This window comes from Dendrobates tinctorius, unplaced genomic scaffold (assembly GCF_039654945.1).
Source record: "Dendrobates tinctorius isolate UK_male_01 unplaced genomic scaffold, ASM3965494v1 ptg000235l, whole genome shotgun sequence".
NCBI lineage: Eukaryota > Metazoa > Chordata > Amphibia > Anura > Dendrobatidae > Dendrobates > Dendrobates tinctorius.
Genome location: NW_027361902.1, coordinates 3,225,627 through 3,513,984, shown reverse-complemented (window position 1 = coordinate 3,513,984; position 288,358 = coordinate 3,225,627). Strand labels below are relative to the sequence as shown.

The window sequence follows — 288,358 nt, the reverse complement described above, 5'->3', positions numbered from 1 at the left end:
GCATGTGTTTAGTCGGGTCGGTATACCAAAACAGATACTCACCGACCAGGGGACCCCCTTTATGTCCAGGATAATGAAGGAGCTCTGCCGATTGTTACAAATCGAACCGTTACGCACATCCGTGTATCACCCTCAAACAGACGGGTTGGTTGAACGGTTCAATAAAACTCTGAAGCAGATGCTGAGAAAGGTGATAGACAAGGATGGGAAGAACTGGGACTATTTACTTCCGTATTTGCTTTTTGCCATCAGGGAAGTACCCCAGTCTTCCACGGGATTCTCGCCTTTCGAGTTATTGTACGCCCGACGTCCTCGCGGACTGTTAGACGTTGCAAAAGAAACCTGGGAGGGTCAGGTCACTCCATTTAAAACAGTGATAGATCACGTCACACAAATGCAGGACCGTATTGCGGCTGTTATGCCTATCGTCAAAGAACACATGATACAGGCTCAAGGAGCCCAAAAAAGAATCTATGATAGGGGCGCCAAGATCCGTACGTTTGCACCCGGAGATAGGGTGTTGATCCTGGTCCCCACGGTGGACAGTAAGTTCCTGGCAAAGTGGCAGGGCCCCTTTGAGATCAAGGAAAGAGTTGGTGAAGTAAACTACAAAGTATACCAGGCAGGTAAACGGAAACCTGAACAGATTTATCATGTAAATCTGATAAAACCCTGGAAAGATCGGTCTGCCTTGTCAGCGGAGCTGGCCCGTCCCATCTGCTCGCATACCGTACCGGAGGTACGGGTTGCAGAGACTCTCGGAGCGGCAAAAGACTGAAGTCAGGCAGTTTCTACTTCACAACCAAAAGTTTTTCTCAGAAAAACCCGGGCAGACTATGCTAATGAAACATGACATCGTAACGGAACCTGGTGTCACAGTTCACGTAAAGCCCTACCGAATCCCGGAAGCGCGCCGTGAAGCCGTTTCCCGAGAAGTGAAGGCAATGCTAGAGTTAGGAGTCATTGAGGAATCGCACAGTGCGTGGTCCAGCCCGATTGTGCTAATTCCTAAACCGGACGGCACCATCCGGTTCTGCAATGACTTCAGGAAACTGAATGCGGTCTCAAAATTTGATGCCTACCCCATGCCCCGGGTCGACGAGTTAATAGACCGGTTAGGAAAAGCCCGGTATATTACGACCCTAGACCTAACAAAGGGGTATTGGCAGATCCCTCTGGCTGAGGCTGCCAGAGAAAAGACGGCATTTGCTACGCCGGAAGGTTTATTTCAGTATGTGTATATGCCGTTTGGACTGCACGGGGCACCGGCGACCTTCCAGAGACTGATGGATCGAGTCCTGAGGCCACATAGGCGGTACGCTTCGGCCTATTTGGATGACATTGTCATTTACAGCTTGGACTGGGAGACTCATCTCCAGAAAGTACAAGCTGTGATTGACGACCTGTGGGAGGCAGGTCTAACCGCGAACCCCAAGAAATGTCACATCGGGCTAGAAGAAGCCCGGTATTTGGGGTATGTAATTGGGAGGGGTGTTGTTAAACCCCAGGTTGATAAGATTCAGGCGGTTCAGGACTGGCCACAACCTGTCAACAAGAAGCAGGTGCAAGCCTTCCTGGGGATCGCCGGCTATTATCGCCGGTTCATACCCAATTTTGCAGCCATCGCTACCCCCCTGACGGATCTTACAAAAGGGAAAGACTCCGTCATGATTAAATGGAGTTTAGCGGCTGAAGAAGCCTTCCATAGCCTAAAACGGACACTTTGCTCTCAGCCCGTACTGGTGACTCTGGACTTCCGCAGCGAGTTTGTGGTACAAACGGATGCCTCTGATACCGATATCGGGGCCGTACCGTCAAAAGTGAGGGACGGAGTGGAACACCCAGTCCTCTATCTCAGCAGGAAGCTGAATAAACACGAGCAAAGGTATGCCGTCGTAGAAAAAGAGTGCCTCGCCATTAAGTGGTCTCTAGAGGCCCTCAAATATTACCTGGTGGGCTGAAAGTTCAGGCTGATCACTGACCATGCCCCTCTCAAGTGGATGCACTTAAACAAGGAACGGAATAGCCGGGTGACCCGGTGGTTCCTTGCCCTGCAGGCCTACACTTTTACGGTGGAGCACCGCCCAGGAGTACAGATGGGAAACGCAGATGCCCTGTCCCGAGTGCACTGTTTGGCGGGTGTCATTGCTCGACCGGAGTGGTCTGAGCAGAGGGGGGGGATATGTGAGAATCATGTGGGAATAGTGGATGAGGGCAGGTATATCTCGCCCAGATTCCTTTCCTATGTGGCCTAGTCTGTTCAGTATCGCACCTGCTTACTAATGGATAATGGGAGGTGGATATAAAAGGATGCCAGGTGGTTGTGTGAGTGTCTCAGCCTGGGAACACAGAGAGCCTGTCTGTGTGAGAGACACACGTGAGTGGAAGCAGTGCCCACTGCAACTGTGGTTTGGCTGGACGGGAGAAGCCCGCCAGTTGGTAGTTAGGTTGTCCATTGTTTAGTTAGTGCCGGACAGGCAAGGATTTGTTTTATGTTTTATTTCCTTTTGCATTGCTTTCACCATTAATAAACCTGACCCAGAGTCAGTTATACCCGAATCCCAGCTCTGCGCCTGAGTTTCATGCTGAACGCACGTGACCTTTGACCCCAGCAAAGGCGATCCCGGAGTGTTTTATCACAGGAGTTAGGGAAATTCTACGCTGACCTATACAGAGAGGAAGGACGACAAGATGCAACAGGGGACGATACATAGCTTGACAAAATTAATATCCCGAAACTTACGGATGAGGAGTTACAGGACTTAAATGGTTATATCACAGAGGAAGAAATAAATATGGAAATAAAGGGGATGGGGTCCAAAAAAGCTCCTGGACCCGATGGGTTTAATGGCTCTTTCTATAAAACATTAAATGGACAAATAACTCCCATACTTAAAGATCTATTTAACAGTATTCTGCAAGGGGAAGCCCTGTCAGAAGTTATGAATATGGCTTACATAAAAATCCTCCCGAAGGAAGGGAAAAATCTAGAAGATCCCTCGGGATATAGGCCAATATCATTAATAAACCAAGATGTCAAACTCCTTTCAAAAATAATGGCCGACAGATTGGCTAGAATACTACCTAGGTTAATCTCGAAACATCAAACAGGCTTTGTAAAGGGAAGGTCAGCCGTTACTAATATTAGGAAAGCTATATTGCTACTAGACGTGACTAGAAATAAACATCTGGAAAGGGGGGAAGATCCAGCCATGGGCACACTAGATGCAGAAAAAGCGTTTGACAACGTGAGGTGGCCGTGGCTGGGTCAAGTAATAGATAGAATACACCTGGTGGGCCCATTTAGGGATTTTAATATATAAAGATGTTTTGGCACAACTTCAAAGTGGTGGTGCACAAGTAGGATCCCAATCCGTATGCTAGTATAAAAGAACTTGGCACACACACGTGAATGATTGCAAGTGAAAAGGGGGTGTTTTAATAAGATGCAGGTCATACAGTAAACGTTTCGGTCACAACGACCTTCGTCAATGTACTGAAAATAAAAATTACAAAATTTCAAATAAATCAAACAAAGTATATACAATATAGATAATCTTGGGTACAAGTATATGCAAAAATTGAAATGATGCCGTATACCAATAACAGCTTATAGCAAAAATTGTAATACAGAATTTAATGATTACAGACACCCTGAAAGACTCAAAATTATATGTACGCACGTACCTATATAATGTACTGACTGCACTTGTATATAGGGCAACCTGTTCTATAAAGAGAAGATATTATATTGAAGACGTTTATTATGTATGCCCATACCTAAGTCACCATGTGCCCATAATATCAAAAAGGTGCTACATACCATCGAGAATAATGCTAGAGCATGGAGAGTTAATTGTCTCCCTAAAAAGAGCCTGAAAATAAGAGGTACTCAGGTGACCTATATGCGCCATGCTGCTGGTCAAGAGGTATGTGACAGTAATAAGGTATCTTAGCGGTGGTGATAGCGTGGAACAGTAAATAGCCTGGACGTGGTTTCCACCGCTTGTCTCCCGTGGTGTGAGGGGTGCGCAGGACCGTGTTATATACACGGTGATAATCACCGCTAACCGGAAGTTCTAGGGCGGAAGTGCCTTAGCGTGCGGTCCAGCAGTACCCTCCAGTGTGTTCCACAGACAGGATGTCAGAGACACCGCACTGAACTTGCTCACTGAGCCAGTGCGCGTGTCCTGAGTAAAGTGAACAGTGCTCAAAGATACCTGTGGAGCGGGCAGCAACCGAATAGATGTGTACTTCAGAGCCGCAGGACCTGAAGCACGTGACTGCTAGAGGCATGGCCTAAACTCCACAGAGCTAGGAGCTGCAAGACAATTCCTAGCAGAGTAACTGCGAGACAAAGTTACCAAGGGGCATAGACAGGGAGAATAGTCAGGACGTAGCCAATGAGTCACACACAGAGATAGCTGCAAGGTACCAGAGGGGCGAGCAGAGAGTAGTCAGGTCACAGGCAATGAGTCATACACAGATAGTTGCAAGATACCAGAGGGGCGAGCAGAGAGTAGTCAGGTCACAGGCAACGAGTCATACACAGATAATAACGCAGTACAAAATCAACAGGCAAACTCACAACGGGAAACAGAATCGGGTCAGAACCATATAAACAAGCTATAGCAACAAACAGGCACACGGGGGTCAGTACACTCGGCCAAAGGCAAAAGTATAACTGGCAGGGATTGAAGCTACCCAGGGGTTTATGAAGCTCTCCCAGAACCAGAAAGAGGCCACAATCATTAACCCCAAGTGTGCAGGTCAAAACCTGCACAGAGCTCCAGACATTAACCCCCGGTGTGCAGCTCAAAAACCTGCACTGGGATCATGACAGTACCCCCCTCTCAACGGGGGGCCTCTGGACCCCCAGGCTTCCCCGGGTACTTGGCATGGAACGCCTGAACCAGGCGATCTGCATGTACCGAGCGAGCAGGGACCCATGAGCGCTCTTCTGGTCCATATCCCTTCCAGTGGACCAGGTACTGCAAAGAGCGGCGCACCCGCCGAGAGTCCACAATATGTCTGACCTCATACTCCAATTGACCCTCCACCAGCACTGGAGGAACAGTCTCAGAGTTCTCTTTGACAGATCCTGCTGGTTTCAACAGAGACTTATGGAACACATTAGATATTTTTAAGGAGGCGGGGAGACGCAACCTATATGCCACAGGGTTGACTATCTCCATAATCTCGTACGGACCAATGAACTTTGGTCCCAACTTAAGTGATGGTACCTTTAAGTTGATGTTATGCGTGGAGAGCCAAACCTTCTCTCCCACCTGAAACATGTCTCCCGAGGCTCTCTTTTTGTCCGCAAAATATTTGTATCTCCCCTGGGCTCGAGAGATATTACGCCGGACTTCAGCCCAGAGGTTTTTTAACCGTTGAACGGACCCCTCTGCTCCTGGACAACCGGAATCAACCCGAGAAAACTCCCCAAAAATCCGGATTAAAGCCATAGTTAATCAGGAATGGGGACATGTTGGTGGACTGACTCACCCGGTTGTTAAAAGCGAATTCAGCCAACGGTAACGCATCACACCAATCCTCCTGGCAAACCAGGGGAAGAGTCTTGAGGAGATCATTTGCATATTCGCAGTGCCTTCTGGGATAAGTGAAGAGTCTCCGCGAGCTCAACGATCACTGGGTTTTGGCCGTTGCAGCTGAAAAGAGGAAATCGGAGAAACCAGGGGAAGAGTCTTGAGGAGATCATTTGCATATTCCCAGTGCCTTCTGGGATAAGTGAAGAGTCTCCGCGAGCTCAACGATCACTGGGTTTTGGCCGTTGCAGCTGAAAAGAGGAAATCGGAGAAACCAGGGGAAGAGTCTTGAGGAGATCATTTGCATATTCGCAGTGCCTTCTGGGATAAGTGAAGAGTCTCCGCGAGCTCAACGATCACTGGGTTTTGGCCGTTGCAGCTGAAAAGAGGAAATCAGAGAAACCAGGGGAAGAGTCTTGAGGAGATCATTTGCATATTCACAGTGCCTTCTGGGATAAGTGAAGAGTCTCCGCGAGCTCAACGATCACTGGGTTTTGGCCGTTGCAGCTGAAAAGAGGAAATCGGAGAAACCAGGGGAAGAGTCTTGAGGAGATCATTTGCATATTTGCAGTGCCTTCTGGGATAAGTGAAGAGTCTCCGCGAGCTCAACGATCACTGGGTTTTGGCCGTTGCAGCTGAAAAGAGGAAATCGGAGAAACCAGGGGAAGAGTCTTGAGGAGATCATTTGCATATTCCCAGTGCCTTCTGGGATAAGTGAAGAGTCTCAGCGAGCTCAACGATCACTGGGTTTTGGCCGTTGCAGCTGAAAAGAGGAAATCGGAGAAACCAGGGGAAGAGTTTTGAGGAGATCATTTGCATATTCCCAGTGCCTTCTGGGATAAGTGAAGAGTCTCCGCGAGCTCAACGATCACTGGGTTTTGGCCGTTGCAGCTGAAAAGAGGAAATCGGAGAAACCAGGGGAAGAGTCTTGAGGAGATCATTTGCATATTCGCAGTGCCTTCTGGGATAAGTGAAGAGTCTCCGTGAGCTCAACGATCGCTGGGTTTTGGCCGTTGCAGCTGAAAAGAGGAAATCGGAGAAACCAGGGGAAGAGTCTTGAGGAGATCATTTGCATATTCGCAGTGCCTTCTGGGATAAGTGAAGAGTCTCCGCGAGCTCAACGATCACTGGTTTTGGCCGTTGCAGCTGAAAAGAGGAAATCGGAGAAACCAGGGGAAGAGTCTTGAGGAGATCATTTGCATATTCGCAGTGCCTTCTGGGATAAGTGAAGAGTCTCCGCGAGCTCAACGATCACTGGGTTTTGGCCGTTGCAGCTGAAAAGAGGAAATCGGAGAAACCAGGGGAAGCGTCTTGAGGAGATCATTTGCATATTCCCAGTGCCTTCTGGGATAAGTGAAGAGTCTCCGCGAGCTCAACGATCACTGGGTTTCGGCGCGCGAATTTTGGCTCATCTTTCATCTTTTTAAGAAATCTCAAGATGGAAGAGGCCAGGAGCCATTTGGTGAGCTGCATTTCTTGCTACATGTTCACAGACTTACCAGTGGAAAAGCCAAACTTCACATGCCACAAATGCAAGCTTGTGACCCTGTTGGAGGAAAAGTTGCAAAATCTCGAAGACAGGTTAGCTACGTTGAAGATCATTAAGGATGGTGAAGAGTTCTTGGACAGAGCAGAATTATCTCTTCATGTTACAGAAAGAGAAGAAATTCGAAGTGCACCTGAAGAAACAGAGGAATGGAGACATGTGACCCAGAGAAGCAGGAGGATCAGGAGGCAGTCAGCACCCATACTGCTCAGAAACCAGTACCAGGCTCTCACGCAGGAAAACGATGAAGAAATACATCAGGATAAGACTTTGCCAACAAACAGCAACCTTGTACGCCTTCAGAGTCCTCCTGGATGGAGAAAGAAAAATGTTGTGAAGAAGAAACGGAGAGTGGTGGTCATGGGGGATTCCCTGCTGAGAGGAACAGAGGCCGCTATCTGCAGACTGGATATAACTTCAAGAGAAATGTGCTGTCTTCCAGGTGCAAAAATTAAAGATGTGTCTGACAGGATATCAGGACTCTTCAGACCTACAGATGACTACCCATTCCTGCTACTACATGTGGGGACAAATGACACCGCAAGAAACGACCTGGAAACCATCTGCAGAGACTTTGAAGACTTAGGCAAGAAAGTGAAAGAACTGGGAGCGCAGGTGGTCTTCTCTTCCATCCTCCCAGTGGATGGCCATGGAACAAGGAGGTGGAATAAGATTCTGCAGGTGAACAACTGGCTACGTCGATGGTGCCGTCAGCAACGATTTGGATTTCTGGATCACGGAGTGAACTACTTATACGATGGACTACTTGCTAGAGATGGGGTGCACCTTACGAAGACTGGAAAGCAGGTATTTGGAAGTCGCCTTGCTACACTTGTAAGGAGAGCTTTAAACTAGAACAACATGGGAAGGGAAGCAAAAGACCAGAAAAAGCCATACACCTGACAAATGCTACTGAGAACTCTGCTATTAGAAGTGGAAAGGAAGAACAAAGACAAAAGAATCTAATTAAAAAAAATATTGGAGAAAGAGAAACCAATCACAAACTAAAATGTTTCTATACTAATGCACAAAGCATGGGCAACAAACAAGGAGAATTGGAACTACTAACACAGGAAAAGAAATATGATGTCATTGGAATCACTGAAACTTGGTGGGACAATACACATGATTGGAATACAAGACTAGAAGGATACAACTTATTTGCAAGAAACAGACTTGATAAACGAGGAGGGGGTGTCGCATTGTATGTTAGAAATGCGTATATCTGCACAGAGATTGAAGTTTCAGAGACTGGGAGTTCTGTGGAAACTGTTTGGGTAAGAATACAAGGACAGAACAATGGAAATGACACCATTGTAGGCATTTACTACAGGCCGCCTGTGCAAGCTGAAGATATGGATGAACTCTTTATGCATCAAATGGCCAAGTTCTCCAAAAAATATGACATAGTTGTCATGGGAGATTTCAACTATCCAGACATTTGTTGGGAATCTCTCTCAGGCAAAACTAACAGGTCAAGGAAATTCTTATCCTCTCTTGCTGACAACTTTATCTTCCAAAAGGTAAAGGAGAAAACAAGGGGAACTGCTACCTTGGATCTAATCCTTATAAACAGGGAGGAAATGGTTGAGGAGGTAAAAGTGGCTGGGACCCTAGGAGGTAGCGACCATGCTATTTTAGAATTTTGGATAACTAGAGGAGGAAGACCTGTGAAGACTCAGACGTCAAGGTTAGATTTCAGAAAGGCAGATTTTAAGGGATTCAGAAAGAGAATTGGAGGGATCCAATGGCTGGATATCCTTAAAGACAAAAATGTCCAGGAAGGATGGAAAATCTTGAAAAATGAAATTCTCAAAGCACAGTTGTTAACAATTCCGAAAAGAGGGAAGAATAGGAAGCATTTAAGGAAACCAGGATGGATGAACACAGAACTTAAGCACATGCTAAAAAGGAAGCAAAAAATGTTTATAAAATGGAAAGAAGGAGGCATATCTAAAGAAGAATATAATGCTGTCTGCAGAACCTGCAAGGCACAAATCAGATTATCTAAAGCTGAAAATGAATTGAGGCTTGCAAGAGATGTCAAAAGCAATAATAAAGGATTTTGGGGATATGTCAAAAGTAAAAGAAAAGTCAAAGATGCTATAGGATTTTTACAGGATGAAAATGATGAAATGGTAAGACAGGATGTTGAGAAGGCTGAACTTTTAAATTCCTATTTTGCATCTGTTTTCTCTCAGAAAGGAAATGTAACATCAACTGTTATTCACTGTCCTATTAAGGGAATAGAAGAATCCAGGATATCTATAAACAGAAAGATAGTGAGGAAACACTTAGCTAACCTAAATGTATTCAAGTCTCCAGGTCCAGATGAATTACACCCCAGAGTACTGAAGGAGATAGCAGAAGAAATTTTTGAACCCCTCTCCATAATCTTTGAAAATTCTTGGAGAACAGGAGAAGTGCCAGAAGACTGGAGAAGAGCAAATGTTGTTCCTATCTTCAAAAAGGGGAAGAAGGTGGACCCAGGCAACTATAGGCCGGTGAGTCTGACTTCTATACCAGGAAAGATCTTTGAACAAATTATTAAACAACATGTATGTCAATACCTGGATAAGAATGAAGTGATTAAACAGAGTCAGCATGGGTTTGTAACTAATAAGTCATGTCAGACTAATTTAATTTCCTTCTATGATGGTATTACTGATTGGGTGGATCAAGGAAATGCTGTAGATATAGTATATCTTGACTTCAGCAAAGCATTTGACAAAGTCTCTCATACAATCCTTATTGAAAAAATGACTAAGTATGGAATGGACAAGGCAACTGTTAGGTGGATTCATAACTGGCTTAGTGATCGGACCCAAAGAGTGGTCGTAAATGGCTGCACATCAAGTTGGAAGAATGTCTCAAGTGGGGTACCACAGGGCTCTGTCCTGGGCCCTGTATTGTTCAACATCTTTATCAACGATTTAGATTAAGGAATTGAGGGTAAACTGATTAAATTTGCTGATGACACAAAGCTAGGAGGGATAGCTAATACTAGAGAAGAGAGAGAGAGGATTCAAAAAGATTTAAATAAACTGGAGAAGTGGGCAGCAACTAACAGAATGGTTTTTAACAGGGAGAAATGCAAAGTACTACATCTGGGCAATAAAAATGAAAAAAGCATATATAGAATGGGAGGAATAGGGCTAAGTGACAGCACATGTGAAAAAGACTTGGGTATACTAATAGATCACAGACTGAATATGAGTCAACAGTGTGATGCAGCAGCAAAAAAGGCAAATGCAATTCTAGGATGTATTAACAGAAGCATACAGTCTAGATCACGTGAAGTCATTATTTCCCTCTACTCCTCTTTGGTCAGACCTCAACTGGAATATTGTGTCCAATTTTGGGCACCACATTTTAAAAAAGACATCAACAAACTGGAGCAAGTTCAGAAAAGAGCGACCAGAATGGTGACCGGTCTGCAAACCCTGTCTTATGAGGAAAGGTTGCAGGATTTGGGAATGTTTAGTTTGCAAAAGAGAAGACTGAGAGGAGACTTAATAGCTGTCTACAAATATCTAAAGGGCTGTCACATTGTAGAAGGATCAACTTTATTCTCATTTGCACAAGGAAAGACTAGAAGCAATGGGATGAAGCTGAATGGGAGGAGACACAGATTAGATATTAGAAAAAACTTTTTGACAGTTAGAGTGATCAATGAGTGGAACAGGCTGCCACGAGAAGTGGTGAGTTCTCCTTCAATGGAAGTCTTCAAACAGAGGCTGGACAGACATCTAACTGGGATGATTTAGCGAATCCTGCTTTGAGCAGGGGGTTGGACCAGATGGCCCAGGAGGTCCCTTCCAACTCTACGATTCTATGATTCTATGATTCCTGTGTGGCGGAAGTCAGACACCTGAGAATTTGTTCCAGGGATTGATTGGTGCGTTCTGTCTGACCATTACTCTCCGGGTGATATGCCGACGAGAAGGAGAGTGTGATAAAACACTCCGGTATCGCCTTTGCTGGGGTCAAAGGTCACGTGCATTCACCATGAAACTCAGGCGCACAGCCGGGGTCCGGGTGTAACTGACCCTGGGTCAGGTTTATTAACGGTGAAAGCAATGCAAAAGGAAATAAAACATAAAACAAATCCTTGCCTGTCCGGCACTAACTAAACAATGGACAACCTAACTACCAACTGGCGGGCTTCTCCCGTCCAGCCAAACCACAGTTGCAGTGGGCACTGCTTCCACTCACGTGTGTCTCTCACACAGACAGGCTCTCTGTGTTCCCAGGCTGAGACACTCACACAACCACCTGGCATCCTTTTATATCCACCTCCCATTATTCATTAGTAACCAGGTGCGATACTGACCAGACTAGGCCACATAGGAAAGGAATCTGGGCGAGATATACCTGCCCTCATCCACTATTCCCACATGATTCTCACATATCCCTCCCCTCTGCTCAGACCACTCTGGTCGAGCAATGACACCCGCCAAACAGTGCACTCGGGACAGGGCATCTGCATTCCCCATCTGTACCCCTGGGCGGTGCTCCACCGTAAAAGTGTAGGCCTGCAGGGCAAGGAACCACCGGGTCACCCGGCTATTCCGTTCCTTGTTCAAGTGCATCCACTTGAGAGGGGATGGTCAGTGATCAGCCTGAACTTTCGGCCCACCAGGTAATATTTGAGGGCCTCTAGAGACCACTTAATGGCGAGGCACTCTTTTTCTATGACTGCATACCTTTGCTCGTGTTTATTCAGCTTCCTGCTGAGATAGAGGACTGGGTGTTCCACTCCGTCCCTCACTTGTGAGAGTACGGCCCCGATACCGGTATCAGAGGCATCCGTTTGTACCACAAACTCGCTGCGGAAGTCCGGAGTCACCAGTACGGGCTGAGAGCAAAGTGCCCGCTTTAGGCTATGGAAGGCTTCTTCAGCCGATAAACTCAATTTAATCATGACGGAGTCTTTCCCTTTTGTAAGATCCGTCAGGGGGGTAGCGATGGCTGCAAAATTGGGTATGAACCGGCGATAATAGCCGGCGATACCCAGGAAGGCTTGCATCTGCTTCTTGTTGACAGGTTGTGGCCAGTCCTGAACCGCCTGAATCTTATCAACCTGGGGTATAACAACACCCCTCCCAATTACATACCCCAAATACCGGGCTTCTTCTAGTCCAATGTGACATTTCTTGGGGTTCGCGGTTAGACCTGCCTCCCACAGGTCGTCAATCACAGCTTGTACTTTCTGGAGATGAGTCTCCCAGTCCAAGCTGTAAATGACAATGTCATCCAATAGGCCGAAGCGTACCGCCTATGTGGCCTCAAGACTCGATCCATCAGTCTCTGGAAGGTCGCCGGTGCCCCGTGCAGTCCAAACGGCATATACACATACTGAAATAAACCTTCCGGCGTAGCAAATGCCGTCTTTTCTCTGGCAGCCTCCGCCAGAGGGATCTGCCAATACCCCTTTGTTAGATCTAGGGTCGTAATATACCGGGCTTTTCCTAACCGATCTATTAACTCGTCGACCCGGGGCATAGGATAGGCATCAAATTTTGAGACCGCATTCAGTTTCCTGAAGTCATTGCAGAACCGGATGGTGCCGTCCGGTTTAGGAATTAGCACAATCGGGCTGGACCAAGCACTGTGCAATTCCTCAATGACTCCTAACTCTAACATTGCCTTCACTTCTCGGGAAACGGCTTTACGGCGCGCTTCCGGGATTCGGTAGGGCTTTATGTGAACTGTGACACCAGGTTCCGTTACGATGTCATGTTTCATTAGCGTAGTCTGCCCGGGTTTTTCTGAGAAAAACTTTTGGTTGTGAAGTAGAAACTGCCTGACCTCAGTCTTTTGCCGCTGCGAGAGAGTCTCTGCAACCCGTACCTCCGGTACGGTATGCGAGCAGACGGGACGGGCCAGCTCCGCTGACAAGGCAGACCGATCTTTCCAGGGCTTTATCAGATTTACATGATAAATCTGTTCAGGTTTCCGTTTACCTGCCTGGTATACTTTGTAGTTTACTTCACCAACTCTTTCCTTGATCTCAAAGGGGCCCTGCCACTTTGCCAGGAACTTACTGTCCACCGTGGGAACCAGGATCAACACCCTATCTCCGGGTGCAAACGTACGGATCTTGGCGCCCCTATCATAGATTCTTTTTTGGGCTCCTTGAGCCTGTATCATGTGTTCTTTGGCGATAGGCATAACAGCCGCAATACGGTCCTGCATTTGTGTGACGTGATCTATCACTGTTTTAAATGGAGTGACCTGACCCTCCCAGGTTTCTTTTGCAACGTCTAACAGTCCGCGAGGACGTCGGGCATACAATAACTCGAAAGGCGAGAATCCCGTGGAAGACTGGGGTACTTCCCTGATGGCAAAAAGCAAATACGGAAGTAAATAATCCCAGTTCTTCCCATCCTTGTCTATCACCTTTCTCAGCATCTGCTTCAGAGTTTTATTGAACCGTTCAACCAACCCGTCTGTTTGAGGGTGATACACGGATGTGCGTAACGGTTCGATTTGTAACAATCGGCAGAGCTCCTTCATTATCCTGGACATAAAGGGGGTCCCCTGGTCGGTGAGTATCTGTTTTGGTATACCGACCCGACTAAACACATGCACCAGTTCCTTGGCAATCATCTTGGTGGCCGTGTTACGCAAAGGGATGGCCTCCGGGTAACGAGTGGCATAATCCAAGATGACCAGGATATGTTGGTGTCCACGTGCAGACCGTGGAAGGGGCCCAACTAAATCCATCCCAATCCTCTCAAACGGGACTTCAATAATAGGTAAGGGTACCAAAGGGCTACAGAACCGGGGCTTAGGTGCAGAGGCTTGGCAGTCAGGACAAGACTCACAATATACACGAATATCGTGATGCATGCCTGGCCAAACAAAACAGTGTAATATCCTTTCGGTCGTTTTCTGGACTCCCAGGTGACCTCCCATCACATGTCCGTGGGCCAGGTCCAGCACCTGCCGCCGGTAGGGTTTTGGCACGACTAATAGTTGCACCATATCTTCCCCTTTTTTCTCTACCTGATAGAGTAAATCATTCTCCAGAACCATGTAAGGATATGCCAGCCTAGAGCCAGGTTCTACGGGTACCCCATTTATCACTTTTACATTTGTCCTAGCCTGAGAAAGGGTAGGATCCTTTATTTGCTCGCTTTGGAAGTCATCTTTCTGAACTTCTAAATCCGGCAAACGGGGAGGTGGACGGCTGTCGGCCTCCTCTTCCCCGGTCTCCTCCGTATCACCCGCCATGACTGAAAACGGGAACTGCAGGTCATTTCCCGCAGACTCTTCCCCAGAGTCTTCCGGGGAGACCTCTTCCCGGGGTTCGGGACCTACACGCGCCCTGGGAGAAGAATCATGTACACTATTACCCGAAGGCATCAACTGATTGTCCCACAATTGCCAGAAGTGGGGAAAATCCCGGCACAGGATAACATCATGCAATAACGCCGGGACGAGTCCCACTTTATGTTGCACAGACCCATAGGAAGTAGTAATGCATATGACCGTGGTGAGGTACGAACAGGTGTCTCCATGCACACACGTTACAGAAAATTTGTCTGATGGCCCAGTCGGGGCTGACACCAGACTGGCCTTCACCAGAGTCACCACACTTCCCGAGTCTAAGGCCTCTTTCACACATCAGGTTTTCGCCGTCAGGCGCGATCCGGCACTTTTGACAAAAACCGGATCCGGCGAAATGCAATGCCGGATCCGTTTTCCCCACCATTGACTTGCATTAGAGCCGGATCGAGCCGGATGGCCAGGCGTTTCATCCGGTTTTCGCCGGATCCGGCAATGTGTCGCGATCCGGCGTCTGGAAAAAACGGCTACTGTAACGTTTTTTGTCTCCGGCGAAAAAGCCGGACACGCCGGATACGGCGTGTCCGGCTTTTTCACACAATGAAAGCCTATGAGCGCCGCAATGCGCCTGATCCGGCGACAGCCGGATCCGGTGGCCGGATCCGTTTTTTTTGGTCTGAGCATGCTCAGTAGCTCTGCCCACAAGACATATATAAAAGCAAGACAGTGGGACCCTCAGCCACACCCAACATGCCACCCAAGCCAAGAACCAGGAGCAGGAGAAGGCAGGAGACATCTGCAGCAGCACCATCAGCACCACCACCACGCCAAATGGAGCAGCAAATGGAACATGCTGAGGAGGGGAGTCCAGCAGCAGATGAGAGATGGTAATTATCAAATCCCCCATTCCTCCAAACTAGGGCCATGGAATATCAAGATATTCATTGCCCCTTTGTTTCTCTTTATTCAACAGCCGCCCAAGAGATGCAGCAGCAGCAGCAGCAATGGCAGCACTGGCAGCAGCTGGAACACCACCCACAGGCATGGAGTCTGGCCATGAGGAAGACAGCACATCTTCTTCTGGGAGCCCTCCCTCGCATCGTCAGCGTTTGACGGTAAGTTTTTATTTCCAAAATCCATCATCTCTGTAATATATGTCTATTCATTGCCTTTTATTTCAAAACAGGAATCACAAGATGAAGAGGAGCTCCCAGAAGAAGAAGGAGGGGTGGACAGACACTTGGAGTGGGCTCACAATTGGTAAGATTTTTGCATCAAACGCAGAAACACAACATCACACTACACACAACACATAGAAAACAATGTTCTGCAGACCACACACAGCAAACAAATGCCTACATCCAAAGACATAACATTTTTAGCAATTTTTGCTATAAGCTGTTATTGGTATACGGCATAATTTCAATTTTTGCATATACTTGTACCCAAGATTATCTATATTGTATATACTTTGTTTGATTTATTTGAAATTTTGTAATTTTTATTTTCAGTACATTGACGAAGGTCGTTGTGACCGAAACGTTTACTGTATGACCTGCATCTTATTAAAACACCCCCTTTTCACTTGCAATCATTCACGTGTGTGTGCCAAGTTCTTTTATACTGTCATTTAGGGATTTTGTGACAGCTCTATATCATAACCCAAGAGCAAGGATATATACGCTCGTTTTTTTGTCAGAAACCTTCGAGCTGAAAAAAGGAACGAGGCAAGGGTGCCCTCTGTCCCCTCTACTGTTTAACCTGGCAATAGAGCCCCTGTCAAGATATCTAAATGATCATGATATATACAGGAGAGTGGCGGTGGGGGGACAGATGGCTAAATCTGCATTATTTGCAGATGACATAATTTTATTTATGAGAAATCCAGAAGAAGATCTCCCTAGATTACTATCAGAGATTGAAAAATTTTGAGAATTTTTGGGCTTTCGGGTTAAACAAGAGTAAATGTGAGATTTTGGTTATGAGAAATGGTGAGAAAAGAAACCAGGAAAATAATATAGTGGGTATTCGGAAAGCGACAACATTTATAAAATACTTGGGAATAAATTTGGCGTGATCGCCGAAACAGATATATGATCTAAACTATAAACCAATTATTGACAAAATAGAAAAAGAATTGGAAAGATGGGGGAGCTTACCCCTCTCACTATTAGGAAGATGCCATCTAATCAAAATGACAAGTTTTGCAAGACTTTTGTACCCTTTGCAGACTATCCCAATGCTGATCAGACACGTGGATGTTCTAAGACTGAATAAGGCCTTTCCTAAGTTCATATGGAGAGGGAGAAGGGCGAGACTTGCTTTGAGAGTTCTAATGCGCTCAAAAGAGGGAGGGGGGGCAGGTTTTCCAAACATTAGAGGATACAATCTCTCATGCTTAATGAGAAATGTAATTGATTGGATTAAAAAGACGGTTAGGTTATTTTTGCTTGGGTAATTTCAATTTGTTTGACCCAACCTTATATACGTTTTGTATGTATAAATTACGCTTGTAGCTATTGCACTTTATACAATGGTCTTTATGTTGTATTCGTTATAAATTCAATAAAAAAGAAGTTTAAAAAAAAAAAAAAAAGTCCCATTTCACTAGTGCTCCCATTCTACATCACCCCGATGTAGATAAGCTCTTCATACTGGAGCTGGATGCCTCTTCCGTCGGTGCTGGAGCGGTCCTTTTTCAGAAGAATACGCAAGGTCGTAAGCAGCCATGCTTCTTTTTCTCCAAGACCTTTACACCGGCGGAGAAGAATTATTCCACTGGGACAGGGAGTTGCTAGCGATGAAGTTGGCCTTTTCGGAGTGGAGACTCCTCCTGGAGGGGGCTCGCCACCCTTTCCAGGTGTTCACCGACCACAAGAACTTGGTGTATTTGCAAACGGCCCAGCTGCTGAACTTTCGCCAGGCCAGATGGTCCCTGTTCTTCTCCAGGTTCCACTTTACCATACATTTTCTCTCCGGGGAGAAGAACGTCCACGCCAATGCTCTTTCTCGCTCCGTGGTGTCATCGGAAGAGGAGGAGCCTCGGCTGATTGTCCCATCCGAGAGCCTGAGGACCGTGGCTCCGGTCACCCATGAGTCAGTCCCTCTGGGCAAGACATTTGCCCCTTCCTATCTGTGACCGGAGGTCCTCTCTTGGGCTCACTCATCCAGGGTGGGTGGACATTTTGGGACAAAACAGACCTCTGAGCTTCTGGCGAGGACGTACTGGTGGCCGCATATGGTCCATGACGTCAGGGACTATATTTAGGTGTGCATCTCTTGCGCCCAGAATAAGTCCCCTTGGCAGCGGCCCGTTGGGCTACTTTTCCCCCTGCTGGTAGCGGACAGGCCCTGGGAGATGGTCAGTATGAACTTTTTGGTGGGACTGCCCAAGTCCAGGGGCAGCACCGTCATTTGGGTGGTCACTGACCATTTCTCCAAGATGGTGCACCTGATACCACTCTCTCGGTTACCTTCTGCACGGGGCCTGGCAGCACTGTTCATTAAGCACGTTTTTCGCCTGCATGGTATGCCGGACAAGATTGTCAGCGACCGGGGTCCTCAGTTTGCGTCTCGGTTCTGGAGAGAGCTCTGTACCCTGCTCAGCAGTGAGCTAAATCTCTCCTCGGCCTATCATCCCGAGACGAACGGGTTGGTAGAGAGGGCCAACCAGACCCTGGTCACATATCTGCGACATTTTGTCTCGGTCAGGCAGGATGACTGGGCATCCTTGCTGCTGTGGGCAGAGTTCGCTTTGAACAACGCTGTGGCTGACTTCACCGGTCAGACCCCATTACTCCTTAATTACGGCCAGCATCCGCGCGTTCCTGTACCCATGCCCGTGTCGTCCACGGACTCTAGGGTGGCAGACTGGGCGGTGGAGGCACGTTACATTTGGGACCGCACTCAGGATGCTATCTGGGCCTCCAAGGAGAGAATGAGGCCCTCCGCTGAAGCACACCGGCGCCCTGCTCCCACCTTTGTTCCCGGCGACTTGGTGTGGCTCTCCGCTCATAACATCAGGCTGCGGGTTGAGTCCACTAAGTTAGCGCCTCGCTTTATAGGTCCCTTCAAGGTCCTGGAGCAGGTTAACACTGTGGTTTACCATCTGGCCCTTCCTCCACACCTGGGTATCACTGACACCTTCAATGTGTCCTTCCTTAAGCCCGTTCACATGTCCCGGTTTTCGGAGTCATTTACTGGGACATCAAGCTTGTCCTCGGACGAGTACGAGGTGAACGCCATCGTGGGGTGTAAGGTGGTACGGGGCAAAAAATATTATCTAGTGGACTAGAAGGGTCATGGCCTAGAGGATAGGACCTGGAAACCTGTGGAGAATATTCATGCTCCCTTGAGCATAGCGAGGCTCAGGGGGCCCTAGGAGGGGGGTAATGTTAGGTGTCGAGTTTCCCCCACTGCACAGGGGAAATCTCGAGCTATGTCCTCTGCGGTCTCCCATTCCTCTGCAGCCGCAGAGATTCCTGCTCAGCAAAGACGTCGGTCCAGGCATCTTGCCCAGGCTGATGCTAGGTGTCTGGTGGCTTCTTCTGGCTCTGCTATAACTCCATGCTTGAGTCAGCAGCAAGTAGACGCTTCTGGGACTAAGTCCTGTCTTTTGGGTACTGAGCATGCCCATGGGATGACCTCTCATTGGAGGACGGAGGTCACATGCGCAGGTCCCGTTTCCACTCGGATTGGTCCACTACTGGGAAGGTCCCGGAAGGACGCTGCTATAAAAGAGCCGCATGGCCACTCAGCCAAATGCTAGTATAGACATTTATGGATAGTGTTGTGTGATGATGGATGCTTGTGAACCGCTGAATGACTCATTAAGAAACCTCTTCCCTTTGATACGTATAGTAACATAGTAACATAGTTATTAAGGTTGAAGGGAGACTTTAAGTCCATCTAGTTCAACCCATATCCTATCCTAACTTGCCCTAACATGTTGATCCAGAGGAAGGCAAAAAAAACCCATGTGGCAAACAGTAAGCTTCACATTGGGGAAAAAAATTCCTTCCCGACTCCACATATGGCAATCAGACTAGCTCCCTGGATCAACGCAATATTAAGGAGACTAGTGTATATACCCTGTAATATTATACTTATCAAGAAAGGCATCCAGTCCCTTCTTAAATTTTAGTAGGGAATCACTCATTACAACATCATATGGCAGAGAGTTCCATAGTCTCACTGCTCTTACAGTAAAGAATCCGCATCTGTGAGTATGCTTAAACCTTCTTTCCTCCAGACGTAGAGGATGCCCCCTTGTCCCCGTCACAGGTCTAAGAGTAAAAAGATCATTAGAAAGGTCTTTGTACTGTCCCCGCATATATTTATACATTGTAATAAGATCACCCCTAAGCCTTCGATTCTCCAAACTAAATAACCCCAAGTGTAATAACCTGTCTTGGTATTGCAGACCCCCTAGTTCCCTAATAACCTTGGTCGCTCTTCTCTGCACCCGCTCCAGTTCAGCTATGTCTTTCTTATACACCGGAGACCAGAACTGTACACAGTATTCTAAGTGTGGTCGCACTAGTGACTTATATAGAGGTAAAATTATGTTCTCCTCATGAGCATCTATGCCTCTTTTAATGCATCCCATTATTTTATTTGCCTTTGCAGCAGCTGCCTGACACTGGCCACTAAATGTGAGTTTGTCGTCCACCCATACACCCAGGTCTTTTTCAGTGACTGTTTTGCCCAGTGTTTTACAATTAAGCACATAATTATACATCTTTTTCATTCTACCCAAGTGCATGACCTTACATTTATCCCCATTAAAGCTCATTTGCCATTTATCAGCCCAAGCTTCTAGTTTACATAAATCCTCCTGTAATATAAAAATGTCCTCCTCTGTATTGATTACCCTGCAGAGTTTAGTGTCATCTGCAAATATTGAAATTCTACTTTCTATGCCCCCTACAAGGTCATTAATAAATATGTTAAAAAGCAGGCCCAAAACTGACCCCTGTGTTGCCCAATACTGACCCCTGTGGTACCCCACTGCTAACCGTGACCCAGTCCGAGTGTACTCCATTAATAACCACCCTTTGTTTCCTATCCCTGAGCCAGCTCTTAACCCACCTACACATATTTTCCCCTATCCCCATTGTTCTCATTTTATGTATCAACCTTTTGTGTGGCACCGTATCAAAAGCTTTTGAAAAGTCCATGTACACCACGTCCACTGCATTCCCTTGGTCCAGTCCGGAACTTACCTCTTCATAAAAGCTTATCAGTCTTACAGGAACGGTCCCTTGTAAACCCATGTTGATATTGGGTCATGAGGTTATTCTTCTCAAGATACTCCAGTATAGTATCTCTTAGAAAACCCTCCAGGATTTTACCCACAGTTGAGGTTAAACTTACTGGCCTATAATTTCCAAGTTCAGTTTTTGTCCCCTTTATGAATATTGGCACCACATTTGCTATACGCCAGTCTTGTGGTACAGGCCCTGTTATTATGGAATCTTTAAAGATTAAAAATAATGGTCTATCTATGACTGTGCTTAATTCCTGCAGTACTCGGGGGTGTATCCCATCCGGGCCAGGGGATTTGTCAATCTTAGTGATTTTTAGACGCCGCCGTACTTCCTGCTGGGTTAAGCAGGTGACATTTAATGGATATTTTTTATCCCTGATCATGTTATCTGTCATGGGATTTTCTCGTGTAAATACTGTTGAAAAAAAATCATTTAGCATATTGGCTTTTTCCTCATCCTCATCCACCATTTCACCCAGACTATTTTTAAGGGGGCCAACACTATCATTTTTTAGTTTGTTACTATTTATGTAGTTAAAGAATATTTTGGGATTATTTTTACTTTCTCTGGCAATGAGTCTCTCTGTCTCAATCTTTGCTGTCTTGATTTGCTTTTTACAGAATTTATGTAATTTTCTGTATTTATTTAATGCCTCATCACTAGAGTTGAGCGACTTTTGTTTTTTTAGGGTCGCGTTTCGTTTCGTGAAACCCGACTTTTCCAAAAGTCGGGTCGAGCAAGATCGTCCGATTATAGGGAAAAGTCGGGGTCGTCCCGAAACACGAAACCCAATGTAAGTCAATGGGGAATAAAAGTCGGCAGTGAGAGGAGGACAGGAAACACACCTACAGTGCCCATTTGAATGCCAAAAGCATCAATTCTTCTTTCTTAAGCTTGTCAACCTTAATTAACTTCATAATACAAGTTACGCACTGAAAAATGGGGGTTATTTGGCTACAAACTGTGGGGGGGGGAGGGCTGGCTCCAGGTTTTCATGTGCCCTGGGCGAAAGAGCGCCCCTTTAACACATACCACAACTCATCATGCTCCGATACGGCAGAGAAATAGCGGTATAGTACAATGAAAAATACCTCACTTTTTACATCTCATGACGAGGCCCATCTATTTCTCCATACAGAATCATTGGTCCCATATAATGTTTGAAACAGTATATGATGAGCTCCACATAATGCTACAGTATATGTTGGTCCCCATGGATGAAGCTCCACTGTCTTATGGGCCCAAATAATGCTCCAAACATAATGGGCCCCATTTCTAATGCTCTAGTGTATAATGGGCCATGTAAATGCTGCTCCAGTGTCTGATGTCCACCTTTGGAATCTTCCAGTGTATGGTGGGCCCCATCTATCATTCTCCAGAGTATAGTGCTCCCCAAAAATTGCTGTCCCAACATTGAAAACAATCAAATAAGTCTCCTCGCTAGGGAATCCCTGTACTTGTCTGGACAGGTGCTGTAGCTTGCTTAACAGCTCGCCAGCCGTTCTCACGCCCAGTATGGATTACACGTGATTGCACAAAGGTGAGAAAGGGTACCGTATCCCTGGATAACATGTATGGATAGCGTACACATTCAAAATACATGTCTATACAGCATGAGGCAGGCTCAGACGGTGTTAGGCCCAGTATGGATTGCACGTGATTGCACAAAGGTTAGAAAGGGTACCGTATCCCCGGATAACATGTATGGATAGCGTACACATTCAAAATATATGTCTATACAGCATGAGGCAGGCTCAGACGGTGTTAGGCCCAGTATAGATTGCACGTGATTGCACAAAGGTTAGAAAGGGTACCGTATCCCTGGATAACATGTATGGATAGCGTACACATTCAAAATATATGTCTATACAGCATGAGGCAGGCTCAGACGGTGTTAGGCCCAGTATGGATTGCACGTGATTGCACAAAGGTTAGAAAGGGTACCGTATCCCTGGATAACATGTATGGATAGCGTACACATTCAAAATATATGTCTATACAGCATGAGGCAGGCTCAGACGGTGTTAGGCCCAGTATGGATTGCACGTGATTGCACAAAGGTTAGAAAGGGTACCGTATCCCTGGATAACATGTATGGATAGCGTACACATTCAAAATATATGTCTATACAGCATGAGGCAGGCTCAGACGGTGTTAGGCCCAGTATGGATTGCACGTGATTGCACAAAGGTTAGAAAGGGTACCGTATCCCTGGATAACATGTATGGATAGCGTACACATTCAAAATATATGTCTCAGGAGGCAGGCTCAGACGGTGTTAGGCCCAGTATGGATTGCACGTGATTGCACAAAGGTTAGAAAGGGTACCATATCCCTGGATAACATGTATGGATAGCGTACACATTCAAAATATATGTCTCAGGAGGCAGGCTCAGACGGTGTTAGGCCCAGTATGGATTGCACGTGATTGCACAAAGGTTAGAAAGGGTACCGTATCCCTGGATAACATGTATGGATAGCGTACACATTCAAAATATATGTCTCAGGAGGCAGGCTCAGACGGTGTTAGGCCCAGTATGGATTGCACGTGATTGCACAAAGGTTAGAAAGGGTACCATATCCCTGGATAACATGTATGGATAGCGTACACATTCAAAATATATGTCTCAGGAGGCAGGCTCAGACGGTGTTAGGCCCAGTATGGATTGCACGTGATTGCACAAAGGTTAGAAAGGGTACCGTATCCCTGGATAACATGTATGGATAGCGTACACATTCAAAATATATGTCTCAGGAGGCAGGCTCAGACGGTGTTAGGCCCAGTATGGATTGCACGTGATTGCACAAAGGTTAGAAAGGGTACCGTATCCCCGGATAACATGTATGGATAGCGTACACATTCAAAATATATGTCTATACAGCATGAGGCAGGCTCAGACGGTGTTAGGCCCAGTATGGATTGCACGTGATTGCACAAAGGTTAGAAAGGGTACCGTATCCCTGGATAACATGTATGGATAGCGTACACATTCAAAATATATGTCTATACAGCATGAGGCAGGCTCAGACGGTGTTAGGCCCAGTATGGATTGCACATGATTGCACAAAGGTTAGAAAGGGTACCGTATCCCTGGATAACATGTATGGATAGCGTACACATTCAAAATATATGTCTCAGGAGGCAGGCTCAGACGGTGTCAGGCACAGTATGGATTGCACGTGATTGCACAAAGGTTAGAAAGGGTACCGTATCCCCGGATAACATGTATGGATAGCGTACACATTCAAAATATATGTCTATACAGCATGAGGCAGGCTCAGACGGTGTTAGGCCCAGTATGGATTGCACATGATTGCACAAAGGTTAGAAAGGGTACCGTATCCCTGGATAACATGTATGGATAGCGTACACATTCAAAATATATGTCTCAGGAGGCAGGCTCAGACGGTGTTAGGCCCAGTATGGATTGCACGTGATTGCACAAAGGTTAGAAAGGGTACCATATCCCTGGATAACATGTATGGATAGCGTACACATTCAAAATATATGTCTCAGGAGGCAGGCTCAGACGGTGTTAGGCCCAGTATGGATTGCACGTGATTGCACAAAGGTTAGAAAGGGTACCGTATCCCTGGATAACATGTATGGATAGCGTACACATTCAAAATATATGTCTCAGGAGGCAGGCTCAGACGGTGTTAGGCCCAGTATGGATTGCACGTGATTGCACAAAGGTTAGAAAGGGTACCGTATCCCCGGATAACATGTATGGATAGCGTACACATTCAAAATATATGTCTATACAGCATGAGGCAGGCTCAGACGGTGTTAGGCCCAGTATGGATTGCACGTGATTGCACAAAGGTTAGAAAGGGTACCGTATCCCCGGATAACATGTATGGATAGCGTACACATTCAAAATATATGTCTATACAGCATGAGGCAGGCTCAGACGGTGTTAGGCCCAGTATGGATTGCACATGATTGCACAAAGGTTAGAAAGGGTACCGTATCCCTGGATAACATGTATGGATAGCGTACACATTCAAAATATATGTCTCAGGAGGCAGGCTCAGACGGTGTCAGGCACAGTATGGATTGCACGTGATTGCACAAAGGTTAGAAAGGGTACCGTATCCCTGGATAACATGTATGGATAGCGCACACATTCAAAATATATGTCTCAGGAGGCAGGCTCAGACGGTGTCAGGCACAGTATGGATTTGATGGCCCAGATTACACAGCGGAGGAGCAGGGAGAGGTAAAGATTGCAAATGCTGGGGCCCTGCCCAAGCAAGGGGGGCCCACTCGTGGGCGTCGGTACTGGCACTGGGCCCCTCATGGTACAGCGGTGTGTCTGACGGCGGGTGTGCACCACCACCGTCAGAGACACTTGATTGCACTATGAGGGACCCTGTGCCAGTGCCCGCGCCCAAGAGTCGGCCTACCCACCTGTCCAGGGCAACGGCACTCGCACGGTGTCGTGCGGTAGGTGGTGACCCCGGCCATGGGGGGGGAGGCAGCACAGTTAGGGAGTTTTAGAAAGTGGCATATGTTGATGTTGGACATTCAGCTGATGCAAAAGGCGAAATAGGTGAAGTACCAGGAAGAGGTGGACCAAAGCAAGCCATTTTTCTGTCACCCTATGTGTCATCAGGGGAAGGTGGGACAAAATCCTTGGAAACCCATGCGTGGTTCATTTTAATGAAGGTTAGATCATCCACATTTTGGGTTGACAGACGGGTCCTTTTTTCTGTCAGGATTGACCAGCTGCACTGAAGACTCTTTCCGATAGCACACTTGCAGCTGGGCAAGCGAGCTCCTGTAAGGCATATTGGGCCAATTCAGGCCAGGTGTCCAGTTTAGCGGCCCAATAGTCAAAGGGGAATGACCTGTGTGGGAGAACATCGATATGGGAGGAAAAGTAGTTTGTAACCATAGTTGACAACTGTTGTCTCCTGTCACTTTCCATCGATGCTGTATTACCAGTTGTGTGAGCGGTATTTGAAAAATCAGTCCACAACATTGTCATGAAACCCCTGTCTCCAACGCCACTTCTGCTGTGTGCACCACGAACACCTCTGCCAAGCTGCCCCCGGCCCGTACGGCTCGTGTGAGAACCATCACCGCTGCTGTGTGCTGGGAATGCCTCAAGCAACCGATTTACCAGAGTTGCTTGTTTATTAGCCAATATTAGGTCAAGGTTCTCCTGTGGCATGATGTTTTGTAATTTGCCTTTATAGCGTGGATCCAGGATGCTGGCCAACCAGTAGTCGTCATCGTTCATCATTTTGGCAATGCGGGGGTCCCTTTTTAGGATCCACAAGGCATAATCTGACATGTGGGCCAATGTTCCTGGTGTCAATGATGCACTGCGAGTGCTGGGTGGAGGAGCACTTTCTGGCAAATCCACATCCCTCCAGTCACGCACAAACCCTGTACCAGACCTTGCCACGCCAACATTTTCACTTGCCCCACGAGATGCATCCTCCTCCCCAAAGTAATCATCCCCATCATCCTCCTCCTCCTCCTCTTCTTCCTCCACCTCGTCCAGGAGAGGTCCCTGAGCAGACAATGGCTGAATGTCATCAAGGATTCCCTCCTCCTCTTCCTCCTCATCAACATTGGCTGCAGACGCCTGCTCCTTAAGGTGCGTCAAAGTTCGCATGAGCAGACGCATAAGTGGGATGCTCATGCTTAGAATGGCGTCGTCTGCGCTTACCAGCCGTGTGCATTCCTCAAAACACTGAAGGACTTTACAAAGGTCTTTCAGCTTCGACCACTGCACACCTGTCAACTCCATGTCTGCTCTCAAAGTGCCTGGCCGTGTATCCTCCCACAAATGCATTATGGCCTGCCTCTGCTCGCACAGCCGCTCCACCATGTGCAGGGTGGAGTTCCACCTTGTTGCAATGTCGATAATGAGGCGGTGGTTGGGAAGGTGGAGCAATCGCTGCAGCTTCTGCATACGAACGGAGTGTACAGGCGACCGGCGGATGTGCGCGCACAGTCTTCGCACCTTCTGGAGCAGGGCTGTTAACTCCGGATAATTTTTGAGGAAGCACTGCACCACCAGGTTCAAGGTGTGAGCCAAGCAAGGTATGTGGCTGAGTTTTGAAAGGGCTATGGCTGCCACAAAATTACGGCCGTTATCACTAACAACTACCTTGCCTGCCTCAAGATGTACACTGCCCAGCCATGACTCAGTTTGTCGCTTCAAGTACTCGGCCAGCACCTCGGCGGTGTGTCTGTCGCCCAAACACATCATCTGCAACACAGCCTGCTGACGCTTTCCACTAGCTGCTCGATAGGGGGACACATTGTGTGCAACAGTGGCAGCTGCAGATGGAGTGCTCGTACGACTGCGCTCTGTGGCCGAGCTTTCGCTTCTGGAGGAGGTGGAGGAGGAGGAGGGTCGAACGCCTACAGCCAACTGTTTCCTATACCGTGGGCTAGGCAGCACTGTCCCACCACCGCTGTCCCCTGTGGACCCTGCATCCACCACATTAACCCAGTGCGCAGTGATGGACACGTAACGGCCCTGGCCATGCCGACTGGACCATGCATCAGTTGTGAGGTGCACCTTTCCGCTCACTGACTGCTTGAGTGCATGGACAATGCGGTCTTTCACATGATGGTGGAGGGCTGGGATGGCTTTGCGAGAGAAGAAGTGGCGACTGGGTAGGTCATAGCGTGGTACTGCATAGGCCATGAGTTCGCGGAAAGGTGTGCTTTCCACCAACCGAAAGGGCATCATCTCAAACGAGATTAGTTTGGCAATGTGGGCGTTCAAACCCAGTGTACGCGGATGAGACACTGAGTACTTTCTTGACCTACTCATAGTGTCTGGGAGGGTGAGCTGGACTTGAGAGCTGCATATGGTGGAAGTAGCGGTGGACAGGGCGGACTGAGAGAGGGTTGATGATGGTGATGGAGTTGGTGTTCTTTCTGATGGCCTAGAATCAGTATTTCGTTGATATAACAGTGGGATTCCCTGACTGCTGTGGTCTTGCAACGACACCTCAACATTTGCTGCTGTGCTAACCGGTGGGCTTACAGTGGGGGAAACAATGTAGCGTTGCTGACTACCTTCGTTGTGATCAGTTGCACATGTGGCACTTGAGGTTTGGTGTTGTGTCCACGCTTGCAAGTGCATGCTGTTAAATGTCTAAGCATGCAACTGGTATTCAAATTTTTCAGATTTTTCCCTCGGCTAAAGGTCTTTGCGCACTTCTTACAGATAACCTTGGCCTGATCATGAGGATTTTGTTCAAAAAAGTGCCACACTGCACTCTTCCTACTTTGGCAGACATTTTGCGGCCTAGCACGCTGTGATCTTTTGACCCTCTGGACAAGCTGTCCAGCAACTCTTTTGATGTTTGGAACCTGTCTTTGGAGTGCTCCGGGCCTGCCAGATAACAGCTGTTGCGATGTCGATGTCTGCTGTGGATGCTCCTCATCTGAGCTATTGGAAGCAGCACCCTCTTCCCCCAATGGATGCCAATCTGGGTCAACAACTGGGTCATCCATCACCTCCTCTTCTATGTCATGTGCACCTTCCTCTGTGTCACCGTGTATGGTGGTATAGTGTGCGGGAAGGGGCACCTGAGTCTCATCAGGGTCAGAATCTGGCTCTGTACACTGCGAGGACAATGTAGTGCTCTGAGTGAATGTACCAGCAGAATCATCCATCAGCGGCTGTGCATCAGTGCACTCCATGTCAGATTCATCTTGGCCTGGGTAATTCACCATTTGACTTGATAATCCAGGCATGTTATGTGAAAACAGCTCCATGGAGTAATCAGTAGTATGGCCTGCGTCATCCTTCAATCTTGGTTGGGGTGAAGGACACAAGGAAAGGTGTGGTTCATGAACATGAGCCTCCAATGACGACTCAGTGCTTTTACTTTTTACAACTGAAGAAGAGGAGGCGATAGAGCTGGAGGCTGAGTCAGCAATGTAAGACAAAACTTTTTCCTGATGCTCTGGCTTTAAAAGCGGTTTGCCAACTCCTAGAAAACTAAGCGTTCGAGGCCTTATGTAGCCAGACGATGATGCAGGGTCAGCACCTCCTGCATTCGGTCCTATTTTGCTCTTGCCACTACCATCAGATCCACCACCAACACCATCATTACCAGCTGCCAACCCCCGCCCAATTCCACGGCCTCTTCCACCAGCCTTCCTCATTTTTGGTAGAAATGTAGACAAAATCCAACAAACTATATAGTAATGTAAAACAAGGTACAAGGTGTCTATAGGGCAGGGGAGATTTTGAATTTCTGCACACACTTGTGGACAGTGGACACTTTTGGATTGTGTGAGGCCCACTGATATCTGAGCGCTATGTGACAGGCTCGAAGGCACTGCTGTGACAAAAGTGACTAGAGGATAAGGGAGATTTTGAATATCTGCACACACTTTTGGACACTGGACACTTTTGGATTGTGTGAGGCCCACTGATATCTGAGCGCTATGTGACAGGCTCGATGGCACTGCTGTGACAAAAGTGACTAGAGGATAAGGGAGATTTTGAATCTCTGCACACACTTTTGGACACTGGACACTTTTGGATTGTGTGAGGCCCACTGATATGTGAGCGCTATGTGACAGGCTCGATGGCACTGCTGTGACAAAAGTGACTAGAGGATAAGGGAGATTTTGAATTTCTGCACACACTTGTGGACAGTGGACACTTTTGGATTGTGTGAGGCCCACTGATATCTGAGCGCTATGTGACAGGCTCGATGGCACTGCTGTGACAAAAGTGACTAGAGGATAAGGGAGATTTTGAATATCTGCACACACTTTTGGACACTGGACACTTTTGGATTGTGTGAGGCCCACTGATATCTGAGCGCTATGTGACAAGCTCGATGGCACTGCTGTGACAAAAGTGACTAGAGGATAAGGGAGATTTTGAATCTCTGCACACACTAGTGGACACTGGACACTTTTGGATTGTGTGAGGCCCAATGAATATCTGAGCGCTATGTGACAGGCTCGATGGCACTGCTGTGACAAAAGTGACTAGAGGATAAGGGAGATTTTGAATTTCTGCACACACTTTTGGACACTGGACACTTTTGGATTGTGTGAGGCCCAATGAATATCTGAGCGCTATGTGACACGCTCGATGGCACAGCTGTGACAAAAGTGACTAGAGGATAAGGGAGATTGGATTGCTTTTAAAAAAGCAGTTTGCGGAGCAGTGGGTAAACAGCAATGCCAGCCTGTCAGGAAGCCTTAAAAGGCAGCCCAACAACCAACACCACTGATACACCACTATATAGCCTCCCCTTGCACTGCACACACAGTGACTGGTGTGTTGTTCAGGCCAAATCGCTAGCAGCAGAAGCAGTTTTTTTGTCTTCTTCCCTGCCTAACTCTCTCCCTACAGAATCAGCAGCAACCTCTCCCTATACTAAGATCGGCAGAAGTAAGATGGCGGTCGGCGTGCACGCCCTTTTATACCCCCTGTGACGCCCACCAAAGCAAGCCAATCACTTGCATGCCCTTCTGAAAGATGGTGGTGACCCGTGCCTAGGTCATCACGTTGCCCACAGTGTCCGTGTATCCTGATTGGCTATAAAAGAGCGCAAAACAAACTTTTGAAACGCGACTTTGGCGCGTAAGTCGCCGACCTCGTGGCCGACCTCATCCTAGGGTCGGGTTTCGTTTCATGAAACCCGACTTTGCCAAAAGTCGGCGACTTTTGAATTTTTTCGACCCGTTTCGCTCAACTCTACTCATCACTACCTACTTGCTGTAATTCTTTAAATGCTTTATTTTTGTCCCTTATTGCTCCCCTTACAGCTCTATTTAGCCATAGTGGTCTCCTCCTATTTCTCGCATGTTTATTCCCATACGGTATATATTGGGCACAGCTCCTATTCAGGAGGATAATAAACGTCTCCCTTTGTCTTTGTGTATTTTTATGTCTCAGGATATCGTCCCAGTAATTGCACCAAGATCATCTCTCATCCGTTGGAAATTTGCCTTCCTGAAGTTTCATGTCCTTGTAACCCCTCTACTACACATCTTATTAAAGGATACATGAAAACTTATTAATTTGTGATCACTATTACCCAAGTGACCCCCAACCCTTACATTTGATATGCGGTCTGGCCTGTTGGGTAATATTAGGTCTAGCAGTGCCCCCCCTCTTGTTGGTCCTGGACCAGTGGTGAAAGGTAATTGTCTCTCATCGTTGTCAGACACCTATCACCTTTGCTGAACTGCAGGTTTCGGTTCCCCAATGTATTTCAGGGTAGTTGAAGTCCCCCACAATAATGACTTCTCCTTGAGTCGCAGCTTCATCTATTTGCTTTATGAGGATATTCTCTGTTGCTTCCATTATTTTTGGAGACTTATAACAAACCCCTATCAGTAATTTATTATTTTTCCCCCTCCCCTTATCTCCCCCCACAGGGACTCTACATTTCCATTAGATTCATATATATTATCACGAAGGATGGGTTTTAAGGATGATTTTACATATTAACACCCCCCCTTCGCTTATTTGTTCGGTCATTTCTGAACAGACTATAGCCCTGTAAATTAGCCGCCCGGTCACGGCTCTCGTCCGGCCATGTCTCAGATATCCCCACCATGTCAGAATTATGCTCCAACAACATTAACTCCAATTCCTCCATTTTGTTGGCGAGGCTTCTGGCATTAGTATACATGCACTTTATGTATCTCTCTGTACCTCTATTCTTTCTTATTACCTGTTCTAACCCCACCCCCCATGCCACCCCCACCCCCAATGTCATTATTTGTGCCCAGGTCTCTATCTGCACTGTCTTCCCCTCCTAAAAAAGGAATACCCTCCCCCCGTCCCTAGTTTAAACACTCCTCCAACCTTCTAGCCATTTTCTCCCCCAGCACAGCTGCACCCTCCCCATTGAGGTGCAGCCCGTCCCTAGCGTAGAACCTGTAGCCAACTGAGAAGTCGGCCCAGTTCTGCAGGAACCCAAACCCCTCCTTCCTACAGCAATTCCTGAGCCACTTATTAACCTCCCTAATCTCCCGTTGCCTCTCTAGTGTGGCACGTGGTACAGGAAGTATTTCCGAAAATACCACCTTGGAGGTCCTTGCTTTAAGCTTACAGCCTAATTCCCTGAAATCATCTTTAAGGACCTTCCACCTACCTCTAACTTTGTCATTTGTGCCAATGTGCACCATGACCGCTGGATCCTCACCAGCCCCTCCCAGTAATCTGTCAACCCGATCAGCGATGTGTCGGACTCGAGCGCCAGGTAGGCAGCACACCGTTCGACGATCCCTGTCTTTGTGACAGATTGCCCTATCTGTTCCCCTAATAATTGAGTCTCCCACTACCAGCACCTGTCTGGCCTGCCCTGCTCTCCTATTTCCCCCCTTACTGGAGCAGACACTCCTCCGGCTTTCAGAGGACATGCCTTGCTGCAGCAGTGCTACTCCTGCACTGACACTCCCCTCATCTGCCAACTTAGCAAACTTATTGGGGTGTGCCAGATCAGGACTTGCCTCCCTGGTGCTCTTCCCTCTACCCCGCCTTCTCTCACCCAGCTGGCTGCTTCACTGTCCTGCAGATCCAACCTAGCATCCCCCCTCATCTATCCCAGTGAGCGTCTGCTCAGTGAGCAGAAGACTCCTTTCCATATTGTCTATGGATCTCAGTGTTGCCAGCTGCACATTTAGATCCAGTATCTGGGCTTCCAAATGCACAACATGCTCACATCTTGCACAGCAGTATGCACCCTCCACCGGCTGTTCAAGGATTTCATACATGCGGCAAGACGTGCACTGGATGGCATTGGCAATAGTGGAGCACATCCTAATGGGGATTGCACCAGACAATAAGATAAGCAAAAATAAATAAAAAGTATGAATAAAATATAACAGCAATTCAGTAATACCTCCCTTGGAAACTTCCTAAATCCAAAGTCACTGAATCTCAAGTCACACACTTACCACAGTTTGCACTTACGCTCAGGTCACACTCAGCTCGTTCACACTCGCTCAGGCAGATTTAAAATATTTTTTTTCCCCTTTCACCAGCACACCACCTTGCTGCTCAATGCACTTCCAAAAGGGTTAGGGTCTTGAGTCAGCGCCAAGCGGTGACACTGCATAGCGCCGCAGTGCTCCCAGCACCTATTACACGCTCAGCCAGAGTGTCCTCTGCACGAGACACCTCTATACCGGATACACACAGTGTCCATCTCAGCAGTGCCGTGCGCAGTTATTGTGCTTTCCAGCACTAAGCTTGAGCTGGTTAGTGGCATCCGCCAGGGTGGCGCTGTACACACACAGTGCGGTAACACCACTGTCGGCTGCTCCCAGCGTTTCTCTAGGGTTAATCCCTGGTGCCGCAGTAGCGGTTCCTTTAGCTGTAACCTGTGAGGTAACATGCTTTGGCGTCTCTTTCTGCGGCTTTGTGTTATAACAGAGATCGCTCCTGTGCACACCGACAAGCATGGTTGGGTTGAACAGGTCCGTCACAGTTTATTAATAAGCAGAGAGAGGCCATGTACAATTCGCAACAGACTCATAGCTGGAAGCCCCGTCACTGACCGCTGGGCAAGGAAGCTGATGAGAGGTTACGAACCTTGCCCCCCTATATACTACCGCCACGGAGGATCATGTGTATGACCTACACAGGACTCCGACCCCCACACATCATTAAGACCTGTTCAATGCCATCCTGCAAATTAGATAAATATACATCTAGCCCGATATCTGTAAGGTGAACGCTGTCCGGTCTCAGGAATATTGAGTTGTCTTTTTCCAGATTGTGGTGGTGAACCACAATGCCATAGTTTTCTTTGACAAACTTTGCCATCTTCGAGTTGATCTTTCTCCTTGATTTGTCGATGGCTTTAGGGTCTTTAGCTCCATGCCAGACCATTCGTGATTAGAGCTGAGCGATACCGTCCGATACTTCAAAGTATCGTATCGGATGGTATCGGCCGATCTTTAAAAAAAGTATCGGTATCGCCGATTCCGATACCGGAAGTCCCATTCAAGTCTATGGGACTTCCGGTATCGGAATAAGAAAAACCCTTTCCTGCCCTTGTACAGCCTCTCTGGGGTCTGTACGGGCCTTTCGGGGGGCTGTGCCGGTCTGCCAGGGGGTCTGTGCAGGCTCCGGTGGTCTGTGCCGGCCTGCCGGGGGGCTGTGCAGGCTCCGGTGGGCTGTGCCGGCCTGCCGGGGGGCTGTGCCGGCCTGCCGGGGGGCTGTGCAGGCTCCGGGGGGCTGTGCCGGCCTGCCGGGGGGCTGTGCCGGCCTGCCGGGGGGCTGTGCAGGCTCCGGGGGGCTGTGCCGGCCTGCCGGGGGGCTGTGCCGGCCTGCCGGTGGTCTGTGCAGGCTTCGGGGGTCTGTGCAGGCATCGTCCGATGGGACTACAAGTCCCATCGGGCGATGCCTGCTACCATGACAGTGATTGACACATTAGCCAATGATGGGACAGTAGTAGTCCCATCATTCGGCTAATGTGTTAAATGTAAAAAAAAAAAAAAAAAAATTACATGCTACATACATACAACATGCATACTACATACATGCTACATTCATACTACATACTACATACATGCTACATTCATACTACATACTACATACATGCTACATTCATACTACATAAATACTACATGCAACATACATACTACATATATACTACATACATACTACATACATACTACATGCATGCTACATACATACTACATGCTACATACTACATACATACTACATGCATGCTACATACATACTACATGCTACATACTACATATATACTACATGCATGCTACATACATACTACATGCTACATACTACATACATACTACATGCATGCTACATACATACTACATGCTACATACATACTACATATATACTACATGCATGCTACATACATACTACATGCTACATACATACCACATATATACTACATGCATGCTACATACATACTACATGCTACATACATACCACATACATACTACATGCATGCTACATGCTACATACATACTACATATATACTACATGCATGCTACATACATACTACATATATACTACATGCATGCTACATACATACTACATATATACTACATGCATGCTACATACATACTACATACATACTACATACATACCACATATATACTACATACATACAATACATTCATACAATACATACATAGACATACAGTACATATAACATAGAGTAACATACTTACCAATACTTGTCACATTGTTCCCCGAAGCCATTGTCTTTCCGGAATAAATATTAACATAACAAACCACAAAAATACTCACCCACGATCCGAAGCAGTCCACGAGTGTGTCCCACGACGATCTTGGGTAGAGAACTGCAGCATCAGATGATGCTGTCGTTCTCTACGGGCTGCAGGAATCCAATGACGGAAGGTAGGTATCCTTCCGCACTGTATTCCTCCGCCACTTAAAAAAAAAAAAGTCCCTAGTCTCACTTTATGCCATTGCTGTGTGGGAATTTCCCACATGTAGTATGTATGTAGCATGTATGTAGTATAAATGGTGTTATGTATGTAGCATGTAGTATGTATGTGGTATGTATGTAGCATGTAGTATGTATGTAGCATGCATGTAGTATATATGTAGTATGTATGTATGTAGCATGTAGTATGTATGTAGCATGCATGTAGTATGTAGCATGCATGTAGTATATATGTAGTATGTATGTAGCATGCATGTAGTATATATGTAGTATGTATGTAGCATGTATGTATGTGGTATGTATGTAGCATGTAGTATGTATGTAGCATGCATGTAGTATATATGTAGTATGTATGTATGTAGCATGTAGTATGTATGTAGCATGCATGTAGTATGTATGTAGCATGCATGTAGTATGTATGTAGCATGCATGTAGTATATATGTAGTATGTATGTAGTATGTATGTGGTATGTATGTAGTATGTATGTAGCATGCATGTAGTATGTATGTAGCATGCATGTAGTATGTATGTAGCATGCATGTAGCATGCATGTAGCATGTATGTAGTATGTATGTAGTATGTATGTAGTATGTAGTATGTATGTAGCATGCATGTAGTATATATGTAGTATGTAGTATGTATGTGGTATGTATGTAGCATGCAGTATGTATGTAGCATGTATGTAGTATGTATGTAGTATATATGTAGTATGTATGTAGCATGTAGTATGTATGTAGCATGCATGTAGTATGTATGTAGTATGTATGTAGCATGCAGTATGTATGTAGCATGCATGTAGCATGTATGTAGTATGTATGTGGTATGTATGTAGCATGTAGTATATATGTAGTATGTAGTATGTATGTGGTATGTATGTAGCATGCAGTATGTATGTAGCATGTATGTAGTATGTATGTAGTATATATGTAGTATGTATGTAGCATGCATGTAGTATGTATGTAGTATGTATGTAGCATGCAGTATGTATGTAGCATGTAGTATGTATGTAGCATGCATGTAGTATGTATGTAGTATTTTTTTTTTTTTTTTTTAACATTTAACACATTAGCCGGATGATGGGACTACTACTGTCCCATCATTGGCTAATGTGTCAATCACTGTCATGGTAGCAGGCATCGCCCGATGGGACTTGTAGTCCCATCGGACGATGCCTGCACAGACCCCCGAAGCCTGCACAGACCACCGGCAGGCCGGCACAGCCCCCCGGCAGGCCGGCACAGCCCCCCGGAGCCTGCACAGACCACCGGCAGGCCGGCACAGCCCCCCGGCAGGCCGGCACAGCCCCCCGGAGCCTGCACAGCCCCCCGGCAGGCCGGCACAGCCCCCCGGCAGGCCGGCACAGACCCCCACAGGGTGCACAGACCACCGGCAGGCCGGCACAGCCCCCCGGCAGGCCGGTACAGACCCCGGGCAGTCCACACAGCCCCACCGGCAGGCCGGCACAGCCCCCCGGCAGGCCGGCAGAGACCCCCGGAAGGCCCGAAATGACGGCGCATCATGATGCGCACACACCGCGCATCATGATGACGTCAGTCTGTCAATCAACTTTGAACTTCCGATTCCGATGCCGAATTCCGATATTGAAAAAATATCGGAAGTCGGTATCGGAATTCCGATACAGCAAGTATCGGCCGATACCCGATACTTGCGGTATCGGAATGCTCAACACTATTCGTGATATAATATCGGACCACACCACCACCATATCTGGTATAAAACAAACAAACCGCTCTATGTCCGTTGACATTATTGTGTAGAGCTCTGCACCTGTTTTCTTGCACAAATCATTACCACTGGCGTGTAACACCAATATCAGCGGTCCTTTGGCCATCTTAGCAATTTTTACCACCTCCGGGAAGATCTGACGCCACCGGAGCCCTCTGATGCCTCTCCAGTTGACCTCTAGTTGTGGGAAGTAAAAATTTTTTCCACCAGGGCATATTTCGACTCTTTTCCATGCCCATTAAATAAAAGAATGTCTCAATACCCATACTGTGGGCTTATGACCGCCTGTAAGAGACAAGATGTGTTAGAGCAGGTTTGGTCTTATGTATCTTGCAAAGCATGCGGATTTCCAACGACCCAATCTCTGTACTTCAACTTCCGCTACACCGGCCCTAGCTGCTTCAGTGGCCGCACCTATTCTGAACGAATGCGTTCCTTATTCTTTTGGGTTCACGCTGACAGTTTCTAGACATTGTTTAAAAATTGCTTGAAATTGATATTTGGTAAGTGGGGACCCGTCGGTGTGTGAGAGAAAGAATCTACTTTCGTGTCTTATAACCGTATAGCGTCTATCTTAACAGGGCATAAGGGGCCATCTAAAGCCTTGACCAGAACCCACGACCCTCTACCCGTGAGGTCACATTTGGATTTCCGCACCCTAATGCGCAAAGCGTCGCTACATATTACAAGATCATTGATTAACCTGCCTACTGATGCTGGTTTTGATTGCAGCACTAATGCGTAGCGCCCCGAAGAATGCTATAACAAACGCAGTAGATATCAGGGTTAACTCGTATTGTGACCTGCATACCATTTTAGACATTGTGATATTATGCAACAGACTTAAAGAAACGGGGCGACGGCATTCCTGACCAGGTTGAAACCTTTAACGGCTTGCTTGATGAAAAAATATTTAGTTACGTTGGCCCATCCCATTAGCTGAAAGAAAAAGGCTACTCCCGATAAATGCCGTTGCACTAATGAACCTGACGCGCCTCTATGCTTAGGCTGTGTGCACACGCTGCGGATTTTGCTGCGGTTCCGCAGCGGTTTTGGCCGCTGCGGACCCGCAGCAGTTTCTGCTGCGGTGTACAGTACAATGATTCCCTATGGGAATCAAAAACCGCAGTGCAGACGGTGCGGAATTTTCCGCGCGGATTATCTGCGGTTTTCAATCCGCAGAAAGAATTGACATGTCAATTCTTTCTGCGGATTCTCCTGCGGTTTGCCATCTCCTCCATTGAGGAGATGAAAAACCGCAGGGCAAAACCGCAGAGCAATCCGCAGGTAAAACCGCAGGTCTTTTGACCTGCGGTTTCACCTGCGGATTGTACAAAATCCGCGCGGATGAATCCGCACCTTTTCCGCAGCGTGTGCACACAGCCTTAAGCTGATTCAGGAGTTCTATTACCACGTCACATCTCGCCCGATCAGACGTATTGACTGGTCTCCCTGTAATTACCGAGAACCATTCTTCCCATGCCTTACCATAAACCTGCCAGGTAGCCGGTGTCACTGAGGCGTGGATCAAGGGCATCAGTGATTGGCCACCGTGTCCCAAAGGGAGGGAGGACACAGTTGACCTGATGGCTGTACACTGGGGAGGAAGACTTTGAAGGCCTGCCAATCGGAAGATAACAAAGAGTTAACCATCTTATCATCCACAGTAGATGTAACTGCGGTACCAGATGTTGTGTCTAAGGTATAGTAGTGCAAGGTGGCATAACACAGCGAGAACCAGTGGAGAAGAAGAGGACATGCTGTTCAAACCTATTGCGATGCCAGTGTTTTTGGTTAAAAATCTGATGTTTGTATTTCTTAATTTTTTGCCCCAAAGTTCAACTGATGTTACTATAGAAAAAATCTCCAACAAAACAGGGTTGCGGCCCCAGGTGGATGAGGTCCATAAGTTTTGCCAGCTGCTTTTGCACCATTGATTCTTGTAGATTGCGACAATACCATTTGTGAAATCTCCACCTGCTGCTAGACCTATATCCGTGCTTAGCGTCTCCTGTGACATGATACATGTATGCCCATTGTAGGATTCCAAGAATGTCTTCCAGACCTGTAAATCCGCCTTCAGTGAGCAATTAAGTCTAATTCTGTGGCCCGACTGAGCGATGCCCTTTGTTACCAATGACAATTGGCGCGAAAAAGCTCTGCCAACCGGCATTACTCGACAAGCAAACTTGAGTAAACCTAGCAAGGACTGCATTTGCTGGAGAGTGACTTTTTTTGCATCGAGGAAACTTTTAACCATTTGCATTCTTTTCTGTAATTTATCCGCCGGTAAACGAAAAATCATTTCATTGGTATCAATTTCAATGCCAAGGAAAGGGAGCACGTTACACGGACCGATCGTTTTTTCCGGCGATAGTGGAACACTGAAATGCCGAGATATAAACTTAAACTTTTGGAGAAGGAACAGAGTTTAGATTCCCTAGGTCCGATGAACAAAAAATCATTGAGGTAGTGGATTGTTTAGAATCATAGAATGGTAGAGTTGGAAGGGACCTCCTGGGCCATCTGGTCCAACCCCCTGCTCAAAGCAGGATTCGCTAAATCATCCCAGTCAGATGTCTGTCCAGCCTCTGTTTGAAGACTTCCATTGAAGGAGAACTCACCACTTCTCGTGGCAGCCTGTTCCACTCATTGTTTAATTGCTGCCTGTTTCGTGATGCACTACCCAGTCTAAAAAGGTACTGAAAAGCTCGAAATAGTGACAGGAAATGGAGCAGCCCATCGGTAGGCACATGTCGGCGTAAAATAGGTGGTCTACCTTACAACCAAACAAATAGAAGCATTCAGGGTGCACAGGCAATAGACAGAAAGCTGACACTGTCGGTTTTAGCCAGCAGGGTGCCTGGCCCCGCAGCGCGCACGAGTTCAACTGCTCTGTCAAACGAAGCGTAGGTTACCGTCGAGTCTTCTGGGGGTATTGCGTCGTTAACTGAATAGCCTGTTGGGTAGGAAAGGTGATGTATTAGCCAATATTTACCGGGTTCTTTTTTGGGCACAATACCTAACGGTGAGATTCTGAAATTTTTGAATGGCATAGATTTAAATGGGCCCTCCATCCTGCCTAGTTCGACCTCTTTTATGATTTTTTAATGTAAAATCTCAGGGAATTCTAGTGATGATTTTAGATTTTTGCCGATGTTGATGTCCGGTTAAATTTGAAGGGGATAAAAAAGCCGTCTTTAAAACCATCGTATAACTGCTGGGCAGCTTCTTTATTGGGATAAAGGCTTAGCCAGGGGCCCATGACGGCTACGCTCACTGGGGTTTTGCCTTGTAGCCACTCCATTGGAGTGGCGTGTACACCTAGATGCGGGGTGTCCACCTCCGCAGGCTGAGCAGTCGTGTCTATATCTACATGATGCCTGGAAGCGACAGTTTCCGTCATTATATAACAGGCAGGCCCCTGGTCTCCGTACAACCACTGAGTTCTGGTCTGCGGCTGTTGTGAAACTAGTGGCCATTGCTGAAAAGGAAGGATCTTTTTGTGTAAGCATTAGTCGTAGCCAAACATCTGTCGCTTTTACTCCCCAGCCTAGATCTGGTTGCAGGGCTAGCCTCCTGCAGAACTCCTCGTCATAGCGCCTCCATGCGAAACCACCATGAGATTTGTATGAGTTGTATATTAAATCCTGGTATATGAATAACTCGGAGCAGTGTTCTGGGTGTTTTTGACCCATTATACATCCTAGGACTGCGACGGCCTGTAGCCAGTTGTTCATTGTATGTGCTATTTTACCTCTATTTCTATCAAATGACCATTCGCCAGTCCTCCTTTCCATTTCCACTGACTGTTGGTCTGCTGATAAGAGTGACCATATGTCTACATAGTCATTATTCCAGATTTTCTCTTTTCGTCTCTAGGTCTATGTGTGTACCTAGCTGACTAACTCCGCAGAAAAAAGCATCTTTGTGTAAGCTAGCTGATTGAGGTGTTATCCTGGTGATGGGTTGACCTCTAGGCTGATTTAAGTGGTCGACTAGCGCCCTGATGGCAGATGCCAGTTCGCTCTCCTCTGTGTTGTGTACTTTGCTAAGCTTGTTGATCATACAAAACTCACCGATAGCTGTCGCCAATCGAGTGTCTCCTGGTGATGGAGGTACCCCAGCTTCTGCATTGGCGATGTCCTGCTCCTGGCTGGCAGCCTGAGATGGCTCAGAGATCCCCTGGCCAGCGGAACGTGGCAAGCTCCTGCTTCGGGGAAAGAACCGTGTTGATGTTGGCCGGTGGCCATGATGGATAGTGATGGATCTCCTCGGCTTGTCGACAATGATGGAGCACGTGGCAGCCAATGGCTGTCATGTGCACGAGGCAGATAGGCTGCCGCTGATAGCAGCACACCGGCTCCATCCTGAACGATGATCTGGCTGGAGGCCCCAAGTGGTGTAGAGGTGATCCTCCGGCTGGCAGTCTGGGATGGAGATCTCATGTGCCGTCTTCTGCTGGACGCCCAAGAACGCCTACTGCAACCCTCGGATGCATCGGACCATCCCGATGTGGAGGGTGAGCGCCATCTGGAGGACCGCGACCTGTGGCGGCTCCTGTTAGAGCTGTGCCTTTGCCTGTAATGGGAACAGCGACAGAGGGACAGCGAGAATGGCGGTGGGAATCCTCTGAGAAGGGGGTTGAGGACCTGCGACGTATGTAACTATGACCGCCGTGGTTATCGGTTGCTTGATGGTTGGGTGTATGATGATTGGTAGCCTCGAGTGATAGTGCATCAGAGTTATTTAGTAGGCTATGGGTGAGTACTGGCTGTGTAGTTTGTAATGAGGGGGATGGCGACGAGTGTGATTGGGTCATTGGGGGGGTTGGTGGAGCATAGTGTGATGTGATTGTATTTTGAGTTTCACACTGTTTTTGCTGCAGAGCGTGTTGAACGGTAGGGTTGGACCAGACAGCGCGCTCGGCAGCGACATTATTTATTCTGCCTGGTCTCACGTCATCCCTGTTTTGGGACTCCCGATTCCGTGGCTGGGGGTCAGGATGCTCGGGGCTCCTGAAGCTGCCTGAGCAGGGGGCTGACGAGTTTGTGCCTGCTGCACCGGCTGGTAGTTGAAATGTGGCAGCAGCGACATCAGCTGCTGGACCTGGGGCACAGTTACGTTTATTCAAGGGCTGCGGTGTGGGGTCTGAGCAAGTTACTATGCATATAGGAGTGGGCGGGACTACGGCCAGGCTGTTGGAAGCGGCGGAAGTCATGTGACACGCGCCGGAAGTGGGCGTGGCCATCGGCCGGCTCGGACGCCTGAGGCTTAGTACCGGCATCTGGGCGTGCGGCCTGTGATTGGCACTGTCGTCGGGTGCAGTGCACCAGAAAGTAACGGGGACGGGAGTGGCGGCAAGTGCCCGGGGATTTGAAAAGGTGGACTCGCCACCAACGTGAAGTTGCTCTGGCGGGCGCGAGGACCGACAAGAGCGCCTGCCAGAACACGGCTCCGGATCAATAGCGGAGGCGGTAGTGGCCCCGGTTAAGATGGGTGGCTGGCTGACAAGAGGCTGCTGTGAAGGGGACAGCACAATGAAGGTAGCAGGGGTAGACAGTACCGGGGTACAGTATAGGGCAGCACGGTGGCTCAGTGGTTAGCGCTGCAGCCTTGCAGCGCTGGGGTCCTGGGTTCAAATCCCACCAAGGACAACATCTGCAAGGAGTTTGTATGTTCTCCCCGTGTTTGTGTGGGTTTCCTCCGGGTACTCCGGTTTCCTCCCACATTCCAAAGACATACTGATATTGAATTTAGATTGTGAGCCCCATCGGGGACAGTGATGATAATATGTGCAAAATTGTAAAGCGCTGCGGAATATGTTAGCGCTATATAAAAATAAAGATTATTATTATTATTAGACAGTGATATCAGATGGCCAGAAGAGGGGCCGGATGAGGACGGGATATCGAGGGATGCAGGGGCGGCATGCAGTAAGGGCAGAGATGGGGCTGCAGGGGGTGACAAAGAAGCCTGGGGCCCGGGAGAGGATTGGGCCCCGGAAAATAAAGGGGAGGCCAGTGGTGAAGGCAGGGGGTTAAGAGGGCACAGGAAGATGAGCATCCAGGCCAGATAAGAGCCCATTGCTCACCTACCTGTGCTGCTCTCTGCCGCAGAGCCACAATCAATGCCTCGGACATGGCTGCAGGGGATTCCTGGAGACAAAAGCTTCTAAGGATCAGCCGGGGAGAAAGAGGAAGACCCTGGCCCTAGCACCTAAATTTAACCCGAGTGTGTCCGGACACCCCTTCCTCTCTTCCCATTGGTCAGTTAGGCGTCCTAATTATGGCATCACCTGGGGGTAGTGGGAGGCACTGCACAGAGTTGCTTTATAACTTAATTACATGGGGGCTCTGCAATCAGATGCACGTTCCCTATGTGGTACAGTACCTACCAATATAAGAGAGGAATGGTTAACACTACATTGGGAAAGAGAGACCTGTGTGAACGATTCCCCCTTAGCTATTGCTGCGCGTTGAATGTTCCCTGATCTGGCGATGCGATATTGCTTTCCCACGCTTGCGTTGAACACCTTTTGATATAGCGTCACTATAAGAACAGGATGCTTTCCTAGCATATGTGTAGCACATACATGCTCACTGCGCATAGCGATACATTGTTGCTCTTTCAGCCGCGCGGCAGCATGGCATCATTGTTAGTCCTGTGAAGTGTTGTAACAATGTGTTTTACTTGTCATGGAAACTTATATGTTGGTTTGAACCAATTAATGGATTAATGGAGAGGATCATGTATCTACTTGGTGTTCACTTTATATAAATAGCAGACAGCCTTTTATGCCAATATCTCTGCCTCTTGGGTCCAGAAACACATTGTGTGCTGAGATTTCTAATGCAGATGTTTTCACTCACCTTGGGCCAGCTCTGTTCAGGAGCATCATTGGGATTTACCCACAAACTCTTGGATACATTATTATTAACACTTGGCTTTGCTCCTTAGCAGATGCTGCGTCGTGTAGTAACTATTGATGGTGAGGTGCTCACCTGGCACAACCGCTGAAGGTGGCTCCTCATTTATGTGGATCTCCTTTGTTACCAGTACTTACCTTATGTGCGCTCCTTTATTTTTGTTTTCTACCTTTGTCCCTTTTTCACATTTACTCGCAAGTTTTAAAGAAACAAATACAAAGGAATACAGGAAAACGTCCAAACCAGTCTCCCCCCTCCGCAAAGATGCTGGTTTTGTTATTTGATCTGATGGAAGAGAGGGGAAAATAAACATTTTTTATTTCACGCTGGCGTCGCGATAGGCAATGGATGTCCAGGTCCTAGTGGCAAATATTCCAGTGGAGTTAGGTGGTTTGGACATCCCCACCTTAGGGTGTATATCTCCCTCCAAATGTCAATGTCTGCTGGTTACCAGTCGCCCAAGGCAGTTTCTGAAGTCCCCAGAATTGTAAGGATCCGGGGGATATTGGAATGTGTCCACCACAACCTTGTTTTTCCTTTGTTTTGCTTTTTAATAGTGGCAAATATGATCGTTATCCAGTCTACCTGACAGGACCAGATACAGTATTTTTCCTATTCCTTCTGAACACAGTGTAACCCTCCACATTCATCAACCAGTCATGGCTCTCGTCCAAGCCGGTTCCTGTAATGCCTCCCACATCGGAATCTGCAGCTGACAGTACAAACTTAAATTCTAACATTTTATCTGGAAGAATTCTAGTATTCATCAATAGACATTCAATATCATTCAAATTAATTTTTCCTCTATCCACTTTTACGCTTAGTCATGCTCCTAATGTTCTTAACATTCCAAGCCCCATTTAAATTCCCATTAGCCCTACCCTATCCCCCACTCTAGATGCTCCACCTAACCTCTTCTTTGTACAACCATCCTCACTTGCCTAAAATATTAGTTTCAAAGCTTCTCCAGCCGTTTCCCCATTCTGTTCACATGCCAATCCACGAAGCTCCCAGTGAATAATTCTTCTACTGTAGTATGCTTTGTTCGCAGCATTTCTGAACCTTTCATCAAATGTATTGGGGGAATATTACCTCATCTGATACTTCGGCAGAAGGCTCCAATTTAATCCATTTTGTCATCATTACTGAATAGTTCATCTGAAGCTTGATATGTGTACAATGTACAGAAGGTTCCAGGTAAAGGTTACTTTCTAATGGAACATTTATTGTTTATATTCGACATTTTATACAACTGATTATAATTATAGGAAAACTCTAAATAACCAATCAGATGACACCAGGGTGTGCTCACGTAAACATCTTGATGTTTTGGTGAAAATGACTTTCTTAAGATGAAATGTTGATATTTCCACGTTAAAAATAGATGACATAGGGCACCCTTACTGCTTCACTATGTTTCTTTGGTATTGCCTTCAGTGTGGGTGCATTTCTGAAGACAGTTTTTACCCCTTAATGACTGCCGATACGCTTTTTAACGGCGCTGAGAAATAAGTGTATAGCACCCCCCAGCATCGGAAATTCTCTGGGGTCTCAGCTTCCCTTCTGAGCCCTGCCATGCGCAAAAACAGTGGCTTTCACCCACATACATGGTATCAGCGTACTCAGGAGAAATTGCACAACACATTTTGTGGCCTATTTTCTCCTGATACCCATGTGAAAATAAAAAAGTTTGATTCCAAAGTAAAGTTTTTGTGAAAAAAGTAAAATGTTCATTGCTTTAGTTCTTGTGAAGCACCTAAAGGGTTAATAAACTTCTTGAATGTGGTTTTGCGCACCTTGAGGGGTGCAGTTTTTAGAATGGTGTCACTTTTGGATATTTTCTGTTATATTGACCCCCCAAACTCACTTCAAATGTGAGGTTGTCCCTAAAAAATATGGTTTTGTAAATTTGGTTGGAAAAATGAGAAATCGCTGGTCAACTTTTAACCCTTATAACGTCCTAACGAAAACAAATTGCTTCCAAAATTGTGCTGCTGTAAAGTAGACATGTGGGAAAAGTTACTTATTAAGTATTTTTTGTGACTCTGATTTAAGGGCACAAAACTTAAAGTTTGAAAATTGCAGAATTTTCAAAACTTTTGCCAAATTTCCGTTTTGTTCCTAAATAAACATAAGGCATATTGAAGAAATGTTACCACTAACATGAAGGACAATATCTCATGAGAAAACCATGTCCGAATCAGCGGGATCTGTTGAAGCTCCAGAGCTATAACCTCATAAAGTGACAGTGGTCAGAAGTGTAAAAATTGGCTCCATCAGTAAGTATCCCATTGGCTGTCACTAAGGGTTTACGCAGAAAGCTTTGTGGTGACAATTCAGCGGCACTTCTGTGAAAGTCATCAGGAGATTTTATTTTTTCTTACTTACAACTACAATACTTTTCCTCTTTAGATCCCAGTAATACTTTAACCCAGATAAACAGACTATGGTCTTTGGGCATATCGAAGCTAATTCCACTTAAAAACATCCTCATTGATCATGTCTGTGAAAACCTTAGGGTTAAAGAATATTTCATAGCTCCAATAGCTTATCCCACATTACCAAAAAGAACATTGTTTCTACTCTGATGAGCTTCAAATCTCTTTTCCTTATAAAATATTTTTCACATGTAGAAAAACAGATTCTCCCTTCAGTAAATTTTCATGTGTAACAAAGTTTAGACTAAACGGAAAACAATGAGCATTTGCTCCATTCTTAACATAAATGTGGCTTCTCTCCTATGTGACTTCTCTGATGATCCCGAAGTTTAGCTTTAGTTCTAAAGCATTTCCCACATTCTACACATGAATATGGCTTCTCTCCTGTATGAATTCTCTGATGATCCCTAAGCTTAGCTTTAGTGATTAAACATTTCCCACATTCTAAACATGAATACGGCTTCTCCCCTGTGTGACTTCTTTCATGTGTAACAAGATGTGATTTTGTTATAAAACATTTCTGACATTCTGAACATGAATACGGCTTCTCCCCTGTGTGACTTCTCTCATGTGTAACAAGATGTGATTTATATGTAAAACATTTCCCACATTCTGAACATGAATGTGGCTTCTCTCCTGTGTGAATTCTGTCATGCATAACAAGATGTGATTTATGTCTGAAACATTTCCCGCATTCTGAACATGAGTATGGCTTCTCTTCTATGTGAATTTTCTCATGCATAATAAGATGTGATTTATCTGTAAAAGATTTCCCGCACAATGCACAAGAATACGGCTTCGCTCCTGTGTGAATTCTCTCATGTCTAGCAAGATGTGATTTGTGTGTAAAACACTTACCACATTCTGAACATGAAAATGGCTTCTCTCCTGTATGACTTCTCTCATGTACAACAAGATTTGATTTACGTGTAAAACATTTTTGACATTCTGAACATGAATACAGTTTCTCTCCTGTGTGGCTTCTTTCATGCCTAACAAGATGTGATTTGTATGTAAAACATTCCTCACATTCTGAACATGAATATGGCTTCTCTCCTGTATGAATTCTCTCATGTGTGATCAGATGTGATTTTTTTCTAAAACATTTTCCACATTCTAAACATGAATATGGCTTTTCTCCTGTGTGAATACTCTGATGTATAACAAGACTTGATTTCACTGAGAAACATTTCCCACATTCACAGCATGTAAAAGACTTATCCCCTGTGTGAATCTTCTCATGTCTTTCAAGATTTGATTTTGAAATAAAACATTTCCCACATTCTGAACATGAATATGGCTTCTCTCCTGTGTGACTTCTCTCATGTTGATCAAGACCTGATTTATGGGTAAAGCATTTCCCACATTCTGAACAGACGTACGGCTTCTCTCCTGTATGAGTCCTCTCATGTTGTTCGAGGCCTGATTTCTGGGTAAATCCTTTGCCACATTCTGAACAGGTGAACGGCTTCTCTCCTGTGTGAATTCTTTTATGTACATAAAGACGTGAGCTGTTTGTAAAAAGTTTTCCACATTCACCACATTGAAACCTTTTATCCCACTTCTGCTGTGTAAATGGGGTAACAATCAGTGATTGGTCAACAGTATATTCCTCCTGATCAGGGGGATTAAATGATTGATCTCTTCCATGAAGTCCTGAATATGCATTAAGGATAACAAGGTTTTCTCCTAACGAGAGTTGAATGATATCGTCATCTTCTACTTTATAATTATGTGATAACTTGAAGCTTCTCTCCGAAATCATACTGGAATTTTCTGTTAAAATGAAAATACATTTTTTTTATTCAAACCACAATATAGACACATTTATTGTTTTACTAAAGGGCTGGAATCTCACAAAATCCCTAGATTTTGGTGACATTTTGGTAACATCTTTTGAGCCAGAAGTGAATTCAACAGAAATAAGAACATTTTTTTCTCTTAAAGGCACTCTTGACTTTGGCTTAAAAATGGCAACAAAAACATGTGGCATTGCAGCTTTATAAGACTTCGTATAACACAAGTCCAGCACTCTGTGACCACTTGTATTAACCCCCTTCCTCAGTAGCGTAGCTACCGCAGGAACAGAGGTTGTGGCCGCCATTGGGCCCCCCATATTCTGAGGGGTCACGAACAGAGCTATGCGACTTAACTGTATCAGCATGCGCAGAGCATACAGTTAAACTGTGCAGCAGAGCAGGGAGACACGATCTCCCTGCACTGCCGATATGGGGCCCGTGAGCCGGGGGGACTGATGCCAGCGCTGACACAGGGACACCAGCAAGTTCAACTGTATCGGCATCTGTCGAGGGCCGATACAGTTGACAGCAATGATGGATGAGGCAGAGTCAGCTGACGCTTCCACCCCCATCATTCTTCCTCAGTGTCTGATGTCTCAGCGCGATGACGTCACCAAATGGCATCCTCTACGCTAGGATGTGTGACACTTCAGAAGACAAGCTGTTGCTGCGGAGACCGGGGCAGTGGAGGAACAAGGAGGAGAGGTGAGTATGGTATATTAATGTTTTTTTAGGACACTCTGTGGCCATAAAACTGTGATGAAGACAATGGGGGGATGCTTCATACTGTATGGACTATTGGGGGATGCTTTATACTGTAGGGACCATGGGGGGATGCATTATACTGTAAGAACCATGTGAAAATGCATTATACTGTAAGTACCATGGTGGGGGATGCATTATACTGTATGGACCAAGGGGGGATGATTCACACTGTATGGACCATGGGGGGATGCTTTATACTGTATGGACCATGGGGCATGCATTATACTGCATGGGCTATGAGGTGCATTATACTGTATGGACTGTGGGGGAATGCATTATACTGTATGATCCCTGGGGGGATGCATTATACTGTATGGACCAAGAGGGGATGATTCACACTGTATAGACCATGGGGGGATGCTTTATACTGTAAGAACCATGGGGGATGCTGTATACTGTAGGGACCATGGGGGGATGCATTATACTGTAAGAACCATGTGAGAATGCATTATACTGTAAGTACCATGGTGGGGGATGCATTATACTGTATGGACCAAGGGGGGATGATTCACACTGTATGGACCATGGGGGGATGCTTTATACTGTATGGACCATGGGGCATGCATTATACTGCATGGGCTATGAGGTGCATTATACTGTATGGACTGTGGGGGAATGCATTATACTGTATGATCCCTGGGGGGATGCATTATACTGTATGGACCAAGAGGGGATGATTCACACTGTATAGACCATGGGGGGATGCTTTATACTGTAAGAACCATGTGAGAATGCATTATACTGTAAGTACCATGGTGGGGGATGCATTATACTGTATGGACCAAGGGGGGATGACTCACACTGTATGGACCATGGGGGGATTCTTTATACTGTAGGGACCATGGGGGGATGCATTATACTGTATGGACCATGGGGTATGCATTATACTGCATGGGCTATGAGGTGCATTATACTGTATGGACTGTGGGGGAATGCATTATACTGTATGATCCCTGGGGGGATGCATTATACTGTATGGACCAAGGGGGGATGATTCACACTGAATGGATCATGGGGGATGCTTTATACTGTAGGGACCATGGGGGGGATGCATTATACTGTAGGGACCATGGGGGGATCTATTATACTGTATGGACCATGGGGGATGCATTATACTGTATGGGTCATGGGGTGTATTAAACTGCATGGGCTATGAGGTGCATTATACTATATGGACCATGTGGGTATGCATTATATTGTATGGGCCATGGGGGCTGCATTATACTGTATGGGCCATGTGGGGTGCATTATACTGCATTGGCTATGAGGTGCACTATACTGTATGGACCAGGGGTGATGAATAATAGTGTGTGGACCTTTGGGGGATGCATTATACTGTGGGCCATAGGGAGATGCATTATACTGCTGTGTGGACCATGGGGGGATACATTATACTGTATGGGACATGGGGGGCCTTATGCTGTATGGACTATGAGGTGCATTATACTGTAATGACCATGGGAGGATGCATTATACTGTATGGACCATGGGGGGATGCATTATACTATATGGACCATGGGGTGATGACTTATAGTGTGTGGACCTTTGGGGGGATGCATTATACTGTGTGGACCATGGGGGGATGCATTATACTGTGTGGACCAAGGGGGGATGCATTATACTGTATGGACCATGGGGGGATGCATTATACTATATGGACCATGGGGTGATGACTTATAGTGTGTGGACCTTTGGGGGGATGCATTATACCGTGTGGACCATGGGGGGATGCATTATACTGTGTGGACCAAGGGGGGATGCATTATACTGTATGGACCATGGGGGGATGCATTATACTATATGGACCATGGGGTGATGACTTATAGTGTGTGGACCTTTGGGGGGATGCATTATACCGTGTGGACCATGGGGGATGCATTATCCTGTGTGGACCATGGGGGGGATGCATTACACTGTGTGGACCTTGGGGGGTGCATTATACTGTATGGGACATGGGGGAATGCATTATACTGTATGGACTGTGGGGGGATGTATTATACTGTGTGGACCATGGGGGGATGCATTATACTGTGTGGACCATGGGGGGTGCATTATACTGTATGGGACATGGGGGTGCATTATACTGCATGGGCTATGAGGTGCATTATTCTGTATGGGACATGGGGGGATGCATTATACTGTGAAGGTTTGTGTGGGGTCCATCATACTGTTGTAATTGAGAAATGCAGAAAAAACAGCACTCACCATTTTCCAATTCACCAAACAATTTTGCCCCTATCTACATAATGTGGAAAAAGTGTGTGTGTACCAACCCCAGCCCCTTATTATGATGTCATAATGGTTGCCATGGCGACGCTGATGTCATCATAGGTTGCAAGCCCCGCCGCTCATTATGATGCGCTTCCGGGACCTTCCAGTTTCCCTGGAAGGACCAATCAGATCTGACGCAGGACCTGAGCATGTGACCCCTGCTCTCCAGTGAGAGGTCACCTTGCGGGCATGCCCAGTAGCACGGCACGAGGGCTTAGCCTCTGGAGCGGTTCCCTGCAGAGCAGGTTGCGCTACCATTGCTGCACCAGAGGTGGCAGCAACATCCAGGCTGTCAGAGCAAGTCTGAGCAGCACGCCTGGCTCGCCGTGATTGCTGAGCAGCACCCGGAGCGGTCAGAGGAGAATGGGAGACCGCTGGATGTCTGGCTCTGGATTCCTGCTGTGCAGTGTCAGGAATCCGACGCCTAACACATGGGACTATATAAAGCTCAAGTGTGTGTGTGTGTATGTATGTATGTGTGTGTGTATGTCCGAGATTGGCATCCGCACCGTCGCAGCTACAGCCACAAAATTTGGCACAGTCACACGTCTGGACCCCGAGAGTGTCCTAGGCTATGTTGTGAGGCGAAATTTTAACCCCGCGCGTTCCAATTCACCAAACAATTTTGCCCCTATCTAAATAATGGGGAAAAAGTGTGCGTGTATCAAGCCCCCCCCCCCTCATTATGATGTCAAAATGGTTGCCATAGCGACGCAGATGTCATCATAGGTTGCAAGCCCCGCCGCACATTATGATGTCATAATGGTTGATTATGGGATGGAGGATGTGTGATTGGTATATGGGCACTGGACTATGGGATGGAGGATATGGATGATGGGTATATGGGCACGGGACTATGGTATGGAGGATGTGTGATGGGTATATGGGCACAGGACTATGGGATGGAGGACATGTATGATGGGTATATGGGCATGGGACTATGAGATGAAGGATGTGTGATGGGTATATGGGCACTCGACTATGGGATGGCGAATATGTATGATGGGTAAATGGGCATGGGACTATGGGATGGAGGATGTGTGATGGGTATATGGGCATAATGTTAGGGTCGGCGGAACGCACCAGATATAAGTAATAGGAGGTGCGTTTGCCGCCCGGGGTCCACCGTGCGGTAGATGGTAAGACCGCTGCTGGACAATGGCAGATGCACCAAAAGGTGAAGTACTGCTCTCGGGTTAACGTCACCCGAACGCTAAGAGCGGCGCTGTTAAGACACAGAGTCGCCTTACAATAAAGAACGTAAGGACGCTGGCCCTGTTAGCCTCACAGGAAGACCAGCGAGTGGCGTTGCAGCCGCAACCGCCAATGGACGCTGCTACCGCAGCGCGGCCATAACTATAGCCGCTGCACGACGGCGCCGGAAGGCTGGACACCGTCGGACGCTAGTGTGCAGTGCAGGAGGCACAGTGGCGTGTAGCTTGCCACAATCTGGCGCTGACTGACCAACACTCTGTCACCATTCGTATTATCAGAGGGAAGGGGTTTCTTAATAAGTCAGTCACCAGTACATGCATCCATCACCATACACACACAGCATATTATGCTACACTAGCGCATGGCCGAGCTGCCATGCGGGCTTTTTATAGCCATGCGCTTCCGGGACCTTCCAGTTACCCTGGAAGGACCAATCAGATCCGACGCAGGACCTGAACATGTGACCCCTGCTCTCCAGTGAAAGGTGACCTTGCAGGCATGCCCAGTAGCACGGCACGAGGACTTAGCCTCTGGAGCGGTTCCCTGCAGAGCAGGTTGCGCTACCACTGCTGCACCAGAGGTGGCAGCAACATCCAGGCTGTCAGAGCAAGTCTGAGCAGCTCGCCGTGATTGCTGAGCAGCACCCGGAGCGGTCGGAGGAGAATGGGAGACCGCTGGATGTCTGGCAATGGATTCCTGCTGTGCAGTGTCAGGAATCCGACGCCTATCATTACCGCCCCCCCCTTCCTCTGCGCTTCACTGCACTCAAAAGCCGTGATCAGGAGTGGTGCGTGGATGTTTTCCACCAGGTCCGAGCCTCGGGCCCATGACCCTTCCAATCCACTAAATAAAATTTTTTGCCACGGACAAACCTGCGCCCTACGATGGCATTAACATCCCACTCGTCAGACGACAAGTCTGAAGACCTGGCAGATGACTCAGAAAACCGGGCCATGTGAACTGGTTTGAGGAGGGACACATGGAACACGTCCGAAACAGCTAAATGTGGAGGAAGAGCAAGGCGGTAGACCACCGAGCTAGTTCACTCGAGGACCTTGAAAGGTCCAATGTATCGCGGCGCGAACTTGGGGGACTCGATCCACAGTTTGATATTTCAGGTAGAGAGCCACACCATGTCGCCAGGGGAGAAGCTTGGAGCGGGTCGCCGATGCGTGTTGGCAGACGCCCTCATCCTTTCTTTAGAGGCACGGATAGCATCCTGAGTGCGATCCCAAATATCACGGGCCTCTACTGCCCAGTCTGCCACCCTGGAGTCAGCGGAGGACACTGGCATCGGGACAGGGACGCGTGGATGTTGGCCGTAGTTTAGGAGAAAGGGTGTCTGACCAGTGGAATCAGGCACTGCATTGTTTAGGGCAAATTCAGCCCATGGTAGCAAGGATGCCCAGTCAATCCTGCCTGGCAGAGACAAAATGCCGCAGGTACGTGACCAAGGTCTGATTGGCTCTCTCAACCAAGCCTGTTGTGAGTTCATTTTCCCCTTCACTACTGAGGCCCGAGGAACTCCCTCTTCTGGTAGAGAAAGGTAGTGAGCCTGATTATCAAACACCTGAGTTTGATGATGATGACTGGCTGAGTGGAGTTACTGACTGGATATAAGGCTGCCGACGCCCTTCTGCCCTGCGGGTGATTTCTCTGTGGGATCCTTGGAGACCAGTCTGAATTCCTGCTCTTCTAAAGCTAAGTTTTCTGCTCGGCTTTTTGCATTGGTGCTTTGACTTTGTTTTTCTTTGTTTTTCTGGATTTCTGCCATTCCCTGCTGGGGTGAGCTGAATTCCTTTAGCTCTGTCTTCTGAAAATACCTGAGTGCTGATTTAGTTTTTGAAGCCTAGCTGCTTCAGGGTCTTTTTCCATATCAGCTGTTGGCTTATGTCTTTGATAGGGTTTTGGCAGATTGCAGACAGCAACCTTCCTTTCCTTTTCTGTTTAGTTAGCTTGGGCCCCATCGTTTGCTCAGCCTATCTTTCTATCTGTGTGAGTGTTTTTTCATCTTGCTTCACCGTCATTATATGTTGGGGGCTGCCTTTTACTTTGGGGTCTGCTCTGGGGCAGTTTAGATTTCCTTTTCTGTCTTTAGGCTACTTAGCGCTCCGGCTGTGATCAAGGGGTCTAGGGCATCGTAGGAACCCCCCACGGCTACTGCTAGTTGTGTTGATAGGTTCAGGGGTCTGCAATCTGATAGTTGCCAACTTCTCTGGTTTTCTGGACGTAGCTTCTACTTTTGTGTCTGCCTCCTACGGTGACTCAATCATAACACAAGCCATTCGTCTCGGGATGGTAAGCAGAGGACAGATTTAGCTCGATGCTGAGTAGACTGCAGAGCTCCCTCCAAAACCGAGACGCAAACTGGGGCCCTCGGTCACTCACAATTTTGTCCGGCATGCCATGAAGTCGGAATACATGTTTAATGAACAGTGTGGCAAGACCACGAGCGGAAGTCAACTGTGCGAGTGGCACCACATGCACCATTTTAGAAAAATGGTCGGTGACCACCCAGATGACCGTACTGCCATCAGACTTGGGCAGGCCCACTACGAAGTCCATGCCAACCATTTCCCAAGGTCTATCCGCCACTGGCAGGGGAAACAACAGCCCCGCCGGCCTCTGTCTAGAGGGTCTGTTCCGAGCACACGTGACGCATGCTTGCTCGTATTCCTTAACATCTATGCGGCCACCAATATGACCTTGCCAGGAGTTTGGTGGTCCGTTTATTGCCAAAATGACCACCCACCCTGGAGGCGTGTTCCCAGGCGAGGACCTCCAGACGTACCTGAGGAGGCTCAAGGTCTTGCCCGGTTGCACTGACTCGAGTGCAACTGGAGCCACGGTCGTTAAACTTTCCGGCGGGAGAATTAGCCGAGGCTCAGCTTCTCCCTCTTCTGCAGAAGCCACCGAGCGTGAGAGAGCATCCGCACGGACATTCTTCTCTCCTGAGAGGTAATGCAGGGTGAAGCGGAAGCGGGAAAAGAAGAGCGACCACCTAGCCTGACGAGAGTTCAAGCGCTGAGCCGTCTGTAGGTAGACCAGATTTTTATGGTCCGTATATACCTGAAAGGGAAACCGTGCTCCCTCCAGGAGATGTCTTCACTCCGAAAAGGCCAACTTCATGGCCAGCAACTCCCTGTCACCGATGGAGTAATTCTTCTCTGCCAGTGAGAAGGTCTTTGAGAAGAAGAAGCAGGGATGCTTCCGACCTTGAGCATTCTTCTGGAAAAGGACTGCTCCTGCACCGACGGAAGAGGCATCAACCTCCAGAATAAACGGTTTATTCACATTGGGACGATGTAAGATGAGAGCGCCAGCAAAATGAGATTTTATAGCTGTGAAGGCCTTGAGACCTGTTCAGACCAAGCGTTGGGGTTAGCTCCTTTCTTGGTGAGAGCAACCAAAGGAGCCACCAGTGTGGAAAAGTGCGGTATAAACTGGCGGTAATAGTTCACGAACCCTAAAAAGCGCTGCACCGCTTTGAGTGAATGGGGTTCCTGCCAGTCCATTACCGCTTGTAGTTTGGCAGGATCCATAGCCAATCCCTGGGCCGAGATGATATAGCCCAGGAACGGTAAGGACTCCTGCTCAAACTGGCAAACTGGCACTTCTCCAGCTTGGCAAAAAGGGAATTCGCCCGAAGACGATCGAAGACCCTGCAGACGTCTCTCCGGTGGGTGGTCAAATCTGACGAGATGAGTATGCCATCTAGATAGACCACCACCGAGGTGGAGAGCATGTCGAGAAAGACGTCGTTGACGAAGTCCTGGAAGACAGCAGGCGCATTACAAAGGCCAAAGGGCATGACCAGATATTCGTAATGGCCATCCCTGGTATTAAAAGCTGTCTTCCACTCGTCTCCTTCGCGAATGCGGATCAGGTTGGACGCCCCCCGTAGATCTAATTTTGTAAAGATCCGGGCCCCTCGCAACCTGTCAAATAACTCAGAGATCAACGGTAGAGGATATTTGTTTTTAACCGTTATAGCGTTGAGACCTCTGTAGTCAATGCAGGGACATAACTCTCCGTTCTTCTTCTGTACGAAAAAGCCTGCACCAGCCGGTGACACCGATTTTCTGATAAAACCTCTAGCCAAGTTCTCCCGGATATATTGAGACATAGCCTCTGTCTCAGGGAGTGATAACAGATACACACAGCCTCTAGGAGGTTCTGTGCCTGGCAGGAGATCAATCGGGCAATCGTAGGGGCGGTGCGGCGGGAGCGTCTCCGCAACTTCTTAGAGAAGACGTCCGCGTACTGGTGGTAGGGCTTAGGGAGCGCGCAGAGATCCGCAGGCACTTCAGTGGAAGCCACCTGAACACTGCCCCTCAGGCACCTTCCCTCACAGTCCTTGCTCCAACCCAGTATATTCCCCGTAGCCCAATCAATATGAGGGGAATGGCAACGGAGCCAGAGAACCCCGAGAAGCACCTGATCGATGCCATCTGGCAAGATGAGCAGGGACAGAATCTCACGAAGAGAGGGTGGGATAGAGAGCCCGAGTGGAGCTGTCTGATGGGTCCCCTGAGAGGGTAACGGTGCTCCATTAACAACCCTGATGGTCAGAGGCTGTGGTAGTAATACCAGGGGGATGGCATGTTTCTGGGCGAAGGTAGAGGACATAAAGTTCCCCTCGGCCCTGGAATCCACGGTAACCTCTGCCTCCCAGGTGGAGGACCCACTATCTAAGATGCCCCGGAATACCGGTTTGGGTGAGAAGGGTTTCATATTGGACTGAACACCACCTACGGCCACTGGACATGGACGTTTTTTCGCCCGCAGAGGACACATGCTAGCCGGGTGACCAAACTGTCGGCACTGATAGCAACGTACAGAGCTTTGCATCGGACGTGGCTTTGAGCCGGTGCGAGACACCTCCATAGGTTCGGAGGGTGAAAGCTCCTGTGCGGGGTATGTTAGCGGCTCGGTGAATGTGGGAGAAAATTTAACCCTACGTCTGGATTGTGCACGTTCCATCCCGCGCTCCGTAAACCAGAGATCAATGCGGGTGGAAGCTGCAATCAATTCCTCCAGACTTGTGGGAACTTCTCTAGCAGCTAGAGCATCTTTTACATGCCCAGCCAACCCTCTCCAAAACACCGGGACTAATGCTTTGTCCGGCCACTCTAATTCGGAAGCCAATGTCCGGAACCGGACGGCGTAATGGCTGACCGAGAGTGACCCCTGTGTTAGGGACAGAAGTTGGAGAGAGGTGTCATGTGTGACCCGTGGTCCCAAAAAGACCTGCTTCAGGGCCGCGAGGAACTGAGCAGCACCCTGAACCACAGGATAATCACGTTCCCACAACAGTGTAGCCCACTGTAATGCCCGGCCAGACAAGAGTGACACAATAAAGCCCACCTTAGCCCGCTCTGTAGGAAATCGCGCAGCCAGTAACTCGAGCTGAATTGAGCACTGGCTAACAAATCCCCTACAGGTGGCGCTATCACCCGAAAACTTGTCGGGAAGCGGGAGGCGAGTAATTGTCGGCGTGGGCAAAATTGCGGGCACACGTGTGACAGCCTCAGCAACTGTCTGAGCAGCAGCTAGTGCAGTATTCGCAGCTGAGTTGGTGCTCTCAATAGCCGCCAACCCGCTCTCCAGCTGCCGAATATAGCGCTGCAACTGCTGCACGTCTGTCATTACCAGCCAGACCCTGGCGCTAGTGTAATGTTAGGGTCGGCAGAACGCACCAGATATAAATAATAGGAGGTGCGTTCGCCCCCCGGGGTCCACCGTGCGGTAGATGGTAAGACAGCTGCTGGACAATGGCAGATGCACCAAAAGGTGAAGTACTGCGCTCGGGTTAACGTCACCCGAACGCTAAGAGTGGCGCTGTTGAGACACAGTCGCCTTACAATAAAGAACGTAAGGACGCTGGCCCTGTTAGCCTCACAGGAAGACCAGCGAGTGGCGTTGCAGCCGCAACCGCCAATGGACGCTGCTACCGCAGCACGGCCGTAACGATAGCCGCTGCACGATGGCGCCGGCAGGCCGGACACCGTCGGACTCTAGTGTGCAGTGCAGGAGGCACAGTGGCGTGTAGCTTGCCACAATCTGGCGCTGACTGACCAACACTCTGTCACCATTCGTAATATCAGAGGGTAGGGGTTTCTTGATAAGTCAGTCACCAGTCCATGCATCCATCACCATACACACACAGCATATTATGCTACACTAGCGCATGGCCGAGCCACCATGCAGGCTTTTATAGCCATGCGCTTCCGGGACCTTCCAGTTTCCCTGGAAGGACCAATCAGATCTGACGCAGGACCTGAGCATGTGACCCCTGCTCTCCAGTGAGAGGTCACCTTGCGGGCATGCCCAGTAGCACGGCACGAGGGCTTAGCCTCTGGAGCGGTTCCCTGCAGAGCAGGTTGCGCTACCATTGCTGCACCAGAGGTAGCAGCAACATCCAGGCTGTCAGAGCAAGTCTGAGCAGCACACCTGGCTCGCCGTGATTGCTGAGCAGCACCCGGAGCGGTCAGAGGAGAATGGGAGACCGCTGGATGTCTGGCTCTGGATTCCTGCTGTGCAGTGTCAGGAATCCGACGCCTAACACATGGGACTATATAAAGCTCAAGTGTGTGTGTGTGTATGTATGTATGTGTGTGTGTATGTCCGAGATTGGCATCCGCACAGTCGCAGCTACAGCCACAAAATTTGGCACAGTCACACGTCTGGACCCCGAGAGTGTCCTAGGCTATGTTGTGAGGCGAAATTTTAACCCCGCGCGTTCCAATTCACCAAACAATTTTGCCCCTATCTAAATAATGGGGAAAAAGTGTGCGTGTATCAAGCCCCCCCCCTCATTATGATGTCAAAATGGTTGCCATAGCGACGCAGATGTCATCATAGGTTGCAAGCCCCGCCGCACATTATGATGTCATAATGGTTGATTATGGGATGGACGATGTGTGATGGGTATATGGGCACTGGACTATGGGATGGAGGATATGTATGATGGGTATATGGGTACGGGACTATGGGATGGAGGATGTGTATGATGGGTATATGGGCACAGGACTATGGGGGGGAGGATATGTATGATGGGTATATGGGCATGGGACTATGAGATGAAGGATGTGTGATGGGTATATGGGCACTCGACTATGGGATGGCGAATATGTATGATGGGTATATGGGCATGGGACTATGGGATGGAGAATATGTGTGATGGGTATATGGGCACGGGACTATGGGATGAATCATAGAATCATAAAGTTGGAAGGGACCTCCTGGGCCATCTGGTCCAACCCCCTGCTCAAAGCAGGATTCGCTAAATCATCCCAGTCAGAGGTCTGTCCAGCCTCTGTTTGAAGACTTCCATTGAAGGAGAACTCACCACTTCTCGTGGCAGCTTGTTCCACTCATTGATCACTCTGTCAAAAAGTTTTTTTTATTATCTAATCTGTGTCTCCTCCCCATTCAGTTTCATCCCATTGCTTCTAGTCTTTCCTTGTGCAAATGAGAATAAAGTTGATCCTTCTACAATGTGACAGCCCTTTAGATATTTGTAGACAGCTATTAAGTCTCCTCTCAGTCTTCTCTTTTGCAAACTAAACAATCCCAAATCCTGCAACCTTTCCTCATAAGACAGGGTTTGCAGACCGGTCACCATTCTGGTTGCTCTTTTCTGAACTTGCTCCAGTTTGTTGATGTCTTTTTTAAAATGTGGTACCCAAAACTGGACACAATATTCCAGAAGAGGTCTGACCAAAGAGGAGAAGAGGGAAATAATGACTTCACGTGATCTAGACTGTATGCTTCTGTTAATACATCCTAGAATTGCATTTGCCTTTTTTGCTGCTGCATCACACTGTTGACTCATATTCAGTCTGTGATCTATTAGTATACCCAAGTCTTTTTCATATGTGCTGTTGCTTAGCCCTATTCCTCCCATTCTGTATATGCACATGGAGGATGTGTGATGGGTATATGGGCATGGGACTATGGGATGGAGGATGTGTAAAGGGTATATGGGCACTCGACTATGGGATGGAGGATATGTATGATTGGTATATGGGCACGGGCCTATGGGATGGAGGATATGTATGATGGGTATATGGGCACGGGCCTATGGGATGGTGGATATGTATGATGGGTGCATGGGCACGGGACTATGGGATGGAGGATATGTATGATGGGTATATGGGCACGGGCCTATGGGATGATGGATATGTATGATGGGTATATGGGCATGGGACTATGGGATGGAGAATATGTATAATGGGTATATGGGCACTCGACTATGGGATGGAGGATATGTATGATGGGTATATGGGCAAGGGCCTATGGGATGGTGGATATGTATGATGGGTATATGGGCACGGGACTATGGGATGGAGGATATGTATGATGGGTATATGGGCACGGGCCTATGGGATGGTGGATATGTATGATGGGTATATGGGCACGGGACTAAGGGATGGAGAATAATTATAATTTGTTATAACTAACCACAGTTAGTTACTATGCCCGGGCAGCGCAGGGGCTCTTCAGCTAGTCTAATATATAAAGCTCAAAGTGTGTGTGTGTGTGTGTATATGTTTGTTTGTATGTCCGGGATAGGCATCCGCACCGTCGCAGCTGGAGGATATGTATGATGGGTATATGGGCACGGGACTATGGGATGGAGGATATGTATGATGGGTATATGGGCACGGGACTATGGGATGGCGAATATGTATGATGGGTATATGGGCACGGGACTATGGGATGGAGGATATGTATGACGGGTATATGGGCACTCGACTATGGGATGGCGAATATGTATGACTAGCTGAAGAGCCCGGCGCTGCCCGGGCATAGTAACTAACTGTGGTTATAGAAAATTATAATTATCCTGCATCCCATAGTCCCGTGCCCATAAACCCATCATACAAATCCACGATCCCATAGGCCCGTGCCCATATACCCATCATACATATCCTCCATCCCATAGTCGAGTGCCCAAATAACCATCACACATCCTCCATCCCATAGTCCCGTGCCCATATACCCATCACACATCCTCCATCCCATAGTCCTGTGCCCTTATACATATCCGCCATCCCATAGTCCCGTGCCCATATACCCGTCAAACATATGCTCCATCCCATAGTCCAGTGCCCATATACCCATCACACATCCTCCATCCCATAGTCCCGTGCCCATATACATATCCGCCATCCCATGGTCCCGTGGCCACATACCCGTCATACATATCCTCCATCCCATAGTCCAGTGCCCATATACCCATCACACATCCTCCATCCCATAGTCCCGTGCCCATATACATATCCTCCATCCCATAGTCCAGTGCCCATATACCCATCACACATCCTCCCATCCCATAGTCCCGTGCCCATATACCCATCATACATATCCTCCATCCCATAGTCCAGTGCCCATATACCCATCACACATCCTCCATCCCATAGTCCCGTGCCCATATACATATCCGCCATCCCATAGTCCCGTGCCCATATACCCATCATACATATCCTCCATCCCATAGTCCCGTGCCCATATACCTGTCGTACATATCCTCCATCCCATTGTCCGGTGCCCATATACTCATCACACATCCTCCATCCCATAGTCAACCATTATGACATCATAATGAGCGGCGGCGGGGCTTGCAACCTTTGATGACATCAGCGTCGCCATGGCAACCATTGTGACATTATAATGAGGGGCGGGGCTTGATACGCACACACTGCTTCCCCAGTATGCAAATAGGGGCATTATGACATCATAATGAGGGGCGGGGCTTGACGCGCACACACTTTTTCCCCCAGTATGTAGATAGGGGCAAAATTGTTTGGTGAATTGGAACGTGCGGGGTTAAAATTTCGCCTCACAACATAGCTTAGGACGCTCTCGGGGTCCAGACGTGTGACTGCCAAATTTTGTGGCTGTAGCTGCGACGGTGCGGATGCCTATCCCGGACATACAAACATACACACATACATACACACATACATACTTTGAGCTTTATATATTAGATAAATCCATCAATTGTCGCAAGGCTTCTGGTATATAGGTCTCTGTTTTTATAAGAACCTCCCTTGTCTGCCTTGTGGACTACTACATCTTTCCACTTTATTTCTTTCAGTGCTTTCTATTCATTATTCATAAGGTTAGAGGGACTTGGTCTATAGAATAATGATTCTACATCCTTGAGTTCTCTGTCATGAAATATGTCAACCACATTCCCTGGTGTGACTGGAGGTAGAAATGATGAGGCACCTAAGGCATCAGGTGTAGCCTCACAAATACTGCTAGAATCAGGCTGTAACTATCCACATCATTGACGGTAAACCCTAGGGGTCCGATCATGCTAGGGAGCTCTCTTCATGTCCAACATCTGCATTTACAGGACTTATTAGCATACAATTTCCGTAAGTGTCATTTTCTTGTAATTGTCTTTAAAATTTATTTAAAGCTACATCAAAATTTTCAGATAGACAGTAACTGGGATCTTTAGGCAAGACTGAAATGTGATATAGGGATAAGAGGTGAGCTGTCAGATTAATGACCCTGGTGATATTGGTTAGGTCCACCAGGACACCCGTTTTCTTTTCATTCCGGTGGTAATTCCTCCACATCTTGTATCCCATCTGGGAGGGAGAGAATGAAGACTACTTCTAGGAGCCTGATCATCTGGGACCTTATGAGTGCCACTCAGTCCGTAGTCCATCCTTCTTGCGTGTGCCTCTTTCTATTCTATGTAGATTTGCCTTAAGATCACGATTCCTTTGTCCTGTAAAATGTCTTTTATTTTTAATAAAGTTATTCCCATTGTTCCATGTAAGCACACCATTGGTATCATAATCATGTTTATCACGAACAAACGTCTCCTTTTTGTGTGATTTGATTTCCGCTTGGAGTGGAATAAGTTTCTTCTCTAATTTTGAGAACACCTGGGCTTGACTCTAAGTTAATCTTGCCTGCAATTCAGTCTCATCCTTTTCCAACTCAATGGAGATATCTGCATGTACTTCTTCATTGCCCTTCAAGACAAGTTTCATTAATTGAAGTGAACGTTGCCGATGTATTGACTCTCATTCCCGCCTAAAACCGTTGTCATCTTTGAACTGGGAAAAATCTTTTAGAACTCTTAGTTTGTGGGGCACTTTTTCTGATTCCTCATAAGATTTAATTGTCCAGAAGAGTCTTATTTCTCTTTCATATAAATTCGTAACAGGTTAATCATCCAGAAAGAGGTAGAAATCATAATAAATATCTCCTGCAAAGAGGCGAAATAGATAAGAAAAACAAATGCTAATGGCCCAATGAGTCAAAATGGATCAAAAGAACAAATGCTACTGGCCGATGGTACGAAATGGATCAGGAGAACAAATGCTAATAGCCCGATGGGGCAAACTGGATCAGAAGAACAAATGCTAATGGCCCAATGAGTCAAAATGGATCAAAAGAACAAATGCTACTGGCCGATGGTACGAAATGGATCAGGAGAACAAATGCTAATGGCCCGATGGGGCAAACTGGATCAGAAGAACAAATGCTAATGGCCCGATGGGACAAAATGGATCAGAAGAACAAATGCTAATGGCCCGATGGGACAAAATGGATCAGAAGAACAAATGCTAATGGCCCGATGGGACAAAATGGATCAGAAGAACAATTGCTAATGGCCCGATGGGACAAAATGGATCAGAAGAGCAAATGCTAATGGCCGATGGGACGAAATGGATCAAGAGAACAAATGTTACTGGCCCAATGGGACAAAATTAATAAGAAGAACAAATGCTAATGGCTGATTGGGCAAAATGGATCAGAAGAACAAATATTAATGGCCCGATGGGACAAAATGGATCAGAAGAATAATTGCTACTGGCCCGATGGGGCAAAATGGATCAGAAGAAAAAATGCTAATGGCCCGATGGGCAAAATGGATCAGAAGAGCAAATGCTAATGGCAAATGGGACGAAATGGATCAGGAGAACAAATGCTAGTGGCCGATGGGACGAAATGGATCAGAAAAACAAATGCTAATGGCCAATGGCACGAAATGGATCAGGAGAACAAATGCTAATGGCCGATGGGACGAAATGGATCAGGAGAACAAATGTTACTGGCCCGATGGGACAAAATGGATCAGAAGAACAAATGTTAATGGCCCGATGGGACAAAATGCATCAGAAGAATAATTGCTACTGGCCTGATGGGGCAAAATGGATCTGAAGAACAAATGATAATGGCCGATGGGACGAAATGGATCAGAAAAACAAATGCTAATGGCCGATGGGACAAAATGGATCAGAAGAACAAATGCTAATGGCCGATGGGACAAAATGGATCAGAAGAACAATTGCTAATGGCCAATGGGACAAAATGGATCAGAAGAACAAATGCTAATGGCCGATGGGACGAAATGGATCAGAAAAACAAATGCTAATGGCCGATGGGACAAAATGGATCAGAAGAACAAATGCTACTGGCCTGATGGGGCAAAATGGATCAGAAGAACAAATGCTACTGGCCCGATGGGACAAAATGGATCAGAAGAACAAATGCTAATGGCCCGATGGGACGAAATGGATCAGAATTACAAATGCTAATGGCCCGATGGGACAAAATGGATCAGAACAATTGCTACTGGCCCGATGGGAAAAAATGGATCAGAAGAATAAATGCTACTGGCCTGATGGGGCAAAATGGATCAGAAGAACAAATGCTAATGGCCCGATGGGACAAAATGGATCAGAAGAGCAAATGCTAATGGCCGATGGGACGAAATGGATCAGAAGAACAAATGCTACTGGCCTGATGGGGCAAAATGGATCAGAAGAACAAATGCTACTGGCCCGATGGGACAAAATGGATCAGAAGAACAAATGCTACTGGCCCGATGGAACAAAATGGATCAGAAAAACAAATGCTAATGGCCCGATGGGACAAAATGGATCAGAAGAGCAAATGCTAATGGCCAATGGGACGAAATGGATCAGAAAAACAAATGCTAATGGCCGATGGGACAAAATGGATCAGAAGAACAAATGCTAATGGCCGATAGGACAAAATGGATCAGAAGAACAATTGCTAATGGCCGATGGGACAAAATGGATCAGAAGAACAAATGCTAATGGCCGATGGGACGAAATGGATCAGAAAAACAAATGCTAATGGCCGATGGGACAAAATGGATCAGAAGAACAAATGCTAATGGCCGATGGGACAAAATGGATCAGAAGAACAATTGCTACTGGCCTGATGGGGCAAAATGGATCAGAAGAACAAATGCTACTGGCCCGATGGGACAAAATGGATCAGAAGAACAAATGCTAATGGCCCGATGGGACGAAATGGATCAGAATTACAAATGCTAATGGCCCGATGGGACAAAATGGATCAGAACAATTGCTACTGGCCCGATGGGAAAAAATGGATCAGAAGAATAAATGCTACTGGCCTGATGGGGCAAAATGGATCAGAAGAACAAATGCTAATGGCCCGATGGGACAAAATGGATCAGAAGAACAATTGCTAATGGCCCGATGGGACAAAATGGATCAGAAGAGCAAATGCTAATGGCCGATGGGACGAAATGGATCAGAAAAACAAATGCTAATGGCCGATGGGACGAAATGGATCAAGAGAACAAATGTTACTGGCCCAATGGGACGAAATGGATCAGAAAAACAAATGCTAATGGCCGATGGGACGAAATGGATCAAGAGAACAAATGTTACTGGCCCAATGGGACAAAATGAATAAGAAGAACAAATGCTAATGGCTGATGGGGCAAAATGGATCAGAAGAACAAATATTAAAGGCCCGATGGGACAAAATGGATCAGAAGAATAATTGCTACTGGCCCGATGGGGCAAAATGGATCAGAAGAAAAAATGCTAATGGCCCGATGGGGCAAAATGGATCAGAAGAACAATTGCTACTGGACCGATGGGACAAAATGGATCAGAAGAGCAAATGCTAATGGCCAATGGGACGAAATGGATCAGGAGAACAAATGCTAATGGCCGATGGGACGAAATGGATCAGAAAAACAAATGGTAATGGCCGATGGGACAAAATGGATCAGAAGAACAAATGCTAATGGCCCGATGGGACAAAATGGATCAGAAGAACAATTGCTACTGGCCTGATGGGGCAAAATGGATCAGAAGAACAAATGCTACTGGCCCGATGGAACAAAATGGATCAGAAGAACAAATGCTAATGGCCCGATGGGACAAAATGGATCAGAAGAGCAAATGCTAATGGCCAATGGGACGAAATGGATCGGAGAACAAATGTTACTGGCCCGATGGGACAAAATGCATCAGAAGAATAATTGCTACTGGCCCGATGGGGCAAAATGGATCAGAATAACAAATGCTAATGGCCCGAAGGGACAAAATGGATCAGAAGAACAAATGCTAATGGTCCGATGGGGCAAAATGGATCAGAAAAACAAATGCTAATGGCCGATGGGACGAAATGGATCAGGAGAACAAATGCTAATGGCCGATGGGACGAAATGGATCAGAAAAACAAATGCTAATGGCCGATGGGACGAAATGGATCAGAAGAGCAAATGTTAATGGCCGATGGGACGAAATGGATCAGGAGAACAAATGCTAATGGCCGATGGGACGAAATGGATCAGAAAAACAAATGCTAATGGCCGATGGGACGAAATGGATCAGAAGAGCAAATGTTAATGGCCGATGGGACGAAATGGATCAGGAGAACAAATGCTAATGGCCGATGGGACGAAATGGATCAGAAAAACAAATGCTAATGGCCGATGGGACGAAATGGATCAGAAAAACAAATGCTAATGGCCCGATGGGACAAAATGGATCAGAAGAACAATTGCTAATGGCCCGATGGGACAAAATGGATCAGAAGAGCAAATGTTAATGGCCGATGGGACGAAATGGATCAGGAGAACAAATGCTAATGGCCGATGGGACGAAATGGATCAAGAGAACAAAAGTTACTGGCCCAATGGGACAAAATGAATAAGAAGAACAAATGCTAATAGCTGATGGGGAAAAATGGATCAGAAGAACAAATATTAATGGCCCGATGGGACAAAATGGATCAGAAGAATAATTGCTACTGGCCTGATGGGGCAAAATGGATCAGAAGAAAAAATGCTAATGGCCCGATGGGGCAAAATGGATCAGAAGAGCAAATGCTAATGGCCAATGGGAGGAAATGGATCAGGAGAACAAATGCTAATGGCCGATGGGACGAAATGGATCAGAAAAACAAATGCTAATGGCCGATGGGACAAAATGGATCAGAAGAACAAATGCTAATGGCCGATGGGAGGGACAAAATGGATCAGAAGAACAAATGCTACTGGACTGATGGGGCAAAATGGATCAGAAGAACAAATGCTAATGGCCGATGGGAGGGACAAAATTCAGACAACTGTCAACTAGATGGTGCGGTTATTTTCTGGTATTCCATCATACGTTCATACTGCGAGGGGGCAATATACAGTGTGGAGAGGCGTGGGGCCATTATCTTACAAGTAGGGCTGTGTGGGGGTCACAGTTGGGAGATCATACTGTGTTGGGGTCACCATACTTTTCAGAGACCGTTGCAGAGTGGGGTACAGTAGGGTCATCATTCTGTGTGTGTAGAGGGTACTGTGGAGGAATTCACTATGGGGGTATTTTAGTGTTTGTGGGGCAATGTTGTTGACATGATACTTTACAAGTGCAATGAAAGGGAATGTAGAGATCCAGTAGGAGGAACATTAAAGGGGACACAGCAGGGGCAGTATAGGGACACATACAGCAGCAGTGACTGCTCAGTATTGGGGTATCAGCAGGTTGTGGACAGATGAGGACAGTGCCTGAAATGACAGAGGTCAGATGTATCTTTGCTGTAATCAGATGAGTCCCGGCTGGAGAAGTCGTCATGTTAGTCTCGGCCAGTTGGAAAAGACGGGAAAAGTGAACGATTCCATCAGAAAGAACGTCCTCTGTAAGTCACCATCTGTAACTGTGCTGTAATCTTATACGTTCTGCAGGGCCGGCATCTACCACTACTGTATATGTCACTATATGGCGGTAATATCAATGTTGCTCTTTGCACAGAGATGTTTATTAGTAAATACGTGGTGATCTGCTGAGCTTCTCCCACATCCACTATTAGGGTGCGCCACCATAGTTGTAATCAGGGTTACATGGTTAGAGGTCCACTCTGAAATTTGGCCCCCTGAACCAAACCCCAGCTACGCCTCTCCCATCCCTATCAGCCAATTTCCCATTTTCATTATTTCTTTCTTTACAGAGCCATTTTTCCATCCAAGTAGCAGCAAAAGAAGAGCTTGTTTTTTTACCGGACAAGTTGGTAATTTGAATGACACTATAAGTAGTAAAAAACAAATCACAGAAAAAAGGAAGTGACCACATTCACCAACAGCAGGTCACCATATGAATGCATGACAGAAAGAAGACGCCAAATACTGATGAGACGACGGCTCACACAGCGACCATTCAAGGAGGGAGCGACGGCCTCGTCTTCTCACAGGGATAAGGCTCGTGTTGGGCGCACGTCACACAGATGGAGCGCACAGCATACTGGTCGCACCCATACTATTATATGAGGCGGGCTGCCCAGCTATGGAATGGAACCTTTCAGGGACAGGACCTCAAATTCTTCCAGCCAACACTAACTAACCCTAACCATAAGTCACACAGATGGAGCACACAGCATACTGGTCACACCCAAACTATTATATGAGGCGGGCTTCCCAGCTATGGAAGGGAACCCTACAGGGACAGGACCTCAAATTCTCCCAGCCAACACTAACTAACCCTAACCCTAAGTCACACAGATGGAGCGCACAGCATACTGGTCGCACCCATACTATTATATGAGGCGGGCTGCCCAGCTATGGAAGTGAACCCTAGAGGGACAGGACCTCAAATTCTCCCAGCCAACACTAACTAACCCTAACCCACACAGATGGAGCGCACAGCATACTGGTCGCACCCATACTATTATATGAGGCAGGCTGCCCAGCTATGGAAGGGAACCCTACAGGGACAGGACCTCAAATTCTTCCAGTCAACACTATCTAACCCTAACCATAAGTCACACAGATGGAGCGCACAGCATACTGGTCGCACCCATACTATTATATGAGGCGGGCTGCCCAGCTATGGAAGGGAACCCTACAGGGACAGGACCTCAAATTCTCCCAGCCAACACTGACTCACCCTAACCCTAAGTTACACAGATGGAGCACACAGCACACTGGTCACACCCAAACTATTATATGAGGCGGGCTTCCCAGCTATGGAAGGGAACCCTACAGGGACAGGACCTCAAATTCTCCCAGCCAACACTAACTAACCCTAACCCTAAGTCACACAGATGGAGCGCACAGCATACTGGTCGCACCCATACTATTATATGAGGCGGGCTGCCCAGCTATGGAAGTGAACCCTAGAGGGACAGGACCTCAAATTCTCCCAGCCAACACTAACTAACCCTAACCCACACAGATGGAGCGCACAGCATACTGGTCGCACCCATACTATTATATGAGGCAGGCTGCCCAGCTATGGAAGGGAACCCTACAGGGACAGGACCTCAAATTCTCCCAGCCAACACTAACTAACCCTAACCCACACAGATGGAGCGCACAGCATACTGGTCGCACCCATACTATTATATGAGACAGGCTGCCCAGCTATGGAAGGGAACCCTACAGGGACAGGACCTCAAATTCTCCCAGCTAACACTAACCCTAACCCTAAGTCACACAGATGGAGCACACAGAATACTGGTCACACCCAAACTATTATATGAGGTGGGCTCCCCAGCTATGGAAGGGAACCCTACAGGGACAGGACCTTAAATTCTCCCAGCCAACACTAACTAACCCTAACCCACACAGATGGAGCGCACAGCATACTGGTCGCACCCATACTATTATATGAGGCGGGCTGCCCAGCTATGTAAGTGAACCCTACAGGGACAGGACCTTAAATTCTCCCAGCCAACACTAACTAACCCTAACCCTAACTCACACAGATGGAGCGCACAGCATACTGGTCGCACCCATACTATTATATGAGGCGGGCTGCCCAGCTATGGAAGGGAACCCTACAGGGAAAGGACCTCAAATTCTCCCAGCCAACACAAACTAACCCTAACTTACACAGATGGAGCGCACAGCATACTGGTCGCACCCATACTATTATATGAGGCGGGCTGCCCAGCTATGTAAGTGAACCCTACAGGGACAGGACCTCAAATTCTCCCAGCCAACACTAACTAACCCTAAGCCTAGCTCACACAGATGGAGAGCACAGCATACTGGTCGCACCCATACTATTATATGAGGCGGGCTGCCCAGCTATGGAAGGGAACCCTACAGGGACAGGACCTCAAATTCTCCCAGCCAACACTAACTAACCCCATCCCTAACTCACACAGATGGAGCGCACAGCATACTGGTCACACCCATACCATTATATGAGGCGGGCTGCCCACCTATGGAAGTGAACCCTACAGGGACAGGACCTCAAATTCCCCCAGCCAACACTAACTAACCCTAACTCACACAGATGGAGCGCACAGCATACTGGTTGCACCCATACTATAATATGAGGCGGGCTGCCCAGCTATGGAAGTGAACCCTACAGGGATAGGACCTCAAATACTCCCAGCCAACACTAACTAACCCTAACTCACACAGATGGAGCGCACAGCATACTGGTCGCACCCATAATATTATATGAGGTGGGCTGCCCAGCTATGGAAGTGAATCCTACAGGGACAGGACCTCAAATTCTCCCAGCCAACCCTGACTAACCCTAACTCACACAGATGGAGCGCACAGCATACTGGTCGCACCCATACTATTATATGAGGCGGGCTGCCCAGCTATGGAAGGGAACCCTACAGGGACAGGACCTCAAATTCTCCCAGCCAACACGGACTAACCCTAACCCTAAGTCACACAGATGGAGCGCACAGCATGCTGGTCTGTTGTGAGTTCATTTTCCCCTTTGTCACTGAGGTCTGGTGAACTCCCTATTCTGGTAAAGGAAGGTAATGAGCCTGATTATCAGGCACCTGAGTCTAATGATGATGACTGGCTGAGTGGAGTCACGGACTGGATATAAGGCTGCCGACGCCCTTCTGCCCTGCGGGTGATTTCTCTGTGGACTTCTAGGAAACCAGTCTGATTCCTGCTCCTCTAAAGCTAAGTTTTCTGCTTTGCCTTTTTGCATTTGTGTTTTGTTTTTGTTTGCCTTGCTTTTCTGGATTCTGCCATTCCCTGCTGGGGTGAGCTGATTCTTCTTTTGCCTGTTGCTCTGTCTTCAGAATATTCCTGAGTACTGACATAGTCTTTTTGAAGCCTAGCGTCTTCAGGGCCTTTTTCACTGTCAGTCTGTTGGCTCTTATTTTCATAGGGTTTTTCACGGATTGCAGACAGCAGCCTTCCTGTCCTTTCCTATCTAGTTAGCTTGGGCCCCGTCTTTGCTCAGTCTATCTTTTGTCTGTGTTGTGTTCTTTCTTCTTGCTTCACCGTCATTATATGTGGGGGGCTGCCTTTTGCTTTGGGGTCTGCTCTGGGGCAGTTTAGATTTCCCTTTCTGTCTTTAGGCTATTTATTTCTCCGGCTGTGATCGAGGGGTCTAGGGCATCGTAGGAACCCCCCACGGCTACTGCTAGTTGTGTTGATAGGTTCAGGGGTCTGCAATCCGATAGCTGCCAACCTCTCTGGTTTTCTGGACTTAGCTAGCATTTCTGTTTTTGCCTCCTACGGTGACTCAATCATAACACTGGTCACACCCAAACTATTATATGAGGCGGGCTGCCCAGCTATGCAAGTGAACCCTACAGGGACAGGACCTCAAATTCTCCCAGCCAACACTAACTATCCCTAAGTCACACAGATGGGGCGCACAGCATACTGATCACACCCATACTATTATATGAGGTGGGCTGCCCAGCGATGGAAGGGAACCCTACAGGGACTGGACCTCAAATTCTCCCAGCCAACACTAACTAACCCTAACCCACACAGATGGCGCGCACAGCATACTGGTCACACCCATACTATTACATGAGGCAGGCTGCCCAGCTATGGAAGGGAACACTACAGGACCAGGACCTCAAATTCTCCCAGCCAACACTACCTAACCCTAACTCACACCGATGGAGCACACAGCATACTGGTCGCACCCATACTATTATATGAGGCGGGCTGCCCAGCTATGGAATGGAACCCTACAGGGACAGGACCTCAAATTCTCCCAGCCAACACTAACTAGCCCTAACCTTAACTCACACAGATGGAGCGCACAGCATACTGGTCGCACCCATACTTTTTATGAATGGGTCACCGAGGAGGAAAAAACCTAAACATGCTAAGCCCAGAAAAACCAGAGAGGTTGGTAACTATGCAGATTGCAGATCCCTGATCTTACCACACAACTAGAAGCAGCCGTGGAGCATTCCTACGATGAACCTAGACGGCTCGTCACGGCCGGAGGACTAAAGAAGTCTAAAGTAAGAAAAGGGAAAACTAACTGCCCCAGAGCAGACCCCAAAGGAATAGACAGCCCCCACACATGTATTGACGGTGAAACAAGATGAAAACACAAACACAGGTAGGAAAATAGGCTGCGCAAACGATGGGGCCCAAACTAACTAGAAAGGAGAGGAAAGGAAAGACACTGTCTGCAATCTGCAAAAAACCCTACAAAATTAATGTCCAACACTTCTGATAGCAAAAATAACCCTGAAGTCACTAGACTTATCCCACTATATCAGCACTCTGAAATATTCTGAGACAGAGCAAAAAGAGGCCAATCTAATAAGGGACAAAAAGCAAATTGGCAAACACAGATAAATAAGAGTGGAAATACAGCAGAGCCCATGCCGGGGCTGGCTGACCACAAAAAACTGAATTAACCAACGAAATCAAGTGTCAACATTAACAAAGAAACTTAGCTTGAGCTGACTGGAACAAAGCTGAGAACCAAGACCTGACAAGCAAGAAGTATCACTAGCAACTGAATAGGGCATCGGCTGCCTTAAATCCAATCTGAGACTCCTGAAGTCCAATCGTCATCCTCATTCTCAGGTGGCAGATCACCACCGATCAAATCAGCCTTACTACCTTCTGTTACCACCAGAGGGAGTCTGGAAGGAGAACTCACAACTGGTGAACCAGAGAATGAACTCACAACAGTACCCCCCCTTGAGGAGGGGTCAACGAACCCTCATCCATGCCACCAGGCCGATTAGGACAGGCCCGGTGAAAAGCACAAACCAATCTATTGGTGTGAATATCAGAGGCAGAGCCCCAAGAATTATGCTTCTGACCATAACCCTTCCATTTGACCAAATACTGGAGTCTCCATCTAACCAAACGAGAATCCAACATTTTCTCTACCTCATATTCCACATTGCCCTCAACCAACACAGGGTCAGGAGCTGCCGCCACAGGAACCACTGGCTCAACAAACCTCTTCAACAGAGATTTGTGAAATACGTTATGGATCTTGAACGTAACTGGAAGAGCCAATCGAAATGAAACAGGATTAAGAATTTCCAAAATCCTATAAAGCCCAATAAATCTTGGCTTAAACTTAGGAGATGCAACCTTCATAGGAATATTCTTAGACGACAACCAAACCATATCACTCACTTTAAACCGGGGACCAATGGTCCTCTGCCGGTTGGAAAATCGCTGGGCCTTTTCCTGAGAGAGTGATAACTTATCCACTACTTGGTCCCATATCTGCTGCATTCTCTTAACCACAGTGTCCACACCTGGGCAGGACGAAGATTCCACTTGCCCTGAAGAGAATCGAGGATGAAACCCAAAATTACAGAAAAAGGGTGAAATCAAAGTGGCAGAACTAGCTCTATAGTTCAGCGCGAATTTCCGCCAAGGGTAAAAATGAGACCCAATCATCCTGATCAGCAGATATAAATCATCTCAAATAAGACTCCAAGGTCTGGTTTGTTCTCTCAGTCTGTCCATTGGTCTGGGGATGAAACGCGGAGGAGAAGGATAACTGAATTCCCAGATTGGAACAAAAAGCTTTCCAGAATCTGGAAACAAACTGGACTCCTCTGTCGGACACAATGTTCTCAGGAATCCCATGTAACCGAACCACCTGTTGTAAAAACAAGGGCACCAACTCAACGGAAAATGACAACTTTGGGAGTGGTACAAGATGGACCATCTTCGAAAATCTATCACAAATCACCCAGATAACAGTCATTCTCTGAGAGACAGGAAGATCAGAAATAAAATCCATTGAGATATGGGTCCATGGCCTCTTGGGCACCGGCAAGGGCATCAGCAACCCACTAGAACGAGAACAGGGTTTAGACCGAGAACAAGTCCCACAGGACTGTACAAAATTCCTGACGTCACGAGATAAGGCAGGCCACCAAAAGGACCGACTCACCAAATCTCTGGTACCAAAAATACCTGGATGACCAGCCAATGCAGAGCAATGAATTTCAGACATCACTCTCTTTCTCCACTGGTCAGGAACATACAATTTTCCCATAGGGCAACGCTCAGGTTTATCCTCCTGAAATTCCTCCAGAGCACATCTCAAATTGGGCGAAATGGCAGAGAGAACTACCCCTTCACCTAGGATGGTAGTAGGCTCGGTCACACTAAGAGAATCGGCAAAGAAACTCCTAGAAAGGGCGTCTGCCTTAACATTCTTAGTGCCCGGAAGAAAAGAGACCACAAAATTAAAACGCGTGAAAAACAAGGCCCATCTAGCCTGTCTAGGATTCAAGCGTTTGGCCGACTCCAAATAAATCAAGTTCTTGTGATCGGTGAGGACCACAACTTGATGTCTAGCTCCCTCCAACCAATGTCTCCACTCCTCAAATGCCCACTTCATGGCCAACAATTCCCGATTCCCGACGTCATAGTTGCATTCAGATGGAGAGAACTTTCGAGAAAAGAAGGCACAGAGATTCATCTTAGAAGTCACAGGGTCTTTCTGGGACAAAACAGCTCCTGCACCAATCTCAGAAGCATCTACCTCTACCTGAAATGGAAGTGAGACATCGGGTTGCCGTAAAACTGGAGCTGAAGTAAATCTCCGCTTAAGCTCCTGAAATGCTGAGACAGCCTCAGGAGACCAATTCAGCACATTAGCACCCTTCTTGGTCAGATCAGTCATACCTGAAAAATTACCTATAAATTTACGATAGAAATTAGCAAAACCCAAAAACTTCTGGAGGGCCTTCAAAGAAGTAGGCTGAACCCAATCATAAATGGCCTGTACCTTTGCCGGGTCCAATTCAATAGTCGATGGAGATAGGATAAATCCCAAAAATGAAATCCTCTGTACACCAAAGAGGCATTTCGATCCCTTAACAAACAGGGATTTCTCCCTCAAAATCCGGAACACAGTCCGGACATGTTCCACATGAGAATCCCAATCACTAGAAAAGATCAAAATATCATCCAGATAGATGATCAAAAACTTATCCACAAAGTCACGGAAAATATCATTCATAAAGGACTGGAAGACAGAAGGGGCATTAGTGAGCCCAAAAGGCATCACCAGGTACTCAAAATGTCCCTCCGAAGTATTAAACGCCGTCTTCCATTCATCCCCGTGCTTGATGTGAATAAGATTATACGCCCCCCTGAGGTCAAGCTTAGTAAACCAGCAGGCACTCTTAACTCTGGAGAATAAATCAGACATCAGAGGTAACGGATACTGATATTTAACCGTCATCTTGTTAAGGGAACGATAATCAATACACGGTCTTAGGCTAGTTTCACACTAGTGTTTATTCCACGCAGCGCACGGTGCCGCTAAGCCCTGCCCCCTGCCGGCTCCCTGCCCGCCCCATCCGGTCATCGCCGCCTACTATCGCACATGGACGCTTGCGATCTGCGCACCCTATCTTTAGCATAGGGTGCGCAGATCGTGTGCTGGGCGTGCGCTAGTAGGATTTTGTCGTGCGCAGCGCACTTTTGAAGGTGGGCCGAGCGCGCCGAAATGCAACATGCTGCGTTCGGCGCACGCCAAAATCCTACTAGCGCACAGCCAGCGCACCCTATGCTAAAGATAGGGTGCACAGATCGCAAGCGTCCATGTGCGATAGTAGGCGGCGATGACCTGATGGGGCGGGCAGGGAGCCGGCAGGGGGCGAGGCTTAGCGGCGCCGTGCGCTGCGTGGAATAAACGCTAGTGTGAAACTAGCCTTAATGAACCATCTTTCTTGGCCATAAAAAAAACCCCAGCACCTAAAGGTGACGAGGATGGTCTAATATGACCCTTCTCCAATGACTCCTTAATATAGGATCGCATAGCATCATGTTCGGGTACAGATAAGTTGAAAAGCCGACCCTTGGGAAATTTACACCCATGAATCAACTCAATTGCACAGTCATAACTCCTATGAGGAGGCAAAAACGCAGACTCTCACTAAATACATCAGAAAAATCAGCCAAATAATCAGGAACATCATGAGACTGAGGAGAGGTGGAGAAAACAGGAGCGTCCCTAAGAACACACTGACAACCCCAACTCACCACAGACACAGATTTCCCATCCAAAACTGGGTTATGAGTTTGCAACCAAGGAAAACCCAGAACAATAGTATCATGCAAATTATGCAGCACCAAAAATTTACAATTTTCTTGGTGGTCTGGGGTAACTCGCATTATCACCTGGGTCCAAAACTGAGGTTTATTCTCCGCCAAAGGAGTGGCATCAATACCCCTCAAAGGAAAAGGCGTCCGCAGAGGCGTCATGGAAAAACCACAACGTTTAGCAAAGTCTAAATCCATCAGATTCAACGCTGCTCCTGAATCCACAAAAGCCTTCGTGGAAAACGTGGATAAGGAGCAGATCAGAGTAATTGCCTAAAGAAACTTAGGTTGTATACTGCCCACAGCAAATGTGTGTGCAAAACGTTTCTCTCATTTAGGGCAGACAGAAATAGTATGAGAGACGTCTCCACAGAAAAAACACAGCTTATTACGCCTTCTAAACTCCTGACGTTGCGCCCTAGACAAAACTCTATCACATTGAATAGGTTCAGACATTTGTTGAAAAGGTGGCAACATCTCTCGTGTAGTTTTACGTTCACGTAAACGCCAATCAACTTGAATGGCTAATGACATAGAATCGTCAAGACCAGAGGGAACAGGAAATCCCACCATAACATCATTTATGGTCTCAGATAAACTCCTCCGAAAGAGAGCTGCCAATGCACTATCATTCCATGTAGTAAGGACCGCCCACTTTCGGAATTTTTGACAGTATAACTCTGCAGAATCCTGACCATGGTTTAACGCCAACAGGGTTCTCTCAGCTTGATCAACAGCATTAGGTTCATCATACAACAACCCCAAGGCTTGGAAAAAATGCATCCACATTAGTCAGAATAGGATTTTCAGGTGTCAAAGAAAAAGCCCAATCCTGGGGATCGCCGCGCAGCAAGGAGATGACAATTTTATCCTGCTGCGCAGAGCTCCCCGGTGAGTTAGGCTTCAAGGCAAGAAATAATTTACAATTATTCTTAAAATACAGAAATTTAGACCGATCCCCAGAAAACACATCAGGAGTAGGGATCTTGGGTTCGCAACATGTGACTGAATGAGGTAGGTGGAAATTCCCTGTACTTCAGCAGTGAGCTGCTCCACACGATCAGACAATTGCGTAATCTCCATTAGGGGGAAAAAAAAACCTCCTACAGCCCCAGAGAAAAAGAGGAAAAAAAAAGAAAAAAAAAATTCTGACACTTTCTTTTTTTTCTTTTTAACAACTCTTTCCTGCTTTTGAGTACCCTAGAATCTGCGGTATGGCTGGTGATTCTGTTATGAATGGGTCACTGAGGAGGAAAAAACCTAAACATGCTAAGCCCAGAAAAACCAGAGAGGTTGGTAACTATGCAGATTGCAGATCCCTGATTTTACCACACAACTAGAAGCAGCCATGGAGCGTGCCTACGATGAACCTAGATGCCTCGTCACGGCCGGAGGACTAAATAAGCCTAAAGCAAGAAAAGGGAAAGCTAACTGCCCCAGAGCAGACCCCAAAGGAATAGACAGCCCCCACACATGTATTGACGGTGAAACAAGATGAAAGCACAAACACAGGTAGGAAAATAGACTGAGCAAATGATGGGGCCCAAACTAACTAGAAAGGAGAGGAAAGGAAAGACAAGAGCAGACCCCAAAGGAATAGACAGCCCCCACACATGTATTGACGGTGAAACAAGATGAAAGCACAAACACAGGTAGGAAAATAGACTGAGCAAATGATGGGGCCCAAACTAACTAGAAAGGAGAGGAAAGGAAAGACACTGTCTGCAATCTGCAAAAAACCCTACAAAAATCATGTCCAACACTTCTGATAGCAAAAATAACCCTGAAGTCACTAGACTTATCCCACTATATCAGCACTCTGAAATATTCTGAGACAGAGCAAAAAGAGGCCAATCTAATAAGGGACAAAAAGCAAATTGGCAAACACAGATAAATAAGAGTGGAAATACAGCACAGCCCATGCCGGGGCTGGCTGACCACAAAAAAACTGAATTAACCAACAAAATCAAGTGTGAACATTAAAAAAGAAACTTAGCTTGAGCTGACTGGAACAGAGGTGAGAACCAAGACCTGACAAGCAAGAAGTATCACTAGCAACTGAATAGGGCGTCGGCTGCCTTAAATCCAATCAGAGACTCCTGAAGTCCAATCGTCATCCTCATTCTCAGGTGGCAGATCACCACCGATCAAATCAGCCTCACTACCTTCTGTTATCACCAGAGGGAGTCTGGAAGGAGAACTCACAACTGGTGAACCAGAGAATGAACTCACAACACATACTATTATATGAGGTGGGCTGCCCAGCTATGGAAGGGAACCCTACAGGGACAGGACCTCAAATTCTCTCAGCCAACACTAACTAACCCTAACCCTAACTCACACAGATGGAGCGCACAGCATACTGGTCACACCCATACTATTATATGAGGCGGGCTGCCCAGCTATGGAAGGGAACCCTACAGGGACAGGACCTCAAATTCTCCCAGCCAACACTGACTAACCCTAACTCACACAGATGGAGCGCACAGCATACTGGTCACACCCATACTATTAAATGAGGCGGGCTGCCCAGCTATGGAAGGGAACCCTACAGGGACAGGACCTCAAATTCTCCCAGCCAACACTAAAGGGCCCTTCATTTTAATCCCTTGAAGTGGATTGAGGTCTTGTGTATTTTGGCCAAAATGTCAACCAATACCTCATGCAGTTTCTACACCCTATTTATCTTTTTTAGCTGCACAATTTTTCATCTTTTGCAGGGTGCAGAGGGTTAGGAGACAAGGAAATAATACAAGAGGGAGGAGACGAGGAAATAATACAAGAGGGAGACTACGAGGAAATAATACAAGAGGGAGGAGACGAGGAAATAATGCAAGAGGGAGGACATGAGGAAATAATACAAGAGTGTGAAGACGAGGAAATAATACAAGAGGGAGGAGATGAGGAAATAATACAAGAGGGAGGAGACGAGGAAATAATACAAGAGGGAGGACACGAGGAAGTAATACAAGAGGGAGGAGACAATGAAATAATACAAGAGGGAGGAGACGAGGAAATAATACAAGAGGGAGGAGACAAGGAAATAATACAAGAGGGAGAGAACGAAATAATATAAGGAGGAGACGAGGAAATAATACAAAAGGGAGGAGACAAGGAAATAATACAAGAGGGAGGAGATGAGGAAATAATACAAGAGTGAGGAGATGACGAAATAATAAAAGGAGGAGACGAGGAAATAATACAAGAGGGAGGAGACATGGAAATAATTCAAGAGGGAGGAGACAAGGAAATAATACAAGAGGGAGAAGATGAGGAAATAATACAAGAGTGAGGAGATGACGAAATAATAAAAGAGGGAGGAGACGAGGAAATAATACAAGAGGGAGGAGACGAGGAAATAATACAAGAGGGAGAAGACGAGGAAATAATACAAGAGGGAGAGAACGAAATAATATAAGAAGGAGGAGATGAGGAAATAATACAAGAGGGAGGAGACGAGGAAATAATACAAGAGGGAGGAGACGAGGAAATAATACAAGTGTCATGGTCACGTGTGTCTGGACGCAGATGATACCGCAAGGCGGACCCATAACACACGTGACCCTGGATACAGCGCCTCAAGTGGCGAATTTAAATAATAAGGGGGAACCTGGATAACATTAACAATGGTGGGCCCTGCGATAGGGAATGGGGACGTGGAGACCTAAGCTCCCCTGAGCCAGTGTCCCTGCACTCCTTACGTTCCCTATACAGGCTCCGCACCTGTCGCCGCACACGAACCTTAAACCCTAGCTCGCCATGACCCTAAACCCTCACTAGGGAATTGGTCGGTGCGGAGACTAATCCCACCACTGCACTAACAACACACATGAGGAAAGAAGACAATACAGGGGAAACACCACTTAGCTTTAGGCTCTCTGCTTATGCTCCTGCAACAGAGCCCCACCACCTGCGTGCGTCTTCTCCTCCACCCGGATCCATCACCATCCTGGATCCTACACCATAGTGCAGCCTTGGAGCAGAGTCCATCTCCAGTTGCAGCAGTCCAATAACAGAGTCCCAAGGATGAGTCAGCCTCTGCCAAAATTCTAAGCATGCTTGAGTCCAGCTCTCGGCCACCAAGTCGAGCATGCCGAGTGCAACTCTCTCCATAGTCGCAACTACTAGCCAGTTTCCTACTCCACACTGATGAGGGGCAATACCCCGAAACAGCTGTCTGTGGATGGATACCATGTTTTGGCATAGGTGGTTTCCTTCATTGGAGACTGCCCTTCCCGTGGTTGTTCCTTCCCGGTGAAAGACCTGGCTAGTCATTGCTTGCGTTGAGAAACATGTGATGGTGTCTCCGCGGCTGATTGATTTACATGTTTTTGCATATTTCCCATAAGGGATGGGGGCATTGCTCTAGAATCACTGCGTTGAGAAACATGTGATGGTGTCTCCGCAGTGTTGGATGTTGATCTCCATGAGGTCACTCATCCTCATTTTCATAGTCTTTTACTAGGCATTGCTCCTACTAGCCAGTTTCCTACTCCACACTGATGAGGGGCAATACCCCGAAACAGCTGTCTGTGGATGGATACCATGTTTTGGCATAGGTGGTTTCCTTCATTGGAGACTGCCCTTCCCGTGGTTGTTCCTTCCCGGTGAAAGACCTGGCTAGTCATTGCTTGCGTTGAGAAACATGTGATGGTGTCTCCGCGGCTGATTGATTTACATGTTTTTGCATATTTCCCATAAGGGATGGGGGCATTGCTCTAGAATCACTGCGTTGAGAAACATGTGATGGTGTCTCCGCAGTGTTGGATGTTGATCTCCATGAGGTCACTCATCCTCATTTTCATAGTCTTTTACTAGGCATTGCTCCTACTAGCCAGTTTCCTACTCCACACTGATGAGGGGCAATACCCCGAAACAGCTGTCTGTGGATGGATACCATGTTTTGGCATAGGTGGTTTCCTTCATTTGAGACTGCCCTTCCCGTGGTTGTTCCTTCCCGGTGAAAGACCTGGCTAGTCATTGCTTGCATTGAGAAACATGTGATGGTGTCTCCGCGGCTGATTGATTTACATGTTTTTGCATATTTCCCATAAGGGATGGGGGCATTGCTCTAGAATCACTGCGTTGAGAAACATGTGATGGTGTCTCCGCAGTGTTGGATGTTGATCTCCATGAGGTCACTCATCCTCATTTTCATAACACCATAAACTGCGACTCCTCCACGCCATGCCAGCAATTCCTGCAGACACCATTAGCTGCCACTCGTCTCCTCTGGCTGACTGCGCAGGACTCCTCTTCAGCTCCATGTTCACCCAGGCTTCACAAACTCAGAATGAATCAATCAATATCACCAGCCGTGATTGTACACCCTGAGACTCACTTATAGAGCCCCACACCTGATTCATAATTACGTGCACATTAAACCTAAAGTGCGACACCACTAACCACCACCGGGGACAGTCAAGTCACTTGGCACTTGCCAAAATAAAACAAGTTCACCCTGTGCAATTTAAAACTGTCAGATCAAATTCAGATCATGACAACAAGAGGGAAGAGACGAGGAAATAATACAAGAGGGAGAAGACAAATAAATAATACAAGAGGGAGAAGATGAGGAAATAATACAAGAGGGAGAAGACAAATAAATAATACAAGAGTGAGGAGATGACGAAATAATAAAAGAGGGAGGAGACGAGGAAATAATACAAGAGGGAGGAGACAAGGAAATAATACAAGAGGGAGGAGATGAGGAAATAATACAAGAGGGAGGAGACGAGGAAATAATACAAGAGGGAGAAGACGAGGAAATAATACAAGAGGGAGAAGACGAGGAAATAATACAAGAGAGAGAATGAAATAATAAAAGGAGGAGACGAGGAAATAATACAAGAGGGAGGAGACGAGGAAATAATACAAGAGGGAGGAGACAAGGAAATAATACAAGAGGGAGAAGATGAGGAAATAATACAAGAGTGAGGAGATGACGAAATAATAAAAGGAGGAGATGAGGAAATAATACAAGAGGGAGGAGACGAGGAAATAATATAAAAGGGAGGAGACAAGGAAATAATACAAGAGGGAGAAGATGAGGAAATAATACAAGAGTGAGGAGATGATGAAATAATAAAAGAGGGAGGAGACAAGGAAATAATCAAGAGGGAGAAGATGAAATAATACAAGAGGGAGGAGACAAGGAAATAATACAAGAGGGAGGAGACAAGGAAATAATACAAGAGGGAGAAGATGAGGAAATAATACAAGAGGGAGGAGACAAGGAAATAATACAAGAGGGAGAAGATGAGGAAATAATACAAGAGGGAGGTGTGAGAATCATGTGGGAATAGTGGATGAGGGCAGGTATATCTCACCCAGATTCCTTTCCTATGTGGCCTAGTCTGGTCAGTATCGCACCTGCTTGCTAATGAATAATGGGAGGTGGATATAAAAGGATGCCAGGTGGTTGTGTGAGTGTCTCAGCCTGGGGACACAGAGAGCCTGTCTGTGTGAGAGACACATGTGATTGAAAGCAGTGCCCACTGCAACTGTGGTTTGGCTGGACGGGAGAAGCCCGCCAGTTGCTAGTTAGGTTGTCCATTGTTTAGTTAGTGCCGGACAGGCAAGGATTTGTTTTATGTTTTATTTCCTTTATGCATTGCTTTCACCTTTAATAAACCTGACCCAGTGACAGTTATACCCGGACCCCGGCTGTGCGCCTGAGTTTCATGCTGAACGCACGTGACCTTTGACCCCAGCAAAGGCGATCCCGGAGTGTTTTATCACATTGTGGTGGAGAACGCGGGCATCACGTGGGAAGCATGAGCATGGAGGACGTGGTGAAAGCGCTGGTACAGTCCACCGCCGTCCAGCAAGAAGCTAATCGGGTAATGATGGTCCAGCTGAAGGAGTTGGTGGACATGACAGCTACCGATCGTTCGCTTCTCCAGCAGGTGGCGCAGCGCCTGGCAAGCTTACCTGAGGTTAACCTGGAAGCAGAGTCAAGAGTGATTCACGTGAGTCGGTACTGGCAGAAGATGACGACCAAAGATGACGTCGAGGCATACCTGACCACGTTTGAACGGACGGCGGTGCGAGAAAAATGGCCGAAGGCACGATGGGCCGGCCTGATTGCCCCGTTTCTTTCCGGTGAGGCCCAAAAGGCGTATTATGACTTGAAAACCTGAAGCTGCGCAGGACTTTGACAAATTGAAAGCCGAGATCTTGGCCCGGCTGGGAGTGACGACCGCTGTCCGTGCACAGAGAGTGCATCAATGGACTTATCGGCCGGATAAACCACCGCGGTCACAGATGTTCGACCTGATCCACGTGACGAAGAAGTGGCTACAACCCGAGGTGTTGACAGTGCCAGAGATAATCCAAAGAGTCGTCATGGACAAGTACCTGAGAGCTCTACCGCCAGCCCTGAGGAAGTGGGTAAGCCATGGAAATCCTACGACGGCAGATCAACTGGTGGATCTGGTTGAACGTTACTCCGTGGCGGAAGGACTCCGAGACGACGCTACCCCACCTCGTTCTTCATCATCTCCACGTGGAACCGGTAAGACTGTTCCAGGGAGTAGGGGAGATGGAAAAATCCCTAAGACAGTGGGGGAGGAAAACGGGACTGCCCGCACTGCGAGGCCGAGAGTAACGAACTATGGTCTAAGCAAGGGGCCCGTTAGGTCTTTCCGCTGCCAAGAGATGGGACACATTGCTGCGAACTGTCCAGTCACTACTGAACCCATGCAGTGCGACGTCACAGACTCTAAAAACCGCATGTCTATGGTTGCACGGGTAGTGAGTGTGAATGCCGGTCAAAAGGATGTGGAAAAACACTTGTGTGATTTAACTGTTGATGGCAAAAATGTGGTGGCATTGTTAGACTCGGGAAGTGTGGTGACTCTGGTGAAGGCCAGTCTGGTGTCAGCCCCGACTGGACTATCAGACAAATTTTCTGTAAAGTGTGTGCATGGAGACACCTGTTCGTACCTCACCACGGTCATATGCATTACTACTTCCTATGGGTCTGTGCAACATAAAGTGGGACTCGTCCCAGCGTTATTGCATGATGTTATCCTGGGCCGGGATTTTCCCGACTTCTGGCAATTGTGGGAGAATCAGTTGATGCCCTCGGGTAATAGTGTACATGATTCTTCTCCCAGGGCGCGTGGGGGTCCCGAACCCCTGGAAGAGGTCTCCCCGGAAGACTCGGGGGAAGAGTCTGCGGGAAATGACCTGCAGTTCCCGTTTTCAGTCATGGCGGGTGACACGGAGGAGACCGGGGAAGAGGAGGAGGCCGACAGTCGTCCACCTCCCCGTTTGCCGGATTTAGAAGTTCAGAAAGATGACTTCCAAAGCGAGCAAATAAAGGATCCTACCCTTTCTCAGGCTAGGACAAATGTAAAAGTGATAAATGGGGTACCCGTAGAACCTGGCTCTAGGCTGGCCTATCCTTACATGGTTCTGGAGAATGATTTACTCTATCAGATAGAGAAAAAGGGGGAAGATACGGTGCAACTATTAGTCGTGCCAAAACCCTACCGGCGGCAGGTGCTGGACCTGGCCCACGGACATGTGATGGGAGGTCACCTGGGAGTCCAGAAAACCACCGAAAGGATATTACACTGTTTTGTTTGGCCAGGCATGCATCACGATATTCGTGTATATTGTGAGTCTTGTCCTGACTGCCAAGCCTCTGCACCTAAGCCCCGGTTCTGTAGCCCTTTGGTACCCCTACCTATTATTGAAGTCCCATTTGAGAGGATTGGGATGGATTTAGTCGGGCCCCTTCCACGGTCTGCACGTGGACACCAACATATCCTGGTCATCTTGGATTATGCCACTCGTTACCCGGAGGCCATCCCTTTGCGTAACACGGCCACCAAGACGATTGCCAAGGAACTGGTGCATGTGTTTAGTCGGGTCGGTATACCAAAACAGATACTCACAGACCAGGGGACCCCCTTTATGTCCAGGGTAATGAAGGAGCTCTGCCGATTGTTACAAATCGAACCGTTACGCACATCCGTGTATCAACCTCAAACAGACGGGTTGGTCGAACGGTTCAATAAAACTCTGAAGCAGATGCTGAGAAAGGTGATAGACAAGGATGGGAAGAACTGGGACTATTTACTTCCGTATTTGCTTTTTGCCATCAGGGAAGTACCCCAGTCTTCCACGGGATTCTCGCCTTTCGAGTTATTGTATGCCCGACGTCCTCGCGGACTGTTAGACGTTGCAAAAGAAACCTGGGAGGGTCAGGTCACTCCGTTTAAAACAGTGATAGATCACGTCACACAAATGCAGGACCGTATTGCGGCTGTTATGCCTATCGTCAAAGAACACATGATACAGGCTCAAGGAGCCCAAAAAAGATTCTATGATAGGGGCGCCAAGATCCGTACGTTTGCACCCGGAGATAGGGTGTTGATCCTGGTCCCCACGGTGGACAGCAAGTTCCTGGCAAAGTGGCAGGGCCCCTTTGAGATTAAGGAAAGAGTTGGTGAAGTAAACTACAAAGTATACCAGGCAGGTAAACGGAAACCTGAACAGATTTATCATGTGAATTTGATGAAACCCTGGAAAGATCGGTCTGCCTTGTCAGCAGAGCTGGCCCGTCCCGTCTGCTCGCATACCGTACCGGAGGTACGGGTTGCAGAGACTCTCTCGGAGCGGCAAAAGACTGAAGTCAGGCAGTTTCTACCTCACAACCAAAAGTTTTTCTCAGAAAAACCCGGGCAGACTACGCTAATGAAACATGACATCGTAACGGAACCTGGTGTCACAGTTCACGTAAAGCCCTACTGAATCCCGGAAACGCGCCGTGAAGCCGTTTCCCGAGAAGTGAAGGCAATGTTAGAGTTAGGTGTCATTGAGGAATCGCACAGTGCTTGGTCCAGCCCGATTGTGCTAATTCCTAAACCGGACGGCACCATCCGGTTCTGCAATGACTTCAGGAAACTGAATGCGGTCTCAAAATTTGATGCCTACCCTATGCCCCGGGTCGACGAGTTAATAGATCGGTTAGGAAAAGCCCGGTATATTACGACCCTAGACCTAACAAAGGGGTATTGGCAGATCCCTCTGGCGGAGGCTGCCAGAGAAAAGATGGCATTTGCTACCCCAGAAGGTCTATTTCAGTATGTGTATATGCCGTTTCGACTGCACGGAGCACCGGCGACCTTCCAGAGACTGATAGATCGAGTCCTGAGGCCACATAGGCAGTACGCTTCGGCCTATTTGGATGACATTGTCATTTACAGCTTGGACTGGGAGACTCATCTCCAGAAAGTACAAGCTGTGATTGACGACCTGTGGGAGGCAGGTCTAACCGCGAACTCCAAGAAATGTCACATCGGGCTAGAAGAAGCCCAGTATTTGGGGTATGTAATTGGGAGGGGTGTTTTTAAACCCCAGGTTGATAAGATTCAGGCGGTTCAGGACTGGCCACAACCTGTCAACAAGAAGCAGGTGCAAGCCTTCCTGGGGAACGCCGGCTATTATTGCCGGTTCATACCAAATTTTGCAGCCATCGCTACCCCCTGACGGATCTTACAAAAGGGAAAGACTCCGTCATGATTAAATGGAGTTTAGCGGCTGAAGAAGCCTTCCATAGCCTAAAACGGGCACTTTGCTCTCAGCCCGTACTGGTGACTCCGGACTTCCGCAGCGAGTTTGTGGTACAAACGGATGCCTCTGATACCGGTATCGGGGCCGTACTCTCACAAGTGAGGGACGGAGTGGAACACCCAGTCCTCTATCTCAGCAGGAAGCTGAATAAACACGAGCAAAGGTATGCCGTCGTAGAAAAAGAGTGCCTCGCCATTAAGTGGGCTCTAGAGGCCCTCAAATATTACCTGGTGGGCCGAAAGTTCAGGCTGATCACTGACCATGCCCCTCTCAAGTGGATGCACTTGCACAAGAAACAGAATAGCCGGGTGACCCGGTGGTTCCTTGCCCTGCAGGCCTACACTTTTACGGTGGAGCACCGCCCAGGGGTACAGATGGGAAATGCAGATGCCCTGTCCCGAGTGCACTGTTTGGCGGGTGTCATTGCTCGACCGGAGTGGTCTGAGCAGAGGGAGGGGATATGTGAGAATCATGTGGGAATAGTGGATAAGGGCAGGTATATCTCGCCCAGATTCCTTTCCTATGTGGCCTAGTCTGGTCAGTATCGCACCTGCTTGCTAATGAATAATGGGAGGTCGATATAAAAGGACGCCAGGTGGTTGTGTGAGGATCTCAGCCTGGGGACACAGAGAGCCTGTCTGTGTGAGAGACACACGTGAGTGGAAGCAGTGCCCACTGCAACTGTGGTTTGGCTGGACGGGAGAAGCCCGCCAGTTGGTAGTTAGGTTGTACCTTGTTTAGTTAGTGCCGGACAGGCAAGGATTTGTTTTATGTTTTATTTCCTTTATGCATTGCTTTCACCGTTAATAAACCTGGCCCAGTGTCAGTTATACCCGGACCCCGGCTGTGCACCTGAGTTTCATGCTGAACGCACGTGACCTTTGACCCCAGCAAAGGCGATCCCGGAGTGTTTTATCACAGAGGAGACAAGGAAATAATACAAGAGGGAGAAGATGAGGAAATAATACAACAGGGCAGTGAAGAGCAAATAATACAAGAGAAGGTATAGAAATAATGCAAGAGAGAGAAGAGGAGGATAGAATACAAAAGGAAGGAAATAAAAACTAATAGTGACAAATAAAAAAAAATGAAACTATGAATTTTAGCCTATTCCTCCCTACAAAACAATTTCATCTTTGTGATGCTGGTGGGTTTTCGCTCATGAACTGCTTGACGAAGGTCCTTACACACCTTCTCTACAGCAATAAGGTCAGGACTTTGAGATGGCTATTTGAAAACATTAAGGGGGTTGTGCAGTCTAAAATGACAAGTCTGCAGTCACTCTATGTGACTGCAGACTTATGAATCCCCCCAGCGCATGCACCCTGCGCTGCACGGATGCGCCAATTTCTGAGCCGCCTGTAACCAGTAGACGAACGCGCCAATTGGACAGCCGCGCTAGTGGAAGGGGAGTGGTCTCGCTCTATACAAGAGTATGCAGCGAGGCTACGCCCTCTAGTCGGGTTCTGGCTGGGAGTAAGCAGAGCGTACACTTCACCGCGAATCCTTGCAGAGGACATTCGCTCGGGGATTCATAAGTCTGCAGTCACACAGAGTAACAGCAGACTTATTTTAGACCAGACAACCCCTTTAACTTTATTCTTTAACCATTTTTTGTGTAAATTGACTTAAGCGCTTTGGGTCATTACCTGACCCACATTCTCTTGAGAAATATTGAGATTCAGCTCATGGATGGATATCCTCACATTTTCTTGGATAATTTGCTGATAGAATTAATTCCTCCATTAATGAAGTTGTCTTTGCCTAGATGCAGCCAGACAGGCGCAAACCATGATACCGCCATGACCATGTTTCACAAACATCACGCTTCTCAACGAAAAAGCTTTATTTTGGTATCATCCGTCTATAAAACTTTGTTATAATAGCCTTTTAGCATGTTCAGGGTATCTTTAGCAAACTTTACACAATGGCTTTCTCCTTGCAATCTTGAAATGCTGCCATGATTGTTCAGTGCCTTCCTGATGGACTCATGAACATCAACATTAGCTAACCCTTACTCGCTCACAAGTTACCTTGGGTTCCTTTGTGACTATTATACGCCTTGCTCCATATGAGAATGCTGTGATGTGGCGGCTCAAAGAATCGATCAATTGTTTGCTAAATGTCTCTTGTTAAAGTACAGCTAGAAATCAATATGTGCACATGCACTTTATGTATTGCGTGCTGACCATAGGCAGCGCTGGCTTCTTGGTTTTTTTCAAATTTGTTATTGGTTTGTGGCTGACCCCCACTTTTTGCTGTGCGCGCTTGGTTATGCACGCCATTCCATCTGTCTTTTTTGTGATTAATCTAGGCCGTTGTACACACATACAGCAGCCCCACCCTCCCCCATAGGCTCTACTTGAGTATGCTCCTGTGTCTGGACCTGTTTCACCCTTCATCCATGGTTGCTGGTTTGGCAGTGTGGACGTCAGATCTGAAATGTCCAGTTGTCATGTCCGGACCTGGTCGTCCTTTATCTGCGCTTGCCCTTCTGGCACCATGTGAGTGATTCAGAAATGCTTTGGGTACGTTTGCATTTAATATAGTCTTGCTTTTAGTACACTTAGGAGGCCATAATGGCTCAATGTATATAAAAAACGTAGACTAGGACTGCCCCATATGAGAATGCCGTGACGTGGCGGCTCAAAGAATTAATCAATTGTTTGCTAAATATCTCATTTTAAAGTACAGCTAGAAATCAATATGTGCACATGCACTTTATGTATTGCGTGCTGACCATAGGCAGCACTGGCTTCTTGGCTCTTTTTTATTTATACGCCTTGTTCTTTGCAGATTGTCTGCTGGTCCACCACTCCTAGGGAGGGTATTGTTGGTCTTGAATTTCCTCCATTTGTACACAATCTGTTTGACTAATTATTGGTGGAGTCCAAAATTTCTAAATATGGTTCTGTAACCTTTTTTAGTCTGATGAAAATAACATGAAGCCCTCAGAAATCTACTTTCTTTGTGCCATAATACACTTCCACAAAAGTGTTAAGGAGATCAGACATTGATGAAACCCTGTTCCTTAAAGAGGTTGTTCACTACTTTATCATTGATGACCTATCCTCACCATAGGTCATCAATGTCTGATCGGTCGGGGTTCCACACCCTGCACTCCCGCCGATCAGCTGTTCTTGGTATCAAACGTGGCGGCTTCAAGTGCTCAATTGCAGAGCTGCTCTGTCTTCTGATAGTGGCCATCGCTGGGTACTGCACATCTGCCACTTACTGATTTGAATAGGAGATGGATATGCAGTACCCTGCCACAGGCACTATCAGAAGATGCAATTGAGTGCTATGCAATTGAGCACTTCCGGCCACCGGCTGCCGTGAACAGCTGAACAGCGTGGGTGACAGGTGTTGGACCCGATCAGACATTGATGACCTATCAATAGGTCAATGATAAAGTATTGGACAGTCTCTTTAAATAAATCAGGTGTCCCACTCACACCCGATTGTCATCCTATCCACTGAAAACACCAGAATCTAATTTGACTGCCAATGATCTGCTAACCTCAAAGGTTCACATACTTTTGCCTCTCACACATGTATGTCATATTGGATAATTTCGCCATTTAAAAAATTGACAAAGTGTCACGGCGGAGCAAGGAAATATCTGGTGTGTGGCATAAAAGAAGGGAAAAACCCCATAGAACAGGTAAAGGGATCTGTGACAATAGGGAGAGGGGAAGAGTTAGACCCCTAAACACTCACCTGAGACTGAACTCTGCACTCTCTATCGTCCCTAGACGGGTCCTTCCCCCCCCGTCTGTGATCATGTGACTAAGCCCTGGCTAGCCATGACTAATGAGTAGGGCACCAAGGCACTAGTCTAACTACTACAGTAAGAAACCACAGGGAGGGAGACAAACGAAGAAATCAAACAACAAATGGAACTCCACAGTTTACCTGGAACAACTCCAAGGAGGTCAGCAAAGTAAACCTATAGCTGGCATAGAATAGAGCTAGGCGTGAGTTGAAATAAGGGAAGGGAGTGGCACCAAGATGCAGCAGCTGAGATTGGAGCCATATGGAATACAGGCAGTTTCAGAAAGGAACTCTTAACTCCTTCGCCACTAAGTGAAAATCAATCTGCTCACTCAAGTTAATCGCCAAGCAGACTCCACAGAGGAACTGTGATCTGCCAATCGCAGTGACATTATGATCCCAGATGTCCCAGCAGGACACAGTATATTCATGACACAAAGTCTAATACTGACTTATTTGTTTTAATTGGTTCTCTATATACTTTTTTGACTTGTATGAAATCTGATGTAGTTTTACATCAAATTTATGCAGAAATATGGAAAATTCTGAAAGTTTTGCAAACTATTAAGCACCATTGTTCACCATCACAAACTGTTACTTATGTTATCACAAATTGTTAATTGTGTTGATGGGTTTGCAGCAACAAGTCATGGCAGACTAATCTAATTTTCTTCTATGATAGAATCTCTGACTGGGTGGATCAGGGAAATGCGGTAGATACAGTATATCTCAACTTTTGCTGAAGTATCCCATACTATCCATATTGAAAAAATGACCAAGTATGGGATTGACAAGGCTATGGTTAGGTAGTAACTAATAGAATTGTATTTACCAGGGAGAAATGCAAGATTCTACATCTGGGCAAGAAAAACAAAAATTAAATCTATAGAATGGGAGCAATAGAACTAAGCAACAGCACATGTAAAAATACTTGGTTATACTAATAGATCAGAGACTGCACATGAGTCAACAGTGTGACAGCAAAAAGGGCAAACACAGCTCTAGGATGTTTTAAGAGAAGCACAGTGTCTAGATCACGTGAAGTAATTATCCCCCTCTACTCCGCTTTGGTCAGGCCTATACTGTGCAATACTGTGACCAGTTTTGGGCACCACATTTTAAAAAAGACATTGAAAAACTGGAGATATTTCAGAGAAGAGCTACCAGGATGGTAAATGGACTGCAAAGTATGTACAAGGAATGGTTAAATGTTCTGGGAATGTTTAGTTTGCAAAAAAGAAGGCTAAGAGGAGACTTAATAGAGGTCTACAATTGTCTGAAGGGCTATCACAGTGTAGAGGGACCATCACTATTGTCATTTGCACATGGAAAGAAGCAATTGAATGAATCTGAAAGGGAGAAGATACAGATTAGATATGGTTTTGATGTTTTAGTGAATCCTGCATTAAGCAGGGGGTTGGACAGCGGCATATCTAGGGGGGGGGGCAGCCGGGGCATTTGCCCCGGCTGCAGCCAGCAGGGGCGCAGTCGGGCCGTCTAATGCAGCGGTCCGCAGTGTCCTCCCTGGCGGCTGCGTTCTGCCGGCCTCCAGGCCTGGGAGTCGGCGGTTCTCTGTGTCAGCTGTCAAGCTGACAGCTGGCGCAGAGAAGGAGCATGTGCCGGCTCCCAGGGAGCAATTGTACTGGCGTCTATACAGACACCAGTGCAATTGCAGCTCTGACCGCCGGGTCAGAGCGACGTTAGCAGTGTGATCAGGTCATGTGATCACGCTGCTGATGTCACTCCCCGGCGCCCAGAGAGAACCCTGGTGGTAAGTTTGCTCCACTGTGGAGATGAAGAACCACCGAAGATGGGAGATGGGGGGGGGGATTTGTAGAGGGGATGGGGGTTAATGTGTGGGGGGATTTGTAGAGGGCATGGGGGTTAATGTGTGGGGGCATTAATGAGTGGGGATGGGGGTTAATGTGTGGGGGCGTTAATGAGTGGGGATTGGGGTTAATGAGTGGGGATAAGGGTTAATGTGTGGGGGGGGTTAATGAATGGGGATGGGGGTTAACATGTGGGGGGTTAATGAATGGGGATGGGGGTTAATGTGTGGGGGCGTTAATGAGTGGGGATAAGGGTTAATGTGTGGGGGGTTAATGAGTGGGGATGGGGTTAATGGGTGGGGGTATTTGGAGTGGGGATGGGGGATTTAATGTGTGGGGAGATTTGAGGACACAAAATGAAGAGTATGTATGAGGAAACAGTATGGGGGATTGGTGCAGACACAGTATGATGGGTGCAGACAGTATGGGGAGCGAACGGGTTAATGTAAGTGGACACAGTATGGGGAGTGAGGGTGATGGGATGTGTGCAGACACAGTATGGGGAGTCGGGGGTATGTGTGAGCAGACAGTATAGAGAGTGAGGGGGTAAATATATGAGGAGACAGTATGGTGAACAGGTGGGATGTTAGAGGAGACAGTATGAGGAGGGAGGGGAATAGTGTGAGGCGACAGTATATTGCAGACATTTTTATTTAGGAGCATTATAATGACACTTCTATCTTTAAGGGCATCGTGTGGAGATTTGCTGCAGAAGACGGGAGAAGATTGAAGTCTGCAGAGACGAGATGTGGATGAGAAAACTCATCATGGGGTCTGGACAAGAAGAAGAAAAGAAGGAGAACGACTCCAGAGATGACGACATCTATAAGGTACCTGGATGTAAATGTTATTTGTGACACTGACTAATTCTCATATTTTTATTAATTAGGAGCATAAAAGGGGTTGTCCAGGTTTGTGATGAGTTTGCAGACATTCTATGTGACTGCAGACTTCTGAATTCTCACAGTGCTCACTGAACGCTGTCAGGATTCTATCATGCCTGTAATTTACATACATGCGGTCACATGCTGACTAGACATGTGTGGCCTCACTCAATGAAAATGAACAGAGCGAGGCCGGGCACGTCTAGTCGGAATGTGGCCAGAAGTATATAAATCACATACTTGTGCTGACATGATTGTACATCGGCAAGGGAGAATCCTAAAAGTGTGCAGTGCATTCGTTGTGAGAATTCAGAAGCTGCAATGTCAGGATTCAGCTCTGCAGGTTCCCGTGTCATCACATGGACACTTCACTCATGCGATTTTCATAGTTATGGTCCTGTGACAACGAGCTTCTCCTCCTGCTTCTCTCAGTTTTTTACTGAACATTGAGAGCATTAGGGAGAGCAGCTCGTGTGTACATGGCTAAGTGTGCAAGTCGCATATGTACTGGGGGGGGGGGTGCCAAACCGAATTCTTGCCCCGGGTGCCAGAAAGCCTAGATACGCCTCTGGGGTTGGACACGATGACCATGAAGGTCCCTTCCAAATCTAACATTCTACGATTCTCCATGGTACAATGAGAGAATTGCTACGGTTAGACAGCTCTGACATGAATCCTCATAAAAACACCTTTGACATCACTGTCTAAATTGATTAATACAGACCTGTGGTATCTTCTCCTGGAATCTCCTCCTTCACATTACTCATACACGGCTGACCGCCAATCGTTAACGCTTCTTCAACCTCTACTTTAATATCAGTCAGATCTCCGCCCTGAAGTCACATATAACAGTTCATCATAATACAGCAGACACAACACCAGAAGAAGCCCCCAAATCTCTGAGCGCTGCCCTACACAGAGGTGGTGGAGGCGCAGTTTCATCTACCTGGTCACTCTCCGGACAGTCCTGGGAATACAGAGGAGCCGGACATCTCTCCGGGGGATTTCTTACACCAAGTGCATCTGTAGCAAATAGTAACACAAGAGGTTGTTACATGTGATGATGAGATGACTGGAGTAGTGTGTAGGTGACCATCAGAATACATTACTGGTAGAACCCACTCCTCCTTACACTGCTGATCAGCCATTAGAGCCTTCTCCTCTTCTGCTTCTAGAAGGTCAACCTTAATCTCAATCAGACGTTCACCCTAAACAGACAAGGAGCTGTTATCGCAGTTCAGGGGTGTTTCATTGCAGCGCATTAATAAAAATCATCAACAAGCATTGCAAGTCCAATACAGTGTGTCAGAGTGGTCTCATAGGCCCCAAAATCTCACAGAAATTGAAACACTCCACAAAAGTATTCTTCAAATGGAAATATTTCTATCCAAAAAAGTGCAAAAAATTCAGTCCAGGAAGCATATATACAAAAAGTAGTTACCTTTCGGTGCATACTGCTACCTTAAACAGGAGAAACTGCTGCAAACTAAGACACTGGACACTGCAGGAGGGAGGAACAGGACGCCCGCACCCCTGCATGACATTTTGGAGGTAGTCACCCACTTCTTTAACCCCTTTCCCACCTGAGACATATCCATATGTCCCTGTGACCTGGGTCTTATTGACCTGGGACATATGGATACGTCTCATCTGTCGTGCTGCTAGCATTAAAATTCAGGTGTCATTTTAAAGCTGGGCACATGGAGTCATTGTCCCAAGGGGTGGTGAAGCACCCCGCACTACAATCGCTATGATTGGCTTTCCAATTCTCAACAGCCAATCACAGCATTTCTCAGTGTTTCAGGCAATCAGATTGGATCAATGCTGTAAGAGCTCACCACACATCTAGATAAGTTCCTTGAGGTGTCTAGTTTCCAAAATGGGGTCACTTGTGGGGGGTTTCCACTGTTTAGGCACATCAAGGGCTCAGGGGAAGAGTCCTGAGAAGAAAATTTGCATATTCCCAGTGCCTTCTGGGATAAGTGAAGAGTCTCCGTGAGCTCAACAATCACTGGATTTTGGCCGTTGCAGCAGAAAAGAGGAAATCGGTAAACCGCGCGCAGATATTTTTGCTCATTTTTCATCGCTTTGAAATCTCTTTAACAATAACAATATGGAAGAGGCCAGGAGCCATTAGTGAGCGGCATTTCTTGCTACATGTTCACAGATTTACCAGTGGAAAAGCCAAACTTCACATGCCACAAATGCAAGCTTGTGTCCCTGCTGGAGGAAAAGTTGCAAAATCTCGAAGAGAGGTTAGCTACGTTGAAGATCATTAAGGAAGGTGAAGAGTTCTTAGACAGAGCAGAATTATCTCTTCAAGTTACAGAAAGAGAAGAAATTCGAAGTGCACCTGAAGAAACAGAGGAATGGAGACATGTGACCCAGAGAAGCAGGAGGATCAGGAGGCAGTCAGCACCCATACTGCTCAGAAACCAGTACCAGGCTCTCACGCAGGAAAACGATGAAGAAATACATCAGGATAAGACTTTGCCCACAAACAGCAACCTTGTACGCCCTCAGAGTCCTCCTGGATGGAGAAAGAAAAATGTTGTGAAGAAGAAACGGAGAGTGGTGGTCATGGGGGATTCCCTGCTGAGAGGAACAGAGGCCGCTATCTGCAGACCGGATATAACTTCAAGAGAAATGTGCTGTCTTCCAGGTGCAAAAATTAAAGATGTGTCTGACAGGATATCAGGACTCTTCAGACCTACAGATGACTACCCATTCCTGCTACTACATGTGGGGACAAATGACACCGCAAGAAACGACCTGGAAACCATCTGCAGAGACTTTGAAGACTTAGGCAAGAAAGTGAAAGAACTGGGAGCGCAGGTGGTCTTCTCTTCCATCCTCCCAGTGGATGGCCATGGAACAAGGAGGTGGAATAAGATTCTGCAGGTGAACAACTGGCTACGTCGATGGTGCCGTCACCAACGATTTGGATTTCTGGATCACGGAGTGAATTACCTTTACGATGGACTACTTGCTAGAGATGGGGTGCACCTTACGAAGACTGGAAAGCAGGTATTTGGAAGTCGCCTTGCTACACTTGTAAGGAGAGCTTTAAACTAGAACAACATGGGAAGGGAAGCAAAAGGCCAGAAAAAGCCAAACACCTGACAAATGCTACTGAGAACTCTGCTATTAGAAGTGGAAAGGAAGAACAAAGACGAAAGAATCTAAATAATAAAAATATTGGAGAAAGAGAAACCAATCACAAACTAAAATGTTTCTATACTAATGCACAAAGCATGGGCAACAAACAAGGAGAATTGGAACTACTAACACAGGAAAAGAAATATGATGTCATTGGAATCACTGAAACTTGGTGGGACAATACACATGATTGGAATACAAGGCTAGAAGGATACAACTTATTTGCAAGAAACAGACTTGATAAACGAGGAGGAGGTGTCGCATTGTATGTTAGAAACGCGTATATCTGCACAGAGATTGAAGCTTCAGAGACTGGGAGTTCTGAGGAAACTGTTTGGGTAAGAATACAAGGACAGAACAATGGAAAGGACACCATTGTAGGCATTTACTACAGGCCGCCTGTGCAAGCCGAAGATATGGATTAACACTTTATGCATCAAATGGCCAAGTTCTCCCAAAAATATGACATAGTTGTCATGGGAGATTTCAACTATCCAGACATTTGTTGGGAATCTCTCTCAAGCAAAACTAACAGGTCAAGGAAATTCTTATCCTCTCTTGCTGACAACTTTATCTTCCAAAAGGTAAGGGAGAAAACAAGGGGAACTGCTACCTTGGATCTAATCCTTATAAACAGGGAGGAAATGGTTGAGGAGGTAAAAGTGGCTGGGACCCTAGGAGGTAGCGACCATGCTATTTTAGAATTTTGTATAACTAGAGGAGGAAGACCTGTGAAGACTCAGACGTCAAGGTTAGATTTCAGAAAGGCAGATTTTAAGGGATTCAGAAAGCGAATTGGAGGGATCCAATGGCTGGATATCCTTAAAGACAAAAATGTCCAGGAGGGATGGGAAATCTTGAAAAATGAGATTCTCAAAGCACAATTGTTAACAATTCCAAAAAGAGGGAAGAATATGAAGCATTTAAGGAAACCAGAATGGATGAACACAGAACTTAAGCACACGCTAAAAAGGAAGAAAGAAATGTTTATAAAATGGAAAGAGGGAGACATATCTAAAGAAGAATATAATGCTGTCTGCAGAACCTGCAGGGCACAAATCAGATTAACAATGAATTGAGGCTTGCAAGAGACGTCATAAGCAATAATAAAGGATTTTGGGGATATGTCAAAAGTAAAAGAAAAGTCAAAGATGCTATAGGATTTTTACAGGATGAAAATGATGAAATGGTAAGACAGGATGTTGAGAAGGCCGAACTTTTAAATTCCTATTTTGCAATTGTTTTCTCTCAGAAAGGAAATGTAACATCAACTGTTATTCACTGTCCTATTAAGGGAATAGAAGAATCCAGGATATATATAAACAGAAAGCTAGTGAGGAAACACTTAGCTAACCTAAATGAATTCAAGTCTCCAGGTCCAGATGAATTACACCCCAGAGTACTGAAGGAGATAGCAGAAGAAATTTTTGAACCCCTCTCCATAATCTTTGAAACTTCTTGGAGAACAGGAGAAGTCCCAGAAGACTGGAGAAGAGCAAATGTTGTTCCTATCCTCAAAAAGGGGAAGAAGGTGGACCCAGGCAACTATAGGCCGGTGATAAGAATGAAGAGATTAAATAGAGTCAGCATAGGTTTGTAACTAATAAGTCATGTCATATTAACTTATTTTCCTTCTATGACAGAATCACTGACTTGGCGGATCAGGGAAATGCTGTAGATATAGTATATCTTGACTTCAGCAAAGCATTTGACAAAGTATCTCACACAATCCTTATTGAAAAGATGACTAAGTATGGAATGGACAAGGCAACTGTTAGGTGGATTCATAACTAGCTTAGTGATCGGATGCAAAGAGTGGTCGTAAATGGCTGCACATCCAGTTGGAAGAATGTCTCAAGTTGGGTACCACAGGGCTCTGTCCTGGGCCCTATATTGTTCAACATCTTTATCAACGATTTAGATGAAGGAATTGAGGGTAAACTGATTAAATTTGCTGATGACACAAAGCTAGGAGGGATAGCTGATACTAGAGAAAAAGAGATGATTCAAAAAGATATAAACAAACTGGAGCAGTGGGCAGCAACTAACAGAATGGTTTTTAACAGGGAAAAATGCAAAGTACTACATCTGGGCAATAAAAATCAAAAAAGCATATACAGAATGGGAGGAATAGGGCTAAGCAACAGCACATGTGAAAAAGACTTGGGTATACTAATAGATCACAGACTGAATATGAGTCAACAGTGTGATGCAGCAGCAAAAAAGGCAAATGCAATTCTAGGATGTATTCACAGAAGCATACAGTCTAGATCACATGAAGTCATTATTGCCCTCTACTTCTCTTTGGTCAGGCCTCATCTGGAATATTGTGTCCAGTTTTGGGCGCCACATTTTAAAAAAGACATCAACAAACTGGAGCAATTTCAGAAAAGAGCGACCAGAATGGTGACCGGTCTGCAAACCCTGTCTTATGAGGAAAGGTTGCAGGATTTGGGAATGTTTAGCTTGCAGAAGAGAAGACTGAGAGGAGACTTAATAGCTGTCTACAAATATCTCAAGTGCTGTCACATTGTAGGAAGATCATTTTTATTCTCATTTGCACAAGGAAACAATAGAAGCAATGGGATGAAACACAGATTAGATATTAGAAAAAACTTTTTGACAGTTAGAGTGATCAATGAGTGGAACAGGCTGCCACAAGACGTGGTGAGTTCTCCTTCAATAGAAGTCTTCAAACAGAGGCTGGATAGACAACTGATTTAGTGAATCCTGCTTTGAGCAGGGGGTTGGACCAGATGGCCCAGGAGGTCCCTTCCAACTCTACGATTCTATGAAACACTGCCTATTCTTTTGGAGTAAAATCTAAAACTTTACTAGCTTTGTTCTCCTTGCTGTAATTGAATCCCCATGTCCTCCGCCTAAGTCAACGCTACTGATTGGGTTGGCTCCTGACCCAATATTAATTAACATCAGGAGCTGGTGGTAGTGAAGGGTGTTCTGGGGTATTTGGGAGACTCTGGCGGTGACGGACGGAGGTTTATAAAGTTTATTTCCCCGCCGAGAGTGGGAAAAGTTATATTGCCCTCCCTGCAGAGTATCCAAATAGCCAGTACACGATTCATAACTGGCTCAATGATCGTACTCAAAGAGTGGTTATAATTGGTTGAACATCCAATTGGAAGAGTGGTTCAAGTGGAGTACCACAATGCTCTGTCCTGGCCCCAATGTTGTTCAACATTTTTAGAATAGAATAGAATAGAATCGTAGAGTTGGAAGGGACCTCCTGGGCCATCTGGTCCAACCCCCTGCTCAAAGCAGGATTCGCTAAATCATCCCAGTCAGATGTCTGTCCAGCCTCTGTTTGAAGACTTCCATTGAAGGAGAACTCACCACTTCTCGTGGCAGCTTGTTCCACTCATTGATCACTCTAACTGTCAAAAAGTTTTTTTATAAATGACCTAGATAAGGGAACTGAAGGTAAACTAATCAAATTTGCAGATAATGCAAAACTAGGAGGGATAGCTAACAGTAGAGAAGACAGAGAAAGGATTCAGAAGGTTCTAGATAAGCTTGAACAATGGGCAATGACTAATTGAATGGTATTTAACAGAGAGAAATACGAGATTCTACATCTTGGCAAGAAAAATGAAAACTACATCTACAGAATGGGAGGAATAGAACTAAGCAACAGCACGTGTGAAAAAGACTTGGGTATACTAATAGATCACAGACTGCACATGAGTCAACAGTGTTGCAGCAGCAAAAAAGGCAAACAGTTCTGGAATGTATGAAAAGAAGCATATTGTCACGTGGGGCTTAGACCCACTAAGGCTGTAATACCCGGGGGCCCTGTGATGTCCCTATAACTAGGGGAAACCCTGTCTGACCCTCAACCCAGGGTTTTTGCTGATGGTGCAAATGCCTGAGCCTCCAACCTTTCCTTGTCTCCTGCTCAGCCCTGCACTTAACCCTCCACCCTCCACCCAGTGAGGAGACACACCACCAAAGCCCCCACACAAATAAAGACAGACAGGGAGAACTTAAACTGCACTGCGCCGCACACACACAGGAATATACAGTAATGTGAACAGGGCACAACTAAACACAAATATGGGAAGGAGAAAGGATAACGACGGATCATACGACACCAGATACGAATCTCTCTCTCTGCAACACCTCCACTCCAGACCGGAACCACTTGGTATGAAACACAAGCTATAATCAGCGACGCCCATAGGCCAGCACGACTATTTAAAGACCGTGGGCGTGACTAACCATCCAACCTGGTTTCCAGCAAGATTAACCCCTGAGAGCCTGAAGATCAGGCCGGCGCCACTGAGGCTATAGTGGATGGAGGTGGAACTACCTCTGCCTGCCGGACGCTGTGGTGTGAACAGCGTCCGACATGACACATATAGTCTAGATCACATGAAGTAATTTTCCCCTTCTACTCCTCTTTGGTCAAGCCTCATCTGGAATACTGTGTGCAGTTCTGGGCATCCCATTTTTAAAAAATACATAAAAAAATGGGGCAAGTTCAAAGAACAGTTACCATGATGGTGAGCGGAATGATAACCACGTCCTACGAGGAAAAGTCAAAGGATCTGGGAGTGATTACTTTGCAAAAATAAGGCTAAGAGGAGACTTAGTAGCTGTCTACAAATATCTGAAGGGATGACACAATGTAATAGGATCATAATTATTTTCATTTGCACATGGAAACACAAGGGGCAATGAAATGAAACTGAAAGGGGGAAGATACAGATTAGATATTAGAAAAAACTTTTTCACAGTGAGGGTGATCAATGAGTGGAAAAGACTCCAACGAGAGGTGGTGAGTTCTCCTTCAATGGAAGTCTTCAAACAGAGGCTGGACAGACATCTGACTGGAATGATTTAGTGAATCCTTCATTGAGCAGGGGGTTGAATATGATGACCATAGAGGTCCCTTCCAACTCTAGCATTCTATGATTCTATGAAGGTCCATAGCATGGTGCTTGTGGATGTAAAGTTATCGTGGGAGCAGATGCTGCAGAGAGTGTACATTTATTGCGTTTCCTGTTCCTAGAAATAAGCTTTCAATGAATGTAAGTTGTATTGTGATTGTTAATGCCAGCTACCTGAAAATTCTCTGAGACATTGTCCTCTTGAAAATCATTGGAATACAAAAGGCATCTGTTTTCTGGACTTATGCTATTGAATACATCTGTGAAAGACAAAAGGCACTTAATACATGACACATGTGCATACCAGACAGTGACTACATGACCCCTCTAAATCTACAGTGGATATACAGTGGGGAAAAAAAGTATTTAGTCAGTCAGCAATAGTGCAAGTTCCACCACTTAAAAAGATGAGAGGCGTCTGTAATTTACATCATAGGTAGACCTCAACTATGGGAGACAAACTGAGAAAAAAAAATCCAGAAAATCACATTGTCTGTTTTTTTTTCATTTTATTTGCATATTATGGTGGAAAATAAGTATTTGGTCAGAAACAAGCAATCAAGATTTCTGGCTCTCACAGACCTGTAACTTCTTCTTTAAGAGTCTCCTCTTTCCTCCACTCATTACCTGTAGTAATGGCACCTGTTTAAACTTGTTATCAGTATAAAAAGACACCTGTGCACACCCTCAAACAGTCTGACTCCAAACTCCACTATGGTGAAGACCAAAGAGCTGTCAAAGGACACCAGAAACAAAATTGTAGCCCTGCACCAGGCTGGGAAGACTGAATCTGCAATAGCCAACCAGCTTGGAGTGAAGAAATCAACTGTGGGAGCAATAATTAGAAAATGGAAGACATACAAGACCACTGATAATCTCCCTCGATCTGGTGCTCCACGCAAAATCCCACCCCGTGGGGTCAGAATGATCACAAGAACGGTGAGCAAAAATCCCAGAACCATGCGGGGGGACCTAGTGAATGATCTGCAGAGAGCTGGGACTAATGTAACAAGGCCTACCATAAGTAACACACTACGCCACCATGGACTCAGATCCTGAAGTGCCAGACGTGTCCCACTGCTTAAGCCTGTACATGTCCGGGCCCGTCTGAAGTTTGCTAGAGAGCATTTGGATGATCCAGAGGAGTTTTGGGAGAATGTCCTATGGTCTGATGAAACCAAACTGGAACTGTTTGGTAGAAACACAACTTGTCGTGTTTGGAGGAAAAAGAATACTGAGTTGTATCCATCAAACACCATACCTACTGTAAAGCATGGTGGTGGAAACATCATGCTTTGGGGCTGTTTCTCTGCAAAGGGGCCAGGACGACTGATCCGGGTACATGAAAGAATGAATGGGGCCATGTATCGTGAGATTTTGAGTGCAAACCTCCTTCCATCAGCAAGGGCATTGATGATGAAACGTGGCTGGGTCTTTCAACATGACAATGATCCAAAGCACACCGCCAGGGCAACGAAGCAGTGGCTTCGTAAGAAGTATTTCAAGGTCCTGGAGTGGCCTAGCCAGTCTCCAGATCTCAACCCTATAGAAAACCTTTGGAGGGAGTTGAAAGTCCGTGTTGCCAAGCGAAAAGCCAAAAACATCACTGCTCTAGAGGAGATCTGCATGGAGGAATGGGCCAACATACCAACAACAGTGTGTGGCAACCTTGTGAAGACTTACAGAAAACGTTTGACCTCTGTCATTGCCAACAAAGGATATATCACAAAGTATTGAGATGAAATTTTGTTTCTGACCAAATACTTATTTTCCACCATAATATGCAAATAAAATGAAAAAAAACAGACAATGTGATTTTCTGGATTTTTTTTTCTCAGTTTGTCTCCCATAGTTGAGGTCTACCTATGATGTAAATTACAGACGCCTCTCATCTTTTTAAGTGGTGGAACTTGCACTATTGCTGACTGACTAAATACTTTTTTGCCCCACTGTATATATTTATTGTGGTTATGTGTATAATTTATTCTTTTGATATTATTGTGTATATATTGTACGTTGTGTCCTCCTGTATTGGCATCGCTTGCGTTTTAGTCACTTCCTGTCTTCTATCCCAGACAACATTAATTCATCACTTATTTATATTAGTCCCTTATTCACTTTAGGGTCACTATTTGATGAAGGATTTATATCTGACAAATTTTTATTCATTTTTTTGCCCTGCACACACATTTACATATTCATATTTTTACTTTACATTTTACATTACATATCACATTTTCTTTCAGTCACCATTTTCTATCCTTCTCAATTTTTGTTTCACTTTTTCCCCAGAGGCGCCATACTGTTTTTTATATTGTTAAGGCTGCTACTCAAGACAGCCACTTCCTGGGCTTGATCTTGTGCTCCGACAACATGGCCGCCGAGGGTGCGCATGCGCACTAGGACTCTGATTACATGTCGCTCCCTCTGCAGTTATCCATTTAATCGCTGTGCGCATGCTCTGTGATGTCATAGGGTGCAATTTCTCCCGCAAGCGCACAGCGATGGGACAGCTGTGGAGGAAGTGACCGGAAGTATACAGTTTTTCTGTGGCGCATGCGCCGCTATTATCAGCGCTACACTGCCTGGGTTTATTTAAACAAATGAGATTGGACATTACATCATCCCATTCGACAAAGTAGGTACGCGAAACACGCGTCAGGGGCTGCAGGGAGGGCAACTGTCGCTGTGACCGATCATGGGTAAGCTGACACAATATTATGATGATGGGCTCATCTTTTGATGTATATTATGCACCTATGCACTTTATTTATTGCTGCTTCAATTTTTGGGCCTATAACACAATGATTTCTTTGACCTGCCTTACCGGTTCTGTATATAGAAACGTGGTTCTGCTCTCTCTCCCTGCCTACCCCCATGCCTCCCTCAATATGGCTTCCATTTTTACCTGGATGCATATTTTTATATTTTTGCAATTTAGTGTGTATATCCTATATGGATTAATAAAAACTTGATTTGTTTTGTATACAACTTTTGGTGGCTTGCTTTGTATAGGTACATGCCTGATGAAGAGACCTGAGGAGTCTCGAAAGATTGAAATTTGTTACCATCTTTTCAGTTAGCCATTAAAAGGTATCAACCACTGAGGACTCTCAATCCTGAATATTTTTCAGATAGTCTTCAGTCTTTTTCAGTCGGGGTTAGGGTTAGCACGGCACATATAGAATTGGTGATCTTTGCCAGCTCCTCCTTGCAGTAGCTCCACGTCTGTCAGATTGCGGCAGCATCTCCTGTGTACAGTAACCTCTTCAGGTCACCACAGACTTAGACAGTTCATAGTTCCCTCCTCCTTAACTAAAGTCCCACTTCTAGCTGCCGAAAAACAGCCCCAAAGAACAATAATGCCCCAAAAATTCTTCACTGTGGGTATGGTAATCTTCTGGAGATGCGTGGTGTTGCTTTTATGCCAAACATACAATTTGGAATTAAAGTCAAAACGTTCCCCCTTGGTTTCATCATATATAACATGCTTCTCCACATGTTTTGGCAGAGTTCTAGGCAAATTCCACTGTTGTGCCAAATTTAAGCCACTTCTTGATCATTTTCATAAGTCTGAACACAACCACATCCCCGATTATACGAGGGTGTTCAACCATATTATGTTAGTTTTTATTTTTCACTTCAAAATTAATTTATTTTGATTTTTTCTGAAGACAGGAACACCAGGATATTAGACCTAGCTTCAATTTTTATCCCATACATCCCCAGAGTCATTACCTTTCATTCACTGGTGGTGGAAGAGTTTCAAATTAAAACAATTTAAGAAAACGGATTTGTGCCATTCGGAAATAGTAGCTCTGATAAGGTCACTGTTCATTTGAAGGTTATCATAAGACAGATAAAGAGGGATTAAGATACACAACCCAGCCGATTACTTGGAGGAGGCTTATAATATACCATTTGTCATGTCCCATGATTTTGAATCATACAGACAGTACTGCATTAACTATATTGTTGTTTCATTGCTGTATATAGATCTGTCCCTTTTAGAGGTTTTCTCCTCCCCCCTTGCATGTGACTCATTTCTGTAACCCTCCCTTCTTCTCCATTTTCTGAGTCTTCTCCATCTTGGAGACACACGTTTATACAGCTCTGTACAAGGAAAGTCTCTTTTTACCTACTGTAACGTGCATTATGCAAGGATTCAGCCGGGAATAAACCTTCTACTGGACTCCTCAAACGTGCTCTTTTCAGTCGAGTTTAAACTCTCTGCGGACATCACTAAACGTGAGTAACGGTCAACAGACTCCATGGGTTGGCAGTCTGAGCGCCCAACACTTACAGTTTGGCCACGAGGCAGAAAAGTAAAAAGAGACTCCTGCAGTTACATCTGTAAAATCGTCTCCAGCTTCTTCAAGTCAGAGCAGACATCAGAAGATCGGCTTACATCACAGAGATCCCATCAGCCTGTGTGCAGCCTTCACCCTGCAGAGACTGTAGCAGCTCATATTACCCAGATCTCATCTGCCTGTGACTTACAATGGCTGAAGGAAAGTCTGCAATATCTGAATATGAGGACTCGGCCACTAACAGACCCAGGCGCTCTGCTAAGCCGTCACTGAAAGCTATAGAGAACCTTGAAGTCATTAAACATGAACTTTCTTGTAATATATCTGTCTTATGGCAAAGACTGCAGAGTCACATTAACAGCATCTCCCAGTATGCCTCTCATGAATTACCAGCAGAGGGAGCCCGTGAACAATTGTACTCTGCATACCAGGCTTACAAAGACACTTGCAGAAAATACATCTCAACGCTACGGAAATTAAATATGCCAGAATCGCTAAAAGAATGCGAGGTCATTCCAACAGCTCAATGCCGAACGAGATAGCACCGTGCGCGACATTGTGAACAAAACAGAAGCAAAAATCCCACAAATGTCAGAAGTGACATCGCACAGATCCAGGTCTGCTAGGAGCTCAAAACACTCAATCAAGTCAAGCTCATCAAGGTACTCAACCCTCAGTGAACAGCTCATAAGAGCGCGTGCCGAAGCAGAATCTACGAAAGTGCAAGCCATTTTCGCCCAAATGAAAGCAGAGAAGGAAACAGTATCCGCACGCAAGAAAGCAGAGATGGAAGCTGAATCCGCATGCAAGAAAGCAGAGATGGAAGCTGAATCCACATGCAAGAAAGCAGAGATGGAAGCTGAATCCGCACGCAAGAAAGCAGAGATGGAAGCCGAATCTGCACACGAGAAGGCGGAAATAGAAGTCCTGCAGAAGGAATACGAACATGCAGCAGCCGTGGCAAAGCTAAAGGTCTTCGAGCAGGCTCTAGGTGGGAGCCAAGGAGGCAGCATCAATTCGTACGAACTTGGCATGGAAGACCCACTGAAGCACACAAGAAATTACGTGCTGAGCCAAACCAATGAACCCCTGACCACCAACAACATTCCCGTCAGCACCCATCTCTCTCTAGAGCATCAGGACGTCGATCCGCCTGCAGATTCTAGCTTTAACAGTCAGTCAAATGAACCACAAACATTCAAACCCGAACCTTCTTCATGTGTCAGTACACGGCCTGACCCTACACCTCAGCCAGTGCCATACGCCAACGTCTACATGCAACCTAACATGCTGACAAGGCACTGCACTCCTGATAACTGTGTGATTCCAGTCCCGCATACAACAGAGATCATATGCCATAAACCGGTTGCTGGTCTAAACGCCTATGCCACTCCGTATCTTCCCATGTTCTTGAACCAAGAAGCTAAGACTCACGCTAACAGCATCACTCAGCCGGCAAATGTTACTCCAAAGTCAGAAAGAACAGACATGGCCGATTTTGCGAGGCTAATGATACACCAAGAACTCACCATCACCGGTCTCACAAGGTTCGACGACCAGCCTGAGAATTACAGAGGTTGGAAATATACCTTTAAAGCCGCAATTAGTGACCTTGGCATCACTGCTGCTGAAGAGCTGGATCTGCTAATCAGGTGGCTCGGACCTCAATACACGGAGCGGGTCAAGAGGCTCAGATCCTTCCACATCAGTAATTCAGCAGCTGGTCTCATGGCTGCATGGGAAAGACTAGAACGTAGCTTTGGCAGTCCTGAAGCCATAGAGAATGCAGTGTTTAAGCGTCTACAGGATTTTCCCAAAATATCTGGCAAGGACAGTTCAAAATTCCTAGAGCTCAGTGACCTACTCCTAGAGCTCCAGTTAGCCAAGGCAGACACGCACCTACCTGGTCTTAGCTACCTGGATACCGCTCGGGGAGTTAACTCAATAGTTTCAAAGCTGCCATACAATATACAAGAGAAGTGGGCCACTATTGGATCAAAGTACAAAAGAGCCAATCAAGTCTCCTTTCCCCCATTTTCCTACTTCTGTGAATTTATCAAGGATATCGCAGAGCGTAAGACCGACCCGAGTTTTTCCTATGTAGAACCCAGCGGACCCAGTCCAACTCCTCCTAATTATGAGGGTCCACGTACTAACCTGAAAAGCCAAGGAGGCCCAGTGTCAGCGAAAAAGACCGATATCCTTCCCACACCTACATCAGCTCCAAGCCAGAGCAACACAGGGGACAAGGTTGAAGATCCTAATCGTATGTGTCCCATTCATAAGAAGCCACATCCCTTAAAGAAGTGCATTGGCTTCAGAAAGCCGCTCCACGAGCGCAAGGAACTTCTAAAGACGTTTGGTGTATGTTACAGATGTTGTGCTTCTACTGAACACTTTGCTAATGACTGTAAAATTCCTATTAAGTGTTTGGAGTATGACAGTGAGGACCACGTGCAAGCACTCCATACATCCCAGCCTACCTCTGCTCAGCTCACACCTTCCATACCCTCCACAAGCTATGGCGGGGAGGAAACAGAACAAGCAAGAACTACCACGGTATCGTCTTCATGCACAGAAGTTTGCGGAGAAGACCTCTGGGACAAGTCATGTGCAAAGATATGTCTGGTGAAAATATATCCTAAGGGTCAGCCCGAAAAGAGCACAAGGGTGTACGCCATCCTGGACGATCAAAGCAACCGATCACTTGCAAGGTCAGAGCTCTTTGATTTGTTTGATTTAAAAGGAAATGCTTACCCCTACACCTTGGGTACTTGCAGTGGTGTCACAGAGGTCTCTGGCAGAAGAGCCAATGGACTTATAGTATCTTCACTTGAGAACAACATAGAGATACCTCTGCCTACACTCGTCGAGTGCGACCAGATACCATCCAATAGAGAGGAGATTCCAACGCCAGAGGTTGCGCTTCATCACCCTCATCTAATGACGATAGCCAACAAGATACCAGCTCTTGACAACAGTGCAGATATTCTGATCCTGCTCGGTAGAGACATTCTCCGACTGCATAAGGTACGTGAGCAGATCAATGGACCACATGATGCTCCATTTGCTCAACGCTTTGATCTAGGCTGGGTTATCATAGGCAACGTCTGTATAGACAAGATCAAGAGGCCTACAAAGATTTACTCATATAAGACTCATGTCTTGCCAAATGGTCGCAGTACATACTGTCAACCATGCCCACATCACTACTGGGTGAAAGAAACACTGAGTGACTGTAGGCGGCAGCGAGAAACCTATGACAACATGAACATATTCTGGTCCTGTGACGACAACCTCGGGTCAACGGTGTTTGATTCTACAAATGAAGATAACAAGTTGGCACCAGCAAGAGGACAAAGAATTCATTAAGGTCATGAATAAGGAATTCACACAGGATGACTACAACTGGACAGCACCCTTACCCTTTTGTTCTCCAAGGAAAAGGTTGCCAAACAATCTGCAGCAAGCAACTACAAGACTTACAGCTGTGTCTAAACTCAATGACAACACGTGGCTGTCACCTCCAAGTTTCCTGTATAAAGACCCTTGTTCAAAGAACATCAGCAACACTTATGAGCTGGTAGAACCAGAATCTGACAAGGAAATCAGACCAACCATCTTTACTCACTACACTTCTGTGATACCAAAACCGAAGCTAAAGTCTCATCGGTTTGAACGCTTTTCAAGCTGGTCATCCGTTGTGCGGGCCATAGCTAGTCTTCTTCACATCGCCCATAGTTTTAGAGGCAACAAATCATTAGCGTGCTATGGCTGGCACATGTGTAAAGGACACCCTACTGTTGCCGACATTGAACATGCAGAACAGATCATCATCGGGTGTGTCCAACAAGAAGATTACTGTCACGAACGCGACAGCATCACAAGAGGTACCAGCTTATACAAAAACAGCACATTACTTGAATTGAATCCAGTGTTCGATCATCATAAACTACTAAGAGTAGGTGGTCGTATACGGAAATCCAACTTATGCAGTAAGGAGCAGAATCCTATCATCATTCCGGGTCGACATCACATTGCTACTTTATTGATTCGCCACTATCATGAACGAATGCAACATCAAGGAAGACAGCTCACCGAAGGTGCCATTAGATCAGCCGGTTTATGGATCGTGGGAATGAAAAGATGTGTCTCCTCAGTGCTTCCCCGTTGTGTTAAGTGCCAAAAGTTGAGAGGGAAGCACCAACATCAACAGATGGCAAATCTTCCAGTTGATCGGTTAAGTACAGACCAGCCATTCTCATATGTCGGGATAGATGTTCTTGGCCCTTGGTCAGTTGTTACGAGAAGGACCCGTGGTGGAGTCGCAAGTAGTAAACGATGGACCGTGCTGTTCACCTGTCTTAGTATCCGTGCAGTTAATATTGAGTTGATCGAAACTATGGACTCTTCTAGCTTCATCAATGCTCTCAGAAGATTCTTTTCCATCCGGGGACCAACTAAACAACTCAGGTCTGACTGCGGCACTAATTTCATAGGAGCCTGCAAAGAACTTCAGCTTGATCATTTCTTGACCGACAAAGGGTGCACTTGGGTGTTCAACCCTCCACATTCATCGCATATGGGAGGATCCTGGGAGCGCATGATTGTAACTGCACGAAGAATTCTTGATTTAATGGTGCTGGACCACAATCGGCCACTCACCCATGAAGTCTTGGTCACATACCTCGCGGAAGTGTCTGCAATAATAAATGCCAAACCGCTGGTGCCGATATTGTCAGACCCTGATGCCCCAATGATCCTTACACCAGCAACTCTTCTTACACAGAAAATTGGAACCGCCACAATTCCTCCTGGGAATTTCAACCACAATTACATGTACAGACCTCAGTGGAAGCTGGTACAACACCTGTCTAATGTCTTTTGGCACCATTGGAAGACAGAATACCTGCATCTGCTCCAGAGCCGTCACAAATGGCAGACAGCAAAGCCTAACCTTCAAGAAGGAGACCTCGTCCTTCTAAAAGACAAAGAAGCTCATCGCAACTACTGGCCAATGGGTCTTATCACTAAGGCTATGCCCAGTGAGGATGGAAAGATCCGAAAGGTGGAAGTCAAGGAAACAAAAGGTGGTTCATCACGACTTTTCCTTCGCTCAGTCACCGAACTTGTACTGCTTCTACTAAAGGAGGACATCACATAAAAGATATTTCTACTGGTCACAGCTCACGATGGAGAGCACCGACATACACCCTTTACTGTAAAGAACTTAAACTTCATCTTTGGATTGTTTGGGTTGGTTAAGTGTTGGCATGTTGCGGCTTCCCCAATCTGAAGATAGGTTCTCCTATGGACTTGGACTATCCATCCGTTGAGGACTTTACGTCATCAACCAAGAATTGGACTTACAACTGTTACAGTTTATTTTGCATGTTGTGTCTCTTTTTTTGCCTTCCAGGCTTCTAGGACGCAGTTGATCATCATCATAACACGTCATGTCAAGTTGAATCATCATGAAATCTAAAGATTTCAGACGGGGAGTGTCATGTCCCATGATTTTGAATCATACAGACAGTACTGCATTTAACCATATTGTTGTTTCATTGCTGTATATAGATCTGTTCCTTTTAGAGGTTTTCTCCTCCCCCCTTGCATATGACACTCATTTCTGTAAACCCTCCCTTCTCCATTTTCTGAGTCTTCTCCATCTTGGAGACACACGTTTATACAGCTCTGTACAAGGAAAAGCTCTTTTTACCTACTGTAACGTGCATTATGCAAGGATTCAGCTGGGAATAAACCTTCTACTGGACTCTTCAAACTTGCTCTTTTCAGTCGAGTTTAAACTATCTGCGGACATCACTAAACGTGAGTAACGGTCAACAGACTCCATGAGTTGGCAGTCTGAGCGCCCACACACTTACAGTTTGGCAATGAGGCAGAATACCATTGGATAGAAAATATTATGTAGATATTGGTGATGATCCTAGAACTGAATAATTACCTGAACATCATAAACTAAATAATGGTGCTTTTAAATATAAACCTGTTAATATGAAAGCAATACGCTTTTTGCTTCATTTCTCACCAAAAATAAAATTGTTTCATCATTTACCCAAGACTCATGAGGATAGAAAGAAACCTCCTTGGCATCTGAGATATATATATATATATATATATATATATATATATATATATATATATATATATAAAATACATATATATTATATGTAGGCTTATATAACTTTCATATTTTAGGGTTCTTCCCAAATGATTACAGAAATTAAAGAAATTATGTGGAAAGATCAATTCCTATTAATGACTCTCGATGTGTCGGTCCTTTATTCTAATAGTAGACCGGAATTGTGGCTTGAAGCACTGGATTATTTTCCAACAGCGGATGACACCATTAAGTGTGAACAGAAAAAATCCTGTGGGATGGTTTAGAATTTAATCTTAAAGGGAATTTGTTAGTAGGATCTACCCTCCTAAGCCGTCTATATGAGCATGCAGGTCATAGGACGCTGAATAAAATGATACCTTGATATCTGCCATACAATGTCTTAGTCCAGAGAAATACAAGTGTTTCTTATCTAGTCATGGATAAAAGTGTTGGCACCCTTGAAATTGTTCCAAAAAAATGAAGTATTTCTCCCAGAAAAATATTACAATCACATATTTGGTTATACACATGTTTTGATAGACACATTTCCTGTGTGTGTATTTGAACAACAAAAAAAAGAGAGGGGACTAAAAGGCAAATTGGACATCATTTCACACAAAACCTCTAAAATGGGTAGGACAAAATTGTTGGCACCCTCAACTTAATATTTGGTTGCACACCCTTTGGAATAAATAACTACAATCAATCGTTTCCTATAACTAGAGATGAGCGAATATTTCAATGTTCGGTTTATGTTCGCCGAATCTGCAATATTAATTCAACGAATATTCGCCGAACATAACCAAATGGCAATCACCTCAATGGGAGGCAAAAACAAACGCATGCACAGCACCTTATAACGGCCCGAAATGCTGCCAAAACACATCAAATTAGGGGCAGACACCAGGAAAGTGACCTCAATTCACCCACAGTACTAATTGTAGCCTGGCATGAGGTATCAGGGTCTGGGACAGCATTTACAGCTCTCAAAAGAATGTCACAGTAAGACGAGGTGGGTGAGGGATCGGTGTAGGCCTCCTGTGCTGGGAGCCCTGATACCACATGCAACACCTCTACCTGCTTTCATGCTCAGCCACACTCAGGTGGCACAAATATCAGTTTTATAGACTAACATTGTCAGAAACATTTAAGGATAGTAACACAAGTAGTTGAGTCCAAGGAAGTGGAGGCCTTCCGGTCTCGGAGGCCTACTGCTACAGGCAACACGTTTGAAAGAGACCCAACCAGGAGTGTTCACAGTTCCAAAAATTATTGGCAGACACCACCAAACTGGCATCAATTTCACCACAGCAGAAATAGTATAATAGGGACCGACAGGTCTTCCACTAAACCCAATCCAGCAGATGGACACCCAACATGGAGTGTTCACATTTAAAAGAAATGAGGGTCTTACACCACAGAAGTGGCATTAATTTCACCACAGTAGAAATAGTATAATAGGGACCGACATTTCTTCCACTACGCCCAATCCAGCAGATGGACATCCAATCCGGAGTGTTCACATTTCCAAAAATTATTGGCAGGCACCACCAAAGTGGCATCAATTTCACAACAGTAGAAAAAGTAGGATAGGGACCAACAGGTCTACCACTAAAACCGTTCAAGCAGATGGACACCCAACATGGAGTGTTCACATTTAAAAGAAATGAGGACCTTACACCACAGAAGTGGCATTAATTTCACCACAGTAGAAATAGTATAATAGGGACCGATATTTCTTCCACTACGCCCATTCCAGCAGATGGACATCCAATCCAGAGTGTTCACATTTCCAAAAATTATTGGCAGGCACCACCAAAGTGGCATCAATTTCACAACAGTAGAAAAAGTAGGATAGGGACCAACAGGTCTACCACTAGAACCGTTCAAGCAGATGGACACCCAACAAGGAGTGTTCACATTTAAAGAAATGAGGGCTTTACACCACAGAAGTGCCATCAATTTCACCACAGAAAAAAACACAAAAATTAAGCTTGGTTAGAGTTGATATACATGCAGCATATAAACGCATGTTCACTTTGGTCATAAAACATTGAAAAAACCTACAAGAAACAAAACAAACAAAAACCCTGCTATAACTAAATAAGTGTCCTTAGGTCAGGACTTGATCCTTTTGTCTGCCCTTATTCACACACTGAGGTCGACTTTGACACATGGTAAGGTTTTAATATTAGACAGTGTAGGACCGTCTCAGTCAGGGTCACCTTGGCAACAGTGAAATGGCTTTCATGCAATTTTTGATCAAAAAATGTATTACTAAGAACCATGTTTTATTTAAACGCACATTTGCTCTTTACTAATTTAGTTATAGCAAAGTTTTTTGTTTATTTTGTTTCTTGTAGGTTTTATCAATTTCACCACAGTAGAAATAGTATAATAGGAACCGACAGTTCTTCCACGACACCCAATCCAGCAGATGGACACCCAACCAGGAGTGTTCACATTTCCCAAAATTATTGGCAGACACCACCAAAGTGGCATCAATTTCACCACAGTAGAAAAAGTAGGATAGGGACTAACAGGTCTACCTCTAAAACCAATCTAACAGATGGACACCCAACAAGGAGTGTTCACATTTAAAGAAATGAGGATCTTACACCACAGAAGTGGCATCAATTTCACCACAGTAGAAATAGTATAATAAGGACCGACTGTTCTTCCACTACAACCAAACTAGCAAGTGGACACCCAACCAGGAGTGTTCACATTTTAAAAAATGAGGGCCTGACACCACTGAAGTGGAATAACTGTCACGAGAATAGAAATTCTATAATTGGGACGGACAGGTCTTCCACTACAGCTAACCCAGCAGATGTAGACCATCCATGACCACATTTCCACAAATTTGAGTTATCAGCAGCAACAGCCACACTAAAGATTTCATAGAGTGAAGTAAAACTTGACATTAATGCATCACACTAAAAAATGCAATATCACCTAGTCTGTACAGTCTGTGATTGGGGTGCAAAAGTCCTTGGAGCTCCATGACTTGTTCCTCTATATGAAAGTTAGGCGGTCTACACTTTCACGGGACAGCTGGATGTGCTTATCCGTCAGGACACCACCAACAGCGCTGAAGACACGTTCTGAGTGAACACTGGCTGCCGGGCACAATAAAATCTCCAAGGCGCGTGAGGTGAGAGGCCACTCATCCATTTTGGAAGACCAAAATGTGAAAGGGTCCAAATCATCCCTGATGGTATTGATATTTAGTTCTAGATACTCCTGCACCATCTTCTCCCTTCGTTCACCATGTGTAAGACTTGGACTCTGTTGTGCTGGTGCATGAGTTGGTCTAAAAAAAAGTGTCAAAGGACTCTCAGAAATTGCTTCTTCCACTTCCACCACTGCTGCTGCTACTAATGTTTTGGCATTGACAAATTGACAGGCCAGAGATTGGAAGTCTAGAGCTGCTATGTGAACTGTGTGCTTCACTGCTGTCTTGGGGAAAAACTCTTTTAAGGTTGTATAAAAGCGTGTTTCGACATGCCAACATTTGCGGGTGCCTTTTTAGGGCAGGAATCATCTGGCAAAATGTGGTTTTATAACGTCGATCTAATACAAGTGGCAACCCAGTAGTCAGCATTATTCCTAGTCATAACTATACGGAGATCAAATTGCAGATAGTGCAGCAAGAAGGCACTCATACGTCAGGGTCTACCATGAGGTTCAAGCCCATGCTGTGTTGGTGGCTGGGTAACAATGAGGCTTGCTTCCTCTGTCCCCTCCCACCAACCACGAACAATAGAGAGGGGAGAATTATCCTCTTCATCTGACAGCTGCTTGCCCATCACCTCATCCTCCTCCATTTGTTCCTTGGATCGTGCACCTTTGATAACAGTTTGTCTGTTATCACCAGCCCACCTCGATTGCAGCAATCCACCCTCCCTTGGCACCCGCCTGAGTGAAGACAGTCTTGAACTTTAAGACATTGTTATCCCTTCCGCAGCCTCCTCTGCTTCCTCCTCTTCTTCTGTGACCACCATCTCCTCTCGCAGGTTATTCAAAGTCTGCTCCAGCATACAGATGACTGGAATAGTGATGCTGATGATGGCGTTGTCAGCGCTAACCATCTTAGTAGCCATTTCAAAGCTGTGCAGAAGGGTGCAGGGGTCCTTAATCTGTGCCCACTCTGTAACTGTGATATGCGCCACCTCCGTTTTGCGTTGGCCCAGGCTATGCGACATGACATAGGGATTACGTGCTTTCTGGAACCACTCACCCGAGTCAGGACAGTGGCTGCGAAAATGCGGTACCACCAGGTTGAGGACATGAGCTATGCAAGGCATGTGTGTGAGCTTGCCTCGCCATAGGTCCGCCACCAGGTTGGCACCATCATTGGACACGGCCTTCACTGGATGCAGGTCCAGCGGAGACAGCTATTGATCAAATTCAGCTTGGAGAGCTGTCCACAACTCTTCAGCTGTATGAATGCGATCTCCAAGGCATATTAATTTTAAAACTGCCTGATTGCGGTGAAATCTGGCTGCACAGTACGGAGGTGGTGGGGGTTTGTTCTGCACTGTTGGAACGTGTGTCTCGTAAAGGCAGAGGTTGAGGGCACAGGTTAAATGTAGATGTTTGTCCTGCAAGCCTTTTGGATTCAAAGACTTGTGGAGTAGCACCTGTCCCCACAGCCACCAGTCACCCAGTGCTCAGTCAGCGAGATGTAACACCCTTGGCCATGCTTACTCGTCCAAGTGTCTGTGGTGAAATGCAACCTGGCAGACAGATTTTGTCAAGGAACAGGTGATGTTGTCTGCGACATGCTGGTGTAGCGCAAGCACAGCTTTCTTAGAAAAGTAATTGCGACTGGGCAATTGGTATTGGGGGACTGCGACGGCCATCAGCTTTCGGAAACCGTCTGTATCTACCAGGCGGAAAGACAGCATTTCCGTGGCCAACAAATTGGATATGATGGAGCGTCTTAGCTTTGTCATGCATAGGAGGAAACAATCACAATAGAAGCAGCGCACAACACATGCACTGCTCGCTTTCTTTGTGGACCTCAATATGGCCAAAAAGTGCTGGAAGGTAAATTTAACAGCCACACTGGACACTAGCTACCTACAGTATCTGACTGATATACAACCACCTAAGTAGCTGAAATGTTGATACAGCAGGCTTTTTCACATTTAGCTAGTGAAATTTTTTTTTATTTAGAATGCTATACTAGTGCATGGAGCACAATAGAAGCAGTGCACAAAACACTTGTAGGACAAGTGGCCTGCTGACTTTGTCTGTGAACCTCAGTAATGGCCCCCCCAAAAAAAAATTCCGAAAGGTAATTTTTTACAGTCACACTCTACACTATCTAGCTACACTATCTGACTGATATACAGTACAGACCAAAAGTTTGGACACACCTTCTCATTCAAAGAGTTTTCTTTATTTTCATGACTATGAAAATTGTAGATTCACTCTGAAGGCATCAAAACTATGAATTAACACATATGGAATTATATAATTAACAAAAAATATTGAAACAACTGAAAATATGTCTTATATTCTAGGTTCTTCAAAGTAGTCACCTTTTGGTTGATTACTGCTTTGCACACTCTTGGCATTCTCTTGATGAGCTTCAAGAGGTAGCCACCGGAAATAGTTTTCACTTCACAGGTGTGCCCTGTCAGGTTTAATAAGTGGGATTTCTTGCCTTATAAATGGGGTTGGGACCATCAGTTGTGTTGTACAGAAGTCTGGTGGATACACAGCTGATAGTCCTACTGAATAGACTGTTAGAATTTGTTTTATGGCAAGAAAAAAGCAGCTAAGAAAAACAAGTGGCCATCATTACTTTAAGAAATGAAGGTGAGTCAGTCCGAAAAATTGGGAAAACTTTGAAAGTGTCCCCAAGTGCATTGGCAAAAACCATCAAGCGCTACAAAGAAACTGGCTCACATGAGGACCGCCCCAGGAAAGGAAGGCCAAGAATCACCTCTGCTGCGGAGGATAAGTTCATCCGAGTCACCAGTCTCAGAAATCGCAGGTTAACAGCAGCTCAGATTAGAGACCAGGTCAATGCCACACAGAGTTCTAGCAGCAGACATATCTCTACAACAACTGTTAAGAGGAGACTTTGTGCAGCAAGCCTTCATGGTAAAATAGCTGCTAGGAAACCACTACTAAGGACAGGCAACAAGCAGAAGAGACTTGTTTGGGCTAAAGAACACAAGGAATGGACATTAGACCAGTGGAAATCTGTGCTTTGGTCTGATGAGTCCAAATTTGAGATCTTTGGTTCCAACAACTGTGTCTTTGTGCGACGCAGAAAAGGTGAACGGATGAACTCTATATGCCTGGTTCCCACCGTGAAGCATGGAGGAGGAGGTGTGATGGTGTGGGGGTGCTTTGCTGGTGACACTGTTGGGGATTTATTCAAAATTGAAGGCATAATGAACCAGCATGGCTACCACAGCATCTTGCAGCAGCATGCTATTCCATCCGGTTTGCGTTTAGTTGGACCATCATTTATTTTTCAACAGGACAATGACCCCAAACACACCTCCAGGCTGTGTAAGGGCTACCTGACTGTGACGAACAGCCCACGGCCGTTCGTCCAAATGCGGGCGACTAACGGGGGGTCCCGCTGCCACCAATATGCGACGGACAGCGGACCCTGTGTCACCACTATGTCACAGTCCCATATTGTTCCTTAGGCAGACCATGCGGCTTTAAGGGGGGGTGGAGGCGGAGTTGCACGTCTCCGCTCATCTGGGGATCTTTCTAGCACGACGACTTGAGCTGTTCTGAGCTGGTTCTGCCAGGGAATGCCTTATAGACTTTCCTATGTGACATCACAGAGAGGTGCATTCTGGGTTGATCCCACCTCTCTTATCCAAGTTATGTTTTGGCTACAAAACTTAGATTAGCTATAACTTTATGGGAGAAGCTGGTATGGACTCATCAGTGGTATCATGTTTCCCAGCGTAATGAGCCTATCAAGAAAACATCAAACATCTATGCGATATGACCGTCCATTTGGGCGCAAATCCTATCTCATGTTCTGGACAGGGTAGAACTTCGAAAGATACGCGGTATCAAAGCTGGGACCGCTCAGGTTACAAAAATATGATTTCCATATCTCTAGGGTATATGGTTTTCGCAGGTCAGGCTCTTAAAGGTTTACTTCTGATTCCTGATTTCAAACAAAGTTTATTTCCCGCACTTTTTTTTCTCTTTCAGCTGAGGCCGAGAGAAGCCAAATGGTGTGGCAGGAAGTTGATTTATAATCACCTGGGGGGGAAGGGAAGCTGCTGCAGGGTGCAATGTAACTGAGACACTGGCAGGCAGCTTCTTACAAAATGGAGGATTTTTTAGCACAGTGCAACAGAAAACATATCTTGCAGACATTGTACATCACACCTCCCCCCTTAAGAGGGCGCTAAGGAGGCATTACCTCTCGGTAATCGGCCATGCGCACCTCAGCGGGTTCGCCCCGGCGGGACAACCCATCGGCATTGCCGTTTTCACTGCCCTTCCTGTGTTTTACAGTAAAGTCGTACTGTTGAAGGGCAAGGCTCTAGCGGAGCAATCTTCCATTGGTTCCGGACACTGTGTGCAACCAGCTCAGAGGGTTGTGGTCAGTTACCACCGTGAAGGCGCGCCCGTACAGGTAGGGCTGCAAACGCTGCAGTGCCCACACCATGGCCGGACACTCCTTCTCGATGGTTGAGTATGCCACTTCCCTCGGGAAAAGTTTCCGGCTCAGGTACAACACGGGGTGCTCTTGGTCCCTCGAGTCGACCTGGCTAAGCACAGAACCGAGGCCAAACTCGCTGGCGTCGGTCTGTACCAGAAACGGGCGACTGCTGTCGACTGCTCTCAACACTGGAGAGTTGCACAGGGCTGCTTTCAAAGCTTGGAAAGCCGCCTCACAGTCATATGTCCAGTTGACTGTTTGGGGTAGCCTCTGCTTGGTGAGGTCAGTCAAGGGTTTGGCAAGGGCGCTATAGTCCTGTACGAACCGCCTATAGTACCCTGCAGTGCCCAAGAAGGACTTCACCTGTTTCTTAGTCCTGGGGGTGGGCCAGGACACGATTGTGTCCACTTTTTCTGGCTCCGCACTCATGGAACCCCCGCCTACCCGGTGCCCCAGGTAGTGGACCTTGCGCATGCCTATCTGGCACTTCCCCGGCTTGATGGTCAGGCCTGCCTGGTGAAGACGCTTGAGCACCTCCTGGAGGTGCTGAAGGTGTTCCTCCCAGGTGGAACTGAAGACGGCAATATCGTCTAAGTACGCCACTGCATACTCATCCAGTCCCCGAAGCAGGTGGTTGACCATCCGCTGGAAAGTGGCAGGGGCATTCTTCATGCCGAAGGGCATGACCGTGGACTCGTACAGTCCAAAGGGGGTGATAAAGGCGGATTTCTCCTGCGCCTCAGGGCTCAGGGGAATCTGCCAGTATCCCCGACTCAAATCCATGATGGATATGTAGTTGGCGTTTGTCAACCGCTCGAGCAGATCCTCGATGCGCGGCATTGGGTGGGCATCAGAGGTTGTGATGGCGTTGAGCCCCCTGTAGTCCACGCAGAACCGGGTGGTTCGATCCTTTTTAGGCACGAGGACTACAGGTGAAGCCCACGCGCTTTTTGACCGTCGAATCACCCCCAGCCTTAACATCTCATCAATCTCTTGGCGCATGACTTGTTGCACCGTTTCAGAGATCCGATAAGGTGATCGCCGTAATGGGGCGTGATTCCCGGTGTCCACCTCATGAACCGCTAACTCCGTCCTCCCAGGATGGTTGGTGAACACGGGCCGGAAGAGTTCCAGGGTGGCCATCAACTGCAACCGCTGGGACACGGTGAGCGAACCACTTATCTCCATGTCCTCAATGGACCCATTGGCCTTGGCCTGGGCCAGCATGTCCAGGAGAGGATCTTCCTCCCCATCCTCTGGCAGATTGCAGACCGGTAGGACGCAAGCTTCACGTTCGTAGTGCGCCTTCAGCATGTTGACGTGAAAGGCCTTGCGCCTACCCCGAGCATGGTCAAGCGTGACCACGTAGGTGACCTGGTTGAGCTGTTGGTGGACGACGTACGGGCCTTCCCAGGCTGCCTGAAGCTTATCCGTTGGTACAGGGACCAGCACCCATACCTTTTGACCCACCTGGTAGGTCCGCTCCCGGGCGTTCTGGTCGTACCAGCGCTTCTGGTCAGCCTGAGCCTGCGTCATGTTGTCATGCACCAACTGCGTCAAGGTCTGCATCTTGTCACGGAAGCGCATGACATAATCCACGATGGACACTTCTGTGGGGTTTGGCTCATCTTCCCAGGATTCTCTTATCAACCCAAGGGGTCCCCGGACTCGCCTGCCATACAGGAGCTCGAAGGGGGAGAACCCGGTCGAGGCCTGCGGAACTTCTCTGTAAGCGAACAGCAGGTGTGGGAGGTACCGCTCCCAGTCGCACCCTTGGGTCTCAACCAGTATGCGGAGCATCTGTTTGAGGGTACCGTTGAAACGTTCACACAAACCATTAGTCTGTGGGTGATACGGACTCGATACCAGCTGCGTCACCTGCATTTTCTCACAGAGAGCCTCCATTAGGCGAGACATGAATTGGGGCCCTTGATCGGTAAGCATCTCCCTGGGAAATCCTACTCTTGAAAAGATGGTCACCAGTGCGTCAGCCACCTTATCTGCCCTGGTTGAAGACAGAGCTACTGCCTCTGGGTACCGGGTAGCGTAGTCTACCACGGTGAGAATGTATCGCTTTCCGGAGCTGCTGGGGACGGACAGCGGTCCTACAATGTCCACCGCGATTCTCTGGAAAGGCTTCTCTATCACCGGCAAAGGAATAAGGGGAGCCTTAAGAGCAGGCCCCGCCTTACCCACTTTTTGACAGGTGGCACAGGAGCGGCAGTAGTGTGTTACATCTGTCCCCATCTTGGGCCAATAGAAGTGTTGAGACAGACGTGCCTTTGTTTTGCCGATCCCCAAGTGTCCAGCGAGTGGAATCTCATGGGCAATCCACAACAACTCAGTTCTGAACTGATAGGGGACGACCAGCTGTCTTTCCCTCAACCACTCCTTTTTAGGATCTCCGGGTACTGTCTCCCGGTACAACCTTCCTCGTTCCCAGAACACCCTCTCCTTATCAGACTCGGAGGTGGGCGTCTCGGCGAGACCTCTCAATTTCTCCAGGCTGGCATCCGAGTGCAGAGCAGCCTGGAACTCCATGCTGGAGGCTGCCAGAAGTGATGTCAGGGTACCTCCTTTACTGGGACCCTCTGGAACCGGCTCTGGGTTCACCTCTGGTTCAGTCTCTCCTGTAGCAGCAGATGGTCCAGAAGACAGTGCGTTACCTGCGATCTGGGCACTCTGACTGCGTGTGACAGCTGCTATGTACGCTGCCTCCCTGGGGATTTCTACAGACCCACCAGCCGGTGCTGCCCTGGGCTCTACCTCCCCATCCACCCCTAACACTTCAGGAGCAGTGCTACTTATGGGCCAGTTACCTTCCTCGGTGGCACTGGTCAGCTGCATGGCATTACCTTCCTCATGGTCCCCATGCACCTCCCCATTCTCTTGAGCACCGTTGCTTACTCCTGCCAGGGGTTCCTCAGCCGTCTCACTCCGCAGAGTGACGGGACTGAGCACTTCGGTACCTGTGGACACATCTACCGCTTCAAAGAAAGGGTTAACGGGTTCAGTCGGCACAGATACATCAACATCATCATCATCCTTCCTAGGAGAATGGTTATCAGTTTGCTTTGGTACATTCACATCAGCATCAGCATCATACCTGGGGAAAGAATGGTTGTTAGTTGCATCAATACTCATCAAGGCATTAGCAGGTAACACATTCAGTTTCCCCTCATCATCATCATCATCAGGGTTAACGTTACCCTTATTATCAGTTTGGGGAAGGGTGTCAGGGACGTAGTATGCAACCATCCGCCCCAAGTCAGTCCCCAATAAAACATCAGTGGGCAGGTTTTCAGACACTCCCACCTCCCTCAACCTGCTCCCGGCACCCCAGTCAAGAAAAACTCGTGCCACTGGCAAGGGACAACAGGTGCCTCCAATCCCGGTGCCAGTCAGGGTTTTCCCCTCAACAAACTCTTCAGGGGCCGCCAGTCCAGGACGGATGAGGGTTCGTTCGGCCCCGGTGTCCTTGAGGCCTGTAGCAAGACGGGCCCCCACCTGAACAGGTTGAACGTTGTCGTCAGCCCTCCCAACCACACCTCCCACCAAAAGAAAAGAGGCGTTGGGCCTGGGGGCCTTGGCTGGGGGGTTCTTCGGCCTATCCGGACAGGTGTAAGAGAAGTGACCAGGCCGCTTGCAGTGGTGACACAGGCGACTGTCAGTAGCCGGCCTGTTGTTGGCAACAGGGACAGGGCCTCCGGAGGGACGGCTAGCTGGGGCACTGGGGTTGGTTGCCGGCTTACCCCCTTTCCAGCTGGTGGCGACTGGCCTCCGCATCTCGGGCTTCCGGTTGGCCTCGTAGTTGTCAGCGATCTGCGCCGCTTTGTCCGCGTTCATTGCTTCGCGGTCCAGGATGAACTGTCGGACCTCAGCTGGGCAGAGATGCAGGAACTGGTCTTTGATCATCAGGTCCCGTAGCTGCTCAAAGGATTCAACGGACAGTCCATGGATCCACTGGTCAAAGTGGGTCCTGAGTCCTTGCACCACATCACTGTAGCTATCGTGTGGGCCACGTTGGAGGTGCCGGAACTTCTTTCGGTATACCTCAGGTGTCAGCCGGTATTTGGCGATCAGCGCCTGCTTTATGGCGTCATAGTCGTCATCGGCTTCTGGCGGAAGAGAAGCAAATGCCTCCAGGGCTTTGCCTTTTAGCCCTGGGGTCAAGTACCTTGCCCATTGGTCTCTAGGCAGCTGGTACTGTCTGCAGGCTTTCTCAAAGGCTCGCAGAAACATGTCCAAGTCCCCGTCCTTTTCCATCATGGGAAAATGCTCTAGCCGGGGTTTAGGAGTCTGGACGCTGCTGGGCTCACTGCTTCGGGCTGTGGGGGCATTCCCACCCCGCTGGAGTACCTCCAGTTCATGGGCCCTCTGCGCCTGGCGCTCGGCTCTCTCAGCCTCCGCTTGGCGCTCGCGTCTCTCCGCCTCCCACTCGGCTCGCTGCTCTGCTCTCTCGAGCTTGCTGGATCAGCTGCAGACGTCCGTCACGGTCTTCGGCAGGGAGTGCGTCCAAGGCCGCTTGCAGGTAGGGGTCCAGCGTGCTGTGATTGAATGTGGGGCCCGCGCTCATGAGTGGAGCCTCTGCTGCAGCCCCATTGCCACTTGGGCCAACTTCTGCGCTCGCTGGATTCTGGTCGTTGTCCAGCTGCACTAGAGCCGCGATCATTTGAGCTCTGTTTTTGTTCGTGGCGTCAAGGCCTTGGTACGTGCATAACCCAGCAAGAACTTCCTTTGTCTGCCGGTTGTACCAAGGTTCTCCTTTTGCCGCCATGGTTGCCAAATAAAAGATAGAAAAAGAAAAACGAAGAAATGGGAGGGGGGATACTTGCAAGTACACACTAATGTCTCAGGACTAGTAACCACTGAGTCTGTTCTCCAAAACCTATGATGCAGGATTCCCGCAGGAACCGTGCAGGTTTTTAGTGAGAGGAATGATTGCTCAAACCAAATCACTAATGCTCTAGGATGATCCCACCGCTCTGCCACCAATATGTGACGAACAGCCCACGGCCGTTCGTCCAAATACGGGCGACTAACGGGGGGTCCCGCTGCCACCAATATGCGACGGACAGCGGACCCTGTGTCACCACTATGTCACAGTCCCATATTGTTCCTTAGGCAGACCATGCGGCTTTAAGGGGGGTGGAGGCGGAGCTGCACGTCTCCGCTCATCTGGGGATCTTTCTAGCACGACGACTTGAGCTGTTCTGAGCTGGTTCTGCCAGGGAATGCCTTATAGACTTTCCTATGTGACATCACAGAGAGGTGCATTCTGGGTTGATCCCACCTCTCTTATCCAAGTTATGTTTTGGCTACAAAACTTAGATTAGCTATAACTTTATGGGAGAAGCTGGTATGGACTCATCAGTGGTATCATGTTTCCCAGCGTAATGAGCCTATCAAGAAAACATCAAACATCTATGCGATATGACAGACCATTTGGGCGCAAATCCTATCTCATGTTCTGGACAGGGTAGAACTTCGAAAGATACGCGGTATCAAAGCTGGGACCGCTCAGGTTACAAAAACATGATTTCCATATCTCTAGGGTATATGGTTTTCGCAGGTCAGGCTCTTAAAGGTTTACTTCTGATTCCTGATTTCAAACAAAGAGTTTATTTCCCGCACTTTTTTTTCTCTTTCAGCTGAGGCTGAGAGAAGCCAAATGGTGTGGCAGGAAGTTGATTTATAATCACCTGGGGGGGAAGGGAAGCTGCTGCAGGGTGCAATGTAACTGAGATACTGGCAGGCAGCTTCTTACAAAATGGAGGATTTTTTAGCACAGTGCAACGGAAAACATATCTTGCAGACATTGTACATCACACTGACCAAGAAGGAGAGTGATGGGGTGCTACGCCAGATGACCTGGCCTCCACAGTCATCAGACCTGAACCCAATCGAGATGGTTTGGGGTGAGCTGGACCGCAGAGTGAAGGCAAAAGGGCCAACAAGTGCTAAGCATCTCTGGGAACTACTTCAAGACTGTTGGAAGACCATTTCCGGTGACTACCTCGTGAAGCTCATCAAGAGAATGTCAAGAGTGTGCAAAGCAGTAATCAAAGCAAAAGGTGGCTACTTTGAAGAACCTAGAATATAAGACATATTTTCAGTTGTTTCACACTTTTTGGTTAATTATATAATTCCACATGTGTTAATTCATAGTTTTGATGCCTTCAGAATGAATCTACAATTTTCATAGTCATGAAAATAAAGAAAACTCTTTGAATGAGAAGGTGTGTCCAAACTTTTGGTCTATACTGTACAACCGCCTAACTAATTAGCTAAAATCTTGCTGTTAACAGTGCCAGGAGCAGCCTCTCTGCACTGTTACAGTATCAAAATGGCACTGAAACAAAATGCCCGCTATTATATGGAGAGGGATATGTGATTTAAGCAGCTAATGACACAAGCCGTTGTGTCAGGACATTGTGGGTGTTTCCTTCGCCCTGATTTGCTAGCCGCAATGTGCACACAAAGTTAGGAAAAAAAAAATATTGACTGCTGTGCTGTGCTTCCAAGAACGCTGCGCCTCTGGGCTCTGAAAACCCCCTCCCCTCATCAAACACGTACCAAACGCTCATGATACACCACCATTATCGTTGCTAAAGTTCTGAAAATATTTTTGTGGCAACTTAAATATTTTCCTTGCAAATGTGTCACGATCCATTTTTGGATTTGTGGCAGTTCCAGCTCAACTAAGTTAAAACTTTTTTCCTTTCAGGCCATCGGGGGTTAATGTCAGTTTCTCCCTGCTGGCAACCTAGTGTTAACTGCAGTGCTGCTGGGTCAGCTGATTTGGGTGGTGACCACTCCCTACATCCTTCAAAAAGGTCACCTGATGCATCAGCTGACTGTTGGTTATACAGGTTGTAATGATACTATGAATATGCTCACATTCAAAGTACCCTTCTAGAACGTTCCATTGTCACACACACTGAGCTCTACTACATCTACAGTTGTGGCCAAAAGTATTGACACCCATGCAATTCTGTCAGATAATACTCAGTTTCTTCCTGAAAATGATTGCAAACACAAATTCTTTGTTATTATTATCTTCATTTAATTTGTCTTAAAAAAACACAAAAAGAATTGTCCTAAAGCCAAATTGGATATAATTCCACACCAAACATAAAAAAGAGCGTGGACAAAAGTATTGGCACTGTTGGAAAAATCATGTGATGGTTCTCTAATTTGTGTAATTAACAGCACCTGTAACTTACCTGTGGCACCTAACAGGCGTTGGCAATAACTAAATCACACTTGCAGCCAGTTGACATGGATTAAAGTTGACTCAACCTCTGTCCTGTGTCCTTGTGTGTACCACATTGAGCATGGAGAAAAGAAAGAAGACCAAACAACTGTCTGAGGACTTGAGAAACCAAATTGTGAGGAAGCATGAGAAATATCAAGGCTACAAGTCCATCTCCAAAGACCTGAATGTTCCTGTGTCTACCGTACGCAGTGTCATCAAGAAGTGTAAAGCCCATGGCACTGTGGCTAACCTCCCTAGATGGGGACAGAAAAGAAAAATTGACAAGAGATTTCAACGCAAGATTGTGCGGATGTTGGATAAAGAACCTCGACTAACATCCAAACAAGTTCAAGATGCCCTGCAGTCCGAGGGTACAACAGTGTCAACCCGTACTATCCGTCAGCATCTGTATGAAAAGGGACTGTATGGTAGGAGACCCAGGAAGATCCCACTTCTTACCCAGAGACATAAAAAAGCCAGGCTGGAGTTTGCCAAAACTTACCTGAAAAAGCCTAAAACGTTTTGGAAGAATGTTCTCTGGTCAGATGAGAAAAGTAGAGCTTTTTGGGCAAAGGCATCAACATAGAGTTTACAGGAGAAAAAAAGAGGCATTCAAAGAAAAAAACACGGTCCCTACAGTCAAACATGGCGGAGGTTCCCTGATGTTTTGGGGTTGCTTTGTTGCGTCTGGCACTGGACTGCTTCACCGTGTGCATGGCATTATGAAGTCTGAAGACTACCAACAAATTTAGCAGCATAATGTAGGGCCCAGTGTGAGAAAGCTGGGTCTCCCTCAGAGGTTATGGGTCTTCCAGCAGGACAATGACCCAAAACACACTTCAAAAAGCACTAGAAAATGGTTTGAGAGAAAGCACTGGAGACTTCTAAGGTGGCCAGCAATGAGTCCAGACCGGAATCCCATAGAACACCTGTGGAGAGATCTAAAAATGGCAGTTTGGAGAAGGCACCCTTCAAATATCAGGGACCTGGAGCAGTTTGCCAAAGAAGAATGGTCTAAAATTCCAGCAAAGCATTGTAAGAAACTCATTCATGGTTGGTCGCAGTTATTTTGGCTAAAGGTTGTGCAACCAAGTATTAGGCTGAGGGTGCCAATACTTTTGTCTGGCCCATTTTTCGAGTTTTGTGTGAAATGATCAATGTTTTGCTTCATTCTCTTTTGTGTTTTTTCATTTAAGATAAATTAAATGAAGATAATACCAAAGAAATTGTGTTTGCAATCATTTTCAGGAAGAAACTGAGTATTATCTGACAGAATTGTAGGGGTGTCAATACTTTTGGCCACAACTGTATTAGGTCTGTGCAAGACACATGCTGTGGGCTTTTCGCCCCCCCCTCCCAGCTCCTTCTAGCTCTACATTTTGTGTAACGTGATACTAGTTTATGGCCCTAAGCTGGCTGAAGGCAGTTGGGGAAACGTGCTCTTTTGTCTAAGATAGAGTTGATTTAAGATCTAAATATTAGGGCATATCTTGACCCCAGTTGGTGTTATAGGTATGAAAGTTACATATTTGGGATGTGCTTCGACAGAGCTACCCACCCTTTAGTTTTCTAGACTCCAGCTTCAGCAGAATCCAAGAAATGGATTCCTACTTAACAATCATACAGGTACTTCGTGTTTGGGCTCAAATTAATGCCAACGTCATGCTGGGGAAAGTGATACTTTGGTCGTCGCTCTACGAGGTTCCCTCCCCAAGATATGATACTTATGAGTTTTCAGTACGTGTTAGCCCCTCTTAGAAAAGAGGAGTGCTCCCATAACTCAGCCCTCTCAGTGATGTCACGACCAGGGAGTATAAGATAGTGGGAGCTCATTTTGCAGGCGTCTTTGCCCTGGAACCCTGATACAGAGAGGTTCTGTAATGCACTGTGATGTATTGCCCCTCCCCCGCACCGCATGGTCTGCTATGAAATGACTTAAGCAACTGTGTTTTTCTCCTTTTATTCCCTGTTATTTTGTAATCGTTTGTACATATTTCAATTGTGTCATTTTGTAATATCCTTTATACCTTTTGGGAACACTGCCTACCTTTTGGAGTAAAATCTATAAAATTACTAGCTTAGTTTCTCCTTGCTCTATAACGTACGTTAATGTCCTCTAATGCTAAATTCGCTACTGATTGAGATGGCTCCTGACCCGTTACTAATCATAGGAATAGGAGATAGTGGCGGCGCCGAGTCCTGGGCTTGTAGGGGAAAGCTGGCAGTGACGGAACGGGTTTTTTAAGTATATTGCCTGGCTGCGGCTGGGAGTAGTTATATTTCCCTCGCTGCAGCATGCCTAATAGCCAGTACACATCCTGGTGGCCCATCTGGAGACTGATTACCCTAGGTGCAGTTCCCTAACTGACCTGAGGGTAAGGGGGTGCCAGAGAGCTGCAAGTTCCAAAACAGGAACTGGAGTGGGGTCATAAAATAATAATAAATAATAATAATCTTTATTTATATAGCGCCAACATATTCCGCAGCGCTTTACAGTTGAACAGTTTCAAACACAACAGTCATAAGTAATAACGTTAACAATACAATAATTAAAGCGAAATAAGATGACCCTGCTCGTGGGAGCTTACAATCTACAATGAGGTGGGGGCGATACAAAGCACAGGTTTGTATTTACAATGATGTATTTACAATGATGGTCCAGCCATCTTCAGGGGGTGGGGGATAGATGGAGATAGTGAATGGGCAACACACACACAAGCATAAAATGACTTTGATTACTGAATGTGATAGGCCGCTCTGAACAAATGTGTTTTGAGCGTGCGCCTAAAACTATGCAAATTGTGGATGGTCCTAATATCTTGGGGTAGAGCATTCCAGAGGATTGGCGCAGCACGGAAGAAGTCTTGGAGTCGGGAGTGGGAGGTACGGATTAGGGCAGAGGTTAGTCGAAAGTCATTTGCATAAAATAGGATCCCTGACGAACTGGGGACAACCAAACACCCCGGTTTATGACACTGGTCCTTTCTGGAGACCAGCCTAGCAGAAGCAGCTCTCTGGTGCCTGCCACGTTTGGTGTTAAGAGTCCTGTTGCTGTTGATACAGTGGGGAAAAAAAGTATTTAGTCAGTCAGCAATAGTGCAAGTTCCACCACTTAAAAAGATGAGAGGCGTCTGTAATTTACATCATAGGTAGACCTCAACTATGGGAGACAAACTGAGAAAAAAAAAATCCAGAAAATCACATTGTCTGTTTTTTTTTCATTTTATTTGCATATTATGGTGGAAAATAAGTATTTGGTCAGAAACAAGCAATCAAGATTTCTGGCTCTCACAGACCTGTAACTTCCTCCACTCATTACCTGTAGTAATGGCACCTGTTTAAACTTGTTATCAGTATAAAAAGACACCTGTGCACACCCTCAAACAGTCTGACTCCAAACTCCACTATGGTGAAGACCAAAGAGCTGTCAAAGGACACCAGAAACAAAATTGTAGCCCTGCACCAGGCTGGGAAGACTGAATCTGCAATAGCCAACCAGCTTGGAGTGAAGAAATCAACTGTGGGAGCAATAATTAGAAAATGGAAGACATACAAGACCACTGATAATCTCCCTCGATCTGGTGCTCCACGCAAAATCCCACCCCGTGGGGTCAGAATGATCACAAGAACGGTGAGCAAAAATCCCAGAACCACGCGGGGGGACCTAGTGAATGAACTGCAGAGAGCTGGGACCAATGTAACAAGGCCTACCATAAGTAACACACTACGCCACCATGGACTCAGATCCTGCAGTGCCAGACGTGTCCCACTGCTTAAGCCTGTACATGTCCGGGCCCGTCTGAAGTTTGCTAGAGAGCATTTGGATGATCCAGAGGAGTTTTGGGAGAATGTCCTATGGTCTGATGAAACCAAACTGGAACTGTTTGGTAGAAACACAACTTGTCGTGTTTGGAGGAAAAAGAATACTGAGTTGCATCCATCAAACACCATACCTACTGTAAAGCATGGTGGTGGAAACATCATGCTTTGGGGCTGTTTCTCTGCAAAGGGGCCAGGACGACTGATCCGGGTACATGAAAGAATGAATGGGGCCATGTATCGTGAGATTTTGAGTGCAAACCTCCTTCCATCAGCAAGGGCACTGAAGATGAAACGTGGCTGGGTCTTTCAACATGACAATGATCCAAAGCACACCGCCAGGGCAACGAAGGAGTGGCTTCGGAAGAAGCATTTCAAGGTCCTGGAGTGGCCTAGCCAGTCTCCAGATCTCAACCCTATAGAAAACCTTTGGAGGGAGTTGAAAGTCCGTGTTGCCAAGCGAAAAGCCAAAAACATCACTGCTCTAGAGGAGATCTGCATGGAGGAATGGGCCAACATACCAACAACAGTGTGTGGCAACCTTGTGAAGACTTACAGAAAACGTTTGACCTCTTTCATTGCCAACAAAGGATATATCACAAAGTATTGAGATGAAATTTTGTTTCTGACCAAATACTTATTTTCCACCATAATATGCAAATAAAATGAAAAAAAAACAGAATGTGATTTTCTGGATTTTTTTTTCTCAGTTTGTCTCCCATAGTTGAGGTCTACCTATGATGTAAATTACAGACGCCTCTCATCATTTTAAGTGGTGGAACTTGCACTATTGCTGACTGACTAAATACTTTTTTTCCCCACTGTATCTGCGGTGTGAAGCTTTGCAGCGATGCATATAAGCTAAGTGTGGTGTTTTTTCTCATAGTCCCTTTTTGGTGTTTGTCACTTTTCCCTGTGTGTACTATCTGCAGTGACAAGGCTAGTGCTCCTTGCCTGCCAGTGCATTAGCCAGGGCAGAGAAAGGTGACACTAGGGATTAGGTTCCTGATGGCGGCAGGGGGAAGGACCTGCATAGGGGCACAGGGGAGTGCAAGGACAGGCTCAGGCTGAGCTCAGGTGGTGACCACACTTCATTCCCTAACACTAGGGTTTTCCTTTCGCCTTTTCCATCCCGTTGTGAGTTGCGCCATCCATTGACCGACCACCCGTTGGGGTCGAGTCACACCGTGACATTATAACCAATCATCTCATTTTTCCGGTGAGCCATGTCTCAAAAGCAGGCCTTTGCCCAACTGATCCAGACCCTCACTGATGAGCTTAGCAAGCTGCGGGGTCAGGTGACGCAGCAGCTTCAGCAGTTGACAGGGATCTGGGCCTCGGCTCAGTTGCAGGCTCTACGGAACCCAAAATCTCTCTCCCTGACCAGTATTCGGGAAGGAGAATTAAGGTTTTTGGTATTTAAGGTAGCCTGCAACTTGTACTTCAGGCTTCGACCTCGTTCATCAGGGAGTGAGGAACAACCGGTGGGAATTATAGTCTCCCATCTTAAGGGTGATCCCCAATCCTGCGCCTTCTCCCTGCTGACCGATTCACCATCTTTGCGGTTGGTGGACAAGTTTTTTGTGGCATTGGCGCTGGTGTATGGGGATCCTGATGGCGTCTCCCTGGCTGAATCTCGTCTCCGTAAGATCAAGCAAGGGGCCAAGCCAGCTGAGGAGTACTGCTCAGAGTTCAGGAGGTGGGCCACTGACACGCGGTGGAATGACCCTGCCGTTAGGAACCATTTTTGTCAGGGGTTGTCTCCTAAGTTGCAGGATACACTGGTGCAGTACACTGCTCCCAAGTTGCTGGAAGCCACCATGTCCCTTGCTATCCGGGGGGAATAGACACCTCAGAGAGAGGCATACACCAAATCTGCCCACTGTTGTCCTTGCTAGGGAGGACACACCGGTGCTGACGGACGAACCCATACAATGGGAGGAGTTGGATCTCAAACGGGGTTGCCTGCGGTTTGCCAAATAATGGGGGCATGTTTTTACTGTGGGCAGACTGGTCATTTCATCATGGTCTGCCCAGCTTGCAGCAAAATTCCATCACCAACTCAAAAGCCGCATCCCCCTGGTCGTGTGGAGAGAGCTGACCAGGGAGTGTATATTTCCTCCATCTTCTTGTCTCAGTGTACCATCCATGCTGAAGTGGTAGTTGGAGGGGTAAATGAGACAATTCCAGTGATTATGGACAGTGGAGCGGAAGTTAGTCTGGTGGATGCTCGCTTTGTCCAGACTCATGGCCTGATGAGGACGCTAGCGAGACCCTTATGCTTTCAGGCCATTGACTCTGTCCACTCAGCCAGGGGAGGCTGACCCAAGTTGTAGATGATATACACCTGCGTATAGGGTCTTGTCACGAAGAGTCCCTGTTGTGCTACGTCTTGGAGGATATGCCAACTCCCATGGTCTTAGGACTCCCTTGGTTGAAAAAACACAACCCAGTCATAGATTGGCGGTCCAGGAAAGTAGTCAGCTGGGGTCAGTCGTGTAAGGACTGCTGCCCAGGAAATACGATCTCTGCCGTCCTTCTACAACCTAACCCTCTTCTCCGGTGGGGGCAGCAGAGGTGCTGCCAGGGAGTAGGGGCAAGACTCTACCCTAACTACAAGCTAACCCTGTGTGTCACTCTTAGAAGGAGGGGACAGGAGAGGGTGGGTGTTCCATCTGTACATAGTGGGGGTGTGAGTGTGGAGACACCGGGGGACGCCTCTGTTGTCAGTTTCTCAAAGAGTTCACCATCTTGTGGCAATAAACGTTCAGCACCGAGGGTGCGCAGGTAGGAGAGTATGATGTCTGTGTGCTGGAAGCCGGCGGCTTCTGCCTCTGTGACCTACCGCTCCCCCTCTCCTGCTGGCTTTCTGGGACACTGACTAGTGTATAAGCCGAGGGGGGTGTTCTCAGCACAAAAAAATGAACTGAAAAACTCATACACGAGTATATACGGTATATATCTATCTCTCACCCTCTTTTTACGTTCCACATTATTACATAAATGCTATTTTTCCTGAATGGTGGATGCAGAGGAGTCAGGATAATGTTCAATCATCAGCCATTAAGAGGATAAATCACATTTTATTGGACAACCCTCGCAATGAGAACAGGGTCTATCAAAACCTCAAAATGCAGCAAATTCTTCTGCACAAGTTTCCAAACATTTTATAGGCTCTAAAGAACTGAAAAGGGTCATTTGTGGAATCTGCAGCATTAAGAGGTCACATTTACTGACATTAGTAGCTTTTTAGATCACAAACCTCTTACCAGGCCAAGTTACATGTAACATAGGAGCCTTTTGATACGTCAGGAATCCTATTTGTCTATCCCACCACTCACACCAATATGTCACGGAAATCCAACTTATTTGCCAACCAATTTGTGGGGGTTATGACCCACAACCTTTGGTTTTACTTTCAGTTCTGTTTTGGAGTTTGCAGCTCTCTGGCACCCCCCTTACCCTCAGGTCAGCCATGGAACTGCACCTAGGGTAAGTAGTTGCCGGAAAGTCTGCCTTGTCGCATCCTGGTTATTAGGCACTCTGCAGTGAGGGCGGTATGTATATCGCCAGTCCCCGGCCGGGAATACACACATAAACCTCTGATCCATCACTGCCAGTGTTTCCCAATACCCCCAGGGGTGCTATGCTGCCACCAGTTCCTATTTCTACTAAAACCAATATCGGGTCAGGCAGGGCTGTGGAGTCGGCAAGCCAAACCTCCGACTCCTCAATTCCCATGACACCGACTCCACGACTCCGACTCCCTCATACATGGCTCATGTTTAAGTTTAAGTGATAAATTTACTGTAGTTAAATGGTAACATCAGGCTTTTAATGATTATTATGATACAATAATCAAGCCATTTAGATAGAACATAAAATATATTTATTGGAATACAACTTTAGAACAAAATTTTTTTTTGCATATTTACAATTTATTATACACTTTGCAGTAAGTGGCAAAAAACAGTTTTCAACAAAAACATACTAAATAGCATTTGTGCAGTCTATGAATTTATTCTGAGAAATAGTATCGCCTCCATCAGATCGTCTTTTATAGATGACCTCACATCTGACCTCATTATTTTAATGCTAGAGAACAATCTCTCTACCCTAACTTGGGTTGGTGGCAAAGCCGTAACCACATGGGAACATCTCTAACAATGTCAGGGTGTGAAGGAATTGCTTCGTGCACAGTCAGGTGTGATGAATGATTAAATCTTCTACTTCTTTGAGAGCAAGTGAAAAATTTTGCTGAAATATGGTAAATCTGTTATCTATGGGAGTGGAATCTTTGTCCCTGTGGCAACACTTTGCCTGGTCCAAGACGTACAAATACAGGATCTGAGAGTCCTCTTGCTCTTGGCTGTCCTGTAGCTCACTCATCCTAACCGCTACCTCAATCAGAGCTTCTTTTCCTTTAGTAAGCTGTTGATCATCCAGCAATATACGATGACTTGGGTCCACATAAACAGCTGCCAGAAGAATTTTATTTTCTAATAGCAGTGTCTCTCTGTTTCATTGAAGCAGCAATGCCATCTGCGATTAAACCTCATCTTTGGGACAGGCAAAATCACAAGTTCTTCTACTCCTTTATAAAAATGCCAGGAGTTAAATCCTCAGCTTGTAAGCTTTTAGTCGCTGTAAATGGATGATGAAGCAATTCCTTCAATTCAGCCACCTGTGTCCATTGACCTTCATGTAGTGTTACCTGAGGGTTGGCCATATCTACAAGGAAGATTTTCAGCTCAAGAAATCGCTCAACCATTAAATAGATGCTGCCCCACCAAGTGGCTTGATCCACAATTGCCCCTTTTCCAGCACGTCTCTTCAAGATGGAATCAATTTTAGGGGTTCTGGCAGCAATAGCCAATTTTCTCACTTTGCTAGTCAGAGTTCCAGCATGTCCCTCTTGCAGACTCTCTCTTATTGCCAGCTGCAGCGTGTGCACAACACAGCACATGTGATGAATAGGAAAGAGATGTGAAGCAGCTTCAACAAGATGATCTAATTGTAAAGAATCATTTTGCTGTTCTTCTGTAGTAGTATCTGTTTGTTCCTCCGTTATGGGAACTGGACTGTAGCCTTCCATCTCCATCATACTGAATGTGAAATGGTCTTCTAGCTGCTGTTCACCTTCATTATTCTCAATCATCAGTTTAATTGCACTTATCAAGTTTGAAGTATTATCGGTTACAATAGCAAGGACCTGTTCTTTTTTCAGTTCATAATCTTGCAGAACTAAGGTCTGGAGAAACTGGCTGCTGTGATGAGCTTTAGTATCTTTTACTGCCAGCGTCTTAGTAACAATTTTTTTGTTGTCACAAACATATCGAACGTTGATAGCAAAATAGTTCACTCTGTGACGTGTGCAGGCATCCTTTTTGAGAAACACAAAGCATCTCGAGACTTTTTAAGATCTTCCTTTTGGTTAAGGGCTTCTTCAATTACTAATTTTCTAATACTTTCTCTTTCCAGAGAAACACCAAGTTTGCGGCCATTTCTCCATTAAGAGCTGTAAAAGCTGGTCGTGCAAATAATGATAGTGGTACACTGTCCTTCACAACAAGCTGTATGAGCTGTCTGTTAAACACATCTGCGGTCATTGCTACAGTAACTTGGCCACTTACAACATATCTTGTAACTGATGTTTGAGAGGCTCTTCCCTCATTTGCCTGGCGGGAAGTGCTGGTTTCTGAAAAAGATCACAGCAACACCAAGAAACCAATCACAGCTATGTAAACTTCTGGATGGCAGCATTGTAAATGTCTTTGTAGTTCGGAAGCTCTTGAAGGAGCATTTTTATCACTGCCTGAGTATGCAGTGATTTTGGCTTCACAGCATTTGTTTTCATCTGGGTCACTTATACACTGACACACAAAATGTTTATTATCTTGAGTCACTGTGAAATGCTCAAATACAGCTGACTTCATCAGATGCTCCTTAGACATTTTGTAAATATGCTCTCAAAATAATTTTGTCCTGTACAAAAAATAAAGTATATTGTAATTCTTGCAAGAATAGAGAATCATACACTGTCTAATTTGGGATAGAAATAAAACAATCTTTGCATAACTCAATAGGGCAGATGATAAGTATAAAGTTTGTAAAATGTGTTGTTAAAAAGCTTTACTCTGAACTTTCAATGTCAGGCTTGTCTCAGGGTACAGCTCACTAAATGCTTCACATCATATTTCTTCACAGTCTACGGAGAGGGGAGGAGGGAGGGAGCATGTTTGCACTGAATCATATTCCAGAACACACACACACTCAAATATATATGTCCTCATTGATCCTGTTACTGTATTTCCGAATTTGAGATGTTAAAAACTATGTTTTCCCCTTATATTCTATGTATAGTGTATATAAGTCATCAGAGGAGCTAATTTCTCCAAACATGAGCTAAGAGGAAAAACAAACTAAAACATCAAGCGTACAGAGACAACATATACTGGACTATTAATTTATGCACAGTTTATTGAAAGCTTTCCTGTTTACTCCAGAAGCTGTGAGATGAATGCAGGCATTCCTTCCCTGTGTTTGTTATTTTTTCCTCTTATCTGTACAGAAGGAGCTTCACTACTTATCATGAACATAAACTGCAGCACAGATTCATCTCAGCTAAAAGTCTAGACCTTAGATCAATAATAGGACAGACTGTTATGATTGAGTCACCGTAGGAGGCAAAAACAGAAATGCTAGCTAAGTCCTGAAAACCAGAGAAGTTGGCAACTATCAGATTGCAGACCCCTGAACCTATCAACACAACTAGCAGTAGCCGTGGGGGGTTCCTACGATGACCTAGACCCCTCGATCACAGTCGGAGAGATACATAGGCCTAAAGAAGGAAAGGGGAAATCTAACTACCCCAAAGCAATAGGCAGCCCCCCACATATAATGACGGTGAAGCAAGATGAAAACACTTACACAGACAGAAAGATAGACTGAGCAAAGACAGGGCCCAAAAACTACCTAGATAGGAACGGATAGGAAGGCTGCTGTCTGCAATCTGCCAAAACCCTATCAGAGACAAAAGCCAACAAGCTGATATAAAAATGGCCCTGAAGCAACTAAGCTTCGAAAACTAAATCAGCACTCAGGTACATTCAGAAGACAGAGCTCACGGAACACTGCACACTCCAGCAGGGAGTGGCAGAATCCAAAAAGCAAGAAAAACAAAAACAAATCTTAGATGCAAAAGGCAAAACAGAAAACTTAGCTTTAGGAGAGCAGGAATCAGACTGGTGTCCAAGAGTCCACAGAGAAATCACCCGCAGGGCAGAAAGGGCGTAGGCTGCCTTAAATCCAGTCAGTGACTCCACTCAGCCAATCGTCTTCATTAGTCCCAGGTGCCTGATAATCAGGCTCACTACCTTCCTTCACTAGAATAGGGAGTTCACCAGGCCTCAGTGACGGAGGGGAAAATGAACTCACAACAAGACATTTATATGATATTTCATAACTTTCCCAAATTTTTATGAAAAAAATATTCCCCACAAACTGCATTGAACTACTGTACCCAATTTATTATATATTTTAGGAGTCTGAGTCGGTCCATTTTATACTTGTAAATCAAGAGCCGCGGAGACACCATCACATGTTTCTCAACGCAAGCAATGACTAGCCAGGTCTTTCACCGGGAAGGAACAACCACGGGAAGGGCAGTCTCCAATGAAGGAAACCACCTATGCCAAAACATGGTATCCATCCACAGACAGCTGTTTCGGGGTATTGCCCCTCATCAGTGTGGAGTAGGAAACTGGCTAGTAGGAGCAATGCCTAGTAAAAGACTATGAAAATGAGGATGAGTGACCTCATGGAGATCAACATCCAACACTGCGGAGACACCATCACATGTTTCTCAACGCAGTGATTCTAGAGCAATGCCCCCATCCCTTATGGGAAATATGCAAAAACATGTAAATCAATCAGCCGCGGAGACACCATCACATGTTTCTCAACGCAAGCAATGACTAGCCAGGTCTTTCACCGGGAAGGAACAACCACGGGAAGGGCAGTCTCCAATGAAGGAAACCACCTATGCCAAAACATGGTATCCATCCACAGACAGCTGTTTCGGGGTATTGCCCCTCATCAGTGTGGAGTAGGAAACTGGCTAGTAGGAGCAATGCCTAGTAAAAGACTATGAAAATGAGGATAAGTGACCTCATGGAGATCAACATCCAACACTGCGGAGACACCATCACATGTTTCTCAACGCAGTGATTCTAGAGCAATGCCCCCATCCCTTATGGGAAATATGCAAAAACATGTTGATTTACATGTTTTTTCATGGTCCATTTTATACTGACTCCACCAAAATAGGCTCCGACTACATGACTCCGACTCCACAGCCCTTGGGGTCAGGAAGCCACCCACAAGATAGCATAGTTTAGCTTGGAAGACGTGGCGGTTCGTTGATACAGCAAGGAAAACGAAACTAGTTAATTTTATAGAAAATATAGGCAGTGTTTACAAAAATACAAGAGATTACAATAGGAGACAGAATAAAGTATATACAAAACAGTTACAAAATAAAAGAGGATTAAGATAAGAACTTACTACATCTCAGTCACTGGTATGATGTGTGCATGAGGGGAGGACAATCATCCCAGAGCAAAGGGTACATCTGCACAGCTTCATGTAGCTGATTCTCCAGTCAAGTGACACCCCCCTGATGGAGCATCTGAGCTTTATATCTTTCTCTTGCTGACCTCACTGGGGGGGCTGAGCAAGAGGATGTACGCCCCCTTTTAAAAGTTCTTAGAAAATTCTGTCTTTCATATCTCTGGCTGGGAAGCTCACAGAGTGACGACAGGGGTATCATATGTTTGCTTACGAATTTATCTTTTTTACGATACCAAACATCATATGTCTATGTATTATTGGAAGGCATATACCCTTTTCTCGGTTTCTGGTTGGCACACAGGCATTGAAACGTTGCTATGTGTAGCTTTAATCATGCCAATCCCGAAAATATAGGTTTCCTGTCTCTAGGCTTATTGTGTGTTATTAAATTCAATCTGAAATAAACAAAGGTACATGTGGCTGGAAAACTCGAGCGGCACGATGGATTAATGGTTAGAATTGCAGCCTTGCATCCCTGGGTTCAAATCTCACCAAGTACAACATCTAGTTAATGCTAGAGTGACCATGCTTACCCATGTGGGGCGTGCATCTGCTGCGTGTCAGATCCCAAGCCCCAACGCACGTTTCACGCTGGGCTTCGTCGGGGGGGCTTGTGGGGGTAAGCATGGTCACTGTAGCATTTTTCCCCATACTTTTCTTGCACTAAGCACTTTAACTGTTCTCTAGGCATGGCTCCTGGTGCCTCATGAGATGGAGTGATTTTTTTGTACCCCATCATTCAACATTTAGATGGAAATCACTGTGGCGCAATTTACTGTGTATGCCATGCTAGATTGGGGATCTGTCTAGTTACCTTTGTGCACCATTGCATATAACGTTATTCATGCTGCTGTCGTTTTTCCTTTTTGTGTCATTCCCGTTACCTGACCATATGATTGTATTTTTAATACACTGAATTTCTTATGCCTGTATATTAATAAAGATTGTACATATTTTTCACTATAATTATTTGTTTGTGTTTAAGATTTGGGCATTATACTCCGGATTTTCTATGTAGGATTAATTATTGATAAGGGAGTTGTCCTATTACCATGTCATTTTGAACATTTTTTCCTGATTGGAAAATGTATTGATGTTCATAATAATGTTGGATTGTGTTAAATCAAATCAAGGACAACATCTGCAAGGAGTTTGTATGTTCTCCCCGTGTTTGCCTGGGTTTCTTCCGGGTTCTCTGGTTTCCTCCCACATTCCAAAGACTTACTGGTAGGGAATTTAGATTGTGAGCCCCATCGGAGACAGTGCCAATAGTGTCTGTAAAGCTCTGTGGAATTAATGGCACTATATAAATGAGTAAAATAAAATAAATAAAATGTCACCTTCACAATTTTAGCATACATGCAACTTATGAGTTTTTGGAGACTTTCAGCTTAAATTTCTTTGCAAGATGTCAAAATTGCCTCCAGAGCTGTGGTTTGGCTTAATGGGCTCCCACACACAGATCTTCTGCTTGAGGATACTCCAAAGGTCCTCAATAGTGCTGACGTCAGGGGATGATGATGGCCACACAATGCATTTCTCTCCTTTTATGCCCACAGAACGAACTCAAAAGACTCAGAAGTTTGCCAGCATGAAGATGATTTTGCTAAAGACATCGCGGTTCTTCTTTTTATACCATGAAATAAAGTGGTCAGTCAGAAACTCTATATACTTTGCCAAGGTCACTTTCAAACGTTTAGCGACCTACCAGCTCTCTCCCCATGATTCCAGCCTAAAAAGATGACTTTTCAGACTTGTTAAAACATGGTGGCTATCCAGCTACCATCCATCTGAATCATCCATGGTTGCACAACATCATCAGTAAACATGACTGTTTTACAATGATTCTTCCCGTATGTCTGGGCCATTGCAACTGTTGCTTGTGAGCACAGATTATAGGATGTTGAATAGTGAGTTTATGCACAACTGCAGCATCTGGAGGGTCCTACACCTTGAGGTTACGACTCCAGAGATCTTCACATACCTGTTTGTAATGGTATTTTAGCAGACGATTTCTTAATCGGATTACTTTTTCTGGCAGAAACCTTCCTCATTACGCCTTTATCTGCACACACTATTCACCGCACAATGATCACGCTTCTGTTGTTGTGAAATATCTAATGTTTTCAAACTTTGACCAAGGCATGGTACTATTTAACATTTTTGGCAGCAGAGATCCTTATTCTTTCCCATAATGCTTGACATCTGTGGCTTAATAATAAGGAACATATTTCGCAAGTAGTTTTCCTTTAAACTGGCACCTGGTAACTAATTATCACAGAGGTGTGAGATTAATGTCACTGATCCAAATAGTAATATAAAGGGTAGCCAGCTCACCGTCTTTTTTGGTGTCAGTCAAAATCCGCCAACTTCCGAAAAAAAACAGATCCGCCAAAAAAGGGGCGGATCCGTTTTTCCCCCTTACATTAGTGGCGGATCTTGACTGACAGTCAACCGTCACACCCGTTTTTTGACGGATCCGCCAAAATGTTACCGTCTCCCGGGCAGTTGAGACGGACTCTGGAAAGGGCTTTTTTTGTTGACGGTCCGCTATTTTGAACTGCGCAGGCCCGGCAGCTTTGCTCCGGGAACATTTTTAACCCTGAATGCAGCTCCGGGATCGAGAAAAAATCTCTCGCTCTCTCTCTCCTTTTTTCCAGGCAGCGGTTCCTTTAAAATTCAGCCTTTGCCGGATCCGTCTAAACAATGGTCCGGTGGCACACGTTGTTGTGAAAACGGAGACGGACCCGTTTTCCGCCATTTTCACGGATTACAACTGACATAAGAAAACGTATGTGTGAAACAGGCCAAAGTGCTTAAGGTCCCTTCACACTGAATGATACCGCAAACCCGACATCGCAGCGTTGCAAGCGCAGCGGTCACAATGAGCAATTTTCTTCGCTGGGAGTGTATGATGCATGACACCCCAGCGATGAAAACGGCCGGGACTGGGATCTGCCATGCTCAGGAATGCCCCCTGCGATGTTGTATCCCGCCGTCACAGCGGGGTATTGCTGAAACGTCATGGATCGGATGCTCATTCAGTGTGATGGGGACCTGAGTAATGATAGCAACCATTTAATTGCAGCTGTACCCCTGAAAAATACAAAATGGACAAAAGCACATATCGCGCTTTCATGGAAATATTTGGTGGACATTCTTGTGGTGCGAATCATCTTAGGTTGGTAAAAGCCAGAGCGATTGGCATAGTACAGCCCCTCACAAGCCACTTTGGCATGGTGTGGCCCCCCAACAACCACTATGATGTCGGGGCTTTTAAGGAGCCAGTTTGGCATGTGAGGCCTCTCAGGGGCCTGTAACGGGGTCTACCAAGCTGGGGTACCTCTTTCAGTACCACCCCGTGTTTTCGGAGGTCCGCTCTGCGTTGGCTGGAGTCTGAATGAATGACGCTGGCTGGAATTCCTTGATTACATGGGCGCATATAAAAGATCACTGCTTCTCCACGTATTTCCAGTCTCACAACACTTTACTCACAGGACACAGAATATATCACACAGATACAGAGGGCAGGCCAATAGAAAAGCGGCAGGCCAGACACGCATTACAAAAGCCGCAGGTGGCCGGAGCCTGCCGATGTTTACTGTGGAAATTGCAAAGGTGGGGGGAGAGCGGACAAAAGAATAACGTGTCCCCTCTGCCCAGGGGCGCAGCCTGTGAACTGACGCATTAGGGACATGCATCTCACATAGAACCTATTATTCATACATATAACTGCACAACATATTCTGGGTTCTGAGTGGTTCTGTAACACGGCTCCCCCTTTTCAGCGACGCGATCGGCATACACAGTCTGATCCTCAACGGATCGGTTTGGGGATGACCGAAGTTTATGGGGTTGGTACAAGTTCCGTTTGTCGACTTAGTCCATCGGCGTCACCGTTTTGTTTGCCGGGTCTGTGGTGGATGGTGAAGTCCAGAGGTTGTAGGGCTAAACTCCACCGCAGCAATCTGGCGTTGTCTCCAGAGACCAGATTAAGCGAGACTAGGGGATTATGGTCCGTTAGGAGAGAAAACGGTCGTCCATACAAATACGGTTGCAACTTCTTGAGTGCCCATACTACCGCCAGGCACTCCTTCTCGATGGCCGCATAGTTTACTTCACGGGGCAGTAGTTTCCGACTCAGGTAAGCTACCGGGTGTTCTTGGCCGTCCGGCCCGACTTGGCTCAGTACTGCCCCCAATCCAAACATAGAAGCGTCTGTGTGAACAAGGAAACGTTTAGTTGGATCGGGTACGGCCAATACAGGGGTATTGGTGAGGGCGTACTTTAGTTGGCGGAAGGCTTCCTCACACTCTGAGGTCCAGGTTAACTGGCGGGGTTGGTTCTTATGGGTCAGATCAGTGAGGGGCTTGGCTACGCTGCTGTAATTGGGAACGAATTTCTTGTAATACCCCGCTGTCCCTAGAAACACCATGACCTGGGTTTTAGTGCGTGGGATGGGCCACTTGGCTATGGCCTCAATCTTGGCAGATTCTGGTCGCCGTTTCCCACTTCCTACTCAATGCCCTAAATACTGAACCTCTGCTTTGCCCACGTGACACTTGTTTGGGTTCAGGGTGATTCCGGCCTGGTGGATCCTGTCCAATACTGTCTCTAGGTGATTTAGATGCTCTTCCCATGTCGCACTGTAGATGGCGATGTCGTCCAGGTAGGCACAAGCATAGTCCTGGAGACCATCCAGAAGCCGGTCAGCCAGCCTTTGGAAGGTTGCCGGGGCATTCTTCATCCCGAATGGCATAACTCGAAACTGGAATAAGCCGAACAGGGTGACAAATGCCGACTTGGGAATAGCTTCAGGACTAAGGGGAATCTGCCAGTAGCCTTTGCATAGATCGATGGTGGTCAAATACTTTGCCCCCGCCAGCCGGTCTAACAACTCATCCACACGCGGCATGGGGTATGCATCCGTCAGTTTTCTCATTGAGCTTACGATAGTATACACAAAATCGTGTTGTCCCATCCTTCTTGGGCACTAACACTTCGGTGGATACCCAGGGACTATCTGACTCTTCAATGACCCCTAAACGCAGCATCTCTTGTATCTCTTGTCGCATCCCCTCTCGTACAGACTCAGGGACGCGGAAGGGGTTTTGTCGCAGGGGGGTCTGATCCTGGGTCTCATCCTTATGTTGTGCCAGGCGAGTGTACCATGGTCTCCCCGAAAACATCCTCTGTCGCTGTCTCAACAACTCCTCCGCCTGCTGTCTCTCCCGGGGGCCTAGGTCTTCACACAAGTGTACCTGGCCCCATGTTTTAGACTGAGTCCTTTCCCCTAAGACATCCGGCAAGGGAAGTCCGGCTAAATCCTCTGCTTCAGGTGCACAGATGGCCACTACCTCTTCAGGGCGCTCACGGTAGGGCTTCAGCATATTCATGTGGAACATGCGGATAACCCTGGGGTCGTCACAATCGGCGACATTATAGATTGTGTCGGCTATTTTCCCCACTACCTGGTAGGGCCCCTGCCATGCAGCTTGAAACGTATTCTGCTTAGTGGGCTCTAACACCAGAACCTTCTGTCCTATTTCCAAAGTGCGCTCTCTGGCCCTCCGATCGTACCATATGCGCTGGCACCGCTGGGTCGCCTGCATGTTCTCACATACAGCCTGAGTCAGCTCCTGTAGGTGGTCCCGGAATTCCAGCACATAGGATACAATAGGTACCCCTTCTATGAGGCCCTCCCCTTCCTAGTGGTCCAGAACTAAGTCTAGGGGTCCCCTTACCCGTCTCCCGTATACCAGCTCGAACGGGGAGAACCCCGTGGATTCTTGGGGCACCTCCCGATAGGCAAACAGGAGGTGTGGCAAGAATTTCTCCCAGTCCCTGTATGTCCTGGTAAAAGTCCCAATGAGCTATTTTAATGTCCCGTTAAAGCGTTCACACAACCCATTGGTTTGCAGGTGGTACGGGGCGCTTCTAATGGACTTTACGCCGCACAGCTTCCACAGTTGGTTGGTCACCTCTGCTGTAAACTGGGTACCCTGGTCCGAGATAATCTCCCGGGGAAATCCAACCCGTGAGAACACCTGGAGCAGGGCGGCCGCCGTCTCTGCCAGTATGTTAGGTAACGCAACCGCCTCTGGATACTGTGTGGCATAATCTACCACTGTCAATATATACTTTTTCCCTGACGGACTGGGTTTGGCTAACGGCCCTATCAGATCGACCGCTACTCGGCTAAATGGTTCCTCCACAATGGGGAGGGGGCGTAATTTGGCCTTGCATCGATCCCCCCTCTTGCCAATGCGCTGGCAACTGTCACAGGTCTGGCAGTACTGACGAACATCATAGGTTACCCCCAGCCAAAAAAAGTTTTGTGTCAGACGATGCCTGGTGCGACTGACACCGAAGTGCCCGGCTAAGGGTATATCATGAGAGATTCGCAGTAGCTCCTGCCTATACTTCTTGGGAACTACCAGCTGTCGTTTTATAGTGGGGCTCGTCCCTGTGTGGTGCTGCTCTGTGATCCGGTAGAGGAGTCCCTGCTTCCATACAAACTGTTCCCCTTCCAGTACCCCTCCTGTGCCTTCCCACGATATCCCTCTAATGAAGGATCCTCAAGTAACTCCCTCTTAAATTCATCTGGGGTGGCCCAAGAAATGTGTCTGGCTATGGGAATACGTGTAGGGCTGGGATGTCTTACCTGGATCTCCTCTGAGTGTGATTCCGCCTCCACAGCTCGAGCTGGTCTCCGGGTGGTCACAGGATAGGTCTCAGCCAGAGGGGCCACCGAGAATGCAGACAACATGGGCCCCAAGTCATTTCCCAGCAAGACGTCTGCAGGCAAATCCGCCATCAAGCCGACCTCACCAAGGCCATCCCCGACTCCCCAGTTCAGGTGAATCCTGGCAGTGGGCAGTCGATGTATGGCTCCCCCTGCTACACGGACTGCCATTGTCCGGTCCGACTTCTCTTGGTCCCAGACGAGATGAGGCTTCACAAGGGTCAAAGATGCTCCGGAAGCTCTTAGTCCCTGCACACGTTTCCCCATTTACCCACACGACCTGTCGATGCTGTTGTCGATTATCTGCCCGGGCTGCCTGCACGGTGTCTACTTCATGCAGCACTTCCTCCATCTCTTCCACCCCTTGGTTAGTCGTAGCCCCCAATGCCGGGTCAGCTTCGTCTTGGTAGCAGTGTACAGCAGCCCGGCTGAAGGTAGCTGTTCCCGCCTTTGGCCACTGGGTATGCTGAGTCCGGTTGGGACATTGTCTTTGCAGGTGGCCCAGCTGACGGCAGGTGTGGCATTGCACCCCAGGGGGACTGTGGTAGGCCGGGTTTCTAGCTGGTCCCCCTACAATCTTCGGTGGTTTGAGGCCCTCCAGGTCAATGGGCGGGCCCCTAGTGACCATCTTTGATCCGGACAACTGCGGCCTCCTGGCATCATGATGTTCATCGGCCAGACGAGCGGCTTCCTCAAGAGTCGTTGGCCACCTGTCCCGAAGCCATTCCTGTGTCTCGGGGGTTAGTCCATTAAAGAATCGTTCTAGAGGACGTCCTCCTTAGTGGTTGCTTGGCTCCCTTGTACCCACTGTAGCAGTGACCGCCGTAATTTACAGGCCCATTCATCGTGGGTATCGGTTACGCGTTTTATAAGTCCGCAGAACTTTTGGCGGTATGCCTCTGGTGTCACCGCATACCGGGCCAAGATCACTTCTTTGATCCGCTCTTAGTCCATACAGTCCTCATCAGCTACCGTGCGATAGGCGTCCGCTGCCCGGCCTGTCAGATTGCTGGCCAGAATATGAACCCGTTCCTCCGGCTTCACTTGATGAAGGGCACACTGCTGCTCAAAGTCCTGTAAAAAGCCATCAATGTCTTCCTCTGCCTCCCCCAACAGTCGGAAGGCATTTTACTGGATCTTTTTGTGGCTTACTGTTGAAGGTACCTGGTCGAAGGCCAGAGCTCCCCCTGCTCGCTGACTCTCCTCTCTCCGCTCTGCCATCTCCATCTTGGCTAGCTCTATCCTGGTCCGCTCGGCCATCTTTTCCTTCAGATCAGTAAGCACATTAGCCATCACTTCTCATATGATCTCTACCGCAGGGTTTGGGCCATAGAACGCCAGTCTGTTCTTTACCTCCCTCTGGAATTCGGTCTCCTCCACGTTTACATTGGGGGCGCTGCACTGTCGTGTTTCATGATGGCTGCTATCAAATCCGCTTTTGTTTTGTTGCTGGCGATCAACCCTCGGTCTTCCACCAGACCTTTTAATGTAGTCCTCTTTAACTTCTGGTAGTTGTTTTCCATTCATTCCTTTCCTCCTGTAGAAGGGGTATCATATCCCGCTGGCTGCCACCAGTGTAACGGGGTCTACCAAGCTGGGGTACCTCTTTCAGTACCACCCCGTGTTTTCGGAGGTCCGCTCTGCGTTGACTGGAGTCTGAATGAATGACGCTGGCTGGAATTCCTTGGTTACATGGGCGCATATAAAAGATCACTGCTTCTCCATGTATTTCCAGTCTGACAACACTTTACTCACAGGACACAGAATATATCACACAGATACAGAGGGCCGGCCAATAGAAAAGCGGCAGGCCAGACATACATTACAAAAGCCGCAGGTGGCCGGAGCCTGCCGATGTTTACTGTGGGAATTACAAAGGTGGGGGGGAGGGCGGACAAAAGGAGAATATCTTGTCCCCTCTGCCCAGGGGCGCAGCCTGTGAACTGATGCATTAGGGACATGCATCTCACATGGAACCTATTATACATACATATAACTGCACAACATATTCTGGGTGCTGAGTGGTTCTGTAACACGTAACAGGCCCACTTTAGTATGTGAAGCCCAAGACCCACTTTGTTGTGCGGGCCCCCTCAGGAGCCAGTCTGGTTACCAGGGCCCCTCAGAAACCTCTTTGGTGCCAATGAACCTCAGGAGCAAGTCTGGCATGCAGGGCCCTGCCCCTGGGTAGCCATTTGGCCCCTTGTAGCCACTTTGATGTGCGGGGCCCCTTGTTAGCCATTTTGGCATGCAGGAATCCTTGGTAGCCACTTTGGTGCACACAGCCCCTCGGTAGCCACTTTGGCCACTTGGTAGCCACTTTGGCACATTCCGCACCTCGGTGCCACTTGGTAGTCACTTTGGCACATTCGGCACCACGGTAGCCACTTTGGCACATTCCGCACTTCAGTATCCACTTTGGCCACTTGGTAGCCACTTTAGCCACGTTGACACATGCTGCCACTTTGCCTCGGGGGCCACTTTGGCGCTCCAGACCCCTGAGGGGCCTCTCTGGCACACTGAGCTTCTAAAGCCACTTTGGCGTCCGACTACAGTGATGGCGAACCTTGGCACTCCAGCTGTTGGAGAACTACAACTCCCAGCATGCCTCAACTGCTGTAGGTTGCAAGGGCATGCTGGGAGTTGTAGTTTTACAACAGCTGGAGTGCCAAGGTTAGCCATCACTGGGTGGGGCTTTTAAGAAGCCATTGGCGCGCTGCGTCTTTAAGACCTTGACTCAGGGATCTGTCAGCTTCTATTAGCTAATACGGTCATGTGTGGAAGCTGCATTTGCAGAGCTGCCATCTTTGTAAGGTCACTGAACCTGCGCTGTGGCGTCAATACATGTCAGTTGGGGGTCATGGAAAGGTCGCCATTAATTCCTATGGGAACATTTGTGCTTAAAATGCGATTTTTAAAAAAAAAAAAACTACAAATCGGATCGACTCCAAAAATACATAGCACACCTGTCCCCATCGAGGGCTTAGAAACGCCGCCTGAACGGGGTCTCTGCGCCGAGCGGGTCGGGCCGCATTAATTGCAGAAAACGCGGAGAAGAAGTAGAACTAGATGTCTATTTCCTGAAGGAAGTACAGATAGTGCTTTGAAATGGTGCCCGGGCTGCCCCTTTAATAGACTTGCTTGCTGCTTCGGCAAGGCTTTCACACTTGGGCACCCCACTCAGCCTCTGATTTGGAGGCCAAAGTTGCTCAGCCTCCAATTTGGGGGCAGGAGTCGCTCAGCCTCCGATTTGGAGGCCGGGGTGGCTCAGCCTCCGATTTGGAGGCCGGGGTGGCTCAGCCTCCGATTTGGAGGCCGGGGTGGCTCAGCCTCCGATTTGGAGGCCGGGGTGGCTCAGCCTCCGATTTGGAGGCCGGGGTGGCTCAGCCTCCGATTTGGAGGCCGGGGTGGCTCAGCCTCCGATTTGGAGGCCGGGGTGGCTCAGCCTCCGATTTGGAGGCCGGGGTGGCTCAGTCTCCGATTTGAAGGCCGGGGTGGCTCAGCCTCCGATTTGGAGGCCGGGGTGGCTCAGCCTCCGATTTGGTGCGCTGTTCTTTTAAGAATCACTTTGGCACGTCTGCCCTTTAAGAGCCAGTTTGGCGCACTGGGCTTCTAAATCCACTTTGGTGCACATTCTCTCTCAGGGGCATGCGTCATGTGATGAAGCTAGATTTGCATTAGTGCTGTGGGTTTCGCTTTAAGAGCTGATATTATGTGGCAGAAGCTCTGTCCTGGGGGTGTCATGTGACGTTCGTAGGCGTTGGCATCGTAACTGGGTGTGCCTGCGCATATCAATGAGCTTTACTGCCATTTGATTCGCCTCAGGGCACGTTTTAAGTTTCCCATTGAAAAGCATTGAGACAGTGCATTCCAATGACGGGAAAAAGTTTTTTCAAACGCAAATTGCGCAAAAACTACAAATCCGATCGACACGAAAAAATACTTAGCACACCACTCATGGACGCTGGCTTCGAAACGACACCTCAAAGGAGTCTGTGCGTGTAGCGGTTCGGGCCGCATTAATTGCGGAAATCAACTTAATAACTAGATGTGTATTTCCTGAAGGAAGTACAGATAGTGCTTTGAAATGGAGCCCGGGCTGCCCCTTTAAGAAAGACTTGCCTGCTGCCCATGCAAGACTTTCAACTCAGGATCCGTTTTAACTGTGGGTGCCTCTCAGGGGCCACTTTGGCCTGTGGGGCCCCTCAGGGTCTGAATTGGTGGGTGGGGCCCCTCAGGATCCGATTCGGCGGCCTGGGCTCCAATTGCTGGGCGGGGCCCCTCAGGGTCCGATTTGGTGGTAGGGGCCCCTCAGGGTCCGATTTTGTGGCTGGGGCCCCTCAGGGTCCAATTTTGTGGCCGTGGCCCCTCAGGGTCAGATTTTGTGGGTGGGGCCCCTTAAGGTCTGATTTTGTGGGCGGAGCCCCTCTGGGTCCAATTTGGTGGGCGGGGCCCCTCAGGGTCCGATTTTGTGGGTGGGGTCCCTCAGGGTCCGATTTTGTAGCAGGGGCCCCTCAGGGTCCGATTTTGTGGCTGGGCCCCCTCAGGGTCCGATTTTGTGGCTGAGCCCCCTCAGGGTCCGATTTTATGGCTGGGCCCCCTCAGGGTCCGATTTTGTGGCTGGGCCCCCTCAGGGTCCGATTTTGTGGCTGGGCCCCCTCAGGGTCCGATTTTGTGGCTGGGCCCCCTCAGGGTCCGATTTTGTGGCTGGGCCCCCTCAGGGTCCGATTTTGTGGCTGGGCCCCCTCAGGGTCCGATTTGGTGGGCGGGGCCCCCTCAGGGTCCGATTTGGTGGGCGGGGCCCCTCAGGGTCCGATTTGGTGGACGGGGCCCCTCAGGGTCCGATTTGGTGGACGGGGCCCCTCAGGGTCCGATTTGGTGGGCGGGGCACCTCTGGGTCCGATTTGGTGGGCGGGGCACCTCTGGGTCCGATTTGGTGGGCGGGGCCAGGGTGGCTCAGCCACCGATTTGTAGGCCATGGTCGATCAGCCTCCGATTTGAAGCCTGGGGTCACTCAGCTTTCGATTTGGCGCGCCGGCCCTTTAAGACTCATTTTGGTGCGTCATGTGATGAAGCTAGATTTGCATTTGTGCTGTGGGTTTCGCTTTAAGAGCTGATATTATGTGGCAGAAGCTCTGTCCTGGGGGCGTCATGTGACGTTCGTAGGCGTTGGCATAGTAACTGGGTGTGCCTGCGCATATTAAGCTTTACTGCCATTTGAATTGCCTCAGGGCACGTTTTAAGTTTCCCATTGAAAAGCATTGAGACAGTGCATTCCAATGACGGGAAAAAAAATTTTCAAACGCAAATTGCGCAAAAACTACCAATCCGATCGACACGAAAAATACTTAGCACACCTCTCGTGGACGCTGGCTTTGAAACGACACCTCAACGGCATCTGTGCGTGTAGCGGTTCGGGACGCATTAATTGCGGAAATCAACTGAATAATAATAAGTTAGCAGCGTTCAGATTACAAGATAGAGCTTTCTTCCAACCACTATAAATATAAGAGATCGGATGAGAATATGAAGCTTTCTTCCAACCACTATAAATATAAGAGATCGGATGAGAATATGGAGCTTTCTTCCAACCACTATAAATATGAGAGATCGGATGACAATATGGAGCTTTCTTCCAACCACTATAAATATAAGAGATCGGATGAGAATATGGAGCTTTCTTCCAACCACTATAAATATGAGAGATCGGATGACAATATGGAGCTTTCTTCCAACCACTATAAATATAAGAGATCGGATGACAATATGGAGCTTTCTTCCAACCACTATAAATATAAGAGATCGGATGAGAATATGGAGCTTTCTTCCAACCACTATAAATATAAGAGATCGGATGAGAATATGGAGCTTTCTTCCAACCACTATAAATATGAGAGATCGGATGACAATATGGAGCTTTCTTCCAACCACTATAAATATGAGAGATCGGATGAGAATATGGAGCTTTCTTCCAACCACTATAAATATAAGAGATCGGATGAGAATATGGAGCTTTCTTCCAACCACTATAAATATAAGAGATCGGATGAGAATATGGAGCTTTCTTCCAACCACTATAAATATAAGAGATCGGATGAGAATATGGAGCTTTCTTCCAACCACTATAAATATGAGAGATCGGATGACAATATGGAGCTTTCTTCCAACCACTATAAATAAGAGAGATCGGATGAGAATATGGAGCTTTCTTCCAACCACTATAAATATAAGAGATCGGATGACAATATGGAGCTTTCTTCCAACCACTATCAATATAAGAGATCGGATGAGAATATGGAGCTTTCTTCCAACCACTATAAATATGAGAGATCGGATGACAATATGGAGCTTTCTTCCAACCACTATAAATAAGAGAGATTGGATGACAATATGGAGCTTTCTTCCAACCACTATAAATAAGAGAGATCGGATGAGAATATGGAGCTTTCTTCCAACCACTATAAATATAAGAGATCGGATGACAATATGGAGCTTTCTTCCAACCACTATAAATAAGAGAGATCGGATGACAATATGGAGCTTTCTTCCAACCACTATAAATATGAGAGATCGGATGACAATATGGAGCTCTCTTCCAACCACTATAAATAAGAGACATCGGATGAGAATATGGAGCTTTCTTCCAACCACTATAAATATGAGAGATCGGATGACAATATGGAGCTTTCTTCCAACCACTATAAATATGAGAGATCGGATGACAATATGGAGCTCTCTTCCAACCACTATAAATAAGAGAGATCGGATGAGAATATGGAGCTTTCTTCCAACCACTATAAATATGAGAGATCGGATGAGAATATGGAGCTTTCTTCCAACCACTATAAATATGAGAGATCGGATGAGAATATGGAGCTTTCTTCCAACCACTATAAATAAGAGAGATTGGATGAGAATATGGAGCTTTCTTCCAACCACTATAAATATGAGAGATCGGATGAGAATATGGAGCTTTCTTCCAACCACTATAAATAAGAGAGATCGGATGACAATATGGAGCTTTCTTCCAACCACTATAAATATGAGAGATCAGATGAGAATATGGAGCTTTCTTCCAACCACTATAAATATGAGAGATCGGATGACAATATGGAGCTTTCTTCCAACCACTATAAATATAAGAGATCGGATGACAATATGGAGCTTTCTTCCAACCACTATAAATATAAGAGATCGGATGAGAATATGGAGCTTTCTTCCAACCACTATAAATAAGAAAGATCGGATGACAATATGGAGCTTTCTTCCAACCACTATAAATATGAGAGATCGGATGAGAATATGGAGCTTTCTTCCAACCACTATAAATATAAGAGATCGGATGAGAATATGGAGCTTTCTGTCACGGGGGCTTAGTTCAACTAAGGCTGAAATACCCGGGGCCCCTGTGGTGTCCCTTTTACTAGGGGAAACCCTGTCTGACCCTCAACCCAGGGTTTTTGCTGAAGGTGCAAATGCCTGAGCCTCCGACCTTTCCTTATCTCCTGCTCAGCCCTGCACTTAACCCTCCACCCTCCACCCAGTGAGGAGTCACACCACCAAAGCTCCCACACAAATAATGACAGACAGGGAGAACTTAAACTGCACTGCGCCGCACACACACAGGAATAAACAGTAATGTGAACAGGGCACAACTAAACACAAATATGGGAAGGAGAAAGGATAACGACGGATCATACGACACCAGATATGAATCTCTCTCTCTTGAACACCTCCACTCCAGACCGGAACCACTTGGTATGAAACACAAGCTATAATCGGCGACGCCCATATGCCAGTATGACTATTTAAAGACCGTGGGCGTGACTAACCTTCCAACCTGGTCTCCAGCAGGATTAACCCCCGAGAGCCTGAAGATCAAACCGGCGCCACTGAGGCTATAGTGGCTGGAGGTGGAACTACCTCTGCCTGCCGGATGCTGTGGTGTGAACAGCGTCCGACATGACAGTACCCCGTCTTCTACGAGGGACCCCAGGGCCCTCAAGACTCATAGGACCCGGCTTGTCCGGATGACGACGGTGAAAAGAACTGACCAGCCGATCCGCATGTATGTCTGAGGCTGGAACCCAAGACCTCTCCTCTGGACCATACCCCCGCCAGTGCACCAAATACTGAAGAGTACGGCGTACTACTCAAGAGTCCACTACCTTGGCGACCTCGAACTCTAACTCGCCATCCACCATGACTGGAGGTGGCATCGGCGTCGTGTCCACCAAGCCTACCACCTTTTTCAATAAAGCCCTGTGAAAAACGTTATGTATTCTGTACACCGCAGGAAGTTCCAACCGATAAGCCACTGGGTTAATGATGGCAGAAATCCTAAAAGGCCCAATAAACCTTGGACCCAGTTTTAAAGATGGGATTTTGAGTTTTATGTTCTTCGTAGCTAACCACACCCATTCACCCACACACAGGTCCGGACCTGGCACGCGTCTACTGTCAGCCACCCGTTTGTACCTGGCACTCATGCTCAACAAACGCTGTTTCACCCGCCTCCAGACTGATGACAATTGGGCTCCTAGCTGATCCTCCTCCGGGACACCCCCGGAGTCACCCTGACGTAAGGTACAAAACTGAGGATGTTGACCGTACACACAAAAGAATGGAGACTCTCCTGATGACTCTTGGCGGTGATTATTTAATGCGAATTCGGCCAGAGGAAGGAAAGTAGACCACTCCTCCTGGTTGTCGGACACAAAGCATCGTAAATACTGTTCTAGATTTTGGTTCATGCGCTCAGTTTGTCCATTAGACTGTGGATGAAACGCCGATGAATGTGACAACTTGATCCCCAACCTTGAGCAAAAAGCTTTCCAAAACCTCGCCACAAATTGCGTACCCCTATCAGATACTATGTCAGACGGTACTCCGTGGAGTCTGACCACCTCCTTCACAAATACCTGAGCCAACGTCTTAGCATTGGGCAAAGAGGACAACGCCACAAAATGCGCCATCTTTGAAAAACGGTCAACCACCACCAGGATGACTGTGTTCCCTGCCGAGGCTGGCAAGTCAGTGATAAAATCCATGGAGATTTCTGTCCATGGCCTATTGGGTACCCCCAGAGGCTGTAGCGTGCCAGCAGGACGGGTTCGGGGTGACTTAGCCCTAGCGCACGTGATGCAAGCTGCCACGTACGAGACCACATCCTGCCGGATTTTGGGCCACCAGAAACGACGCGATACCAGCTCTAAGGTGCCCTTCACCCCTGGGTGACCAGCCAGTACCGAATCGTGGTGTTCCTTCAACACCTTAGGCCGAAGATGCAGGGGTACAAATGATTTGTTGGCGGGAAGTCCTGGTGGTACCTCCTCTTGGGCCTCGGCAATCTCCGCCTCTACCTCAGTCGTGAGAGCCGAGACCACTACCCCTTTCTGGAGGATGGGTACCGGCTCTTCCCGCGGTTCTCCCCCCGGAAAACACCTAGACAAAGCATCCGCCTAGGTGTTTTTAGCCCCGGGACGGTATGTCACAAGAAAATTGAAACGAGTAAAAAACAATGCCCAGCGAGCCTGCCTAGGAGACAGACGCTTGGCCGACTCCAGATAGAGCAGATTCTTATGGTCGGTGATAACTGTGACCTGGTGAGCCGCCCCCTCCAAGAAGTGTCGCCATTCCTCAAAAGCCAGTTTGATGGCCAACAACTCCCTGTTGCCGATATCATAATTCCGTTCGGCCGGCGACAGCTTCTTGGAGAAGTAGGCGCATGGATGCATCTCGCTCAAGGACGAGCCTTGAGACAGTACTGCCCCCACTCCCACCTCCGACGCATCAACCTCTACCACAAAAGGTTTAGACACGTCTGGTTGCACCAGAATGGGGGCTGAAGCAAAACTATTCTTCAGACGCTCAAATGCACGTATAGCCACCTCAGGCCAGTTCGCCAGATCGGCACCCTTTTTTGTCATGTCCGTGAGCGGTTTGGCAACAGTCGAAAAGTGTTTTATAAATTTCCTATAATAATTCGCAAACCCAAGGAACCGCTGGAGTGCTTTCAGACTCTCCGGCCTCTCCCATTGCAACACCGCTTGCACCTTAGCGGTGTCCATTTTAAAACCGGCTGCGGACACAATATATCCCAAAAAGGGCAACTCCTGGACAAAAAATAAACATTTTTCCAGCTTAGCATAGAGCTGGTTCTCCCGGAGCAACTGTAACACCTGCCTAACATGCTCCAAATGAGTGTCCCGATCGCTAGAATAAATGAGGATATCATCCAGGTATACAATCACAAATCTCCCCAGGACATGAGCAAATACATCATTAATAAAATGTTGGAAAACGGCAGGCGCGGTGGTCAACCCAAACGGCATAACCAGACTCTCAAAATGACCCTCAGGAGTGTTAAACGCCGTCTTCCACTCATCCCCCTGACGGACCCTTATGAGGTTATACGCCCCCCTGAGGTCCAGCTTGGAAAACCATTTCGCCCCCGCTACCTGGTTGAACAAATCCGGGATCAACGGCATTGGGTAGGGATCACGGATCGTAATCTGGTTTAACTCTCGGAAATCCAGACACGGGCGTAACCCCCCATCTTTCTTCTTAATGAAGAAAAACCCCGCGGCTACAGGCGAGGACGAAGGCCGGATGTGACCTTTGCTCAGACTCTCCGCGATGTAGTCTTTAAGAGCTTGTCTCTCAGGACCAGAAATATTAAACATCCTGGCCTTAGGTAATTTGGCCCCGGGTTTTAACCTAATAGCACAGTCATAGGCTCTATGTGGAGGCAGTTCTGAGCAACCCTTCTCAGAGAAAACATCCGCGAAATCCTGCAAAGCCTCCGGCAGGCTGGGCGTCACGGCGGACACACATATGGCCAAGCAATTGTCTTGGCAGAAACCACTCCATTGTACTATGTCCTGAGTTTTCCAATCAATTACCGGGTTGTGCCTGGACAGCCATGGAAAACCCAGGACCATTTGAGCTGGGAGATTACGGAGGACCCTACATGTAACCGACTCAGAATGTAGGACCCCAATGTGGAGTTTCACCTCTGCCACAAACTCAGTAATCTCCCCTTGAGGGAGGGGAACAGCATTAATGGTCACCACCTGTATGGGGTGAGGAAGTTTTTCGATCTTAAACCCGGCGGTGTGTGCAAACTCCTCATCTATGAGATTGGTGGCGGAACCGCTATCCACAAACACTGATATAGGTAGCTCTCTGCCGGCGATAATAACCTTGGCAGGGAGCATACATTGAGATACCATCATGGAGGATATGCATACGCTCAGTTGGGTCTCCTCCATACCCTCTGAGCTTAACAGTTTTCCGCCGGTGTGACCCTCTTAGGTAGTACCGGGCAAACGTTAACATAATGACCTCCTTTACCACAGTAGAAACATGCTCCGGGCTTCCGGAATCCCGGAGCGCGAGGCTGAACCTGTGCCACGCCAGCAATCTGCATAGGTTCAGGGGACTCATCTACTTCAACCACACCTGCACCTCTGTTTTCCCCCAGAGGTAGCGTCTCCTGTGCCCCCTGACGAAAACGGCGATCAATACGTATCACCAAACTCATGGCAGACTCCAATGATGCCGGAGTCTCATACATCAGGAGGGCTTGTTTCACCCTCCCTGATACCCCATGAATAAACTGGCTCCGCAGTGCTGGGTCATTCCACTGTGTGTCTACAGCCCAGCGGCGAAATTCCGAACAATAGTCTTCTGCCAAGCGCTCCCCCTGGCGGAGGGCGCGGATTTTAGATTCCGCTAGAGCCAGTCGGTCAGGGTCATCGTAAATGAGCCCGAGGGCAGAAAAAACATTATCGACCGAATGAAATGTAGCAGAGTCAGCTGGTAAGGAAAATGCCCATGCTTGGGGGTCACCACTCAGTAATGACAACACCAACCCTACTCGCTGGGCCTCATTACCTGAGGATATTGGCCGCATGCGGAAGTATAACACTGGTCAACAGCATTTTTGGTGCCAAAGATATTTCATCGAATTTAGGGTATTTTTGGGGTGCTGATTCTGAATATGTCATCAGTTTTGCCAGATTGGCTCAAGTTTTTGAGATTTTTGGTATCTTATTTATAGCACTTGTTGGTAAATGCGACGCATCATCTCATTAATTTCTTTGGATTAGTACTTGAACTGAGCAGTTCTCAATATAGTTTTGTGTTAATTAGTGTTCTAAAAGTTTGTTCATAGCTTGATTTTTGCACTAACTTTATGTTGTTGTCTGTTTTCCAGTGAAAAGCATGAACTCATCATGAAGAAGTTGTCTTAACGATCCAGACTCATTCTGTTACATTTGTGGTGAATATACACTGCCAAAACATAGAAGAAACATAACACACTTCGTAAAAAAAGTGTATTTTGCCTATTTTGGGGTTACGCTTGGGGACCAAGACAAGTTTTGGGCACCACACATAGTGTGCAAAGCATGTATCGAATTATTACGAAAATGGAGCAAAGGACAAAGAAAAAGCTTCAAATTTGGTGTTCCAATGGTGTGGAGAGAGCCAAAAAATCATCATGATGACTGTTATTTCTGTGCAGTGCAAGTGCAAGGATTCAATAAGCATAAGAAACGAAAATGGGAGTAACATGGAATCTGCAAGAAGGCCTGTCCCTCATTGTGAAGATGTGCCTGTACCTGTGTTTACCATAAATAACAGTCATCATGATGATTTTTTGGCTCTCTCCACACCATTGGAACACCAAATTTGAAGCTTTTTCTTTGTCCTTTGCTCCATTTTCGTAATAATTCGATACATGCTTTGCACACTATGTGTGGTGCCCAAAACTTGTCTTGGTCCCCAAGCATAACCCCAAAATAGGCAAAATACACTTTTTTTACGAAGTGTGTTATGTTTCTTCTATGTTTTGGCAGTGTATATTCACCACAAATGTAACAGAATGAGTCTGGATCGTTAAGACAACTTCTTCATGATGAGTTCATGCTTTTCACTGGAAAACAGACAACAACATAAAGTTAGTGCAAAAATCAAGCTATGAACAAACTTTTAGAACACTAATTAACACAAAACTATATTGAGAACTGCTCAGTTCAAGTACTAATCCAAAGAAATTAATGAGATGATGCGTCGCATTTACCAACAAGTGCTATAAATAAGATACCAAAAATCTCAAAAACTTGAGCCAATCTGGCAAAACTGATGACATATTCAGAATCAGCACCCCAAAAATACCCCAAATTCATTAAAATATTTTGGACACCAGAAAAAAAATTTTTTTTCGTTGACCTGTGTAATTTGCAGGCCTCCCGAAATACGACAAATTTGCTGCGATCGCCTGAAAATTGTTCTGGCAGCGGAAACTTCGGCTCTGCACCGATACCTGCAGATGCCGTTTGCACCTTTGCTACTACCAGGCCCTGCTGCTGAACTGCCCCTTTCAACTCGGAGACCTGTATGGACAGCGCCGCCAACTGGCGGGTTATGGAATCTAATGGATCCATGGACTCCTGAAAAAATGTGGGCCGATTATAATGTCACGGGGGCTTAGTTCAACTAAGGCTGAAATACCCAGGGCCCCTGTGGTGTCCCTTTTACTAGGGGAAACCCTGTCTGACCCTCAACCCAGGGTTTTTGCTGAAGGTGCAAATGCCTGAGCCTCCGACCTTTCCTTATCTCCTGCTCAGCCCTGCACTTAACCCTCCACCCTCCACCCAGTGAGGAGTCACACCACCAAAGCTCCCACACAAATAATGACAGACAGGGAGAACTTAAACTGCACTGCGCCGCACACACACAGGAATAAACAGTAATGTGAACAGGGCACAACTAAACACAAATATGGGAAGGAGAAAGGATAACGACGGATCATACGACACCAGATATGAATCTCTCTCTCTTGAACACCTCCACTCCAGACCGGAACCACTTGGTATGAAACACAAGCTATAATCGGCGACGCCCATATGCCAGTATGACTATTTAAAGACCGTGGGCGTGACTAACCTTCCAACCTGGTCTCCAGCAGGATTAACCCCCGAGAGCCTGAAGATCAAACCGGCGCCACTGAGGCTATAGTGGCTGGAGGTGGAACTACCTCTGCCTGCCGGATGCTGTGGTGTGAACAGCGTCCGACATGACACTTTCTTCCAGCCACTATAAATATGAGAGATCGGATGACAATATGGAGCTTTCTTCCAACAACTATAAATATAAGAGATCAGATGAGAATATGGAGCTTTCTTCCAACCACTATAAGTATAAGAGATCGGATGAGAATATGGAGCTTTCTTCCAACCACTATAAATATAAGAGATCGGATGAGAATATGGAGCTTTCTTCCAGCCACTATAAATAAGAGAGATCGGATGACAATATGGAGCTTTCTTCCAGCCACTATAAATATAAGAGATCGGATGAGAATATGGAGCTTTCTTCCAACCACTATAAATATAAGAGATCGGATGAGAATATGGAGCTTTCTTCCAACCACTATAAATATAAGAGATCGGATGAGAATATGGAGCTTTCTTCCAGCCACTATAAATATGAGAGATCGGATGACAATATGGAGCTTTCTTCCAACCACTATAAATATAAGAGATCGGATGAGAATATGGAGCTTTCTTCCAACCACTATAAATAAGAGAGATCGGATGACAATATGGAGCTTTCTTCCAACCACTATAAATATAAGAGAGATCGGATGACAATATGGAGCTTTCTTCCAACCACTATAAATATAAGAGATCGGATGACAATATGGAGCTTTCTTCCAACCACTATAAATATGAGAGATCGGATGACAATATGGAGCTTTCTTCCAACCACTATAAATAAGAGAGATCGGATGAGAATATGGAGCTTTCTTCCAGCCACTATAAATAAGAGAGATCGGATGAGAATATGGAGCTTTCTTCCAGCCACTATAAATATAAGAGATCGGATGAGAATATGGAGCTTTCTTCCAGCCACTATAAATAAGAGAGATCGGATGACAATATGGAGCTTTCTTCCAACCACTATAAATATAAGAGATCGGATGAGAATATGGAGCTTTCTTCCAACCACTATAAATATGAGAGATCGGATGAGAATATGGAGCTTTCTTCCAACCACTATAAATATGAGAGATCGGATGAGAATATGGAGCTTTCTTCCAACCACTATAAATATAAGAGATTGGATGAGAATATGGAGCTTTCTTCCAACCACTATAAATATAAGAGATCGGATGAGAATATGGAGCTTTCTTCCAACCACTATAAATATAAGAGATCGGATGAGAATATGGAGCTTTCTTCCAGCCACTATAAATATGAGAGATCGGATGACAATATGGAGCTTTCCTCCAACCACTATAAATATAAGAGATCGGATGAGAATATGGAGCTTTCTTCCAGCCACTATAAATATGAGAGATCGGATGACAATATGGAGCTTTCCTCCAACCACTATAAATATAAGAGATCGGATGAGAATATGGAGCTTTCTTCCAACCACTATAAATAAGAGAGATCGGATGACAATATGGAGCTTTCTTCCAGCCACTATAAATATAAGAGATCGGATGAGAATATGGAGCTTTCTTACAACCACTATAAATATAAGAGATCGGATGAGAATATGGAGCTTTCTTCCAACCACTATAAATATGAGAGATCGGATGAGAATATGGAGCTTTCTTCCAACCACTATAAATAAGAGAGATCGGATGACAATATGGAGCTTTCTTCCAGCCACTATAAATATAAGAGATCGGATGAGAATATGGAGCTTTCTTCCAACCACTATAAATATAAGAGATCGGATGACAATATGGAGCTTTCTTCCAACCACTATAAATATAAGAGATCGGATGAGAATATGGAGCTTTCTTCCAACCACTATAAATATAAGAGATCGGATGAGAATATGGAGCTTTCTTCCAGCCACTATAAATATAAGAGATCGGATGACAATATGGAGCTTTCTTCCAACCACTATAAATATAAGAGATCGGATGAGAATATGGAGCTTTCTTCCAGCCACTATAAATATGAGAGATCGGATGAGAATATGGAGCTTTCTTCCAGCCACTATAAATATAAGAGATCGGATGACAATATGGAGCTTTCTTCCAACCACTATAAATAAGAGAGATCGGATGAGAATATGGAGCTTTCTTCCAACCACTATAAATAAGAGAGATCGGATGACAATATGGAGCTTTCTTCCAACCACTATAAATATAAGAGATCGGATGACAATATGGAGCTTTCTTCCAACCACTATAAATATAAGAGATCGGATGACAATATGGAGCTTTCTTCCAACCACTATAAATAAGAGAGATCGGATGAGAATATGGAGCTTTCTTCCAGCCACTATAAATATAAGAGATCGGATGAGAATATGGAGCTTTCTTCCAGCCACTATAAATAAGAGAGATCGGATGACAATATGGAGCTTTCTTCCAACCACTATAAATATAAGAGATCGGATGAGAATATGGAGCTTTCTTCCAACCACTATAAATATGAGAGATCGGATGACAATATGGAGCTTTCTTCCAACCACTATAAATATAAGAGATCGGATGACAATATGGAGCTTTCTTCCAACCACTATAAATATGAGAGATCGGATGACAATATGGAGCTTTCTTCCAACCACTATAAATATAAGAGATCGGATGAGAATATGGAGCTTTCTTCCAACCACTATAAATATAAGAGATCGGATGAGAATATGGAGCTTTCTTCCAACCACTATAAATATAAGAGATCGGATGAGAATATGGAGCTTTCTTCCAGCCACTATAAATATGAGAGATCGGATGACAATATGGAGCTTTCTTCCAACCACTATAAATATAAGAGATCGGATGAGAATATGGAGCTTTCTTCCAACCACTATAAATATAAGAGATCGGATGAGAATATGGAGCTTTCTTCCAACCACTATAAATATAAGAGATCGGATGAGAATATGGAGCTTTCTTCCAGCCACTATAAATAAGAGAGATCGGATGAGAATATGGAGCTTTCTTCCAACCACTATAAATATGAGAGATCGGATGAGAATATGGAGCTTTCTTCCAACCACTATAAATATAAGAGATCGGATGAGAATATGGAGCTTTCTTCCAACCACTATAAATATAAGAGATCGGATGAGAATATGGAGCTTTCTTCCAGCCACTATAAATATGAGAGATCGGATGACAATATGGAGCTTTCTTCCAACCACTATAAATATAAGAGATCGGATGAGAATATGGAGCTTTCTTCCAGCCACTATAAATATGAGAGATCGGATGACAATATGGAGCTTTCTTCCAACCACTATAAATATAAGAGATCGGATGACAATATGGAGCTTTCTTCCAACCACTATAAATATAAGAGATCGGATGACAATATGGAGCTTTCTTCCAACCACTATAAATATAAGAGATCGGTTGACAATATGGAGCTTTCTTACAACCACTATAAATATAAGAGATCGGATGAGAATATGGAGCTTTCTTCCAACCACTATAAATAAGAGAGATCGGATGACAATATGGAGCTTTCTTCCAACCACTATAAATATAAGAGATCGGATGACAATATGGAGCTTTCTTCCAACCACTATAAATATGAGAGATCGGATGACAATATGGAGCTTTCTTCCAACCACTATAAATAAGAGAGATCGGATGAGAATATGGAGCTTTCTTCCAACCACTATAAATATAAGAGATCGGATGAGAATATGGAGCTTTCTTCCAACCACTATAAATATAAGAGATCGGATGAGAATATGGAGCTTTCTTCCAACCACTATAAATATAAGAGATCGGATGAGAATATGGAGCTTTCTTCCAGCCACTATAAATATGAGAGATCGGATGACAATATGGAGCTTTCTTCCAACCACTATAAATATAAGAGATCGGATGAGAATATTGAGCTTTCTTCCAACCACTATAAATATAAGAGATCGGATGAGAATATGGAGCTTTCTTCCAACCACTATAAATATAAGAGATCGGATGAGAATATGGAGCTTTCTTCCAGCCACTATAAATAAGAGAGATCGGATGACAATATGGAGCTTTCTTCCAGCCACTATAAATATAAGAGATCGGATGAGAATATGGAGCTTTCTTCAAACCACTATAAATATGAGAGATCGGATGAGAATATGGAGCTTTCTTCCAACCACTATAAATATAAGAGATCGGATGAGAATATGGAGCTTTCTTCCAACCACTATAAATATAAGAGATCGGATGAGAATATGGAGCTTTCTTCCAGCCACTATAAATATGAGAGATCGGATGACAATATGGAGCTTTCTTCCAACCACTATAAATATAAGAGATCGGATGAGAATATGGAGCATTCTTCCAACCACTATAAATATAAGAGATCGGATGAGAATATGGAGCTTTCTTCCAGCCACTATAAATATGAGAGATCGGATGACAATATGGAGCTTTCTTCCAACCACTATAAATATAAGAGATCGGATGACAATATGGAGCTTTCTTCCAACCACTATAAATATAAGAGATCGGATGACAATATGGAGCTTTCTTCCAACCACTATAAATATAAGAGATCGGATGAGAATATGGAGCTTTCTTCCAACCACTATAAATAAGAGAGATCGGATGACAATATGGAGCTTTCTTCCAACCACTATAAATATAAGAGATCGGATGACAATATGGAGCTTTCTTCCAACCACTATAAATATGAGAGATCGGATGACAATATGGAGCTTTCTTCCAAACCACTATAAATATGAGAGATCGGATGAGAATATGGAGCTTTCTTCCAACCACTATAAATAAGAGAGATCGGATGACAATATGGAGCTTTCTTCCAACCACTATAAATATGAGAGATCGGATGAGAATATGGAGCTTTCTTCCAACCACTATAAATATAAGAGATCGGATGAGAATATGGAGCTTTCTTCCAACCACTATAAATATAAGAGATCGGATGAGAATATGGAGCTTTCTTCCAACCACTATAAATATGAGAGATCGGATGACAATATGGAGCTTTCTTCCAACCACTATAAATAAGAGAGATCGGATGAGAATATGGAGCTTTCTTCCAACCACTATAAATAAGAGAGATCGGATGACAATATGGAGCTTTCTTCCAACCACTATAAATATGAGAGATCGGATGACAATATGGAGCTTTCTTCCAACCACTATAAATATAAGAGATCGGATGAGAATATGGCGCTTTCTTCCAACCACTATAAATATGAGAGATCGGATGACAATATGGAGCTTTCTTCCAACCACTATAAATAAGAGAGATCGGATGACAATATGGAGCTTTCTTCCAACCACTATAAATACTGTATAAGAGATCGGATGAGAATATGGAGCTTTCTTCCAACCACTATAAATAAGAGAGATCGGATGACAATATGGAGCTTTCTTCCAACCACTATAAATAAGAGAGATCGGATGACAATATGGAGCTTTCTTCCAACCACTATAAATATGAGAGATCGGATGACAATATGGAGCTTTCTTCCAACCACTATAAATATGAGAGATCGGATGACAATATGGAGCTTTCTTCCAACCACTATAAATATGAGAGATCGGATGACAATATGGAGCTTTCTTCCAACCACTATAAATATGAGAGATCGGATGACAATATGGAGCTTTCTTCCAACCACTATAAATATGAGAGATCGGATGAGAATATAGAGCTTTCTTCCAACCACTATAAATATGAGAGATCGGATGACAATATGGAGCTTTCTTCCAACCACTATAAATATAAGAGATCGGATGACAATATGGAGCTTTCTTCCAACCACTATAAATATAAGAGATCGGATGAGAATATGGAGCTTTCTTCCAACCACTATAAATATGAGAGATCGGATGAGAATATGGAGCTTTCTTCCAACCACTATAAATATGAGAGATCGGATGAGAATATGGAGCTTTCTTCCAACCACTATAAATATAAGAGATCGGATGAGAATATGGAGCTTTCTTCCAACCACTATAAATATAAGAGATCGGATGAGAATATGGAGCTTTCTTCCAACCACTATAAATATAAGAGATCGGATGAGAATATGGAGCTTTCTTCCAGCCACTATAAATATGAGAGATCGGATGACAATATGGAGCTTTCCTCCAACCACTATAAATATAAGAGATCGGATGAGAATATGGAGCTTTCTTCCAGCCACTATAAATATGAGAGATCGGATGACAATATGGAGCTTTCCTCCAACCACTATAAATATAAGAGATCGGATGAGAATATGGAGCTTTCTTCCAACCACTATAAATAAGAGAGATCGGATGACAATATGGAGCTTTCTTCCAGCCACTATAAATATAAGAGATCGGATGAGAATATGGAGCTTTCTTACAACCACTATAAATATAAGAGATCGGATGAGAATATGGAGCTTTCTTCCAACCACTATAAATATGAGAGATCGGATGAGAATATGGAGCTTTCTTCCAACCACTATAAATAAGAGAGATCGGATGACAATATGGAGCTTTCTTCCAGCCACTATAAATATAAGAGATCGGATGAGAATATGGAGCTTTCTTCCAACCACTATAAATATAAGAGATCGGATGACAATATGGAGCTTTCTTCCAACCACTATAAATATGAGAGATCGGATGAGAATATGGAGCTTTCTTCCAACCACTATAAATATAAGAGATCGGATGAGAATATGGAGCTTTCTTCCAACCACTATAAATATAAGAGATCGGATGAGAATATGGAGCTTTCTTCCAACCACTATAAATATAAGAGATCGGATGAGAATATGGAGCTTTCTTCCAACCACTATAAATATAAGAGATCGGATGAGAATATGGAGCTTTCTTCCAGCCACTATAAATATGAGAGATCGGATGACAATATGGAGCTTTCTTCCAACCACTATAAATATAAGAGATCGGATGAGAATATGGAGCTTTCTTCCAACCACTATAAATATAAGAGATCGGATGAGAATATGGAGCTTTCTTCCAACCACTATAAATATAAGAGATCGGATGAGAATATGGAGCTTTCTTCCAGCCACTATAAATAAGAGAGATCGGATGACAATATGGAGCTTTCTTCCAGCCACTATAAATATAAGAGATCGGATGAGAATATGGAGCTTTCTTCCAACCACTATAAATATGAGAGATCGGATGAGAATATGGAGCTTTCTTCCAACCACTATAAATATAAGAGATCGGATGAGAATATGGAGCTTTCTTCCAACCACTATAAATATAAGAGATCGGATGAGAATATGGAGCTTTCTTCCAGCCACTATAAATATGAGAGATCGGATGACAATATGGAGCTTTCTTCCAACCACTATAAATATAAGAGATCGGATGAGAATATGGAGCTTTCTTCCAGCCACTATAAATATGAGAGATCGGATGACAATATGGAGCTTTCTTCCAACCACTATAAATATAAGAGATCGGATGACAATATGGAGCTTTCTTCCAACCACTATAAATATAAGAGATCGGATGACAATATGGAGCTTTCTTCCAACCACTATAAATATAAGAGATCGGATGACAATATGGAGCTTTCTTCCAACCACTATAAATATAAGAGATCGGATGAGAATATGGAGCTTTCTTCCAACCACTATAAATAAGAGAGATCGGATGACAATATGGAGCTTTCTTCCAACCACTATAAATATAAGAGATCGGATGACAATATGGAGCTTTCTTCCAACCACTATAAATATGAGAGATCGGATGACAATATGGAGCTTTCTTCCAACCACTATAAATAAGAGAGATCGGATGAGAATATGGAGCTTTCTTCCAACCACTATAAATATAAGAGATCGGATGAGAATATGGAGCTTTCTTCCAACCACTATAAATATAAGAGATCGGATGAGAATATGGAGCTTTCTTCCAACCACTATAAATATAAGAGATCGGATGAGAATATGGAGCTTTCTTCCAGCCACTATAAATATGAGAGATCGGATGACAATATGGAGCTTTCTTCCAACCACTATAAATATAAGAGATCGGATGAGAATATTTAGCTTTCTTCCAACCACTATAAATATAAGAGATCGGATGAGAATATGGAGCTTTCTTCCAACCACTATAAATATAAGAGATCGGATGAGAATATGGAGCTTTCTTCCAGCCACTATAAATAAGAGAGATCGGATGACAATATGGAGCTTTCTTCCAGCCACTATAAATATAAGAGATCGGATGAGAATATGGAGCTTTCTTCCAACCACTATAAATATGAGAGATCGGATGAGAATATGGAGCTTTCTTCCAACCACTATAAATATAAGAGATCGGATGAGAATATGGAGCTTTCTTCCAACCACTATAAATATAAGAGATCGGATGAGAATATGGAGCTTTCTTCCAGCCACTATAAATATGAGAGATCGGATGACAATATGGAGCTTTCTTCCAACCACTATAAATATAAGAGATCGGATGAGAATATGGAGCATTCTTCCAACCACTATAAATATAAGAGATCGGATGAGAATATGGAGCTTTCTTCCAGCCACTATAAATATGAGAGATCGGATGACAATATGGAGCTTTCTTCCAACCACTATAAATATAAGAGATCGGATGACAATATGGAGCTTTCTTCCAACCACTATAAATATAAGAGATCGGATGACAATATGGAGCTTTCTTCCAACCACTATAAATATAAGAGATCGGATGAGAATATGGAGCTTTCTTCCAACCACTATAAATAAGAGAGATCGGATGACAATATGGAGCCTTCTTCCAACCACTATAAATATAATAATAATAATAATAATAATTTTTATTTATATAGCGCCAACATATTCCGCAGCACTTTACAATTAAGCGGGGACATGTACAGACAATAAATTCAATACAAGTTAAGAAAATTCAAACAATGACATTAGGAGTGAGGTCCCTGCTCGCAAGCTTACAATCTACAAGGAAATGGGGGGACACAGTAGGTGAGAAATGCTTGTTAATTCAGGTCTGGCAATTATAATAGGGATTTTCATATAAAGCTGCATGATCCGGTCATCAGCCCGTGTGTTTAAGTGCAATAGACAAGTATCAAGTGCAGTTATGTGCATGAAGGGTGTGGAGACAGATGAATAGTAGGGTGCAGATTCAGAATAATATTTGGAAGGAGGGAACAGGGCAAAGTTAGCTTGCTGAGTAGTTGATGTGATAGGCTTCTTTGAAGAGATGGGTTTTCAAAGCGCGCTTGAATAGGTCAGGGCTAGGTATCAGTCTGATCGTCTGGGGAAGTGCATTCCAGAGAGCTGGAGCAGCACGAGAGAAGTCTTGGAGACGGAGGTGCGAGGTTCGGATTACGGGGGATGTTAGTCTTAGGTCATTTGTAGAACGGAGGGCACGTGTAGGGCGATAGACAGAGATGAGAGAGGAGATATAAGGCGGTGCAGAACAGTGGAGAGCTTTATGGGTGAGAGAGATGAGTTTATACTGGACCCTGTAGCGAATAGGTAGCCAGTGTAATGACTGGCATAAGATGGAGGCATCGGTGAAGCGGCTGGACAGAAATATGAGAGATATATAAGAGATCGGATGACAATATGGAGCTTTCTTCCAACCACTATAAATATGAGAGATCGGATGACAATATGGAGCTTTCTTCCAACCACTATAAATAAGAGAGATCGGATGAGAATATGGAGCTTTCTTCCAACCACTATAAATAAGAGAGATCGGATGACAATATGGAGCTTTCTTCCAACCACTATAAATATGAGAGATCGGATGAGAATATGGAGCTTTCTTCCAACCACTATAAATATAAGAGATCGGATGAGAATATGGAGCTTTCTTCCAACCACTATAAATATAAGAGATCGGATGAGAATATGGAGCTTTCTTCCAACCACTATAAATATGAGAGATCGGATGACAATATGGAGCTTTCTTCCAACCACTATAAATAAGAGAGATCGGATGAGAATATGGAGCTTTCTTCCAACCACTATAAATAAGAGAGATCGGATGACAATATGGAGCTTTCTTCCAACCACTATAAATATGAGAGATCGGATGACAATATGGAGCTTTCTTCCAACCACTATAAATATAAGAGATCGGATGAGAATATGGCGCTTTCTTCCAACCACTATAAATATGAGAGATCGGATGACAATATGGAGCTTTCTTCCAACCACTATAAATAAGAGAGATCGGATGACAATATGGAGCTTTCTTCCAACCACTATAAATACTGTATAAGAGATCGGATGAGAATATGGAGCTTTCTTCCAACCACTATAAATAAGAGAGATCGGATGACAATATGGAGCTTTCTTCCAACCACTATAAATATGAGAGATCGGATGACAATATGGAGCTTTCTTCCAACCACTATAAATATGAGAGATCGGATGACAATATGGAGCTTTCTTCCAACCACTATAAATATGAGAGATCGGATGACAATATGGAGCTTTCTTCCAACCACTATAAATATGAGAGATCGGATGACAATATGGAGCTTTCTTCCAGCCACTATAAATATAAGAGATCGGATGAGAATATGGAGCTTTCTTACAACCACTATAAATATAAGAGATCGGATGAGAATATGGAGCTTTCTTCCAACCACTATAAATATGAGAGATCGGATGAGAATATGGAGCTTTCTTCCAACCACTATAAATAAGAGAGATCGGATGACAATATGGAGCTTTCTTCCAGCCACTATAAATATAAGAGATCGGATGAGAATATGGAGCTTTCTTCCAACCACTATAAATATAAGAGATCGGATGACAATATGGAGCTTTCTTCCAACCACTATAAATATGAGAGATCGGATGAGAATATGGAGCTTTCTTCCAACCACTATAAATATAAGAGATCGGATGAGAATATGGAGCTTTCTTCCAACCACTATAAATATAAGAGATCGGATGAGAATATGGAGCTTTCTTCCAACCACTATAAATATAAGAGATCGGATGAGAATATGGAGCTTTCTTCCAACCACTATAAATATAAGAGATCGGATGAGAATATGGAGCTTTCTTCCAGCCACTATAAATATGAGAGATCGGATGACAATATGGAGCTTTCTTCCAACCACTATAAATATAAGAGATCGGATGAGAATATGGAGCTTTCTTCCAACCACTATAAATATAAGAGATCGGATGAGAATATGGAGCTTTCTTCCAACCACTATAAATATAAGAGATCGGATGAGAATATGGAGCTTTCTTCCAGCCACTATAAATAAGAGAGATCGGATGACAATATGGAGCTTTCTTCCAGCCACTATAAATATAAGAGATCGGATGAGAATATGGAGCTTTCTTCCAACCACTATAAATATGAGAGATCGGATGAGAATATGGAGCTTTCTTCCAACCACTATAAATATAAGAGATCGGATGAGAATATGGAGCTTTCTTCCAACCACTATAAATATAAGAGATCGGATGAGAATATGGAGCTTTCTTCCAGCCACTATAAATATGAGAGATCGGATGACAATATGGAGCTTTCTTCCAACCACTATAAATATAAGAGATCGGATGAGAATATGGAGCTTTCTTCCAGCCACTATAAATATGAGAGATCGGATGACAATATGGAGCTTTCTTCCAACCACTATAAATATAAGAGATCGGATGACAATATGGAGCTTTCTTCCAACCACTATAAATATAAGAGATCGGATGACAATATGGAGCTTTCTTCCAACCACTATAAATATAAGAGATCGGATGACAATATGGAGCTTTCTTCCAACCACTATAAATATAAGAGATCGGATGAGAATATGGAGCTTTCTTCCAACCACTATAAATAAGAGAGATCGGATGACAATATGGAGCTTTCTTCCAACCACTATAAATATAAGAGATCGGATGACAATATGGAGCTTTCTTCCAACCACTATAAATATGAGAGATCGGATGACAATATGGAGCTTTCTTCCAACCACTATAAATAAGAGAGATCGGATGAGAATATGGAGCTTTCTTCCAACCACTATAAATATAAGAGATCGGATGAGAATATGGAGCTTTCTTCCAACCACTATAAATATAAGAGATCGGATGAGAATATGGAGCTTTCTTCCAACCACTATAAATATAAGAGATCGGATGAGAATATGGAGCTTTCTTCCAGCCACTATAAATATGAGAGATCGGATGACAATATGGAGCTTTCTTCCAACCACTATAAATATAAGAGATCGGATGAGAATATTTAGCTTTCTTCCAACCACTATAAATATAAGAGATCGGATGAGAATATGGAGCTTTCTTCCAACCACTATAAATATAAGAGATCGGATGAGAATATGGAGCTTTCTTCCAGCCACTATAAATAAGAGAGATCGGATGACAATATGGAGCTTTCTTCCAGCCACTATAAATATAAGAGATCGGATGAGAATATGGAGCTTTCTTCCAACCACTATAAATATGAGAGATCGGATGAGAATATGGAGCTTTCTTCCAACCACTATAAATATAAGAGATCGGATGAGAATATGGAGCTTTCTTCCAACCACTATAAATATAAGAGATCGGATGAGAATATGGAGCTTTCTTCCAGCCACTATAAATATGAGAGATCGGATGACAATATGGAGCTTTCTTCCAACCACTATAAATATAAGAGATCGGATGAGAATATGGAGCATTCTTCCAACCACTATAAATATAAGAGATCGGATGAGAATATGGAGCTTTCTTCCAGCCACTATAAATATGAGAGATCGGATGACAATATGGAGCTTTCTTCCAACCACTATAAATATAAGAGATCGGATGACAATATGGAGCTTTCTTCCAACCACTATAAATATAAGAGATCGGATGACAATATGGAGCTTTCTTCCAACCACTATAAATATAAGAGATCGGATGAGAATATGGAGCTTTCTTCCAACCACTATAAATAAGAGAGATCGGATGACAATATGGAGCCTTCTTCCAACCACTATAAATATAATAATAATAATAATAATAATTTTTATTTATATAGCGCCAACATATTCCGCAGCACTTTACAATTAAGCGGGGACATGTACAGACAATAAATTCAATACAAGTTAAGAAAATTCAAACAATGACATTAGGAGTGAGGTCCCTGCTCGCAAGCTTACAATCTACAAGGAAATGGGGGGACACAGTAGGTGAGAAATGCTTGTTAATTCAGGTCTGGCAATTATAATAGGGATTTTCATATAAAGCTGCATGATCCGGTCATCAGCCCGTGTGTTTAAGTGCAATAGACAAGTATCAAGTGCAGTTATGTGCATGAAGGGTGTGGAGACAGATGAATAGTAGGGTGCAGATTCAGAATAATATTTGGAAGGAGGGAACAGGGCAAAGTTAGCTTGCTGAGTAGTTGATGTGATAGGCTTCTTTGAAGAGATGGGTTTTCAAAGCGCGCTTGAATAGGTCAGGGCTAGGTATCAGTCTGATCGTCTGGGGAAGTGCATTCCAGAGAGCTGGAGCAGCACGAGAGAAGTCTTGGAGACGGAGGTGCGAGGTTCGGATTACGGGGGATGTTAGTCTTAGGTCATTTGTAGAACGGAGGGCACGTGTAGGGCGATAGACAGAGATGAGAGAGGAGATATAAGGCGGTGCAGAACAGTGGAGAGCTTTATGGGTGAGAGAGATGAGTTTATACTGGACCCTGTAGCGAATAGGTAGCCAGTGTAATGACTGGCATAAGATGGAGGCATCGGTGAAGCGGCTGGACAGAAATATGAGAGATATATAAGAGATCGGATGACAATATGGAGCTTTCTTCCAACCACTATAAATATGAGAGATCGGATGACAATATGGAGCTTTCTTCCAACCACTATAAATAAGAGAGATCGGATGAGAATATGGAGCTTTCTTCCAACCACTATAAATAAGAGAGATCGGATGACAATATGGAGCTTTCTTCCAACCACTATAAATATGAGAGATCGGATGAGAATATGGAGCTTTCTTCCAACCACTATAAATATAAGAGATCGGATGAGAATATGGAGCTTTCTTCCAACCACTATAAATATGAGAGATCGGATGACAATATGGAGCTTTCTTCCAACCACTATAAATAAGAGAGATCGGATGAGAATATGGAGCTTTCTTCCAACCACTATAAATAAGAGAGATCGGATGACAATATGGAGCTTTCTTCCAACCACTATAAATATGAGAGATCGGATGACAATATGGAGCTTTCTTCCAACCACTATAAATATAAGAGATCGGATGAGAATATGGCGCTTTCTTCCAACCACTATAAATATGAGAGATCGGATGACAATATGGAGCTTTCTTCCAACCACTATAAATAAGAGAGATCGGATGACAATATGGAGCTTTCTTCCAACCACTATAAATACTGTATAAGAGATCGGATGAGAATATGGAGCTTTCTTCCAACCACTATAAATAAGAGAGATCGGATGACAATATGGAGCTTTCTTCCAACCACTATAAATATGAGAGATCGGATGACAATATGGAGCTTTCTTCCAACCACTATAAATATGAGAGATCGGATGACAATATGGAGCTTTCTTCCAACCACTATAAATATGAGAGATCGGATGACAATATGGAGCTTTCTTCCAACCACTATAAATATGAGAGATCGGATGACAATATGGAGCTTTCTTCCAACCACTATAAATATGAGAGATCGGATGAGAATATAGAGCTTTCTTCCAACCACTATAAATATGAGAGATCGGATGACAATATGGAGCTTTCTTCCAACCACTATAAATATGAGAGATCGGATGACAATATGGAGCTTTCTTCCAACCACTATAAATATAAGAGATCGGATGACAATATGGAGCTTTCTTCCAACCACTATAAATATAAGAGATCAGATGAGAATATGGAGCTTTCTTCCAACCACTATAAATATGAGGGATCGGATGAGAATATGGAGCTTTCTTCCAACCACTATAAATAAGAGAGATCGGATGACAATATGGAGCTTTCTTCCAACCACTATAAAAGTAAAAGAAAAGTCAAAGATGCTATAGGATTTTTACAGCATGAAAATGATGAAATGGTAAGACAGGATGTTGAGAAGGCTGAACTTTTAAATTCCTATTTTGCATCTGTTTTCTCTCAGAAAGGAAATGTAACACCAACTGTTATTCACTGTCCTATTAAGGGAATAGAAGAATCCAGGATATCTATAAACAGAAAGATAGTGAGGAAACACTTAGCTAATCTAAATGAATTCAAGTCTCCAGGTCCAGATGAATTACACCCCAGAGTACTGAATGAGATAGCAGAAGAAATTTCTGAACCACTCTCCATAATCTTTGAAAATTCTTGGAGAACAGGAGAAGTGCCAGAAGACTGGAGAAGAGCAAATGTTGTTCCTATCTTCAAAAAGGGGAAGAAGGTGGACCCAGGCAACTATAGGCCGGTGAGTCTGACTTCTATACCAGGAAAGATCTTTGAACAAATTATTAAACAACATGTAAGTCAATACCTGGATAAGAATAAAGTGATAAAACAGAGTCAGCATGGGTTTGTAACTAATAAGTCATGTCAGACTAACTTAATTTCCTTCTATGACGGTATCACTGATTGGGTGGATCAAGGAAATGCTGTAGATATAGTATATCTTGACTTCAGCAAAGCATTTGACAAAGTCTCTCATACAATCCTTATTGAAAAAATGACTAAGTATGGAATGGACAAGGCAACTGTTAGGTGGATTCATAGCTGGCTTAGTGATCGGACCCAAAGAGTGGTCGTAAATGGCTGCACATCCAGTTGGAAGAATGTCTCAAGTGGGGTACCACAGGGCTCTGTCCTGGGCCCTGTATTGTTCAACATCTTTATCAACGATTTAGATGAAGGAATTGAGGGTAAACTGATTAAATTTGCTGATGACACAAAGCTAGGAGGGATAGCTAATACTAGAGAAGAGAGAGAGAGGATTCAAAAAGATTTAAATAAACTGGAGAAGTGGGCAGTAACTAACAGAATGGTTTTTAACAGGGAGAAATGCAAAGTACTACATCTGGGCAATAAAAATGATAAAAGCATATATAGAATGGGAGGAATAGGGCTAAGTGACAGCACATGTGAAAAAGACTTGGGTATACTAATAGATCACAGACTGAATATGAGTCAACAGTGTGATGCAGCAGCAAAAAAGGCAAATGCAGTTCTAGGATGTATTAACAGAAGCATACAGTCTAGATCACGTGAAGTCATTATTTCCCTCTACTCCTCTTTGGTCAGACCTCATCTGGAATATTGTGTCCAGTTTTGGGCACCACATTTTAAAAAAGACATCAACAAACTGGAGCAAGTTCAGAAAAGAGCGACCAGAATGGTGACCGGTCTGCAAACCCTGTCTTATGAGGAAAGGTTGCAGGATTTGGGAATGTTTAGTTTGCAAAAGAGAAGACTGAGAGGAGACTTAATTGCTGTCTACAAATATCTAAAGGGCTGTCACATTGTAGAAGGATCAACTTTATTCTCATTTGCACAAGGAAAGACTAGAAGCAATGGGATGAAACTGAATGGGAGGAGACACAGATTAGATATTAGAAAAAACTTTTTGACAGTTAGAGTGATCAATGAGTGGAACAGGCTGCCACGAGAAGTGGTGAGTTCTCCTTCAATGGAAGTCTTCAAACAGAGGCTGGACAGACATCTGACTGGGATGATTTAGCAAATCCTGCTTTGAGCAGGGGGTTGGACCAGATGGCCCAGGAGGTCCCTTCCAACTCTACGATTCTATGATTCTATACTATAAATATGAGAGATCGGATGAGAATATGGAGCTTTCTTCCAACCACTATAAATATGAGAGATCGGATGACAATATGGAGCTTTCTTCCAACCACTATAAATATGAGAGATCGGATGACAATATGGAGCTTTCTTCCAACCACTATAAATGAGAGATCGGATGACAATATGGAGCTTTCTTCCAACCACTATAAATATGAGAGATCGGATGAGAATATAGAGCTTTCTTCCAACCACTATAAATATGAGAGATCGGATGACAATATGGAGCTTTCTTCCAACCACTATAAATATGAGAGATCGGATGACAATATGGAGCTTTCTTCCAACCACTATAAATATGAGAGATCGGATGACAATATGGAGCTTTCTTCCAACCACTATAAATATGAGAGATCGGATGACAATATGGAGCTTTCTTCCAACCACTATAAATATGAGAGATCGGATGACAATATGGAGCTTTCTTCCAACCACTATAAATATGAGAGATCGGATGAGAATATGGAGCTTTCTTCCAACCACTATAAATATAAGAGATCGGATGACAATATGGAGCTTTCTTCCAACCATTATAAATATGAGAGATCGGATGAGAATATGGAGCTTTCTTCCAACCACTATAAATATAAGAGATCGGATGACAATATGGAGCTTTCTTCCAACCACTATAAATATAAGAGATCGGATGACAATATGGAGCTTTCTTCCAACCACTATAAATATGAGAGATCGGATGAGAATATGGAGCTTTCTTCCAACCACTATAAATATAAGAGATCGGTTGAGAATATGGAGCTTTCTTCCAACCACTATAAATATAAGAGATCGGATGAGAATATGGAGCTTTCTTCCAACCACTATAAATATAAGAGATCGGATGACAATATGGAGCTTTCTTCCAACCACTATAAATATAAGAGATCGGATGAGAATATGGAGCTTTCTTCCAACCACTATAAATATGAGAGATCGGATGAGAATATGGAGCTTTCTTCCAACCACTATAAATATAAGAGATCGGATGAGAATATGGAGCTTTCTTCCAACCACTATAAATATAAGAGATCGGATGACAATATGGAGCTTTCTTCCAACCACTATAAATATGAGAGATCGGATGACAATATGGAGCTTTCTTCCAACCACTATAAATATGAGAGATCGGATGAGAATATGGAGCTTTCTTCCAACCACTATAAATATAAGAGATCGGATGAGAATATGGAGCTTTCTTCCAACCACTATAAATATGAGAGATCGGATGAGAATATGGAGCTTTCTTCCAACCACTATAAATATAAGACATCGGATGAGAATATGGAGCTTTCTTCCAACCACTATAAATATAAGAGATCGGATGAGAATATGGAGCTTTCTTCCAACCACTATAAATAAGAGAGATCGGATGACAATATGGAGCTTTCTTCCAACCACTATAAATATGAGAGATCGGATGAGAATATGGAGCTTTCTTCCAACCACTATAAATATGAGAGATCGGATGAGAATATGGAGCTTTCTTCCAACCATTATAAATATGAGAGATCGGATGAGAATATGGAGCTTTCTTCCAACCACTATAAATATAAGAGATCGGATGACAATATGGAGCTTTCTTCCAACCACTATAAAAATGAGAGATCGGATGACAATATGGAGCTTTCTTCCAACCATTATAAATATGAGAGATCGGATGAGAATATGGAGCTTTCTTCCAACCACTATAAATATAAGAGATCGGATGACAATATGGAGCTTTCTTCCAACCACTATAAATAAGAGAGATCGGATGAGAATATGGAGCTTTCTTCCAACCACTATAAATAAGAGAGATTGGATGAGAATATGGAGCTTTCTTCCAACCACTATAAATAAGAGAGATCGGATGACAATATGGAGCTTTCTTCCAACCACTATAAATAAGAGAGATCGGATGAGAATATGGAGCTTTCTTCCAACCACTATAAATATAAGAGATCGGATGAGAATATGGAGCTTTCTTCCAACCACTATAAATATAAGAGATCGGATGAGAATATGGAGCTTTCTTCCAACCACTATAAATAAGAGAGATCGGATGACAATATGGAGCTTTCTTCCAACCACTATAAATATAAGAGATCGGATGAGAATATGGAGCTTTCTTCCAACCACTATAAATATGAGAGATCGGATGACAATATGGAGCTTTCTTCCAACCACTATAAATATGAGAGATCGGATGACAATATGGAGTTTTCTTCCAACCACTATAAATATGAGAGATCGGATGACAATATGGAGCTTTCTTCCAACCACTATAAATATGAGAGATCGGATGACAATATGGAGCTTTCTTCCAACCACTATAAATATGAGAGATCGGATGACAATATGGAGCTTTCTTCCAACCACTATAAATATAAGAGATCGGATGACAATATGGAGCTTTCTTCCAACCACTATAAATATGAGAGATCGGATGAGAATATGGAGCTTTCTTCCAACCACTATAAATATAAGAGATCGGTTGAGAATATGGCGCTTTCTTCCAACCACTATAAATATAAGAGATCGGATGAGAATATGGAGCTTTCTTCCAACCACTATAAATATAAGAGATCGGATGAGAATATGGAGCTTTCTTCAACCACTATAAATATAAGAGATCGGATGAGAATATGGAGCTTTCTTCCAACCACTATAAATAAGAGAGATCGGATGACAATATGGAGCTTTCTTCCAACCACTATAAATATGAGAGATCGGATGAGAATATGGAGCTTTCTTCCAACCACTATAAATATGAGAGATCGGATGAGAATATGGAGCTTTCTTCCAACCACTATAAATATGAGAGATCGGATGAGAATATGGAGCTTTCTTCCAACCACTATAAGAGATCGGATGACAATATGGAGCTTTCTTCCAACCACTATAAATATGAGAGATCGGATGACAATATGGAGCTTTCTTCCAACCACTATAAATAAGAGAGATCGGATGAGAATATGGAGCTTTCTTCCAACCACTATAAATAAGAGAGATCGGATGAGAATATGGAGCTTTCTTCCAACCACTATAAATATAAGAGATCGGATGAGAATATGGAGCTTTCTTCCAACCACTATAAATAAGAGAGATCGGATGAGAATATGGAGCTTTCTTCCAACATCTATAAATAAGAGAGATCGGATGACAATATGGAGCTTTCTTCCAACCACTATAAATATAAGAGATCGGATGAGAATATGGAGCTTTCTTCCAACCACTATAAATATGAGAGATCGGATGAGAATATGGAGCTTTCTTCCAACCACTATAAATATAAGAGATCGGATGAGAATATGGAGCTTTCTTCAACCACTATAAATATAAGAGATCGGATGAGAATATGGAGCTTTCTTCCAACCACTATAAATAAGAGAGATCGGATGACAATATGGAGCTTTCTTCCAACCACTATAAATATGAGAGATCGGATGAGAATATGGAGCTTTCTTCCAACCACTATAAATATGAGAGATCGGATGAGAATATGGAGCTTTCTTCCAACCACTATAAATATGAGAGATCGGATGAGAATATGGAGCTTTCTTCCAACCACTATAAGAGATCGGATGACAATATGGAGCTTTCTTCCAACCACTATAAATATGAGAGATCGGATGACAATATGGAGCTTTCTTCCAACCACTATAAATAAGAGAGATCGGATGAGAATATGGAGCTTTCTTCCAACCACTATAAATAAGAGAGATCGGATGAGAATATGGAGCTTTCTTCCAACCACTATAAATATAAGAGATCGGATGAGAATATGGAGCTTTCTTCCAACCACTATAAATAAGAGAGATCGGATGAGAATATGGAGCTTTCTTCCAACATCTATAAATAAGAGAGATCGGATGACAATATGGAGCTTTCTTCCAACCACTATAAATATAAGAGATCGGATGAGAATATGGAGCTTTCTTCCAACCACTATAAATAAGAGAGATCGGATGAGAATATGGAGCTTTCTTCCAACCACTATAAATAAGAGAGATCGGATGACAATATGGAGCTTTCTTCCAACCACTATAAATAAGAGAGATCGGATGAGAATATGGAGCTTTCTTCCAACCACTATAAATATAAGAGATCGGATGACAATATGGAGCTTTCTTCCAACCACTATAAATATAAGAGATCGGATGAGAATATGGAGCTTTCTTCAAACCACTATAAATAAGAGAGATCGGATGACAATATGGAGCTTTCTTCCAACCACTATAAATATAAGAGAGATCGGATGAGAATATGGAGCTTTCTTCCAACCACTATAAATATGAGAGATCGGATGAGAATATGGAGCTTTCTTCCAACCACTATAAATAAGAGAGATCGGATGAGAATATGGAGCTTTCTTCCAACCACTATAAATATAAGAGATCGGATGACAATATGGAGCTTTCTTCCAACCACTATAAATATAAGAGAGATCGGATGAGAATATGGAGCTTTCTTCCAACCACTATAAATAAGAGAGATCGGATGAGAATATGGAGCTTTCTTCCAACCACTATAAATATAAGAGATCGGATGACAATATGGAGCTTTCTTCCAACCACTATAAATAAGAGAGATCGGATGACAATATGGAGCTTTCTTCCAACCACTATAAATATGAGAGATCGGATGAGAATATGGAGCTTTCTTCCAACCACTATAAATAAGAGAGATCGGATGAGAATATAGAGCTTTCTTCCAACCACTATAAATATGAGAGATCGGATGACAATATGGAGCTTTCTTCCAGCCACTATAAATATGAGAGATCGGATGACAATATGGAGCTTTCTTCCAACCACTATAAATATAAGAGAGATCGGATGAGAATATGGAGCTTTCTTCCAACCACTATAAATATAAGAGAGATCGGATGAGAATATGGAGCTTTCTTCCAACCACTATAAATATAAGAGATCGGATGACAATATGGAGCTTTCTTCCAACCACTAAAAATATAAGAGAGATCGGATGAGAATATGGAGCTTTCTTCCAACCACTATAAATATAAGAGATCGGATGACAATATGGAGCTTTCTTCCAACCACTATAAATATAAGAGAGATCGGATGAGAATATGGAGCTTTCTTCCAACCACTATAAATAAGAGAGATCGGATGAGAATATGGAGCTTTCTTCCAACCACTATAAATATAAGAGATCGGATGACAATATGGAGCTTTCTTCCAACCACTATAAATAAGAGAGATCGGATGACAATATGGAGCTTTCTTCCAACCACTATAAATATGAGAGATCGGATGAGAATATGGAGCTTTCTTCCAACCACTATAAATAAGAGAGATCGGATGAGAATATAGAGCTTTCTTCCAACCACTATAAATATGAGAGATCGGATGACAATATGGAGCTTTCTTCCAACCACTATAAATATGAGAGATCGGATGAGAATATGGAGCTTTCTTCCAACCACTATAAATAAGAGAGATCGGATGAGAATATAGAGCTTTCTTCCAACCACTATAAATATGAGAGATCGGATGACAATATGGAGCTTTCTTCCAGCCACTATAAATATGAGAGATCGGATGACAATATGGAGCTTTCTTCCAACCACTATAAATATAAGAGAGATCGGATGAGAATATGGAGCTTTCTTCCAACCACTATAAATATAAGAGAGATCGGATGAGAATATGGAGCTTTCTTCCAACCACTATAAATATAAGAGATCGGATGACAATATGGAGCTTTCTTCCAACCACTAAAAATATAAGAGAGATCGGATGAGAATATGGAGCTTTCTTCCAACCACTATAAATATAAGAGATCGGATGACAATATGGAGCTTTCTTCCAACCACTATAAATATAAGAGAGATCGGATGAGAATATGGAGCTTTCTTCCAACCACTATAAATAAGAGAGATCGGATGAGAATATGGAGCTTTCTTCCAACCACTATAAATATAAGAGATCGGATGACAATATGGAGCTTTCTTCCAACCACTATAAATAAGAGAGATCGGATGACAATATGGAGCTTTCTTCCAACCACTATAAATATGAGAGATCGGATGAGAATATGGAGCTTTCTTCCAACCACTATAAATAAGAGAGATCGGATGAGAATATAGAGCTTTCTTCCAACCACTATAAATATAAGAGATCGGATGACAATATGGAGCTTTCTTCCAACCACTATAAATATAAGAGATCGGATGAGAATATGGAGCTTTCTTCCAACCACTATAAATATGAGAGATCGGATGACAATATGGAGCTTTCTTCCAACCACTATAAATATAAGAGATCGGATGAGAATATGGAGCTTTCTTCCAACCACTATAAATATAAGAGATCGGATGACAATATGGAGCTTTCTTCCAACCACTATAAATATAAGAGATCGGATGAGAATATGGAGCTTTCTTCCAACCACTATAAATATGAGAGATCGGATGAGAATATGGAGCTTTCTTCCAGCCACTATAAATATAAGAGATCGGATGACAATATGGAGCTTTCTTCGAACCACTATAAATATAAGAGATCGGATGAGAATATGGAGCTTTCTTCCAACCACTATAAATATAAGAGATCGGATGAGAATATGGAGCTTTCTTCCAACCACTATAAATATAAGAGATCGGATGAGAATATGGAGCTTTCTTCCAACCACTATAAATATAAGAGATCGGATGAGAATATGGAGCTTTCTTGCAACCACTATAAATAAGAGAGATCGGATGACAATATGGAGCTTTCTTCCAACCACTATAAATATGAGAGATCGGATGACAATATGGAGCTTTCTTCCAACCACTATAAATATAAGAGATCGGATGACAATATGGAGCTTTCTTCCAACCACTATAAATATAAGAGATCGGATGAGAATATGGAGCTTTCGTCCAACCACTATAAATATGAGAGATCGGATGAGAATATGGAGCTTTCTTCCAACCACTATAAATATAAGAGATCGGATGAGAATATGGAGCTTTCGTCCAACCACTATAAATAAGAGAGATCGGATGACAATATGGAGCTTTCTTCCAACCACTATAAATAAGAGAGATCGGATGACAATATGGAGCTTGGACCTGGAGGTTCCAGCTGCATAATAATATCTGCTGCGTCTAAACACCTCACTACCTGCGGTCATTCCAGACGCTTAGCTTCCTTCCAAGTTTCTGCTTTTGAGTGAATTTCCCGCCCCGAGGTGGTGACCTCCGCAGACGTTCACCTACCAGAGAAGCCTTCTCCAGCTGGGAAGACGATGGCCAGGCGGCTTCCATTTACGGCGAGATGTTAGGTATCGTTACTAGATGGGTTTTTCTCGTGATGTTTAACCTCACTGTTCTGATTTTCTATTGTGACATCTGGTGATACTAAACATGTTAGTTGCTTTGTATTTTGCATGTATGGTAAATGTCGTGATCTTTCACCAATGGGAGACGTTCATTCTTGTTTATAAGGTTTGAGGGAAATCGGTTTCACATTAGGCTTTGAGAAAGAGCGCTGCTTGCGCACGAAACGCGTCGCCATGTGTTCTCCTGGTCCTCACTGTTTGCTTATGGATTTTTAATCATTTTTGGAATAAAGGAAATTTGTATGGAAAAAAAATATTTTTTTTCTCTACCAGAAGCTGGGATTTTCTTTCCAGTGATCCAAATACCCCAAAACCCAAATCCTCCAGGAGTTTATGTGAAAAACTAAGGGGTAAGGTTTCTCCTTGTGGAGAGTGACATGCCGGCTCTAGCTTGTCAAGGTAAGGAGGCTTATTCGCCGTGCTCCTCTGGGAAAATAATATGCAAATTGCCTCTTCAGAGAGAAAGAGGACTTGAACTCTATAGCGCCGCCTGTTGGTAGTAGCGATCCTACAAGTCACAATCACCCCTTTAACGAGTCTTGTAGTATGACTTAGGATAAAAGCCAAATCTGATTTCCTAATATAATCTCCTAAGTCATATTACAAGACTCGTTAAAGGGTTGACTGTGACTTGTAGGATCACTACCACCAACAGGCGGCGCTATAGAGTTCAAGTCCTCTTTCTCTCTGAAGAGGCAATGTGCATGTTATGACACGTAAACTCAATCTGCAGAATAATATACAACCTAGGCCTGCGTAGGGATAACTAGAGGAATTCACGGTGATGTCCTCTCACTGTAAAATTAGAGGTTATCCTCTGCTTTTACTCTTAGGATAGGTGATCAATGTCCGCTCTGCCATAGTCCGGCATCCGGCACGATCAGCTGCTATCGGTGTCGGCGGCACCAGCTGGAAGTACTCACTTGCGGAGATGGCCGTCTACTAATAGTATCTGCAGCAGAGTACTGCACAACAGCCTCCTATTGATTTCAGAGGTGGATGCGATGTATCCTGCGGCAGCCACTACAAAAGTAGACGGAGCAGATTGGCAAGTGAGTACTTCCAGCCGACAGCAGACACCGATGACGAATGATAGGCGGGGTGCCGGATCCCGGCCGTTCAGACATTGATGACCTATATATGGCTTCGGCATAGGCCACCATATAGCAATATAAGTATAATTTAATTATTATTTACTGTCCTGAAGCTTGATCTCGAGCCATGGCAACTTGATGTATGAACGCTCTGTACAAAGATTGATCTTGTGAAAGGTCAAGGTCTCCTCTGCCGTTATTTTGCAGGCATCAGGTTATTGGGTTGCTGGTGTTCACCATGTTCCTTACATTCCTCCGACCATGATTTCCTTCTCCAGTGATTGCTCTCTTCATATGACGTGTCCAACGTAGGCAAGTCATAGATTGGTGACCCTTCCTTCGTGTGAAATGTCTGACTTGATTTGTTCAAAAAATTGATTTGTTTGTTCTTCTTGCCATCCATGGTATTGATAACATCCTTTTCCAGCACCATATTTCCAAGGTGTTGATTCTTCTTTTCATTTTGTTATCATCCAGGTTTCGCATCCATATATTACTACAGAAAAGAGCAAACTATGTATGAGCCGTGTCTTTGATGCCAGTGAAATGTTCTTCGATTTGAAGACTTTGCAGTTGTGAATTCTCTTACTTCTGAGTCGGGGCTCCCTCTGGTTGTTACTGTGGGTAGTGGAGCTGGCTGGATTGACAGAGGTCTGCCACCTGACGATGATGATTGGAAATCTGGGGATACTGATTGGGAGTATTTAAGTGAGCAGGCTACCCTCAATTGTTGCTGTTGATTAGTTCTTCCTGTGCAACTTGAGGTCTGCTGTTTCCTGCCATCCTCCTCGGTGACCTGTTCATAACACCTTGCTCAGTGACTTAATTGCTGATTTGCCCATAGTTATTATCCAATTGCCTTCCAGTGGAGTCATTGCTGCATCTTGAGTGATCATTGATCTGAATAGGATGAAGTGCTTCACAATGTCCAGTTAGTCACCATCTATCTCAAATGAGTCCCGGTCATGCCTAGTAAAAGTCAATGTCTTTGTCTTCTTTGTGTTGACTTGGAGTCCCATGTTCGAGCTTTCCATCTTGACACTCCGTAATAAGTCCTGCGTTCCATCTACGCTTGCTGCTATCAATGTTGCATCGTCTGCGTATTTAAGATAGTTGATGATTCATCCAGCAATTTTAATTCCTTCTTTTTCGGCCCTTCAGCCCTCCTGAAATTAGCTTCCGCATATAAATTGAAGACAAATTGTGACAGGATGCAAAGGTTCCTAATGAGGGTGATCGAATGGTTTGCTACACCCATATAATATTTGGCAGTGGTTGCCAAACTCCAGTCCTCGCGGACCCCAACAGGTCATGTTTTCAGGACTTCCTTAGTATTTCACGGGTGATGGAAGTATCATCAAGGCAACAGGAATTCTCTCACATGTCTAACACTATGGAAATCCTGAAAACATGAGCTGTTGTATTCCAAAGTTTCTGGTGATGAACACGGTGAAGGCTTTGCTGTTGTCAATGAGCCAAAAAAAAGATCACCTTGTTTTCTTTGGGTTTTTCCACTGTCGATCTAACGTTAGCAATCACATCTCGTGTTCCTGGGCCTTTCCTGAATGCTCCTTGCGTCACTGGCATCGTTCTTCATAGTAAGGCTGGACCCGTCTTTGTAGGATCTGCAGTGGTACTTTGCTGGAATGAGGTACGAGTGCAATAGTCGTTGGTTTCCACAGTCGGTGGTTTCTCCCTTCGGAATAGGAATAAACACGGATCTTGTCCAGTCCTTGGGCCATTTACCCGTGGGTCCATCTCTGCTGACACCGGCGTGTGATGACATCTACTGCTCCTTCACAAGACTTTATTGGAACAATGTCACATCCAGGCGCTTTGTTTTTTGACCAAAGTCTAATTGCTGCAACGAATTCATCTATCAAAATGTTCGGTTAGCTAGAATTTCCAGTCTCGGTTTCTTCCAGGATCACTGAATATAAATATAAGGTTGTCAAAAGGGACAAGCTGCCATTAGACTGTAAAAAAAAAAAGGTATTTATAGAATAGTGCAATCTACAATGAACAAAACCAGGGACCCTAACAGCCCCGACTCCAACCCTGAGGGGACATCCTACTGACTGCAAGGAACACGAGAGGTAAAGTGTGGCGGGACCCTCCATCCCAAAAGGGTGACACCGAGCGTCTCATACCTGGTGAGATAGGAGGCCGGAGATCATCCACCAAGATGTCCATGTACCGACCCTGGCGGCCGTCTACATAATTCCACTGTTCCATGGAGAAGTAGAGAGCACTGTCCTGACACCTGAGAGGAACCAGACAACCAACAAGAGTGACGTCACCCAGAATCCTCCAGTGTACACTGTATAATCTCCCAACAGTCTCCTCTACTCTCATCACCCAGAATCCTCCAGTGTACACTGTATAATCTCCCAGCAGTCTCCTCTACTCTCATAATCCAGAATCCTCCAGTGTATACTGTATAATCTCCCAACAGTCTCCTCTCATCACCCAGAATCCTCCAGTGTATACTGTATAATCTCCCAGCAGTCTCCTCTCATCACCCAGAATCCTCCAGTGTATACTGTATAATCTCCCAGCAGTCTCCTCTCATCACCCAGAATCCTCCAGTGTACACTGTATAATCTCCCAGCAGTCTCCTCTCATCACCCAGAATCCTCCAGTGTACACTGTATAATCTCCCAGCAGTCTCCTCTCATCACCCAGAATCCTCCAGTGTATACTGTATAATCTCCCAGCAGTCTCCTCTCATCACCCAGAATCCTCCAGTGTATACTGTATAATCTCCCAACAGTCTCCTCTACTCTCATCACCCAGAATCCTCCAGTGTACACTGTATAATCTCACAGCAGTCTCCTCTCATCACCCAGAATCCTCCAATGTACACTGTATAATCTCCCAGCAGTCTCCTCTCATCACCCAGAATCCTCCAGTGTATACTGTATAATCTCCCAGCAGTCTCATCTCATCACCCAGAATCCTCCAGTGTATACTGTATAATCTCCCAGCAGTCTCCTCTCATCACCCAGAATCCTCCAGTGTACACTGTATAATCTCCCAGCAGTCTCCTCTTATCACCCAGAATTCTGCAGTGTGCACTGTATAATCTCCCAGCAGTCTCTTCTCATCACCCAGAATCCTCCAGTGTATACTGTATAATCTCCCAGCAGTCTCCTCTCATCACCCAGAATCCTCCAGTGTATACTGTATAATCTCCCAGCAGTCTCCTCTCATCACCCAGAATCCTCCAGTGTATACTGTATAATCTCCCAGCAGTCTCCTCTCATCACCCAGAATCCTCCAGTGTATACTGTATAATCTCCCAGCAGTCTCCTCTCATCACCCAGAATCCTCCAGTGTATACTGTACAATCTCCCAGCAGTCTCCTCTCATCACCCAGAATCCTCCAGTGTATACTGTACAATCTCCCAGCAGTCTCCTCTCATCACCCAGAATCCTCCAGTGTATACTGTATAATCTCCCAGCAGTCTCCTCTCATCACCCAGAATCCTCCAGTGTATACTGTACAATCTCCCAGCAGTCTCCTCTCATCACCCAGAATGCTTCTGTGTATACTGTATAGTCTCCCAGCAGTCTCCTCTCATCACCCAGAATCCTCCAGTGTATACTGTATAATCTCCCAGCAGTCTCCTCTCATCACCCAGAATCCTCCAGTGTATACTGTACAATCTCCCAGCAGTCTCCTCTCATCACCCAGAATCCTCCAGTGTATACTGTATAATCTCCCAGCAGTCTCCTCTCATCACCCAGAATCCTCCAGTGTATACTGTATAATCTCCCAGCAGTCTCCTCTCATCACCCAGAATCCCCCAGTGTATACTGTACAATCTCCCAGCAGTCTCCTCTCATCACCCAGAATCCTCCAGTGTATACTGTATAATCTCCCAGCAGTCTCCTCTCATCACCCAGAATCCTCCAGTGTATACTGTATAATCTCCCAGCAGTCTCCTCTCATCACCCAGAATCCTCCAGTGTATACTGTACAATCTCCCAGCAGTCTCCTCTCATCACCCAGAATCCTCCAGTGTATACTGTATAATCTCCCAGCAGTCTCCTCTCATCACCCAGAATCCTCCAGTGTATACTGTATAATCTCCCAGCAGTCTCCTCTCATCACCCAGAATCCTCCAGTGTATACTGTACAATCTCCCAGCAGTCTCCTCTCATCACCCAGAATCCTCCAGTGTATACTGTATAATCTCCCAGCAGTCTCCTCTCATCACCCAGAATCCTCCAGTGTATACTGTATAATCTCCCAGCAGTCTCCTCTCATCACCCAGAATCCCCCAGTGTATACTGTACAATCTCCCAGCAGTCTCCTCTCCTCACCTGGAATCCTCCAGTGTATACTGTACAATCTCCCAGCAGTCTCCTCTCATCACCCAGAATCCTCCAGTGTATACTGTATAATCTCCCAGCAGTCTCCTCTCATCACCCAGAATCCCCCAGTGTATACTGTACAATCTCCCAGCAGTCTCCTCTCCTCACCTGGAATCCCCCAGTGTATACTGTATAATCTCCCAGCAGTCTCCTCTCCTCACCTGGAATCCTCCAGTGTACACTGTATAATCTCCCAGCAGTCTCCTCTCATCACCCAGAATCCTCCAGTGTATACTGTATAATCTCCCAGCAGTCTCCTCTCATCACGCAGAATCCTCCAGTGTACACTGTATAATCTCCCAGCAGTCTCCTCTCATCACCCAGAATCCTCCAGTGTATACTGTATAATCTCCCAGCAGTCTCCTCTCATCACGCAGAATCCTCCAGTGTACACTGTATAATCTCCCAGCAGTCTCCTCTCATCACCCAGAATCCTCCAGTGTACAATGTATAATCTCCCAGCAGTCTCCTCTCATCACCCAGAATACTCCAGTGTATACTGTACAATCTCCCAGCAGTCTCCTCTCATCACCCAGAATCCTCCAGTGTACAATGTATAATCTCCCAGCAGTCTCCTCTCATCACCCAGAATACTCCAGTGTATACTGTACAATCTCCCAGCAGTCTCCTCTCATCACCCAGAATCCTCCAGTGTACAATGTATAATCTCCCAGCAGTCTCCTCTCATCACCCAGAATACTCCAGTGTATACTGTACAATCTCCCAGCAGTCTCCTCTCATCACCCAGAATACTCCAGTGTATACTGTATAATCTCCCAGCAGTCTCCTCTCATCACCCAGAATCCTCCAGTGTATACTGTACAATCTCCCAGCAGTCTCCTCTCATCACCCAGAATCCTCCAGTGTATACTGTATAATCTCCCAGCAGTCTCCTCTCATCACCCAGAATACTCCAGTGTATACTGTATAATCTCCCAGCAGTCTCCTCTCATCACCCAGAATCCTCCAGTGTATACTGTACAATCTCCCAGCAGTCTCCTCTCATCACCCAGAATCCTCCAGTGTATACTGTATAATCTCCCAGCAGTCTCCTCTCATCACCCAGAATACTCCAGTGTATACTGTATAATCTCCCAGCAGTCTCCTCTCATCACCCAGAATCCTCCAGTGTATACTGTACAATCTCCCAGCAGTCTCCTCTCATCACCCAGAATCCTCCAGTGTATACTGTATAATCTCCCAACAGTCTCCTCTCATCACGCAGAATCCTCCAGTGTACACTGTATAATCTCCCAGCAGTCTCCTCTCATCACCCAGAATCCTCCAGTGTATACTGTATAATCTCCCAGCAGTCTCCTCTCATCACCCAGAATCCTCCAGTGTATACTGTACAATCTCCCAGCAGTCTCCTCTCATCACCCAGAATCCTCCAGTGTATACTGTATAATCTCCCAACAGTCTCCTCTCATCACGCAGAATCCTCCAGTGTACACTGTATAATCTCCCAGCAGTCTCCTCTCATCACCCAGAATCCTCCAGTGTATACTGTATAATCTCCCAGCAGTCTCCTCTCATCACCCAGAATACTCCAGTGTATACTGTACAATCTCCCAGCAGTCTCCTCTCATCACCCAGAATACTCCAGTGTATACTGTATAATCTCCCAGCAGTCTCCTCTCATCACCCAGAATCCTCCAGTGTATACTGTACAATCTCCCAGCAGTCTCCTCTCATCACCCAGAATCCTCCAGTGTATACTGTATAATCTCCCAGCAGTCTCCTCTCATCACCCAGAATACTCCAGTGTATACTGTATAATCTCCCAGCAGTCTCCTCTCATCACCCAGAATCCTCCAGTGTATACTGTACAATCTCCCAGCAGTCTCCTCTCATCACCCAGAATCCTCCAGTGTATACTGTATAATCTCCCAACAGTCTCCTCTCATCACGCAGAATCCTCCAGTGTACACTGTATAATCTCCCAGCAGTCTCCTCTCATCACCCAGAATCCTCCAGTGTATACTGTATAATCTCCCAGCAGTCTCCTCTCATCACCCAGAATCCTCCAGTGTATACTGTATAATCTCCCAGCAGTCTCCTCTCATCACCCAGAATCCTCCAGTGTATACTGTACAATCTCCCAGCAGTCTCCTCTCATCACCCAGAATCCTCCAGTGTACACTGTATAATCTCCCAGCAGTCTCCACTCCTCACCTGGAATCCTCCAGTGTATACTGTATAATCTCCCAGCAGTCTCCTCTCATCACCCAGAATCCTCCAGTGTATACTGTACAATCTCCCAGCAGTCTCCTCTCATCACCCAGAATCCTCCAGTGTATACTGTATAATCTCCCAGCAGTCTCCTCTCATCACCCAGAATCCTCCAGTGTATACTGTATAATCTCCCAGCAGTCTCCTCTCATCACCCAGAATCCTCCAGTGTACACTGTATAATCTCCCAGCAGTCTCCTCTCATCACCCAGAATCCTCCAGTGTATACTCTATAATCTCCCAGCAGTCTCCACTCCTCACCTGGAATCCTCCAGTGTATACTGTATAATCTCCCAGCAGTCTCCTCTCATCACCCAGAATCCTCCAGTGTATACTGTACAATCTCCCAGCAGTCTCCTCTCATCACCCAGAATCCTCCAGTGTATACTGTATAACCTCCCAGCAGTCTCCTCTCATCACCCAGAATCCTCCAGTGTATACTGTATAATCTCCCAGCAGTCTCCTCTCATCACCCAGAATCCTCCAGTGTACACTGTATAATCTCCCAGCAGTCTCCTCTCACCACCCAGAATCCTCCAGTGTATACTGTATAATCTCCCAGCAGTCTCCTCTCATCACCCAGAATCCTCCAGTGTACACTGTATAATCTCCCAGCAGTCTCCTCTCATCACCAAGAATCCTCTAGTGTACACTGTATAATCTCCCAGCAGTCTCCTCTCATCACCCAGAATCCTCTAGTGTACACTGTATAATCTCCCAGCAGTCTCCTCTCATCACCCAGAATCCTCCAGTGTACACTGTATAATCTCCCAGCAGTCTCCTCTCATCACCCAGAATCCTCCAGTGTATACTGTATAATCTCCCAGCAGTCTCCTCTCATCACCCAGAATCCTCCAGTGTACACTGTATAATCTCCCAGCAGTCTCCTCTCATCACCCAGAATCCTCTAGTGTATACTGTATAATCTCCCAGCAGTCTCCTCTCATCACCCAGAATCCTCCAGTGTACACTGTATAATCTCCCAGCAGTCTCCTCTCACCACCCAGAATCCTCCAGTGTGTACTGTACAATCTGCCAGCAGTCTCCTCTCATCACCCAGAATCCTCCAGTGTATACTGTATAACCTCCCAGCAGTCTCCTCTCACCACCCAGAATCCTCCAGTGTATACTGTATAATATCCCAGCAGTCTCCTCTCACCACCCAGAATCCTCCAGTGTGTACTGTATAATCTCCCAGCAGTCTCCTCTCATCACCCAGAATCCTCAAGTGTATACTGTATAATCTCCCAGCAGTCTCCTCTCATCACCCAGAATCCTCCAGTGTATACTGTATTATCTCCCAGCAGTCTCCTCTCACCACCCAGAATCCTCCAGTGTATACTGTATAATCTCCCAGCAGTCTCCTCTCATCACCCAGAATCCTCCAGTGTATACTGTATAATATCCCAGCAGTCTCCTCTCACCACCCAGAATCCTCCAGTGTGTACTGTATAATCTCCCAGCAGTCTCCTCTCATCACCCAGAATCCTCAAGTGTATACTGTATAATCTCCCAGCAGTCTCCTCTCATCACCCAGAATCCTCCAGTGTATACTGTATTATCTCCCAGCAGTCTCCTCTCACCACCCAGAATCCTCCAGTGTATACTGTATAATCTCCCAGCAGTCTCCTCTCATCACCCAGAATCCTCCAGTGTACACTGTATAATCTCCCAGCAGTCTCCACTCCTCACCTGGAATCCTCCAGTGTATACTGTATAATCTCCCAGCAGTCTCCTCTCATCACCCAGAATCCTCCAGTGTATACTGTACAATCTCCCAGCAGTCTCCTCTCATCACCCAGAATCCTCCAGTGTATACTGTATAATCTCCCAGCAGTCTCCTCTCATCACCCAGAATCCTCCAGTGTATACTGTATAATCTCCCAGCAGTCTCCTCTCATCACCCAGAATCCTCCAGTGTACACTGTATAATCTCCCAGCAGTCTCCACTCCTCACCTGGAATCCTCCAGTGTATACTGTATAATCTCCCAGCAGTCTCCTCTCATCACCCAGAATCCTCCAGTGTATACTGTACAATCTCCCAGCAGTCTCCTCTCATCACCCAGAATCCTCCAGTGTATACTGTATAACCTCCCAGCAGTCTCCTCTCACCACCCAGAATCCTCCAGTGTACACTGTATAATCTCCCAGCAGTCTCCACTCCTCACCTGGAATCCTCCAGTGTATACTGTATAATCTCCCAGCAGTCTCCTCTCATCACCCAGAATCCTCCAGTGTGTACTGTACAATCTGCCAGCAGTCTCCTCTCATCACCCAGAATCCTCCAGTGTATACTGTATAACCTCCCAGCAGTCTCCTCTCACCACCCAGAATCCTCCAGTGTATACTGTATAATATCCCAGCAGTCTCCTCTCACCACCCAGAATCCTCCAGTGTGTACTGTATAATCTCCCAGCAGTCTCCTCTCATCACCCAGAATCCTCTAGTGTACACTGTATAATCTCCCAGCAGTCTCCTCTCATCACCCAGAATCCTCAAGTGTATACTGTATAATCTCCCAGCAGTCTCCTCTCATCACCCAGAATCCTCCAGTGTATACTGTATAATCTCCCAGCAGTCTCCTCTCATCACCCAGAATCCTCCAGTGTACACTGTATAATCTCCCAGCAGTCTCCTCTCATCACCCAGAATCCTCCAGTGTATACTGTATTATCTCCCAGCAGTCTCCTCTCACCACCCAGAATCCTCAAGTGTATACTGTATAATCTCCCAGCAGTCTCCTCTCATCACCCAGAATCCTCCAGTGTATACTGTATTATCTCCCAGCAGTCTCTTCTCACCACCCAGAATCCTCAAGTGTATACTGTATAATCTCCCAGCAGTCTCCTCTCACCACCCAGAATCCTCCAGTGTATACTGTATAATCTCCCAGCAGTCTCCTCTCATCACCCAGAATCCTCCAGTGTATACTGTATAATCTCCCAGCAGTCTCCTCTCATCACCCAGAATCCTCCAGTGTATACTGTATAATCTCCCAGCAGTCTCCTCTCATCACCCAGAATCCTCCAGTGTACACTGTATAATCTCCCAGCAGTCTCCACTCCTCACCTGGAATCCTCCAGTGTATACTGTATAATCTCCCAGCAGTCTCCTCTCATCACCCAGAATCCTCCAGTGTATACTGTACAATCTCCCAGCAGTCTCCTCTCATCACCCAGAATCCTCCAGTGTATACTGTATAACCTCCCAGCAGTCTCCTCTCACCACCCAGAATCCTCCAGTGTACACTGTATAATCTCCCAGCAGTCTCCACTCCTCACCTGGAATCCTCCAGTGTATACTGTATAATCTCCCAGCAGTCTCCTCTCATCACCCAGAATCCTCCAGTGTGTACTGTACAATCTGCCAGCAGTCTCCTCTCATCACCCAGAATCCTCCAGTGTATACTGTATAACCTCCCAGCAGTCTCCTCTCACCACCCAGAATCCTCCAGTGTATACTGTATAATATCCCAGCAGTCTCCTCTCACCACCCAGAATCCTCCAGTGTGTACTGTATAATCTCCCAGCAGTCTCCTCTCATCACCCAGAATCCTCTAGTGTACACTGTATAATCTCCCAGCAGTCTCCTCTCATCACCCAGAATCCTCAAGTGTATACTGTATAATCTCCCAGCAGTCTCCTCTCATCACCCAGAATCCTCCAGTGTATACTGTATAATCTCCCAGCAGTCTCCTCTCATCACCCAGAATCCTCCAGTGTACACTGTATAATCTCCCAGCAGTCTCCTCTCATCACCCAGAATCCTCCAGTGTATACTGTATTATCTCCCAGCAGTCTCCTCTCACCACCCAGAATCCTCAAGTGTATACTGTATAATCTCCCAGCAGTCTCCTCTCATCACCCAGAATCCTCCAGTGTATACTGTATTATCTCCCAGCAGTCTCTTCTCACCACCCAGAATCCTCAAGTGTATACTGTATAATCTCCCAGCAGTCTCCTCTCACCACCCAGAATCCTCCAGTGTACTCTATATAATCTCCCAGCAGTCTCCTCTCATCACCCAGAATCCTCCAGTGTATACTGTATAATCTCCCAGCAGTCTCCTCTCCTCACCCAGAATCCTCCAGTGTACACTGTATAATCTCCCAGCAGTCTCTTCTCACCACCCAGAATCCTCCAGTGTATACTGTATTATCTCCCAGCAGTCTCCTCTCACCACCCAGAATCCTCAAGTGTATACTGTATAATCTCCCAGCAGTCTCCTCTCACCACCCAGAATCCTCCAGTGTATACTGTATAATCTCCCAGCAGTCTCCTCTCACCACCCAGAATCCTCCAGTGTATACTGTATAATATTCCAGCAGTCTCCTCTCACCACCCAGAATCCTCCAGTGTATACTGTATAACCTCCCAGCAGTCTCCTCTCATCACCCAGAATCCTCCAGTGTATACTGTATAATCTCCCAGCAGTCTCCTCTCATCACCCAGAATCCTCCAGTGTATACTGTATAATCTCCCAGCAGTCTCCTCTCATCACCCAGAATCCTCCAGTGTATACTGTATAATCTCCCAGCAGTCTCCTCTCACCACCCAGAATCCTCCAGTGTATACTGTATAATATTCCAGCAGTCTCCTCTCACCACCCAGAATCCTCCAGTGTATACTGTATAACCTCCCAGCAGTCTCCTCTCATCACCCAGAATCCTCCAGTGTATACTGTATAATCTCCCAGCAGTCTCCTCTCATCACCCAGAATCCCCCAGTGTATACTGTATAATCTCCCAGCAGTCTCCTCTCATCACCCAGAATCCTCCAGTGTATACTGTATAATCTCCCAGCAGTCTCCTCTCATCACCCAGAATCCTCCACTGTACACTGTATAATCTCCCAGCAGTCTCCTCTCATCACCCAGAATCCTCCAGTGTATACTGTATAATCTCCCAGCAGTCTCCTCTCATCACCCAGAATCCTCCAGTGTATACTGTATTATCTCCCAGCAGTCTCCTCTCACCACCCAGAATCCTCCAGTGTATACTGTATAATCTCCCAGCAGTCTCCTCTCACCAACCAGAATCCTCCAGTGTATACTGTATAATATTCCAGCAGTCTCCTCTCACCACCCAGAATCCTCCAGTGTATACTGTATAATCTCCCAGCAGTCTCCTCTCATCACCCAGAATCCTCCAGTGTATACTGTATAACCTCCCAGCAGTCTCCTCTCATCACCCAGAATCCTCCAGTGTATACTGTATAATATCCCAGCAGTCTCCTCTCACCACCCAGAATACTCCAGTGTATACTGTATAATCTCCCAGCAGTCTCCTCTCATCACCCAGAATCCTCCAGTGTATACTGTATAACCTCCCAGCAGTCTCCTCTCATCACCCAGAATCCTCCAGTGTATACTGTATAATCTCCCAGCAGTCTCCTCTCATCACCCAGAATCCTCCAGTGTATACTGTATAATCTCCCAGCAGTCTCCTCTCATCACCCAGAATCCTCCAGTGTATACTGTATTATCTCCCAGCAGTCTCCTCTCACCACCCAGAATCCTCCAGTGTATACTGTATAATCTCCCAGCAGTCTCCTCTCATCACCCAGAATCCTCCAGTGTATACTGTATAATCTCCCAGCAGTCTCCACTCCTCACCTGGAATCCTCCAGTGTATACTGTATAATCTCCCAGCAGTCTCCTCTCATCACCCAGAATCCTCCAGTGTATACTGTATAATATCCCAGCAGTCTCCTCTCACCACCCAGAATCCTCCAGTGTGTACTGTATAATCTCCCAGCAGTCTCCTCTCATCACCCAGAATCCTCAAGTGTATACTGTATAATCTCCCAGCAGTCTCCTCTCATCACCCAGAATCCTCCAGTGTATACTGTATAATCTCCCAGCAGTCTCCTCTCATCACCCAGAATCCTCCAGTGTACACTGTATAATCTCCCAGCAGTCTCCACTCCTCACCTGGAATCCTCCAGTGTATACTGTATAATCTCCCAGCAGTCTCCTCTCATCACCCAGAATCCTCCAGTGTATACTGTACAATCTCCCAGCAGTCTCCTCTCATCACCCAGAATCCTCCAGTGTATACTGTATAATCTCCCAGCAGTCTCCTCTCATCACCCAGAATCCTCCAGTGTATACTGTATAATCTCCCAGCAGTCTCCTCTCATCACCCAGAATCCTCCAGTGTACACTGTATAATCTCCCAGCAGTCTCCACTCCTCACCTGGAATCCTCCAGTGTATACTGTATAATCTCCCAGCAGTCTCCTCTCATCACCCAGAATCCTCCAGTGTATACTGTACAATCTCCCAGCAGTCTCCTCTCATCACCCAGAATCCTCCAGTGTATACTGTATAACCTCCCAGCAGTCTCCTCTCACCACCCAGAATCCTCCAGTGTGTACTGTACAATCTGCCAGCAGTCTCCTCTCATCACCCAGAATCCTCCAGTGTATACTGTATAACCTCCCAGCAGTCTCCTCTCACCACCCAGAATCCTCCAGTGTATACTGTATAATCTCCCAGCAGTCTCCTCTCATCACCCAGAATCCTCCAGTGTATACTGTATAACCTCCCAGCAGTCTCCTCTCACCACCCAGAATCCTCCAGTGTATACTGTATAATATCCCAGCAGTCTCCTCTCACCACCCAGAATCCTCCAGTGTGTACTGTATAATCTCCCAGCAGTCTCCTCTCATCACCCAGAATCCTCTAGTGTACACTGTATAATCTCCCAGCAGTCTCCTCTCATCACCCAGAATCCTCAAGTGTATACTGTATAATCTCCCAGCAGTCTCCTCTCATCACCCAGAATCCTCCAGTGTATACTGTATAATCTCCCAGCAGTCTCCTCTCATCACCCAGAATCCTCCAGTGTACACTGTATAATCTCCCAGCAGTCTCCTCTCATCACCCAGAATCCTCCAGTGTATACTGTATTATCTCCCAGCAGTCTCCTCTCACCACCCAGAATCCTCAAGTGTATACTGTATAATCTCCCAGCAGTCTCCTCTCATCACCCAGAATCCTCCAGTGTATACTGTATTATCTCCCAGCAGTCTCTTCTCACCACCCAGAATCCTCAAGTGTATACTGTATAATCTCCCAGCAGTCTCCTCTCACCACCCAGAATCCTCCAGTGTATACTGTATAATCTTCCAGCAGTCTCCTCTCATCACCCAGAATCCTCAAGTGTATACTGTATAATCTCCCAGCAGTCTCCTCTCACCACCCAGAATCCTCCAGTGTATACTGTATAATCTTCCAGCAGTCTCCTCTCATCACCCAGAATCCTCAAGTGTATACTGTATAATCTCCCAGCAGTCTCTTCTCACCACCCAGAATCCTCCAGTGTATACTGTATAATCTCCCAGCAGTCTCCTCTCATCACCCAGAATCCTCCAGTGTATACTGTATAATCTCCCAGCAGTCTCTTCTCACCACCCAGAATCCTCCAGTGTATACTGTATAATCTCCCAGCAGTCTCCTCTCATCACCCAGAATCCTCAAGTGTATACTGTATAATCTCCCAGCAGTCTCCTCTCACCACCCAGAATCCTCCAGTGTATACTGTATAATCTTCCAGCAGTCTCCTCTCATCACCCAGAATCCTCAAGTGTATACTGTATAATCTCCCAGCAGTCTCTTCTCACCACCCAGAATCCTCCAGTGTATACTGTATTATCTCCCAGCAGTCTCCTCTCACCACCCAGAATCCTCAAGTGTATACTGTATAATCTCCCAGCAGTCTCCTCTCACCACCCAGAATCCTCCAGTGTATACTGTATAATCTCCCAGCAGTCTCCTCTCACCACCCAGAATCCTCCAGTGTATACTGTATAATATTCCAGCAGTCTCCTCTCACCACCCAGAATCCTCCAGTGTATACTGTATAACCTCCCAGCAGTCTCCTCTCATCACCCAGAATCCTCCAGTGTATACTGTATAATCTCCCAGCAGTCTCCTCTCATCACCCAGAATCCTCCAGTGTATACTGTATTATCTCCCAGCAGTCTCCTCTCATCACCCAGAATCCTCCAGTGTATACTGTATAATCTCCCAGCAGTCTCCTCTCACCACCCAGAATCCTCCAGTGTATACTGTATAATCTTCCAGCAGTCTCCTCTCATCACCCAGAATCCTCAAGTGTATACTGTATAATCTCCCAGCAGTCTCTTCTCACCACCCAGAATCCTCCAGTGTATACTGTATTATCTCCCAGCAGTCTCCTCTCACCACCCAGAATCCTCAAGTGTATACTGTATAATCTCCCAGCAGTCTCCTCTCACCACCCAGAATCCTCCAGTGTATACTGTATAATCTCCCAGCAGTCTCCTCTCACCACCCAGAATCCTCCAGTGTATACTGTATAATATTCCAGCAGTCTCCTCTCACCACCCAGAATCCTCCAGTGTATACTGTATAACCTCCCAGCAGTCTCCTCTCATCACCCAGAATCCTCCAGTGTATACTGTATAATCTCCCAGCAGTCTCCTCTCATCACCCAGAATCCTCCAGTGTATACTGTATTATCTCCCAGCAGTCTCCTCTCACCACCCAGAATCCTACAGTGTATACTGTATAATCTCCCAGCAGTCTCCTCTCACCACCCAGAATCCTCCAGTGTATACTGTATAATATTCCAGCAGTCTCCTCTCACCACCCAGAATCCTCCAGTGTATACTGTATAATCTCCCAGCAGTCTCCTCTCATCACCCAGAATCCTCCAGTGTATACTGTATAACCTCCCAGCAGTCTCCTCTCATCACCCAGAATCCTCCAGTGTATACTGTATAATCTCCCAGCAGTCTCCTCTCATCACCCAGAATCCTCCAGTGTATACTGTATAACCTCCCAGCAGTCTCCTCTCATCACCCAGAATCCTCCAGTGTATACTGTATAATCTCCCAGCAGTCTCCTCTCATCACCCAGAATCCTCCAGTGTGTACTGTATAATCTCCCAGCAGTCTCCTCTCATCACCCAGAATCCTCCAGTGTATACTGTATAATCTCCCAGCAGTCTCCTCTCATCACCCAGAATCCTCCAGTGTATACTGTATAATCTCCCAGCAGTCTCCTCTCATCACCCAGAATCCTCCAGTGTATACTGTATAACCTCCCAGCAGTCTCCTCTCACCACCCAGAATCCTCCAGTGTATACTGTATAATCTCCCAGCAGTCTCCTCTCATCACCCAGAATCCTCCAGTGTACACTGTATAATCTCCCAGCAGTCTCCTCTCACCACCCAGAATCCTCCAGTGTATACTGTATAATCTCCCAGCAGTCTCCTCTCATCACCCAGAATCCCCCAGTGTACACTGTATAATATCCCAGCAGTCTCCTCTCACCACCCAGAATCCTCCAGTGTATACTGTATAATCTCCCAGCAGTCTCCTCTCATCACCCAGAATCCTCCAGTGTATACTGTATAATCTCCCAGCAGTCTCCTCTCATCACCCAGAATCCTCCAGTGTATACTGTATTATCTCCCAGCAGTCTCCTCTCACCACCCAGAATCCTCAAGTGTATACTGTATAATCTCCCAGCAGTCTCCTCTCATCACCCAGAATCCTCCAGTGTATACTGTATTATCTCCCAGCAGTCTCTTCTCACCACCCAGAATCCTCAAGTGTATACTGTATAATCTCCCAGCAGTCTCCTCTCACCACCCAGAATCCTCCAGTGTATACTGTATAATCTCCCAGCAGTCTCCTCTCATCACCCAGAATCCTCAAGTGTATACTGTATAATCTCCCAGCAGTCTCCTCTCACCACCCAGAATCCTCCAGTGTATACTGTATAATCTTCCAGCAGTCTCCTCTCATCACCCAGAATCCTCAAGTGTATACTGTATAATCTCCCAGCAGTCTCTTCTCACCACCCAGAATCCTCCAGTGTATACTGTATAATCTCCCAGCAGTCTCTTCTCACCACCCAGAATCCTCCAGTGTATACTGTATAATCTTCCAGCAGTCTCCTCTCATCACCCAGAATCCTCAAGTGTATACTGTATAATCTCCCAGCAGTCTCTTCTCACCACCCAGAATCCTCCAGTGTATACTGTATAACCTCCCAGCAGTCTCCTCTCACCACCCAGAATCCTCCAGTGTATACTGTATAATCTCCCAGCAGTCTCCTCTCATCACCCAGAATCCTCCAGTGTACACTGTATAATCTCCCAGCAGTCTCCTCTCACCACCCAGAATCCTCCAGTGTATACTGTATAATATCCCAGCAGTCTCCTCTCACCACCCAGAATCCTCCAGTGTATACTGTATAATCTCCCAGCAGTCTCTTCTCACCACCCAGAATCCTCAAGTGTATACTGTATAACCTCCCAGCAGTCTCCTCTCACCACCCAGAATCCTCCAGTGTATACTGTATAATCTCCCAGCAGTCTCCTCTCATCACCCAGAATCCTCCAGTGTACACTGTATAATCTCCCAGCAGTCTCCTCTCACCACCCAGAATCCTCCAGTGTATACTGTATAATCTTCCAGCAGTCTCTTCTCACCACCCAGAATCCTCAAGTGTATACTGTATAATCTCCCAGCAGTCTCTTCTCACCACCCAGAATCCTCCAGTGTATACTGTATAACCTCCCAGCAGTCTCCTCTCACCACCCAGAATCCTCCAGTGTATACTGTATAATCTCCCAGCAGTCTCCTCTCATCACCCAGAATCCTCCAGTGTACACTGTATAATCTCCCAGCAGTCTCCTCTCACCACCCAGAATCCTCCAGTGTATACTGTATAATCTCCCAGCAGTCTCCTCTCATCACCCAGAATCCCCCAGTGTACACTGTATAATATCCCAGCAGTCTCCTCTCACCACCCAGAATCCTCCAGTGTATACTGTATAATCTCCCAGCAGTCTCCTCTCATCACCCAGAATCCTCCAGTGTATACTGTATAATCTCCCAGCAGTCTCCTCTCATCACCCAGAATCCTCCAGTGTATACTGTATTATCTCCCAGCAGTCTCCTCTCACCACCCAGAATCCTCAAGTGTATACTGTATAATCTCCCAGCAGTCTCCTCTCATCACCCAGAATCCTCCAGTGTATACTGTATTATCTCCCAGCAGTCTCTTCTCACCACCCAGAATCCTCAAGTGTATACTGTATAATCTCCCAGCAGTCTCCTCTCACCACCCAGAATCCTCCAGTGTATACTGTATAATCTTCCAGCAGTCTCCTCTCATCACCCAGAATCCTCAAGTGTATACTGTATAATCTCCCAGCAGTCTCCTCTCACCACCCAGAATCCTCCAGTGTATACTGTATAATCTTCCAGCAGTCTCCTCTCATCACCCAGAATCCTCAAGTGTATACTGTATAATCTCCCAGCAGTCTCTTCTCACCACCCAGAATCCTCCAGTGTATACTGTATAATCTCCCAGCAGTCTCTTCTCACCACCCAGAATCCTCCAGTGTATACTGTATAATCTCCCAGCAGTCTCCTCTCACCACCCAGAATCCTCCAGTGTATACTGTATAATCTTCCAGCAGTCTCCTCTCATCACCCAGAATCCTCAAGTGTATACTGTATAATCTCCCAGCAGTCTCCTCTCACCACCCAGAATCCTCCAGTGTATACTGTATAATCTTCCAGCAGTCTCCTCTCATCACCCAGAATCCTCAAGTGTATACTGTATAATCTCCCAGCAGTCTCTTCTCACCACCCAGAATCCTCCAGTGTATACTGTATAATCTCCCAGCAGTCTCTTCTCACCACCCAGAATCCTCCAGTGTATACTGTATAATCTCCCAGCAGTCTCCTCTCACCACCCAGAATCCTCCAGTGTATACTGTATAATCTTCCAGCAGTCTCCTCTCATCACCCAGAATCCTCAAGTGTATACTGTATAATCTCCCAGCAGTCTCTTCTCACCACCCAGAATCCTCCAGTGTATACTGTATAATCTCCCAGCAGTCTCCTCTCACCACCCAGAATCCTCCAGTGTATACTGTATAATCTCCCAGCAGTCTCTTCTCACCACCCAGAATCCTCCAGTGTATACTGTATAATCTCCCAGCAGTCTCCTCTCATCACCCAGAATCCTCAAGTGTATACTGTATAATCTCCCAGCAGTCTCTTCTCACCACCCAGAATCCTCCAGTGTATACTGTATTATCTCCCAGCAGTCTCCTCTCACCACCCAGAATCCTCAAGTGTATACTGTATAATCTCCCAGCAGTCTCCTCTCACCACCCAGAATCCTCCAGTGTATACTGTATAATCTCCCAGCAGTCTCCTCTCACCACCCAGAATCCTCCAGTGTATACTGTATAATATTCCAGCAGTCTCCTCTCACCACCCAGAATCCTCCAGTGTATACTGTATAACCTCCCAGCAGTCTCCTCTCATCACCCAGAATCCTCCAGTGTATACTGTATAATCTCCCAGCAGTCTCCTCTCATCACCCAGAATCCTCCAGTGTATACTGTATTATCTCCCAGCAGTCTCCTCTCACCACCCAGAATCCTACAGTGTATACTGTATAATCTCCCAGCAGTCTCCTCTCACCACCCAGAATCCTCCAGTGTATACTGTATAATATTCCAGCAGTCTCCTCTCATCACCCAGAATCCTCCAGTGTATACTGTATAATCTCCCAGCAGTCTCCTCTCACCACCCAGAATCCTCCAGTGTATACTGTATAATCTCCCAGCAGTCTCCTCTCATCACCCAGAATCCTCCAGTGTATACTGTATAACCTCCCAGCAGTCTCCTCTCATCACCCAGAATCCTCCAGTGTATACTGTATAATATCCCAGCAGTCTCCTCTCACCACCCAGAATCCTCCAGTGTGTACTGTATAATCTCCCAGCAGTCTCCTCTCATCACCCAGAATCCTCCAGTGTATACTGTATAATATCCCAGCAGTCTCCTCTCACCACCCAGAATACTCCAGTGTATACTGTATAATCTCCCAGCAGTCTCCTCTCATCACCCAGAATCCTCCAGTGTATACTGTATAACCTCCCAGCAGTCTCCTCTCATCACCCAGAATCCTCCAGTGTATACTGTATAATCTCCCAGCAGTCTCCTCTCATCACCCAGAATCCTCCAGTGTATACTGTATAATCTCCCAGCAGTCTCCTCTCATCACCCAGAATCCTCCAGTGTATACTGTATAATCTCCCAGCAGTCTCCTCTCATCACCCAGAATCCTCCAGTGTATACTGTATAACCTCCCAGCAGTCTCCTCTCACCACCCAGAATCCTCCAGTGTATACTGTATAATCTCCCAGCAGTCTCCTCTCATCACCCAGAATCCTCCAGTGTACACTGTATAATCTCCCAGCAGTCTCCTCTCACCACCCAGAATCCTCCAGTGTATACTGTATAATCTCCCAGCAGTCTCCTCTCATCACCCAGAATCCCCCAGTGTACACTGTATAATATCCCAGCAGTCTCCTCTCACCACCCAGAATCCTCCAGTGTATACTGTATAATCTCCCAGCAGTCTCCTCTCATCACCCAGAATCCTCCAGTGTATACTGTATAATCTCCCAGCAGTCTCCTCTCATCACCCAGAATCCTCCAGTGTACACTGTATAATCTCCCAGCAGTCTCCTCTCATCACCCAGAATCCTCCAGTGTATACTGTATAATCTCCCAGCAGTCTCCTCTCATCACCCAGAATCCTCCAGTGTATACTGTATAACCTCCCAGCAGTCTCCTCTCATCACCCAGAATCCCCCAGTGTATACTGTATAATCTCCCAGCAGTCTCCTCTCATCACCCAGAATCCTCCAGTGTATACTGTATAACCTCCCAGCAGTCTCCTCTCATCACCCAGAATCCTCCAGTGTATACTGTATAATCTCCCAGCAGTCTCCTCTCATCACCCAGAATCCTCCAGTGTATACTGTATAACCTCCCAGCAGTCTCCTCTCATCACCCAGAATCCCCCAGTGTATACTGTATAATCTCCCAGCAGTCTCCTCTCATCACCCAGAATCCTCCAGTGTATACTGTATAACCTCCCAGCAGTCTCCTCTCATCACCCAGAATCCTCCAGTGTATACTGTATAATCTCCCAGCAGTCTCCTCTCATCACCCAGAATCCTCCAGTGTATACTGTATAATCTCCCAGCAGTCTCCTCTCATCACCCAGAATCCTCCAGTGTATACTGTATAATCTCCCAGCAGTCTCCTCTCATCACCCAGAATCCTCCAGTGCATACTGTATAATCTCCCAGCAGTCTCCTCTCATCACCCAGAATCCTCCAGTGTATACTGTATAATATCCCAGCAGTCTCCTCTCACCACCCAGAATCCTCCAGTGTATACTGTATAATCTCCCAGCAGTCTCCTCTCATCACCCAGAATCCTCCAGTGCATACTGTATAATCTCCCAGCAGTCTCCTCTCATCACCCAGAATCCTCCAGTGTATACTGTATAATCTCCCAGCAGTCTCCTCTCATCACCCAGAATCCTCCAGTGTATAATGTATAATCTCCCAGCAGTCTCCTCTCATCACCCAGAATCCTCCAGTGTATACTGTATAATCTCCCAGCAGTCTCCTCTCATCACCCAGAATCCTCCAGTGTATAATGTATAATCTCCCAGCAGTCTCCTCTCATCACCCAGAATCCTCCAGTGTATACTGTATAATCTCCCAGCAGTCTCCTCTCATCACCCAGAATCCTCCAGTGTATAATGTATAATCTCCCAGCAGTCTCCTCTCATCACCCAGAATCCTCCAGTGTATACTGTATAATCTCCCAGCAGTCTCCTCTCACCACCCAGAATCCTCCAGTGTATACTGTATAATATCCCAGCAGTCTCCTCTCACCACCCAGAATCCTCCAGTGTATACTGTATAATCTCCCAGCAGTCTCCTCTCATCACCCAGAATCCTCCAGTGTATACTGTATAATCTCCCAGCAGTCTCCTCTCATCACCCAGAATCCTCCAGTGTACACTGTATAATCTCCCAGCAGTCTCCTCTCATCACCCAGAATCCTCCAGTGTATACTGTATAATTTCACAGCAGTCTCCTCTCATCACCCAGAATCCTCCAGTGTATACTGTATAATCTCCCAGCAGTCTCCTCTCATCACCCAGAATCCTCCAGTGTACACTGTATAATCTCCCAGCAGTCTCCTCTCATCACCCAGAATCCTCCAGTGTATACTGTATAATATCCCAGCAGTCTCCTCTCACCACCCAGAATCCTCCAGTGTATACTGTATAATCTCCCAGCAGTCTCCTCTCATCACCCAGAATCCTCCAGTGTATACTGTATAATCTCCCAGCAGTCTCCTCTCATCACCCAGAATCCTCCAGTGTATACTGTATAATCTCCCAGCAGTCTCCTCTCATCACCCAGAATCCTCCAGTGTATACTGTATAATCTCCCAGCAGTCTCCTCTCACCACCCAGAATCCTCCAGTGTATACTGTATAATCTCCCAGCAGTCTCCTCTCATCACCCAGAATCCTCCAGTGTATACTGTATAATATCCCAGCAGTCTCCTCTCATCACCCAGAATCCTCCAGTGCATACTGTATAATCTCCCAGCAGTCTCCTCTCATCACCCAGAATCCTCCAGTGTATACTGTATAATATCCCAGCAGTCTCCTCTCACCACCCAGAATCCTCCAGTGTATACTGTATAATCTCCCAGCAGTCTCCTCTCATCACCCAGAATCCTCCAGTGCATACTGTATAATCTCCCAGCAGTCTCCTCTCATCACCCAGAATCCTCCAGTGTATACAGTATAATATCCCAGCAGTCTCCTCTCACCACCCAGAATCCTCCAGTGTATACTGTATAATCTCCCAGCAGTCTCCTCTCATCACCCAGAATCCTCCAGTGTATAATGTATAATCTCCCAGCAGTCTCCTCTCATCACCCAGAATCCTCCAGTGTATACTGTATAATCTCCCAGCAGTCTCCTCTCACCACCCAGAATCCTCCAGTGTATACTGTATAATCTCCCAGCAGTCTCCTCTCACCACCCAGAATCCTCCAGTGTATACTGTATAATCTCCCAGCAGTCTCCTCTCACCACCCAGAATCCTCCAGTGTATACTGTATAATATCCCAGCAGTCTCCTCTCATCACCCAGAATCCTCCAGTGTACACTGTATAATCTCCCAGCAGTCTCCTCTCATCACCCAGAATCCTCCAGTGTATAATGTATAATCTCCCAGCAGTCTCCTCTCATCACCCAGAATCCTCCAGTGTATACTGTATAATCTCCCAGCAGTCTCCTCTCACCACCCAGAATCCTCCAGTGTATACTGTATAATATCCCAGCAGTCTCCTCTCATCACCCAGAATCCTCCAGTGTATACTGTATAATCTCCCAGCAGTCTCCTCTCACCACCCAGAATCCTCCAGTGTATACTGTATAATCTCCCAGCAGTCTCCTCTCACCACCCAGAATCCTCCAGTGTATACTGTATAATCTCCCAGCAGTCTCCTCTCATCACCCAGAATCCTCCAGTGTATACTGTATAATCTCCCAGCAGTCTCCTCTCACCACCCAGAATCCTCCAGTGTATACTGTATAATATCCCAGCAGTCTCCTCTCATCACCCAGAATCCTCCAGTGTACACTGTATAATCTCCCAGCAGTCTCCTCTCACCACCCAGAATCCTCCAGTGTATACTGTATAATTTCACAGCAGTCTCCTCTCATCACCCAGAATCCTCCAGTGTATACTGTATAATCTCCCAGCAGTCTCCTCTCATCACCCAGAATCCTCCAGTGTACACTGTATAATCTCCCAGCAGTCTCCTCTCATCACCCAGAATCCTCCAGTGTATACTGTATAATATCCCAGCAGTCTCCTCTCACCACCCAGAATCCTCCAGTGTATACTGTATAATCTCCCAGCAGTCTCCTCTCATCACCCAGAATCCTCCAGTGTATACTGTATAATCTCCCAGCAGTCTCCTCTCATCACCCAGAATCCTCCAGTGTATACTGTATAATCTCCCAGCAGTCTCCTCTCATCACCCAGAATCCTCCAGTGTATACTGTATAATCTCCCAGCAGTCTCCTCTCACCACCCAGAATCCTCCAGTGTATACTGTATAATATCCCAGCAGTCTCCTCTCACCACCCAGAATCCTCCAGTGTATACTGTATAATCTCCCAGCAGTCTCCTCTCATCACCCAGAATCCTCCAGTGTATACTGTATAATCTCCCAGCAGTCTCCTCTCATCACCCAGAATCCTCCAGTGTATACTGTATAATCTCCCAGCAGTCTCCTCTTATCACACAGAATCCTCCAGTGTATACTGTATAATCTCCCAGCAGTCTCCTCTCATCACCCAGAATCCTCCAGTGTACACTGTATAATCTCCCAGCAGTCTCCTCTCATCACCCAGAATCCTCCAGTGTATACTGTACAATCTCCCAGCAATCTCCTCTCATCACCCAGAATCCTTCAGTGTATACTGTATAATCTCCCAGCAGTCTCCTCTCATCACCCAGAATCCTCCAGTGTACACTGTATAATCTCCCAGCAGTCTCCTCTCATCACCCAGAATCCTCCAGTGTATACTGTACAATCTCCCAGCAATCTCCTCTCATCACCCAGAATCCTCCAGTGTATACTGTATAATCTCCCAGCAGTCTCCTCTTATCACACAGAATCCTCCAGTGTATACTGTATAATCTCCCAGCAGTCTCCTCTCATCACCCAGAATCCTCCAGTGTACACTGTATAATCTCCCAGCAGTCTCCTCTCATCACCCAGAATCCTCCAGTGTATACTGCATAATCTCCCAGCAGTCTCCTCTCATCACCCAGAATCCTCCAGTGTATACTGTATAATATCCCAGCAGTCTCCTCTCACCACCCAGAATCCTCCAGTGTATACTGTATAATCTCCCAGCAGTCTCCTCTCATCACCCAGAATCCTCCAGTGTATACTGTATAATCTCCCAGCAGTCTCCTCTCATCACGCAGAATCCTCCAGTGTATACTGTATAATCTCCCAGCAGTCTCCTCTCCTCTCATCGCCCAGAATCCTCCAGTGTATAGTGTATAATCTCCCAGCAGTCTCCTCTCCTCTCATCACCCAGAATCCTCCAGTGTATACTGTATAATCTCCCAGCAGTCTCCTCTCATCACCCAGAATCCTCCAGTGTATACTGTATAATCTCCCAGCAGTCTCCTCTCACCACCCAGAATCCTCCAGTGTATACTGTATAATCTCCCAGCAGTCTCCTCTCATCACCCAGAATCCTCCAGTGTATACTGTATAATCTCCCAGCAGTCTCCTCTCATCACCCAGAATCCTCCAGTGTATACTATATAATCTCCCAGCAGTCTCCTCTCATCACACAGAATCCTCCAGTGTACACTGTATAATCTCCCAGCAGTCTCCTCTCATCACACAGAATCCTCCAGTGTATACTGTATAATCTCCCAGCAGTCTCCTCTCATCACACAGAATCCTCCAGTGTATACTGTATAATCTCCCAGCAGTCTCCTCTCATCACCCAGAATCCTCCAGTGTATACTGTATAATCTCCCAGCAGTCTCCTCTCATCACACAGAATCCTCCAGTGTATACTATATAATCTCCCAGCAGTCTCCTCTCATCACCCAGAATCCTCCAGTGTACACTGTATAATCACCCAGCAGTCTCCTCTCATCACACAGAATCCTCCAGTGTATACTGTATAATCTCCCAGCAGTCTCCTCTCATCACCCAGAATCCTCCAGTGTACACTGTATAATCTCCCAGCAGTCTCCTCTCATCACACAGAATCCTCCAGTGTATACTGTATAATCTCCCAGCAGTCTCCTCTCATCACACAGAATCCTCCAGTGTATACTGTATAATCTCCCAGCAGTCTCCTCTCATCACCCAGAATCCTCCAGTGTATACTGTATAATCTCCCAGCAGTCTCCTCTCATCACACAGAATCCTCCAGTGTATACTATATAATCTCCCAGCAGTCTCCTCTCATCACCCAGAATCCTCCAGTGTACACTGTATAATCTCCCAGCAGTCTCCTCTCATCACACAGAATCCTCCAGTGTATACTGTATAATCTCCCAGCAGTCTCCTCTCACCACCCAGAATTCTCCAGTGTATACTGTATAATCTGCCATCAGTCACCTCTCATCACCCAGAATCCTCCAGTGTATACTGTATAATCTCCCAGCAGTCTCCTCTCATCACACAGAATCCTCCAGTGTATACTGTATAATCTCCCAGCAGTCTCCTCTCATCACCCAGAATCCTCCAGTGTATACTGTATAATCTCCCAGCAGTCTCCTCTCATCACACAGAATCCTCCAGTGTATACTATATAATCTCCCAGCAGTCTCCTCTCCTCTCATCACCCAGACTCCTCCAGGGTACTGTATAATCTCCCAGCAGTCTCCTCTCATCACCCAGAATCCTCCAGTGTACTGTATAATCTCCCAGCAGTCTCCTCTCATCACCCAGAATCCTCCAGTGTATACTGTGTAATCTCCCAGCAGTCTCCTCTCATCACCCAGAATCCTCCAGTGTACACTGTATAATCTCCCAGCAGTCTCCTCTCATCACCCAGAATCCCCCAGTGTATACTGTATAATCTCCCAGCAGTCTCCTCTCATCACACAGAATCCTCCAGTGTATACTGTATAATCTCCCAGCAGTCTCCTCTCATCACCCAGAATCCTCCAGTGTACACTGTATAATCACCCAGCAGTCTCCTCTCATCACACAGAATCCTCCAGTGTATACTGTATAATCTCCCAGCAGTCTCCTCTCACCACCCAGAATTCTCCAGTGTATACTGTATAATCTCCCAGCAGTCTCCTCTCATCACCCAGAATCCTCCAGTGTATACTGTATAATCTCCCAGCAGTCTCCTCTCATCACACAGAATCCTCCAGTGTATAGTGTATAATCTCCCAGCAGTCTCCTCTCATCACCCAGAATCCTCCAGTGTATAATGTATAATCTCCCAGCAGTCTCCTCTCATCACCCAGAATCCTCCAGTGTATACTGTATAATCTCCCAGCAGTCTCCTCTCATCACCCAGAATCCTCCAGTGTATACTGTATAATCTCCCAGTAGTCTCCTCTCATCACCCAGAATCCTCCAGTGTATACTATATAATCTCCCAGCAGTCTCCTCTCACCACCCAGAATCCTCCAGTGTACACTGTATAATCTCCCAGCAGTCTCCTCTCATCACCCAGAATCCTCCAGTGCATACTGTATAATCTCCCAGCAGTCTCCTCTCATCACCCAGAATCCTCCAGTGTATACTGTATAATCTCCCAGCAGTCTCCTCTCATCACCCAGAATCCTCCAGTGTATACTATATAATCTCCCAGCAGTCTCCTCTCATCACACAGAATCCTCCAGTGTATACTGTATAATCTCCCAGCAGTCTTCTCTCATCACCCAGAATCCTCCAGTGTATACTGTATAATCTCCCAGCAGTCTCCTCTCATCACACAGAATACTCCAGTGTATACTGTATAATCTCCCAGCAGTCTCCTCTCATCACACAGAATCCTCCAGTGTATACTGTATAATCTCCCAGCAGTCTTCTCTCATCACCCAGAATCCTCCAGTGTATACTGTATAACCTCCCAGCAGTCTCCTCTCATCACACAGAATCCTCCAGTGTACACTGTATAATCTCCCAGCAGTCTCCTCTCATCACACAGAATACTCCAGTGTATACTGTATAATCTCCCAGCAGTCTCCTCTCCTCACCCAGAATCCTCCAGTGTATAGTGTATAATCTCCCAGCAGTCTCCTCTCATCACCCAGAATCCTCCAGTGTATAGTGTATAATCTCCCAGCAGTCTCCTCTCATCACCCAGAATCCTCCAGTGTATACTGTGTAATCTCCCAGCAGTCTCCTCTCATCACCCAGAATCCTCCAGTGTATACTGTATAATCTCCCAGCAGTCTCCTCTCATCACCCAGAATCCTCCAGTGTATACTGTATAATCTCCCAGCAGTCTCCTCTCATCACCCAGAATCCTCCAGTGTATACTGTATAATCTCCCAGCAGTCTCCTCTCATCACCCAGAATCCTCCAGTGTATATTGTATAATCTCCAAGCAGTCTCCTCTCATCACCCAGAATCCTCCAGTGTATACTGTATAATCTCCCAGCAGTCTCCTCTCATCACCCAGAATCCTCCAGTGTATACTGTATAATCTCCCAGCAATCTCCTCTCACCACCCAGAATCCTCCAGTGTACACTGTATAATCTCCCAGCAGTCTCCTCTCATCACCCAGAATCCTCCAGTGTATACTGTATAATCACCCAGCAGTCTCCTCTCATCACCCAGAATCATCCAGTGTATACTGTATAATCTCCCAGCAGTCTCCTCTCACCACCCAGAATCCTCCAGTGTATACTGTATAATCTCCCAGCAGTCTCCTCTCATCACCCAGAATTCTCCAGTGTATACTGTATAATCTCCCAGCAGTCTCCTCTCATCACCCAGAATCCTCCAGTGTACACTGTATAATCTCCCAGCAGTCTCCTCTCATCACCCAGAATCCTCCAGTGTATACTGTATAATCTCCCAGCAGTCTCCACTCCTCACCAAGAATCATCCAGTGTATACTGTATAATCTCCCAGCAGTCTCCTCTCATCACCCAGAATCCTCCAGTGTATACTGTATAATCTCCCAGCAGTCTCCTCTCATCACCCAGAATCCTCCAGTGTACACTGTATAATCTCCCAGCAGTCTCCTCTCATCACCCAGAATCCTCCAGTGTATACTGTATAATCTCCCAGCAGTCTCCTCTCATCACCCAGAATCCTCCAGTGTATACTGTATAATCTCCCAGCAGTCTCCTCTCATCACCCAGAATCCTCCAGTGTATACTGTATAATCTCCCAGCAGTCTCCACTCCTCACCAAGAATCATCCAGTGTATACTGTATAATCTCCCAGCAGTCTCCTCTCATCACCCAGAATCCTCCAGTGTATACTGTATAATCTCCCAGCAGTCTCCTCTCATCACCCAGAATCCTCCAGTGTACACTGTATAATCTCCCAGCAGTCTCCTCTCATCACCCAGAATCCTCCAGTGTACACTGTATAATCTCCCAGCAGTCTCCTCTCATCACCCAGAATCCTCCAGTGTATACTGTATAATCTCCCAGCAGTCTCCTCTCATCACCCAGAATCCTCCAGTGTATACTGTATAATCTCCCAGCAGTCTCCTCTCATCACCCAGAATCCTCCAGTGTACACTGTATAATCTCCCAGCAGTCTCCTCTCATCACCCAGAATCCTCCAGTGTACACTGTATAATCTCCCAGCAGTCTCCTCTCATCACCCAGAATCCTCCAGTGTATGCTGTATAATCTCCCAGCAGTCTCCTCTCATCACACAGAATCCTCCAGTGTATACTGTATAATCTCCCAGCAGTCTCCTCTCATCACCCAGAATCCTCCAGTGTATACTGTATAATCACCCAGCAGTCTCCTCTCATCACCCAGAATCCTCCAGTGTATACTGTAAAATCTCACAGCAGTCTCCTCTCATCACCCAGAATCCTCCAGTGTATACTGTATAATCTCCCAGCAGTCTCCTCTCATCACCCAGAATCCTCCAGTGTATACTGTATAATCTCCCAGCAGTCTCCTCTCACCACCCAGAATTCTCCAGTGTACACTGTATAATCTCCCAGCAGTCTCCTCTCATCACCCAGAATCCTCCAGTGTATAGTGTATAATCTCCCAGCAGTCTCCTCTCATCACCCAGAATCCTCCAGTGTACACTGTATAATCTCCCAGCAGTCTCCTCTCACCACTCAGAATTCTCCAGTGTATACTGTATAATCTCCCAGCAGTCTCCTCTCACCACCCAGAATTCTCCAGTGTATACTGTATAATCTCCCAGCAGTCTCCTCTCATCACCCAGAATCCTCCAGTGTATACTGTATAATCTCCCAGCAGTCTCCTCTCATCACCCAGAATCCTCCAGTGTACACTGTATAATCTCCCAGCAGTCTCCTCTCACCACTCAGAATTCTCCAGTGTATACTGTATAATCTCCCAGCAGTCTCCTCTCATCACCCAGAATCCTCCAGTGTATACTGTATAATCTCCCAGCAGTCTCCTCTCATCACACAGAATCCTCCAGTGTACACTGTATAATCTCCCAGCAGTCTCCTCTCACCACCCAGAATTCTCCAGTGCATACTGTATAATCTCCCAGCAGTCTCCTCTCATCACCCAGAATCCTCCAGTGTATACTGTATAATCTCCCAGCAGTCTCCTCTCATCACACAGAATCCTCCAGTGTACACTGTACAATCTCCCAGCAGTCTCCTCTCATCGCCCAGAATCCTCCAGTGTATACTGTATAATCTCCCAGCAGTCTCCTCTCATCACCCAGAATCCTCCAGTGTATACTGTATAATCTCCCAGCAGTCTCCTCTCATCACACAGAATCCTCCAGTGTACACTGTATAATCTCCCAGCAGTCTCCTCTCACCACCCAGAATTCTCCAGTGTATACTGTATAATCTCCCAGCAGTCTCCTCTCATCGCCCAGAATCCTCCAGTGTATACTGTATAATCTCCCAGCAGTCTCCTCTCATCACCCAGAATCCTCCAGTGTACACTGTATAATCTCCCAGCAGTCTCCTCTCATCACACAGAATCCTCCAGTGTATACTGTATAATCTCCCAGCAGTCTCCTCTCATCACACAGAATCCTCCAGTGTATACTGTATAATCTCCCAGCAGTCTCCTCTCATCACCCAGAATCCTCCAGTGTATACTGTATAATCTCCCAGCAGTCTCCTCTCATCACACAGAATCCTCCAGTGTATACTGTATAATCTCCCAGCAGTCTCCTCTCATCACACAGAATCCTCCAGTGTATACTGTATAATCTCCCAGCAGTCTCCTCTCATCACCCAGAATCCTCCAGTGTATACTGTATAATCACCCAGCAGTCTCCTCTCATCACACAGAATCCTCCAGTGTATACTGTATAATCTCCCAGCAGTCTCCTCTCACCACCCAGAATTCTCCAGTGTATACTGTATAATCTCCCAGCAGTCTCCTCTCACCACCCAGAATCCTCCAGTGTATACTTTATAATCTCCCAGCAGTCTTCTCTCATCACACAGAATCCTCCAGTGTATACTGTATAATCTCCCAGCAGTCTCCTCTCACCACCCAGAATTCTCCAGTGTATACTGTATAATCTCCCAGCAGTCTCCTCTCATCACCCAGAATCCTCCAGTGTACACTGTATAATCTCCCAGCAGTCTCCTCTCACCACCCAGAATTCTCCAGTGTATACTGTATAATCTCCCAGCAGTCTCCTCTCATCACCCAGAATCCTCCAGTGTATACTGTATAATCTCCCAGCAGTCTCCACTCATCACACAGAATCCTCCAGTGTATAGTGTATAATCTCCCAGCAGTCTCCTCTCATCACCCAGAATCCTCCAGTGTATACTGTATAATCTCCCAGCAGTCTCCTCTCATCACCCAGAATCCTCCAGTGTATACTGTATAATCTCCCAGCAGTCTCCTCTCATCACCCAGAATCCTCCAGTGTATACTGTATAATCTCCCAGCAGTCTCCTCTCATCACCCAGAATCCTCCAGTGTATACTATATAATCTCCCAGCAGTCTCCTCTCACCACCCAGAATCCTCCAGTGTACACTGTATAATCTCCCAGCAGTCTCCTCTCATCACCCAGAATCCTCCAGTGTATACTGTATAATCTCCCAGCAGTCTCCTCTCATCACCCAGAATCCTCCAGTGTATACTGTATAATCTCCCAGCAGTCTCCTCTCATCACCCAGAATCCTCCAGTGTATACTGTATAATCTCCCAGCAGTCTCCTCTCATCACCCAGAATCCTCCAGTGTATACTATATAATCTCCCAGCAGTCTCCTCTCATCACACAGAATCCTCCAGTGTATACTGTATAATCTCCCAGCAGTCTCCTCTCATCACCCAGAATCCTCCAGTGTACACTGTATAATCCCCCAGCAGTCTCCTCTCATCACCCAGAATCCTCCAGTGTATACTATATAATCTCCCAGCAGTCTCCTCTCATCACACAGAATCCCCCAGTGTATACTGTATAATCTCCCAGCAGTCTCCTCTCATCACCCAGAATCCTCCAGTGTACACTGTATAATCCCCCAGCAGTCTCCTCTCATCACCCAGAATCCTCCAGTGTATACTGTATAATCTCCCAGCAGTCTCCTCTCATCACCCAGAATCCTCCAGTGTATACTGTATAATCTCCCAGCAGTCTCCTCTCATCACCCAGAATCCTCCAGTGTATACTATATAATCTCCCAGCAGTCTCCTCTCATCACACAGAATCCTCCAGTGTATACTGTATAATCTCCCAGCAGTCTCCTCTCATCACCCAGAATCCTCCAGTGTACACTGTATAATCCCCCAGCAGTCTCCTCTCATCACCCAGAATCCTCCAGTGTATACTGTATAATCTCCCAGCAGTCTCCTCTCATCACCCAGAATCCTCCAGTGTATACTATATAATCTCCCAGCAGTCTCCTCTCATCACACAGAATCCTCCAGTGTATACTGTATAATCTCCCAGCAGTCTCCTCTCATCACCCAGAATCCTCCAGTGTATACTGTATAATCCCCCAGCAGTCTCCTCTCATCACCCAGAATCCTCCAGTGTATACTGTATAATCTCCCAGCAGTCTCCTCTCATCACCCAGAATCCTCCAGTGTATACTATATAATCTCCCAGCAGTCTCCTCTCATCACACAGAATCCTTCAGTGTATACTGTATAATCTCCCAGCAGTCTCCTCTCATCACCCAGAATCCTCCAGTGTACACTGTATAATCTCCCAGCAGTCTCCTCTCATCACACAGAATCCTTCAGTGTATACTGTATAATCTCCCAGCAGTCTCCTCTCATCACCCAGAATCCTCCAGTGTACACTGTATAATCTCCCAGCAGTCTCCTCTCCTCACCCAGAATCCTCCAGTGTATAGTGTATAATCTCCCAGCAGTCTCCTCTCATCACCCAGAATCCTCCAGTGTATAGTGTATAATCTCCCAGCAGTCTCCTCTCATCACCCAGAATCCTCCAGTGTATACTGTATAATCTCCCAGCAGTCTCCTCTCATCACCCAGAATCCTCCAGTGTATACTGTATAATCTCCCAGCAGTCTCCTCTCATCACCCAGAATCCTCCAGTGTATACTGTATAATCTCCCAGCAGTCTCCTCTCATCACCCAGAATCCTCCAGTGTATACTGTATAATCTCCCAGCAGTCTCCTCTCATCACCCAGAATCCTCCAGTGTATACTATATAATCTCCCAGCAGTCTCCTCTCACCACCCAGAATCCTCCAGTGTACACTGTATAATCTCCCAGCAGTCTCCTCTCATCACCCAGAATCCTCCAGTGTATACTGTATAATCTCCCAGCAGTCTCCTCTCATCACCCAGAATCCTCCAGTGTACACTGTATAATCTCCCAGCAGTCTCCTCTCCTCACCCAGAATCCTCCAGTGTATAGTGTATAATCTCCCAGCAGTCTCCTCTCATCACCCAGAATCCTCCAGTGTATAGTGTATAATCTCCCAGCAGTCTCCTCTCATCACCCAGAATCCTCCAGTGTATACTGTATAATCTCCCAGCAGTCTCCTCTCATCACCCAGAATCCTCCAGTGTATACTGTATAATCTCCCAGCAGTCTCCTCTCATCACCCAGAATCCTCCAGTGTATACTGTATAATCTCCCAGCAGTCTCCTCTCATCACCCAGAATCCTCCAGTGTATACTGTATAATCTCCCAGCAGTCTCCTCTCATCACCCAGAATCCTCCAGTGTATACTATATAATCTCCCAGCAGTCTCCTCTCACCACCCAGAATCCTCCAGTGTACACTGTATAATCTCCCAGCAGTCTCCTCTCATCACCCAGAATCCTCCAGTGTATACTGTATAATCTCCCAGCAGTCTCCTCTCATCACCCAGAATCATCCAGTGTATACTGTATAATCTCCCAGCAGTCTCCTCTCACCACCCAGAATCCTCCAGTGTATACTGTATAATCTCCCAGCAGTCTCCTCTCATCACCCAGAATTCTCCAGTGTATACTGTATAATCTCCCAGCAGTCTCCTCTCATCACCCAGAATCCTCCAGTGTACACTGTATAATCTCCCAGCAGTCTCCTCTCATCACCCAGAATCCTCCAGTGTATACTGTATAATCTCCCAGCAGTCTCCACTCCTCACCAAGAATCATCCAGTGTATACTGTATAATCTCCCAGCAGTCTCCTCTCATCACCCAGAATCCTCCAGTGTATACTGTATAATCTCCCAGCAGTCTCCTCTCATCACCCAGAATCCTCCAGTGTATACTGTATAATCTCCCAGCAGTCTCCTCTCATCACCCAGAATCCTCCAGTGTATACTGTATAATCTCCCAGCAGTCTCCTCTCATCACCCAGAATCCTCCAGTGTATACTGTATAATCTCCCAGCAGTCTCCTCTCATCACCCAGAATCCTCCAGTGCATACTGTATAATCTCCCAGCAGTCTCCACTCCTCACCAAGAATCATCCAGTGTACACTGTATAATCTCCCAGCAGTCTCCTCTCATCACCCAGAATCCTCCAGTGTATAGTGTATAATCTCCCAGCAGTCTCCTCTCATCACCCAGAATCATCCAGTGTACACTGTATAATCTCCCAGCAGTCTCCACTCCTCACCCAGAATCCTCCAGTGTACTGTATAATCTCCCAGCAGTCTCCTCTCATCACCCAGAATCCTCCAGTGTATACTGTATAATCTCCCAGCAGTCTCCTCTCATCACCCAGAATCCTCCAGTGTATACTGTATAATCTCCCAGCAGTCTCCTCTCATCACCCAGAATCCTCCAGTGTATACTGTATAATCTCCCAGCAGTCTCTTCTCATCACCCAGAATCCTCCAGTGTATACTGTATAATCTCCCAGCAGTCTCCTCTCATCACCCAGAATCCTCCAGTGTATACTGTATAATCTCCCAGCAGTCTCCTCTCATCACCCAGAATCCTCCAGTGTACACTGTATAATCTCCCAGCAGTCTCTTCTCATCACCCAGAATCCTCCAGTGTATACTGTATAATCTCCCAGCAGTCTCCTCTCATCACCCAGAATCCTCCAGTGTATACTGTATAATCTCCCAGCAGTCTCCTCTCATCACCCAGAATCCTCCAGTGTACACTGTATAATCTCCCAGCAGTCTCCTCTCACCACCCAGAATTCTCCAGTGTATACTGTATAATCTCCCAGCAGTCTCCTCTCATCACCCAGAATCCTCCAGTGTATACTGTATAATCTCCCAGCAGTCTCCTCTCATCACACAGAATCCTCCAGTGTACACTGTATAATCTCCCAGCAGTCTCCTCTCATCACCCAGAATCCTCCAGTGTATACTGTATAATCTCCCAGCAGTCTCCTCTCACCACCCAGAATCCTCCAGTGTACACTGTATAATCTCCCAGCAGTCTCCTCTCATCACCCAGAATCCTCCAGTGTATACTGTATAATCTCCCAGCAGTCTCCTCTCATCACACAGAATCCTCCAGTGTACACTGTACAATCTCCCAGCAGTCTTCTCTCATCACACAGAATCCTCCAGTGTATACTGTATAATCTCCCAGCAGTCTCCTCTCACCACCCAGAATTCTCCAGTGTATACTGTATAATCTCCCAGCAGTCTCCTCTCATCACCCAGAATCCTCCAGTGTATACTGTATAATCTCCCAGCAGTCTCCTCTCATCACCCAGAATCCTCCAGTGTATACTGTATAATCTCCCAGCAGTCTCCTCTCATCACCCAGAATCCTCCAGTGTACACTGTATAATCTCCCAGCAGTCTCCTCTCACCACCCAGAATTCTCCAGTGTATACTGTATAATCTCCCAGCAGTCTCCTCTCATCACCCAGAATCCTCCAGTGTATACTGTATAATCTCCCAGCAGTCTCCTCTCATCACCCAGAATCCTCCAGTGTATACTGTATAATCTCCCAGCAGTCTCCTCTCATCACCCAGAATCCTCCAGTGTACACTGTATAATCTCCCAGCAGTCTCCTCTCATCACCCAGAATCCTCCAGTGTATACTGTATAATCTCCCAGCAGTCTCCTCTCATCACCCAGAATCCTCCAGTGTATACTGTATAATCTCCCAGCAGTCTCCACTCCTCACCAAGAATCTTCCAGTGTACACTGTATAATCTCCCAGCAGTCTCCTCTCATCACCCAGAATCATCCAGTGTATACTGTATAATCTCCCAGCAGTCTCCTCTCCTCACCTGGAATCCTCCAGTGTATACTGTACAATCTCCCAGCAATCTCCCAGCAGTCTCCTCTCATCACCCAGAATCCTCCAGTGTATACTGTATAATCTCCCAGCAGTCTCCTCTCATCACCCAGAATCCTCCAGTGTATACTGTATAATCTCCCAGCAGTCTCCACTCCTCACCCAGAATCCTCCAGTGTACTGTATAATCTCCCAGCAGTCTCCTCTCATCACCCAGAATCCTCCAGTGTATACTGTATAATCTCCCAGCAGTCTCCTCTCATCACCCAGAATCCTCCAGTGTATACTGTATAATCTCCCAGCAGTCTCTTCTCATCACCCAGAATCCTCCAGTGTATACTGTATAATCTCCCAGCAGTCTCCTCTCATCACCCAGAATCCTCCAGTGTATACTATATAATCTCCCAGCAGTCTCCTCTCATCACCCAGAATCCTCCAGTGTATACTGTATAATCTCCCAGCAGTCTCCTCTCATCACCCAGAATCCTCCAGTGTACACTGTATAATCTCCCAGCAGTCTCCTCTCATCACACAGAATCCTCCAGTGTATACTGTATAATCTCCCAGCAGTCTCCTCTCATCACCCAGAATCCTCCAGTGTATACTGTATAATCTCCCAGCAGTCTCCTCTCATCACCCAGAATCCTCCAGTGTATACTGTATAATCTCCCAGCAGTTTCCTCTCACCACCCAGAATCCTCCAGTGTATACTGTATAATCTCCCAGCAGTCTCCACTCCTCACCCAGAATCCTCCAGTGTATACTGTATAATCTCCCAGCAGTCTCCACTCCTCACCCAGAATCCTCCAGTGTATACTGTATAATCTCCCAGCAGTCTCCACTCCTCACCCAGAATCCTCCAGTGTATACTGTATAATCTCCCAGCAGTCTCCTCTCATCACCCAGAATCCTCCAGTGTATACTGTATAATCTCCCAGCAGTCTCCTCTCATCACCCAGAATCCTCCAGTGTATACTGTATAATCTCCCAGCAGTTTCCTCTCACCACCCAGAATCCTCCAGTGTATACTGTATAATCTCCCAGCAGTCTCCTCTCATCACCCAGAATCCTCCAGTGTATACTGTATAATCTCCCAGCAGTCTCCACTCCTCACCCAGAATCCTCCAGTGTATACTGTATAATCTCCCAGCAGTCTCCTCTCATCACCCAGAATCCTCCAGTGTATACTGTATAATCTCCCAGCAGTCTCCACTCCTCACCCAGAATCCTCCAGTGTACTGTATAATCTCCCAGCAGTCTCCTCTCATCACCCAGAATCCTCCAGTGTATACTGTATAATCTCCCAGCAGTCTCCTCTCATCACCCAGAATCCTCCAGTGTATACTGTATAATCTCCCAGCAGTCTCTTCTCATCACCCAGAATCCTCCAGTGTATACTGTATAATCTCCCAGCAGTCTCCTCTCATCACCCAGAATCCTCCAGTGTATACTATATAATCTCCCAGCAGTCTCCTCTCATCACCCAGAATCCTCCAGTGTATACTGTATAATCTCCCAGCAGTCTCCTCTCATCACCCAGAATCCTCCAGTGTATACTGTATAATCTCCCAGCAGTCTCCTCTCATCACCCAGAATCCTCCAGTGTATACTGTATAATCTCCCAGCAGTCTCCTCTCATCACCCAGAATCCTCCAGTGTATACTGTATAATCTCCCAGCAGTTTCCTCTCATCACCCAGAATCCTCCAGTGTATACTGTATAATCTCCCAGCAGTCTCCACTCCTCACCCAGAATCCTCCAGTGTATACTGTATAATCTCCCAGCAGTCTCCACTCCTCACCCAGAATCCTCCAGTGTATACTGTATAATCTCCCAGCAGTCTCCACTCCTCACCCAGAATCCTCCAGTGTATACTGTATAATCTCCCAGCAGTCTCCTCTCATCATCCAGAATCCTCCAGTGTATACTGTATAATCTCCCAGCAGTCTCCACTCCTCACCCAGAATCCTCCAGTGTATACTGTATAATCTCCCAGCAGTCTCCTCTCATCACCCAGAATCCTCCAGTGTATACTGTATAATCTCCCAGCAGTCTCCTCTCATCACCCAGAATCCTCCAGTGTACACTGTATAATTTCCCAGCAGTCTCCTCTCATCACCCAGAATCCTCCAGTGTATACTGTATAATCTCCCAGCAGTCTCCTCTCATCACCCAGAATCCTCCAGTGTATACTGTATAATCTCCCAGCAGTCTCCTCTCATCACCCAGAATCCCCCAGTGTATACTGTATAATCTCCCAGCAGTCTCCTCTCATCACCCAGAATCCTCCAGTGTATACTGTATAATCTCCCAGCAGTCTCCTCTCATCACCCAGAATCCCCCAGTGTATACTGTATAATCTCCCAGCAGTCTCCTCTCATCACCCAGAATCCTCCAGTGTATACTGTATAATCTCCCAGCAGTCTCCTCTCATCACCCAGAATCCTCCAGTGTATACTGTATAATCTCCCAGCAGTCTCCTCTCACCACCCAGAATTCTCCAGTGTATACTGTATAATCTCCCAGCAGTCTCCACTCCTCACCCAGAATCCTCCAGTGTATACTGTATAATCTCCCAGCAGTCTCCACTCCTCACCCAGAATCCTCCAGTGTATACTGTATAATCTCCCAGCAGTCTCCTCTCATCACCCAGAATCCTCCAGTGTACACTGTATAATCTCCCAGCAGTCTCCTCTCATCACCCAGAATCCTCCAGTGTATACTGTATAATCTCCAGCAGTCTCCTCTCATCACCCAGAATCCTCCAGTGTATACTGTATAATCTCCCAGCAGTCTCCTCTCATCACCCAGAATCCCCCAGTGTATACTGTATAATCTCCCAGCAGTCTCCTCTCATCACCCAGAATCCTCCAGTGTATACTGTATAATCTCCCAGCAGTCTCCTCTCATCACCCAGAATCCCCCAGTGTATACTGTATAATCTCCCAGCAGTCTCCTCTCATCACCCAGAATCCTCCAGTGTATACTGTATAATCTCCCAGCAGTCTCCTCTCATCACCCAGAATCCTCCAGTGTATACTGTATAATCTCCCAGCAGTCTCCTCTCACCACCCAGAATTCTCCAGTGTATACTGTATAATCTCCCAGCAGTCTCCACTCCTCACCCAGAATCCTCCAGTGTATACTGTATAATCTCCCAGCAGTCTCCACTCCTCACCCAGAATCCTCCAGTGTATACTGTATAATCTCCCAGCAGTCTCCTCTCATCACCCAGAATCCTCCAGTGTACACTGTATAATCTCCCAGCAGTCTCCTCTCATCACCCAGAATCCTCCAGTGTATACTGTATAATCTCCCAGCAGTCTCCTCTCATCACCCAGAATCCTCCAGTGTATACTGTATAATCTCCCAGCAGTTTCCTCTCATCACCCAGAATCCTCCAGTGTATACTGTATAATCTCCCAGCAGTCTCCACTCCTCACCCAGAATCCTCCAGTGTATACTGTATAATCTCCCAGCAGTCTCCACTCCTCACCCAGAATCCTCCAGTGTATACTGTATAATCTCCCAGCAGTCTCCACTCCTCACCCAGAATCCTCCAGTGTATACTGTATAATCTCCCAGCAGTCTCCTCTCATCACCCAGAATCCTCCAGTGTACACTGTATAATCTACCAGCAGTCTCCTCTCATCACCCAGAATCCTCCAGTGTATACTGTATAATCTCCCAGCAGTCTCCTCTCACCACCCAGAATCCTCCAGTGTACACTGTATAATCTCCCAGCAGTCTCCTCTCATCACCCAGAATCCTCCAGTGTACACTGTATAATCTCCCAGCAGTCTCCTCTCATCACCCAGAATCCTCCAGTGTATACTGTATAATCTCCCAGCAGTCTCCACTCCTCACCCAGAATCCTCCAGTGTATACTGTATAATCTCCCAGCAGTCTCCTCTCATCACCCAGAATCCTCCAGTGTATACTGTATAATCTCCCAGCAGTCTCCTCTCATCACCCAGAATCCTCCAGTGTATACTGTATAATCTCCCAGCAGTCTCCACTCCTCATCCAGAATCCTCCAGTGTATACTGTATAATCTCCCAGCAGTCTCCACTCTTCACCCAGAATCCTCCAGTGTATACTGTATAATCTCCCAGCAGTCTCCTCTCATCACCCAGAATCCTCCAGTGTATACTGTATAATCTCCCAGCAGTCTCCACTCCTCACCCAGAATCCTCCAGTGTATACTGTATAATCTCCCAGCAGTCTCCACTCCTCACCCAGAATCCTCCAGTCTATACTGTATAATCTCCCAGCAGTCTCCTCTCATCACCCAGAATCCTCCAGTGTATACTGTATAATCTCCCAGCAGTCTCCTCTCATCACCCAGAATCCTCCAGTGTATACTGTATAATCTCCCAGCAGTCTCCTCTCATCACCCAGAATCCTCCAGTGTACACTGTATAATCTCCCAGCAGTCTCCTCTCATCACCCAGAATCCTCCAGTGTATACTGTATAATCTCCCAGCAGTCTCCTCTCATCACCCAGAATCCTCCAGTGTATACTGTATAATATCCCAGCAGTCTCCTCTCACCACCCAGAATCCTCCAGTGTGTACTGTATAATCTCCCAGCAGTCTCCTCTCATCACCCAGAATCCTCCAGTGTATACTGTATAATCTCCCAGCAGTCTCCTCTCATCACCCAGAATCCTCCAGTGTATACTGTATAACCTCCCAGCAGTCTCCTCTCATCACCCAGAATCCTCCAGTGTATACTGTATAATCTCCCAGCAGTCTCCTCTCATCACCCAGAATCCTCCAGTGTATACTGTATAATCTCCCAGCAGTCTCCTCTCATCACCCAGAATCCTCCAGTGTATACTGTATAATATCCCAGCAGTCTCCTCTCACCACCCAGAATCCTCCAGTGTATACTGTATAATCTCCCAGCAGTCTCCTCTCATCACCCAGAATCCTCCAGTGTATACTGTATAATCTCCCAGCAGTCTCCTCTCATCACCCAGAATCCTCCAGTGTATACTGTATAATCTCCCAGCAGTCTCCTCTCACCACCCAGAATCCTCCAGTGTATACTGTATAATATCCCAGCAGTCTCCTCTCACCACCCAGAATCCTCCAGTGTATACTGTATAATCTCCCAGCAGTCTCCTCTCATCACCCAGAATCCTCCAGTGTATACTGTATAATCTCCCAGCAGTCTCCTCTCATCACCCAGAATCCTCCAGTGTACACTGTATAATCTCCCAGCAGTCTCCTCTCATCACCCAGAATCCTCCAGTGTATACTGCATAATCTCCCAGCAGTCTCCTCTCATCACCCAGAATCCTCCAGTGTATACTGTATAATATCCCAGCAGTCTCCTCTCACCACCCAGAATCCTCCAGTGTATACTGTATAATCTCCCAGCAGTCTCCTCTCATCACCCAGAATCCTCCAGTGTATACTGTATAACCTCCCAGCAGTCTCCTCTCATCACCCAGAATCCTCCAGTGTATACTGTATTATCTCCCAGCAGTCTCCTCTCATCACCCAGAATCCTCCAGTGGATACTGTATAATCTCCCAGCAGTCTCCTCTCACCACCCAGAATCCTCCAGTGTACACTGTATAATCTCCCAGCAGTCTCCTCTCCTCACCCAGAATCCTCCAGTGTATACTGTATAATCTCCCAGCAGTCTCCTCTCCTCACCTGGAATCCTCCAGTGTATACTGTATAATCTCCCAGCAGTCTCCTCTCATCACCCAGAATCCTCCAGTGTATACTGTATAATCTCCCAGCAGTCTCCTCTCACCACCCAGAATCCTCCAGTGTACACTGTATAATCTCCCAGCAGTCTCCTCTCCTCACCCAGAATCCTCCAGTGTATACTGTATAATCTCCCAGCAGTCTCCTCTCATCACCCAGAATCCTCCAGTGTATACTGTATAATCTCCCAGCAGTCTCCTCTCCTCACCCAGAATCCTCCAGTGTATACTGTATAATCTCCCAGCAGTCTCCTCTCCTCACCCAGAATCCTCCAGTGTATACTGTATAACCTCCCAGCAGTCTCCTCTCACCACCCAGAATCCTCCAGTGTACACTGTATAATCTCCCAGCAGTCTCCTCTCCTCACCCAGAATCCCCCAGTGTATACTGTATAATCTCCCAGCAGTCTCCTCTCATCACCCAGAATCCTCCAGTGTATACTGTACAATCTCCCAGCAGTCTCCTCTCATCACCCAGAATCCCACAGTGTATACTGTACAATCTCCCAGCAGTCTCCTCTCATCACCCAGAATCCTCCAGTGTATACTGTATAATCTCCCAGCAGTCTCCTCTCCTCACCCAGAATCCTCCAGTGTACACTGTATAATCTCCCAGCAGTCTCCTCTCATCACCCAGAATCCTCCAGTGTATACTGTACAATCTCCCAGCAGTCTCCTCTCATCACCCAGAATCCTCCAGTGTATACTGTATAATCTCCCAGCAGTCTCCTCTCCTCACCCAGAATCCTCCAGTGTATACTGTATAATCTCCCAGCAGTCTCCTCTCATCACCCAGAATCCTCCAGTGTACACTGTATAATCTCCCAGCAGTCTCCTCTCATCACCCAGAATCCTCCAGTGTACACTGTATAATCTCCCAGCAGTCTCCTCTCATCACCCAGAATCCTCCAGTGTACACTGTATAATCTCCCAGCAGTCTCCTCTCATCACCCAGAATCCTCCAGTGTATACTGTATAATCTCCCAGCAGTCTCCTCTCATCACCCAGAATCCTCCAGTGTACACTGTATAATCTCCCAGCAGTCTCCTCTCATCACCCAGAATCCTCCAGTGTATACTGTATAATCTCCCAGCAGTCTCCTCTCATCACCCAGAATCCTCCAGTGTACACTGTATAATCTCCCAGCAGTCTCCTCTCATCACCCAGAATCCTCCAGTGTACACTGTATAATCTCCCAGCAGTCTCCTCTCATCACCCAGAATCCTCCAGTGTATACTGTATAATCTCCCAGCAGTCTCCTCTCATCACCCAGAATCCTCCAGTGTATACTGTATAATCTCCCAGCAGTCTCCTCTCATCACCCAGAATCCCCCAGTGTATACTGTATAATCTCCCAGCAGTCTCCTCTCCTCACCCAGAATCCTCCAAGTGTATACTGTATAATCTCCCAGCAGTCTCCTCTCATCACCCAGAATCCCACAGTGTACACTGTACAATCTCCCAGCAGTCTCCTCTCATCACCCAGAATCCTCCAGTGTATACTGTATAATCTCCCAGCAGTCTCCTCTCATCACCCAGAATCCTCCAGTGTATACTGTATAATCTCCCAGCAGTCTCCTCTCATCACCCAGAATCCCCCAGTGTATACTGTATAATCTCCCAGCAGTCTCCTCTCCTCACCCAGAATCCTCCAAGTGTATACTGTATAATCTCCCAGCAGTCTCCTCTCCTCACCCAGAATCCTCCAGTGTACACTGTACAATCTCCCAGCAGTCTCCTCTCATCACCCAGAATCCTCCAGTGTATACTGTACAATCTCCCAGCAGTCTCCTCTCATCACCCAGAATCCTCCAGTGTATACTGTATAATCTCCCAGCAGTCTCCTCTCCTCACCTGGAATCCTCCAGTGTATACTGTACAATCTCCCAGCAGTCTCCTGTCATCACCCAGAATCCTCCAGTGTATACTGTACAATCTCCCAGCAGTCTCCTGTCATCACCCAGAATCCTCCAGTGTACACTGTACAATCTCCCAGCAGTCTCCTCTCATCACCCAGAATCCTCCAGTGTACACTGTATAATCTCCCAGCAGTCTCCTCTCATCACCCAGAATCCTCCAGTGTATACTGTATAATCTCCCAGCAGTCTCCTCTCATCACCCAGAATCCTCCAGTGTATACTGTATAATCTCCCAGCAGTCTCCTCTCATCACCCAGAATCCCCCAGTGTATACTGTATAATCTCCCAGCAGTCTCCTCTCCTCACCCAGAATCCTCCAAGTGTATACTGTATAATCTCCCAGCAGTCTCCTCTCATCACCCAGAATCCCACAGTGTATACTGTATAATCTCCCAGCAGTCTCCTCTCCTCACCCAGACTCCTCCAGTGTACACTGTACAATCTCCCAGCAGTCTCCTCTCATCACCCAGAATCCTCCAGTGTACACTGTATAATCTCCCAGCAGTCTCCTCTCATCACCCAGAATCCTCCAGTGTATACTGTATAATCTCCCAGCAGTCTCCTCTCCTCACCTGGAATCCTCCAGTGTATACTGTACAATCTCCCAGCAGTCTCCTGTCATCACCCAGAATCCTCCAGTGTATACTGTACAATCTCCAAGCAGTCTCCTGTCATCACCCAGAATCCTCCAGTGTATACTGTACAATCTCCCAGCAGTCTCCTCTCATCACCCAGAATCCTCCAGTGTACACTGTATAATCTCCCAGCAGTCTCCTCTCATCACCCAGAATCCTCCAGTGTACACTGTATAATCTCCCAGCAGTCTCCTCTCATCACCCAGAATCCTCCAGTGTATACTGTACAATCTCCCAGCAGTCTCCTGTCATCACCCAGAATCCTCCAGTGTATATTGTATAATCTCCCAGCAGTCTCCTCTCCTCACCTGGAATCCTCCAGTGTATACTGTACAATCTCCCAGCAGTCTCCTCTCATCACCCAGAATCCTCCAGTGTATATTGTATAATTTCCCAGCAGTCTCCTCTCATCACCCAGAATCCTCCAGTGTACACTGTATAATTTCCCAGCAGTCTCCTCTCATCACCCAGAATCCTCCAGTGTATACTGTACAATCTCCCAGCAGTCTCCTCTCATCACCCAGAATCCTCCAGTGTACACTGTATAATCTCCCAGCAGTCTCCTCTCATCACCCAGAATCCTCCAGTGTATACTGTATAATCTCCCAGCAGTCTCCTCTCATCATCCAGAATCCTCCAGTGTATACTGTATAATCTCCCAGCAGTCTCCTCTCATCATCCAGAATCCCCCAGTGTATACTGTATAATCTCCCAGCAGTCTCCTCTCATCACCCAGAATCCTCCAGTGTATACTGTATAATCTCCCAGCAGTCTCCTCTCATCACCCAGAATCCTCCAGTGTATACTGTATAATCTCCCAGCAGTCTCCTCTCATCACCCAGAATCCTCCAGTGTATACTGTATAATCTCCCAGCAGTCTCCTCTCATCACCCAGAATCCTCCAGTGTATACTGTATAATCTCCCAGCAGTCTCCTCTCATCACCCAGAATCCTCCAGTGTATACTGTATAATCTCCCAGCAGTCTCCTCTCATCACCCAGAATCCTCCAGTGTATACTGTATAATCTCCCAGCAGTCTCCTCTCATCACCCAGAATCCTCCAGTGTATACTGTATAATCTCCCAGCAGTCTCCTCTCATCACCCAGAATCCTCCAGTGTATACTGTATAATCTCCCAGCAGTCTCCTCTCATCACCCAGAATCCTCCAGTGTATACTGTATAATCTCCCAGCAGTCTCCTCTCATCACCCAGAATCCTCCAGTGTATACTGTATAATCTCCCAGCAGTCTCATCTCATCACCCAGAATCCTCCAGTGTACACTGTATAATCTCCCAGCAGTCTCCTCTCATCACCCAGAATCCTCCAGTGTATACTGTATAATCTCCCAGCAGTCTCCTCTCATCACCCAGAATCCTCCAGTGTAGACTGTATAATCTCCCAGCAGTCTCCTCTCATCATCCAGAATCCTCCAGTGTATACTGTATAATCTCCCAGCAGTCTCCTCTCATCACCCAGAATCCTCCAGTGTATACTGTATAATCTCCCAGCAGTCTCCTCTCACCACCCAGAATCCTCCAGTGTATACTGTATAATCTCCCAGCAGTCTCCTCTCATCACCCAGAATCCTCCAGTGTATACTGTACAATCTCCCAGCAGTCTCCTCTCATCACCCAGAATCCTCCAGTGTATACTGTATAATCTCCCAGCAGTCTCCTCTCATCACCCAGAATCCTCCAGTGTATACTGTACAATCTCCCAGCAGTCTCCTCTCATCACCCAGAATCCTCCAGTGTATACTGTATAATCTCCCAGCAGTCTCCTCTCATCACCCAGAATCCTCCAGTGTATACTGTACAATCTCCCAGCAGTCTCCTCTCATCACCCAGAATCCTCCAGTGTATACTGTATAATCTCCCAGCAGTCTCCTCTCATCATCCAGAATCCTCCAGTGTATACTGTATAATCTCCCAGCAGTCTCCTCTCATCACCCAGAATCCTCCAGTGTATACTGTATAATCTCCCAGCAGTCTCCTCTCATCACCCAGAATCCTCCAGTGTATACTGTACAATCTCCCAGCAGTCTCCTCTCATCACCCAGAATCCTCCAGTGTATACTGTATAATCTCCCAGCAGTCTCCTCTCATCACCCAGAATCCTCCAGTGTATACTGTACAATCTCCCAGCAGTCTCCTCTCATCACCCAGAATCCTCCAGTGTATACTGTATAATCTCCCAGCAGTCTCCTCTCATCACCCAGAATCCTCCAGTGTATACTGTATAATCTCCCAGCAGTCTCCTCTCATCACCCAGAATCCTCCAGTGTATACTGTATAATCTCCCAGCAGTCTCCTCTCATCATCCAGAATCCTCCAGTGTATACTGTATAATCTCCCAGCAGTCTCCTCTCATCACCCAGAATCCTCCAGTGTATACTGTATAATCTCCCAGCAGTCTCCTCTCACCACCCAGAATCCTCCAGTGTATACTGTATAATCTCCCAGCAGTCTCCTCTCATCACCCAGAATCCTCCAGTGTACACTGTATAATCTCCCAGCAGTCTCCTCTCATCACCCAGAATCCTCCAGTGTATACTGTATAATCTCCCAGCAGTCTCCTCTCATCACACAGAATCCTCCAGTGTATACTGTATAATCTCCCAGCAGTCTCCTCTCATCACCCAGAATCCTCCAGTGTACACTGTATAATCTCCCAGCAGTCTCCTCTCATCACCCAGAATCCTCCAGTGTATACTGTATAATCTCCCAGCAGTCTCCTCTCATCACCCAGAATCCTCCAGTGTACACTGTATAATCTCCCAGCAGTCTCCTCTCATCACCCAGAATCCTCCAGTGTACACTGTATAATCTCCCAGCAGTCTCCTCTCATCACCCAGAATCCTCCAGTGTACACTGTATAATCTCCCAGCAGTCTCCTCTCATCACCCAGAATCCTCCAGTGTATACTGTACAATCTCCCAGCAGTCTCCTCTCATCACCCAGAATCCTCCAGTGTATACTGTATAACCTCCCAGCAGTCTCCTCTCACCACCCAGAATCCTCCAGTGTACACTGTATAATCTCCCAGCAGTCTCCTCTCATCACCCAGAATCCTCCAGTGTATATTGTATAATCTCCCAGCAGTCTCCTCTCATCACCCAGAATCCTCCAGTGTATACTGTATAATCTCCCAGCAGTCTCCTCTCATCACCCAGAATCCTCCAGTGTATACTGTATAACCTCCCAGCAGTCTCCTCTCACCACCCAGAATCCTCCAGTGTACACTGTATAATCTCCCAGCAGTCTCCTCTCACCACCCAGAATCCTCCAGTGTACACTGTATAATCTCCCAGCAGTCTCCTCTCATCACCCAGAATCCTCCAGTGTATACTGTATAATCTTCCAGCAGTCTCCTCTCATCACCCAGAATCCTCCAGTGTATACTGTATAATCTCCCAGCAGTCTCCTCTCATCACCCAGAATCCTCCAGTGTATACTGTATAATCTCCCAGCAGTCTCCTCTCATCACCCAGAATCCTCCAGTGTACACTGTATAATCTCCCAGCAGTCTCCTCTCATCACCCAGAATCCTCCAGTGTACACTGTATAATCTCCCAGCAGTCTCCTCTCATCACCCAGAATCCTCCAGTGTATACTGTATAATATCCCAGCAGTCTCCTCTCACCACCCAGAATCCTCCAGTGTACACTGTATAATCTCCCAGCAGTCTCCTCTCATCACCCAGAATCCTCCAGTGTATACTGTATAATCTTCCAGCAGTCTCCTCTCATCACCCAGAATCCTCCAGTGTACACTGTATAACCTCCCAGCAGTCTCCTCTCACCACCCAGAATCCTCCAGTGTACACTGTATAATCTCCCAGCAGTCTCCTCTCACCACCCAGAATCCTCCAGTGTACACTGTATAATCTCCCAGCAGTCTCCTCTCATCACCCAGAATCCTCCAGTGTATACTGTATAATCTTCCAGCAGTCTCCTCTCATCACCCAGAATCCTCCAGTGTATACTGTATAATCTCCCAGCAGTCTCCTCTCACCACCCAGAATCCTCCAGTGTACACTGTATAATCTCCCAGCAGTCTCCTCTCATCACCCAGAATCCTCCAGTGTACACTGTATAATCTCCCAGCAGTCTCCTCTCATCACCCAGAATCCTCCAGTGTACACTGTATAATCTCCCAGCAGTCTCCTCTCACCACCCAGAATCCTCCAGTGTACACTGTATAATCTCCCAGCAGTCTCCTCTCATCACCCAGAATCCTCCAGTGTACACTGTATAATCTCCCAGCAGTCTCCTCTCATCACCCAGAATCCTCCAGTGTGTACTGTATAATCTCCCAGCAGTCTCCTCTCATCACCCAGAATCCTCCAGTGTATACTGTATAATCTCCCAGCAGTCTCCTCTCATCACCCAGAATCCTCCAGTGTGTACTGTATAATCTCCCAGCAGTCTCCTCTCATCACCCAGAATCCTCCAGTGTATACTGTATAATCTCCCAGCAGTCTCCTCTCATCACCCAGAATCCTCCAGTGTATACTGTATAATCTCCCAGCAGTCTCCTCTCATCACCCAGAATCCTCCAGTGTATACTGTATAATCTCCCAGCAGTCTCCACTCCTCACCCAGAATCTTCCAGTGTATACTGTACAATCTCCCAGCAGTCTCCACTCCTCACCCAGAATCTTCCAGTGTATACTGTATAATCTCCCAGCAGTCTCCTCTCATCACCCAGAATCCTCCAGTGTATACTGTATAATCTCCCAGCAGTCTCCACTCCTCACCCAGAATCTTCCAGTGTATACTGTATAATCTCCCAGCAGTCTCCACTCCTCACCCAGAATCTTCCAGTGTATACTGTATAATCTCCCAGCAGTCTCCTCTCATCACCCAGAATCCTCCAGTGTATACTGTATAATCTCCCAGCAGTCTCCTCTCATCACCCAGAATCCTCCAGTGTATACTGTATAATCTCCCAGCAGTCTCCTCTCATCACTCAGAATCCTCCAGTGTATACTGTATAATCTCCCAGCAGTCTCCTCTCATCACCCAGAATCCTCCAGTGTATACTGTATAATCTCCCAGCAGTCTCCTCTCATCACCCAGAATCCTCCAGTGTATACTGTATAATCTCCCAGCAGTCTCCTCTCATCACCCAGAATCCTCCAGTGTACACTGTATAATCTCCCAGCAGTCTCCTCTCATCACCCAGAATCCTCCAGTGTGTACTGTATAATCTCCCAGCAGTCTCCTCTCATCACCCAGAATCCTCCAGTGTATACTGTGTAATCTCCCAGCAGTCTCCTCTCATCACCCAGAATCCTCCAGTGTATACTGTATAATCTCCCAGCAGTCTCCTCTCATCACCCAGAATCCTCCAGTGTATACTGTATAATCTCCCAGCAGTCTCCACTCTTCACCCAGAATCCTCCAGTGTATACTGTATAATCTCCCAGCAGTCTCCTCTCATCACCCGGAATCCTCCAGTGTATACTGTATAATCTCCCAGCAGTCTCCTCTCATCACCCAGAATCCTCCAGTGTATACTGTATAATCTCCCAGCAGTCTCCTCTCATCACCCAGAATCCTCCAGTGTATACTGTATAATCTCCCAGCAGTCTCCTCTCATCACCCAGAATCCTCCAGTGTATACTGTATAATCTCCCAGCAGTCTCCTCTCATCACCCAGAATCCTCCAGTGTATACTGTATAATCTCCCAGCAGTCTCCTCTCATCACCCAGAATTCTCCAGTGTATACTGTATAATCTCCCAGCAGTCTCCTCTCATCACCCAGAATCCTCCAGTGTACACTGTACAATCTCCCAGCAGTCTCCTCTCATCACCCAGAATCCTCCAGTGTGTACTGTATAATCTCCCAGCAGTCTCCTCTCATCACCCAGAATCCTCCAGTGTGTACTGTATAATCTCCCAGCAGTCTCCTCTCATCACCCAGAATCCTCCAGTGTATACTGTATAATCTCCCAGCAGTCTCCTCTCATCACCCAGAATCCTCCAGTGTATACTGTATAATCTCCCAGCAGTCTCCTCTCATCACCCAGAATCCTCCAGTGTATACTGTATAATCTCCCAGCAGTCTCCTCTCATCACCCAGAATCCTCCAGTGTATACTGTATAATCTCCCAGCAGTCTCCTCTCATCACCCAGAATCCTCCAGTGTAGACTGTATAATCTCCCAGCAGTCTCCTCTCATCACCCAGAATCCTCCAGTGTATACTGTATAATCTCCCAGCAGTCTCCTCTCATCACCCAGAATCCTCCAGTGTATACTGTATAATCTCCCAGCAGTCTCTTCTCATCACCCAGAATCCTCCAGTGTATACTGTATAATCTCCCAGCAGTCTCCTCTCATCACCCAGAATCCTCCAGTGTATACTGTATAATCTCCCAGCAGTCTCCTCTCATCACCCAGAATCCTCCAGTGTATACTGTATAATCTCCCAGCAGTATCCTCTCATCACCCAGAATCCTCCAGTGTGTACTGTATAATCTCCCAGCAGTCTCCTCTCATCACCCAGAATCCTCCAGTGTATACTGTATAATCTCCCAGCAGTCTCCTCTCATCACCCAGAATCCTCCAGTGTATACTGTATAATCTCCCAGCAGTCTCTTCTCATCACCCAGAATCCTCCAGTGTATACTGTATAATCTCCCAGCAGTCTCTTCTCATCACCCAGAATCCTCCAGTGTATACTGTATAATCTCCCAGCAGTCTCCTCTCATCACCCAGAATCCTCCAGTGTGTACTGTATAATCTCCCAGCAGTCTCCTCTCATCACCCAGAATCCTCCAGTGTACACTGTATAATCTCCCAGCAGTCACCTCTCATCACCCAGAATCCTCCAGTGTACACTGTATAATCTCCCAGCAGTCTCCTCTCATCATCCAGAATCCTCCAGTGTACACTGTATAATCTCCCAGCAGTCTCCTCTCATCACCCAGAATCCTCCAGTGTATACTGTATAATCTCCCAGCAGTCTCCTCTCATCACTCAGAATCCCCCAGTGTATACTGTATAATCTCCCAGCAGTCTCCTCTCATCACCCAGAATCCTCCAGTGTACACTGTATAATCTCCCAGCAGTCTCCTCTCATCACCCAGAATCCTCCAGTGTACACTGTATAATCTCCCAGCAGTCTCCTCTCATCACACAGAATCCTCCAGTGTATACTGTATAATCTCCCAGCAGTCTCCTCTCATCACCCAGAATCCCCCAGTGTATACTGTATAATCTCCCAGCAGTCTCCTCTCATCACCCAGAATCCTCCAGTGTACACTGTATAATCTCCCAGCAGTCTCCTCTCATCACCCAGAATCCTCCAGTGTATACTGTATAATCTCCCAGCAGTCTCCTCTCATCACTCAGAATCCCCCAGTGTATACTGTATAATCTCCCAGCAGTCTCCTCTCATCACCCAGAATCCTCCAGTGTACACTGTATAATCTCCCAGCAGTCTCCTCTCATCACTCAGAATCCTCCAGTGTATACTGTATAATCTCCCAGCAGTCTCCTCTCATCACCCAGAATCCTCCAGTGTACACTGTATAATCTCCCAGCAGTCTCCTCTCATCACACAGAATCCTCCAGTGTATACTCTATAATCTCCCAGCAGTCTCCTCTCATCACCCAGAATCCTCCAGTGTATACTGTATAATCTCCCAGCAGTCTCCTCTCATCACTCAGAATCCCCCAGTGTATACTGTATAATCTCCCAGCAGTCTCCTCTCATCACCCAGAATCCTCCAGTGTATACTGTATAATCTCCCAGCAGTCTCCTCTCATCACTCAGAATCCTCCAGTGTATACTGTATAATCTCCCAGCAGTCTCCTCTCATCACCCAGAATCCTCCAGTGTACACTGTATAATCTCCCAGCAGTCTCCTCTCATCACCCAGAATCCTCCAGTGTACACTGTATAATCTCCCAGCAGTCTCCTCTCATCACCCAGAATCCTCCAGTGTACACTGTATAATCTCCCAGCAGTCTCCTCTCATCACCCAGAATCCTCCAGTGTATACTGTATAATCTCCCAGCAGTCTCCTCTCATCACTCAGAATCCCCCAGTGTATACTGTATAATCTCCCAGCAGTCTCCTCTCATCACCCAGAATCCTCCAGTGTATACTGTATAATCTCCCAGCAGTCTCCTCTCATCACCCAGAATCCTCCAGTGTACACTGTATAATCTCCCAGCAGTCTCCTCTCATCACACAGAATCCTCCAGTGTATACTGTATAATCTCCCAGCAGTCTCCTCTCATCACTCAGAATCCCCCAGTGTATACTGTATAATCTCCCAGCAGTCTCCTCTCATCACCCAGAATCCTCCAGTGTACACTGTATAATCTCCCAGCAGTCTCCTCTCATCACCCAGAATCCTCCAGTGTACACTGTATAATCTCCCAGCAGTCTCCTCTCATCACCCAGAATCCTCCAGTGTATACTGTATAATCTCCCAGCAGTCTCCTCTCATCCAGAATCCTCCAGTGTACACTGTATAATCTCCCAGCAGTCTCCTCTCATCCCCCAGAATCCTCCAGTGTATACTGTATAATCTCCCAGCAGTCTCCTCTCATCACCCAGAATCCTCCAGTGTACACTGTATAATCTCCCAGCAGTCTCCTCTCATCACCCAGAATCCCCCAGTGTATACTGTATAATCTCCCAGCAGTCTCCTCTCATCACCCAGAATCCTCCAGTGTACACTGTATAATCTCCCAGCAGTCTCCTCTCATCACCCAGAATCCTCCAGTGTATACTGTATAATCTCCCAGCAGTCTCCTCTCATCACCCAGAATCCCCCAGTGTACACTGTATAATCTCCCAGCAGTCTCCTCTCATCACCCAGAATCCTCCAGTGTATACTGTATAATCTCCCAGCAGTCTCCTCTCATCACCCAGAATCCTCCAGTGTATACTGTATAATCTCCCAGCAGTCTCCTCTCATCACCCAGAATCCTCCAGTGTATACTGTATAATCTCCCAGCAGTCTCCTCTCATCACCCAGAATCCTCCAGTGTATACTGTATAATCTCCCAGCAGTCTCCTCTCATCACCCAGAATCCTCCAGTGTATACTGTATAATCTCCCAGCAGTCTCTTCTCATCACCCAGAATCCTCCAGTGTATACTGTATAATCTCCCAGCAGTCTCCTCTCATCACCCAGAATCCTCCAGTGTATACTGTATAATCTCCCAGCAGTCTCCTCTCACCACCCAGAATCCTCCAGTGTATACTGTATAATCTCCCAGCAGTCTCCTCTCATCACCCAGAATCCTCCAGTGTACACTGTATAATCTCCCAGCAGTTTCCTCTCATCACCCAGAATCCTCCAGTGTATACTGTATAATCTCCCAGCAGTCTCCTCTCATCACCCAAAATCCTCCAGTGTACACTGTATAATCTCCCAGCAGTCTCCTCCCATCACCCAGAATCCTCCAGTGTATATTGTATAATGTCCCAGCAGTCTCCTCTAATCACCCAGAATCCTCCAGTGTACACTGTATAATCTCCCAGCAGTCTCCTCTCATCACCCAGAATCCCCCAGTGTATACTGTATAATCTCCCAGCAGTCTCCTCTCATCACCCAGAATCCTCCAGTGTACACTGTATAATCTCCCAGCAGTCTCCTCTCATCACCCAGAATCCTCCAGTGTATACTGTATAATCTCCCAGCAGTCTCCTCTCATCACCCAGAATCCCCCAGTGTATACTGTATAATCTCCCAGCAGTCTCCTCTCATCACCCAGAATCCCCCAGTGTATACTGTATAATCTCCCAGCAGTCTCCTCTCATCACCCAGAATCCCCCAGTGTATACTGTATAATCTCCCAGCAGTCTCCTCTCATCACCCAGAATCCTCCAGTGTACACTGTATAATCTCCCAGCAGTCTCCTCTCACCACCCAGAATCCTCCAGTGTACACTGTATAATCTCCCAGCAGTCTCCTCTCATCACCCAGAATCCTCCAGTGTATACTGTATAATCTTCCAGCAGTCTCCTCTCACCACCCAGAATCCTCCAGTGTACACTGTATAATCTCCCAGCAGTCTCCTCTCATCACCCAGAATCCTCCAGTGTATATTGTATAATCTCCCAGCAGTCTCCTCTCATCACCCAGAATCCTCCAGTGTATACTGTACAATCTCCCAGCAGTCTCCTCTCATCACCCAGAATCCTCCAGTGTATACTGTATAACCTCCCAGCAGTCTCCTCTCACCACCCAGAATCCTCCAGTGTATACTGTATAATATCCCAGCAGTCTCCTCTCACCACCCAGAAGCCTCCAGTGTGTACTGTATAATCTCCCAGCAGTCTCCTCTCATCACCCAGAATCCTCAAGTGTATACTGTATAATCTCCCAGCAGTCTCCTCTCATCACCCAGAATCCTCCAGTGTATACTGTATAATCTCCCAGCAGTCTCCTCTCACCACCCAGAATCCTCCAGTGTATACTGTATAATCTCCCAGCAGTCTCCTCTCACCACCCAGAATCCTCCAGTGTACACTGTATAATCTCCCAGCAGTCTCCTCTCACCACCCAGAATCCTCCAGTGTATACTGTATAATCTCCCAGCAGTCTCCTCTCACCACCCAGAATCCTCCAGTGTACACTGTACAATCTCCCAGCAGTCTCCTCTCATCACCCAGAATCCTCTAGTGTATACTGTATAACCTCCCAGCAGTCTCCTCTCACCACCCAGAATCCTCCAGTGTATACTGTATAATCTCCCAGCAGTCTCCTCTCACCACCCAGAATCCTCCAGTGTACACTGTATAATCTCCCAGCAGTCTCCTCTCACCACCCAGAATCCTCCAGTGTATACTGTATAATCTCCCAGCAGTCTCCTCTCACCACCCAGAATCCTCCAGTGTACACTGTACAATCTCCCAGCAGTCTCCTCTCATCACCCAGAATCCTCCAGTGTATACTGTATAATCTCCCAGCAGTCTCCTCTCATCACCCAGAATCCTCCAGTGTATACTGTATAATCTCACAGCAGTCTCCTCTCCTCACCCAGAATCCTCCAGTGTATACTGTATAATCTCCCAGCAGTCTCCTCTCACCACCCAGAATCCTCCAGTGTACACTGTATAATCTCCCAGCAGTCTCCTCTCACCACCCAGAATCCTCCAGTGTATACTGTATAACCTCCCAGCAGTCTCCTCTCACCACCCAGAATCCTCCAGTGTATACTGTATAACCTCCCAGCAGTCTCCTCTCACCACCCAGAATCCTCCAGTGTACACTGTATAATCTCCCAGCAGTCTCCTCTCACCACCCAGAATCCTCCAGTGTGTACTGTATAATCTCCCAGCATTCTCCTCTCATCACCCAGAATCCTCCAGTGTATACTGTATAATCTCCCAGCAGTCTCCTCTCATCACCCAGAACCCTCCAGTGTACACTGTATAATCTCCCAGCAGTCTCCTCTCACCACCCAGAATCCTCCAGTGTGTTCTGTATAATCTCCCAGCAGTCTCCTCTCATCACCCAGAATCCTCCAGTGTATACTGTATAATCTCCCAGCAGTCTCCTCTCATCACCCAGAACCCTCCAGTGTACACTGTATAATCTCCCAGCAGTCTCCTCTCACCACCCAGAATCCTCCAGTGTGTTCTGTATAATCTCCCAGCAGTCTCCTCTCATCACCCAGAATCCTCCAGTGTATACTGTATAATCTCCCAGCAGTCTCCTCTCATCACCCAGAATCCTCCAGTGTATACTGTATAATCTCCCAGCAGTCTCCTCTCATCACCCAGAATCCTCCAGTGTATACTGTATAATCTCCCAGCAGTCTCCTCTCATCACCCGGAATCCTCCAGTGTATACTGTATAATCTCCCAGCAGTCTCCTCTCATCACCCAGAATCCTCCAGTGTATACTGTATAATCTCCCAGCAGTCTCCTCTCATCACCCAGAATCCTCCAGTGTACACTGTATAATCTCCCAGCAGTCTCCTCTCATCACCCGGAATCCTCCAGTGTATACTGTATAATCTTCCAGCAGTCTCCACTCCTCACCCAGAATCCTCCAGTGTATACTGTATAATCTCCCAGCAGTCTCCTCTCATCACCCAGAATCCACCAGTGTATACTGTATAATCTCCCAGCAGTCTCCTCTCATCACCCAGAATCCACCAGTGTATACTGTATAATCTCCCAGCAGTCTCCTCTCATCACCCGGAATCCTCCAGTGTATACTGTATAATCTTCCAGCAGTCTCCACTCCTCACCCAGAATCCTCCAGTGTATACTGTATAATCTCCCAGCAGTCTCCTCTCCTCACCCAGAATCCTCCAGTGTATACTGTATAATCTCCCAGCAGTCTCCACTCCTCACCCAGAATCCTCCAGTGTATACTGTATAATCTCCGAGCAGTCTCCTCTCATCACCCGGAATCCTCCAGTGTATACTGTATAATCTCCCAGCAGTCTCCACTCCTCACCCAGAATCCTCCAGTGTATACTGTATAATCTCCCAGCAGTCTCCTCTCATCACCCAGAATCCTCCAGTGTATACTGTATAATCTCCCAGCAGTCTCCTCTCATCACCCAGAATCCTCCAGTGTATACTGTATAATCTCCCAGCAGTCTCCTCTCATCACCCAGAATTCTCCAGTGTATACTGTATAATCTCCCAGCAGTCTCCTCTCATCACCCAGAATCCTCCAGTGTACACTGTACAATCTCCCAGCAGTCTCCTCTCATCACCCAGAATCCTCCAGTGTGTACTGTATAATCTCCCAGCAGTCTCCTCTCATCACCCAGAATCCTCCAGTGTGTACTGTATAATCTCCCAGCAGTCTCCTCTCATCACCCAGAATCCTCCAGTGTATACTGTATAATCTCCCAGCAGTCTCCTCTCATCACCCAGAATCCTCCAGTGTATACTGTATAATCTCCCAGCAGTCTCCTCTCATCACCCAGAATCCTCCAGTGTATACTGTATAATCTCCCAGCAGTCTCCACTCCTCACCCAGAATCTTCCAGTGTATACTGTACAATCTCCCAGCAGTCTCCTCTCATCACCCAGAATCCTCCAGTGTATACTGTATAATCTCCCAGCAGTCTCCTCTCATCACCCAGAATCCTCCAGTGTGTACTGTATAATCTCCCAGCAGTCTCCTCTCATCACCCAGAATCCTCCAGTGTATACTGTATAATCTCCCAGCAGTCTCCTCTCATCACCCAGAATCCTCCAGTGTATACTGTATAATCTCCCAGCAGTCTCCTCTCATCACCCAGAATCCTCCAGTGTATACTGTATAATCTCCCAGCAGTCTCCACTCCTCACCCAGAATCTTCCAGTGTATACTGTACAATCTCCCAGCAGTCTCCTCTCATCACCCAGAATTCTCCAGTGTATACTGTATAATCTCCCAGCAGTCTCCTCTCATCACCCAGAATCCTCCAGTGTACACTGTACAATCTCCCAGCAGTCTCCTCTCATCACCCAGAATCCTCCAGTGTGTACTGTATAATCTCCCAGCAGTCTCCTCTCATCACCCAGAATCCTCCAGTGTATACTGTATAATCTCCCAGCAGTCTCCTCTCATCACCCAGAATCCTCCAGTGTATACTGTATAATCTCCCAGCAGTCTCCTCTCATCACCCAGAATCCTCCAGTGTATACTGTATAATCTCCCAGCAGTCTCCACTCCTCACCCAGAATCTTCCAGTGTATACTGTATAATCTCCCAGCAGTCTCCTCTCATCACCCAGAATCCTCCAGTGTATACTGTATAATCTCCCAGCAGTCTCCACTCCTCACCCAGTATCTTCCAGTGTATACTGTATAATCTCCCAGCAGTCTCCACTCCTCACCCAGAATCTTCCAGTGTATACTGTATAATCTCCCAGCAGTCTCCTCTCATCACCCAGAATCCTCCAGTGTATACTGTATAATCTCCCAGCAGTCTCCTCTCATCACCCAGAATCCTCCAGTGTATACTGTATAATCTCCCAGCAGTCTCCTCTCATCACTCAGAATCCTCCAGTGTATACTGTATAATCTCCCAGCAGTCTCCTCTCATCACCCAGAATCCTCCAGTGTATACTGTATAATCTCCCAGCAGTCTCCTCTCATCACCCAGAATCCTCCAGTGTATACTGTATAATCTCCCAGCAGTCTCCTCTCATCACCCAGAATCCTCCAGTGTACACTGTATAATCTCCCAGCAGTCTCCTCTCATCACCCAGAATCCTCCAGTGTGTACTGTATAATCTCCCAGCAGTCTCCTCTCATCACCCAGAATCCTCCAGTGTATACTGTGTAATCTCCCAGCAGTCTCCTCTCATCACCCAGAATCCTCCAGTGTATACTGTATAATCTCCCAGCAGTCTCCTCTCATCACCCAGAATCCTCCAGTGTATACTGTATAATCTCCCAGCAGTCTCCACTCCTCACCCAGAATCCTCCAGTGTATACTGTATAATCTCCCAGCAGTCTCCTCTCATCACCCAGAATCCTCCAGTGTATACTGTATAATCTCCCAGCAGTCTCCTCTCATCACCCAGAATCCTCCAGTGTATACTGTATAATCTCCCAGCAGTCTCCTCTCATCACCCAGAATTCTCCAGTGTATACTGTATAATCTCCCAGCAGTCTCCTCTCATCACCCAGAATCCTCCAGTGTATACTGTATAATCTCCCAGCAGTCTCCACTCCTCACCCAGAATCCTCCAGTGTATACTGTATAATCTCCCAGCAGTCTCCTCTCATCACCCAGAATCCTCCAGTGTATACTGTATAATCTCCCAGCAGTCTCCTCTCATCACCCAGAATCCTCCAGTGTATACTGTATAATCTCCCAGCAGTCTCCTCTCATCACCCAGAATTCTCCAGTGTACACTGTACAATCTCCCAGCAGTCTCCTCTCATCACCCAGAATCCTCCAGTGTGTACTGTATAATCTCCCAGCAGTCTCCTCTCATCACCCAGAATCCTCCAGTGTGTACTGTATAATCTCCCAGCAGTCTCCTCTCATCACCCAGAATCCTCCAGTGTATACTGTATAATCTCCCAGCAGTCTCCTCTCATCACCCAGAATCCTCCAGTGTATACTGTATAATCTCCCAGCAGTCTCCTCTCATCACCCAGAATCCTCCAGTGTATACTGTATAATCTCCCAGCAGTCTCCTCTCATCACCCAGAATCCTCCAGTGTATACTGTATAATCTCCCAGCAGTCTCCTCTCATCACCCAGAATCCTCCAGTGTAGACTGTATAATCTCCCAGCAGTCTCCTCTCATCACCCAGAATCCTCCAGTGTATACTGTATAATCTCCCAGCAGTCTCCTCTCATCACCCAGAATCCTCCAGTGTATACTGTATAATCTCCCAGCAGTCTCTTCTCATCACCCAGAATCCTCCAGTGTATACTGTATAATCTCCCAGCAGTCTCCTCTCATCACCCAGAATCCTCCAGTGTATACTGTATAATCTCCCAGCAGTCTCCTCTCATCACCCAGAATCCTCCAGTGTATACTGTATAATCTCCCAGCAGTCTCCTCTCATCACCCAGAATCCTCCAGTGTGTACTGTATAATCTCCCAGCAGTCTCCTCTCATCACCCAGAATCCTCCAGTGTATACTGTATAATCTCCCAGCAGTCTCCTCTCATCACCCAGAATCCTCCAGTGTATACTGTATAATCTCCCAGCAGTCTCTTCTCATCACCCAGAATCCTCCAGTGTATACTGTATAATCTCCCAGCAGTCTCTTCTCATCACCCAGAATCCTCCAGTGTATACTGTATAATCTCCCAGCAGTCTCCTCTCACCACCCAGAATCCTCCAGTGTATACTGTATAATCTCCCAGCAGTCTCCTCTCATCACCCAGAATCCTCCAGTGTACACTGTATAATCTCCCAGCAGTCACCTCTCATCACCCAGAATCCTCCAGTGTACACTGTATAATCTCCCAGCAGTCTCCTCTCATCATCCAGAATCCTCCAGTGTACACTGTATAATCTCCAAGCAGTCTCCTCTCATCACCCAGAATCCTCCAGTGTATACTGTATAATCTCCCAGCAGTTTCCTCTCATCACTCAGAATCCCCCAGTGTATACTGTATAATCTCCCAGCAGTCTCCTCTCATCACCCAGAATCCTCCAGTGTACACTGTATAATCTCCCAGCAGTCTCCTCTCATCACCCAGAATCCTCCAGTGTACACTGTATAATCTCCCAGCAGTCTCCTCTCATCACACAGAATCCTCCAGTGTATACTGTATAATCTCCCAGCAGTCTCCTCTCATCACTCAGAATCCTCCAGTGTACACTGTATAATCTCCCAGCAGTCTCCTCTCATCACACAGAATCCTCCAGTGTATACTGTATAATCTCCCAGCAGTCTCCTCTCATCACCCAGAATCCTCCAGTGTACACTGTATAATCTCCCAGCAGTCTCCTCTCATCACCCAGAATCCTCCAGTGTATACTGTATAATCTCCCAGCAGTCTCCTCTCATCACCCAGAATCCTCCAGTGTACACTGTATAATCTCCCAGCAGTCTCCTCTCATCACCCAGAATCCTCCAGTGTATACTGTATAATCTCCCAGCAGTCTCCTCTCATCACTCAGAATCCCCCAGTGTATACTGTATAATCTCCCAGCAGTCTCCTCTCATCACCCAGAATCCTCCAGTGTATACTGTATAATCTCCCAGCAGTCTCCTCTCATCACCCAGAATCCTCCAGTGTACACTGTATAATCTCCCAGCAGTCTCCTCTCATCACCCAGAATCCTCCAGTGTACACTGTATAATCTCCCAGCAGTCTCCTCTCATCACCCAGAATCCTCCAGTGTACACTGTATAATCTCCCAGCAGTCTCCTCTCATCACCCAGAATCCTCCAGTGTATACTGTATAATCTCCCAGCAGTCTCCTCTCATCACTCAGAATCCCCCAGTGTATACTGTATAATCTCCCAGCAGTCTCCTCTCATCACCCAGAATCCTCCAGTGTACACTGTATAATCTCCCAGCAGTCTCCTCTCATCACCCAGAATCCTCCAGTGTATACTGTATAATCTCCCAGCAGTCTCATCTCATCACCCAGAATCCTCCAGTGTATACTGTATAATCTCCCAGCAGTCTCCTCTCATCACCCAGAATCCTCCAGTGTACACTGTATAATCTCCCAGCAGTCTCCTCTCATCACACAGAATCCTCCAGTGTATACTGTATAATCTCCCAGCAGTCTCCTCTCATCACTCAGAATCCCCCAGTGTATACTGTATAATCTCCCAGCAGTCTCCTCTCATCACCCAGAATCCTCCAGTGTACACTGTATAATCTCCCAGCAGTCTCCTCTCATCACCCAGAATCCTCCAGTGTATACTGTATAATCTCCCAGCAGTCTCCTCTCATCCAGAATCCTCCAGTGTACACTGTATAATCTCCCAGCAGTCTCCTCTCATCCCCCAGAATCCTCCAGTGTATACTGTATAATCTCCCAGCAGTCTCCTCTCATCACCCAGAATCCTCCAGTGTACACTGTATAATCTCCCAGCAGTCTCCTCTCATCACCCAGAATCCCCCAGTGTATACTGTATAATCTCCCAGCAGTCTCCTCTCATCACCCAGAATCCCCCAGTGTACACTGTATAATCTCCCAGCAGTCTCCTCTCATCACCCAGAATCCTCCAGTGTATACTGTATAATCTCCCAGCAGTCTCCTCTCATCACCCAGAATCCTCCAGTGTATACTGTATAATCTCCCAGCAGTCTCCTCTCATCACCCAGAATCCTCCAGTGTATACTGTATAATCTCCCAGCAGTCTCCTCTCATCACCCAGAATCCTCCAGTGTATACTGTATAATCTCCCAGCAGTCTCCTCTCACCACCCAGAATCCTCCAGTGTATACTGTATAATCTCCCAGCAGTCTCCTCTCATCACCCAGAATCCTCCAGTGTATACTGTATAATCTCCCAGCAGTCTCCTCTCATCACCCAGAATCCTCCAGTGTATACTGTATAATCTCCCAGCAGTCTCCTCTCATCACCCAGAATCCTCCAGTGTATACTGTATAATCTCCCAGCAGTCTCCTCTCATCACCCAGAATCCTCCAGTGTATACTGTATAATCTCCCAGCAGTCTCCTCTCATCACCCAGAATCCTCCAGTGTATAATGTATAATCTCCCAGCAGTCTCCTCTCATCACCCAGAATCCTCCAGTGTACACTGTATAATCTCCCAGCAGTCTCCTCTCATCACCCAGAATCCTCCAGTGTACACTGTATAATCTCCCAGCAGTCTCCTCTCATCACACAGAATCCTCCAGTGTATACTGTATAATCTCCCAGCAGTCTCCTCTCATCACTCAGAATCCCCCAGTGTATACTGTATAATCTCCCAGCAGTCTCCTCTCATCACCCAGAATCCTCCAGTGTATACTGTATAATCTCCCAGCAGTCTCCTCTCATCACCCAGAATCCTCCAGTGTACACTGTATAATCTCCCAGCAGTCTCCTCTCATCACCCAGAATCCTCCAGTGTACACTGTATAATCTCCCAGCAGTCTCCTCTCATCACCCAGAATCCTCCAGTGTACACTGTATAATCTCCCAGCAGTCTCCTCTCATCACCCAGAATCCTCCAGTGTATACTGTATAATCTCCCAGCAGTCTCCTCTCATCACTCAGAATCCCCCAGTGTATACTGTATAATCTCCCAGCAGTCTCCTCTCATCACCCAGAATCCTCCAGTGTATACTGTATAATCTCCCAGCAGTCTCCTCTCATCACCCAGAATCCTCCAGTGTACACTGTATAATCTCCCAGCAGTCTCCTCTCATCACACAGAATCCTCCAGTGTATACTGTATAATCTCCCAGCAGTCTCCTCTCATCACTCAGAATCCCCCAGTGTATACTGTATAATCTCCCAGCAGTCTCCTCTCATCACCCAGAATCCTCCAGTGTACACTGTATAATCTCCCAGCAGTCTCCTCTCATCACCCAGAATCCTCCAGTGTATACTGTATAATCTCCCAGCAGTCTCCTGTCATCACCCAGAATCCTCCAGTGTATATTGTATAATCTCCCAGCAGTCTCCTCTCATCCAGAATCCTCCAGTGTACACTGTATAATCTCCCAGCAGTCTCCTCTCATCCCCCAGAATCCTCCAGTGTATACTGTATAATCTCCCAGCAGTCTCCTCTCATCACCCAGAATCCTCCAGTGTACACTGTATAATCTCCCAGCAGTCTCCTCTCATCACCCAGAATCCCCCAGTGTATACTGTATAATCTCCCAGCAGTCTCCTCTCATCACCCAGAATCCCCCAGTGTACACTGTATAATCTCCCAGCAGTCTCCTCTCATCACCCAGAATCCTCCAGTGTATACTGTATAATCTCCCAGCAGTCTCCTCTCATCACCCAGAATCCTCCAGTGTATACTGTATAATCTCCCAGCAGTCTCCTCTCATCACCCAGAATCCCCCAGTGTACACTGTATAATCTCCCAGCAGTCTCCTCTCATCACCCAGAATCCTCCAGTGTATACTGTATAATCTCCCAGCAGTCTCCTCTCACCACCCAGAATCCTCCAGTGTATACTGTATAATCTCCCAGCAGTCTCCTCTCATCACCCAGAATCCTCCAGTGTATACTGTATAATCTCCCAGCAGTCTCCTCTCATCACCCAGAATCCTCCAGTGTATACTGTATAATCTCCCAGCAGTCTCCTCTCATCACCCAGAATCCTCCAGTGTATACTGTATAATCTCCCAGCAGTCTCATCTCATCACCCAGAATCCTCCAGTGTATACTGTATAATCTCCCAGCAGTCTCTTCTCATCACCCAGAATCCTCCAGTGTATACTGTATAATCTCCCAGCAGTCTCCTCTCATCACCCAGAATCCTCCAGTGTATACTGTATAATCTCCCAGCAGTCTCCTCTCACCACCCAGAATCCTCCAGTGTATACTGTATAATCTCCCAGCAGTCTCCTCTCATCACCCAGAATCCTCCAGTGTACACTGTATAATCTCCCAGCAGTTTCCTCTCATCACCCAGAATCCTCCAGTGTATACTGTATAATCTCCCAGCAGTCTCCTCTCATCACCCAAAATCCTCCAGTGTATACTGTATAATCTCCCAGCAGTCTCCTCTCATCACCCAGAATCCTCCAGTGTATATTGTATAATGTCCCAGCAGTCTCCTCTAATCACCCAGAATCCTCCAGTGTACACTGTATAATCTCCCAGCAGTCTCCTCTCATCACCCAGAATCCCCCAGTGTATACTGTATAATCTCCCAGCAGTCTCCTCTCATCACCCAGAATCCTCCAGTGTATATTGTATAATCTCCCAGCAGTCTCCTCTCATCACCCAGAATCCTCCAGTGTATACTGTATAATCTCCCAGCAGTCTCCTCTCATCACCCAAAATCCTCCAGTGTATACTGTATAATCTCCCAGCAGTCTCCTCCCATCACCCAGAATCCTCCAGTGTATATTGTATAATGTCCCAGCAGTCTCCTCTAATCACCCAGAATCCTCCAGTGTACACTGTATAATCTCCCAGCAGTCTCCTCTCATCACCCAGAATCCCCCAGTGTATACTGTATAATCTCCCAGCAGTCTCCTCTCATCACCCAGAATCCTCCAGTGTACACTGTATAATCTCCCAGCAGTCTCCTCTCATCACCCAGAATCCTCCAGTGTATACTGTATAATCTCCCAGCAGTCTCCTCTCATCACCCAGAATCCCCCAGTGTATACTGTATAATCTCCCAGCAGTCTCCTCTCACCACCCAGAATCCTCCAGTGTATACTGTATAATCTCCCAGCAGTCTCCTCTCATCACCCAGAATCCTCCAGTGTACACTGTATAATCTCCCAGCAGTTTCCTCTCATCACCCAGAATCCTCCAGTGTATACTGTATAATCTCCCAGCAGTCTCCTCTCATCACCCAAAATCCTCCAGTGTATACTGTATAATCTCCCAGCAGTCTCCTCTCATCACCCAGAATCCTCCAGTGTATATTGTATAATGTCCCAGCAGTCTCCTCTAATCACCCAGAATCCTCCAGTGTACACTGTATAATCTCCCAGCAGTCTCCTCTCATCACCCAGAATCCCCCAGTGTATACTGTATAATCTCCCAGCAGTCTCCTCTCATCACCCAGAATCCTCCAGTGTATATTGTATAATCTCCCAGCAGTCTCCTCTCATCACCCAGAATCCTCCAGTGTATACTGTATAATCTCCCAGCAGTCTCCTCTCATCACCCAAAATCCTCCAGTGTATACTGTATAATCTCCCAGCAGTCTCCTCCCATCACCCAGAATCCTCCAGTGTATATTGTATAATGTCCCAGCAGTCTCCTCTAATCACCCAGAATCCTCCAGTGTACACTGTATAATCTCCCAGCAGTCTCCTCTCATCACCCAGAATCCCCCAGTGTATACTGTATAATCTCCCAGCAGTCTCCTCTCATCACCCAGAATCCTCCAGTGTACACTGTATAATCTCCCAGCAGTCTCCTCTCATCACCCAGAATCCTCCAGTGTATACTGTATAATCTCCCAGCAGTCTCCTCTCATCACCCAGAATCCCCCAGTGTATACTGTATAATCTCCCAGCAGTCTCCTCTCATCACCCAGAATCCCCCAGTGTATACTGTATAATCTCCCAGCAGTCTCCTCTCATCACCCAGAATCCTCCAGTGTACACTGTATAATCTCCCAGCAGTCTCCTCTCATCACCCAGAATCCCCCAGTGTATACTGTATAATCTCCCAGCAGTCTCCTCTCATCACCCAGAATCCTCCAGTGTATACTGTATAATCTCCCAGCAGTCTCCTCTCATCACCCAGAATCCTCCAGTGTATACTGTATAATCTCCCAGCAGTCTCCTCTCATCACCCAGAATCCTCCAGTGTATACTGTATAATCTCCCAGCAGTCTCCTCTCATCACCCAGAATCCTCCAGTGTATACTGTATAATCTCCCAGCAGTCTCCTCTCATCACCCAGAATCCTCCAGTGTATTCTGTATAATCTCCCAGCAGTCTCCTCTCATCACCCAGAATCCTCCAGTGTACACTGTATAATCTCCCAGCAGTCTCTTCTCATCACCCAGAATCCTCCAGTGTACACTGTATAATCTCCCAGCAGTCTCCTCTCATCACCCAGAATCCTCCAGTGTATACTGTATAATCTCCCAGCAGTCTCCTCTCACCACCCAGAATCCTCCAGTGTATACTGTATAATCTCCCAGCAGTCTCCTCTCATCACCCAGAATCCTCCAGTGTACACTGTATAATCTCCCAGCAGTCTCCTCTCACCACCCAGAATCCTCCAGTGTATACTGTATAATCTCCCAGCAGTCTCCTCTCACCACCCAGAATCCTCCAGTGTATACTGTATAATCTCCCAGCAGTCTCCTCTCACCACCCAGAATCCTCCAGTGTATACTGTATAATCTCCCAGCAGTCTCCTCTCATCACCCAGAATCCTCCAGTGTATACTGTATAATCTCCCAGCAGTCTCCTCTCACCACCCAGAATCCTCCAGTGTATACTGTATAATCTCCCAGCAGTCTCCTCTCATCACCCAGAATCCTCCAGTGTACACTGTATAATCTCCCAGCAGTCTCCTCTCATCACCCAGAATCCTCCAGTGTATACTGTATAATCTCCCAGCAGTCTCCTCTCATCACCCAGAATCCTCCAGTGTACACTGTATAATCTCCCAGCAGTCTCCTCTCATCACCCAGAATCCTCCAGTGTATACTGTATAATCTCCCAGCAGTCTCCTCTCATCACCCAGAATCCTCCAGTGTATACTGTATAATCTCCCAGCAGTCTCCTCTCATCACCCAGAATCCTCCAGTGTATACTGTATAATCTCCCAGCAGTCTCCTCTCATCACCCAGAATCCTCCAGTGTACACTGTATAATCTCCCAGCAGTCTCCTCTCATCACCTAGAATCCTCCAGTGTACACTGTATAATCTCCCAGCAGTCTTTTCTCATCACCCAGAATCCTCCAGTGTATACTGTATAATCTCCCAGGAGTCTCCTCTCATCACCCAGAATCCTCCAGTGTATACTGTATAACCTCCCAGCAGTCTCCTCTCATCACCCAGAATCCTCCAGTGTACACTGTATAATCTCCCAGCAGTCTCCTCTCATCACCCAGAATCCTCCAGTGTATACTGTGTAATCTCCCAGCAGTCTCCTCTCATCACCCAGAATCCTCCAGTGTACACTGTATAATCTCCCAGCAGTCTCCTCTCATCACCCAGAATCCTCCAGTGTACACTGTATAATCTCCCAGCAGTCTCCTCTCATCACCCAGAATCCTCCAGTGTACACTGTATAATCTCCCAGCAGTCTCCTCTCCTCACCCAGAATCCTCCAGTGTATACTGCATAATCCCCCAGCAGTCTCCTCTCATCACCCAGAATCCTCCAGTGTATACTGTATAATCTCCCAGGAGTCTCCTCTCACCACCCAGAATCCTCCAGTGTACACTGTATAATCTCCCAGCAGTCTCCTCTCATCACCCAGAATCCTCCAGTGTACACTGTATAATCTCCCAGCAGTCTCCTCTCATCACCCAGAATCCTCCAGTGTACACTGTATAATCTCCCAGCAGTCTCCTCTCCTCACCCAGAATCCTCCAGTGTATACTGCATAATCCCCCAGCAGTCTCCTCTCATCACCCAGAATCCTCCAGTGTATACTGTATAATCTCCCAGCAGTCTCCTCTCCTCACCCAGAATCCTCCAGTGTATACTGCATAATCCCCCAGCAGTCTCCTCTCATCACCCAGAATCCTCCAGTGTATACTGTATAATCTCCCAGCAGTCTCCTCTCATCACCCAGAATCCTCCAGTGTATACTGTATAATCTCCCAGCAGTCTCCTCTCATCACCCAGAATCCTCCAGTGTACACTGTATAATCTCCCAGCAGTCTCCTCTCATCACCCAGAATCCTCCAGTGTATACTGTATAATCTCCCAGCAGTCTCCTCTCATCACCCAGAATCCTCCAGTGTACACTGTATAATCTCCCAGCAGTCGCCTCTCATCACCCAGAATCCTCCAGTGTATACTGTATAATCTCCCAGCAGTCTCCTCTCATCACCCAGAATCCTCCAGTGTACACTGTATAATCTCCCAGCAGTCTCCTCTCATCACCCAGAATCCTCCAGTGTACACTGTATAATCTCCCAGCAGTCGCCTCTCATCACCCAGAATCCTCCAGTGTATACTGTATAATCTCTCAGCAGTCTCCTCTCATCACCCAGAATCCTCCAGTGTATACTGTATAATCTCCCAGCAGTCTCCTCTCATCACCCAGAATCCCCCAGTGTACACTGTATAATCTCCCAGCAGTCTCCTCTCATCACCCAGAATCCCCCAGTGTATACTGTATAATCTCCCAGCAGTCTCCTCTCATCACCCAGAATCCTCCAGTGTATACTGTATAATCTCCCAGCAGTCTCCTCTCCTCACCCAGAATCCTCCAGTGTACACTGTATAATCTCCCAGCAGTCTCCTCTCATCACCCAGAATCCTCCAGTGTACACTGTATAATCTCCCAGCAGTCTCCTCTCATCACCCAGAATCCTCCAGTGTACACTGTATAATCTCCCAGCAGTCTCCTCTCATCACCCAGAATCCTCCAGTGTACACTGTATAATCTCCCAGCAGTCTCCTCTCATCACCCAGAATCCTCCAGTGTACACTGTATAATCTCCCAGCAGTCTCCTCTCATCACCCAGAATCCTCCAGTGTACACTGTATAATCTCCCAGCAGTCACCTCTCCGGTCAGCCTCTCCGTGGTCTTCTTCTCTGGTCTGGGTGGTGGGGCTCAGGGTCTCCTCTCTCCGTTCATGGATGATGCGAGTCACACGATCGCCCAGCGTCTTCTCTATTATTGTGGAATCCTGCGGATGGAAGGAGTTAGTCAGATCTAGAGCTGATCTGCGAGAGTCCATCCTGCCCTGGAGACATCTCCAAGAAGCCTGAGAGCACAGAGGGCCACGTGACTATAAAGAAGGCAGAGGAGACTAAGGGAAGCTGATGGCTGGTAACCGTCCGCCAGTCTCTCCAGATGATGGGTCTCTGTGACTCTTTGTTACCTTATTTCGCCTCTTCCGTGCTGTTTTCGCTGCTGAGCTCACACTCGCCCCAAGTACCTGATTTCTGCTGCTGCTCATTAACAATCCACTATTCCACGCTCTCTGACAGGCACATAGAGGGTTACTGAGCAGAAGCGGATTCCTAGGGAATGAGAACAAGGCAGAAGAGACGGTCCAGGCGCTACACAGAAAAAGGAGCCAAAGGAAGGTACAAAGCATCCGAAAAGTTCAGGTCTTGACTCCTTAATGGCTACAGCTTGGAAAAAACAATGAAAGGGGCAAAACATACATTACTAGGGAACATGGGGTAAGAAGGAGCCTAAACGGGATCAGGAGAGACCATACACCAGGTAGACAGATGTGAATGGGGTCTGCACATTTCTCCCTTATTGATGTGAATGGGGTCTACACTTTTCTCCCCTATTGATGTGAATGGGGTCTGCACATTTCTCCCCTATGGATGTGAATGGGGTCTCCACATTTCTCCCCTATAGATGTGAATGGGGTCTGCACATTTTTCCCCTATTGATGTGAATGGGGTCTGCACATTTCTCCCCTATGGATGTGAATGGGGTCTGCACATTTCTCCCCTATTGATGTGAATGGGGTCTGCACATTTCTCCCCTATTGATGTGAATGGGGTCTGCACATTTCTCCCCTATAGATGTGAATGGGGTCTGCACATTTCTCCCCTATTGATGTGAATGGGGTCTGCACATTTCTCCCCTATTGATGTGAATGGGGTCTGCACATTTCTCCCCTATAGATGTGAATGGGGTCTGAACTTTTCTCCCCTATAGATGTGAATGGGGTCTGCAGATTTCTCCCCTATTGATGTGAATGGGGTCTGCACATTTCTCCCCTATAGATGTGAATGGGGTCTGCTCATTTCTCGTCTATAGATGTGAATGGGGTCTACACTTTTCTCCCCTATTGATGTGAATGGGGTCTGCACATTTCTCCCTTATTGATGTGAATGGGGTCTGCACATTTCTCCCCTATTGATGTAAATGGGGTCTGCACATTTCTCCCTTATTGATGTGAATGGGGTCTGCACATTTCTCCCCTATGGATGTGAATGGGGTTTGCACATTTCTCCCCTATGGATGTGAATGGGGTCTGCACATTTCTCCCTTATTGATGTGAATGGGGTCTGCACATTTCTCCCTTATTGATGTGAATGGGGTCTGCACATTTTTCCCCTATGGATGTGAAAGGGGTTTGCACATTTCTCCCCTATTGATGTGAATGGGGTCTGCACATTTCTCCCCTATTGATGTGAATGGGGTCTGCACATTTCTCCCCTATTGATGTGAATGGGGTCTGCACATTTCTCCCTTATTCATGTGAATGGGGTCTGCACATTTCTCCCCTATTGATGTGAATGGGGTCTGCACATTTCTCCCTTATTGATGTGAATGGGGTCTGCACATTTCTCCCCTATGGATGTGAATGGGGTCTGCACATTTCTCCCCTATTGATGTGAATGGGGTCTGCACATTTCTCCCTTATTGATGTGAATGGGGTCTGCACATTTCTCCCTTATTGATGTGAATGGGGTCTGCACATTTCTCCCTTATTGATGTGAATGGGGTCTGCACATTTTACCCCTATTGATGTGAATGGGGTCTGCACATTTTACCCCTATTGATGTGAATGGGGTCTGCACATTTCTCACTTATTCATGTGAATGGGGTCTGCACATTTCTCCCCTATTGATGTGAATGGGGTCTGCACATTTCTCCCTTATTGATGTGAATGGGGTCTGCACATTTCTCCCCTATAGATGTGAATGGGGTCTGCACATTTCTCCCCTATTGATGTGAATGGGGTCTGCACATTTCTCCCTTATTGATGTGAATGGGGTCTGCACATTTCTCCCCTATTGATATGAATGGAGTCTGCACATTTCTCCCTTATTGATGTGAATGGAGTCTGCACATTTCTCCCTTATTGATGTGAATGGGGTCTACACATTTCTCCCTTATTGATGTGAATGGGGTCTGCACATTTCTCCCTTATTGATGTGAATGGGGTCTGCACATTTCTCCCTTATTGATGTGAATGGGGTCTGCACATTTTTCCCTTATTGATGTGAATGGGGTCTGCACATTTTTCCCTTATTGATGTAAATGGGTTCGAGATATTTTTCCCTTATTGATGTAAATGGGGTCTGAACATTTCTCCCTTATTGATGTGAATGGGGTCTACACATTTCTCCCTTATTGATGTGATTGGGGTCTGCACATTTCTCCCTTATTGATGTGAATGGGGTCTGCACATTTCTCCCTTATTGATGTGAATGGTGTCTGCACATTTCTCCCCTATAGATGTGAATGGGGTCTGCACATTTCTACCCTATAGATGTGAATGGGGTCTGCACATTTCTCCACTATAGATGTGAATGGGGTCTGCACATTTCTCCCTTATTGATGTGAATGGGGTCTGCACATTTCTCCCCTATGGATGTGAATGGGGTCTGCACATTTCTCCCCTATTGATGTGAATGGGGTCTGCACATTTCTCCCTTATTGATGTGAATGGGGTCTGCACATTTCTCCCCTATAGATGTGAATGGGGTCTGCACATTTCTCCCCTATGGATGTGAATGGGGTCTGCACATTTCTCCCCTATTGATGTGAATGGGGTCTGCACATTTCTCCCTTATTGATGTGAATGGGGTCTGCACATTTCTCCCTTATTGATGTGAATGGGGTCTGCACATTTCTCCCTTATTGATGTGAATGGGGTCTGCACATTTTACCCCTATTGATGTGAATGGGGTCTGCACATTTTACCCCTATTGATGTGAATGGGGTCTGCACATTTCTCCCTTATTCATGTGAATGGGGTCTGCACATTTCTCCCCTATTTATGTGAATGGGGTCTGCACATTTCTCCCTTATTGATGTGAATGGGGTCTGCACATTTCTCCCCTATAGATGTGAATGGGGTCTGCACATTTCTCCCCTATTGATGTGAATGGGGTCTGCACATTTCTCCCTTATTGATGTGAATGGGGTCTGCACATTTCTCCCCTATTGATATGAATGGAGTCTGCACATTTCTCCCTTATTGATGTGAATGGAGTCTGCACATTTCTCCCTTATTGATGTGAATGGGGTCTACACATTTCTCCCTTATTGATGTGAATGGGGTCTGCACATTTCTCCCTTATTGATGTGAATGGGGTCTGCACATTTCTCCCTTATTGATGTGAATGGGGTCTGCACATTTTTCCCTTATTGATGTGAATGGGGTCTGCACATTTTTCCCTTATTGATGTAAATGGGGTCTGCATATTTTTCCCTTATTGATGTAAATGGGGTCTGAACATTTCTCCCCTATGGATGTGAATGGGGTCTGCACATTTCTCCCTTATTGATGTGAATGGGGTCTGCACATTTCTCCCCTATAGATGTGAATGGGGTCTGCACATTTCTCCATTATTGATGTGAATGGGGTCTGCACATTTCTCCCCTATGGATGTGAATGGGGTCTGCACATTTCTCCCCTATTGATGTGAATGGGGTCTGCACATTTCTCCCTTATTGATGTGAATGGGGTCTGCACATTTCTCCCCTATGGATGTGAATGGGGTCTGCACATTTCTCCCTTATTGATGTGAATGGGGTCTGCACATTTCTCCCCTATAGATGTGAATGGGGTCTGCACATTTCTCCCCTATGGATGTGAATGGGGTCTGCACATTTCTCCCTTATTGATGTGAATGGGGTCTGCACATTTCTCTCTTATTGATGTGAATGGGGTCTGCACATTTCTCCCCTATAGATGTGAATGGGGTCTGCACATTTCTCCCTTATTGATGTGAATGGGGTCTGCACATTTCTCCCCTATAGATGTGAATGGGGTCTGCACATTTTTCCCTTATTGATGTGAATGGGGTCTGCACATTTCTCCCCTATAGATGTGAATGGGGTCTGCACATTTCTCCCCTATTGATGTGAATGGGGTCTGCACGTTTCTCCCCTATTGATGTGAATCGGGTCTGCACATTTTTCCCCTATTGATATGAATGGGGTCTGCACATTTTTCCCCTATTGATGTGAATGGGGTCTGCACATTTCTCCCATACTGATATGAATGGGGTCAGCACATTTCTCCCTTATTGATGTGAATGGGGTCTGCACATTTCTCCCTTATTGATGTGAATGGGGTCTGCACATTTCTCGCCTATAGATGTGAATGGGGTCTGCACATTTCTCCCTTATTGATGTGAATGGGGTCTGCACATTTCTCCTTTATTGATGTGAATGGGGTCTGCACATTTCTCCCCTATAGATGTGAAATGGGACTGCACATTTCTCCCCTATGGATGTGAATGCGGGCTGCACATTTCTCCCCTATTGATGTAAATGGGGTCTGTACATTTCTCCCCTATTGATGTGAATGGGGTCTGCACATTTCCCCCCTATTGATGTGAATGGGGTCTGCACATTTCTCCCCTATTGATGTGAATGGGGTCTGCACATTTCTCCCTTATTCATGTGAATGGGGTCTGCACATTTCTCCCCTATTGATGTGAATGGGGTCTGCACATTTCTCCCTTATTCATGTGAATGGGGTCTGCACATTTCTCCCCTATTGATGTGAATGGGGTCTGCACATTTCTCCCTTATTGATGTGAATGGGGTCTACACATTTCTCCCCTATTGATGTGAATGGGGTCTGCACATTTCTCCCTTATTGATGTGAATGGGGTCTGCACATTTCTCCCTTATTGATGTGAATGGGGTCTGCACATTTCTCCATTATTGATGTGAATGGGGTCTGCACATTTCTCCATTATTGATGTGAATGGGGTCTGCACATTTCTCCATTATTGATGTGAATGGGGTCTGCACATTTCTCCCGTATTGATGTGAATGGGGTCTGCACATTTCTCCCCTATGGATGTGAATGGGGTCTGCACATTTCTCCCTTATTGATGTGAATGGGGTCTGCACATTTCTCCATTATTGATGTGAATGGGGTCTGCACATTTCTCCCTTATTGATGTGAATGGGGTCTGCACATTGCTCCCGTATTGATGTAAATGGGGTCTGCACATTTCTCCCCTATGGATGTGAATGGGGTCTGCACATTTCTCCCTTAATGATGTGAATGGGGTCTGCACATTTCTCCCTTATTGATGTGAATGGGGTCTGCACATTTCTCCCTTATTGATGTGAATGGGGTCTGCACATTTCTCCCCTATAGATGTGAATGGGGTCTGCACATTTCTCCCTTATTGATGTGAATGGGGTCTGCACATTTCTCCCCTATAGATGTGAATGGGGTCTGCACATTTCTCCCCTATTGATGTGAATGGGGTCTGCACGTTTCTCCCCTATTGATGTGAATCGGGTCTGCACATTTTTCCCCTATTGATGTGAATGGGGTCTGCACATTTCTCCCCTATAGATATGAATGGGGTCTGCACATTTCTCCCTTATTGATGTGAATGGGGTTTGCACATTTCTCCCCTATGGATGTGAATGGGGTCTGCACATTTCTCCCCATTGATGTGAATGGGGTCTGCACATTTCTCCCCTATTGATGTGAATGGGGTCTGCACATTTCTCCCTTATTGATGTGAATGGGGTCAGCATATTTTTCCCATTTTGTTGTGAATGGGGTCAGCAAATTTCTCTCCTATGGATGTGAATGGGGCCTGCACATTTTTCCACTATGGATGTGAATGGGGTCTGCACATTTCTCCCTTATTGATGTGAATGGGGTCTGCACATTTCTCCCTTATTGATGTGAATGGGGTCTGCACATTTTTCCCCTATGGATGTGAATGGGGTCTGCACATTTTTCCCCTATGGATGTGAATGGGGTCTGCACATTTCTCCCCTATTGATGTGAATGGGGTCTGCACATTTCTCCCTTATTGATGTGAATGGGGTCTGCACATTTCTCCCTTATTGATGTGAATGGGGTCTGCACATTTCTCCCTTATTGATGTGAATGGGGTCTGCACATTTCTACCTTATTGATGTGAATGGGGTCTGCACATTTCTCCCTTATTGATGTGAATGGGGTCTGCACATTTCTCCCTTATTGATGTGAATGGGCTCTGCACATTTCTCCCCTATAGATGTGGAATGGGGTCTGCACATTTCTCCCTTATTGATGTGAAAGGGGTATGCACATTTCTCCCCTATGGATGTGAATTGGTTCTGCACATTTCTCCCCTATAGATGTGAATAGGGTCTGCACATTTCTCCCTTATTGATGTGAATGGGGTCTGCACATTTCTCCCCTATAGATGTGAATGGGGTCTGCACATTTCTCCCCTATTGATGTGAATGGGGTCTGCACGTTTCTCCCCTATTGATGTGAATCGGGTCTGCACATTTTTCCCCTATTGATATGAATGGGGTCTGCACATTTTTCCCCTATTGATTTGAATGGGGTCTGCACATTTCTCCCATACTGATATGAATGGGGTCAGCACATTTCTCCCTTATTGATGTGAATGGGGTCTGCACATTTCTCCCTTACTGATGTGAATGGTGTCTGCACATTTCTCGCCTATAGATGTGAATGGGGTCTGCACATTTCTCCCTTATTGATGTGAATGGGGTCTGCACATTTCTCCCTTATTGATGTGAATGGGGTCTGCACATTTCTCCCCTATAGATGTGAATGGGGTCTGCACATTTCTCCCCTATGGATGTGAATGCGGGCTGCACATTTCTCCCCTATTGATGTAAATGGGGTCTGTACATTTCTCCCCTATTGATGTGAATGGGGTCTGCACATTTCCCCCCTATTGATGTGAATGGGGTCTGCACATTTCTCCCCTATTGATGTGAATGGGGTCTGCACATTTCTCCCTTATTCATGTGAATGGGGTCTGCACATTTCTCCCCTATTGATGTGAATGGGGTCTGCACATTTCTCCCTTATTGATGTGAATGGGGTCTGCACATTTCTCCCTTATTGATGTGAATGGGGTCTGCACATTTTACCCCTATTGATGTGAATGGGGTCTGCACATTTTACCCCTATTGATGTGAATGGGGTCTGCACATTTCTCACTTATTCATGTGAATGGGGTCTGCACATTTCTCCCCTATTGATGTGAATGGGGTCTGCACATTTCTCCCTTATTGATGTGAATGGGGTCTGCACATTTCTCCCCTATAGATGTGAATGGGGTCTGCACATTTCTCCCCTATTGATGTGAATGGGGTCTGCACATTTCTCCCTTATTGATGTGAATGGGGTCTGCACATTTCTCCCCTATTGATATGAATGGAGTCTGCACATTTCTCCCTTATTGATGTGAATGGAGTCTGCACATTTCTCCCTTATTGATGTGAATGGGGTCTACACATTTCTCCCTTATTGATGTGAATGGGGTCTGCACATTTCTCCCTTATTGATGTGAATGGGGTCTGCACATTTCTCCCTTATTGATGTGAATGGGGTCTGCACATTTTTCCCTTATTGATGTGAATGGGGTCTGCACATTTTTCCCTTATTGATGTAAATGGGTTCGAGATATTTTTCCCTTATTGATGTAAATGGGGTCTGAACATTTCTCCCTTATTGATGTGAATGGGGTCTACACATTTCTCCCTTATTGATGTGAATGGGGTCTGCACATTTCTCCCTTATTGATGTGAATGGGGTCTGCACATTTCTCCCTTATTGATGTGAATGGGGTCTGCACATTTCTCCCCTATAGATGTGAATGGGGTCTGCACATTTCTCCCCTATAGATGTGAATGGGGTCTGCACATTTCTCCACTATAGATGTGAATGGGGTCTGCACATTTCTCCCTTATTGATGTGAATGGGGTCTGCACATTTCTCCCCTATGGATGTGAATGGGGTCTGCACATTTCTCCCCTATTGATGTGAATGGGGTCTGCACATTTCTCCCTTATTGATGTGAATGGGGTCTGCACATTTCTCCCTTATTGATGTGAATGGGGTCTGCACATTTCTCCCCTATAGATGTGAATGGGGTCTGCACATTTCTCCCCTATGGATGTGAATGGGGTCTGCACATTTCTCCCCTATTGATGTGAATGGGGTCTGCACATTTCTCCCTTATTGATGTGAATGGGGTCTGCACATTTCTCCCTTATTGATGTGAATGGGGTCTGCACATTTCTCCCTTATTGATGTGAATGGGGTCTGCACATTTTACCCCTATTGATGTGAATGGGGTCTGCACATTTTACCCCTATTGATGTGAATGGGGTCTGCACATTTCTCCCTTATTCATGTGAATGGGGTCTGCACATTTCTCCCCTATTTATGTGAATGGGGTCTGCACATTTCTCCCTTATTGATGTGAATGGGGTCTGCACATTTCTCCCCTATAGATGTGAATGGGGTCTGCACATTTCTCCCCTATTGATGTGAATGGGGTCTGCACATTTCTCCCTTATTGATGTGAATGGGGTCTGCACATTTCTCCCCTATTGATATGAATGGAGTCTGCACATTTCTCCCTTATTGATGTGAATGGAGTCTGCACATTTCTCCCTTATTGATGTGAATGGGGTCTACACATTTCTCCCTTATTGATGTGAATGGGGTCTGCACATTTCTCCCTTATTGATGTGAATGGGGTCTGCACATTTTTCCCTTATTGATGTGAATGGGGTCTGCACATTTTTCCCTTATTGATGTAAATGGGGTCTGCATATTTTTCCCTTATTGATGTAAATGGGGTCTGAACATTTCTCCCCTATGGATGTGAATGGGGTCTGCACATTTCTCCCTTATTGATGTGAATGGGGTCTGCACATTTCTCCCCTATAGATGTGAATGGGGTCTGCACATTTCTCCCTTATTGATGTGAATGGGGTCTGCACATTTCTCCCCTATGGATGTGAATGGGGTCTGCACATTTCTCCCCTATTGATGTGAATGGGGTCTGCACATTTCTCCCTTATTGATGTGAATGGGGTCTGCACATTTCTCCCCTATGGATGTGAATGGGGTCTGCACATTTCTCCCCTATTGATGTGAATGGGGTCTGCACATTTCTCCCTTATTGATGTGAATGGGGTCTGCACATTTCTCCCCTATAGATGTGAATGGGGTCTGCACATTTCTCCCCTATGGATGTGAATGGGGTCTGCACATTTCTCCCTTATTGATGTGAATGGGGTCTGCACATTTCTCTCTTATTGATGTGAATGGGGTCTGCACATTTCTCCCCTATAGATGTGAATGGGGTCTGCACATTTCTCCCTTATTGATGTGAATGGGGTCTGCACATTTCTCCCCTATAGATGTGAATGGGGTCTGCACATTTCTCCCTTATTGATGTGAATGGGGTCTGCACATTTCTCCCCTATAGATGTGAATGGGGTCTGCACATTTCTCCCCTATTGATGTGAATGGGGTCTGCACGTTTCTCCCCTATTGATGTGAATCGGGTCTGCACATTTTTCCCCTATTGATATGAATGGGGTCTGCACATTTTTCCCCTATTGATGTGAATGGGGTCTGCACATTTCTCGCCTATAGATGTGAATGGGGTCTGCACATTTCTCCCTTATTGATGTGAATGGGGTCTGCACATTTCTCCCATACTGATATGAATGGGGTCAGCACATTTCTCCCTTATTGATGTGAATGGGGTCTGCACATTTCTCCCTTATTGATGTGAATGGGGTCTGCACATTTCTCGCCTATAGATGTGAATGGGGTCTGCACATTTCTCCCTTATTGATGTGAATGGGGTCTGCACATTTCTCCCTTATTGATGTGAATGGGGTCTGCACATTTCTCCCCTATAGATGTGAATGGGGTCTGCACATTTCTCCCCTATGGATGTGAATGCGGGCTGCACATTTCTCCCCTATTGATGTAAATGGGGTCTGTACATTTCTCCCCTATTGATGTGAATGGGGTCTGCACATTTCCCCCCCTATTGATGTGAATGGGGTCTGCACATTTCTCCCCTATTGATGTGAATGGGGTCTGCACATTTCTCCCTTATTCATGTGAATGGGGTCTGCACATTTCTCCCCTATTGTTGTGAATGGGGTCTGCACATTTCTCCCTTATTCATGTGAATGGGGTCTGCACATTTCTCCCCTATTGATGTGAATGGGGTCTGCACATTTCTCCCTTATTGATGTGAATGGGGTCTACACATTTCTCCCCTATTGATGTGAATGGGGTCTGCACATTTCTCCCTTATTGATGTGAATGGGGTCTGCACATTTCTCCATTATTGATGTGAATGGGGTCTGCACATTTCTCCATTATTGATGTGAATGGGGTCTGCACATTTCTCCATTATTGATGTGAATGGGGTCTGCACATTTCTCCATTATTGATGTGAATGGGGTCTGCACATTTCTCCCGTATTGATGTGAATGGGGTCTGCACATTTCTCCCCTATGGATGTGAATGGGGTCTGCACATTTCTCCCTTATTGATGTGAATGGGGTCTGCACATTTCTCCATTATTGATGTGAATGGGGTCTGCACATTTCTCCCTTATTGATGTGAATGGGGTCTGCACATTGCTCCCGTATTGATGTAAATGGGGTCTGCACATTTCTCCCCTATGGATGTGAATGGGGTCTGCACATTTCTCCCTTAATGATGTGAATGGGGTCTGCACATTTCTCCCTTATTGATGTGAATGGGGTCTGCACATTTCTCCCTTATTGATGTGAATGGGGTCTGCACATTTCTCCCCTATAGATGTGAATGGGGTCTGCACATTTCTCCCTTATTGATGTGAATGGGGTCTGCACATTTCTCCCCTATAGATGTGAATGGGGTCTGCACATTTCTCCCCTATTGATGTGAATGGGGTCTGCACGTTTCTCCCCTATTGATGTGAATCGTGTCTGCACATTTTTCCCCTATTGATGTGAATGGGGTCTGCACATTTCTCCCCTATAGATATGAATGGGGTCTGCACATTTCTCCCTTATTGATGTGAATGGGGTTTGCACATTTCTCCCCTATGGATGTGAATGGGGTCTGCACATTTCTCCCCATTGATGTGAATGGGGTCTGCACATTTCTCCCCTATTGATGTGAATGGGGTCTGCACATTTCTCCCTTATTGATGTGAATGGGGTCAGCATATTTTTCCCATTTTGATGTGAATGGGGTCAGCAAATTTCTCTCCTATGGATGTGAATGGGGCCTGCACATTTTTCCACTATGGATGTGAATGGGGTCTGCACATTTCTCCCTTATTGATGTGAATGGGGTCTGCACATTTCTCCCTTATTGATGTGAATGGGGTCTGCACATTTTTCCCCTATGGATGTGAATGGGGTCTGCACATTTTTCCCCTATGGATGTGAATGGGGTCTGCACATTTCTCCCCTATTGATGTGAATGGGGTCTGCACATTTCTCCCCTATTGATGTGAATGGGGTCTGCACATTTCTCCCTTATTGATGTGAATGGGGTCTGCACATTTCTCCCTTATTGATGTGAATGGGGTCTGCACATTTCTCCCTTATTGATGTGAATGGGGTCTGCACATTTCTACCTTATTGATGTGAATGGGGTCTGCACATTTCTCCCTTATTGATGTGAATGGGGTCTGCACATTTCTCCCTTATTGATGTGAATGGGCTCTGCACATTTCTCCCCTATAGATGTGGAATGGGGTCTGCACATTTCTCCCTTATTGATGTGAAAGGGGTATGCACATTTCTCCCCTATGGATGTGAATTGGTTCTGCACATTTCTCCCCTATAGATGTGAATAGGGTCTGCACATTTCTCCCTTATTGATGTGAATGGGGTCTGCACATTTCTCCCCTATAGATGTGAATGGGGTCTGCACATTTCTCCCCTATTGATGTGAATGGGGTCTGCACGTTTCTCCCCTATTGATGTGAATCGGGTCTGCACATTTTTCCCCTATTGATATGAATGGGGTCTGCACATTTTTCCCCTATTGATTTGAATGGGGTCTGCACATTTCTCCCATACTGATATGAATGGGGTCAGCACATTTCTCCCTTATTGATGTGAATGGGGTCTGCACATTTCTCCCTTATTGATGTGAATGGTGTCTGCACATTTCTCGCCTATAGATGTGAATGGGGTCTGCACATTTCTCCCTTATTGATGTGAATGGGGTCTGCACATTTCTCCCTTATTGATGTGAATGGGGTCTGCACATTTCTCCCCTATAGATGTGAATGGGGTCTGCACATTTCTCCCCTATGGATGTGAATGCGGGCTGCACATTTCTCCCCTATTGATGTAAATGGGGTCTGTACATTTCTCCCCTATTGATGTGAATGGGGTCTGCACATTTCCCCCCTATTGATGTGAATGGGGTCTGCACATTTCTCCCCTATTGATGTGAATGGGGTCTGCACATTTCTCCCTTATTCATGTGAATGGGGTCTGCACATTTCTCCCCTATTGATGTGAATGGGGTCTGCACATTTCTCCCTTATTGATGTGAATGGGGTCTACACATTTCTCCCCTATTGATGTGAATGGGGTCTGCACATTTCTCCCTTATTGATGTGAATGGGGTCTGCACATTTCTCCCTTATTGATGTGAATGGGGTCTGCACATTTCTCCATTATTGATGTGAATGGGGTCTGCACATTTCTCCATTATTGATGTGAATGGGGTCTGCACATTTCTCCATTATTGATGTGAATGGGGTCTCCACATTTCTCCCGTATTGATGTGAATGGGGTCTGCACATTTCTCCCCTATGGATGTGAATGGGGTCTGCACATTTCTCCCTTATTGATGTGAATGGGGTCTGCACATTTCTCCCCAATAGATGTGAATGGGGTCTGCACATTTCTCCCTTATTGATGTGAATGGGGTCTGCACATTTCTCCATTATTGATGTGAATGGGGTCTGCACATTTCTCCCTTATTGATGTGAATGGGGTCTGCACATTTCTCCCGTATTGATGTGAATGGGGTCTGCACATTTCTCCCCTATGGATGTGAATGGGGTCTGCACATTTCTCCCTTAATGATGTGAATGGGGTCTGCACATTTCTCCCTTATTGATGTGAATGGGGTCTGCACATTTCTCCCTTATTGATGTGAATGGGGTCTGCACATTTCTCCCCTATAGATGTGAATGGGGTCTGCACATTTCTCCCTTATTGATGTGAATGGGGTCTGCACATTTCTCCCCTATAGATGTGAATGGGGTCTGCACATTTCTCCCCTATTGATGTGAATGGGGTCTGCACGTTTCTCCCCTATTGATGTGAATCGGGTCTGCACATTTTTCCCCTATTGATGTGAATGGGGTCTGCACATTTCTCCCCTATGGATATGAATGGGGTCTGCACATTTCTCCCTTATTGATGTGAATGGGGTTTGCACATTTCTCCCCTATGGATGTGAATGGGGTCTGCACATTTCTCCCCATTGATGTGAATGGGGTCTCCACATTTCTCCCTTATTGATGTGAATGGGGTCAGCATATTTTTCCCATTTTGATGTGAATGGGGTCAGCAAATTTCTCTCCTATGGATGTGAATGGGGTCTGCACATTTTTCCACTATGGATGTGAATGGGGTCTGCACATTTCTCCCTTATTGATGTGAATGGGGTCTGCACATTTCTCCCTTATTGATGTGAATGGGGTCTGCACATTTTTCCCCTATGGATGTGAATGGGGTCTGCACATTTTTCCCCTATGGATGTGAATGGGGTCTGCACATTTCTCCCCTATTGATGTGAATGGGGTCTGCACATTTCTCCCTTATTGATGTGAATGGGGTCTGCACATTTCTCCCTTATTGATGTGAATGGGGTCTGCACATTTCTCCCTTATTGATGTGAATGGGGTCTGCACATTTCTACCTTATTGATGTGAATGGGGTCTGCACATTTCTACCTTATTGATGTGAATGGGGTCTGCACATTTCTCCCTTATTGATGTGAATGGGGTCTGCACATTTCTCCCTTATTGATGTGAATGGGCTCTGCACATTTCTCCCCTATAGATGTGGAATGGGGTCTGCACATTTCTCCCTTATTGATGTGAATGGGGTCTGCACATTTCTCCCTTATTGATGTGAATGGGGTATGCACATTTCTCGCCTATGGATGTGAATTGGTTCTGCACATTTCTCCCCTATAGATGTGAATAGGGTCTGCACATTTCTCCCTTATTGATGTGAATGGGGTCTGCACATTTCTCCCCTATAGATGTGAATGGGGTCTGCACATTTCTCCCTTATTGATATGAATGGGGTCTGCACATTTCTCCTTTATTGATGTGAATGGGGTCTGCACATTTTTCCCCTATTGATGTGAATGGGGTCTGCACATTTCTCCCCTATGGATGTGAATGGGGTCTGCACATTTCTCCCCTATTGATGTGAATGGGGTTTGCACATTTCTCCCCTATAGATGTGAATGGGGTCTGCACATTTCTCCCCTATTGATGTGAATGGGGTCTGCACATTTCTCCCCTATTGATGTGAATGGGGTCTTCACATTTCTCCCCTATAGATGTGAATGGGTTCTGCACATTTCTCGTCTATAGATGTTAATGGGGTCTGCACTTTTCTCCCCTATTGATGTGAATGGGGTCTGCACATTTCTCCCTTATTGATGTGAATGGGGTCTGCACATTTCTCCCCTATTGATGTGAATGGGGTCTGCACATTTCTCCCCTATGGATGTGAATGGGGTCTGCACATTTCTCCCCTATGGATGTGAATGGGGTCTGCACATTTCTCCCTTATTGATGTGAATGGGGTCTACACATTTCTCCCCTATTGATGTGAATGGGGTCTGCACATTTCTCCCTTATTGATGTGAATGGGGTCTGCACATTTCTCCCTTATTGATGTGAATGGGGTCTGCACATTTCTCCATTATTGATGTGAATGGGGTCTGCACATTTCTCCATTATTGATGTGAATGGGGTCTGCACATTTCTCCATTATTGATGTGAATGGGGTCTCCACATTTCTCCCGTATTGATGTGAATGGGGTCTGCACATTTCTCCCCTATGGATGTGAATGGGGTCTGCACATTTCTCCCTTATTGATGTGAATGGGGTCTGCACATTTCTCCCCAATAGATGTGAATGGGGTCTGCACATTTCTCCCTTATTGATGTGAATGGGGTCTGCACATTTCTCCATTATTGATGTGAATGGGGTCTGCACATTTCTCCCTTATTGATGTGAATGGGGTCTGCACATTTCTCCCGTATTGATGTGAATGGGGTCTGCACATTTCTCCCCTATGGATGTGAATGGGGTCTGCACATTTCTCCCTTAATGATGTGAATGGGGTCTGCACATTTCTCCCTTATTGATGTGAATGGGGTCTGCACATTTCTCCCTTATTGATGTGAATGGGGTCTGCACATTTCTCCCCTATAGATGTGAATGGGGTCTGCACATTTCTCCCTTATTGATGTGAATGGGGTCTGCACATTTCTCCCCTATAGATGTGAATGGGGTCTGCACATTTCTCCCCTATTGATGTGAATGGGGTCTGCACGTTTCTCCCCTATTGATGTGAATCGGGTCTGCACATTTTTCCCCTATTGATGTGAATGGGGTCTGCACATTTCTCCCCTATGGATATGAATGGGGTCTGCACATTTCTCCCTTATTGATGTGAATGGGGTTTGCACATTTCTCCCCTATGGATGTGAATGGGGTCTGCACATTTCTCCCCATTGATGTGAATGGGGTCTCCACATTTCTCCCTTATTGATGTGAATGGGGTCAGCATATTTTTCCCATTTTGATGTGAATGGGGTCAGCAAATTTCTCTCCTATGGATGTGAATGGGGTCTGCACATTTTTCCACTATGGATGTGAATGGGGTCTGCACATTTCTCCCTTATTGATGTGAATGGGGTCTGCACATTTCTCCCTTATTGATGTGAATGGGGTCTGCACATTTTTCCCCTATGGATGTGAATGGGGTCTGCACATTTTTCCCCTATGGATGTGAATGGGGTCTGCACATTTCTCCCCTATTGATGTGAATGGGGTCTGCACATTTCTCCCTTATTGATGTGAATGGGGTCTGCACATTTCTCCCTTATTGATGTGAATGGGGTCTGCACATTTCTCCCTTATTGATGTGAATGGGGTCTGCACATTTCTACCTTATTGATGTGAATGGGGTCTGCACATTTCTACCTTATTGATGTGAATGGGGTCTGCACATTTCTCCCTTATTGATGTGAATGGGCTCTGCACATTTCTCCCCTATAGATGTGGAATGGGGTCTGCACATTTCTCCCTTATTGATGTGAATGGGGTCTGCACATTTCTCCCTTATTGATGTGAATGGGGTATGCACATTTCTCGCCTATGGATGTGAATTGGTTCTGCACATTTCTCCCCTATAGATGTGAATAGGGTCTGCACATTTCTCCCTTATTGATGTGAATGGGGTCTGCACATTTCTCCCCTATAGATGTGAATGGGGTCTGCACATTTCTCCCTTATTGATATGAATGGGGTCTGCACATTTCTCCTTTATTGATGTGAATGGGGTCTGCACATTTTTCCCCTATTGATGTGAATGGGGTCTGCACATTTCTCCCCTATGGATGTGAATGGGGTCTGCACATTTCTCCCCTATTGATGTGAATGGGGATTGCACATTTCTCCCCTATAGATGTGAATGGGGTCTGCACATTTCTCCCCTATTGATGTGAATGGGGTCTGCACATTTCTCCCCTATTGATGTGAATGGGGTCTTCACATTTCTCCCCTATAGATGTGAATGGGTTCTGCACATTTCTCGTCTATAGATGTTAATGGGGTCTGCACTTTTCTCCCCTATTGATGTGAATGGGGTCTGCACATTTCTCCCTTATTGATGTGAATGGGGTCTGCACATTTCTCCCCTATTGATGTGAATGGGGTCTGCACATTTCTCCCCTATGGATGTGAATGGGGTCTGCACATTTCTCCCCTATGGATGTGAATGGGGTCTGCACATTTCTCCCTTATTGATGTGAATGGGGTATGCACATTTCTCCCTTATTGATGTGAATGGGGACTGCACATTTTTCCCCTATGGATGTGAAAGGGGTCTGCACATTTCTCCCTTATTGATGTGAATGGGGTCTGCACAATTCTACCTTATTGATGTGAATGGGGTCTGCACATTTCTCCCTTATTGATGTGAATGGGGTCTGCACATTTCTCCCTTATTGATGTGAATGGGGTCTGCACATTTCTCCCCTATAGATGTGGAATGCGGTCTGCACATTTCTCCCTTATTGATGTGAATGGGGTCTGCACATTTCTCCCTTGTTGATGTGAATGGGGTATGCACATTTCTCCCCTATGGATGTGAATGTGGTCTGCACATTTCTCCCCTATAGATGTGAATGGGGTCTGCACATTTCTCCCCTATAGATATGAATGGGGTCTGCACATTTCTCCTCTATAGATGTGAATGGGGTCTGCACATTTCTCCCTTATTGATGTGAATGGGGTCTGCACATTTCTCCCGTATTGATGTGAATGGGGTCTGCACATTTCTCCCCTATGGATGTGAATGGGGTCTGCACATTTCTCCCTTAATGATGTGAATGGGGTCTGCACATTTCTCCCTTATTGATGTGAATGGGGTCTGCACATTTCTCCCTTATTGATGTGAATGGGGTCTGCACATTTCTCCCCTATAGATGTGAATGGGGTCTGCACATTTCTCCCTTATTGATGTGAATGGGGTCTGCACATTTCTCCCCTATAGATGTGAATGGGGTCTGCACATTTCTCCCCTATTGATGTGAATGGGGTCTGCACGTTTCTCCCCTATTGATGTGAATCGGGTCTGCACATTTTTCCCCTATTGATGTGAATGGGGTCTGCACATTTCTCCCCTATGGATATGAATGGGGTCTGCACATTTCTCCCTTATTGATGTGAATGGGGTTTGCACATTTCTCCCCTATGGATGTGAATGGGGTCTGCACATTTCTCCCCATTGATGTGAATGGGGTCTCCACATTTCTCCCTTATTGATGTGAATGGGGTCAGCATATTTTTCCCATTTTGATGTGAATGGGGTCAGCAAATTTCTCTCCTATGGATGTGAATGGGGTCTGCACATTTTTCCACTATGGATGTGAATGGGGTCTGCACATTTCTCCCTTATTGATATGAATGGGGTCTGCACATTTCTCCCTTATTGATGTGAATGGGGTCTGCACATTTTTCCCCTATGGATGTGAATGGGGTCTGCACATTTTTCCCCTATGGATGTGAATGGGGTCTGCACATTTCTCCCCTATGGATGTGAATGGGGTCTGCACATTTCTCCCTTATTGATGTGAATGGGGTCTGCACATTTCTCCCTTATTGATGTGAATGGGGTCTGCACATTTCTCCCTTATTGATGTGAATGGGGTCTGCACATTTCTACCTTATTGATGTGAATGGGGTCTGCACATTTCTACCTTATTGATGTGAATGGGGTCTGCACATTTCTCCCTTATTGATGTGAATGGGCTCTGCACATTTCTCCCCTATAGATGTGGAATGGGGTCTGCACATTTCTCCCTTATTGATGTGAATGGGGTCTGCACATTTCTCCCTTATTGATGTGAATGGGGTATGCACATTTCTCGCCTATGGATGTGAATTGGTTCTGCACATTTCTCCCCTATAGATGTGAATAGGGTCTGCACATTTCTCCCTTATTGATGTGAATGGGGTCTGCACATTTCTCCCCTATAGATGTGAATGGGGTCTGCACATTTCTCCCTTATTGATATGAATGGGGTCTGCACATTTCTCCTTTATTGATGTGAATGGGGTCTGCACATTTTTCCCCTATTGATGTGAATGGGGTCTGCACATTTCTCCCCTATGGATGTGAATGGGGTCTGCACATTTCTCCCCTATTGATGTGAATGGGGATTGCACATTTCTCCCCTATAGATGTGAATGGGGTCTGCACATTTCTCCCCTATTGATGTGAATGGGGTCTGCACATTTCTCCCCTATTGATGTGAATGGGGTCTTCACATTTCTCCCCTATAGATGTGAATGGGTTCTGCACATTTCTCGTCTATAGATGTTAATGGGGTCTGCACTTTTCTCCCCTATTGATGTGAATGGGGTCTGCACATTTCTCCCTTATTGATGTGAATGGGGTCTGCACATTTCTCCCCTATTGATGTGAATGGGGTCTGCACATTTCTCCCCTATGGATGTGAATGGGGTCTGCACATTTCTCCCCTATGGATGTGAATGGGGTCTGCACATTTCTCCCTTATTGATGTGAATGGGGTATGCACATTTCTCCCTTATTGATGTGAATGGGGACTGCACATTTTTCCCCTATGGATGTGAAAGGGGTCTGCACATTTCTCCCTTATTGATGTGAATGGGGTCTGCACAATTCTACCTTATTGATGTGAATGGGGTCTGCACATTTCTCCCTTATTGATGTGAATGGGGTCTGCACATTTCTCCCTTATTGATGTGAATGGGGTCTGCACATTTCTCCCCTATAGATGTGGAATGCGGTCTGCACATTTCTCCCTTATTGATGTGAATGGGGTCTGCACATTTCTCCCTTGTTGATGTGAATGGGGTATGCACATTTCTCCCCTATGGATGTGAATGTGGTCTGCACATTTCTCCCCTATAGATGTGAATGGGGTCTGCACATTTCTCCCCTATAGATATGAATGGGGTCTGCACATTTCTCCTCTATAGATGTGAATGGGGTCTGCACATTTCTCCCTTATTGATGAGAATGGGGTCTGCACTTTTCTCCCCTATTGATGTGAATGGGGTCTGCACATTTCTCCCCTATTGATGTGAATGGGGTCTGCACATTTCTTCCCTATTGATGTGAATGGGGTCTGCACATTTCTCCCCTATAGATGTGAATGGGGTCTGCACATTTCTCGTCTATAGATGTGAATGGGGTCTGCACTTTTCTCCCCTATTGATGTGAATGGGGTCTGCACTTTTCTCCCCTATTGATGTGAATGGGGTCTGCACATTTCTCCCTTATTGATGTGAATGGGGTCTGCATATTTCTCCCTTATTGATGTGAATGGGGTCTGCACATTTCTCCCCTATTGATGTGAATGGGGTCTGCACATTTCTCCCTTATTGATATAAATGGGGTCTGCACATTTCTCCCCTATGGATGTGAATGGGGTCTGCACATTTCTCCCCTATGGATGTGAATGGGGTCTGCACATTTATCCCTTATTGATGTGAATGGGGTCTGCACATTTTTCCCCTATGGATGTGAAAGGGGTCTGCACATTTCTCCCCTATTGATGTGAATGGGGTCTGCACATTTCTCCCCTATTGATGTGAATGGGGTCTGCACATTTCTCCATTATTGATGTGAATGTGGTCTGCACATTTCTACCTTATTGATGTGAATGGGGTCTGCACATTTCTCCCTTATTGATGTGAATGGGGTCTGCACATTTCTTCCCTATATATGTGGAATGGGGTCTGCACATTTCTCCCTTATTGATGTGAATGGGGTCTGCACATTTCTCCCTTATTGATATGAATGGGGTCTGCACATTTCTCCCCTATAGATGTGAATGGGGTCTGCACATTTCTCCCCTATGGATGTGAATGTGGGCTGCACATTTCTCCCCTATTGATGTAAATGGGGTCTCCACATTTCTCCCCTATTGATGTGAATGGGGTCTGCACATTTCTCCCCTATTGATGTGAATGGGGTCTGCACATTTCTCCCCTATTGATATGAATGGGGTCTGCACATTTCTCCCTTATTCATGTGAATGGGGTCTGCACATTTCTCCCCTATTGATGTGAATGGGGTCTGCACATTTCTCCCCTATTGATGTGAATGGGGTCTGCACATTTCTCCCTTATTGATGTGAATGGGGTCTGCACATTTCTCCCCTATTGATGTGAATGGGGTCTGCACATTTCTCCCTTATTGATGTGAATGGGGTCTGCACATTTCTCACTTATTGATGTGAATGGGGTCTGCACATTTCTCCATTATTGATGTGAATGGGGTCTGCACATTTCTCCATTATTGATGTGAATGGGGTCTGCACATTTCTCCCGTATTGATGTGAATGGGGTCTGCACATTTCTCCCCTATGGATGTGAATGGGGTCTGCACATTTCTCCCTTATTGATGTGAATGGGGTCTGCACATTTCTCCCCAATAGATGTGAATGGGGCCTGCACATTTCTCCCCTATAGATGTGAATGGGGTCTGTACATTTCTCCCTTATTGATGTGAATGGGGTCTGCACATTTCTCCCCTATGGATGTGAATGGAGTCTGCACATTTCTCCACTATTGATGTGAATGGGGTCTGCACATTTCTCCCTTATTGATGTGAATGGGGTCTGCACATTTCTCCCCTATTGATGTGAATGGGGTCTGCACATTTCTCCCCATTGATGTGAATGGGGTCTGCACATTTCTCCCTTATTGATGTGAATGGGGTCAGTACATTTTTCCCTTATTGATGTGAATGGGGTCAGCACATTTCTCTACTATGGATGTGAATGGGGTCTGCACATTTTTCCCCTATGGATGTGAATGGGGTCTGCACATTTCTCCCTTATTGATGTGAATGGGGTCTGCACATTTCTCCCTTATTGATGTGAATGGGGTCTGCACATTTCTCCCTTATTGATGTGAATGGGGTCTGCACATTTTTCCCCTATGGATGTGAATGGGGTCTGCACATTTCTCCCCTATTGATGTGAATGGGGTCTGCACATTTCTCCCTTATTGATGTGAATGGGGTCTGCACATTTCTACCTTATTGATGTGAATGGGGTCTGCACATTTCTCCCTTATTGATGTGAATGGGGTCTGCACATTTCTCCCCTATAGATGTGGAATGGGGTCTGCACATTTCTCCCTTATTGATGTGAATGGGGTCTGCACATTTCTCCCTTATTGATGTGAATGGGGTATGCACATTTCTCCCCTATGGATGTGAATTGGGTCTGCACATTTCTCCCCTATAGATATGAATGGGGTCTGCACATTTCTCCCTTATTGATGTGAATGGGGTCTGCACATTTCTCCCCTATAGATGTGAATGGGGTCTGCACATTTCTCCCTTATTGATGTGAATGGGGTCTGCACATTTCTCCCTTATTGATGTGAATGGGGTCTGCACATTTTTCCCCTATTGATGTGAATGGGGTCTGCACATTTCTCCCCTATGGATGTGAATGGGGTCTGCACATTTCTCCCCTATTGATGTGAATGGGGTTTGCACATTTCTCCCCTATAGATGTGAATGGGGTCTGCACATTTCTCCCCTATTGATGTGAATGGGGTCTGCACATTTCTCCCCTATTGATGTGAATGGGGTCTGCACATTTCTCCCCTATAGATGTGAATGGGTTCTGCACATTTCTCGTCTATACTTGTGAATGGGGTCTGCACTTTTCTCCCCTATTGATGTGAATGGGGTCTGCACATTATTCCCTTATTGATGTGAATGGGGTCTGCACATTTCTCCCCTATTGATGTGAATGGGGTCTGCACATTTCTCCCCTATGGATGTGAATGGGGTCTGCACATTTCTCCCCTATGGATATGAATGGGGTCTGCACATTTCTCCCTTATTGATGTAAATGGGGTCTGCACATTTCTCCCTTATTGATGTGAATGGGGACTGCACATTTTTCCCCTATGGATGTGAAAGGGGTCTGCACATTTCTCCCCTATTGATGTGAATGGGGTCTGCACATTTCTCCCCTATTGATGTGAATGGGGTCTGCACATTTCTCCCTTATTGATGTGAATGGGGTCTGGACATTTCTACCTTATTGATGTGAATGGGGTCTGCACATTTCTCCCTTATTGATGTGAATGGGGTCTGGACATTTCTCCCTTATTGATGTGAATGGGGTCTGCACATTTCTCCCCTATAGATGTGGAATGGGGTCTGCACATTTCTCCATTATTGATGTGAATGGGGTCTGCACATTTCTCCCTTATTGATGTGAATGGGGTATGCACATTTCTCCCCTATGGATGTGAATGGGGTCTGCACATTTCTCCCCTATAGATGTGAATGGGGTCTGCACATTTCTCCCCTATAGATGTGAATGGGGTCTGCACATTTCTCCTCTATAGATGTGAACGGGGTCTGCACATTTCTCCTCTATAGATGTGAATGGGGTCTGCACATTTCTCCCTTATTGATGTGAATGGGGTCTGCACTTTTCTCCCCTATTGATGTGAATGGGGTCTGCACATTTCTCCCCTATTGATGTGAATGGGGTCTGCACATTTCTTCCCTATTGATGTGAATGGGGTCTGCACATTTCTCCCCTATGGATGTGAATGGGGTCTGAACATTTCTCGTTTATAGATGTGAATGGGGTCTGCACTTTTCTCCCCTATTGATGTGAATGGGGTCTGCACTTTTCTCCCCTATTGATGTGAATGGGGTCTGCACATTCCTCCCTTATTGATGTGAATGGGGTCTGCACATTTCTCCCCTATTGATGTGAATGGGGTCTGCACATTTCTCCCTTATTGATGTAAATGGGGTCTGCACATTTCTCCCCTATGGATGTGAATGGGGTATTCACATTTTTCCCCTATGGATGTGAATGGGGTCTGCACATTTCTCCCTTATTGATGTGAATGAGGTCTGCACATTTTTCCCCTATGGATGTGAAAGGGGTCTGCACATTTCTCCCCTATTGATATGAATGGGGTCTGCACATTTCTCCCCTATTGATGTGAATGGGGTCTGCACATTTCTCCCTTATTGATGTGAATGGGGTCTGCACATTTCTACCTTATTGATGTGAATGGGGTCTGCACATTTCTCCCTTATTGATGTAAATGGGGTCTGCACATTTCTCCCCTATATATGTGGAATGGGGTCTGCACATTTCTCCCTTATTGATGTGAATGGGGTCTGCACATTTCTCCCTTATTGATGTGAATGGGGTATGCACATTTCTCCCTTATTGATGTGAATGGGGTCTGCACATTTCTCCCCTATAGATGTGAATGGGGTCTGCACATTTCTCCTCTATAGATGTGAATGGGGTCTGCACATTTCTCCTCTATAGATGTGAATGGGGTCTGCACATTTCTCCCTTATTGATGTGAATGGGGTCTGCACATTTCTCCCTTATTGATGTGAATGGGGTCTGCACATTTTTCCCCTATTGATGTGAATGGGGTCAGCACATTTCTCCCCTATGGATGTGAATGGGGTCTGCACATTTCTACCTTATTGATGTGAATGGGGTCTGCACATTTCTCCCTTATTGATGTGAATGGGGTCTGCACATTTCTCCCTTATTGATGTGAATGGGGTCTGCACATTTCTCCCCTATAGATGTGGAATGGGGTCTGCACATTTCTCCCTTATTGATGTGAATAGGGTCTGCACATTTCTCCCTTATTGATGTGATTGGGGTTTGCACATTTCTCCTCTATAGATGTGAATGGGGTCTGCACATTTCTCCCTTATTGATGTGAATGGGGTCTGCACTTTTCTCCCCTATTGATGTGAATGGGGTCTGCACATTTCTCCCCTATTGATGTGAATGGGGTCTGCACATTTCTCCCCTATTGATGTGAATGGGGTCTGCACATTTCTCCCCTATTGATGTGAATGGGGTCTGCACATTTCTCCCCTATAGATGTGAATGGGGTCTGCACATTTCTCGTCTATAGATGTGAATGGGGTCTGCACTTTTCTCCCCTATTGATGTGAATGGGGTCTGCACATTTCTCCCTTATTGATGTGAATAAGGTCTGCACTTTTCTCCCCTATTGATGTGAATGGGGTCTGCACATTTCTCCCTTATTGATGTGAATGGGGTCTGCACATTTCTCCTCTATGGATGTGAATGGGGTCTGCACATTTCTCCCCTATGGATGTGAATGGGGTCTGCACATTTCTCCCCTATGGATGTGAATGGGGTCTGCACATTTCTCCCCTATGGATGTGAATGGGGTCTGCATATTTCTCCACTATAGATGTGAATGGGGTCTGCACATTTCTCCCTTATTGATGTGAATGGGGTCTGCACATTTCTCCCTTATTGATGTGAATGGAGTCTGCACATTTTTCCCCTATGGATGTGAAAGGGGTCTGCACATTTCTCCCCAATTGATGTGAATGGGGTCTGCACATTTCTCCCCTATTGATGTGAATTGGGTCTGCACATTTCTCCCTTATTGATGTGAATGGGGTCTGCACATTATCCCTTATTGATGTGAATGGGGTCTGCACATTTCTCCCTTATTGATGTGAATGGGGTCTGCACATTTCTCCCTTATTGATGTGAATGGGGTCTGCACATTTCTCCCTTATTGATGTGAATGGGGTCTGCACATTTCTCCCCTATTGATGTGAATGGGGTCTGCACATTTCTCCCCTATTGATGTGAATGGGGTCTGCACATTTCTCCCCTATAGATGTGAATGGGGTCTGCACATTTCTCCCTTATTGATGTGAATGGGGTCTGCACATTTCTCACTTATAGATGTGAATGGGGTCTGCACATTTCTCCCCTATAGATGTGAATGGGGTCTGCACATTTCTCCCCTATAGATGTGAATGGGGTCTGCACATTTCTCCACTATAGATGTGAATGAGGTCTGCACATTTCTCCACTATAGATGTGAATGGGGTCTGCACATTTCTCCACTATAGATGTGAATGGGGTCTGCACATTTCTCCCCTATAGATGTGAATGGGGTCTGCACATTTCTCCCCTATAGATGTGAATGGGGTCTGCACATTTCTCCCCTATAGATGTGAATGGGGTCTGCACATTTCTCCCCTATAGATGTGAATGGGGTCTGCACATTTCTCCCCTATAGATGTGAATGGGGTCTGCACATTTCTCCCCTATAGATGTGAATGGGGTCTGCACATTTCTCCCCTATAGATGTGAATGGGGTCTGCACATTTCTCCCCTATAGATGTGAATGGGGTCTGCACATTTCTCCACTATAGATGTGAATGGGGTCTGCACATTTCTCCCCTATAGATGTGAATGGGGTCCGCACATTTCTCCCCTATAGATGTGAATGGGGTCTGCACATTTCTCCCTTATTGATGTGAAAGGGGTCTGCACATTTCTCCCTTATTGATGTGAATGGGGTCTGCACATTTCTCCCCTATAGATGTGAATGGGGTCTGCACATTTCTCCCTTATTGATGTGAATGGGGTCTGCACATTTCTCCCCTATAGATGTGAATGGGGTCTGCACATTTCTCCCCTATTGATGTGAATGGGGTCTGCACATTTCTCCCCTATTGATGTGAATGGGGTCTGCACATTTCTCCCCTATAGATGTGAATGGGGTCTGCACATTTCTCACTTATAGATGTGAATGGGGTCTGCACATTTCTCCCCTATAGATGTGAATGGGGTCTGCACATTTCTCCCCTATAGATGTGAATGGGGTCTGCACATTTCTCCACTATAGATGTGAATGGGGTCTGCACATTTCTCGTCTATAGATGTGAATGGGGTCTGCACATTTCTCCACTATAGATGTGAATGGGGTCTGCACATTTCTCCCCTATAGATGTGAATGGGGTCTGCACATTTCTCCCCTATAGATGTGAATGGGGTCTGCACATTTCTCACTTATAGATGTGAATGGGGTCTGCACATTTCTCACTTATAGATGTGAATGGGGTCTGCACATTTCTCCCCTATAGATGTGAATGGGGTCTGCACATTTCTCCCCTATAGATGTGAATGGGGTCTGCACATTTCTCCACTATAGATGTGAATGGGGTCTGCACATTTCTCCCCTATAGATGTGAATGGGGTCTGCACATTTCTCCCCTATAGATGTGAATGGGGTCTGCACATTTCTCCCCTATAGATGTGAATGGGGTCTGCACATTTCTCCCCTATAGATGTGAATGGGGTCTGCACATTTCTCCCCTATAGATGTGAATGGGGTCTGCACATTTCTCCCCTATAGATGTGAATGGGGTCTGCACATTTCTCCTCTATAGATGTGAATGGGGTCTGCACATTTCTCCCCTATAGATGTGAATGGGGTCTGCACATTTCTCCCCTATAGATGTGAATGGGGTCTGCACATTTCTCCCCTATAGATGTGAATGGGGTCTGCACATTTCTCCCCTATAGATGTGAATGGGGTCTTCACATTTCTCCCCTATAGATGTGAATGGGGTCTGCACATTTCTCCCCTATAGATGTGAATGGGGTCTGCACATTTCTCCCCTATAGATGTGAATGGGGTCTGCACATTTCTCCACTATAGATGTGAATGGGGTCTGCACATTTCTCCACTATAGATGTGAATGGGGTCTGCACATTTCTCCACTATAGATGTGAATGGGGTCTGCACATTTCTCGTCTATAGATGTGAATGGGGTCTGCACATTTCTCCACTATAGATGTGAATGGGGTCTGCACATTTCTCCACTATAGATGTGAATGGGGTCTGCACATTTCTCCCCTATAGATGTGAATGGGGTCTGCACATTTCTCACTTATAGATGTGAATGGGGTCTGCACATTTCTCACTTATAGATGTGAATGGGGTCTGCACATTTCTCACTTATAGATGTGAATGGGGTCTGCACATTTCTCCCCTATAGATGTGAATGGGGTCTGCACATTTCTCCCCTATAGATGTGAATGGGGTCTGCACATTTCTCCACTATAGATGTGAATGGGGTCTGCACATTTCTCCCCTATAGATGTGAATGGGGTCTGCACATTTCTCCCCTATAGATGTGAATGGGGTCTGCACATTTCTCCCCTATAGATGTGAATGGGGTCTGCACATTTCTCCCCTATAGATGTGAATGGGGTCTGCACATTTCTCCCCTATAGATGTGAATGGGGTCTGCACATTTCTCCTCTATAGATGTGAATGGGGTCTGCACATTTCTCCCCTATAGATGTGAATGGGGTCTGCACATTTCTCCCCTATAGATGTGAATGGGGTCTGCACATTTCTCCCCTATAGATGTGAATGGGGTCTGCACATTTCTCCCCTATAGATGTGAATGGGGTCTGCACATTTCTCCACTATAGATGTGAATGGGGTCTGCACATTTCTCCCCTATAGATGTGAATGAGGTCTGCACATTTCTCCTCTATAGATGTGAATGGGGTCTGCACATTTCTCCCTTATTGATGTGAATGGGGTCTGCACATTTCTCCCCTATAGATGTGAATGGGGTCTGCACATTTCTCCCCTATTGATGTGAATGGGGTCTGCACATTTCTCCCCTATTGATGTGAATGGGGTCTGCACATTTCTCCCCTATAGATGTGAATGGGGTCTGCACATTTCTCACTTATAGATGTGAATGGGGTCTGCACATTTCTCCCCTATAGATGTGAATGGGGTCTGCACATTTCTCCCCTATAGATGTGAATGGGGTCTGCACATTTCTCCACTATAGATGTGAATGGGGTCTGCACATTTCTCGTCTATAGATGTGAATGGGGTCTGCACATTTCTCCACTATAGATGTGAATGGGGTCTGCACATTTCTCCCCTATAGATGTGAATGGGGTCTGCACATTTCTCCCCTATAGATGTGAATGGGGTCTGCACATTTCTCACTTATAGATGTGAATGGGGTCTGCACATTTCTCACTTATAGATGTGAATGGGGTCTGCACATTTCTCCCCTATAGATGTGAATGGGGTCTGCACATTTCTCCCCTATAGATGTGAATGGGGTCTGCACATTTCTCCACTATAGATGTGAATGGGGTCTGCACATTTCTCCCCTATAGATGTGAATGGGGTCTGCACATTTCTCCCCTATAGATGTGAATGGGGTCTGCACATTTCTCCCCTATAGATGTGAATGGGGTCTGCACATTTCTCCCCTATAGATGTGAATGGGGTCTGCACATTTCTCCCCTATAGATGTGAATGGGGTCTGCACATTTCTCCCCTATAGATGTGAATGGGGTCTGCACATTTCTCCTCTATAGATGTGAATGGGGTCTGCACATTTCTCCCCTATAGATGTGAATGGGGTCTGCACATTTCTCCCCTATAGATGTGAATGGGGTCTGCACATTTCTCCCCTATAGATGTGAATGGGGTCTGCACATTTCTCCCCTATAGATGTGAATGGGGTCTTCACATTTCTCCCCTATAGATGTGAATGGGGTCTGCACATTTCTCCCCTATAGATGTGAATGGGGTCTGCACATTTCTCCCCTATAGATGTGAATGGGGTCTGCACATTTCTCCACTATAGATGTGAATGGGGTCTGCACATTTCTCCACTATAGATGTGAATGGGGTCTGCACATTTCTCCACTATAGATGTGAATGGGGTCTGCACATTTCTCGTCTATAGATGTGAATGGGGTCTGCACATTTCTCCACTATAGATGTGAATGGGGTCTGCACATTTCTCCACTATAGATGTGAATGGGGTCTGCACATTTCTCCCCTATAGATGTGAATGGGGTCTGCACATTTCTCACTTATAGATGTGAATGGGGTCTGCACATTTCTCACTTATAGATGTGAATGGGGTCTGCACATTTCTCACTTATAGATGTGAATGGGGTCTGCACATTTCTCCCCTATAGATGTGAATGGGGTCTGCACATTTCTCCCCTATAGATGTGAATGGGGTCTGCACATTTCTCCACTATAGATGTGAATGGGGTCTGCACATTTCTCCCCTATAGATGTGAATGGGGTCTGCACATTTCTCCCCTATAGATGTGAATGGGGTCTGCACATTTCTCCCCTATAGATGTGAATGGGGTCTGCACATTTCTCCCCTATAGATGTGAATGGGGTCTGCACATTTCTCCCCTATAGATGTGAATGGGGTCTGCACATTTCTCCTCTATAGATGTGAATGGGGTCTGCACATTTCTCCCCTATAGATGTGAATGGGGTCTGCACATTTCTCCCCTATAGATGTGAATGGGGTCTGCACATTTCTCCCCTATAGATGTGAATGGGGTCTGCACATTTCTCCCCTATAGATGTGAATGGGGTCTGCACATTTCTCCACTATAGATGTGAATGGGGTCTGCACATTTCTCCCCTATAGATGTGAATGAGGTCTGCACATTTCTCCTCTATAGATGTGAATGGGGTCTGCACATTTCTCCCCTATAGATGTGAATGGGGTCTGCACATTTCTCCCCTATAGATGTGAATGGGGTCTGCACATTTCTCCCCTATAGATGTGAATGGGGTCTGCACATTTCTCCCCTATAGATGTGAATGGGGTCTGCACATTTCTCCCCTATAGATGTGAATGGGGTCTGCACATTTCTCCCCTATAGATGTGAATGGGGTCTGCACATTTCTCCCCTATAGATGTGAATGGGGTCTGCACATTTCTCCCCTATAGATGTGAATGGGGTCTGCACATTTCTCCTCTATAGATGTGAATGGGGTCTGCACATTTCTCCTCTATAGATGTGAATGGGGTCTGCACATTTCTCCCCTATAGATGTGAATGGGGTCTGCACATTTCTCCCCTATAGATGTGAATGGGGTCTGCACATTTCTCCCCTATAGATGTGAATGGGGTCTGCACATTTCTCCCCTATAGATGTGAATGGGGTCTGCACATTTCTCCTCTATAGATGTGAATGGGGTCTGCACATTTCTCCTCTATAGATGTGAATGGGGTCTGCACATTTCTCCCCTATAGATGTGAATGGGGTCTGCACATTTCTCCCCTATAGATGTGAATGGGGTCTGCACATTTCTCCCCTATAGATGTGAATGGGGTCTGCACATTTCTCCCCTATAGATGTGAATGGGGTCTGCACATTTCTCCCCTATAGATGTGAATGGGGTCTGCACATTTCTCCCCTATAGATGTGAATGGGGTCTGCACATTTCTCCCCTATAGATGTGAATGGGATCTGCACATTTCTCCCCTATAGATGTGAATGGGGTCTGCACATTTCTCCCCTATAGATGTGAATGGGGTCTGCACATTTCTCCCTTATAGATGTGAATGGGGTCTGCACATTTCTCCCCTATAGATGTGAATGGGGTCTGCACATTTCTCCCCTATAGATGTGAATGGGGTCTGCACATTTCTCCCCTATAGATGTGAATGGGGTCTGCACATTTCTCCCCTATAGATGTGAATGGGGTCTGCACATTTCTCCCCTATAGATGTGAATGGGGTCTGCACATTTCTCCCCTATAGATGTGAATGGGGTCTGCACATTTCTCCCCTATAGATGTGAATGGGGTCTGCACATTTCTCCCCTATAGATGTGAATGGGGTCTGCATTGCTTCCTCCTCAGTTTCCTGAGACCTCACAAGTTCCCACAATCCCCTGCGGCCTCTCACCTGACACATAACACGGGGGTGCAGGAGCCGTGTCTCTTCCGTTTCTCAACCGCATACGGCGCCTGACAGCGGCTGATACCAGAGATAACAACCTGCCCCCACAGCTGAAGGACCTGCGATGACGTCAGCACCATGTGACCAGGCGCCATCCTGGGACTAGCCGGAAGTGACGTAATACTGCTGATATCCTGCCAACAGTAAAGATGGTGGAGAGTCACGTGACAGCCGCCTAACTGCAGGTGGTTTTACCACTAGAGGGGAAGAAGCTGTGTGCCGAAAAGTGGTGTGGGGGGGGAGATATGGGGTGGGGGGGGAGATATGGGGTGGGGGGGGAGATCTGAGGTGTATGGGGTGGGGGGGGAGATCTGAGGTGTATGGGGTGGGGGGGGAGATCTGAGGTGTATGGGGTGGGGGGGGAGATCTGAGGTGTATGGGGTGGGGGGGGAGATCTGAGGTGTATGGGGTGGGGGGGGAGATCTGAGGTGTATGGGGTGGGGGGGCAGATCTGAGGTGTGTGGGGGGGGAGATCTGAGGTGTATGGGGGGGGGGAGATCTGAGGTGTATGGGGGGGGGGGAGATCTGAGGTGTATGGGGGGGGGGAGATCTGAGGTGTATGGGGGGGGGGGAGATCTGAGGTGTATGGGGTGGGGGGGAGATCTGAGGTGTATGGGGTGGGGGGGAGATCTGAGGTGGGTGGGGGGGGAGATCTGAGGTGTATGGGGTGGGGGGGAGATCTGGGGTGGGGGGGGAGATCTGAGGTGGGTGGGGGGGGAGATCTGAGGTGGGTGGGGGGGGAGATTTGAGGTGGGTGGGGGGGGAGATCTGAGGTGGGGGGGGAGATCTGAGGTGTATGGGGTGGGGGGGAGATCTGAGGTGTATGGGGTGGGGGGGCAGATCTGAGGTGTATGGGGTGGGGGGGCAGATCTGAGGTGTATGGGGTGGGGGGGAGATCTGAGGTGTATGGGGTGGGGGGGAGATCTGAGGTGTATGGGGTGGGGGGGAGATCTGAGGTGTATGGGGTGGGGGGGCAGATCTGAGGTGTATGGGGTGGGGGGGCAGATCTGAGGTGTATGGGGTGGGGGGGCAGATCTGAGGTGTATGGGGTGGGGGGGGAGATCTGAGGTGTATGGGGTGGGGGGGGAGATCTGAGGTGTATGGGGTGGGGGGGGAGATCTGAGGTGTATGGGGTGGGGGGGCAGATCTGAGGTGTATGGGGTGGGGGGGCAGATCTGAGGTGTATGGGGTGGGGGGGCAGATCTGAGGTGTATGGGGTGGGGGGGCAGATCTGAGGTGTATGGGGTGGGGGGGCAGATCTGAGGTGTATGGGGTGGGGGGGAGATCTGAGGTGTATGGGGTGGGGGGGCAGATCTGAGGTGTATGGGGTGGGGGGGGAGATCTGAGGTGTATGGGGTGGGGGGGAGATCTGAGGTGTATGGGGTGGGGGGGCAGATCTGAGGTGTATGGGGTGGGGGGGCAGATCTGAGGTGTATGGGGTGGGGGGGCAGATCTGAGGTGTATGGGGTGGGGGGGCAGATCTGAGGTGTATGGGGTGGGGGGGCAGATCTGAGGTGTATGGGGTGGGGGGGCAGATCTGAGGTGTATGGGGTGGGGGGGGAGATCTGAGGTGTATGGGGTGGGGGGGAGATCTGAGGTGTATGGGGTGGGGGGGAGATCTGAGGTGTATGGGGTGGGGGGGCAGATCTGAGGTGTATGGGGTGGGGGGGCAGATCTGAGGTGTATGGGGTGGGGGGGGAGATCTGAGATGTATGGGGTGGGGGGGGGGATCTGAGGTGTATGGGGTGGGGGAGGGAGATCTGAGGTGTATGGGGTGGGGGGGGAGATCTGAGGTGTATGGGGGGAATCTGAGGTGTATGGGGTGGGGGGGGGGAGATCTGAGGTGTATGGGGGGAGATCTGAGATGTATGGGGTGGGGGAGGGAGATCTGAGGTGTATGGGGTGGGGGAGGGAGATCTGAGGTGTATGGGGTGGGGGGAGATCTGAGGTGTATGGGGTGAGGGAGGGAGATCTGAGGTGTATGGGGTGGGGGAGGGAGATCTGAGATGTATGGGGGGAATCTGAGGTGTATGGGGTGGGGGGAGATC

At 46.2% G+C, this 288,358-nt stretch overlaps 1 protein-coding gene across 2 annotated transcripts; it reads right to left on the bottom strand.

The window, feature by feature from the left end:
- Nucleotides 1-44,946: 44,946 nt before the first annotated feature.
- On the bottom strand, nucleotides 44,947-286,410 carry LOC141060344 (uncharacterized). 2 transcript variants are annotated; one of them, XM_073556554.1, is made up of 8 exons: nucleotides 286,257-286,410; nucleotides 254,654-254,780; nucleotides 187,869-187,981; nucleotides 102,137-102,222; nucleotides 95,029-95,104; nucleotides 94,843-94,919; nucleotides 94,621-94,729; nucleotides 44,947-47,956 (listed from the first exon to the last, which is right to left on the bottom strand). In XM_073556554.1, the coding sequence occupies exons 3-8, from the start codon at nucleotides 187,951-187,953 to the stop codon at nucleotides 46,458-46,460; spliced, it is 1,932 nt and encodes a 643-aa protein (XP_073412655.1). In that variant the 5' UTR covers nucleotides 187,954-187,981; nucleotides 254,654-254,780; nucleotides 286,257-286,410; the 3' UTR covers nucleotides 44,947-46,457. The 2 variants fall into 2 exon arrangements, with proteins under 2 accessions (XP_073412655.1, XP_073412656.1); XM_073556555.1 differs by lacking the exon at nucleotides 102,137-102,222.
- Between the last annotated feature and the right edge of the window lie 1,948 nt (nucleotides 286,411-288,358).

Coding starts and splice junctions, on each gene's coding strand:
- LOC141060344 (XM_073556554.1), bottom strand. CDS start 187,953: ATGGAACAGTGGAATTATGTAGACGGCCGCCAGGGTCGGTACATGGAC. Junction 102,223..187,868: donor CCGGCCTCCTATCTCACCAG/GTATGAGACGCT, acceptor TGTCTTTCACAG/ATGTATTCAATAGCATAAGT. Junction 95,105..102,136: donor ATGTCTCAGAGAATTTTCAG/GTAGCTGGCATT, acceptor TTGTCTGTTTAG/GGTGAACGTCTGATTGAGAT.